The sequence below is a fragment of the Corvus cornix genome, chromosome 3 (assembly GCF_000738735.6).
Source record: "Corvus cornix cornix isolate S_Up_H32 chromosome 3, ASM73873v5, whole genome shotgun sequence".
Taxonomy (NCBI): Eukaryota; Metazoa; Chordata; class Aves; order Passeriformes; family Corvidae; genus Corvus; species Corvus cornix.
The window spans coordinates 82,129,106-82,417,463 of record NC_047056.1 but is presented as its reverse complement, the minus strand read 5'-3'; the positions used below and the strand labels follow the sequence as shown (position 1 = coordinate 82,417,463).

Sequence of the window (288,358 nt, the reverse complement as noted above, 5' to 3'; positions counted from 1 at the left end):
CTACCAGGTGCCAGTATTTGGGCTGTTTTCCTGTGCTTCCTCAAGCACTGCCTATCTCTTGTCTCCTGCCTGTAGTAGAGAGCAGTGGGTAGACTGCAGAGCCGTTAATTCACACTATATAATACAATAATCACAGATCTCTCTTTCCCTTCAAGGTCCTTCATTCCCAGTTCCAGGTGTCACATGTCTCTAGAGGACGTCACCACAGTCTTACTTTGGGTTCACGCTCTTGTTTGGTGGCCTAGAAGGGCTGATGCCAGGCCTGATAAAGCAGCTAAGCATTGAAAGGTGGGTCACTAATCAGAGCACTGCAGTCAAGAAGGACTTACAAGGTGGCAATTTCACAGCAAGTCACAGCTTCTCGTTTTGCCCATCATTTTCCACATGGTTCAATGCTCCATCACCTCCCCTGCATATGCCTGCTCTCAGGAGTATGGGTTACATAGCTTCATTTTGGCATCAAGACATACTTGTCACTTTACTGGCTAATCTAAATAAATGAATGTGCTCCTCTTCTTTCTATTCAGCTTTTTCTTCTTATTAGGGATATTATATGGTAGGCAAAGACTTGAGCTAGTGTACCCCAGGAGTTCAGCTGCAGCAGTCTCAGCTATAAAACTTGCACCATCTTCAGAATCATCCAATGAGTTAACACTCTAACTTGTCTCGCTTCAAACACACTTTTGCTACCAAATTTTTCCAGCTGTATGTAAGGTCACTGTAATTTATTTATTTTAGTCTCTGAATACTGCAGTACACTTTTTTTTCTTTATGTCACACTACTGCTCCCTGCTGCCCAAGTCTATTTCAGATCCACGGATCCATTTTACACCACCTAAGCATGAGACAGATCGTGTAATGACTATGGGTAACTGGCTCCTCTGAAGCAGGGGGCTGTCAATGAGATGTTTGTCTCACCATGATTAATTACTGTGAAATGCCCACAGAGATTTAAAATCATGATTAATTACCAGAAAATGCACAGAGACCTTAAAGACTAAATTCTACTCCATGCTAAGTTTACCCAAGAGTTCCTGTACATCCTGCATCTGGGGACACTTTTGCAACATGCAATCAACTGATAAAACTCCCACAGAACATATGGCAAATTGTCAGGAAAAGGCTACATAAAAATAGCTTGTAGTAAGCTCTGTGTCGATATGTGTAGATAGTCAATGGCTGAGATGTTAAGAGTCTATTTCTTTAACTACTGTTTTGTTTTACCTAGAAGATACTAATTTGTTTGCAATGGAAAATATCCTTAAGCAATTACATTGTTGTTGGTGCTTTTTTCTTTATTTGGCCTGCTCAAAGACATAGCAGTTACATAAGGTTAACGTTCTTTCTGAGTAAAAAATGCTAGATCCTATCTGTAGAATGCATTTCTATTCTATTTTATTCAGCACAGAGGCTGAGGAGATTAATAAGCTTCAGTATTTTACGTTAAGCTTATTAAAGATCTAAATTTTAATAGGTTTGAAATCATCTTCTGAAGTCCCACATTAAAAGAAAAGCTAAGAGCAACTTACTCCATTTCATGGGAACTTTCCCAAAGACTTTTATCATTCACATAAAATCCAGAAGCCAGACCTCACTGTATCATGTGATGGGGAGGAGGTTAGTCAGTCCACCCAGACTTGTGCCACATTTGGCTCTTGTGGGATTCATGACAGCCTCCTGCCTCCTTGCAGATGAGTGCTCATAAGCACACTCATACTTCACCAGGTAGAAGCAATCTGGTATTGCACTAGGAGAGATAGGGTGGGGAAGAAGACGTGACAATGAGGGTGCCTGTTACCTGCACAAACAAGTAACCAGAGAGCTTCAGGGACTGTGTTAACTCCTTCAGTTGGTAAAACCCCATCAAGAGCATTCTCTTTGAAAGAGAAAAATGTATTACACTAATCACTTGAATCCTTCTTCAGTTTTCCATGCAAAACTTCACCACATTTTCAATACCTTTCAGTCGAGTGCACTGAATTAAGTCCTTTCAAAAAGTTTTGTTTCTGTAACACTCAAAATTCTTAGTGAATTTTACCACTGGGCTTTCTGGGAGTGAATTCCTTTCAGCATTTCCTCATTTCCTTCTGCTAGCTGCAATCCATTTAACAAAGCTTTACAATGCTGCTGTCCAGCATGTTGCAGTTAAAATCACAGGGGAAAATGGATGCTCTGAGAAGTGGGATTCCTTCTCAAGATAATTTACCCAACTTTACATCAACTGATATAAAACCAAGAAGTGTAGAGACCTTTGAATACACACACACTAGGTCTAAGTTCTAGGTACAGACTTACAGTACCCTTTAGTAGCAGGTACATTATGCACGCGGATTTCATCCTACACGGAGATTTGGTAGACACAGCAATTGTTTTCTTTTAGCAGACCTGTAAGATCAAACAATTGGACCTGCTAAGGCTGAAAAAAATTCTCCCTTGCCTCTTCAGAGCTCTTCACTTCCTACAGTTTTACAAACCTGGCTGAAGACAAGCTGCTAAGAGAACATTGTGAGCATCAAATCTTTATTCCTTTGGGATTTTATTAAAGAAGAAAAGAATTTAAAGAAGTTAAAGAATTTTAATAAAGAATAAAAGAGAGGTGGATTCAAGTGTGAAAAAAAGAACCATCAAAATTTGACCTGGGAACATCCCACCCTCTACTGTTTATAGACATTTTCACCCAGATATTTTTCTTTCAGGAACAGCTATCAAAAATGTTCCAACCTAAGCCTAAGGATGAAATAACTCACCAGAGGGGTAGCTGTAAACAACTTTGTATATCTAAGAAGTGGGTTAAAGACCAGGTATCCTCTCTCAATAAAGTAACTATAAGATGACAACACGGAGCTTAGCTAGGAGTACAGAACTAAAGAGAATATTGGAATTTTCTAAGACAAACAGAAAATTCTGAAAAGAATTACAATCTGTAATTGCAAAAAAGTGACCCATTGCTACATGAATTGCGTAGGGGTTAGATGTCCTTCTGAGAAACTGCTTGAGACTGTGCCAGCCTGGGAAACTCAGTCGTAGTCATAGTAGCGGGAAAGCTGGCCTTACTTCTCCACACCTAGCACAAGCCAGTTGTTTAAGTTGCAAATGCCCCTTTAAAATGCTCAGGCTGTCAAAAAAATAAAACCAACACATTGGCATAATGAAGTGCAACTGTGAGGAACAGCTTTTAAATGGGAGAGCACAGATGTTCTATGCACAATGACTATGGTTTCAATTGAAAAGTGCCATTGTTTGGCTATCATTTCAAATCATGATACTCTAAAGGAGAGTTTTCAGGACATACACACTTGAGGAGCACAGAGCTAAGGTAGAGCTAAATTGTTATATCTGCTCTGCTCTGAGTAAAGAAAATTGTTTTCATGTGCATGAAAAACAAGAAGTGGAAAATCATAGTTGGTGTAGAAGGGGAGACCAGGAGTGAAAGGCAAAGAGCGTGGGCAGCAGCAGCCTTTCATCAGCTGATGGGGAAAAAAAAAAAAGATTTTTGCCCCAAAGCTGGTACTGCTGCAATGGGTAGGAAGACAGTGTCGCTTCCCTGGAGCCTACAGGATGGCTGTGCACTGGCCTTGGAACCGGAGGAAGAGGGAAAGGGATACGAACACCCAGTGCTTGCTTCACTAGGCAGAGGTGCCCAAGTCATCCATGCCATACCACTGCACAGATCCCCTCCTCTCTCACAACACCACAAGGATTTTGAACAACATTTAGGCCGCTTCCATAAAGAGAGCAAAGCCTGCCTTCCTGACAGCAAGGTCATCAGCAACCACTCATGGTGATCACTCCCACTACTTTTATTTGTCCTGCACTTCAGAGCAACTGCTGTACATGCGCTGAGTCAGGGATGCTGGGTTGTATCTCCCAGGCATGGTAGTAATAGAAGCAATACCTTATACTTTATCAGTCAGTAAATAAAGTATATCAGCCACAGGTCCACAGCTCTTCTTTGGTACCTATCTTAACTTGAGCATTTCAGATCAGCTGTATATGGCAACCCTTCTCTCTGCCTTGGAGAAACAATCATAGAATCATAAAATAATAGCATCTTAAGGGGTTGGAAGGAACCTTAAAGATCATCTAGTCCCAATCTCCCCTGCCATGGGCAAGGACACCTCCCACTAGACCAGGTTTCTCAAGGCCTTTTCCAGCCTGGCCTTGAGCACTTCCAGGGTTGGGGCACCCACCACTTCTTTGGGCAACCTGTTCCAGTGTCTCACCACCCTAACAGTGAAAAATTTCTTCATAATATCTAACATAAATTTCCCCTCTTTCTCTTTGTACCCATTAGTCCTTGTCTTATCACTACAGTTCCTGACAGAGTCCCTCTCTGGCTTCCCTGTAGGCCCCCTCCAGACACTGGAAGGTTGCTATGAGATTGCCACACAACCTTCTCTTCTCCAGGTGAACAGTCCCAAGTTTCCCAGCCTGTCTTCACAGGGGAGGTGCTCCACTCCTCTCATCAGCTTCAAGGCCCTCCTCTGGACTGGCTCCAACAGTTCCATGTCCTTTTTATGTTGGGGGCACCAGAATTGGACACAGTACTGTTGATGGGTGTTGGTGCCAAGAGCAGGGGGGAAGAATCATCTCCTCCAACCTGCTGGCCATACTCCTTTTGATGCAGCCCAGGATCCTGTTTGGCTTTCTGGGCTGCAAGGGCACACTGCTGGCTCATGTTGACTTTTTCATCAACCATCAGTCCCAAGTCTTTCTCCACAGGACTGGTCTCAATCACCTCTCCGCCCAATCTGTAGGTGTTTCTGGGATTGCCACAAATGTCACCATCTGGATACTGTATTTATAAAGAGGGACAAGTACCAATCAAACTCATTGGTGCTTAAAGTAGGAGACTTTGAAGGCCTCTATAAAATAATGCTTATGGGGAATTTACCTTCCCAGTCAGCACTGGCCACTAATTCTGATTATACAGGTGTGTTACACAGCAGATAATTATGTCCAGAGTTGCAAACAGCCCAATAGGCTCTCCAAATCTCCCCAATAGGCTCCCAAAATCTGTTTCACCAGCACTTGCCTACACTAATTGTCCAACAGAAACAGGGAATTCCAATTTATGAGCAATAAATATGATTTTTCCATATACTTCACCATTATAGAAAAAAAATGGGATAGAAAAACCTGAAGAGTCATGATAAGATGATAAGACAAGTACAGTGAAAAGAAATCCAGGTATATTCTGATTGCATAAAAACTGTCAGATTTATCCCCTGGCAAATCATGGGAAAAGAATTGCCAATCAAGAGCCACTTTCTTCTCAAGACAGCAGGGAAGAGGGGGATAATGTGTAGAACCGATAAGAATTTTCACCGGTCAGGAAAAATACAGAAAGCAGAAAAGCCCATTTAATTCATATTCTTCAGGATAATGCAGGTCTCCTTTATACCTTTCTTTTGCTTATCTTTTTCTGCTCTCTCATTTTTGCTTCTTTACACAGCTGCCAATTTGGAAGTGAAAGAGTCAAGATGCTCTTCAAAAAATTTGATCCCACAGAAGATATGGAAAATGATCAAAAAGCCTTGGCTAAAGAAGAAGCTCTGGCTCCCACTCCTCACATGTACACTTTCATCACTAGATGTTGTGGAAAAGGTATGCTGTTGGAGACAGAAGTATCTGCACCACTCAGGAAAACTCAAAGCCTGGCCTAAACTACAGTCATGGATTTTTGTTGGTTTTTAAAGTTAGCATATAAAGCTGTGTTTTATAACATGCATTGAGTGAAGCAGAAAATGAATCAAGGGTTCTTGTGGGTAAAATAATGTTCTCATGGCCCTGTAACAGAATTTCACTTTTAAAATATTTTTCTATAACTGTAACAGAAATCTCTTTCGATCTCGGCTACCATTCATATGGATACATTGCTGGGAAGGCCATTCTCCTTGCTGAACAATAGTCAGGGACTGGGTGAAAAGTAACTTTATGAGATTCATTAGCAGAGAGCAAAGAGAAACTGGGCAGAATACCAACTAATATTATTTTGGTTTTGGAGTGTGCATACACCATTGCATATGTCCAGCCAAATTGTTCTTAGAAACAAGTAGATGTGGCACAATAAATAACAGCATTCTGTTTTGTCCAAAACTATCTACGCCTAAATGGTCCAAGAAGCACAAACAGAAGGGTCAGAGCTGACTAACTTCTGCCGTTAAAGTAAACGTGCCACCATCCTCAGTACTTCCAACATTTCAGCTTTGTTAACTGCAGTAGGGTTGCCTAAGCTGCACCGCCACGCAGGATTTTGCATTTCTATTAACATTCCTCTGCCAGGCAGAGATCTTGTTAAGGTTCGTTAATCTTTAATTATGTTTTTAAAACCCTGTAGCCTCAGTAAATACCAGTAGTTTATAGTCAGCTGTGAGAAGTAATATGAACCTCCAATCTGCATACACCAGTCTGCTCCCGCACATTAAGCACCTAGCACTGTTCACCTTCTCTACCATTTTGGCTTGCATGCAATTTACATCATCCGAGTACTGTAAATTGGTATTTATACATAGGACTCACAGCCTGCATATGCGCACAAAATCAGGGTTAGAGGGCAATAAGGTAAGGAATAGTAAAGATTAGAATAAGAAACAGGCAAATGAGAAGGAAGACAGACAATATGATACAAAGCAGCCCTGGGGACTTAAGGGAGAAGAGATGCTGCTTCAGTCAATTCCCTTTGTATAACCCACACTCATTTATAACTTGAATGGATGAATAAGCAAGTATTTTTCCTTCCAGCTATCCTGCTTGTTGTAAGTGTGAAAATATGGTAAACATCCTCTCCAAAATGCATTCCTTGTTTCTCATCTCCTACTGTGCGCAGAAACTAGTTACATTCATTTTAAAATACTTCTTGGCTGAGTTCTTTAGCCTCCTCACATATGGGAGCAGAGAGTTAATCACTGTTTAACTTCCAAGCTGGTTTTGTCACTTGATTTAAACATAACTCTCAGAAAGCTTAGTCCCTGTAAGATCCAAATTTGTGAGACATCAAACACCATCCTTGAGTCTTAATGCCCACAGATGCCTTTGTCTTCTGAAGGGGCTTAGGATAAGGTCCTTAAAAGCAATCACCAAGAAGTCATGCCTAAATACTCTTTCAATTAGGGCTTGGTCCCACAGGCAGTTATGGGCTGTAACTGCAGAAACTAAGGGCTGGTGCTGAATACTTAGTGTTTGTTTAGTGCCTGGGCAGTGAAGCTCGATAACAGGGTGAGAAAATGCAAAGAGAGGAGGGAAAAAAGTATCTGGCAATATAGCCAAAATTGTGCAGCCTCGTGCTGAGTCCTGTAGAGGAGGGTCAAGTGGGTATGCCCAGCATGAGCTGCTTGGGATGAGAGACAGTCATGACACTGAACTCAAGTGAGGAATTTCAGATGCTGCCTGTGTGACCAGCAGATCACTCAAACATGACCACATCAGAGATGAATCCACAGTAACATGAAACCAGAAGAAAGTGAGGGGCCATTTTTTTTCCTAATATTCAGCAGTCTGTTGACCCCATTCATGCACAAGGCAGCTTTTGTGCTGTTCCAAGAGATCACAGCCTGTACTGGACTGCCGCAACAAGACTGCTTGGCAGCCCTGCAAACAGCTCGGTGCTGCTCTCCCACCATTCCAGACCCTTTGTTGGTTCCTCACAGATTGGCCTGGGAGGGTGAAACAAATACAAATATGATCAGAATAAATAGTTCTTATCCTCTTCTGGTATTTTCATTCTCATTTTACCTTCATTTTCTATGTCTGTTTAGCCTGCAGGCTTATGTAAGAGCATTTGCTGAAACAGCAAATTCTCATGCAAGCTATAGACTAAGAACTTGTAGAAATTTTTCAATGCATAAGGAATAAATTAAAAGGAATCAGATAATTAGCAAACAGAAAACAGAACCAAATTACATTAGTCATCAGCTCTCAATAGCAGTTCTGACCTTGGAATGGCTGGTGGCTGTTTCACACACGTTAACTGAATCTCCCACTAGTTCCAGAAACCTCACCACAGTCACTGTGATGTCACTAGGGAGCTCTTTCACTGCCATTAGACCCCAGTAGTTACCATGGATAGGCAGTGCAGGCCAGCTACCCTACAAGGAACAGTAGGGACAGTGGGACCAGCAGGGTTGCACTGGCAAGGCCCAAACCCAGAACCTCTATGAGGCCATCAGGCTCAAGCTGGGGTAGCAACAAAGCTAGCCCAAACCCTATGGTCACCACATCAGTTAACAGACATGGGGTGTAAGCTCTCAGTTTTTCAGATTTCTCACAAACTCATTGAGAGACACGGGTGAAATTCATTTGTGCTACTTAGCTCAGCTGGAGATTCGGTCAGCAGGATCTTCTTGCTGTTCTCAGGTGAGTTAGACTGCGTGGGAGCTACTAATTGCCCTCCCCGTAGTCACATGAGAAAAACTGCCTTTGGTCAGATTAGCCTCAATATTGAATAAAGAAAGCTTGTCTGTGATCCTTGTCTGGAAGTCAACCATCAGTTAACCTCTTTTGGTGTCCCTAATAAAGTTGATTATACCTATACCAATTTATATTGCTGGTAAGGGAGTTCAATTTCCCTTCAAACTCCAGTACCTCCTCTAGGAGTTAATGACTAATATGTTCAACATCCTCTTTCTCAGCTGCATAATTACTCATCTTTCCACACTTCATACCTCTCCTGCTTTCAGAGACAATTTTTGTCTCTCAGAGCTGCCCTTGGTGGAACTCACCATATGCCTTCAGATGCCCTCTCTGTCAGCTGCCAACCCACCCTTCTCTGCCTCTGAAATTTTCTCCTGGGGATTTAATTTGCAAAATACAGCAAGAGGGGACAGTGGCCACTGTGGTGCCAGCAGGAGACTTGATCTCTACAGGACTTTGGTACCTGAGGATATCCAGGTACCCTGAGGATATCCTTCAGAGAGGGTATCCGTGGACATAACATGGATCTTCAAACATCAGGTATAGAAAACAAAAATTATGTGCATTTGTCAGAGACTGAAAATAGTTCATGCCTCAAACATTGATATAAAGTTTTGCTCATTATAAAGAAGCTACAACCGAAGAAGCATCCCTGAAGAGTGGGAATTTGAACTGAAAGTCAAACTGTTGATTAGATAAAGGGAAACACATTGTTCAGTCACCTCAGGCTGAGGGAAAGGTGTGCATCCACAAACGGCCAAAGCCACCTGCTACAACTATCCCCGCTTGAGTTTGGGGTGGAGGGAGAGCACAGCTCACAGAAGCCAGTTTTACACAGACTCCCTCCAACCGAGAGGGGAGGAGGAGGTTTTGGGTGCATGGTGTAACCTCTGGTGAGAGGCAATAAACACCCATCCTCTGATTACACAAACTGGCCCAGCTGTGGAACCCCCAACCCCACAGGGCACATCCATGGGACTTTCACATGAGAGGCTTGGCCCCACAGGGCTGCACGTGGTGCAACAGACCCAGAGTCTGCTGTGAGAGACTGACCCCACCCCAGGGGGACATGGCCGGCCATGCCCACCCAGCCTGAGCATAGAAACCCATCAGACTCTGTGCCTTCTGAGGGGACCTTCACCACCAAGAAGACCAGCTGGAGAGGATCAATGGGACATCTTGGGGTCCACAGAGTGGTGATCTTTTCCTTATTCTGTCCCTGTCACTCTTTCTGTCCCCCCCATCTATTTTCTACTTCTTTCTCTCTCTCTCTCATATTTACCATCAAATAAAACCCTTACTATGGTCTCGTTTGCACCTTAATTCAGGCAGAGGCATTTCTAAGAACCTTAAAACTGGATCATACCAGGATTTCAACTGGGATTTAATTTTTTTTTTCCTTTAGGGGATTGTTCTAATCCATTCAAACATGCCATCAAGGACAGAGACCAGTAGGCATCTCCTGGTGGTCCTCTTTATCCCCCCATTGACTCCTAACACTTTAACTCTGTATGTATGTTATATTATATGAAAACCATTCTCCTCCAAAAGAGCTGACATCTTCACTCCAGCTGCTCTGGTAATCTCTTTAGCCCAATGAAAATTGGATGGAAAATGAAATGTCATCGCCTGGCAAGATGGAGAACAGCAGTCCAAAAGTACTAACTAGTCTGGTAGCTACCAGTCTAATGTCATCTAGAAGGTCCTAAGCCTGGCTTTCAGGGCAGACACCTAGAGCTTCTCATGAAAGCAAATTGGAGAAAGGACTGCCAATTTTCAGAAAGCTCTCATTTGGGTGACTCCAGCTCTGGCAGGAGTTTCAGGGTGCAAAACACAGTGAGATGCAAATATTTCCCAGCCACTGCACTCAGGGCTTTTTGTTGGCTAACCAAGGATACTCTCAACTCAGCATGGTCACTGTTTTCAGGTACCTTGCTTTATCGTGTGTTATGGCAAGGTGCCCGGGCACCTCATGTGGTGAAGAGGAGGCATCCCAGTAGATGTCAGCACATCTAAAAACCAGGAACTGCCTTGCCCTGCACAGCTCACCCTGGGGAAATTATATACCATAGAACACCATGTCCCGTATATAAACTGGGGGCGTTTATATACTGTGAGGAGCCAATTGCTGCTCAGGGACAGGCTGGGCATTAGTCAGTGGGTGGTGAGCAATTGTTTCATGCACCACTATCCTTTCTTGGGTTTTATTCCCAAGAATAAAACTGTATTTTTATCTCTCTTCTCATTATTATTAATTAGTGTTATATTTCACATTATTTCAGTTATTAAACTTTCCTTATCTCAACCCATGGGTTTTATGTTTTTTCCAGTTCTCCTTCCCCTCCCACATGGGGGGAGAGGCAGTGAGGAGCGTCTGCGTGGTACTTAGTTGCTGGCTGTTATTAAACCATGACAGAAGTCATCATGCCTGCTGTGCCCTGGCACACAGCCTCAAAATGCTGGTGCTCAAGAGCTGCTATTGAGCTGTGGGTCTGCCTTTGTTTGCCTGAGCAGCACGTATACACTGGAGCTGCATTAGCCTGCACCTCGCTGTATGCTGATAAAAAATCATGATGAATTATCCAGTTCATTTTGGCTCTGTGTAGAGCTATCAAGACTCTCCATATGCAAATGGGTCTTGTTTATCATATGACAGATACTGTGTAATGTAGCACCTAAATTACACTGAGTTTACAATACCATCTGGTTTCATCTTTCATTATATTAGAGGATCACTATGTTATATTTGACTTGAAAATTGGTACAAGAATAAAGCAGGGTCATGGATGCAATTTGGAGTGGTAAGAAGCTCTGCTCACTCACACAAAGCAAGCAAGTTTCAGACATAATTCTCTTTTCTCATCTTCAGATCTGGAAAATAGCAAGTACCAAGTAGACCACAGCAAAAATCTAGTATTATGCACAGCTTACCTGGAAGTAGAGTCAGGTGACTTTGCCATAGAAGGAGTGTCCATTCAAATTTTCTCATGTGACAGAAAAGGACTGACATATGGTAGAAGGAAAGCCAGTGAACGTTCAGAGGAGTAACCCATAGGTATTAAGTTACTTTTGGTTTCATAGGATCTTAAGACAGAGTAAAGAAAATATTTCCATTAACTTTTAGCAAACTCCAAGTCTTCCCATTGATGCCAAACCGATTTTTGCTTTTAAATATTCTTCACATATACTTGTGCTCTGTAATGTATTATCATATAACTATAGATTCATAGCTAGCATTTTACCCGCTCTGCTAGACAGAAAGACAAAACACATTCCTAAAGACCCCTATCCTATCTTGCTTCCTCTGGGAACCAAGGACAAGCCACTCTCTCGAGACACTTTCTCATATAAACTAGCAAAAGGGGGGCTCCAGAAAAGGGTTGAACCAAGGGGGTGAATTACCTCATCACCTCTGCTTCTAAATGGGGATTCTTGTCAATTAAGCTAATTCGCTAAACTTATAAAACTGTGTTTGGCCTATATCGAGTGAGCATTTTTCCATACTTGCCCCTGGAGGACTCCAATTAAATATCAGCTTTTATATGACTTCCTATATTAATACTGTCTTTAAAGTGTGTTGTTTTATTTCTAGGTCTTTAAGGCATCAGCTTGACTTCAAAGCAATGATGGGCTAATGTGGTTTTTTTATTGGTAGTGCAAAGATGCTCAAGGAAGTTGACCATTTCTCCTCGTTGTCTACTTTTGACTCAATCAGCCAAAGCACTTTCTTGAGTGCAAGCTCCTCTTGCAGACCAGCTCTCTGGCTGTCTGATTAAACTACAGAATAATAATTCATCATTGTCTGTCCATTCCCACTTTACTGACTTGTCTAATTAAAATTATTTTTATGCCCAAAGATAATTGCTTTCTTCTATTATTACTCTGAAATGTTAATACAGTCTAGCTCACCAGTGTCTGTGTCTACCACTAGAGACAATAAATAAATTAGATACAGAAAAATGATGTTTAAATAATATTATGATTGAGTCATAAAACTATAGTAGCACAGAAATTCCAGCTAAGGCCACAGAGTGCTGCCAAAGACATTTGCTGTACATATGGCTGGTTGTTTCTCAGAGTCCCAGAAAAGGCCATGCTATACACCCTGGGTGCTTCATTAGCAACACATTACTGGCCTTATAGAGTCAAGTGAAACAGAAAATCATTTTACAGTGGTCATTATTTTTAATGTCAGTACTTACTGACAGTCCTTATCCTGCGGCATCTGAAATACGTGGATCAGAAGATGTTGACAAATGTTGGCTCTTCAGTGGAATCCTCTTGCCTTAATTATCTTATTAGTTTATAAATTGTTTAAAATGCTTTTTGTTGTGTTCTGTCCTTGTCTAATGGCCCTTTGATAAAGGTAGTTGCACCATATTACTGCCCTCAGAAGATAGAAGTAGCAATCAAAAATAGAATTACCACAAACGAGCTACTTCTGTAAAGAGCAATCAAGTCAATATAAACATTGGATATTTTAATTTTAAATACCCAGAATATTTTTTCTCTTCCTTATTCAATTTTAGATACCATCGCCACCAGCCCATATTCAATATGTCACTATTTCCTACCTTCAGCATTTTTCCTTCTTCTGTGGTATCTGTTTATTCTGGTCCCTGATCAGCCCCAAGCACATGTGTAAGTTTAGACACACACGGGCACAAGCCACTTTGACTGTAATGCATTTGGGGCTGGTCAGATGCATCTCATTCAGCCTCAAAAAGCTACACTGTGCAGATCAGCAGGCCCAGGTGAACAGTAAACTTCAAATGTATCCATGCACGTTCTGTCTTTTCCTAACCTGAAATTTTACCCTATGTTTTTAATGATAGTTGCATTAGCTGCCTGATCTCAGCAGACCTTTTCAGTGAAACCTGTAGAAAAGAAGGGCAACAAACACATTGGCCTTACGAGAGACACATGTTGAAAATTATCCGTCCTTGCAGACTGAACTGGAGAACATTGTAACAACTAATATTATTATCACCTGAATCCCTATTATCACCTTGTTCCAGCCCTGATCCACATTTTTGGGACTTGTTATAAATTTCCATAACATTAAAAAAACTTCTGACTTTGCTTTATGTCTCATCCAAGCTGATCCCACAAGCAGAAATTTTATTTTATTAAGATCTCTTGAGATATCAGAATAAACATTAAAACATTTTAGGTCTGTAAGTTACTTGAGGTTATTTCCAGATATTTTTATGGTTTACTTTCAACATCCTACTGTTAAATTCATACCATATAAGCAACTTGGTTTCAAAAAATAAGGGCAATGAAAAGTAATGGCAGATTTACAGGAGATCTTCATATCTTGGTGTGAAGGTAATTTGCTGACGCAGCCTAACAAACACCTTGGAACACAAAGCCATGCTGCTGTCTTCCCTTCCCAACCAGTGGTACTGTGGGTGCAGCTGGTACCCAAATGGCCCTCATGCAATTCTCTCCATCTCATTGCCACAGGTTTTCTGTCACATGTGAAGCATGATGAGCTTCAAAAATAATTGTGTCCCCTGAGAGACCTGGGTGTCCCATTCTTGTCTCCTGACTCCTTCTCCCTCATATGGCCACAGCAAGTTGTGGGCTCAGCCAACTCAAAATCGTTTGGCACTTTTGCCAAAATAATTTTCAGGGGGTCCTTAGATAGCATCAAGACACCAGTGAAAATGTAGGAAGCAGCAATTGTAATCTGTCTTTTACAACACAGATATTTTTTCCTGAGTAGGGCTATATTCAGCTTGCATGAGGAGAAAGGAAGAGATATCTAGGGGAAATCATACCATATTTCTGTTTCATCCCAGCATTATCAGCCCCTAAATCTAAATGCTTAGGGAAAGGTTTCTGACTTGAAAAAAAGGGAAAGTCCCCTTAAGACTTTCCTGACCTTTTTCCTCTCACATGGATGTATACATGTGCCTTCCAGGGACTCCAACTTGTTTCTCACAGCTGGAATCATCTGTGTGGACATACCACTTAGCCCATCTGCTCCTTAAATTAAGTCTGTGCTGCTTCATGAATGCACTTACTATAATAATCATAGATTACAGCTAGGTTTTGCTGATATCCCCTATAGCTTAAAGTATATACACTAATTTGAGCTCCCTCTTAGAACTAAGAATCTGATGTGTTCATTGCTAAAAGCTTTCACAGGTAAAAAACCTGCAAAAACAAAAAAAAAACAGACAAAAGAACTGAGACAAAGCAAATGGTGCAAGAATTCAGATTCAAGTTTTCACCTCCCTTTCCAAGACCTCCAGCAGGTCCTGGGAAGGAAAAATATATAGGTCACATAGAAAGACCTATATTTTTGAAGACAAAAAATACAGTTCACATAGAAATTATTATGCTTTCCTCAGTAAATGGAGAGGAAGCCAATGCCTTATTCTCCAAAAAAAAGAGTTGGAAGACCTCTACCTTCCCAGCAGTTTGATGTTCAAGGCTTGATTTTCATAGTAGACCAGCTGCTAGCTGGGAAAGAGTTATTATGTGATTTTATCTATATAATATTTATCATGGAACAGATGCTTACAGTGTCTTTCTATTAAATCTTTACCATAATACTATACAAGACAGGGAGTTATTCAAATGGTAATTGAGACACAAAGAAAGCAAAGCTTGCAATGCTTACACAGAAAGTTTATCAGAGTAGAACATTTGAACTACAATCCAAACCACAATTCCCTCCCTTCCTCCCTGATTTGCATGAATACCTGATTAAGACAACCTTGGAAACCACCTTGAAAAATCATGTCAGACATGAAACCTAATGTTGAAATGGGATTTTAGTTTTTAGATTTTTTAAATTCTAATCTGCAGTGTCTTTTTTTACAGTTTATGTCTCTCTATTTTATAGCGCAGGTTATCCTTATCAGTCACTGACTGTAGAAGAAGCTCTTGATAGAAGATACATGCACACACACCTGGGATAGGTGGGATTATATTTCTTCTTGAATACCTTTTCTCAAATCTAGGACAAAACATTCTGCCATGAAACTAGAGTAAGATGTGAAGTTTATACAAACAAATATTGGAGGGTTTGCAGAAAAGAAAATTCCAATATTTTGCTCCAAGTCTGTGGAATTCCTTCCAGTTTTAGCCTGTAAAATAGTGCTACTTTGAGGATATAGCACCTACTTTGTGTATTACTCAAAAAAAAATTCTTTAAGATTCCATTATCAAAAGCAGAACCATAAATATGCAGAAAAGTAAACTTCAGGAAGTACAAATACTGCAATGTATTTTTTGAATTCTAGAGGAGCTGACTGATGAAAGCAGGAAAAAAACAATCAATTTGACTCCTTGACTTTTCTTGCCATTATTTTTTTATTCCCTCCTCTAAATATATCCGTTTTCTCCTAAATTAGACATATTAAGGCAAAATGCTCCAAGTCAGGCTTTCCGAGTTTCCTAAGCATTCTGCTGTTGTCTTTAATCAACATTGGTCAAAATGGAGTGCAGAACTACCTTCTGTGGGGCATAGCCTCACTATGTGGATAGTTTGGATTGCATTGAATTGGGCTGATTTATAAGCTTCATTGACAAGTGAACATGCTTTAGATTTTCTGAATATTTGTTTTCATTGTTTTTATTTGCTTTGAATTTTTATTCTTTCATTCAGAATCACAAAAATAACATGCAACATCTTCTCTAACAGTAGCAATTAATAGAAACATCTGAATGTGAATGAATTAACTGGGAAAGACTAAATTAATTTGTTCTGGTCACGGTCTGAATTTTTTTCATTTGTCAAAAGCATTACCTTTATTCCCTTGGGGAGCAGGAGAGAGCTGCTGGACACACCTCCTTCACACAGGATTCACACAGTTGCTATTTCACTTGCAGGAGGAGATAGCAGTCCAAAACATGCCCGCACAGAAACTGAGCTGCATGAGCTGAGTCCATTTAGAGAGCAATGTGTGCATCTGCAAACAGACACAGCAACAGGAAAGCTTACAGAAAACAAACAAACAAACAAAAAAAAAACAAACCCACACACACACAAAAAAAAAAAAAAAACACCAACAAAACAGAGCACCAAATAAGAAAAGGACATAAGAAGCATTTTGATACAGTGTTGCCTCTACAGAAGCTTGAAATTGTGAATAAATAAATTATTTCATTTTTATTTCTTCCCTGTTCAGGTGAGACCTGGTGAATACTTTTTCTCAAGAAAGAGGGCTGAACAATTCCTCATTCCAGGAGGAGCTGCCCACAAACCCTGGACACTAGCTACCTGCAGGAGTCATGGGGAGCATCAGTGCAACAGAACATAAAAAACATTCATGTCCCTATCAGGGCAGTCCAAAGCAATCCATTTCTCAACCAGTCAACAAACAAGGATACAGACTGGCCATTGTGAGCCCTCCTGCTGGAAGTGCTCGTATGGGTCTCATGAGAAGCAGAGAAACTTCCATTCAGTTCACTAACTGGTCGTAAGTCAATAGCACATCCCAGCTGCAGCTTCTCTGCCAGGCCTACCAGGTCTAGGCACAGATCCCAGGCAGATCAACAGAACTAAATTTACAGTGGAACTGTTTGGAATAACAAATTAAGAGAAAGAAATCAGGATATGCTCAAAATTGTATTCCATGAACGTAAAGGGAGGTCATGTGTTGCATATGTTATTTTTTGCAGATAAGTCCTTCTATCCCAGTTCTAAATTAATCATGTTTCATCAGAATGGTTTTGCATATCAATAAAGCTGCATTGCTTAGGAATTCAGGTATTTCATAAGAATTTCATAAGAAAATGCAAATTTTTAGCATCTAGATCTCCCCATCAGAGTAAGATCTTACAGTTTCATAAGGCAAGATTAAATTTATAATTGCAAGTTGCAATCACTGTGCTGAAAAGAATGTCAAGCTGAAAGCCAACCTGCCCTGTAATATTGCAGGAAGGATTTCTTAGCCTGGAGCTGAAGTGCTGGAGTGATTGATCTGTTGTTTAAATGCCAGAGAGAGCTTTTAGGACTGGAGAGAGAACAGTAATGCAGGCTGGTGTTTCTTTGAAATGGGGCTGCTCAACAGAGATAATTCAAAATGCTTATCCTTTTGCAACTTTAGTTACACCTCAGTTTAAACTTTTATTTTTCTGCTACAATACAGCCTGAGGAAAAAAAAAAAAAACCAGAAACAGTAAAAGTCCCATTTCCTCTCTTAAAGTGTTTTTAGGGAATGCTCATAACCTTTTTACTGCTTGGGGCCTGCTTATCTGCATTAATGCAAACCTGAAACTGTAAGGTCACAAATGAACAACACCAGCCAGAGCATGCTAGTCAGATGTAACAAAACATCCTGATGCAAAGGTAGATAATGTAGAAAAAGTAGAACAATGACACCACCTTTGAGTCAGTTCTCAAAAATATTGAGCTCTCACAGCTCCCTTTCCAGAAGATACAGACAGAGCAGATTTTAGTCCTAAATAAGCTGTCTTCCATACCCAACTCTACTTTGCAAGTTTCAGTCCCAGCAGGTTTTTGGAGCATAGTCAGCTCAGACCAGGCACTTTTTTATTTCACTCTGCTTCCATTTTTATTGAGGAGCTGTTTCTTCTCCCGAAAGAGAGTCATATTGTGGAGTGGGAAAAATGACAGGTGCCTTTGGCCTCCTAAAGCCTATTAATGGTGTCCAAACAGCCCTAATCTTTGTAGCCTTGCTAATCTAAAGCAATAGGTCCCAAAAGAGGGACACTTGGGCTATAAGTTGAGACACAGGAGAATGATGGGAATGCGGCTGTAAGTGTATCCTGCACAGCATATAAAAGACGAGGGAGAGAGGCAGACAGCAAGGCTCAGAGGCCAGAAGAGAACAAAGGTAAAGGAGGTTACAGCAGGGTAGCCTACAGGAGGAGCAGAGAGCAGGAACACCGACATATTAGCTCACTTTGAATGAAGCCTTCCAATGGAGCAAGACTTAAAAAGTGTAGATTGCAGCTAAGAGTGCAGGTGGGGGAAGACCACCAGCTGGATGACCCTATGGAGGAAAGACTGCAAATATCAGTTAATGTAACACCATAACAAATTTGCTCTCATCCTGTTTATCCGTTAATCAGATTAAATCAGATTTCCATCCAATAACAAAAATATTGGAGGTTAAGGCATTTGACTGTTATTTGCAAGTGAACACAATTATTTCACTCATCACCAGTGTATTAGTGTAATCTTCCTAGACTTCTGGTAAGCAGTGAAATACTACTTTTGTGGTGGAACCCTTCATCTGGATTTTATCCCTTCTTGCTGCCAAGCAAGTCCTGAGGAAAAGCTTGCACATGCATGTTGTCCACTCTGTCAGGGTATAAGGCAGAGCACCAGTAATTTCCAGCCAGAAAATGGGTTTTCCTGGCCATCAGACTGCGAACTGTGCATCACTTCTGGACTGGCAGGCAGCTGACTGGCAGACCAAAGGATACACGCATGCTCTCCTTAGAGTCACAAATTACAAAGAGCAAGCTCCTCTCGACCAGCAGTCAACAGCAGTCAGTGAGGAGCAGGGAAATGTCTCACACTCTAGTGAGAACAATGGAAGAGCCGAAGGAGGGAAATGGAGAGCCCCTGGAGAAGGGAAATGTGGAGGACCACAGGGCAGGCTGGGATATCGTAGGATGAATGAGAAATAAAAGAGAAAAATACAGCAATTTTACAGGAAGACATTTCAAGAAGAATTGGATCAAGGAGGATCTTCACTGGCAGATCTAGAGGTGTGATGATGAAGGCTGCTTAAGACATGGCAGCATTGAAACCATAGTGGTGGTGGCGACAGGCTACATGGAGGGAACAGAAGTACACAGGTGGAAAAACAGGGGTGAAGAGAACCTGGAGGGGGAGCACAGGGAACTGAAGGCGGAAGGAAAGTAGGAGGAAGACACATTGCGATGCATTCCCTTGCATCCATTTTCATTTGAAACTCAAACTCCTCTTTGGCTAAGTTATGACTTAATCAGTAAGATATAAACACTGGTCTCAACTGAAAATGAGCAACACTGCTGGTCTCAGTGACATTCCTCACGCTAACTATAGAGAGTGTTTCCAAACTAGAAAGCTCTATCAAAAGAGAAGCTGTTTGTTTATGCCTGCAGCATCATCTGCTTTTGCAAAGCAACAAAATAAATGGCCAATTAATTATGTTCGTTATCTATTCCTTGGATAAGGAAAAGGGTTGAGGAGAAATAGTGCTTACCTTGAATAACCATCTTCTGTTTAGCTCAGCAAGAGGAACTTGTTTATGCTTAACCAGACCAATCTTTAGTTGGCAAAATGAGTTAAATGTGCATCTCAGTAGTTTTCATTCTGCTGCTCTCTCTGTAGCTCTGTGGGCTAAGCAAGGATCTCACCTGAGTCTCCAGGTACTAGGCTAGACTCAATCCTCTATGGAGCAGTGGGATGGAGAAAGAAGGTCTAGCCTAAAACCGACTTTCAAAATACATCTCTCACAAATAGGAAGGAGTTCACCAAAAATTGCATTCAGAGTTAACTACATAAGGGACATAACACAAGCAATCCAGAAAATAAGCATTTAAAATTTTAAAAAGCCTTATTCCTAGTACTGTCTAATAACAAATTAATATACAAATGCCACCAGAAAATTAAAAATGAAGGATTAATCTGAAATTTTAGTTAGACCTGACCAGAATTTGAATTTGATGCCAAAACCATCCAAAAGCTGCTGAACACACATTCTGTAATGCACACTTGTTTAATCAGTCCAAAAATAAAATTAGTATTTAGATTATTTTAGGTTGTGCATTTTCCCCCAACAATTTCAAGTCAGGTTTTGTCGCCATTATATTTACTGCAAAGCAATGTAAAGTGGCTTATTTAATGATCAGAGACAAGCAGAAGTCCTCTGTGAAGCAGGCATATCTAAATTAATGGTTCCCTGTGTAGCCTCACTCCGTGATAAAAGTTTTCATTGAAGCTGGGACTGCAGAAACAAAAAGGCAGAGGCAGTTTAGAGCTCATTACAGAAATGGTGCTCAACAGTTGCAAGCCTTTAGAGTTTAGTTAAAACCTTGTAAAAAAGAATGTAACATAGCACACAGATAAAAATGTTCAGATGTTTATTAACAGCCCATACAGATTTCTTTGATATGCATTCAGATTATAAGACCTCAAAGAATAGGCATTGTTGTGAAATACCCAGCCTTTCGTGCTTCCAACACAGAGCGTCCAGGCAATTCACAGTGAGTTGGAATTAGTTCTCCAGTGCCCTCTACTGGGAATAAAACCAGTATCTTGCATCAGGTTTTTGCCCACGGGTACTTTATAGACATTGTGTAAAATGCCATTTTCTTATGTAACAATTTTTAAAAACCTAAAGAGATTTGCTTTCCCACCAATAAAATCATAATCAAGACATGGCCTTGGAATCATTTAGGTTTTTCTGACTGAAAATTGAAAATTTTTTTAACTTTTTCTAACTTTTTCTTTTTCTAACTTTTTCTAACTTTTTCTTTTTTCTTTCGTTTTCCTCTTCTTTTCTTTTCCTTTCCTCTTTTTCTTTTTTGTTGCTTCTTTTTTTGGTTTCATTGTTGTGCAAATAATACGCAGTGTTTCAACTCTTACAGAGAAGATACTTAACAGATTGAGTCTGCAATCATTCTTCTAGTTGTTAAAGCCAAAGCAGAAAATATTAATAATAATAATAATAATAATAATAATAATAATAATAATAATGAGCTGTTTACTAACAGATCATTTAACACTGTCTCCTGAGAAGACAAACAATTCACTCTTCAGTTTAAAACATGGGAGGGCAGGGTTTTGAAGGCAATTTCAACTTCTTCCCAAGTCAAACTACAAATAGAATAGAGGAGATTCACTATGAGTTGTTGATCTTCTGTCTAAAACTTATTTTTAAAGGCTAAACAGTACTACAAAGGTCAACATGTACTTTTTATTACTTAGCAGGCTTAAGGCTTAGATGATCTAGTCATTTTTGTATTGCCTAAATACAGTGAGTTTGGAGCCAACACAGAGGTGCAGTGAAGGAAAACACTACCTCCAGCACTTGGTCTCACCCTCCTGGCAGTCTGGCCTGGCAGAGATTGGGTGTTTTTCATTGAAAATTCTCTTCTTAATCATGGCTTCAGATTATAGATATTATTGTTCATTTCTTGGCCAGCTTCCTAGCTACAGTACCATTATTCCTAGGTACAAAGCAAAGTGGTGCCATGGTGACAATCAAATTGTAAATTATTAAAGAAAATTAATAACTGGACTGGACACACAAAAAAAAAACCCCACCAAACTAATGTAAATCCTATTTGGCACCAGTGGAACTAATATAATTACCTTTGTAATAATTTCAGAGAAATTGAAGCTAGCTTCTGATTTGGGAAAATTATTATTACTAATGAAAGTCCAGAAACATTTTGAGAAACATTTTCTATTGAATAATAGAATTTAACAACTGTGTAGAGATGGAAAATTAATTACAGAACAATCCTTGGCTGTCAAAAACGTTGAGGTACTAATGGGTAAAGAAGGTGTGACATGCCAGCTCACTCAGATTCAGCAAACCTGATATATTTTCAAGGTCTCAGTGGATAAAGCTGGAAAAACCTGTCCAAGCCAGTGGCTGCCAACAGCAAACCCACCCTTCTGGAGCTGACAGTTTTGCTGCCTGTTGGCACTCTGCAAGACAAAAATGCAAAATATTAATGATGAACATTTGCATTTATTCTTTGTATTCTGTCAGTTTTCCGTCTTCCTTAAATGTCCCTGAAACAAACCCCCAACCACCCTCTAAAATAAAATACAAAAAAAATCCAAAAAAGAAAACTCTGAATAGAATCCAGTGAAACCCTTTCTATCTTCCTGTGGTCCCTACAGCTGTCACAGACACCACTTGTTTTCTGATCCCTGCATGTACTTACCCATGATCCCAGTAACCTACACTTCTCCCTGGGTCCAGCACTCCCAGCATGGAGTGTGCACAGATGGATATGTCCATCCTACTCTCTTTCTATTTATCTGCCCTCAGCAGCCATTTGCTGTTAATTTTAATCCCTCAGCTCCTGCCTAAGGCCAGGGGACACCCTAGAGCCTGTGGATTCTGCAGTTGCTCTGTGGGGGCACAAGCAGTGCTGATTCCCAAATAGGATAGCTTCTAATGACCCACTTTTGCCCATCACTGAGCATTTTGCAGTTCCTAATAACTCAGTTACCAGATAAAGGAACTGCTGAGCAGAACATGAGCTCTACCTTCACTGCAAGAGAACTGGTGTAAATGGGTGATTTTGGGAGAGTGGCTGCGGACACAAACTCTGAGCAGAAGAGCATTGACTTGCAGTCCCCAGTGACAGTCACAGGAATGTGGGGTTAAAACACAGCCTGTCTTATTTTTCACAGATGAGATGAGCTGGCTCTTGTAGGGCTCATTCCATCAAAAAAATCAACAAAAAAAATAGTGCAAAATATTAATCCTCTGTTCTGAATTTCTAAAAAAGAAGATACTGATGGTGGGATGATGAGTATCTCATAGGAGGTGTCTCAGAGTGGCAAAGGATCAGCTTGTGAAGGTGCGACCTGGGAGGCTGTGAGCCTAGGGAAACAGCTGCCATGCTTGTAGGGCACTGGCACAGCAGGACTTGCAGGGATGGGCTGCCTCCTGGTGAGGCAGTAGGTAAAATACAGTGGTCTTCTGCCAACCTTGCTGAAACGGGGTGAAAAAATTGAGACAAGCATTGGCAATGCGCATACCCAACCACAGCATCATCCCTGCAGGGAAGTACCATTTTCTTTCCAGAAAGTGCCACACAAGAGACACTGGAAATGTAAGACCAAAGCTGAGTGGGAAATAGCTCTGCAAGGCAAAACCTCACCCCTGCTCACCTCCAAGAGCAAACAAGTTCTTGTCCCCAGAGACTTCCCACCTTTCTTTAGAGCTTTGAGCATCTGTCATTTGTAGGAACCAACATGACTTGCAAGTAACAGCTCCTTTCCTGAGCTGAGGCTGGGCAGAGTGTTTATAAAGATTTCCCACAACACAAAGAGCCACATCCAGAGGGGAATTATGTCCACAGCAGAGTATGAACTGTGCAGTGGTGGGGGAGAGGACGCTGAAAATAGAGATTGAACCAGCTATGGTTACAGTTTTCCCAGCTTAGACCAAAATCTTTAATATTTCAATGTGATTTTTTAATGTATGAATAAATACTGCTTTAATAAACGGAGTAATATATCTGTAACCATAGATTTTTTTGTTTGTGCAGCTCCTCTCATGGAATATTCATAAACGTGTTCCTATTTCTTTTCTGATAATTTCACTAGCACATTGAAAGAGTTCCTGGCATGTCATAAAATGCAATTGCTGTTTTCACAGCACATTGCACACTTGCCAAAATTTTATCCTCAAATGGATGCTACCCATTGTTTTGTAACAAATTACATCATGCTGGGAGTACACTGGGAAACCAAGTGTCAGCCTCCAAAGTATCACTCTTTCAGTTAAAGGTCACATCTTATCTTAATGGGATAACTGGAATGTCTTCTATGATTTCATATCCCTAAAAGCACTCTTCTTTGCTCTTGCAAATTTTCCTTTCTGACAGTCCCTTTCCAGCAATAAAAACAGAGACAAATGCACATGGTGGTGCTGGGCAAGTAGATGAGAGAGCTTCATTGATTTGAAGAAATCAACTGCTTCTTTCTGTTTTTGTCATTTTAGAAAGAAAATGATGCTACAATATAAGGAAGAATACCTCATCAATGATAGTTTGGGACACAATATTGTATTAGTGTAGTGCAGTGTGGTGTGGTGCAGTGTAGTGTCTTGTAATGAACTGTGATGGCTACAGCACAGGTACAAAATCTAAATTGGGGTAATGTAAATCATTCGAATCATCTCCTGAAGAGTTTTTACAACTTTCAGTATTTTAAAAATACAGTAATAACAATTCTGTTTAAAGTGTAGCTGGGCCTTTGCAGGGTATGAACGAAAATAGTCATAATTTGGTTTTCTTCTGTTTGAAGACATGGGGTTTCTCTCATCCTGCCCATTTCTGTCCAATCAATATAGTCAATAAGTTTTGAAATATGATCTCCTATTTGACTATTTACTTATTGTTTGGGGGGACATTAACTCACAGTTGTGGTAGCATGCCATTTAATCTGGCTTTTCAGCAGAATTGATAATGTTTTAATAAAAATATTTCTCATTTGTATATAACATTTAAAACAGGTATAATTGAATCTCACTCCCATACAAGTAAATCACCAGCAGGTCTATTACTAACTTAATGGCAATAGAACACAGCCCCAGATGATCTCTGCTTACTACAGACTTCATCCACTGCCTCTGTACAGGGGATTTCTAAAAGCATTGTGAAGTGGGCCATAGAATAGGTCTGCCATAGAGCCCAGATCCAGCCTCAGGAGATTTTACTTCATAGTAGCACTGTCAAAAATACATAAAATCACAAGAGGAAGAATATATTTGGCTGCTCTGGAGTCCTGCAAGCTGCTACAGTACTGTAGTTTTACATGTCAGAGTCACCACTAGTTACTGTCATAGTAGATTTTGGCTTCACTTCAGTATTTCATCTATGGCCTTGGGCAAAGATGTGGGTTTTGGCTCTATTGTCCTCTGACAACTCTAAAAAGAAACGCTTTCCAGTGGATACATATTGACAGCAGAAGCCAGGCCCAGGTAAGGGAAGATGTATTGAAGATAGGTGGATCAACAGATGGAACAGGTTCAGATCAATCTTTGTCAAAAACTGGGAGATATCTTCATGATATTATGGAAATAAAAGAGGTTTGCCATGGTTTGTGTGTATGTGTGTGCACCATACAGGAGTTATGTGCCAGTGTTTGATAAAAATTCTTGCTAAAGAAAGAATAACCAGTGCAGTCTGGAAGATAATCAATCCCAAAAAATCCCCCAGGTCATCTTCAGACAACTAAGTTTTAATTCTTACATAGAGATTCAGCTAAGTGCTGAATTGCTTTCCCCTAAATCAATATTTCCCATACCTGGGTTTTAATCCTCATTTTCAGAATTAATGCAATTTGATCGCTGACTACCTATTCCAAATGCAACAGAATACATAGGAAACCTCTCATCTCCAAGGAGCATTCACAGAAACTCCAGGGTCCCAATGCCTCCCTGACTGCACACATCCTCACGCTCAACATCAACCATGATAAATAATACTTTTGATAGCCCTCCCTCCAGTGTATTCATACCAAACACAGGGAGTCCAGTTACAGTGCTGGAGCCACTACTACTCACAGAAACTGAAACTAACGACTTCTGAGAGTGGACAGATAACTTTTCAGACTCCTGCTTCTCTTCCTGACTTTTCAACAGAGCTCTAGACTAATTACTAGCAACACTAGTCCAGTCCTGCACTGAGTGGGATGAAGAGCAGATCCATTAGTGCATTGTAGAAACACTTCCAAACTTTTCTGTTTGTTACTGATGATGTGAGCTGGAAAAATCAATCTCTGAGCTAACATACAGATGAGTACAGCTAGCAATTTGTTTCCCTGTAGTGCTTTTGTAATAAGAGAGAGAAGATTTGCAGGAACAAGATAGTTTTAAACTGGACAAGAAATTAAACAGATGGAGCTGATTAAACAGATAATTCACCAAAGGGTACCTGGGTGAAAACAATAAGTACCCTACCTCTGACCTGGTCATAAGCATGAAAACCACACTACCTGAGAAAGTCTTAATACTTTTCAGCTTGCAGCTTTATATGCAGGTGTTTCTGGGTGAAGACCAGGATCAAACAGTATCACTCAATTTTGTCTTTCAACTCTTCAGTTGGAGAAATTGCTCTTTTTCCTGTTGTAATGGCAGCCTAAGAAACCACTATTGGAAAACAACTTAATCATGAAAGACAACACAGAACAGCCCATAAGATTTGCTTGATTTCAGCAGCTGAGGGTATTGATTTGTGTTCACTCTTTGAACTGGCTGCAATATGAATGGCAATGGGGGAAGGGAGAGAAACATGGTTGCATCACCTTGAAGGAGCTCCAGCTACTTGATTTATCCAGGTGGGTGGCCTGACTAACCAGGGAAAGGCAAAGCAGGATGTGGGGAAAAACACTGTTCAGAGACAGCATCAGTCATATAGATGGGACTGTAACTCAGCCTGGGGAGATTAATGAAGAAGTATGAATGATAAATGCTTCTTTTTTAGGATTCTCTTAAAGATTCATTTCTTCTTTGCAAGTGATTCATTGTTTTCCTCCTCCGTTCTCATGTTATCTTAATAAGCATTTGAAAAACTTTTATTCAGTAATAAAAGGAAATAAGGTTTGAAGCCTCATTTCATAAATCATATCTGACACTCAAAATATGCTGATGTATCAGACTTGGTTTTGCAGCAGCTTTTGGAAGAAAGTGCGTCCTGTGGATCATGAAAACTCTGTTTGCAGGCTCTTGGAGCTCATCTCAACAAAATATTTGAGGCTCTGGCAAGGGAGTTTGGTGGCTCTCACAGACCTTATGGCACTGTCCACACCCAGTCCACTTCCTTCTCTTTTGATGCCCTATCCACATCCCTGCCTTGTGACAGGCAGAGGAAGTGAATTCATTCTTCAATGTTACTTATTTGGCCACAAGTGTCAGTATCACAGACCACAGATGGATTAAGCATATTTGATTTACCATCTATGCAAATTAAATCCTGAAGAATTTGAATTTAATTACAAAAATAATTCAAATTATGTAGAATTTAAACTTCCTTTTAATTAACCCTAGGCTAGAGCTACAACATAGTTCCACACAGGCAAATGGAAAGGAAGCTACTCTAATCTATGCATGTTACAGCCCAGCCCAGCATATTGTCTCCTTTTGCAGGACAGTCATTCAAAAATAACCACATAATCTGACAAAATAACATAAGTAGGTACAGCCTGTACCAAAGTCCACTTTTGCTGCCCATCTGAGCCTCAGAAAATACCAGAGAAAAATAAAGTTCCTCAGTAGCTGTTGTTTTCCCATTGAATCCAGTCACACCAAAACACCAGCAGTAATTCCAGAGATTCACTTGCTTTGGTGTATGTTCCCATGGCAAAAAGGCAATTTTAAAGGACTAGAAAGACAGTTGTTATGATTCATCTGCATGAATATTACTTGCTTGTTAAGAATGAAATACCTACATAGAAGCTACTGTTTATACAAGGGCCATGAGAACATTTCCAGCTGAGAAAGATCTCGCACAGCCTCCACTTGCCCAAGACATTCATACCTCAGAAAACTCATATGTAATACTTGTTATTTGCAATAATGTCAGTATGGCATAGCAGGCATTTGGGCTATTCCACCCACATTCCCTGTACTTCCCTGACCTCTGTGGTACCTTGAGGCATTCCTGCATCAACTTCTCCTCATGACACTACACAGTCAGCATTTCTGTCATCCATGATTAGGCATATGACCACAAAAAATGCTCAGTGCAAGACAGGTAAGTGTGGGAGTTTTGATAAGGCCATAATTTCTGATAAATCCAATTACCCAGATGGAGTTGTCACAGTTATAACCAAGGTCTGGAGTTCTTATATGATTTTCTGCCAGTGTCTTGGGGTGGGGGAGAGCTTAAACCTGTTAGCAGATATTTAGAAGGAGGAGAAGAAGTTGTTAATGAAACGAAAAGTTATAAATGTTGTCTTTCTTTAAATGAAAGCCCAGTTAACCTGTAGAAGACATGATTTTGCTTTTTTCCTTCAAGAGTCGGAGTTTGATTGATAATCAAAAATTTGAAGGCTCATAAAAAATTATGCTTAGCATCTTGGTTATATGAAAGGGTCCAGTTCCATTGAGCTGGGGTTTAGGGAGTCCATTTCCACTGTGATAACCCAATAGTGATGTTAAACTCAGGGACCAACAAAGAGAGGAAAGTTTTGAAGTTGCAAGCACCAAACTGGCAGTGCCTGAGCGTGGCAGTGCTAATGACAACACTATGACAGCAGGTCCAAGATCAGTCCAGCACCCACAGCTGGACCTCTCAGAGACAATGGGAAGGTTGAAAATTGTTAATTCATCTTTCACACAGCAAAACACAGCTTATTCATAGCATGTCCAGGCAAGCACCCATCTTCTGCAGAGGGACTGGGCTGCACAGAGACTTGTGCACCTCCCATTTTCCCCTCTATGCTACAGCCCAAACCAGCCATTTTGTACAGTTTAAGGTCTAGTAACTCCAGTTTTGGACCAGGCAAAATTAATCTGAACTGGAACTTATTACCAACGTTCTTTCAAAGTGGAGCTTTGTATTAAGTAACAAAAATTGTCTTTTGGATCCATTTCTTTGGGAGTACAGCCCTACTAAGCCTATAAAAATATAACAATTATAATGCTACTACAACAATACCTTCCTGTTCTGTCATTGCACAGATGCTTCTGCCAATGGGCAAAATTCAGGAAATGTTCCCTTGTTGGTACCCAGAGATGCAAAAATAACACACAGAAAATACAGTTTCAGATCTCTTAAGCTATCCAAAGTCTACAACTGTGTGTATTTTTTCTGAGATTCCAACTGGATGTCTTTCTCAGATAAATATGCAGATGCCCCCATCCCTTTTTAGAAACTTTCTGAGAACATCCAGAGCCAGAAAAGCCTTTGTAAATTAATCTTTTGAGATTAAGTTGCAGGTAAACAGTAATGAAGCAGAGGAACAGGTGAATGCTCTTCGTTGGTCAGGGGTCTCCAAAGGAATGAACTAGACTAGTTGTGCCAACTCAGCTCCATATTTGGGGAGGAACATCAAGTTCATCAGGCAGTCAGCTCTAACTTTAGGGTCTCTGCCCAACAAAGCCCACCAGAGAGACCCCCAGAACAAGAGAATGCATGCATCAATGGGAGGGGAAATAGGCTAATTATTCCAAGGAAATTATTATCATACATATGTTTCTTTTGTGAAAACCAACAAATATGTATGTAAAACATAGTATATATATATATATATGTGTGTATACATATATATGTGAACTTTTCTACATCCACACACATGATATTTTGGTAGAAATATCCCCTCAAGCATCAGCATTGTAATAAAGAATGCCTGCTTTCTAATATGAAAATTGTATTGTTAGGGAGTTTACTTTCTTGCCGTTTTCAGTAACACTATGAACACAGAATATTAAACACCAAAATTCCCTGTGATGCTGTCTACTCTTAAAAAAAGTAGAAGGCTGAAATTTACTTATTTTAGAAGAAGAATTTCATGGGGTTTTGTTTTTTTAATAAATATCTGAAATTATTACCTTCCACAGGCACTATAAATATTTCTCTTCATGGATTTGTGGTAGGATTTTAAAATGCATCCTGTACTGCAGGAGCCAGAAAAATGACTATGAAGCCATAGACAAGAGTAACTCTTCAGCAGCAAAGCCAGTGTCCACAACGACTTTGAGAATCCATAGGATTTGGTATTCTTTCCATTAGGTCATACTTGCATCATATTAACGCTACCAATGAAAGTCAAGGAAAATAGAGTCTTTAATAGCTTGTTAATACAATGTGGCGGTAAGTTGCAGTTTAATAGATGTGCTCTCAGACATCTGAGTTGCAGACCACATCCTGAGAGCAATGCCAGGCTCCTCTCACCACAGACTCAGGATGAACAGGACTGAACTCTGTTGAGGTATTCTAAGATAAAAAAACTTAGCAGGGAATATAGTTGGATGAATTTGTTATTTTTCAAAACTGGCCCACTACTTCTCATGACAAAATTAATTGGGAGACAGCAATAGAGCAGCAGTGCAGGGCCAGGTTGGAGGAGAGGGCTCAGTGCATTTTGGTGGTAAGACAAGTGGAGGGCAGGGATCTCTCTCCTCTCATCATCTGGAAAATCTCATCTAGAGTACAGACTCCTTTTTCCTAGTAGGAGCTTTTGCCTCCTTAGCCCTCATGTCTCCTTCAAGAACAGGCCTGGTTCTCCAAGGCACCAGCCCTGGCAAAGTCAGAGGCAGGATCCTGGCTTTCCTTCACTGTCACAATCTTAGCAGTGCTTACAGACTGCTACCACAGATGGCTGCCTCTCTGCCATATGCTTAAACTGGTCCCACTATTTTCGTTTACTGTGTATATCAGGACTAGCAAACATCAGAGTGGTAACGGGTGGCCAGGGAATAAGAGAGAAAATAGCAATGCCTTATTGTTATCATGAATCACAGGTAAAAATAGTTCAGCATGTTATCTGTGTTTATAAAAAGAAAATCCAGCCCCAAAGGTATGCACCTATGTGTGAGTATAAGCCAGGTTTGGCATCCAGTCAGTTTTCTAATTAGTAATTAATTTCTCTGAAGTAATCACAGTGAACTAAAAAGGATATAAGGAAGAAATTCTTTACTCAGAGAGTAGTGAGGGACTGGAACAGCTTTTCCAAAGAAGTTCTGGATGCCCCATCCCTGGAAGTGTCCAAAACCGGAAGGTGTCCTTGGCAGAGAGGTTGGAACAAGATTATCTTTAAGGTCCCTTCCAACCCAAACTATTCTGTGAGTCTATGATTTTGAGTCAGCTGGACAAAACCACCCAGGGAACATCCACCAGAAAGCTTGAGACAGAGAAGCAAGCAATGTAAACAGGCCTCCATGCTGATGGCACTCAAGTAACAGCTGGCAGATCTTATTCCCTTTTGGTGAAAGAAAAGTCACAAACATGAAACAGCCAATGCATGAAAAGTTGTATAAAAAGCTAAATTCATCTGTTGCTCTGCATCCAAAATCCCAGGACACAAAATGGCACTGTTAGTACATAAAAACTGCAAAGCAAAACCATGAGCTCCATCCGCCTCTTGTTGAAAAACGCTCTGTGTGAAACCAGCCAAGCCCAAGAGTTTTCTGGCGCTTTCAAATAGGTCAGATCTACTGGCTGCTGCTTCTGGGATCAGTTTTAGGGGCATCTGAACTCTGAACACCAGCTGGGCTGTCACGGCTAGCTGGCCATTTGTTGTTGAGACAGTAGTGCCAAGTCAGTTGGTTGTATGGTTTGGAGCTGAATGAGTTCTCAATCACTCAAATACTCTCTGTGTTGCTGTTGTTTACCCCAGTTTTCAGACCAAAAGTCTTTTGCATAGGTCATATTCAGTCACCTCCCATTCTCTTATGCCATGAGACTTGCCAGTAAGCTCTGTTTGTTAAATAAAGCTGAGTGACATTTCTGAAAACCTTTCTTAATGGACCAGACTCATCATCATAACCTCAGCAGCTGCATGTACAAAGCTCGGAGGGATTTGGGAGCAGTGATCAGCTACTCATTCTCTTCTGCAGAAATCCCTGCAGCTTTATCATTCCCAGAATGTCAATATCCCTTCTGCTACTGCATTAAGCAACAGTGTTTGGTGTTTGTTCACTCTCACTTCAGACAAAAGACAAAATTGTGTGCCTAATGCAATAATTAGCTGTGCTTGTACGGCACATAATGGATCTTAGATGAGGATGGAAGAAGCTAGCAAAGGACATGCCACCTACACAGACACTATAGTGCTAAAGGAACTGTGTTTCCAACCACGTTCTATCTTTCATGTTCACACAATCTTTCAGATCAACTTAAATCCAAGCTTCTAAGAAGCATTTTAAAGATGAGGCCCAAGATTTTAATCAAGATTCAGTACATGGAAAAAGTCACTGTGAAGATATTGGACCTCCACACTATGCTTGTGTTAAGCCAGCATGTTTGTTAAATCACTTGAGTCTGCAGTCTGTAGGAGTGAAAAAAGGCTTGTTTTGGTCAATAGGAATGTTCTTCTGCTGTCAAGTCATGGTTCAAATTTAGTTCCTCAAATGGGACAGATGCCAGTATAATTTCGACTGAGATTAGACAATAAGGATATATCTGAGACACTATCTAGCCTTACTGTAACTCTTCCAGTTCCACTTTAGTAAATAAATAATGCATGTTTTTCTTACTTTGATAACTCTATGCTGTAGCCATTTATGTTCCTCCAGGAGCTGAATCTGCAGCCATAAGATGCACATCAGCACCAGGCACTGGAGACTATTGTCACCAAACTGAGAGTTATCCCACAGACCTGACTGCTGAAATATTTGAGAGTTTCAGCATTTCATTTAATGGGAAAAGTTTTAGATATTGTAACATAGAAAACTCGCACCAGAACCAATACAAGTGGGTCATTTGCAAACCTCAATAAACAAAACACAAGTGAAGTCAATAAACAATCATTACAAGAAGGAAAAAAACACAGCTCAGCCATTAAGAAAAAATAGACAAAATCATGAGATATTTTTGGTTTATAAATTTTTAAATTAATCAGTCGTTATATGAAAGCCCAAGAAGTAAATAGTATGCTGGCTAAACTACTTCATCATTGATGTTTTAATAGTCTCAGGTGATGGCCATCTTCATCCTTGAATCACCTATTGAAATAATTTATGTGCCAAGTATGAGGGCTTATTAGTCCAAACTCAGAATAACACCTGACTTATCATTTAAATCATGTATTTTTTCTGGTTTTGAGATGTCTGATTTTACTTTATGCTTCATTTTGGACAGATGATACTGAATTTGCCTAGAGTGGCTGCACTGAAAGGAGTGAAAGATGACATTGCACAGATGTATCTCTTTATTACCATGCTTCTGAAATATATCAAAACATTAAGCACATGATTGAATAGAATACCACTGGGAAATGAACTATATAGCCCTGCTGACTTATGTTTGATTGCACTTAATGCTTCAAGACTGACTCTGCCAGAGACAACTGTCTGCACAAAGCTGCATCGGCTTCTGCCTCTACAGAACCGAGCCAGCCTCAGGTCAGGGCTGCAAAGCAGAAAGATCTCTTTCCCCAGTGTCTCTCCCCACAGCGTTTGGTTTTCCATTGTCCATCAGCCTCAAAGCCAACTGATGGCACTTTTTGGGAGCGTTTTCTGGTGCCAAATGTTTACTTCATCCTAGCTGAGGAGAAAAGTAATTAAATAAGCAGAGTACCAGGGTGGAGGGAAGAAAGAGGGTATTGATGTCAAAGGGTTAAGAGTGACTCTGCTCTCTTGCAAAAAGAGCTCCCAGTAAGCTCCCAGGCAATCTGGAAGTTTTAAAGACTTCTCAGGAGTAAAAGGGAAGCTGAGCTGAAGTTATGGGTGATTCTTAGCAGGAAGTTTTGATGTGCATATATCATAGGTGTGGAAAAAAATAGTGGGATGATCAGAATTTAATGGTGAGTGAAAAACTGCAAGAGCTCATTCCACAAGCTTCAAAGGACGGAAGAAACAACCAGAAAATTTTCTGTTAATTCTTTCTTATTCTCAGGTGTTTTATCCTCCCTTCTTTGACAGGATGAGAGGCTGTGGATGCTACACTGTTTGTGATCTCCAACCTTATGATTCAAACTGAAGCCTGTGAGAAAGAGTTTGCTCATTCCATACAGAGATAGCTGTCACCAGCTACCAGCTGACTCAGTAGGTGAGAGCACTTTGTTTCCACCTTAGTCAGCTTCTGATTTTACCTAATGTTTGCAATTAGAAGTATTAACACCAAAGAAGGTTTGCTTGCCACTATTTAGTAAGTGCGCAACTCACCTGCTGGTCTGGCATAATCACCACATTTCACTAAAGCTACAAAAAAGCTCCTGTTTTGTTAGGAATATACAGGTCACAGCTGGGGCTCACAGACAGCATTACTCATTTCAGGACATTGGATAACAAGGCAGGCAGCTGCCATCTAAAACAACCTGAAAGTATCTCTGAAGTATATGTACCAAACAATACTTCTGCACATTTACTGCCGTTATGTACATATTAAAGGATTCAGCTATGTTTCCAACCAGTATCTTGTGCTCAATCTTTTGGACAGTAAACCTTCTTTTCTATTAGCAGCTCTTTATTCCAACTGGAAAAAGAAAACTGAGTCAGGTTGTTTTGAATGATTCATGGTGAATAAATCGGACATGTTTAGCCATTAACCTCTTTGACAACAACCCTGTCTTGTCAGTTATTCTTGAGAACAAGAGGGGAAATTTAATATGTAAATAAATGCCTGTTTCAGGTAGTCCATAAATGGGTAGTTAATCTCTGTTTGGCATGTGACTGACTACATTGCACATGATAATTTTGCTGCTCCCCAGGCAAATATTTTTAGAGATTCAAGCACAACAACACTGGACAAATAACATCGTTCTAAAACCAGCCAGTATTCTTCTTCCTCTGCAGCTATGACTCTTTTGACATGAATATAGGTATTCACACATAGAAAAGACATTGTTTGGCAAGCACCCCTTCACTGAAATGCTTAGTAAAGAAACACTTTGTATGAGCAACCACTCAAAATTTTAAGGGAGCTTCACAGTATTTTTCACTTACTATCATATTTGCTTGTGTATTTTCATCTCTGCTTTTGTGTAATAATGTAGGAAAGGGTGTCAGGTGTATTTTCAGTCTGGCCTGTTACAGGGACTGTCAAATGACAGGGGCACGAGTATGTGCAGTGTCTGAGGAGAATGCTGCACTCCCCAAATCCCCACACTCTTATCCTCATGAAGGAAACTAATCCCTATAGAAACGTATACTTAAGATGCCCAAAACACTTGGGTGTGGGGCTTTCTTTGCTAAGACTTCTCAGTGCATCCAGGTTTCAAAACACTACAGAAAATACACCTTGACCTCAAGGATATAAGAGATGACTTATCTTTTCCAGCGCATTATTTTCCAGGCTCAAATGCAACCTCTTAAAAATTTTGGATGTTTAATTTAGGGTGCCGTAAAAAACATGCTGAACTGAATACTATCAGCCACTTACCAGTCTGAGTAATGTCAAATGACCTTTATTATGTTCTACTGCCCTCTGTGTTCAAGCACCATGTTCTTTTATAGCCCTTCTATTACTCTATAAAGTAAGAGAAGACAACATGTTTGCAGAACTTTTTCCAGACTACAAGAGTCAAGTACCTCTAATACAGTCCTATTTTTTTTTTTTAACAACTGATTTTAGAAAGTATGAGCAATTCTCCATTTTCTTTCTAAGGTGATTGACATTTTCAATTTCACTCAGATGCACATTAACTTTGATAAGCATTATGATTTAAGAATACTTTCCCACATTACAGTAGCACTTTCACATGGGAATAAATGCAGACTAAAATACCAATAATTACACTGTAGCTAAAAGTTAAGCAGCATTAATACCTGATACAGCATTTCTGCTGCCTGTTATTGGACAGCCACTCAACCCCTATTCTGTTTGACAACTATAGAGTGTAATTATGTGTTACTATTAAATGTTTCTTTTGCAAAGTGCCACTACAAAAATCCTTTTTCTTTTTTTTTTTTTTAATTTTAGAAACACTAAAACACTTTAAAAAAAAAAAAAACTTGATGAGCTGAATTCTGTATTACAATCAAAAACAAATCTGTCACTAACTGAATGAATATACAGGGATTGAACGTGGAGAGGAGACATAATGTCTTCATCATTCTCCAAGTGGATGTGGTGGGATAAAGAAAACAGGGAATGAAGAAGAAAGCAGCATGCTCTGCAGGGCTGAACTCAGGGCTGGAGGCAGGAAAGACAGGTTCTAATTCAAACTTTCTCACTAAATCCTCACTCACCTTTAGAGAAAGTGTAATCTCACTGCTGCAACTTCACCAAATCTGGAGTGGAAATAAGAGTTTCTCCTTCAGGAAGGTTTTAGGAGGAAGAGCTGGCTAATCCTGTGCGAGTGCAAACATCCACTTTTCCCAATTTCAGTCCCAAATAGCAATTTGGGAATCATTTGAGGCAGGACTGCCTGCAGACTCTACCCACAGCTTTAAGAACTACCTTATTTGCATTTTGCCCAGGGCCAATCTTGCTCTGTCTCCCTTCCCCACAGGGAAGTGGAGGCCAGCTGTGCCTCGAGGCAGCGTGCTGTCCTTCCTCTTAACCTGAGCACAGCACCCTAGAGACCAAGCTCCTCTGCGTTCAGTATTTGGTAATGGGAAAGGTGAACAGAAACAGAGGAAACTTTTCAGATGCAATGCAAACCCACTGGTAAAGGTCAGAAAAAAGGTCTGAATATGGCTATTGTGAGGTTTCCCTGATCTCTCACTCCTGACCCCTTGCTGCAGGGCTATTTGCAGTTTTTTCTTCACCATATGGTACTAACAGCTGTGTCCACTGGTTTCCAGAAACTCAGGCTCTCACTGATTCTGAGCCTAGATGATGCCTGTGACAGAATGTTGGACTAAGTGCCCTGGTCTGATCCCAAAAGAGAATTCTCATGATCCATCCTAGAATTAAAATGATAGCAACAGCTAAATTCTAAAGTGAAAAAACTGAATTACCAACTTGCTTACAGACACTTTTAGACTAGAACCCAACAACTACACTACCTTGAACAAAGATTTCCAGAGTCTCATGTTTATTTGATTGGAAAGCCCTCTCCAAGAATTCAAGACAATAAACTTCAGGTCTTGGAAATCAAATTATTGTGTGACAGCACCCCCTCTTAGTGTATATCCTAATTGAATTTAACATCACACTGCACCTCTATAGAAAAAGACAATGATAAATTTCATTTTGCTGCAGAATCCTCAGAAACATATCTGCTAGATCACAACTAGATTACTCTCCTGACAGCAGTGATAAATGGTTGTCATTTCCATGTTTTAAAGAACTTTTAAAGTAATAAGCTAGTAATCCTAGTGCTCCAGTAAATAAGTGCACATTTTCTTAGTCCTCTGTCAAAGTTAACAAAACGGCCACATTGTGATTGCCTTTACCAGAGGCAAAGCCAAGTGGGAAAGACACATGCATTGGTTGACACTTTAGATTCCTTGACAAGACACATCTATTCTAGGAAATTTAAACACTTATCTGTTTGCTGGGTGCTAGGACACTGAGGATAACTTGTATGGAATGGCTTGTTAACATGCTTTAAAATTCTCTTTTCCTTATAAACAAGGTAGCACCACTTAAACTGCATTGGGAATGGCTTAGGCTAATTCCCAAGTGATGCCTGGGGATGGTACCGGACACTGATACCAGTCCCAGGCCAAACACATTCAAAGGACCATTCCAATGATTTAAGAGCATGAACAATCATAAAATCATAGAAATATTGCTTGAAGGTGGCTTAATTCAACTTCCTCTTTGAAACTGAACAATCACCTTCACTTGTTCAGGTCTGTCATTCCTCTGTCCAGCCACATCTTGAGAAGATCCAAGGTTGAGGTCTGAAGTCATTTTTCTTACAGTTCTACCTGAACATTTGAACCCCAATCTACAGTTATTAACCCATGCTGCACTTTCTGGAACTACTGAGAACAGCTTTTAGACAACTAAACACAATTTCACTTACCAATCTATTTATTGTAAGAGGTGAGCAGAATCTCTGGGCCTGGGCTCCAGAAGATGGATGAAAAAGAGATGGAGCCCTGGCAGAAATAAACTGGGTGTGGTTTCGTGGCAGTTGGGCATGATGTCAGGAGGACACCAACCCTGTCAGGAACAGTATCAATGTCCACAGAAAGACACAAGTCAGGATGTGCAGGATTGCCAGGTTTAGGACACAGACAGTCTTCACAGCTCTTCCATCAGCCACAGGCTTTGGCATTAACCCTCTCAACTCAGGGATTTTTTTCATGCACATGAGCTATTACATCAAATTGATGGGGTGAAGAGAAGAGAGGTAAGACAGAGCATGCAGCTGTGGGTGCCCAGCACTGCACAGTGTGCCAGCACTGCTGAGAGCAAGGAATAAATCATGGTGCTGTCTGGCATGGAGCCTGCTGTTGTAGAGGTTGTGTTGAGCATTGAGTACTAAGAGCTGTGAGATAGGGGGTTAGTTCCTCAGCATTTAGGCTTGAAGCCATTGAAGACACAGGCTGAGGAGTCTCACATGTGCATGCATCCATCCTCCCCCACGCCAGCCTTGGAGTCCTCACAACCTGCAGGCACTAGGTATGCCACCACTCTCTCCTCTCTGCAGCTATGTCAAGAAAACACAATATATTTCAAACTGCACCCATCCCCTCTGAGCAATTTCAGGAACCAGACATCATCTCCAAGAAGATGTGGACACCTTAGAACAGGGGGAGAGAAAGTGGGGGGTTTGGAGGGGATGGGAATCTCATTGAAAATAAGGGGTCGGCAAGTGAGTATTTTTAAGAACACCGGTGTTCCTGGTCTTTTCTGTGGGATGTTCACACCACAAAATACTGATTGTTTACTGCTGGTAAACATGGCAAATTTCCCCATGTGTATATGTGCACACTCACTTACTGTATGAATGTCCTTTAATTTTGTGTAAATACTTCTAAAAGGATATGAGTCTGGATGATTGAAAAAAAAAAAAAGCAATGTTTAACCTCATATCAATCTAAATTCCTAAAAACCCCTTATATCTGCACTTTGACATCAGTGTTCTTGCTGAAAGTTAGTTCTACACGTCAGTCAGTTGGGCAGAAATAATGCCACATGATCTGCAGATTAAACACAATAGTACATTTCATTCTGACAGTACCTTCAAAGCACTCATCAAATATTTCAGACCCAGTGGACACACAAAAGTAATCTTTGACAAATACAGAGGAAAGGTTAACAGGGCTTTTTCCCAGCCCTTTGGGAACATAAGGAAGAGACAGCCATTAGCCGTTAGCCTGAAATCATTTATCCCATTCTGCCTGGCCACATCAATGAGCTGTGTGATTTCAATACAGTGCTAGTATGAATGATGTGAGCCTCAAATCTTGGAATAATCATATTCACCCACAGAAAACTGAGCTCAGATGAAAAAATACTCACAGCCATGCCTTCATCTAAAGCTATTAGTTTGGTTTCCTATCCTGTTATTTCTGGGAAACCTGTCCATCAAATTTCAGCTGCTGCTCAGTTCTGTCTTCACCGGGAGATGAGCAGCACAACATGGGAGCTGTCATTTGTCTTTCATTTCTAGATTGTATTACAGATGTGTGATTACAGGCGAACGAGTGGGTGAACTCCTGTTTCATTTCCCTGGAGGATGCAGATCATGTTTACATAAGCTGTCACAACTCCTAAGAGCTCCTCCTGCTGCTTGGCTTCTATCCAGAGCTGTAAATGGACCTTCCTTGTCCCCAGAATGAGGCTGCCCAGGGACATCCTCTGCAAGCACACTGTGCTGGCACAGGTCTCCCGCAGCCACAAAGCATAGGGGAAACAATTCCTGTTTTGTGCTATGGATTCAGATTTTAGGCATCATGCACAGGGCTTCCAGAATTGCACACATTTGGTGAGATTATGGCACTATGGACTGTGAGCTTTTACTAATCCTATTTTAAAAACACCTTTGAGCAATACAAATCTGAGCCAAGGGAAGACAAAAGCCAGATGAAAAAACTATTGCTCCCTTCATCAACTCCCATGGGGAGGAGTAGTTTCAGGTGTTCATAAAGTTTTCCCACCAGGAAGACAGAGAAAACCAAGTTTTGGAGACTGATCCAGCTCATTATCTGGAATCCAGATACAGCTTGCCTGGCTCCTGGCCCTGCTCCTCAGCTCATATTCTTCTTCCAGTTGCGTGGTGCAAACAACAAGCAACTTAAATCAGCATAGATGCAGATAACAGACTACATCCCCCCTCAACACACTCATACATGGCTGTCACTCACTAACAAACTAACCTGTCCCACAGCAACCAGCAGGGCTGTGACCCTACTTTTGGGACAGTTCTGTTATGAATGGATGGTTTGGGAAGCTTAGAGAATCACCATCAAAGGCATTGGTGAAAAGCAAGTTTTAATATAAATTTGTGAAAGTGCAACATAATAGAGTTCAATGGCAAGGTTTGCCCTATTATTTACCCCATAGTTGAAGCACACAAAGTAAAATCAATTCAAAATTATTTACACAGAGACCGCGAAGGGTGCAAATGACATGGATGTAAAAAAATAAGGGTACAAAAGGTTTTAGCAAGCACTTAATCATGACTACTTTGACAAGTGATTTAATAGGATTTACTACAATTGTAACAGTGACTTAATTATAGATTCAAGATAACATTCATATCATAATCAATTAACCCACGTGCACACAGAAAGAAATGTATACATTTACATCTATGCCTGCAACGGTACCTGTTGCTGTACCTGTCCTGAGCCCAGTCAGCTCTGAGAGCAGGTCACTGGAACCCCTTTGGGTTGCTTCATCTGTGTGTAAGTCACTGCCAGCTACTGACATCTGCCCAGTTTGAACTAACCAAGCACAATTACACCAGAGCAAAAACAGTATGAAATCATTTCCACAGGAGTTATCTACATTTGGGTCTGAAAAGGCAACAGGACTAACCTCCAAACATACAAATTTATAAAGAATGACTCTTTCATTTTTATACACACATATAAATATGTATATTTAGTAATTAGTGTAGCACTGCAGAGGCAGTCTTAAGTAGAATGTCATCATTTTTTAATTAATTCCTTGAGAAATTCCTTTCTGAGGAATATGAAGAAAACTAGGACTATGCAAAATCTAGGAAAATGAACTCTCCATATTCCTTCACCAATCAATTACAGGATAATACTGCCCATTCCCTTTAGTAACCCCCCATGCACCTGTAACTGCATTCCTTTTTGTCTAGTCCCTTTTTGAAGTTGCTGGCACCTTCTGCCTCCATTAATTTCCAAGGCAATAAGTTCCAAGTTATACCCACTACATAAAGTCATAATTTCTCTTATGTCCTCTAAAATAGTTTCTCACCAGTTTCAACAACCTCCCCAGATTTTTTGCGTTTAAGGAAAATAACAGTTCTGCAGTCACCTTAACTATTTCCCCATGATTTTATAAGCCTTAGCCACACACCCCAAAGCCTTCCCAAACTGAAGTCCCAAGCTAATCTGCAGCTCTTTCATCCCTTTATCCATTTTAGTGATCTTTCCTGTATTTTTAAGTCTGCTCTGACCTTTCTGATGTGCAAAAATTAAAACTGCCTATAGCATTCAAGTTATGGGTGCTCTAAAGTTCTGTGCAGCTGCAAAATTATGTTTTTCCTTTTGAAGTCAATACCTGATGATACCAAATGCTTTAGACTGATACAGGAAGGAGCCTTATCCTGTCTTCAGACCTACAATAGAAATCTTGAAAATAGCTATGTAAGCCTTAATTACTCATTCTACAATATTTTCTCTGTGTGAGCACATAGAATACACACACAAATGTTTGGTGCCATTTTACAGGATTCTATCCTGCTTACAAGTTTCTGAGCCCACATGGTCCTGAATCAAACAGCCATCTGAAATTTGTAAATGAAGACTGTCTTCTTGTCCTGTGTTTTCACCATGTTTGTGGTCCTTTAGGCTAATGTGTTTGACTTTGCAAATTAGATTAGCTAAGATGTGGCTCAGCAGACAGGTGGTAGCTCAGCAGGCTTCCATTAAAAGCCAGTCCCTCTGGCTCCAAATCTGTCCAGGTTTCAAAAGCTAGTCAGTAACAGAAAAGAATTAGCCTCTTGCTATGCTTTACACACAGTCCATTTCTCCCAGAAGCAATGACCTTCTGTACTTTTGGCTTTAATATGTTCATCTTCTTTTGAACTAAATCTAAAACCTACTGAATAAGTATTCATAGCTGATGCCTTTAGAATATTTGCTGCACAGGAAGAAACATTCAAGAAGAAACTTAAAAGCGTGTCAAAAAGGATTTAGGGGTTGGCATGTATGCATATATGCATGCATATGCAAATTCAAGAGGGTGCAAAACTTTGAAAATTGGGATATTTGTGTTTACTGGTCTTAAAGAACACACATTGCTGAAAGTCACTGTGGTAATAAGAAGCTTTAAGGAGTGACAAAGGATGAGCCTTGAAGGAAAATAAAATTATTTTCAAGCAAGGAAAACAGTTAAGCTAACATTTCCTGTACAAACCTTTGAAGGTGTTGGGGTTTTTTTCCTTAAGATTTCACCATAATTGGAAAATTAGGTGCTAAAACCCACAATATACATTTCTATTTCTATCTGATGTTTTTAGAAATAAGTTAGCCATGATGGCTTTTCACTAGAGAGTGCTTCTGGAGTGCTACATTAATGATTAACTACACGTAGGCTTTGATCATTCCTCCCCATCCCAATCAATATTGATTTTGAATTTAGGTTTAAAAAAATTGTCAGTTTGTGACTTGTGTTTCATAAGCAAATGCATCGACACTTCTTCAGGATTCATGTTTTGCACTCTGTGGCAGAAGGCCAGGTATAAGTAAATTAATCAGGTTATTAACTTGGCCTGCACTACGAATTACAACTCTGCACGTGGAGAGCAGAACACCTGAAACTTGCCCTTCTGATCTGCAGAACAGCTAGAGAATTGGCACAGGAACTCAGAGGCACAGGCACATTTTCCAAGAGCTTTGAAAGTCAGCCAGCACAGTAGCACAGAGCACATGCCTGAATCCAGTCAAGTCAAAATATTTTATCAGAAACCCATCAGCAAAGGCCTTTTGACATTTCTCCCCCAGACAAGAACTGTGTCCTATCACTGATCTCCCCAATCCAAAAGAAAAAGCATAACTGACCATGAATATTACCATATCAATAATGAAAGTATCACCTGGTGTGTCAGATGCTTTTGATGAAAGTAAAGTTAAGGGGGGACATCTGGGGCAATTATGCACTGTCAAAATATAATGAATATATTTGAAAAGCCGAGCTGAAAATAAGCTGCTTGAAACAAACCTGCCAAAAGAGTCAAAGGCTTCACATTAATTAATAATGGCATTCAGCACATTACGTGGCACATCTGGCATTCCTACAGCAGGGCCAGTACACGGACTCGCCCAGCCTGTTTGCCCTGGTCTCGGTAGTAGCTCCTGATTAAAAGCCAGAAGCGGTTGGAGCCTGGTGCTGAGAGTGACTCCTCTGTCATCAGGAGAGAAAATGCAACAAATGGTCTGAATAACACAGCAAAATGGTCATGACGAAACACCACCCATTTATCAGGTGGAGAAAATATAAAATGGAGAAGATCTGGGAAGTGCAGAGCATTTCACCTCAGCACTTCATCACTGGCCAGCACACGAGGGGATTTAGCTGTAGGGTCTTCCACATCCCCTCTCCTTCTTCCTTGCTGAAGGGTGAGTGCTTGGAGGCCATTACAGCACAGCAGGTGCTCAGGGCACAACTCACCACTTCCTTTGCCAGTGGACATGAAAGTTATAGTTTGGTCCACACTGTGGAAGTATTTATTTGCAAAGGGGCAGGAGCTAAAACTGGGGTCTAGCAGCAGCTCATGAAATCCAAAGACATTGAAGCGAGAGGAAAGACAAAAGCTGTGACACGTAAAGGAACTTAACTACAGAATATTTCTGCATATTTTTGCTTTTCTTTCTGTATGCAAGTTCAGAAATACTTCACACTCTATGCTAGTCGAAATCACAGAACCTTGAAACTCTGATTTACTGTGGGGCCAAAACACAAGTTCAGTAGTTTTAAATGACAACTTTTAATTAGTTTGAAACTGAAGTAGGTGAGACTCTAGCTTTAAATAGGCTGTCATATACAAGCAAATATATGTGATTTACTGCGTATTGTTTTTATGATATAGTGCAAGAGTTGCACATGGCATTTTGATATATTACGTGAACAGTTCCTGCCTTATAATTTCATGCTGTAAAATGAAATATGTGTAAATATAAATAAATATATGTATGCATATACTTTTAAGCACATAGACTCCAGTGCTGACAGCATAGAAGTAATAATTTGGTTTCAAGCCTGTTTAAAACAGCTGTTAGCTTTGGCTGCTTTAAAAAAAATCAAGAAGGATGCTGAAAAAATGAGAAGCAAATTGATAAAAAATGGAAATATACATTGGGGTTAGCAAATATGCCAACTGGGAAAAAATAGTTTATGAATTCTTTTAAACTAGTTGTTAAATAAAACCACAGTCAATTAAGAAGCCATTCTTCTGTTGCACAACAGATAGCTCAGCACGGTCACAGCTCGCCTTGGCCCTCACACTACAGCGCAATCTGTCTCCCAAGACAGTGCTTGTGCAAACACGTGTGTTCTACCAGCTGCCTTCACTAAATGAATACAAATAGACAAAAACACTGAAAAGGCCAGGGGAATCTGATGAGAAATCATTAACTTAGGTTAGGTTACCTTCTATATTTCCATCCAAAGCGCAATACAGGAAATCTGTGTATTCCTTCTCAGAAGATTGCCTATGATGGGTGAAATACATTCTGCCTTTTCTGATTCAGCATCAATTACCATGTGTTTCAGGTTTGGTTGATTACATCCTAGCCAGACTCTTATTAAGATACTGTGAAGAGCACCCCAGTCCTGCCCCTCCTACATGGCCCTTTGTACCAGAAGTTTGTGGAGCTGTTTGCTCCATTAGCAGGCCTTGCAAACTCCCTGGATAGCTGCTCCTCCAACACCATGAAACGGGCAAAACTAAAATCACTATTTCATCTGGGATGGAAACAACTTCAGTAATTCATGCCCTTCTTCCAATACTACTTCCCCTGGCTAGTCCCTCAGGGGACAACTCAGACCCTTGCTCCAGATTACAATATCCCATGATGTGACTGATAATCCATCCTGGTATGTTCCCAAGGAATTAGCTTCCCAAGCCCACTGCAAAGGAACGGGAGAGTGAGACTTCTCTTGGAAGCCTTCCCAGAGTTTTCAGGCCAGAGGTAGGACCATGTGCTGTTCACAACCTGGTAAATCAGATGAGAGATCAAACTAAAGCAGATTTACCCTTGATCAACTTTCAGACTTTTCAATATCTCCAAGCTATGCAGCAGCTGGACATAAGTTTTCGGAAGGCTATTATTAGATAGATGCAAAATCTAATGATGAACAATTCTGAGCACTTCAGCTCTCTATCCTTAGCTCACTTTCTTACCTCAGAGAGGCACATGCAAATTTTCACAACAAACAAACTGATATCTAGTAGGAATGTCTATTTTTAAATGACAAACTCACAAGAAAACTACCTGGCATAAATAGTTTAGTACCAACAAAAGAAAAAAAAAGAATAAAAATTAAAAGCTCTTTTCAAGATTCTTCTCATCCTTTTCCTGTACAAATACAAACATCAAGAAAACTGAATCAAAATTATTTCCAAACCTATTGAAGACTAGTACCTGAGCAATCCTTGGAAGGTGTTCTTTAGACAGAAATGTAATTTTGAGAAGGATTTAGGTTCCTCAAAGCAAGATTTCATCTCTCATCTAACCCACCATTAACTGTAATTCCCTAATGAGATCATAGTACATAGACACGTCAGGAAGGAGTTCTGCATTGCAGAATGGAAAATAAATGCAACGTCTGTGAAATGCCCTTACTGGGAGTAAAAAGTAAATATCATTTTAAAGACCAGAGGAATTCTCTGTTCCTTCAAAACCTAACTATGGAAGACTTTTATTAATCAGTAATCGTGCCCTTTTCTACTCAGCTGCATAATAATTTCTATGATTAGCAGTACAAATGGAGTATCCATACTGCCTGAGACAGCACAAGCAGCAGGCTCATAAGCCCACAGGACTGGTCCTGACTTCTACATCCCTGTCATGATATAAGAAAAAGATGCTGAAGTGACCCTGCACACTGAGAGTACTGCTTTGTCATCGTTTCTTATTAAGCAACTCTTCTGAGGTACATTAAATTAGTTCTAGTAACTCATTCCCCTCTGATTCCTGCGTTTTTCAAACCAGCATTTTCAACAGGTTCCAACAACACAAGCAAATCTGGATTTAGGCTTAGAAAATTAATTTAGTCCCTGAATTACAAATGTCAAGGCCAAGAATCACTGCATTATCATCAGATCTAGAAGACAGTCTACTTATGGAGAACCTATGTTGGCATAAAAGGGAGAAGGGAAATAGGCACAGTTCCTAACCTGCAGCTTCCCACTGAGGTTGAAGGCCAGTCAAAGTAATGTTTGGGCTAAGTCTCTTCTACAGGTACTTCTGGGTGGTGATTCAGGAATCTAAATTAGGCTGCAGCTGTGAACTACCTTCAGAGGATCCTCATCTCTCCACCAACCATAGCTGGAGGTCTGGACGACTATCCTAAATCTCACACCTAGGCGTGACTCATAAGTTTGGTAATTTCAGTCAGTCTCCACATGCGGTATCCTTGGGTCTGTGGCCAACTTACAGACAGTATTCCTTTCGCTAATATGGAGAAGAAAACTACTCTTTGTCTCAGGGATTTGGACCCATTTATTTCAACACTGTTCATCATCTCTCCTGTGACCCAGGAAAAAGTGGATGCCAAAGAAAGTGAACTTCATTAATTAAACCATAGATTTTTTTTCAGAACTATTGCTGGAGCACATGCAATAGAAATTGCAAGTTATCTGTTACACGTCAGGAGATCTTGCCAAAATATTTTCAAAAATAATCATTTCATTATGCCTGATTAAGTAACACAGTTTGAACATCCCTTTCCAAACACATGCTGTGCCTCTTTAGATATACTTTTTCAGCTGAATTAACTGCTTCTCTCTCCACAGTTCTTCTAAGAAACTTCTCTACATAGAATTATCTAAGCTGTCTTCATTGGGCACATATGCTTATTAGGCATATATTAACTTAACCAATATGTCTACTTGACACAATGCAGTGCTGCACAGAGAATCCCAAAGCAGTTCCAAAGAAATCAGAGACACCTGGAGCCACATCAGCTTGTTCTTTCCACAAGACTAAGGTATCCAGCCTTGCAAAAGTCCTCACTACTTTGCACAAGGGCTACTGCTCTGGCTGTGGTTCCAAAAGTAGGTCATTCATTAAACCATGCTGCATTATATATCTTTTATGGAGATAGGTGGGAGTTACCATAATTCTCAACAAAACGCTATTAGTTCAATAATCATTTAGAGAACGTGGTGAGTATGAGACAGTAAATCCCATGGAAACAGCCTCCAGCCAAAACATGGCATCCGGTGTTTCTGTGCCCTAAGGTGGTAAAGGCTTCTTCCTCTTTCATATTAGAGGCTCAGATGAGGCAGCCAGCAACACGATAATTGGAGCTGTGCTGCAAGAAGGAAATGTGACAGTGAGGCATAAAATAACACTAAAGTGAATAACATTAAATTATATTGAGAAGCACTAACCTTAGCAGTCTGAAAGTTTAAGGCTGACTTTTAGTCTAAGTCACTTCTTCCATGGGAACAAATGGGTTCCTTAGAGCCTAATACTCATCCTAAGGTAAGTTTCTAAAGTAAATGAAATGAATCATTATTCCCTAATTTTTCCCTGGTAAGGACTGCCACCACATCTTTCAGATCCTTATCACACGGGTTTTCCTCTAAGACCCAAGGCAGAAAAAAGTCTGCCTACAGGTTCCCTTCCACACCAGGAAGCATCACACACAAACAAAGTTACTTCTTATTCAAAAGCCTTTCACTGAAGCCTACTTCAGTTTTCTTTTAAGATGTGAACTGAAGAAAGATTACCTTTTTTATTTCCATTTACTGATTTTTATTCATCTGTGGTAAAATTTTACAGCACTGCCATTAATCAAAACTAAATTTAAATAAAAATCCTATTTCATTATCTTTTATTGTTGGTACTATTGCTCTCATAATGCTGAGTAATGTTAATGATGTGCTTGTATGCCACCAAATGATAAATTAAAAAGCTTCTCATGAGTGGAACCTCTTGTTTCACATTGAGCCCTGGAAAGATTGTGCTGGATTAGGTATGGTATAGTCTATTTTATTGCAGAATACTTCAAATTTTCTTTTTTATTTGCTAGAAAGGCTACTGACAAACAATTATTTTATGCAGAACACCAAAGAGCTGTAGCCATATACATATCTATATAACCCAGTTATTAATATATTCAGGAGGCAGGTAGAACACTTATGCACATCAATCCTTTTGCAAGTAGTTTATACATTTTCAACAGTGGTGTTGCATTTTTCAAAGCAAGGCCTAATTCTAAGGACTGCCATCCTTTTGTATCAGTGCAGGCCATTTTGCCAGTCTTGTTCTTTTACCACTTTGCTTTTATCCACTTCTACATGCCTTTTGTATTTCTGTTTGATCCTATTAGCACTGAGATCAATCACAAAATTCCTGCTGGGAGCAGAATGGGATGCTATCTTTGTGATGTCTAAATCCAATATTTGACACCATTTTTCTTTACACATCAGCTGCAAACTGGTGTCTAACTCTTCACTTTAAGTCTTTCATTGTTAGGTCTTTTTACCATTAAAAAAAAATAAGGCAAGAATTTAAACATGCAAAACTTTTGGAATAATGCTACCTTTTCTTAATATCCTAGAATTTTTGTACGGTTACTTTTCTAATCCCAGTTCATACATACACAAGCACACTACTGGTTTATTTGCAGAAACTACTGGACAGAAGGTCAATTTATCAATGTTTTTCACAAAACCTGGGCAAGTTAACTGCATGTTCACTGGATGTCTGTGGGTTTTCAGAGTGCATAGAATACATCCATTTAGAAAAATGCATCAATATGGACAGAAAAAAATGTACAAGTTCAGCCCCTCAGATGAGGAGAAACAACTTGAAGATTTGCAGATAATAAATAGGCCTTTCTTGAAAATTTCTTCTTGACAAACAGCTCCTTTGTCACAATACTGTGATGATTCATCTTGAGAAATGGATTTATAGTCTTACACAGGGCAGAAGAGAAAAAATTTTTTTTTCCCCTTTAATACCAGCTCACTATTAAAGGAAAGTAATTAACAACTATGCATAGTCTCATATCATTTTTACTGTCAAAGAGGGCATGGTGCACATACAGTTGCTCATCTCACTGAATATACTAGGAAAATCATTTTAATAATGCATACTTGCCACTGCATTGGTTTTAATCCAGTTAAGATTGATAGTCAGTGAAAGAGCAGCAAGGTAAATGCCATTTTAATAAAAACAACTGTTATAACTGATTTCTGCCATTTCACTACTGCAATCCCCTTCAGCAATACAGAAAATGAAAGCTGTTTCTCTGGTGCTGTCACATCCAGATTTCAAGACCCTCACTTCTGAAAAACAAAACAGAAATATTTTAATTTGCTGTTTTCTGAAAAAGCAGTAACTTTTGTTGTAAAACAGACATCACAAGAAACTTTAACCTGCCTTTTCTGTTGTACTGGTATATAAGCACACAATCCACTGAAGTTTTAAGTTCCTATGTTACCACAGAGAATGAGATACTTCTGACCATGGCATTCCGTTTGTGTGCATACAGACAGCCCCATCTTTCAGGTATTCCATCTCACTTTTCCAAGAGTTAAACTCAGGATTTCTACAGATTCCATTAGGTTTACTTAGACCCAGGCTGTTGCATCCAAGCAGTTAGAAAATAAGCCATGAAGTGTGTCTGGGGATACAAATTTGATATAATTTGGATCACTGGAGGACTTTCCAGAAGATTAGAAAATCGCTATTTGTACACCATTATCCCAAAGGGTAACTAGAAATACAGAAATAAAATGATGCTCAACAAAATGACAGGGTCATTTAGGAAGGCATGAGACAACCTAAAACCAGATGCAGAAGTAATGCCCATCAAGATGGCCTTATGAAAAACAACTTGCTACCTATCAAAATCAGTTTTACATCTCTAATATCATACATGATTAGTAGATGAAAGTGATTACATAAACATAATATGTAAAAATCTTATTATTGTCTTTGATTTAATATTATCTTCAGAGGGAAAAACCTCAGATTCAGAGGGTCCCACACAACTCATTCACAAAGTCCAAAAACAGAAAATAAAGAGAGAACTGAAAAAGATATTGAGACATCCCTTAGTCCATCCCTGCCCAAGTGCTTCACTGTCCCAATGTCTTTCCTGCAAGGGGTTTGCCAAACTTGTTAAAATCTTTCATTATGGGGATTCCTTCAGATCTTCCACGTAATTTCTATCCAGGTTTTCAGAATTTTTCTGCACAAGAACAAATCACTACATTTAGCCTCGGGTATACATTTCTTTTTCTTGAATCTGGAGCTTCAGCACTGTTAAATGAAACTACAGGGTTACCCGAGACACAGTGTGCTTCCCCAGGAGGGACAGACAGATGAGGGTGTTAAAAATGGAGACCACAGTCCACAAGGAGTGTGTGGTCCTGTGTAGCACTATCCTATCAACATCAGCCTTATCAATTACAAATATTCAGACTATGAGGCAGAAAAAAGATCTTCTTTAAAAAAAAAAATCTGTTAGAATTTGGACTTGAAAAAAATAAATGCTGAATATTTTTTACTTACTTTCTAATTTGCCATTGGGGCAATCTGAGTCATGACTTTTGGGTTTTCCACTGCAACCACTAAAACTAATAACACTTTGTGGGCTGCTTTTTTCTTTCTAAAATAAGGGAATAATCTCCTGTAATGACTTGTGTCCAGGAACAAAGGCTTTGACTGAAAAACAACTGAAAAACAAACCCCTGCATAATTTGAAAACTGCTATTCTTCATAAAGGAGCTGGCAATTTTGAAATGCAGTGCAGCTTTCCAGAAATAAGTGGGAACTCCACAGACATTTTATCAGACAACATATAAGAAAACAAAAACCATCTCACACTTGTTAGCAGGCACAGAGGAGAGCAGGCATCACTTTGCAGCTGAGCGACTGAAGCAGCTTCCTGCATCTCAGGGCTGTCCGGCATCTGGAGCTGCTCCAAGTGTCACTGTTGGTCACCAGCAGTGCTGGACCTGAGGATGTTCTAATATAACCTGACCCTCAGAAATTCAGGAACAAAGATGTGCACAGAGAGAGTCAACATCCAGGAAACAAGAGTGTATATAAAGCTCTCATCTCTGTGCCTGGGGATCATAGAAAGGTTTGGATTAAAAGCAAACGGGAAGATGTCAGGAGCTCTGTGGCACTGAGTTTCATACAAAGTCACCCCCCGGGATGACTGGGAAGAGGGCAGTCACTGAGATATCACACTGTGTCTGTGCATGGTTTATTCAGCTTGACTGCCATAACAAAAGTGCAGCTTGTGGGAGATGCAGATGACAGGCTTCTGCAACGAAAGGCTTTCAACAACAATTTATTAGCTTGGATAGGATCTAGAAGGGAATAAAGTATTATATTCAGGAGAATAATTGACATAAAGGTTAAGTACTGTCAAAATGCAACCATGCTGTTCTCATAACAAATCTGTGGGGGCTTCCACCTATTTAAAATTTTAATACATTTTCAGAGCTCTCAGAAATGCTTGTGACTAAAATGTTGGAAAATGGCTCCTGGGAGGCCAAGGTGGACTGGTTTATGTATTATTCCAGTGCCGTGGGCATTTAGCAGCCTCCTGAAGTAATCAGTTATGATGGGGAACTACTTCAATGTCTCTGTGCTCTAAGACTTGAGCAGAAAATCTTAAACATGTAAATGATTAACCAGGTCTCATCAGATCTCCTTGGAGTGACAGGCTTCTCACAAGTCTTCTGACAGAGCTCCACTCTCCCAGTGTGCAAATACACACACACTGTTAGTGTAATGTGGTTGCCACCGAATTTATTTTAAAAAGCAACATACAACACAACCCATTAAAAAATACTAGGAGATGGAGGGTGAAAAAATCAACCCTGGTTAAATTCCACTAATATTAGTGAGTTCTTGATGTAACACATTTGCTGAAACCATCCACAATCAATTACTGAGACAGGAGTGCAGAAGCAACTGCCTTTAAATAACAGACTGTTGATGCACTTAAAACAGTCTCTTACTTTTTTTTCCATAGGACAGAGCTTCCTATGGCTTTTCCTATTGAGTCCTGGGAGCTTCTCTAAGAACAAGCATTGAACTCTTCTCACACTATGGCAGTTAAATAAAAGGTGTAGGAAGGTTATTATGAAATATCTCTCCCTTTTCAAGGAAAAGTTATGTAAACAAAAACTGCTAGTGAGAGCAATGAGATGCACTCAGACAGTGCCAGGTTGCTCAGGCACTAATTCATGTTTGCTGCGGTTCAAGCCTCAGGTAAAAATCCTTAAGATTTAGGAGTGTTACTGAGATGTTTTGGAAATGCTGTGTTAGCCTTTCTTATCAGTTTATTTCCCAATCTCACTTCCTATAGATAAAGCAGAAGAGGTTATGAAAGAGCAGATCTATCCTTGCTATTCATGATGCTGCCTGCTTCCTGCTTCTGCCTCCGTGTGGGGTGGCATCTGCCCCAGCCCCACGTTTCAGCCACTCACCGGAGCCTTGCCTTGGGACTACTGAACGCTGCACAAACCAGACTAACATAGTTCATTTTCCTTCCCATCACACAGGTCCTGCCATGCATCAGTTGAAACCAGTGTACAAAACAAAGATCAACTATTATGCAAATAGAAGAAAAAAACATATGGCTTAAATTTAAATCTATAAACAATTACAGATTTAAACAAGAAATCAGGTTGACTATACAGGATGAAAAACCTTTGAAATAATGATGTCTGTGTTCACTTCTTAGGGTTACATATTGCTGTAATAAAATAGTAAACCAAAATATGAAATAGATACTGGCAAATCAGCAGGTTATTTAATATTAAAATAAAGGAATATTAATATGATTACTGCTTGCTTTCAAGCACTACTTCTTTTTATAAGTGAGGTTTTAGAATTGTCAGAGTATATGACACTGCCACTCCTAAACAGTTCTATTTCATCATTTAACAGAAAGGCAAAGTGCCTGGGAGCACAAGAGCAGGAAACCAGCACTACAGAATTCCCTCTCAGAAGGCATTTAAATTTTATGTAGTAAGCAAGGCCTATGACAAAAGTATGTGTAATGTAATTGTAATTGTATCATTTCTCAAAGTTTTACATAATGACTTTCTGTTTCTAAATAATACTTCATTATTGGGAGCAGGAGAATGTAATTGTTCTCTGGGTGCTGCTGTTAGCTCCTAAGGGCACGATCAATCCTGCCGAGACATATAATTCATGCACTGTTTGCTTCTGATACAGCTACATTTACGAAAGCAATGCAGTGATTAGATTCCTCCAGAATAAATGTGTCTATAAATCCCTGTGTTGTAAATATTATTAACAGCTACATCCAGTAAAGGACTTGAGCCACCGACATGAGGCTGAGGCAAAACCAACAGACCTCCAAACAAACCATAATTTAAAAAAAAAAAAAAAATCCCCCCTCTGTTATGGCTTAACCCTGGACATGTTTACAATCACGAGGCATCCTCCTATCTACTGTAGTCTGCTCAGTGGCTGGGGTGCTGCTCCAGATGCTTCTCAAGCCCTTTTCCCACATGAGGGAGACCTGAGTCATGGCACTGAGCATGCTTCAGCCACATTTTTTGAAAGACTGAATCGGATAGATATTTAACACAGCAGGAGCAGAATTAGATGCCTTCACAAAAGCAACCAAGGACACTCATAAAAAACAGTGGCTATTTTATCAGCCAGTGAGTGCTCATGAAGGGAGATCACTCTCTGCAGCACCTCATGCCACAGGAGAATACTGCCTTCAGCTACCTCAGGCCAGACATGATTGTAAGTAACGATCCAGGTACTCATAGAAATTACAATATCTGAACAAAGGGTAAAATTCATGTCTACAAATTAAGACACTTGCAACAGATCTAGCTGGAGGAAGATGAGTGTTTTAGGGCATAGTTCATCTCATTTAAGCAATGAACCTAAAACTCATGATGTGCATTTCCTTGGGATTGCTTTTCCCCACATTGACTATAAAGGGAGCCCTAAAAAGCTAAATCAGATATAAATGCATGCACTGCAGACTGCTAAATTTAGCTGAAATAAGTTTTGCACCAACTGTTTATTAATAATTTAACTAACCAGAAACATGGATGAAAGTGAGTCAATGCATTGTTTTAATATTATTTATGTTACCATTGGACTGTGCAGAGAGCAGAAAGATGAAACAGGGACTGAATAAACATAAATCTTTCCTAATCGTGGAGAAAGTCATATTTATGTATGTCCTTGTATCCAGAAATACCATATTGATTTTCCATCATTTCCACATATGCCATTAATATACAGAAATTAAATTCTGAAGGCAGTAATTTTTTAAAAAGAGAGAGAGAGAGAAAGAAAGAGAGTAGGACTTTGATAAACCTATAGGATTCCTGTAATAGTCCAAGGAGATTTTCACACACAGCTTTGTAACTACTCTTGTTATTGGGTTCCATGGACAGTGTCAGGGAATCTTCCAGGACATCAATATATTCAGTTTGTTTCAGCACATTTCCAGATCAGTCTTGAAGAAGACTGGTACTATTTACTTTACAGTCTAGAGAGGCTGATTCTTAGGTCTTTCTTCCCGTTTGCAACTAAAGTGTACAGTGCTCACAACAGTACCAAGTTGTTCGTTCCACAATGGCCTATTTCCGATATATATAATTTAGGAAAAGGCCACCTATGTGAAGTCATATTTCCAGGGCTCATGTTGCATCCAGCAGCACAGAACTTCAATCCCATCTTTGCAGAATTGAAACCTAAATTTCCTGCCAGATGACACAGGAATTATTATATTTAAAAAGTAAATGAGAATTACACATTTGTTGAAAAAAAACCCCAATACAAATGAGCCATACATCACCTCTTGTTGACACTAGTCTCTAATTTGGAATATGTCCTCACCCATCCCATGAATCTCACTAGTATGTTTTTTGCTTTCTTTGACCCATAGCCTGCCTTTAAGGAAAGCATCACTTACTGTCTTCTGAGTGTTCAATTCACTGGTACTTCAGACAGGCATGTATTGTAATTTTCCTGCAAATGACCCATTTAAGGAGAGGCAAAGGTGATAAGTATCACAGTACCATAGAGAAAAAAAGACAAGAAAAACAACAAAAATCAAGGCAAACTGTTGGTAAATCCCCAATCAGGGTTTGCACTCCTCGTTAGAAAAAATAAAGATAAGAAATAGTCCTTAATTGAAAGAAAGCAGGACTGAGAGATCAGCATTCATAGTTCATCTGTTTCACCTCTGCTTTCTCCCTGAGCAAAACCAGTTTCGGCATAAATAATATTGACTGTGTTGCCTGTGGTCATTTTTAATTACTCATATTTTAACTTTCCTCTTTTTGTTAGTGTTTCCATTTTCCTGCTTCAGCTAAGCACTACCTCATTCTCATGCAAGCCCTCAGTCCAATCCAAGTGGTCTCTCCAGCACAAGCAGAATTCAGCTTCACAGCAGAGGCACACCAGAGTGCCTTTTACTGTGGTGGGTGAAGGGGATGTGTCAGCAACAAGGATGAGCCTGTGAACTTCAGGGAAGAGCTTGACTGCTCTCAAAAAGCAGGAGTGGATGACTGTCCACACAGGAGATGGGAATAAGGTAAGAGAGGTAGTTCTACCTGGGAAGGCACAGAAGAGCAGGCATCTTGGTTATCCACCATCAGACAAGATCTCTCTCTGCTGGCTCTTCCTTTGCCTTTCCAGCCACCTGAGTGTGCACTTCCAGCTGAATTGCAGAGGGTTTAACATATTTGATTCACAGTTTGACAGACTGGGCCCACTCGAAGCTCTGAGCAGTTTGCAGTAGTTACATAGACAGTACCTGCCCAGGAGCATAAATATAAACACACACGCTTGCATGGTCCTCAGTTATCAACTGGGATGATAACAATTTACCTCACCCAGTGGACAATCAACATTAAAAACTTCAGAGGAGTACATGTGACCTCGCCCAATTCATATTCAGTGGTATACCCTCAACCCCTTGAAAACACAGCCACAGAAAAGCTAATTATGCTGTGCTTTTCTAGATAAATGTGTTGCAACCCCAGGTAGCACTCTGACAATTTAGCCTCTGAGCTCTCAGGCAGTAATTTCCCTGAAGGAAAGGGAACAGTCGTGACAGCTCCTGCAATCCTTCCACTATCAGCAACACACAGCAGCTCCAGTACCATGCCAGGATCAGTCAGGGTCCTTAATACAAGAAGGAACCACAAGGGAACATAAAACCTTACCAGCCTTCCCTTTCCTTCTGTATTGTGGGATGGCAGCCTGAAGGAAGCTGTGGGGTGACATGATTTAACTAGAGATAGCCTGGCCTTGAAGGATAGGGTAGAAGTCCTGCCAAGGTCTCTTCCACCCCTGTTCACCATGATTCCTGACTGGTAAATTAGAGCATTCCTAAATGCATGTCTCACTTCAGACTCTAACCAATTTAAAAGGCATAAGAAAATTGTCTTAGCCTTACCTCTAACTGAAGGATGTCTCCCACTTTAAAAAAATGTATTCACTTAGCACTTAGATGACATTCCTAAGTCAAGTTCAGACACAATATGGATTGTACTCTTTCCTTAAAAACCTTTGCACTTTCCCCTAAAAATTGGTATTACTTTTCGTTTTCACAGGGATTTTTGTCTGAATCTCAAGGCCCTTGGCAAAGGTAAATAACTGCAAAATAAGCCTTTTGAAGAGCACAGTTCTAGCATCTATGTCTTGTATGAGAAATTGGTTATGAATGTATAATTTAGGGTTTCAAGGAAAATTTTAAAGCCAGGTATAAACTAAGGACCTAATACTGTACTCACTGAAGTCTGTTAGAACATGACTGGACTCTAAATGACCACTGGAGGTTACTGTTTCCCCAGAGAAATTCAATGAGTTGAGCATTATGCTAATTCTTTTCAATTATTAAATACAGGCATCCTTAATATCAGTGGCTGCAAATTGCTCCCATACATGGCAAGCTTTGTTAAGTATGTTCCAGGGTGGCAGAAATCGGGGTCAGGGGAAGGGTATTTGAGAGTACAAGCATAGAAATGCAGCCAAAGAAAGATTTCTCGGTGCTTATTATAATTATTATTATTTGTTGTTACTGTATGTACTACTTCAGGACCTAGAAACCCAACATTTACCAGGTTTCTGTTGTGTGAAGAGCTCTACAGGTTGGAACTGCTGCCCTGGCCTTAGCAAGAGACAGCAGGCCCTTACAGGCAGATAGGAACCCATCAGACAGTATCAACTGGTGAGATAGACAACAGCGTCCACACGCCAGTGGCACATCCTCATCAAGTCCTGGCAGAAATTACATACACAGAGGGATATTTTAAGGCAAGACCCAAGGGGGGACAATAAAGCTGTTTTTCACATATTTACAGAAGCTACTTTGCAGTTCATTGGACAGCATGAGCTTTATTGGTGTACCCCCAAAAACAGGTGAGCAAGTAATCTTGATTTTCTGGGAGCAGGGGCAGCAACCAACATCTTAAGTATGAATAAGAGATGCCAGTCTGGCTCATATGACTGATTAACAGCTTTCAGGTGTCAGCCACTGTGGGTATCTTTTTTATTGCCTTAACACATCACTTCACCTTAAAGGTTGTAAGAAGGTACTTTTTTTTGGATAGATGTTGTATCATTCTCCTTTGCCCATATTACTTCTATTTGGAGCTTGTAGTATAATTATTTTCCTGTGCAGCAGAGGAAAAATTTCTGCTGCAAATTGTGGATAATAATTGCCTTTTTTATGTCTCACTTGTTCGAAGGCAAGCTCTAGGAGACAGGGGCTGCTTTTTAACTTCCATTTGTGCAACTCCTGTGTGATAGATCTGGACAAGGGCTCCTATAAACTCCTTCAGTACAAGTAGTAACAACAGTAACAAGGTAATCCTAACCCCTCAAAATATCTTCAAAGAGTCAACACGAACTTTAATGTTTTAAGTCATGTCAGGAAGAGCCTAATGGCAGTTTACCCACAAAAACCTGATCTTCCTCACTATTGGCAGCCAGAGGCACCTAATGGCATGTTAGAGGCAGCACAACAAGAGAAGATCAATGTGACACAAAAAGAAGAGGAAAAAAAAAACCAGCCCAGTGGTGTGTGGAGAAGGCATTGTCAGGCTCAGGGGAAGCAGCTGCTTTGTCATCCATAAGGCTCTGTAAAATACCACAGTCTGAAAAGAACAGAAGAATTTTAAAAATAGTACTCCATTTTCCCGTCTTTAAAGTTTTGTCACCCCCATCATTTTCTCTTCTGCAAAGTTCTGCTCTCTATCAAAGCTTTTTAACTTTAATATTAAAGTGACATATCACTTTTTTCCTCTTACCTTTTATTTGGGGAGTGTGGAGGAGGATTTGAATATTTTCCTTCATTGTTGGATTTATTTTTTCCTGCCCAAAGCTGGTTTTGAAATTCTAAGCAGGGTTAGATGCTTTGTAGAAATTCAACAACCCTCTGTTTATTAAAAAAAAATGAAATCGGTGATTTAAATCTTTGTCATACTGTAAAAGGGCATTAATACACTCTTTTCAACTGTTTCATTGAAAGTCTTTCAGCAGGTAAAGCAGGACTAGGCACAAGAGAAAGCTCACCTTCAAAGGTGTTGGGTCTGGTTGTCTCCCAGATACCTTCCCCCAGCACAGACTGCCATCCTCTGTTTGGTAGGAGGACACAGGGTCTTTCTCCTTCCAGTTGTCACTCTGAGTCTGGGTGAGTCTGGCAGTCAGCACAAGCCATCACCTCTTAAACAGGTACTGGATAAACACTGAATGCCAGACTGTGGTTGATGTGAGCCATTTCTTAACCATTCTACCCAGACCTGAGGGGAAATGGTAATAGGTGGGTTCCCATTTAAAGTAAATCACTGCTAGAGCAGGAGAAGTCCTCACACCGAAACCAGGGAAAATTATCCTGATGCAATGAGCAGAGCAAAGGAGTCAGGGAACAAACGGTCCCTACTGGCAAACAGGAAACAAATAGCCTACCAAGGAATACTTTTATTAAAGGCAGAGAAACAAAGTGCTTCTAACAGGCAGATAAACAGGGCAACAATAAATCATTCTCAAAGCATACTGTAATTTATAGTCTTTTCTTCCAGAAAGAGACCAGCCATGGCAGCTGGATGCCTTTCTCCTTCTCTGCCAGCATTCACCAACTGTGCGAGATTTTACAGCCTTTCAAGGCCCCTCTCAGCTGAGCAGGTTGGTTGTGGGTGGCCCTGGGCTCTGCTCCATCACCCACCACCTCCCATCAGTCCTCCTCCACAGCCCTGCACGTGTGTCACCCACACAGCGCAGGGACAGCTCCGGCCTTCCTGGGGGTGCAGAGGACTCGGCTGAAGATGCCAGCTCTGCCTGCTGCTTTCTGACCAGCCCATAAAAAAAACAGGTATCATCCACCTCTGAGAGCAAAGACAGATGGCAAATTGCCCTGGAAGCATGGGGACATGCTGATAGCTTTCCCATTTCTCAAGAAAAGTGACTTCTGGGTGGGGGTAAGGAGGAAACAGGCGGGGGTGAGGGAAGGAAGAGCATGTGGGAGTTGGTCCCCTGGCAGAAGTGCGAACAGTCACGTCCAGATGCTCAAGCAGAGTCATGATGCTGAAACTTGAAAGGAAACAAGAAAACTGAATTAGTGCCACACTTTTCTTTTTTTGCAGGTCTGGGTGCTCCCAGACAAAAAATGTACAAAATGTACAAAAATGTAGTCTACACAAAGCCTAAACAACATTGTGCTCTACCAAGGGCAGAATAAAAAAAAAGAATTTAAGGTTTCCTTGTTTCCAATGGGAAAATCATTCCTCTCTTGTACTGCAAGTACATCTTGACAAAAAATGATGCTACTGATAAAAGCTCATGCAAAATTTTGAAGGAATGATTCCCAAGATCCTTAAATACTTACTTTATAGGACTCAGTTAACATCTTTGATGCAGAGAAACATAAGGTTGATAAAGACAAGACCAGCAAGTTCTGAACCAGCTCTTGTAAAAGTAGAATTCTCAAGAATAAATAGCATCATTATCCATAAAAATGACATTTCATTTACTGTAGGTTTTGTAAGAATGCCTACTCTGTTCACAGAAATCTGCTGTTGATTGGAAAAGCCAGTTTTCATAGGAGTGACAGAAATTACCTGCCCTTCTCTGTGTCTAGCCTTTACTTTTCTCCCTTCATTTAGCTGCCTTGATAGCAACACTAATTTAACTGAATTACTGCAGTCTGCCCAGGCAGAGACAGTTGTATCAATAAAGAAGTCTTAATATATTTATATGTGGTATCAACTAATACTCACATCAACATGGTGGTTATACAGATTTAATAAATTTTTATTTCTTCCCCAATCACTAAATAGAGGAAAGTCTTCAGAATAGTTCTGGTAAGCATGTACAATAGCTGGTAAACTTTCATTTCAGTTTGATATGACTGATAAAATTGAGATGAGAAATGCCCTCTGGGCTACTAACGGCCAGAAAAGTTTTTAAGGTATAAGATGTTATTTTACTGTCAACTCTAAAGCTAGACATATTTCAGACAGTGCACACTGATGAAATGACACATTCACTGCTTCCACTTTGACTGGGACCATTACAATATTGCTTGATCCTGTCACTCTTATTCCAGAGATAATTCCTTCTTCTTCTTCCAAGCAGAACAAAAAAAAGTGTGAGCCTGCCTTTTTTTTCCACCGTTGGGTAGCACTAGGACAGGGGAAGCTGGCTCATGATGATTTGAAATAACCAATAAATAGATGCATATATTACAGCAGAGCTGGCAATTATCAGTCGATAATGGAACTTGTGTCAAGGGGTATGTAAGAAGGAAACATGTCTGGCTATGCAGAGTCCTGAGTAACCCATAATTTTTTCTTGCCTCATCTCCAACTAGTTTAACTTGTATTCAATATCATTTAAAACTAAGTTCATAATAGAGAGGCCATGAGTCAAAGCGTTCTTCAAAAATTTGGTCTTTAAATTTTTATAATACCTTGAATAATTGGGCAATTAATTTGGTTGTTCTTAAAAGTGACAGCAGTGGCTGTTTGAAGCTCTGAGCATGCAATAGCCATTCTCGTGAAGATGAAAGGAGGGGCAGAGAGCACAACTCACCCGTTTCAGAGAATGCTCTTCACAGATGCAATCAAAGCCTTCTTTGTGGAGCAGGTGAGAAATTTTTCAATTAATGATTCCCACCTCCTCAGTAGCTAATCTTGACTTGCTAAAAATTGTTGTTAGGTTTCATTTGAGGAAAAAAGTAAAAATTCCTGTGTTCAAAGTATTTTGTTTTAAAATTTAAGCAAAATCACCATATGATTTTATCTGAGCTACGTACTTTAAAGATTTTTAATCCCAAACGTTTTTGAGATTTTAATTTTGCACTGTAACCAAAAGAAACATTTTTAAGACTTGAATATACTCTCACTTACTGCTCGGGTTTTTTATTTCCTCTGACAGCTGAGTTTTTAATAGTTTGGTTCAATGGACATGGAAGTCACAGGTGCAGAAAACTTGCAATGTGATATTTCAACATGGTCCCATCTTTCTTCTCCAAAATGAGTTTTCTGCAAAACAAATAAAATTCCAAAATTCAGGGAAAACATTCCATCTATTTTTTTTTTACTGACTTTGACCATGTTATTCATCTTTCCTTCCACTAACATATTCCCTGTTTCCTACCTGTATTATGGTCTCTTGAAGTTTGCCAAAAAAGCTTGTCTACAAAAGTACTACATGAGAGAAGTCAAACATGTGAGTAAAAGATACTTCATTAATAAGTTGCTGCGCAGGAGAAGTGGCCCTTCGCTTGCTGAATCATTGCCATGTGGTACAAATTTACTGTGAATATCTTGAGACAGAAGAAAGTAATTACTGTAGCACTTTAAAGCCTCAAAACTTTATGAAAATTTTAGATATTAGATGTTATTGGTTCTCCTAAGTCTGAGACCATGAAACCTGAAAGTTTGTCCAGTGATAACCAAAGAAATATACCCCCGTAACTCTGATATAGTAAAGCTTTACTGCCACCTTTTTCCAAAGCACAAGTTAGGGACCCTATTAAAGGAAGCATGTAAATCCATAGCTAGCTTCGCTTACTTATAAAGGAATAAAACAAGTCTTACTCTAACACATTCTTCCATTTGGAAGGCACTGGGAGCCAGTAGATTTTAATCTGAGTTTTCCAGAAAGACGATATCTACTTGATCTCTTTTGATAGAGCTCTCAGTGGAAATAGATGTTATGTCAACAAAATCACTTATTTTTATCTTCGAATGATGTTTTGAAAAAGATGTGATGTTAAAGGTTTATTTCTTAGCTGAGAGAAAACGTAAGAAGGAATGAAACTATTATTCCATAGTCAATCTGAGTCTATATAATTTTACCTTCCTCTCTGGGTTATGACTTTCAACTCTGTTGCCAATAAATTTCAGGTTTTATTAGTGGTTAGTGTTGGGTACCTCAGCCTGTTATGGCTGGTTATCTCATTCTCACAACCCATTTGATACAACCTGATCCATTAGTAGTTATTTTCCCTCTTAGGACCACAGCCATTATTTCCTCTCTGATACATGAACAGACATAAAAATAGCAGAGAAAAATCAGGTGGGAGACTTTACATTGTAGATGTCATAGTCACAAGTCTTCTATGCAATAAGCAGCATCCAAAAAACCTAAATTAATAACTGACTGTTCAATAAATCTGTAAATAAATAAATAAATAAATAAATAAAATACTCAAAAGCCACAATGACACCCTGAGAGTAAAGAAGAACAGTTCAATGTCTCTCTCAGGAGAGACAAATTAAATGCCTCGCTCTATAAGCAGCAGAGATGATGAAACTTGGTTTTGTGCAAATCCGTATCTCAAGTCTGTGCTCTCCTCTGGACTCTCTGATGCCTAAGCAACATGATTTCTTCCTGAATCTTCCCTGATGGGGCATGAATCCTCTGCCCCCTCTACCTGACCAACTATTTTCACATAGGTGTTTATTATTTTTGCAGGATTTATTGTTTTTCTTGTCTTTACATTTCTGACAAACTTGGATGAAATCAGCTCATGTGTCAAAATGTTTGGGGCCAGTGTTAGCAGGATTGTGGACAACTGATCATCAGACAAATGCAGCATGTTTTCATATTTCATATTTGCTCAGAAAAAAAAAGCAAGCTAAAATAAAACCTGTCTTTGAAACAGAAGTTGGACACACCTGTTATTTTCAGGGATAAATGGGTGGGGGAAGGGGGAGAAAGTAACAAGGAAGCGAAATTATTAAGAAAGGATTCAAAGGTATAGAGTTTAGATAGAGATTAGAAAAATAAGAGGAAAAAGCCCTACATCTAATGGGTGAAAAAATACTGCCATGTTCTTTGGAAATGACAGCAGGACTCTGCTTTCCAGCAGCCTGAAAACAAAACTCTGTGGCCTCCAGCCCACAAATGGTCTGAAACACATTTGCTGAGAGTCAGGAAAGGAGTCACAGACACAACAGGTGCATTATGCCCCAAATTCTCCTGTCAATCGTCTGTTAGCACAATTTTCATCTAAATTATTCTCAGGAAACTTCTGAAGCTCACAGAGGAGGAGAAAAAAAAAGAGGCAAAGACACTGAAAGAAGAAGACAGCTGTTTACTTTTACTTACCAATAAAATAATATGAGTAAAGAAAGTAACAAACAGCTTTTATGAACATGCATTCAGCTGCTGTAATGGACTTTCCATACAGGATATACACCAACCCTGGAAGTGTTCAAGGCCCAGTTGGGTGGCGCTTTGAGCAACCTGGTCTAGTAGAAGTTGTCCCTGCCCATCACAGGGGGTTAGAACTAGATGATCCTTAAGGTCCCCCCAACCCAAACCATTCTACGATTCTATGATAAATAGAATGCTACCACTGCTCAGTGTGCGTAGAATCATTGCCTCCCTGGGCTATGGTGCTCCAGGGTTTCTCTGGCTATTGCACTGTGCTTGACTGTGGTTGTTGCACTTGAATAAGAACAACGGGGAAGATTGTGAAGGGCTGGGAAATGACTGAGTCAAATCTAGTTTCTGTTAGTGCCCAACTGCTGGCCTGTATGAAATTAATCTATCTACATAACACTTCATGATCACTTTAATAATTAAAATCAATCTTGTCTAGCTGGGTCTTTGAATAACAAGTAACTCAGAGTACCACCCTAGCTAGAAATGAGCCAAACTAGTGCCAAAATCTGTACCACATTAAGCTTTCAGCAGGCTGAATTTCAAGGCACAAATCTAGACTGGTGTCATCAATATTTTACAGCAGATGAGCAATCCTCTTTCCCAATGAGTCCCAGTAGGCCATGCCCAAATGTAGGAGCCCCATTTCCACTTGCACAGAAATGTTGAACTCAGTCTTTCCTCTCATGGAGGTGAGGAGTGTAAGAAAAGGCCCCCACTTTCACTGCGTGATTGCTGTGGTGACAAAAAAAGTGTCCATAAATCCTTCCTTCAGCAGCACGAGCAGACATAGGTTAAGGTATAAAAGGCTAGATGTGAGCCCAAGTGGATCTCCTGCCTTGTCCACAGAAAGGAAAGAATGTGTTGCTTATAATCTGTGTCCTCAGTGATAGGGAAGCACCTCCTCAGCAAGCTATGTAGATACTTACCTGTAAAACTCTAATCCCTAAAGTTGTACAGATAACATCCTGCATATGAGATAAAAACACAAACCCTATTTAAAAGAAACAAATCCCTTTTAAAAGAAACTCCTACCTGTTCCATCCGTCTCTAACTAAAATTTACTACCTTGGCATAAAAGTTTTAACAGGGATTTGAAGACCAAACTAAATCAACTTTTCTTCTTGAGATACAATTCCGTAAGAACAGTGCCATTGGTTCTGTGCTGCATACATGTACTCTGAAAGGGTTTTTACAGACCTAAGAAATCAGGATTAGCAAAATGGTGTTTTCCTTCCTGAAGTACTTAAAAGCTTTGCCCTGGATCGAGACTTGGTGATTTGCTGCAGGACTCGTAACAGTTTAGCCCTTTGCTTACCAGGACTGGCAGCACCAACCTCCTCAGGTCACTCCCATGACTGTAGCCTGCCTCATGCTATCCTGAAAAACACTCCCAGAACATGATGACCAGGAAAATTATACTGTATAGCCATGACTCATTTACCCACAACAGTTCTCCAGAAAACATGAGGCAACCATTGGAAGAGTGAGCCCTTGTGGGGTTGAGTATATGGCAAATCTCTCAAGCTTTACTTTCATCTTGCTCTCAGTGCTGTGGGTCTCTGAACTTCATCAGAAAAAATGCTCATTAATGATTCAGCTCTGGGAACTCCAACTGATGTAAAGGAGAAAATGTACCCTTTGAAAAAAATCTGATGGAAATCTTCTGTTTCAAATCTCTCCTCAAGACCTACCTCTGCTGCAACATCTATCAGACAGGTAATGATCCTTACACGTTAACAGCAGTCAGGGACAACCCACACCTCTCACTAAAGGTGTTTTGCAGTGACTCATAAACACCATGTAGGGCCCACAGATAATTTATATCATCTTGTGGTTTCATCCCCACCTTCTTTCCTCCTTTACTGTCTCCTTCCTCTTTAAACTTATTTGTTATATTCTTTACAAGACCCTGTCCTCCTGGGGTACTGGGGCAGTACAATATGCTAGTCAGATGGCACTCGTCCTGCAACTGAAGTTCTGATGTCTGTGGGGGTGTCTACATGCACATACTTACATATAAATGTTCACAGGCAAGCATATATATATGCTCATGTGTGTATATATATGTATAGGTGTGTATACATATGTGTGTGTGTGTGTATATACAGAAATATATATATACACATACACACACACACACACTTGCCTTGCACCTCCACACATACCCTCTCCATTCACAGAAAAGTTACCTGGAGCTTCCCACAACAGAGCTTCCACACACAAAATGATTCACAATTTATTTAGATTTTTAAGCTTTAGAAACCAATTCTCTGATGAGGAGAATATTTCAGTTTTAAGTGATTTGAATTAGTTCCCTTAAATATATGCAATTACATTATTTGAAAAAATAAATTGCAGGATCAAATAAGAGTTTACATCTGTCAGACAAACTCTCTTTAAGGAAAATGTTCAAACACAAAACTTCAAATGCTTTTTTTCCCCTAGGAAATCACACAAAATAAAACTTAGAATGATATGCCATCATTCTAAGTGAATTTTAGGAAGTACAGAATCACTGCTTGTTTTACTAGCGCTATATGCATTGTAAAATTGCTCACAATATGAAAGATGTTTGATAATAAAGTGCTGAGTAAAGCATGACAAGCTAAGCTGAAACTGGTTTTAGTCTATTAGTGCTAGGGACAGGGGTAGTTTATTGCTGTGGATGACAGCCAGCCCTCTTTGAAATCAGATGGAATTTTGCCACCATGACTTCATCCAGACCACTGTTCTGGGACACAGACCAGGGTCTCAGGTCTCAGTTTGATTACCTGGCTATATTATTTCAACCAGTGACACTGGTACATGGAAAAATTAAACATAAGCAGTAATGAAATATCAGCTCATTAACACATCTGGGACAGAAATCTTTCACAAAAGAGGCCCCATGTGTATATGGGACTCCAATAAAGTCACTGGTGTCTTTGAGAGCAGTTTTATTGATGACACAGGAAGCTCCCCGTTCACTCACAAGGACAATGCACTATTCCACAGGCTACTCCCTACACGGAGCCTACTGCAGTCAAGGCTACAAACTTCTCCTTTTGGATGTCCAGCTTCACATGCTTCCTTAGGAGGCTGTCAGTGACTTTTCTCTAGTGCATGAACACATCTTCAGGACAGAGCACCATGGCCTCAGCCCCATTAAGACTTCAGGCTTGATAGACCCCTGGTAGCAATTTCGAACACAATACTGCTTTCCCTCTGCACCTGAAAGCTCTTTAAAAGTTTCACATCCAGCTGAATGCCACATCAGTAGCAGATTTTTTAACAAAAGCAGCCAAATGATGCTGAAATGAGTATGGTCTAGGGGTTACAACAGAGATTTAGAAAGTCATTGGAATGGCCTGCTCCCACCCTCATACATGTCAGAGCAGCCTTACTGCTCACCCCTTCCAAAGCCACCCTGGTACCCAGGGACTTCACCAACGTATAGGACTGTGGGCCACAAACCAGCAACCAGGAGGCAGGTAAAAGCTGATGCAATGCTTTCATCCAATGCAGAAGTTCCCTGAACAAACCTGAATTCCATAATGCCTGAAAAAAAAACCCCAAGTGAGTTTCACACTGTCCAGATATCACGAAGCTGTCTCCTAGAGGAGACACCTCTGTTCACTACTGCCCTCAGATTCCCAAATAGCATTTCCCATATCAGATAACAAGGAGCACTCTCAAAATTCACCATTATCACAGTCCAGATGAGAGACTATCAAGGTCAGAGATAGCCAATTTGTAAAGCTAAGTTATGCTAAAGAGAACACCATACTGTAAGTTAGATTATTGTGCTTAAAACTTTGCTGCTGGAAAGCCTCTCAACATCTTACCGTGTCTCAGAACTGATCTGAAGGTGAGGATTACTTGTCACATTCTGTAGATCAGGCCAATGAATTGGGCATACACAGTAAAATGGCTTTTTTATTAGAAGCCCTCAGTTGTCACCAAGACTGAGCAGCTGCCCAGAGGACAGCAGTAGCTGCTGTGGCTGAGACATTGTCATTCTCAGCTCCTGTTTCAAGCCATTCATGGTATTCTAGACACCAGTATCAAAACTATGCAGCAGAAATCATTCCAATATATTCAAAGAAAAATAAAAAGTGGAACAGCTGCACCAAGTAATGATCTAAAATATATAAAAGCTATAGAAATCAGGTTATTCTAGTTGTCTACTTGCTTATCGGACCATGATATATTTGCAGCCAAATATCCTGGCTAAGTTGTGGATATTCTTTAAAAAGCATCTCATCTTCCTGTCTAAAATCTGAGCTGTCACTTTGAACACCTGAGCCATAAGTCACCCAAAAGCCCCCTTCTGTCTCTAGTGACACACAAAATTTAAACTAGTAAACTATTTACTACTGTTGCTGAACTGCAGACCAGCAGTAAGTTTACACACACACACTAAATATTTTGCATAATAGAAGAGTTCAAATACTCTGATACAGGAAAAAAACTCCTGACCAGAATTTAAACAAGTTCATTAAACCATATTTGACATGCCTCCAGAACAAATTAAACCAAGGGATATTCCAAAATATCCTAAAGTCCTGAAAGATCACTACAAACAACAGAAATTACTTCAAAATAACATTATCTGTGCATAAATCTGTCCATCCAGACTGAATTAGGGCCCCATTGAATATAATGGCATAGACTTACCACCTTCATCCTTTTTTTGCTCTCTCCCAGAGTTTGGTTATTATTTTTTTTAATAATCTACAGAAAGGGAGAGATATTAGTGTCCTTCTAACAAGCAGGCTTTCCATATATCCCATAATGCCCATAATTCATCTTTAGCACAGCTTAAGTATTGCTTTCACTGTCAAAAAAAAAAAAAACCCAAACCAATAAACTGCCTCTGTTCTATGAACAAATTCACCTGAGTGTGACAGCTTCCACCTCTTTATACTGTCAGAAGGACAGACTGTCAGACCACTTCAGAGGTGGTGAATGGCAAGATGGGGCTGAGTTCCCCAAAGCCCCTGAAACTGGGACAGGGATGAACCCAAAGTGTCCCAGAGCAAATCCCTGGGGTTTACCAGTCACCACTCTGGCTATCTTTGTGTAGCTTACTTCACAAGGTATTCATGAGGGGGAAAAACATCTATCAACTTGCAAAAACTGATTAAAGAAATCTAAAGGAAACTGAAGCATCCAGCTAGACTCCCTAAAAAAAAAAAAAAAAGCAATAAACATCTACCATTTGGTGCAATGCAGTGTATTCCAAGGGCAAGAACTTTTGTTCTTCAGAATTATTTTTGTAATGTCACCTCTGCCAGGGATGATTTAAGAGCTTCTAGATAAGGGAATGAATTTCATCAGAGGCAGAGAGATCACCTCAAGTGTCCCTTTAGCTACTTGATTAATAAAACACCCTCCCCAGCCCTTTCTAGCACCTCACTGCTACATTCAGAAGTGGGACTTTAAAGCAAAGGAAATTATTAGTGTCTCAGTGTAAAAGCCATCTTTAAGAAACTGAGAGCAAACACAAGTGCAATGAGTAGAGATAAGTTGACTGAGCTTTAAGCAGCATTAAAACTACCTTAAACCAGGTGTATCCAATCCAGTCCTCTGAACAGCTACTACTACATAGCAATGTTGTGCCTGCTGCAAGTGAGAACAAATAGTACCTCACATTTTCGAAAAGCAAAGGCTGTTGAAGCATTTCAGGTGTCTTACATGTAGGAATTGCTACTTGCCATTGCCAATGCCTAATTGCTGTTATTACTTGCATGTAGGGATCCTGTCTCTTAAACTAATTTATACTACTTCCAATTATAGAAACAGCAGGGTATCATCTAAAAACATAAACAAAGCTTCAATACAAATTTCCCTCTCTGTACAGTGGAGATTTCTGATTAGTCTCACCCACCAGGCCCTTCCTTTTCCAGGATCTACCAGTTCTTCTTAGTGAATGCCAATGAACAGGCAAAGGAATACCAGAGCCGGGAAATAATTTGCAATTCACTCCTTCTGCCAACAAAAGTAGCTGTTAGAAGAGGATGTCAATCTTTCCCCCTTGTAATCCTTCTGCACAGCTACAGTAAGGAAAAAGAATCCTAAATATTGTACATTCCCAGTCACGAGTCACCCAAGACAGCACTGTGCTGGGTGGCCACAGTCTGGGCTTGCGTAAGTCCCTTGGATAGCAGCAAGGATGAACCTGAAGTGTCCTACATAAGTTTCTTCAGTTCATCTCTGGATATTTTACGTGTAGTTTATTTTGAATGTTGAGGTATTCTTTTCTATTCTACCAGGATCTTTTCATTCAGAGATGCTTGATCGGGAAAGATATATTGTACAAGTCTCCATAGGATTCATAATCATACTACTTCTTATGTACAGACAGTGGAGGAGCAGCACTGTTGGGTTAAGTCCTGATAAGGAAGGCCCCAGTTCACACAATACATACATTTCCTAACAGTTAGTGTTAAAGAAAGGAACTCAGGCTGTCCCGTGTTCAGAGAATAGTGGTTAGAACACTGGCAAAATGGGGATTCATCTTATACGGGGATACTATTACAAAATTACTTATTCAGCTCAAAAAAAGCAAAGATGACAAATCCAGAGGGTGTAGCTGTGTTCCAAATACTTCAAGAAGAAAACACAAGAGAAGAACTTTCCAAACTCACAGAGAGTGTTGACACATGAAGAAAATGGTTACTAAGAAATGAGATTTCCAGTCATCTGGAGACTGAAGTTCTGGAACAGATTTCCAGAAAAACTGTACTAGAAACAAAACAAAAACCCTTCATCAGTTTTCAAGATAAGGCTGGATGTGTTTGCAAAAGAGGGTTATTTGGAATGGTTTCTCACACAGAAATCCACCTCAGCACTCTGCCTGCTGTTTCCAAGCTAGGAATAATTTACAGATATTTCTAGGGAATCAGAGCACACAAAGGCTGTTCTAGAAAACCTTTGGTCACATCACCCTCCTAAGAGGTACAATAAAGCAGTATATGCAAACAGTGCAACAAATTTAGGAAAAATTTTATATCTGAAATACTTAGGTATGAAGAAGCAGAAAAAGGTGAAGCTTTAAATGCTCATTTAGGGAAAAGAGCTATCTACAGTGCACAGCATACTGAAGGGCAAGGAATGCAATTAGTGCTTGCTGCAGTATTTCAGGAGTGTTTGATCATTTCTTCTTAGCATGTAATTTACATATTAATACTGGAAATGTCATTTGTTTGTTCCTTGCATTATCACTCTGTGATAAGCACATGCCATTATTGCATACAAATAAGGAGCTTCCACCTGTCTGACAGAAAATACAGCCAGAAGTTATTTACAGAGGAGCCCTAGCCAGTCTGTTTCATACCACAATGAATCACCTGCCTCATTAATGGGCACCTTTCCTTCCTCCACAGCAAGCAGGCAGAGAAAGATCCTGACAGCAGAGCTTGTACTGCTCACTCCATGCCAGGAAGTAACACAAGGCATTTTGCCATGTGCTGGAATCATGCTCATGTGCCTCCTCAAGGCACCACCTTGAATTTATCTTCCTTACAAAGAACAAAACTCAAAACCCATCTTTGAAGAAAATCAAGGCTTGGGAGGGAAAAAGAAAGTCCAGGAGAGTGACAGAGCAGAAGTGTTGGGGAAGCCTGAAAGCAGGGCTCAGCTCAGCAGAGCCACAACATCTGCTAGTAGAAGATTTTGAGTCAGAGCAACCACCTGAGTCCTCTGACACAGGCCGCCTTTGACCACTCAGTCAATAGTGAAGAACAGCATTAAGTCCACATATCTGACAGAATGGAGATAAGCATAAATATTTTAAGACACTTTGGTCAAACTAAAGGTCCATTCATTCCTGTAGCCAGTCTCTGGCTGTGGCTATCAGCAGATACTCCTGCCAGGAAACATGGCACACAGAGAGCCCTGCTGACCACGGTTGATATTCCCAGCAAGCAGGTGTTTGAGGCTGCTCTGTGCCAGAGTTTGATCTCAATGGCCTTGATTCTCCAGATCCATCCAATTTGCATTTCTACTTTTACATCTGACACATCATATAGCAGTGAGCTCCTGAGCTCTATTATAGGCTGTGTGGAAAAGTATTTCCTCTTGTTTGTTTTAGGCCAGATGTCTAATAGCCCCATTACACTGTCCACGCTGCACAGTCGGGGAAAGACAGGGAATGATCTTCTCCAGCTGAACCGCACCACATACATCTCAGTATTCTCTTTCCTAGGCTAAAAGCCATAACTCATTTAATCTTCCCATGTGCAGAAGCCATTTCAAATTTCTGGTTAACCTCATTGTCCTCTATATCTTTTCTACTTCTAGTGTATCATCTTGAGACTAAGGGAGCTCTCTATTCAACACTCCATATATGTAACAGTGACAAAGAGCTATTTTATTTTCTATTCCTTTCCTTATAACTTCTAACATTCCATTTACCTTTCAGTTATCAATAAACATTATAATGATTTTTTTTCAGAAAATTATGTATAATAACTTCAAATTGACATAGCTGATAGGGAAATTACAATTTCATACATATATTTGAGACTGGTTTTCCCAGATGCATTATTTAAAATTTTTGGGCCCTAGGCTTCATCTGCCATTTCTATTTTAGAGTCAGTTAATAACAAGGAATCCTTCTAATGCTCTTTGCAGTTGCTCTGAGTTTTGGTTATTCTGAAATATTTTGTCTGATCAAGCAGTAGTTGTCACCACAGCACTCATCCCCTTCCTCAGATCATTAATGAATACACTAAACAGAACAGAGGCTGGACCTGTGCATACTCCTCTCTGTTGTGAAATAGGGATCATTTACTCCTACCCTGTGGCTTCTTTCATTTAACCAATTATTAACCCATGATGTCTTAATATCATCAAGACTCTATGGTTAAAAATATCATTGAAAGTATTTAAAAAAAATTTTTATTAACTGCATCACCCTTACATACCTATTCTTCACAGAACTACAATAGATTTCTGAAGGATGACTTCAGTCCATGAAAACTGCTTTGACTCTTCTCCTCTATGCTGTATTTCCCCTCTACTCTTTTCTGTCATTTCTTTCAGCTTCTACCAACTTGTCCAACACAAAAGTCAGAGGTACTTTTCTGTAGTTCCTTGAATTCTTTCTGCAACCCTTTGATAAAAACTGGTGTTATATTTGCCACTCCCAAACCATCCAAAAGAAAAAATAATTTTAAACAATAAGTTGGAAGCTACAACTAATTGTTCAGCAAACTCAACCCTGAGTTCAGCAGGTACACACTTGGCTTATACTGCCTGATACCATCAGTTTTATTCTTCCTTTACCACTGACTTTTCTAAAACTCTTCTGGTGTCTTTTCATATTGAGACAGTTCCTCAGACTTGCCTCCTATAAAGGAAGGTTGTATGCTTGGGGATGCTCCCCAATGAATGTCAAAGAAAAGAATTTATTTTAAGCTTAGTTCCCTGCTTTCTCTGGGCTCCCTGTAATTCTCTCCTGCTGAACTTGAAATATCAGTATCTTCATTCAAAATCACTTACTCGAGTTCATACCTCTTCATTTTAGACTTTTATTACTGGTAAAAAAGTATTCATATTCATATGAGTTTTTACAGTACATATGAACTTGATTGAGTTTTCTGTCTCATGCTTTATGAGGTTTTTATTTTTAATATTGAGCAGTGATAAAAGGGACTTTATCTGCCTACACATGATCAGTTACACAGCCTCATGTTTTATAGCATCCCATGCCTAAGTGTAGGCATACTGCAGCCCAGAGGATTTAACCACCTCAGTAATGAAAGATAACAGTAAAAATTAAAAATTCAAGACAGTTGGCTCTTTTACCCTTCTGCAAATTAGTTGTTCTCTCCCCTCCCCCCCCCAAAAAAAAAAAAAAACAAAAATACCACTCCCTGTATTTAAATTAGAAGACAAGACTACATTATTCAGGTATAGTCTTAAATGAAGAAGGGAGATTTATGTTTCTGCTCTGGGTTTATCATAGGTCTTTGAACAACCAGTAAATGTTCAATGTCATATTTATACTCCCACATGCTGTGATTTTTGCTGCCTGAGAGACTCCATGGCATATGCCCTCTGCTCATCTGCAGTTGTGAAAATATTTCAGCTGCCATTTGTAGAGCAAACCAAATGAAAGGAATGAAAGCACTAAAGAATCCTTTTAAAACTACACAAAATACCCTTGCTGAATTTACCACCACCATTTCAGTGCTTACTTACAAAAAAAAGAAACATTATCTCTCTCCAGTGATACTTTTTGTTTCACCAGATATCAACATTGGATGTTGCTTTGATAATGAAGCTGACAAACGATTTCTATTCACAATTCAGCATCCACAAATATTTTTATAGAAATAGCAGCATTTGCAACCATTTACTTTTAAGTACATACTTTCTAGCAGCATTATGTCTGACCCATCAACTCTAATGGCCATTTTACCCAGGCCTCTTAAAAAATAAGATGGTGATAATTTCAGACATATTTATCTATTGAGAAACTTCTGGCTTTAACAGGCCTACATTGATATTTTTATTTGATATGTTGTTGTATAATACAAAGCATTTTTTGTTGGGGCCCCCCCCTCAAGAAGTCCACATGGGGTTGTGCTCATCCTCAGCTATCTGACACACAAAACCACCAAGCTGATTAATCCCCTGTCTCACCACTCAGGCATCTACAACTCAAAATTACAGTTCTTACTTCTTACCCTGAGCACACCCAAGTATCTGACACTAGCAGTGGAGGGGAAAAAACATATATAGACACACAAATATATACATAATAATATACTGGGGACCAAATAACAAAGTTCAGCAAGGAGTGCATGCATTGGCTATTGTTTGTGGTGGTGCAGGTGGCTCCAGCCACTCTGTCTCCTGAGGAAAACTCACACAACCACCTGTGGTGATCAGCAACCCAAGTTCAGCATGTAACTTCAGTCATGGTGAGCACCCATGATTCTCTTGTTCTGCTTTTTGCATCTTTTCTCCCAATTGGTTAATGTTTTTCCCTCCCTGTTTTATGCCTGAAGTTATATATATTCATTTCCCAAGCTTAATATGTATCAGTTCTAGAAAGTTCTTTGTTCCTTGACTCCCCATTAGATCCTTCCCTAAGTCCCTCCTATGTGTTGTTCCCATTGGTTCCCTTCCTGTCAACCCCACCTGCTTATCTCTATCCCATTGGCTGTGATCCCTTTCCCCACCTATTCGTGCCCAGTATAACATCACTGGACTCTGCCACTAATTGGTCTTTTTGTCCCTGCCTTTTCCCTGCAATAAACCTGTGTAGAACACATACGGAGAGTCCCCTCTCTCTTTCTTCTTTGCCTTCGCCTGCGTGCCTGCCTGACAGTGACAGGAAGGTACAGCCCCTTTTGGGTGAGGAGCTCTGCCCCTTTTTCATTGTGTGTTGGGCACTGAGTGCCGCCTTCCAGAGGGGTTTCAGCGTTGACCTCTGGGCTTCTTTGTGTCAGCACATGAGGGGTAAAACCCCCTTCTGCCAGCTCCCAGTGGCTGCAAACCCTCCCCCAGCAGTTCACCAGGTACAAACTGTCTGCACACCTTCGAAGCAAGAACTCTGAGGAAGGTTGGTGTATCACCCCAAGGGAGGCCTGAAACCAAGGATGGAGTGGCACGAAGGTGTTGCAGTCATGCTCTGTTGAAATCAATGCACATATGAAACAAAGGATGGAGCAGCATGGTGGTTTTGCTCTGTTGAAAACAGTGCAGATAATAGGAACTAAGCCAATGGAATTTTCCAGATGGTAATCAAAAGTTGGAATTTGCTTCATCATCTCAAATATACATGTTACTTTTCATGCCCTACATAAGCTAATGAGTGAAGTCACTCAAACTCCATCTAAACATGAAATCGTAACCTTACATTTTTTCCTCCCACAAAGAAAATAATATACATATAGATTAAGTAGGGGAAAAGGTTAGAGAAGACTCCATTGTAACTTCTGAGATCCATCAATGGGCTGAACCTGTCTTGTCCCCATAAGGATGCCAGTTGGGTAAGAACTTTATTCTATGTTCACTAAATGATTGTTTTGAGCTAGCTTTCATTGGTGATTAGAGCTTGTCTGGATATTGCTTCAAATTCATTTTTGCAGTCAGTACACTGCTGATGGCAATCTCTGAACCTTAACCTGTCACAGTCTTCTATTACCAATGTGTTTGATAATAAAGTGTGCTATTCCATGAAGTGTGAGTTTGGGTCCTTCAAGGGTGCTGGCAGCTGCTGGCAGTGGATAATATGCTTGACAAAACTGATAATAAGCTAACCAAGAGTGGGGACACTGTCAGCGTGTGACCCTGAATTATTGGTCAAATCACCCTGTGATACAGTGGCTGTTTAGTGGGGTCCCCATAACAGAGCCCTGACAGACTAGTCAGGCACAAGGGTCTCATCCTCCCTGGGGGCACTGATAGATTGCTCAAATACAAAGGGTTCAAGGAAACATCTCCCTTTCACTTGACAGTATATCACTCTTACAACCCAGCAACTAACATGCAGCTTGGAGCTTTGGCTTGAGCTAAAACCCTGAGGAAGGTTTTCACAATTAATACAGAGAAAAGCTATCTTGAAAGCAAGTAGAGTCTGGTCACCACTAATAACTCATGTGTACCTGCAAGCTTCTCAGCAGCTCACAGGAAAACCACAAAACCAATGTGAATGTCAGTGAATTTATAGAGAAAACATGCACATACTTGGCATCATGGGAACACAAGTTCAAGTGCTCACTTCCCTTGAGGTGGGTCAGAGACATACCCTAGGCTGCATGCACTGAGAGGATACCTCTGCTACCCAGCAGCTCGTATTTGGGATGGGGAATCTCATTTTCTCAATGAAGAACATTGGCTGAGATAAGCCTTTGGAGAAAGGCCAAAGGTGGGGAGAAGGGACTCCATTCTCGTCATCTCATCCCTCAGCAGCATGAGCAGACAACAACTGAGCTTGAAAAGTTCAGAGGGTTCTCAGAGCTACCAGCACTGGGAGAGTAACACTGAGATGTCTCACCTAAGGAAATGCTCCTGCAGATATTGGCACCTTTTTGTGACTCAGCTCAGCACAAAAGCCTGTAGCTGCCAAAATATATGATTGTATCTCACTACTAACCTAAACGGGGCTACTCCTACGATTAAGGACTAATTGCATCAGAAGGGATTGCTTGATGAAGTTCTTAGGCTTGTGTGTTTCTGGTGAAGCCCTCAATGGATGCAAACCAGCACAGCTTCAAAGAAATTAGTTAAGTGATGCTGAAGGTGTAGCTTCCACTATTTGTGTGTTTTAGAGGGAAGGCAATAGAGACAAAGCAATTCTGCATGGAAAGTTGTCTCTACTAACATACTAGTAATAGATAAAGTAGGTTGGCACGGTATAATTTATTTGGATTTTCATTATGTTCTTTTTAAAATTGTTAGGCAAACTAATTAGTCATGTGTTAAATGCCAAGCTTCTGTAGTGGGATTTGAAACTGATTAAAAGGTACAAAGGTAGAGAATTTAGGCATGTAAATGGTAAGAACTTGAAGGTAGCTGTAGAGGGCCAGTACTATTTAGTATATTTAAGTTATTAGTGAACAATCAGGAGATGATTGTGTGGGAGTCTTTAGAGGCCATAAAAATGTTGAGGTGCATCAAGTCTGAAGGAGGTATGAGGACTTAAAAAGGATGTAGTACGTAAGCAGATGGTTATTGTCTCTAAGACAAAGTGACACTAGAACACACCTCTCTTAGAAAGAGTGAGCAGTCATCAGCAGTCCTGTCCTTAAAAGCAGTTTGAGCAATTTAAAACAAGCCTCAGGTGATAAGTGGGAGAAACCCATTTCCTTCCACAGAAAACATCAGTTTGCCTGGTCATCGCTAAAGCACAAGTCAACAATGGAGCATCTCTCCTGTGGGGAAAGGCTAGAAGAATTGGGGTTGTTCAGTCCCCTGAAGGCTCCAGAGAAACCTTTCAATACTTAAGGGGCTTATAAGAAAGACAGAGAAAGACTTTCCAGTAGGACTTGCAGTGATAGGGCAATGGGGAATGGGTTTAAACTTAAAGAGGTCACGTTTAGATTAGATGTTAGGAAGGAATTCTTTATGGTGAGGGGTGGAGGCACTAGAACAGGTTGCCCAGAGAAGCTGTGGATGCCCCATCCCTGGATGTGTGTAAGGCCAGGTTGGATGGGGCTCTGAGAAACCTGGTCTAGTGAAAGGTAGGGGAGTTGGAACTAGGTGGTCTTTAAGGCCCCTTCCAAACCAAGCCATTCTATGCTTCCCTTCCCTTCTTTTCCCTTCCTCTCTCTACTTCCCTCTACTATAAAATCTCTGTGGGCTGAACCACAACCGTTTCGCACCTGTTCACAGAAACCCTTTGCAGCTGCAAGTGTCATTCTGGGAGAAGCAGCTGAGTGTACAGGCAAATAATAGTTATTTTAGCAAATTTTCTCATGGCTATTTCACACTTCAGGCACAACAGCTTCAGAAGATGAAGGACTCTTGCATACCAGCATTTATACAAAAACTTTTGTTCCCCACTGACCTTGAGTCTTGTATGTCTGTGGGAGATGGATGGTATATAATAACAGCAGTGCTGGGGGAAGTTCAGTCAGTCACAGCTTATACACACAGGTAAATGCATTTTATTAACTGGAAGCTTTCATTTTCTCTTGTGGGCTCACAGGAGCCCCTTATGGCATTTTTGTAAGGAGAAAATGGAACTGAATAATCTTTCAAGAAAAAGAAAACATCAAGCTTACAATTAATTCAGCTCTATAAAATGCCGAACATGGGTTCAAAAGCCAATTTAAAATCTTCAGCATCAGATCAAAAAATACTACAAAAGGATTTAAGTATTTTTAGACAGGAATGTTCTCTTCTGGAGTCAAACCACTTCAGAAGTTGACAACTTTCTGTGTTCATAACCAGCAGCTTCCCTTTGAAGCAACTTTCAAATTGAGATCTGACAGAATAACTGACGTTACAAAACAGGAAAGTACTATAAATTATGCTTATTATTTTGAGGGCTACAAAAATACAGTCACAGATAAAAATCTCAAGATGTGCACAGCCTAAAAAACTTACCCTGCCTTACAGAGTTTCTAGCTGATAGATAAGTGGGCAAAAATATACAGGAAAGCAATGCAATAAGAAAAATCCATTAATTAGCAGCCTGTTTTGTGGGTCATGTATAAAGAAATTAAAACAACTGTTGTGAATTCTACTTTTGTCTCTAGAACATCTTCATTTCCACACTAGTTCTCAAATTTTATTTTTTTTTATAAAAGAATGCTGGCACTTCAGAAAAAAATTAATTATGTGGGGCTATTTCCATGACTCCTAGAACTTACCTTATGGGATTAGCTGCCCAGAAATTATACTGGAAATATGGGTCCTGCAAAAGATAGTATTCCTTTATTCAGGTCCAAAAGCTTGATATATTTGCTGCTTGGAAGGAAGAATTTGTTCGGTGAGGCTATTGCAATCTGATTATGTGACACTGCATGGTACCAGGAATAAACAGACATCAAAGACAGCAGTGTGAATGCAAGAACAGCTTAAAGCTTTAGCAGACACACTCTGAAAAAACAGGGAGAAAGGACATGGAAGAGACCTTAGCAGCATATATCTCCAAGTAAGGTGTGCCAGAAAAACTGAATGATTGTAAAAGAAGAGGTTTGATTCTGACAGTCTTCTAACTGTGAAGAAGTGGATGTGTTTCAATTAAGTTTTCACTTAATTTGGGCAGATGAAGCTACACTGTGAAAGAACCTTACCTTTCATGCAAAAGTGTGACTCCTGGCTGGCTGGCCCCAGGCTGGACACCTCAAGGCTGGACAAGCTGTTTTGCTCTTTCCCAGGACCGCCGTCCTACAGAAATAACTTAAAAATTAAGTCACTCCCATTCAATTTTAGGTAACGCTTAAAAAAATGTAAATAGCATTTACATTTTCCTTCTACCCTTCTCTCTCCCTTTAACATCTGCCAGAGTGTCTATACCTTGCTGGCTGGGACACTCACCTAGGTGGTGGCAGGTGACTGGAATTCTTTCAGGTGGAGAAGGGAAGGGAATTGTATCCCATATAGAGTATTCCACTTGGAATTACACTGTAAAGATTACATGTAAGGAAGTCACTGCTACTTTCTCTGGTTATGTCTTATAGGACTACTGCTCCACTTCTAAAGAAAATTTCTGGGACCATCTACTTACTTCAGTGTGTCTGGAGGGAAGAACCTTCTGGGAGGGACAGGTAGGATGACTACGAGTCCAGGCAAGGATGAGGATGTGAGATGGAAGCTTATTCCCCATAGCTCCTCAAAGTGATTTGAGACAACTTGCTCCTCCAAGTGCTGACTGTGAATTCCTTATGAGACATCCAGTCCTTGGGTAAGCAGAGAGGACAGGCATTGTAAGGCTGTCGATTCCTGTATGGGAGTAGGAACCTTAAAACTGGACTATACACAGAGACACACAGTTTTCCAGCACTCAAATCTGTTGGTGGACCCAGACCAATGCTCGCTTCATTGTGTTGTGTCTCCTGGTGAACCCCTGAGGCTGGCATTGACACACTATGAGTAGAACGTACAGAAATCTACCTTGTTGCTGGTGCCACATGGGAATTGAAAGGATTTCTGTCACCACTGGGACCAGAAAGTTTAACATTCTTTATTAGCTCTGTGTTTTCTTTCTTAAAAAAAATTAGGAGACTGGCATTTAATGCTCCCTGATTTGCATATAGCTAAGCTATATGGTATGGTAATTTTTGCTTTGGTTTTTTTTACACATTATTTCTATTGTTGTCATAGCCTTTTGAGATTTGCCATTTATGCCCTAAGCACTAAACAAATGACTAGGATGCCACTTAATCTTTTTTGGATATTTTTCATACACAATGTTCCCTGCATAGTGACAGATTCAGTATTGTTAAAAAAACAGCAGGAGAAAAACCCAATTAAACCTGCAATTTTCCACCAAGCAAGGCACATATGCAGTGTGCCCACCAAATGACTTCCTTGTACAGGACATATCTACAGGAGGATTTTCCCTTGGGGGCACAGTGTGTCTCATTTCCTAAAACTGCTACCTTTCTGCAGAAGAGCAGTATAAATAAAACATAACCATAATGGCTTTCTTCACCTCAAATATATATACTGAATTTACATGAAGGGCTAAGCCTCTCCAGACCTCTGAAAGCTGCCCAGGCTTTCAGTTGCAGCTTTGTTGTACACACCAGAAAAGTTATTGCTTCCCATGTTGTTCAGGCTATTTTGGTGTGCAGCTCCTCCATACACGGGTAATCATTTAATTTTCACATATGCAGGAGGAAGACTAGACAGTTTTATGTTCACAGAACTGGACTCCTCCTTTGACATCCTATCTGCTCTTTAAAATCATTCATATTAAGGAACTCTTGGTTTGATTCGCAGGGAACCTAAACTCTGATTTATAGCAAACCTAGGGTGCAATTTGTCTCCCACCACTTCAGCTGTCCTCAAGCTCAACACTTTTGGTAAGCAAGTCTTCTCCATTTCCTCCATACTCAGAGGAGCATTTTTTTATATAAGTATCTTTCTGCTCAGTGATTCATCAGCATCTCCCGCTTCAGGATGGGCTGAGTCATTTGTTTCTCTGTCCAACAATTAAGAGCCCAGATCACTTTCTTACTCAACAATTAACTCCAAAGCAATTAACATTAAAACAGTTGAATCTTACCTCCAATTGAATCATTGCTCCTCAGCTACTATTTTGATGTCAGGAATGATGACACTGTGACATAAATCCCAGGGAACTTGGGTAAAGTAACACTCCTCTGAGTGTCCTGGTTTTGGCTGCGATAGAGTTCATTTTTTTCTTCATAGCTTATTCAGTGCTGTGGTTTGGGATCTAGTATGAGAATAATATTGATAACACACGGATGTTTTGGTTGTTGCTAAGTAGTTCTTACTCTAGGTCAAAGACTTTTTGCAGAACAGATTTTCTGCATTTACTGTCAAAATATTGCTGATGGCTATAAAGATGAAGAGGAGAGACTCTTGACTGTGTAGTGAAAGACATGGAAATTTGGGAATCTTCAGGACAATGGATAGTTTCATCTTACTCACCAATGAAAGAAAAGCTGAATGTGTCAGGCTTCTCAGATTTCTTGCCAGAACAATCTATCTGGAATGTTATGAGTGCTGAGCAAACAGTAACATTCAGAATTACATATAAATTCTGTCCCACACAATGGACAATGGAAGAATCAGCTGCCTCAGTTGAAAGCTTTAAATGCATTGACAAAAGCAGCTGTGCCATCTGAATTAAATAACACAATTACTCAACCCTTGCCTTCCTTTGGATTTGGAGGACCACAAACATCAAGCCTTGGGCTGCCAAGCTTTCCCGTGAACAGCAGTAGTAACAGTGCTACCAGTTTCTCATTCACAATGATTTCCAGTCTTGCCAGTGCATCATCATCTGGAAACACTGCTGCTTTTGAGAGCATTTCTGTTGGTTGTAATCCCCTTGCATTTGGGGCTACATCCTAGCAATTGCCTAGCAATGCTTCTGCTGTGAACTCTTCAAGCAGCACTGTGCTTACCACCTTTGGAACATTTAATGCTGTAGTACCAACTTCTGCCTCACATTCCAGCAGTGTTTTATTTGGATAGACTGCCAGTGTCTCTGGACATAACATCACATCAACATCCTCTGCACTCACAAACAAGAATACATCAAAAAAGTTATTTACACCAAAAGCAGCTGAAGAATTGAAACAATTTGAAGCAAAAAAGATTACAATGAGAAAAATTTGTCTTAAGCTACCACTACTAGAACTTTAAAATGTTTAGGACTTTTTAAGCTTATTTTGAAATAATATATTTTTGTAATTTCTCTGATAGCTCAACTACACAATAAAATGTTTCCTTTTCAGTTCACTTTTATCTTCTGCAATAATAAACTCTCAGGTAAGAAAAAAATTAACAAGGCCAGGTTGAATGTGGCTTTGAGCAACCTGGTCTAGTGGCAGGTGTCCCTGCCCATGACAGGGGAGTTAGAACAAGATGATCTTTAAGGTCACTTTCACCCCAAACCATTCTATGATTCTGTGACTTTTCAGTTTCCCATGCTCTGTCAGTGAGCAGGTGCACAAGAAGCCAGGAGGCAGCAAGGCCAGGACAGCTGATCTGAACTGTCCAAGGGGATATTCCATACCATAGAATGTCATGCCCAGTATCTAAACTGGGCAGAATTCGCCAGGAGGGGGAGGTCATTGATTGGGGATGGATGGGAAGCAGTCAGTAGATGAAGAGCAATTGTGTTGTGCATCACTTATTTCTCTTGAGTTTTATTTATATTTAAATATCTTTCTCCTTGTCAATAAAATTTTTGTTCTTATTATTGTTATTATCATGTTTATTAGCAGTAGTATTATTATATTTTACTGTATTTGAAGTCTTAAACTGTTCTTATCTCAACCCATGGGTTTTACCTGTTTTTCTGATTCTCCTCCCCACCACACCAGGAGTGCATGGGGGAATGAGAGCGCATTTGTGTGGTTGATGCCTGGGTTTAAACCAGAACAGAGTCAAGAGTCCAAGAGCCCTAGGTAATAATCTCTATTCCAACAATATTTATGCACATATAACTAGAAAGCAATTAGATAAAATGCATGACTAGTGATAGAAGTGACACCTTTCTGCCAAGCTGGGGCTCTTACCATTACCCAAATGTGTCAGGTCCCTTTTTCCTCTGTGTCCCTGGAAGCTGATACTCCTGGATATCCAGTGGTCTGTCTGCAATGGGACAACTGCAGAGAGCATTTGCTTAGAGTGGTTACTGGCCCAGCAGAAGGGCACTTTCCATTTTGCCTGGGGGAGAGCTGAATGTTGACAAAACGGAACAGCAGCTCTATCCCTCCCCAATAAGCACATAGGCTGTTTCAATGTATCCCTGTGGGCTGTCTAGTGCCAATACCAATCCTACATACCCAAGAGTCCCTATTAAATTCATAACAAAATTAAGTACATAGCAGGAACTTAAAAATTTTATTTCCAGGACACGTACTTAACACTGGGTCCAGTGTAAAACATGAGACAGGATTTGGGTGTCCAGCCTGTTCATGAATTGCTGAATATCACTTCCCTGGGAGTCTGGAGACACCTTGTGTGGAGATCACAGATAGGTACTGTTTTACAGATAGTAAGTGCAAAATCCATGAAAGAAGCCATAGCAACCACATTTTCAGTGGATTGACTTTCATACTTAAGATAGAGCATTTCTTTAAATGCATTATTGTGTGGACAACATACTGATGCTTAGATTTTTAAACAGGAATTTCCTTCAGCCATTCTAAAAAGCGAAAGAATAAGCATATAAATTAAGACGGATTTGTTACCCAAATTACCAACCTAGCTTGTTCACTGGGAACAGTGAAATCATATGAGTATTACCATAGCCTAGATATTCTGCTCCTGAGCAGGAATAGCTCCTGCATCATCCCAGCTATCCTGCTCAGGAAACTGCATCCCTGCACCTGGGCTATCTGGCACAAGATGGCTTTGTGCCCTGTGCACAGACACTACTGTTGTGGGAAGTACAGTCATAAGGAAAGAGAAAACTATGCCATCCCAGGCCAAGCTGTCAGCCCACCACAAACTCTCTTACCCAATATCAGAAAATAACAGCTCCTAAAAAAATGTCAGGGAAATCTTCCTGGAGGTATCTCTTGGATGAGCAAGGACAGAATCAGCCAGGATTGCTTGATGTAAATGACAGTCCCTTACCAAGTTCTCCTTACTTGAACTTTCTCTTGCGTCTGGAAACTTGATATAACATTACTTTTATTAACCCAGAGCACAGCAAAGGAATAGCTGAAATTCAACAGCTACATCAGCATCAAGAAATGCCCACAGAGGAGCATTCCTCAACCTACAATCTAAAGGTAAAGTATACATCACCAAAGACAAAGGGACACTTTTCCTATTATGCATTCGAAAGATGAAAATTGCATTTCAAAGGCCTGAATGTGTTCCTAGAAGGGAACACAGAAGGCAACACAGCTCCTTTCACCTTCAGGAAGTGAAGCAGTCATTTATGCCAAAACCTTCAGCTGGGAAGCTACTGCTGGAATTGTATCAAGTATTTGACTAAGGACACAGAAGTACATGAAGCCCCATTCAATATTTGGGTGACAGTGTTTGCTCATGCAAATTATATCCACCATACTCACTCCCAGCTTTTGTAAACATCAAAAAAAGTTGTGTTTTGTGGAGTTTACAACTTTAATATTCAGATACCTTGTTTTGTGACTTTCATTCCCAGTTGTTATCTCTTATGAACCAGGGTTGTTTGTATCATTATGAAATCCAAAACCAAGCTAGCATGGTCAGTCTTCTAACTCCCTCACCAGAACATTGCACTTGCATTGAAATGGCTCAGCATAAGAGAGAGCTTAAAATTCTGAACAGATCAAAAATATATGTATAATAGATAGGTTTTTTTTACTTCTGTGTTCCCTTTTAATAGCTTAGTTCATCTACTGAGACTAATGAACAGAACAATTTATGTAACGTTCACTGAGTTACTGGAGTTTACAAAACCGTCTGGAATCAGTTTTACTTTGTGTGCTCACGTTATTAATAAACTATTCAACTGTATTTTTCTCTGTGCAGGGGATATGTGCCAGGTTTATGTTTGAATCACATGTTTGTATTTGTGGTCCAAATCCATCAAGAGACAGACAACCACAGTCATTCTCCTGCAAACTCTGAAAATTTTCTCATTGGACACAACATGGACTACATGCTCTAGTTTTACCAGAGGTAAAGTGTGGCAAATCAACACAGGAATGGCTATAACTGTCTTACACAGAAATATTTCTAGCTTCCAGTTCAAACCCAAGGAGGAAAATGTGTATGTAATTTTCAGAGTTAAATTTGTAAATTATGCTCTTCTTTCCTCTGTATTTCTCAGTTTCAAAAACTGCATGGATTACAGGGAAGAGCGTGTTCACTGGGGAGAATTGTTAGCCCTTTTTCAAGACTTAGCCTCAAAACCAAGCAGAGAGAGAGCAAAATATTGTTTCTTCTTGATAAAACATATGAAAGGATTTTAATTTTCCTCTGGCTTTCTTGCTTTTGGCTGATTCATTGTTGTAGACAGATAGGTTTATAAGCAATGAAGAAAAAAGTTAAGTTTATTCAGAACTGAGTTTATTAGTCAAGCTAATCCTAAAGCTTTGGAGGTATTAAGGGATTCAAAAAGGATATTAAAAGACTGTTTTGATAGGCACCAATCAAAATATTTCTTGAGACCAGAAATCTAGGCATTTTCTTAAGACAATGAAACAGATAAAGAAAAACTTACTTTCATATATTTTAACACTGAAATATTCCCACAAGTATGGCCAACCCAAAAGAGAATTTCACTGAGAAGAAACTAACTTATTTTTATATTTGGCAAATGTTTTTACTAGTATGCATTTTAATTACTTATAATAATGTTCTAAAATATTTTGCAATACAGAGTGGACTATTTTATTATTTTATATGTTTTGCTTTCACATTTTGAAGAATGACGCTCATATTAACTTCAGGAAGAAGCATGTCTCCACAATTATACTAAATGTCTTAATCTATTTTTTTATGTACCCATAGGTTCAGAATCAAACAATGAATATATAACTAAAAATATAAGTAATATTTCTGTTTGTTCCATAACTGACCTTTTCTTAATAGATAGCATAGGTAGGATCCCCCTCCACTTGCTACAAAAACAGTGACTTTAAGTTACGTATCTGATTCTGGAGAAGAATCTAGGTCCATATATGTTTTAGCAATTGTCAAATTCGAACCACGTTATGTCCCACCACAATGTTCACATTATTTCATGAGCAGATCCATTTTATTTGCAGTTATTTCTTCTCTTTTCTTGCCATGCTGTAACAAACACTTTGCTCTCTTTCTCTCAGTGATTAAAAAGAAATGGGAAAAAATCAGAGAAACCAAAGTCTGTGTCTCAAGCGATGATCATTTCCAAAACAGCTCATGTGGTCTTATCAGAGATGCCTCCATTTGCACTAATAACTTCCTGAAGACATTTGATTGCAATGAACCAAAATGTAACACTTGAATGAAGAATTATGGTTCACTAAAAAAAAATAGTATTTCTAATCAAATAACTTTCTTTCAAAGCTGAGTAGAAAATCATATATTCATTCACTATACAAGTCTAAATTTTCAAAAGCATCTAAAGTTTAACTCCCTTAATAGCCCAAATACATTTTTAGTTAAATTTAGAAGCTTCAATGCCATTGACTATCAATTACCAAAGATTTTGGTCCTTAAAAAGGCAGTAGGATGTAAAAAAAAAAAAAAAAAACAAACATTATGGAACAACACATAGTTTTTGAACCCAAATACCTTTAAGAATCCAGCTACTTGTAAAACATCTCCTTTGAAAATGTGAAAAAAGTGAACTCAGACTAACCCAGTAAACAAATGGTCTGAAGAAATTAGGTGTCAGTTTTGCTCCTCTATGGCATTAAACAGAAGGCACATTTTGTTTTGAAGAGCCTTTCTTCTCTGTGAAGGACACAACTATACTCTGTTCTATATAACAATATAAGGAAAGAAATGAAATTATTTCTGCATGTATTCTCCTGAATAAATGTTGGGCCAGATTTGTAAAGACACACATAAAATACAAAGTCAGTTTATTCAGTCGTTGATTTCAACAAGAATTACCTGGACTCTGCCTCTATTCCAATAGTTAGAGTTGCAGCTGGGATACAGGAAAACCTTATTTGAATTCATGCTAACTTATTGTTAAAGGGATGGAAGGAATAATAGAGGATATTTATACTGTTTAGGAGGAAAACAGAGGTGAAGTTGAACCTTGAGCTCTATTCTCACTTTAAATAATCTAAGAAGTTTATTCAATTGTAATTATTACTCTTGAATTGGAAAAATCCTGATTTTTCAGAGAAAGGAAAACTTACTTCAGGTCAAATGATGAGATGTCTGTTTCCTAGCTGAGATTTTTCTACAGGAAAGCATAGTCTCTAGACATACCAGAGATTCAGGAGGGTGCCTTTTCAAGCCAGCAGACCTACCTGTAATACTGTCTTAATGGCTAGGAGGAAGCAAAGGAGAGAGAGCAAAAGAGAGATACTTCCACAGATTCCTTTGACAGGAATTTTCTAACTTTATCACCTAAAAGTCAGCTCCCTAAATGTCAGCTAGTCTCCTGGGCTCCTTTATAGTCAAAGGAGAGAAAGAGGCACCTCCAGGAGGCAGTTCATCTCAACCTAAAGATATCAAGACAGGTTCGATGAATCACTATCTCATTTTTTTCTTAATCTATGGCTATGAAGGAAATATGACAAGTAACTTTTCAATGTCTGACTTTGTCAAGATGAATTCTGACTTAGTGTCATTTTTCACTCCACTCTGAAATGTCACTTGTGGATTTTCTTTGCCTTTGTGGTCTTTGTGACCTGGTTACCTTTCTTGCCAAGTTTTGTGATGCCTGACCTGACCTCACACACTGACATGAGCCAAAGCCCACTGGAAGATCCTCTTTTCTGTGAACGATCTTTGGATCAGACCTTAAGGGAAAATCAATATGAGGGCAAAGGCACTCATCAAGATTATGACAGAAGAGCAATCAGTTTAGTCCAGTCATTGCAGGAAAAGTTCTCCCTTGAATCTTTAAGATAGGCCCAATGTATTGCTTATCCCATTTGAGTCCAGAAGGTCTAGCAGTTTTTTGATTTCATATCTTGTGCTGTCATGCATAACCTGATAGACTGCGTCAAAATTGCTCCATATGGTTGTCATTCACTTCTGGCCAGTAGAAAGGCCAAAGAAATGTGCAAGACTCTCTCAGAAACGTGTATTGCAAGAGTTTTTCTGCAACAGTCTGATGAAAAATGGACTTTCAACCTGAATTGCAGAGTTCCTTCTATTCTGGAATTCATCAGAAGTTAATAGGTTTGGGTAATACATAAAAATGTTGTTGTTAAAATGTGTTCATGCTTGTCATTGAGGTGAAATCACATGACTAATTTAGTGATTTTTGCCCTCGCCTGAGGACCAGGTCACCACTATTTCCAGGATCATACAGCAATACACAAGAAAGCAATCATAGGGAGGCTGCATTCAGTGACAATATATGAAAACTTAAATTCTTAAATTTTCCACTGTAAGAGCAATGGCAAGGATTTCTTACTGAAATCAGAAATAGTTTGTGTTGTGCTTCAAAATACCTTGTATCATTCAAAATTATGGGGAAGAGAAGGCAGAGGCAAAAATAATCTTGAAAACATGATTTCTAAACAAAAGCTGTCAATCACTGTACTGTACTGAACATGACAAAAATGGCAAATAAAAAGATAGACCTTGACTTGAGAGCATCCATTCTCTCTTCACACATGAGAAAAAGTTGTCATACAGATAACTGTCTGATTTCTATATATTAACAGAATCCTCACTGGAAGGCAGTTTTTATCAGAACACAAACATGAAATATGGAAATATCTTTGTAAGTTCTGGTCAAAAGTGGCCCACACCTCAAGTAAATTGGTAAAGATGGGTAAAAATTAAAGCCTAAAAATCCATGGAAGTCTACCTGAGAGCTTCCAATTCTGCAGATTCAAAAGGGTAAGCATAAGAATAAAAAGCACCATTGCACCTACCATAGTAACAATAACAATTTTGTAAAGAAAACCTATTCACAATTTAAAATAATTTCTAAGCACGTTGAAGGAAAACAATTCACACTTTTAGTTCAGGTATGTCTACCCACGCAAATGGCTCCTATCCTTCTGCCTGTATGAATCCCTGTGAGTTAAACACAAAAATGTGAACTTCAGTAAACCAAACTTGGATGTTCTTTACATAATTGAATCAAAACTGAGGGATCTTTATCACTTTCTCATTAGAATTAACAGGGTAAAGACACAGTAAAAAGTACCATTACTGTAATTTCATTATTATGAATTTATTATTACAATGGTGGAGGAATTTAACACCAAACAAAAATATTAGCAAAAGGAAAGAAAGAACTAAGTCACTTCTAAAGCTACTCTGTCTTTCTCACAAATTTGGAGCAAATGGATGATTTAAACCTCAAGTTCGACTTCATTTTTCCCACTAGTTCTCTTTTAATGAACACGTATGTTTTAAACCTAGTCAAATAACTATGAAGTACTTCCTATGATGTATGGTTTCTTCCTGCTCTTCCACCTAGTCACTTTATTTTATTTTGACAAAAAAATCAGTTCATCTCCTTTATTTTCAAAAAAAAAAACCCTGTCTTTTTCAGTTTCAAAGTCCTTTTCACCTTCAGGGAAACTCACTATACAGAAAAATCTTCAGCAGATCCATTCCATAGCTCTGGCCAGCTTCAGATCCCATTAGAAAAAATTACATTTGAAATAATGGATCATACAGTCCAATACTAATAATACTTATGACTGCAATCCTAAGCATCTAGGAGCTGAAGACCTCCCTTTTATCAGTTAAATGAGACTATAATACATGCTTACACTTTGTGGATTGTCACTGGTGTTCCCCCAGGACACCGGGATGACACTCACTATGGCTATAGCATGATTTGCCTTACTGACCTGTCATAGGTTAGCAAGCATAGTTCCGGAAGGGATGTCCTTGCTAAGGGGTGCTTACAGCTTCCTCTGGGACCTGACAGAACCTATCAGCTGGCCAGTTTGAATATGGACAATTCTCTGAGCCACTTAAAGTTGTGACCGCCTCTGTGATCCACATTTAAGAATAGACAAACTCCCCCCCAGCTCTCTCTCGTTTCCAGTGCTGGCACAGGTGGCTGCGGGGCCCGAGTGGGGCCCAGTGGGCCCGGCCCAGGTCCTGCTTGGGCCAAGCTGGGCCGGGCCACAGCTCCAGGATGACCCCCCCAGCCCTGCTGTGGGCAGCCAGAGCGGCTCGGAACCGCCCCCCCCCCCCACTGTGGCCAAGATTTCAGCAAATCGGCACCGCTGTCCAGCAGAGGCCAGGTGACCAACAGCGATAAGGCACACAGCTGCAAGGCCGAGGTGAGATTAACCCTTTTATTGCTGTGAAGAGCTGAAAACCTGAGGGAAGAGAGAGAGGAGATGCTTAAAGCTGAAATTCTGTTGTGAAGCTATGATATGTCAGAGTACCCATTGTAATTTCATGAAGATATGGGGGGGTGGAATGGTCAACTCGTAAGCAAAAGCACCTGCACTGAGATAGGCAGATGCTGATGCAGCTGTAATTTCATGGGAAGTTTGGACAGGGAGAGATGGACCAGATGAGGACTTTTGCTCCAAATGGGAAAGGAGAAACCTCAGTTCCTAGAGATGCTCCCAGAGATAGTCCTAAAGATGAAGATGACGAGGACCCTTTGCTCCCAGGGAAGGAGAAGGGCCTCTGTTCTTAGAGATGAAATGCTCCCAGAGATGGGTGAAAAGAACTTTTGTTTCTGAACGGCTCAACCTTAAAATTGTATCCCAAAAACTTCAAGAGTGGACCCTCGAAAGCAGTTGCGGAAAAAGCTGCAAGTCGGGGGAAGGGACTCACATGCGAGCAGAGAACCAACCCGGGCGGCTGTCTCGTTGTGATAATGATTTCATAGCACGAGCAAGAAGAGACTTCTCTTTCTAAATGGACTGAACAAGGTTATTATGGAAGTGGTAAACAGACTGAACATCTCAAGGGTTGTCTTTTTACATTGTCAGTGGGAGACGGGAGGAAGGTGGGGGGAGGAGGAGAGTTCTGAAGGTGTGGTATGAATTTTTTTCCCCTCTTTTAGGTCTGTTAATAAACTTCTTTATATTCTTTCAAGTTTGGTGCCTGCTTTGCGTTTCTCCTAATTCTTATCTCACAGAAGATAATGAGTATTTTGGACCAAACCACTACATGACCCCACAAATGGTGCACCCGGTTCTACAGTGCAGAGGAGCTCCTGTGCCACACATGATCAAACGCTGCCCTGAAAAGACATGATGGAATGTCCACTCGACCTTCCCAGGAACATCATTATTAAAAAAAAATACTGAAGAAAATCAATCGACTTTTGCTTTTTTATTTCCTAAATTGTTGAAATCTCCATTGGAAGCAATCAGGTACATGTGAACTACAGAGAAAGATGAAAATACACATATCTGCAATCCATCTCCTGGCTTACAGAGCAAGGCCTTCAGGGAACATGACAAATCCATACCATCTTTCTAAATGTCAGTTTTGTGCTTTGACCTCTGGCTTAGATATCAGATAAAAATCATGCATAACCACATAACTAGCAATCATATTAAAACAGATGCTGAAAAGAATAATTTTGTTGATTAAAGTCATAATGAACTTGACAAACATAAAGGTCTCTTCCACATCTACCTTTCCCCACTAAAACTGGAGAAGACATTTATTTGGCATGGTTGCTTGATGTTAATTTTACTCTTTTTGATTACATAAAGCCCTTTCTGATAAGAGATATGTGCATTTATAAGTCACTTTCAGATCTAAGGACAAAAAACACTAGCTAAAAATGTTATCATCATCACCACTGGAAAGGATTCAGAAAATGTGAATCTTTTTGTTTGAGAGGAACTTAAAGTATACACTGGGGCTGCAGAACACAGCTTTATACACTAATGTAAAGTCGTTATTGAAAATTTCAATGCAGACCTAATGAAATCATTAGCACTGAGAAATTACACACCTATATTTATCCATACATTTTCTATCTTAGCCATTCTTAAAATGGACAAATCTTACAGGAGTCGGTCTCCAGAAATAAAGCTCTCCATTTTTCTTATAGTTATCACAGGCAGTACCTATTTACATATTCAAAAGTCATTTCTCTAGCCAAGAGAAGGCAGTTGTGTGTCTCCAGGTCATAGCCCCGGACTGGAAGGTTATGAGAAGACCCTAGAGCCTTGGTGTTACGAAACCACCTAACAAAACTTCACACAGGGCTCACCATCCCCACCCTCCCGGGATTTGACTACAGCTTCCAACACAAGTCTGAGCCCACAGTAACCTGTCCTCCATGCTGGAGTTTAGCAGCAGATAAACTTAAGAGCCCCTAGTCCACATTGCTTCACTGGCAAGGCTGTAAAGCTGCATGTGCATTACTGACATGGTTGTTTCACCCTACTTTGTTCCTATCAGCACATGATACCATATTTAATATAACTCTAAATTTTGAGTGATTTTCATTCAGCACAGATTTAAAAAGTATGAGCAGTGAATTTCAAGCACTTCCACACAGATGGCAATGAAGTGTGAAAAACTATTCCATTTTCCCACAATCAGATAAGAGAGTATAAATGTCAAATAAACTGGAGATTTTCCTCTGAGGAAAAGAAAAATGCAAAAAAAAGTTAGAAAACTATGTCCTGAAGGAGTCCAGCAAGCCCCATTTTTTGCTTGTTATACAGTCATCCTTATTACAAGACAGTGGGTTGATTCACTGGAATATGTCACTCCAAACAACTTTTTTTTGCAATCTCTTACTGCCATCTTATGCCATTTTTTGTCACTGCACAATCCATGACATACTAAAAATCGGCAAAGAAATGCATTTTTACATATAGCATTGCCTTTCACCAGTGTTTGTGATCCTATCAGCACATTATCATCTGGCCCTCATTTCTGCACCCCCAATTCTGCAAGGAAATACTGAACGCTGAATTCTCTTTGAAGTTGATGAGAACTGAGAACGCCCAGCACCTCTGAGGATGGTGTTAGAAAGGTTAATAAAAAGCTCTCCCCTTCAAAACTATTTCTTCAGTTGCTCATTGCTTTTCAGATATGTGGCTTGACTCATTTGCAGTTTGACTTCAGAGAGTACAAAGTAAATGAAGAAAGGACTGTAGTTTTCCTTCTGTTAAAAAAAAAAAAAATCCCTTATAAATGGTGAAACCAGATTCATGGTATACATCTTTTGCACAAAAATAATTTACAGAAGTTGCTGATTTAAACAGCATGAAATGACAGAACACCAAAATGAGTAAGGCACAAGGAGAAATAATGCTCTATAATAAGCAATCATATTTTGTGCCACATAAACTCCATTTTCATAACATGGATTGACTTCAACTGTTCCCACCTATTGCAATCCTGTAGCACAATGTTGCAAGACAACTAACACTTGTATTCAATATGTGCTACAATAACTCCTTTTTAACACACTTCAGTGATCACTTTCAAGTACAATACAGTCAAATGAGAGCTGCAAAGTATTTCAATATTTGGCTTTCCCTAACAATGTAGCAATTACTATATCTCAGTAATATATCCACAGGAGAGTCATTTAATGTAGTAGGATCTGACTATTTAAAAGTAAAATTACCTTCTTCTGTGCTCAGTTTCCTGAGAGACTACTATTACCCCAAAAAAAGGACAAGCTGATTTCACAGTCTCCATTCTGGATTACACATCCAGCTCTGCAGTTTGCAGCAAAGGAAGGACATTGACCTATTTGAACGAGCGCAGAGGAGGGCCATAAAGATGATCAGAGGGACAGAACACCTCTCCTATGAGGAAAGGCTGAGAGCATTGGCATTGCTCAGCCTGGAAAAGAAAGGCTCCAGGAAGACCTTATAGTAGCATTCCAGTGCCTTAAGGGGGCCTACTGGAAAGCTGGAGAGGAGCTTTTTACAAGGGTCTCTAAAGATAGGACAAGCATTAATGGCTTTAAACCAAGAGTAGGTTTGGATTGGATATTATGAAGAAATTTTTTACTGTGAGGATGGAGAGGCACTGGAACAGAGAAGTCGAGAATGTCCCATCTCTAGAAGTGTTCAAGGCCAGGTTGGATGGGGCCCTGAGCAAGCTGGCCTAGTGACATATGTCCCTACCCATGGCAGGGGGTTGGACTACACAATCTTTAAGGTCCCTTCAAACCCAGGCCATTCTATGATTCTATGATTCTATGGCCCTGTTACAACCCTGTGTTCTGGGGCACACTAGAGTGTGGTGAAATCTAAAGTTATAGGTTGCTGCATTCTGCTTACTTGCAAGGAGAAAGAGTAAAGAATCTCACCTTAAAACCTCCCAAAACATGCCAGATTGGTATAAACAGAACCATATGGTTGATCTTGCAATTATCTATTTCCCTTAGTATTTGTATAACTCCCTGTCTTTTTAAAGTTGTGATTCACCATTTCAGGTGCAAAATAGGGTCCCTCCTCTAAAATAGGGATATTACAGTCACACATACTCAAGCTCATTCAAAATATTGGATCTAAACCTAGTTAATTAAAGATCTTATTAATACAAATAGAGGAAGAGTAAATATAGAGAAAATGGCATGGATTAACAAGGCCAACCTATTTCTCACTGACAACACCGGTCTCCTGAAAACTGCAGGGAAGTACAGTTAGCAGATATGAGGTCCAGTTACTACTACAATATAACAAAACACTCAACTTTTTAACCCAAATGTAGTATCTTAGAATCATAGAAGACTTTGTTTTAGAAGGGGCCTTTAAAGGCCATCAAGTTCAACCATCACCTCTTGTTCCCATCTGTCCAGCAGGTCCCCTTTAAGTACTGGAATGCTGCTACTGGAGCTTCCTCTTCTCCAAGCTGAACAACCCCAACTGCCTCAGCCTGATATGATATATGTGATACATTTTTACATGCTGAAGGGACAGAGACTATTAAGAGGGGAATTCAACTTCAAGCTTAGTCCACAGACGTAGTACAGAGATCTACAATAAAAGAACTTGCCAGCTTAATTTCAGCACCAAGCAGATACATATTCTAAAGGAAAGCTGATGCATTTCTAAGGCTCAAGAGTATTCTATACGTCCCTAGGTATGCATAAAGTGCCCATGGAAATTTTAGATGAAAACAAAAAGTTTCATAGCACAGAGAAAAATAAAGTTCTCCCTCTATTGCAATTTAAAAAACAAAGCTTTTTGTTTGGGAAAAAAAAGGAAATAACACCCAAGTCTTTTCCTATGTAACTTGCAAGGCTTTGGAACTGATCCTGATTATTTGTTAATTTTAAAAACATTAGTCCCTTAGGGTTACTAATGACAATGGTAGTCTGCTCCATTTCACAGCTACTTCAAAACTCCTTAAAATTTTTTTTAGAAATCGGTCATCTCTACTTCTGAATTAATTTTACACTTAATAGCAGCATTGCAAATCTCCAGATTCATAGTCCAAGCATGCTCACAAATGTTCTCTTGAGATGCAGCTTTCAGATTATAGACCTCTCTACCAATAGTTAGAACTATTGTCCTGGCACCATCTACTCTGACAGCTCTTCCTCTGCCATCCTTTTTTCTGGCATTTGCCATGTATTGTCCTACTGTCACTGTAGGTCTTATCTGTTCTCATTTTCTCTCTCTGGCATTTACCCATTTTTTAATTAGGGAGCCTCCAGAGCTCTTCAGAAGCATTTTTATAGGCAACTGCTCCTGTTTACATTTTCTCTTGGCTGATCTTTGAACTGTGATTTGGCTTTTCTCCTGCTGTATCACTTAGATTTCCACTAACACAGTTGCTGTTTCAATTGCAGAGGATATTCTGAAACTATCTCAGACATTCCTGCAAAATTATTGAAATATCATTTCTTTAAATCTCAGTTACTGAGTGATCTACTTTCTGTGTTTAGTTACTCACTTCCAAGTCACGCTGCACTACTTCTCTTCCAAACCTTGGTGAATCTTCTGCACCATTGGGTAATAGTCTGAACGCTACTTTAAGTCTTTAATACTCTGCTTAACTTTTCTGAGGGAAGAGGGTTAGGGTTTCCAGGACAACATTTTCTGAGGAAGGACATAAAGAAGAGGTTGGTAACACAGCAAATTTAGCCCTCCAGAGAATTCAAGAAATGTGGGTAAAATCTGTAAAAGGTAAAGAAGAAGATGAAAAACACATCAGTTGGATTGAGTAGAGTGAGCTGGGAAATGGAGGGAAGCAAAACCTAGAGGATAGAGAATATCCAGGGTCTTCAAAAGTGAGAATTTGAACTCTCATCATGGAAAATCTGAGGGGTAATAAATGACAGCTTGCAAAAAACAGAGCAAGAACATAACTTTCTGTTGCCTTTTCCAGTAAATTCTAACATGGAGAAAAAAAGTGTTGGCACAAAAGTTAGGAAGACATTTCTAACACCATTCCATTTACTCTTTTAAGGTTGTCACTGTGTCGCTACCTGTTCTAACTTTCATCTCCCTGAGTACATAAAAGCAAATGCAGCCTTCTGCTGTCAGTCGCCATGGTCTGAGCCTCCCACCTCTGCTTCTGTTTTGCATCCAAATTTGCAGACCATATTTCAGCTAATATCTGAATTGTTACACCTCCCAAAGCTATTCTCACATCTCTTTCTTTCATCATTTACAGCTTGATCTCTGGATGTGTATATTTTTTTAAAGTATCTGTTACATGCAACTTTACACATTTTTTGTTTATTTATTATTTCAGATCAATAGGCATGATTAACAGTAATCCTAAATAATTATGAAGATCCATAACAAAACTAAAGTTACATCTTATTTCAAATATTTAAAAGAGGCAATGCCATGTACTGACTATTTTTTCTTTTAGAAAAGATGAAGATCACCCAGTGACTGGCCTAGATTTAAAGCAATCCGTTCTTTACCATTTTCCTCCACCAACTGTGCAATAGCAAGATCTCATCTGAAAGATGAGAAAGAAAGAAAGAAAGACTAAGGAAAGGAAATCTTCAGCCTGTGTACAGTCAAAATATGGATTTCCTTGATACAGGTGATTCAAATTTTGGGGTCAAATCTAATAATGGGCGCCTGGATAATTTAATGAAAGCTAACAGTTGTTGCATACCATACCCAATTAATTTTGTGCTTCAAGACATGAAACTGTAAGTTTCCCTCCTGAAAAAGAAGCTGCTTTTTCTCTGTGTCATGGTAATGTGACAGTGTAGTTCAAGTTCAGTAGTTCAGGTTCAGTATCATTAAATAAATAAATAACAAAAAAGACAAGGAGTATTTCTTAAGTTTTTAAAAAATATTTCCCAATTCAAGCTTGGATAAACAAATTTAAGCATTGATTTTTAAAATTTATCTATTTTCCATTGTGTAATTTCCATTACATTAGAAGAATTGGGAGTGAGCAGACAAATTCCAGGAATAGGACTGATAGAAGCTGTCCTGGGGAAAAAACAGCCCTGGGCCCAGACCCTTCAGAGTTTAAGGCTTGTTGGCAAACCAGAGTATACGCATCAGCAAAGAACAGGATCTAGAAACTGAGTGCCAAGAAGAAATCTATTTGGGATAAAATCTCCTTTCCTTTGCATTTTGAAACTGGGACAAAGGTCTCTGCACCCAGCTGTGAGAGAGGGAAGTCACAGAGATGGTGCAGAAGGAACCTTCACTGATATTAAGGACTTGTGCTTGTGGAAAGAGGGAGACTGTGGACTTCAGTGTCTCCTCCTTGATGCTGATTATAATTAAGTGCTGAATCAGTGCATTCCTTGAATCAAAAGGCCATATGCAAACAAGAGACCGTGAGAACAGATAAGGATGTGCAAAAAAACTGTAATATCAGATGTTGTTTCTAGAAGTGGGTAGCCTAAAATCTGCCAAGGACTGCTTGTAAAATAATAGATTTGTTAATTTCCAGCCTCTTCTAGTCTGCATTTTCTGTTAATACAGGTGGCATATAATGTCATCATTTTTCATCAATCAGAATAATCACTCAATAAAGATCTGCCCAAGAACATCAGGAGGTGCTCCATAACATGAAATCTTTCCATCAAGACAACAGAGTCTTCAAAAAGTTTGGTAAGCTCACTTCTAAACTTTTGAAAGCTGTGTGGCCTTTTACAGAGGTCAGGGCACAGGAATTACTTTTTTTTCTTAATTTCCAACATTCCATAATTCTCTTCAATTTTATGATTGCCTCCACAAAGCTTCTTTAAAGTGTTCCTGTTGAACATATAATTGCTATAACTGTCAGGTTCTTGGTGGTGAAATTATCAAGACTTAGTGCCTTGCTAAAAAGGAGTATTTGTGGGAAATTAACACCCAGATGTTTAGCAGCACTTTTATATGAGAAGCATACATGTGTGTTCATTCACAGTTATCGTGAACTCCTAACAAAATATAAAATTATAGACTGGAGAAAATATATGTTCTTTCCTTCAGAATTTACAAAATCTCAGATATCATTTTAAATAAATTGTATTAAAATTATCAGGTATATAAATTTTAATGAAGAGTTTACTATAAGCCACTATCTTAAAATTACATTTTAATTATCATGTTCTGTAGGACTGTCTTCAACTTATGATTTTATTTTAATTTATTTTTTAAATATTACTTCTTTTGAAACATACATTTTTGGGAAAGATTTATTTCTTGCAGAGAATAAATCCTTGCAAATGGAATACTGAAAACCACTTCAAGGAGCCACTTAGCCTTTCTGTAATGTTCATGCCTTTGAACAGAGACTGTGACTTTTTACAATTTTAGGTGCTGCTGAGCACAGAACATAAGACATTTCAGTGATGTCTACCAGAGAGAACAGATTTAAATCTTAGTTCCACTTGTCTTAAACCTTTCTCTCTGACAGCATTATTAATGTCAGTATGTTCCATGATGTAGGGTTTCATTCAGTCATGACTGGAGACAACCAGTCTCTTAACTGATTTCAGTAGCAACTGTATTAAGTTCTTTACAGTTTTACAGGAACGGACAAGAATGATGTAATTACTTCTTTTTTGTACTGTGGGCTTTCAATCAGTAGATTAAATCAACACCAACAGCTAACTACAATCATAGAACAAGATAATTGCTCACATTATATGTTAAAGTTCACTTTGAAAAGCAGAGTAAAGAAATCTCCACTTATATTAACGGGACCAATTTAAAACTAGAAAAAGTCAGATTACATCTGCACTTAGCTTGAGACAGTAGTTTTGTATGGAGTTACCTCCAAAACAAATTATCTTGTCAAATCACTACTTAGGAGGAAGCCTGTTTAAAGGAAAGTAAAAATGTGATGAATCTGTTCGTATTTTCCAGCAATACAGCCACTTCCTCTACTCTGGCTGCATATTCTGGAGTGTGTCTTCCAGCAAGTGACATCCAGAGCAGAGACTCATGGACTGACATCCTGAGCTACAAAAATCATTAATAGCCCTTGGAAATTCTGGAGGCACAGCCAAAGTCAGAGGACTGGAGGCATTTTCATTTCTCTGTAGACTTTTGTATGTTGTAAAAGGAAAACCTCACCAGCCTCAACTCCTGTGAGCCTTAGTATGTTCCTCTCAAGCCTCAGCAAGTCTGTTTTTCTCATTAGTTCATGAGGCGAAAAAAGCTTCCCAAGGACACATGTGTCCTTAATATAGGAGATTTCACAGAAATCATCTAAGTTCTACATTGGCTCCATCTTATCCAGTAAATTTTTATCTTGAAAATAAAACACCAACAGGGACAGAGCTACTAGTGTTGGTCTCTTTTTCTTCTATGTTTCCTGTTAAAAGATAACAGATACTCAAGTAAAAGTTTAGAACTCTTTGGTGTTCGTTGTTAAGAATTCAGTAATTTAGAATTCTGACCAAAAAAGACTTTAAATTTTGAAGGATTATTTTCCATCTGTTTGGCTCTAACCTTCTTAATTTTGAGTTTTGTATGGTTCTGAAAAGGTAACGAACCAGGCTTACATGGGATATTTATTTGCCCTACAGAGTGACTGTCAGTGCCATGTAAGAAGTGAGTGACAGACTGATTTTGCATAAAAACATTGCAAGGAATAACCAAGTATGCATGAGTACAGCACAGGGCCTCCATTCATTAAATGTTTTGTAGCACGCTAAGTCAAGAGCTGTGACACATGAACACAGAAGGACATCAGTCAACATCGCTACTGCAAATTGTCCTCTCACAAAAATAGCATTTGGCAGCAGCTGTAACAGATTTCCTCATCAGACACATTCCAAACCTTAAAAATCTTACCTCACTAAACAAATCCAGCTCCATTGCTAAAAGTCATAATCAATGTAGCATTTCACTGCTACCATACAGAAATAGATCCAAACATAAAACCATCTGTTTCCTAAGGAAAAAACCAAATCCCACACACAATTTAGCACCGTCTCTATTTCTTCACAGTCTGCAGTTAAGTTTTCAATTTCTTAATTCAACGATAAGTTAGCAGAATGATGTTCACAATTAAATTAGCTTTTCCAACTCTAAAACAACAGGTTAATCCACCATTTTCAAACATGCCTCCTACTCAAAATGTAAGTCAGGAAAAGCTTATTATCTGTAGATTTGTCTCTGTGTTCAAATTCTGAGTGACAGACTCTCTCAATACACATAAACTTAAGCTTTGCAATGTATCTTTAAAGAGTGCAAAGCAGAAATGTGGCTATAGTAATTAAATTATCCCTAGTGTATGATGTTCTTATAAGTGCATGCTAACCACTCAGTAACATTTGACCTTGTTTCACAGAAAAGTCTTTTTCCATAGATTAGTTTGCATTTCAGGTAATTTTATATTTGGCCTTACAAAGATCTTTTGGGATTTATCCAATTAAGCTCTTAAATATGATACCTTTATGCAATATTTCTACAAGACACACTGTGTTCCCCAAAGTTTAAAGATCACACAGCACTGAATTTTAAAGTAACACTTATGAGATTTCATTGCATATCTACATATTGAGTATAAATACTGCAACAGATTTTGTTTGATATGGGCTGTCTCATAAAAAGGTAAATAATTTTTAATCAGTGGTTAAATCAGAATTATCTTGAATATGAAAAAAAAAAATAGAGAGTACACAATTTGGCTTCATTACATTATCCATGAATTCTTTAAAAGCTTTCTTAACAATTTCTTGATAAGCACCATTCAATACTTAGAGTATGTCAATTGATACTATTACATATTTAAGTAATTCCTCTATAAACATCTTGGCTAAACAAAAACAAAATGACAACAAAAAAAAAGTAAGTACAGCTGTGACAGACTACTTTCAAAAGCACTTAACTCTCCGTTTAAAGAAAGAATTTATTTCTGAGGAATATACACTTATAATTTCCTCTGTACTCATTTTCCTTTTTGTATTTTGTTTCTTAAAGTCAGCAGTGCCCAGAATTTATTCATGCAAGCTCTCAAATTGATTTATTTTAAGTGCCTAGGCACTGATATTTTTGGATTCTGTTACAAGCTTCTTCCTTGTCTTGTCATATAACTTTGATCAAAGTCAGTTGCACTCAAAGTTTTAGGAGTCTCTACTTCTGGTTGTTCCTGCTGAGAAACATGGAGTGTCATCTCCAGAGGTAATGAATACCTAAGAGCTTCAATCTGTTTCATTTGAAGCTTTAAGTGTTCAGCAAATATGGAGAGAAAACTAGATTCAAAGGCAGAAGACTCCAAAAGTCATGAAGCATGCAGAAGTCACTGATACCTCTTAAGGAAGATGTGATAATAATGACGAGAAAGCAAATTTGTACAGAAGCTGTATAATGACAGGACGTGAGGCATACACCACACCAAGCAGAGTAATGAAGGGGGAAAAAGACAGGGCTTCAACTCCCTCAATATTTCTGCTTCCTGGCACCTCCAAAGGATCTTCATCTGAGTTGTAAAATCAGATCTTGATATCTTTGCATGTCATGTTTTTATCTAGGAGGAGAGTATAGCAATATTTATCTGTATCATGTAACACAGACTTTCCAATATTTGCAACATGAATTCTGAAGCCTGAAAGACCTTGTATAAAGATACAGTACCATTCCAACCTCTATGCTAGATTACAGTTTTCAGGTAATCAAAACACAATGTACCACAAATGTAAACAGTGGTGACATATCCTGAGTCCTTCCCAAAAATCTTCACACAAACAAGACCAGACATAGAGAGCTCATCACTGAGCTACTCATTTCATAGTCACTCCAACTGGCTGAAGAACTGGGCTGAGAAACATCTCATGAATTTCAGCAAGGGGAAACACCAAAACCTGCACTGGGGGAGAAACAACGCTGTGCACCAGTGCACGCTGGGGCTTCAGTGGCTGGAAAGCAGAAAAGGACAACAGGTGGATCACGCGCCCACATGGCAAAGCAGGCCAGCTGCATCCTGGGCGGGATTAGGGGAAGCATCGCCACCACATCAGGGGAGGCGATCCTTCCCCTTTGCTCAGTAGTGGCGAGGCACACCTGGAATGTTTTCTGGATTCCCCAATACAAGGAAGATATGGACATACTGGAGAGAGTGCAACAAAAGGCCATGAAGATGATGAAGGGACTGGGGCATGTCTCCTATGAGGAAGGGCTGACAGAGCTGGAACTACAGCCTGGAGAAAGATCAGGGAATCAGGGAGATCTTATCAGTCTATATATAAACGCCTGATGGATGGAAGACAAGGAAGCCAGACTGTCTTCAGTGCTGCCCCGTGACAGGACACAACGGACACAGATTAAAACACATGACACTCCAGGTGAACATAAAACCCCTATACTTTGAGTATGGTCAAACAGTGACTTGGGTTGCTCACAGAGGTTCTGGAGTCTCCATCCTTTGAAATACTAAAAATGCAACTGGACATGGACCTAGGCAGCCTGCTCTGGCTGACCCTGCTTGGGCCAGGGCGTGGACCTTGTCATCTTGTCCTGGCCTTGGTCACTTTCACGGCTGGGTGCCACCCTCGGACACTGCCATGGCAGAGCCTGCTCGGTGACGGGCGGAGGGACTTCCCAGGGAACCAGCGACAGGATAGGATATAGTCTTAAGCTGCACCAGGGAGGTTTAGGTTGGACATTAGTAAGAATTTCTGCATAGAAAGGGTGATTATAAATCAGAAGGGACTCCGAAGGTTCAGGGAGATGGGGGAGTCGCCATCCCGGGAGGCGTTTTAGGGAAGACTGGACGGGGCACTCTGTGCCATGGTTTAGTGGACAGGGTGCTGTACGGTCATAGGTTGCACTCGATGGTCCCAGAGGTCTTTTCCAACCTTAACGACGCCGTGCCTCTGTGAGCGCCGCGCCGCTGCCGATCCCGGCGGGAGCGGCCGGCTCCGGGCCCGCGCGGCGGCTGGCGGGAGCGGGAGGGCGCTGTGACGTGGCGCCCCAGGGTTGCCACGGTGCCGTGAGGGGCCGCCATAGCCACAGCCATGGCGCCGCCCGCGCCGCCGCCCTCACGCGTCTTCGCCGAGCTCGACCTGGCCCCGGCCCCGGCCCCAGAGGGACGCGCCGGGCTCGCGGCGCTGCCCGGGCGGGAGGTGCATGTGAGCGGCAGCGCGGAGCTGAGCGCCCGCCCGGACCGGGCGCGGGTGTCTCTGCGGCTCGGCAGCCGCAAGGAGGCGGCCGTGGCGGCGCGGAGCAGCGTGTCCCGCCGGCTGCAGTACATCGCCCACAGTGCCCGCCTGCACGGAGTCCCGGTGAGCTCCGCCGCCCGGGGCCTGCTGAGGCGTCCCCCTGAGGGAGGGCGAGGAGGGCAGCGGGCGGGCAGTCCCGGTCCCCGGGGCAGTTTCCGGTCTCCGGGGCCTCCCAGGTCCCGCTCGGCAGCCGGCGGGGTGCGGTGCCGTCCCGCCGGGGCGGCCTTGAGGAAAGGGGCCCGCGGAGGGCCTTGGTGCCGGCGGGAAGCAGGGGAGCGAAAGGTTTGGAGCTCTCGGCCCTCTCCCTCGGGAACCGCGGGGCGCTGCTGCGAAAGCCTGCCTGTCTTTGGAAGGCTGCAGCCATGCCCGCCTCAGGGGAAAACATGAAATGTCGCTACCCGGGCTTTCCAACAGGTTTCTTTTTTAGCATGTGAATGCCATCCTGCTTCGACTCCCACGGTGGTGGAGTCGCCGTCCCTGGAGGCGTTTAAGGAAAGGCCGGAGGTGGCACTCAGTGCCATGGTCTAGTTGACATGGTGGTGTTCGGTCATAGGTTGCACTCGATGATCCCAGAGGTCTTTTCCAACCTAATTATGTGATTTGGTCTTGTAATACAGCATTCGCCCGTGCATGCAGATGAAACCGATAAAGTTGTACACAGCGACATAATCTGTATCTGTGTCAGAGTAACTATGTGATTACCAGAGCTCAGCAACAAATACATACAGAGCTCTTTCCCTCTTTCTTGTTTCACTTAAGTAGAGGGGTTCTGAAAAACATGGAATATCATCACGATAGCTGAATTGACAGAAGTCCCTTGGGGACCCAAAAAGTTCCTTTACCACAGTAAGTTTTTTAGCCTCAGGAAGTAATTTTGCAACAATGAAAAAAGCATAGTCTTGCATTTAAAGCTTTGTCCAAACAGTAAACGCTCCATAAGGGTGATACTTGTCCTAACAATTGTGCTGATTCTGTTTTTGGATTTCACAAAAGAGTTTTGGACGGTGTTCTACACATAGGGCCCTTAAAAACAGGAAAAATAACCCTGATCTTTTAGGAATAAGCAGTTGCTTTCGAAAGTTACCTGTTATTGAAGTTCCCTAGGAAGTTTGTGCCTTTTGAGTGTGTTCAGAGATAAGCTGGGGAGAAAGGGAGATGATAGAGTCTGCTGTGAACACCAGATTATTCAGTGGAGTAAAAAAGAATTGCAGAAGGGTTTCCTGATACTGCATGATGTTACAGTGCAAGTCAGTGTTAGTAAATGCAAAGTAAGAGAGTAAGTTACTCAGCCTAAACAGTGATGTGCCCACAGTGAAATTGCATGCCCACATTTCAGGTGCTGCCTGCTTTTGGAGATAAACACTGGCTCCAACTTTCCATTTCCCCAAAATAGTATTACCTGTTTTCTTTTTAAACTGTTGTGCTGTCGCTGTAGTATTTATACAAATTGTTCAGGAATAAAGAAGGCAATAAAAAAGACTACTTAGCCCCTGAAAAAGCTCATATTGCAGCTCTGGGACTAGATGGGAAGGAGACACGGAGGCTCCTCTGGGCTAGGTATGTGATCATGGCTAGGTGCATGTCTGTCACAGGCAGCATTTGTCATGGGTTCCATTGCCATCAGGATGACTTGTTCCGCCAAAACTAGTGCATTTTTATACAGGATTACAGGTTGAATGTCTTCAGATTCTATTAAGGGAGTTAACAGAAGTTTAAAGATAGCAATTCAGCATGCCTTCATTTTTATTAGTAGACAAAATGATAAACTTTGTACCTACCATCATGGTGAGCTATCCAATTATGGGGCATTTTCATCCAGACTGTAATTAAATAGCTCTTCAGAGTGTGGCTAGATTTGAAAAGATAGTTGCAGATATTTACCTTACAGTGAATCTGAACAACTGACTTCCAGTTTCGACTTGAGACTGATTGAATTGGGATAGCCTGGAGCATCCAGCACGTGGTGGATGGCACACAGTAGGAGTAGGCAGGGTGTTAATTAGGTGAGTGTGCTTTAGAGGGGCCATGTGCACCACTCCAGGATGGAAAAAATAATTGCAAACTGAAGTATGACTTGGACAAACAAGTGGTTTTATTTGGGTTTATACAGCCAGGTTCAGAAATGTAATGTGAGCAGGCAAGCAGGATGGAGAGTGGGCTGTTTTTACAATGTGAGAGCATTCAGTGTCTTATTATAGTTACAATAATTTCACGGTAATCTTTTTCTGTTTCAGAGATGCTGTGTGTTGGAGAATGGAAATGTTCTTTCTACTTAGTTTAGAGACTGTGAAATGCTGCTTGAGTTGTGGGTTTCTCAGTGTTAGCAAAGTGTTAGCTCTAGGGAGCTCTGAGAAAAACAACATGAAGTTGGGGGTTTTTTTCAGAGTAGTTCCCCACGGTATAATTTTTAGTGCTTTGTTCCATCCAGTTTTAAATCACTCTACTGCTGGAGCTTTTATTTGCCTTGCAGCTTTTCCACTAACAACTCTCACTGCTGACAATTTGTTCTTAACTGCGTTTGCTAACTTCACTTGTAGCTAATACCATTCTAGACAACTGTAAAATTAATCTCTCTTCACAATCTCCATATGGTTCTCGTTGTTGCAAGCTTATCTAAGGCCTCTTTAGAAATCATCTGACTATGCTATATATTTATTTTTAATTGATCCACAGAACAATTTCCTTAACCCTTATTGTTGCTATAGTAGGAAGTCTGTGAGATCAGAAGTGCATAACCTTTGCAGCAGCAGGAGCTTGCATTAGCAGTTTGTCAGGATGCCTGGGGGCAGCACCTGATTTCCATATACATTTACACAGGATTTTAATCAGAAAGAGATGCACATAGTGGCATTTATTTATAGAGTGCTGTAAGTATATGCAGCACTTCAGAGCACAGAATGTGGTTTCCCCATTGATTTTACTTTCCCTGCAGCCTTCAAAGCAATCTCTCTTAATCAGCCCAGCCGTTCAAAAGTAACATTTTCTTCTCTTTCTCTAGAAGCAAACTGATTTTATATTTGCCACCTATGATTTATTTGGGGAGTGGTGTGGAGATGACACTTGTTTCCTTTAATGGCTATATCTAACAATTGGCATCGGCCACCTTGTTTAAAATAACTGTGATAATATTTGTTGTACCTGTCAGAGTGTTATTGAATGAAACAAAATAGCAAACTATACCTGGTAGCTCTGGGCTAGAGATTGTCTGTACTGGGGTATATCCTTGGATTTATGTACAATATTCTCCATATTTCAAAACTTATTCAGGAGTCACAGTTATGTATGCACATCCATACAGTCAGTTAAAGAAAGGTTTTAAAGTTTGCTCACTCAGTTGCAAAACCTTCCAATGTCAATATGTCCCTGAATGAAGGTAAAAACCTTTGTAAGGCATCACTTTTTTATATTACCATGTATTTAAAGAAATACCTTCAAAGTACCCTGCATTTGCTGAGTACAAATCTGCTTTTTGTCTTTCTTCTAATAACTGTTACATATACTTCTGTTATTTCTTCATTAGGCAGCAGAAACTTTTTCACCATAGGTTTTTGGGTTATCATTCTGTAATCACATGCCAAACAGACCAGACAGAGTGGGGGGATGAGAGGCTGGAGCACAGCTACCCAATCCCAGAAGGTGCTCACCATCCTTAACTATCTGGAGACACTGTGGATGACTGTCAGGAGACAGGAGCATAAATCAAGGCTCTCATTAACCATTTCCATAGTGCTAAGAACAGAAATGCCATGATCAGATGGAAGAAGCTAACTCTTTTGATTGTACAGATATTTTTATTTTTCATAAGGTCAAGTTATACTGCATATATCAGTTCAAATGTACAAGTAGATTTTAGGAGACATTTTCAAGTATCTCCAGATATTTTTTTATTTACAGTTACACATATCAGCATAGCTTCCCCAACGGGCATTAGTGTACATTCCAAACTATAAACACTTTCCCTTGCTAAGGCTTGGCTTGTGTGTCATAAAAAGGTCTCACAGTTTTGTTCAGTCATTAACTGGGAGCAGAACACATAATTTTATGTGCAGATTGGCTGTTCTCTTAGTGTGTTGTTACATACTTGCCTCCTTGAAGTGTGCTTTTGCTAACTTACCCATTTATTTTTTGCCTTGTTCTCTTCTGGGGAAAAGAGCAGTCATTCCTATAAACAGTCGGTGTCATGAGGGTGGGCACAGTGGTCCTGTGGTGAAGACATTGTTCAGAAGTAGCAGATAGGAGAAAGGGCTATATAAGGTAGTGTTCAGTTGAAAAGAGTGAAAATATAAAGCAAAGCACATTTCTAGACTTGGTGTTACAAGCTCGATGGGATATTGACTATCTTTTTCATCTGTGTTTATTTTAGAGTGCCTGCAGCAGTGATGTGATGCCACATAGAAAATAGGCTTTATAAGCAGAATTCAAGTGTGATTCTGTTAAGGGTTGTTCAATGGCTTCTGGGGTAATTGAGTTACCAATGTTGATATATTCATTTAATTTTTTACTGTGATTCTTGGCCCACAGATTTAGAAAATGGAGAAAGTTATTCCAGATGTCCAGAACATCTGACACATCATAAGTGCAGCTTTCCCTAAGTCACAGTGAAAACTATTTCTTCTGTGGCTATTGTAATCAAATTGGTATTTCTTCAGACAAAATATGAATAGTAGACATAAACAGTAGGGAAGAAAGATTTTTGCTTTTGAACTAATCTCAGTCTTGATTCCAATTTAAAATCCTGTTGCCTCCCACCTGTCTTTTCCATATCTTTGTCTGAACACAGTCACAAATGGAAGTGAAGTATCAAACAGAAAATGTATCACAGAAGGCCACCTTGTTATGACTTCAGCAATTATTTCATCCATTTATCTTCAGTAACACATACAGCTACTGTCAAATTTGGTGGGATTAAAATTAGCTGTGAAGGAAATATTGTAATACATGGTACAAAATTATCTTTCACTCCATAATATTGATCTTGCCATAGCACCTGGTGCCACAGGATGGCAGTGTCCTTAAATACACAGGAACCTTGGGAGGGCACAGCCAAATTCCAAGGCTTGGATCTGCTCAGCAGGAAAGGGAACCTGTTTTTAAAAAGGATTAGGGAGAGGGGACAGGGGGAAACAAATGCCTTTTTTCTATCTTTACAGCTGTGTTACAGCACAGTTATTTCTGTAAGGTGCAAGTTGTAGAAGTTTGTGTTTTCTGCGTGGTAATTTCTGTAAGATATGCGAGACCTCTGGGAAAAAAAATCTTTCTTGTCAATGGTAATTGGATTCTATCATAAATCGTAAGATTAGCGCCATTTTGTAAATTAAATGAGCTGTTGGTGCTAGACTGTTTTGATCACTCTTTAGCAAACCACAGCCAGCCACATAAAAGAAAAAATACAGCTTTTATGGACTACTGGTCCTTATTAATCCTTACCCTTACTAGAAAAGATTATCTGAAAATATCTAAAAATAGGACTGTTGTGCTTGAATTTGAGCACTACCAATCAATCATGATACAAACTTTGAAATTTCAATTTTTTGTAGACTGCTGTGCAGTGGTAATAAAACCATATAATGTTTTAAAAGGAAAATGCTTCTCATGGTTAATGTCATAAACTTATGCATGCAGGCATGCTACATGATAAACTTGAAGATTTGAGCATCTGTAGGAAGTATTCGGACACAAAGCATCTTTTGAAATGTGCCAACATTGCAGGCAAATATTTCCTATGCAATTAAATTTAGTAAATAAAACTTCTTCAGTGTCTGGAAGGCTGAGTATCTGCTTTACTACAGCTCCTGGGTGTTACATGCAAAGTTACAATTAAACTGTAGGCTGTGCTTTTTGCTATGTTAGAGTAATTTTACAATAAATTGTTCCTTCAAACTGTTTACTGCAGAGCAAAATGGGTGATAGAAACATGACTGTTAGACCACTAGCAAGCTGGTCAAATATTCACATGTAACTGCAGTTATTCTGTATCTTCACAAGTTCAGTACCTTATTTATAAGTCCTACAGGATTTGCTAGTGCTCTGTGCAGCCATTCTGTTGATCAGTGCAATTGCTGTTGATACAGAGGTATCACTGGTGGAACAGCCTTTTTCAAGGGTTACCATTATGCCAGAATAATAGCTGTTCAGTCATTGTTCATATGACCTTGCCACAAGCTGCTGCTGCTAAAATACCTTAAAATAGGGGCCTAAAAAGCACTTCTCACATACTAACTTTCTAAAAACAATTGAAGCTTCTAGATTTTTTTTGTACCAGGTGAATTTACAGGTACACACTAATACACACAGCTTCTACCTAGCAGCCACTTTTATGACCTACTTGTTCTCTTCAAGGGAAATGCAGCAAAATTACATTATAGAGCTACTCTGTAACTGACTTAGAATAATGCAAGAAGTCTTTAACATCCAGCTAGTTTTTAACTGAAGGTATTTGCACGGAAAATTCAAAATTTCTGTTGCAAAGTTATAAGTAATATGCCAAAATAGTTCAGCTTTTATAGGACACCATGTACATACAGCAGTGCTTAATTTCTGTCTTTTAAGATTATATTCCTCTACTTTGTTTTAGGAAGAAAATATGACTGTAACAGAAGATTTTAGTAGAGTAGAAAATACTTACCAAATGGAAGCAGAGGTATGTATTCAACCTAACCAAAAATAAAAATAAAATAAAAAGCTAAGAAGTGTGTCAAGGACCTGTAAAAATTTGCAGACTATCTTTTCTTAGACCAAAGAGCATAAGGGCAGCATAGTCCAAAAAAACTATTTAATGACTACAGTTTATAGCAGAGTTCAGCTGTAGTCTTCTGTGTGTGCAGAACTTGTTTTCTTCTCAGATGAATGCTTTTTAAAAGTTACCTGATGCTACAGACTGGCATATTTGGTTGTGGGGCAATGTGAGCAGACCAACAATTCTGAACTCTCCTTCACCCACAGGCCTTCCTGCCCTCTGCTTCTTGCAAGGAGTTGGTAAGTTCAGAAAGCTGGCCCAGTTAATAACTTTTTTTTTTCCCCAGGTCAGCTTTTATTTTTTTCATTATTTTAGCTCCTTGAACTGGGAGCAAATGCAAGATCTGCTTAGGCCACAGTTGCACAGGACCTGGATTTGTGTCTGTTCTATACAACTCTGCCATCAGCTTGCTTTAGGTAAAGCAAAGTTCATTGTTTCCTGGGTAATTGGCTCAGAATTCTGCAGGTAAAAACTGCTCTGTGAAATGCAGATATGGGAATAATCCCATTTAGTGTCTGCTAAAGGAAGTATATTTTCTTGCCCATTCATGCCATAGTAGGAAATAAATGCTGTGCTTGAAACATTCACTGAGGGAAATTATGTGTGTTTAGCTAACGTATTTTTTTAGAACATAAAACTTTAATCACTACCCAGCAACTTTAGAGATTCTTACAAAGTAAACCTGGAAGCCTGCAATAAAATGATAGCTGTTTTACAGAGCTGTGGTTTACAGTCCTCTTAAACAGGTTCAGCCTCCTTAGTTTGCTTGCTTTAAGTCACATTCTCATCTAAATAACACCAGTAAATACAGAAATGATTGAGAATTTGGAGAACAAAGTTTGGATTTTAAAATGGTGTGCATCAGTGTCATGTTCTGAATGATTTTAACTTCCTCATGGAGACACCTGCTACCTTGAGAGCTAAAATCACCCTCTTTTTTAGATGACCTGTACTTAAAAATTAATAAAACTCCATTATTAATTATTATATGAATTATCTTTTAGGCTACAGACAAGCTTAGGCTTACAACTTCAGTCTTAAGTGGTAACTTAACCAATTATCTCTCTTCTGCTATTAGGTTTTATACAACAAGGATTATATGTGGAAAGCTAATTGCTTGGATTTAGTGTTCACTTGTAAGCAGCTTGGACCAGCTTTAATTGCTGTTCCAGAGTTGTGTGGTTGCAGTTCCGGGGGTCGGAACTGGAAGAATCCAGCCACAGTGCTGCTGTTTTGGCTGCCCTGCACACTGAGGTAGCAGTGTGGCCACTCTTTATGCAGAGGTTAGTTTCTCCTTGCATTCCCTTTACATATATCCTTGTTTCATTAGTGCAGCTTCATAAACCAATGAAGTTCCATTGACCAGCATGTTTGCCTACTGTAGCAATATAAATGAATTTAAAAGGCACTTTCACTCACTTCTCTATTAAAGAGTTTGCCATTATATCTGTGTTATACTTAAAGTCTTGGAAGTCATGTGTTACTTCGTTCTATAAACTCTTTACCATTTGTCTACTGTCAAGAATTTTTAGAAGACTGAAGAATTCACAGGCAAATAGCTATTTTAAAGTATTATGAAGAATTCAAGACACTTTCAACTTAACGAGATAATTTTAATTCATGCTATAACAAAGGAATATATGCAGAAGAATCAAGTTGTGTATAAGATCACAAAGCTCTATAATATCTTTATCGTAACAGTTCACTTACTGCATGATGTTCTGTTGTGGTTTGATGTTGGCTAAGGCACCCACGAAAAAAAATCATCTATTTATTTTCCTCTGCTATAGCTGAGCAGAGGAGGGGAACTGAAAACTTCATTTTCATGAGTCGAGATAAGGATTATTGAAAAAAAATTCTTTAAGGTAAAACAGGTTCAAAATTTAAACAGTATAAAGAAGATTTATTATTAACAGAATTAAAAGTAAAAAAGGTAGTGAGAACTAAAGCAAACCTTCAGAACACCTTTCTTTCCCAGTCCCTCCCTCTTTCCACCGACCCCGCAAGGAAACAAAACATGGGGTTTTGGTCAGTATTTAACTTCTTAAAAATCTTCAGTATGCTTAAGCAAAGAGTTTCTTCTTCTGTGCTGTGGGATCCTTCCCACAGGAGATAGCTCTCTGCAAACCTTCCTAGTGTGGTTTTAACTTCCACAAGCAGCAGTCCCGCCCGAACCTGCTGCAGTGTGAGTCCCTCCCACAGGCCAAGCAGTCTTCCCAGAACTGCCTAGCAGGGCTCACTTTAGTTCATGGGGTTTAGTCTTTTAAGGATGAGCTGTTCTAGTTTGGAAGTGAAGGCTCTCTTCCTCTAGCTCTAAAAGCAAGGGTCATCTCTCTCTGTCTGAGTTCCTCACTAGATTACAGCTTTTCTGTATCCATGCGCTCCAGCGTGAGTACTCTTCCTCATGGGCTGCACATGGATCTCTGCACCCCCCTGTGCTCCTCATGAATTACAGGGAAACAGTTTGTTGTATTATAGTCCTCACCACGGCTTGCAGGAGAATCTCAGCTCCGGCACTTGGAGCAGTTCTTCCCTCTCCTTTTCTTTCACTGACCTTGGTGCCACCATGTTGGTTCTCCTCACGTGTCCTCACTTTTCCTTTTTCCCCTGACTTGGAAGAAAGTTGGTGTCTGCAAGTTTCAGTTGAGAGGTTGATCTCGTCTGGGCTCCGCATCGGGGAATTGCTCTCCATGGCTCTCGCTGCTGGCCACGTGGCCCCTCAGGAGGGCCCCAGCTGTGCGGGCCCCAGCAGCCACCTCACCACCCCTCGGGAGAAGAAGGAGAGCTTCCTGCCATTTTTCCTTTCTTAAATATGTCATCACAGAGGCATTACCAGCTTCTCTAATTGGGCTGGTAACCTGCCCATCATCAGAGCCTTCAGCGATTGCCTCTGTGCCAGACATAGAAGTTTTGAGCAGCTTTTCTCCTGCCCCCACCAAAAACCAGGCTGTGTTAAACCAACACGCATTCTGATAGGATGAAGATTATCTTGGTTTTGTGCATTTCTTAATACACCTGCCTCCTTATAAACCATAATTTCTTGTCATTTACAGCCTTATCCAAACCTTGGAATGCGTCTAATAGTTTTGCATAGCCTCATGTTACTTTTTCACAATTTTTAACCTTGATAACTGATGATGTTAAAACATTTCTTCGCATTTTAATGTTCAAGTATCTTCTGTAATTGTAACTGGAATTTATTAGATGTAGCTTTAAATGAAAATTGGGATTTTTTTAGGAGGGGGACAGCAAAATCAGTTATTGCTCAGTTGTTTTCTGTCCCTGAGGGTACCTGATCAAGTGCTTTTTTTTTAACAATAAAGTTTCTGAGTGCCCAGAAGTGCCCCAGTCTGAGCAATTTATCTCCTGCTTAAGACCGGTTTTGTTTCATCATTGTTTTGTTTCATCCCCTAGAAGGAACAAATCTTGTAAATGCTGATGGCAAGCTGGAAAACACTATGACAGTCCTCATAGTGAGACTTTCCACAAAATACAGCTGTGACACTTTTCTGGCAAAACATCACAGGGGGTTGTATGCTTTTTATATGTATGGCAAAAACTCCCACTGAAGGAAAAAATGTAGGCATAGCCTCATCTTCAGTCTCTGTTCAATTGACACTGCACTTTCCAGAGCCACTGAACCAGTGCAAGGATCCAAGCCAGGATAAGGTTTAGGTACTACACCAAAAGGCTATCAAGGGTAACGAGATGGGAGCATTAATTACTTTGTGATTATTGTCAATAACTACTTTTTACCTTTTATGTATATGAGGTAGCTCCCTCCTCTCTCACTGAGAGACTCAGCTTCCTTGAATTATCTCATTCTCCACAAGGTGAATCTCTGGTATGCACACAGGAAGCTGCTGCAGTGCAGCTGACATGGTGTAACTTGGATTTCTATGTCATATCCCTTCACTGGGGTAGATTGATGCATAGACTGCAGCAAACACAGGAGTATGTCACCGGTGTTGGCAGTAGAATTTTCTTTACTGCAGGTTTTTTCTTCCACTCCTGTGGAAGCTGTATTAGTATGTAAAAAGAAGGGAGTCGGGGATAAGAGAGAAGGTGAACTTGACTCGTGGTGAGAGCACTGTACTGGAAGTGAAGGTGAGGTTTTAGTTTTTCTAGAAAAAGAGTTAGGGATCCAATATTTCTGATTCCTGAATGCTGTATCAGCTCAGTGTCATTGCTTCAGTCCTGGCAGCTGAGCTCTGCCACAGAGAAAAGCTGGCTCCTGCCTGGAAAGTTGCTGCCTGCCTGGACTTTCCACCAGGAAAACTGTAGGGCTCTGGATCCAGGACTGATAGTGATGCCTGCTTCCTAGCATTTGGAAAAGCACCTGAATTCCTAATGCGTCTTCATTTCATGCTTCTTAAAGTCAGAGACACCTTAGGTATGTAAACTGTTTTAATCCAAGTCTGAAATGCCCAGCTCCCTCTCAGCACTGCAGTGAGTCTGTTCAGACAACACGGGATTTGGAGCCCACTGCAAGCTGAACTGGGCTCGGCTTAGCTTAATCTCATAGCTCAGGTTTCTTGAAACTAATACTTGGAATTAAAATGTCATTTTCCTTCATGCACAATGTTTTCCACATCATTTTGCTTGAGCTTCTGCATAATTAACATCTAGCAATCTAAAAAGGGAAGAACCAGGATGCATCTAGTCATGTGCCCCAAAGAGCACATTCATTCTTCAGATTGTCTACATACCAAGAATGCCATACTTCCTCAGAAAGCGATTTCTTAATCCTCCATTTTAAACCATTTAATGAACCTCTTTTGTTGCAAACCTAATGCTAGTCTCTAGGGCTGTATAGAAGCCTTACAAGTTCATAAATGTTGGAGTTATATACAGGACTAGTATGTTTAGTTACCTTGTAGATGTCTGGCTTTATACTGATTTAAATAAAAGTGTTGAGTCGTAGTGGAAAATGAAAATATTACTCATGTGATATCTGTGTTCACTCACTCCCAGGTCTGTATCATATTCAGTGATTTTGGAAAAATGCAGAGTGTTTGCAATCTACTCATTGAAAAATTAGGAACCTCTGTTACCATCAATCCACCTCATTTCTACCATACACCAGAAGCCATAGATACCCTTCGGTAAGTTCTCTCACACACCACAAATTTTACAGCCTCAGTTAATATGAATACATAATTTATGCTGTTTGCAATGGGAGCAAGTAGTTTCCTTCACACCTATTAATATTCATGTTAGAGATTTCAGTATTTAAGTATTACTTATAAATTAATGCTGTTCAGCCTAGAAGATAGAACTTGTTCTTGTCCCTCTGCAAAAGCAGAATGTAATAAAAATATTTTCCCACTGATTTCCACTGGAGTATAATCTGCTGTGAATCTTAGGTCAACAGAATTTGGCTTTGATTGCATCATCATATGTAGATTTCATTTGTATTTATACATAAGGGTGCAAGTGTGTTACCAGATGCTGATAATTTTAAGTACTTTTGCCAATTCCCATTACTGTTAGCTGCTGACATGATCTGGAAAGAACCCTGTGTGGCACTTCCTCAGCATCAAAACATGCTGCCCTGAAGCTCACAATCTTGGTATGTTTTAAGCATTGACTATTCAAAGTCCAGGCTTCTCCCACAAAGTGGGAGGGACAGAAGGAAGTTTAGTCTTGGCTGGGGTTTTGCCTCTTTAAAGAAAAGAACTGCCTGGTCCAAGAAGCAAGTTCGATTAGCTGCTCTTAATGGTTCCAGAGATGCCAAAAGTGAATGTCAGAGGTATCTACAGGAGATCAGGAAATCTGGCCAGTGAGGTTAAGCAGGTGCTACTGTGCCTTGTAGCTGAGCCACTGAAATGCCTGGAGCTAGGGTTGAGCTCTTGCTCTGCACAACTCAGCATGGATGCCTGCAGTATACAGGTGTTGGAAATGCTTGATCTCGTCAGAACTAGTGAGGATGCTGACATTTCCTCCACACACTCTCCCCTCAATGCCCAAGCTGTGGTCCAGAAGCTGGGGGAAGGTGGTGTGCCTTAGCATCTCTGCCGTGACAAAACCTGAGATGTTAAAAAAAAAAAAGCTTGGCAGGAGCACTGGTACATCAGTTGGCCCCGCTTGTTATTGTGCTGCTGCTTCTACCTCTCAGCCGTCAAGTATGTGTCACTGCTGTTGGAAACACACGCCGGAAAGCCCAGGAAGTCTGTCGACTGTTTGGCCAGGCATTGGGAAAACCTTTATTAATAAAAGAGGAAGAAACAAAAGAATGGGGAGGCCACATAGACAGTCACCTGTCGCACTCTGCTGATTCACAGACTCTGCAGGAAAGAATCCAGAATGCTACTGCTTATGCTTCTTGTAGAGTGTTTGCTGTGTTTGAGATAAAGGGAAAAGAAAATAGAAGAAACAAGTTGCTCTAGAAACTTTGAAATCCTACACATTTTCATAATAAAATTCTTATGCTTTCTTAAGTTTTTTGATGGTTTTTTTACTCATTTTTATGATAAGTCTGTCCCCTAAAATTAATGTTACAATTAATTCTGAAAGTACAGTTCACAACTGCTTATTTTGTTCCCTGGCCCCTGTAAAACAACAATATATTTGATGTGCCAAATGTTTGGCACTCCTGGCTGAAACTGGGCTACATTTACACCTTTCCTCCCAAAACTGGAAGGAAATGAATCCCTATTGCTGGATCACGGCAAACTGAACATGCAGTGTGTTCACTTCTAAAAAAATTGAGTGTTCAACATAAAAACTGCTTAGGAATGTTTTATTTCATCAAAGGAAAAAAAATACACATTTTATCTTGGTGTCTGTTTGCTCAGGTTTAAAAAGGACATCTGTTGTATGAACAGACACTGAAGTACTCAGTCATGAGGGTAGAGTTTTTTCAACCATGGCTGCATAATGTATTTTGAGCCATCATATCCACTGAAGTAGGTTTCCATATCAGGGTGATACACCTGAGAAAAAATATTTCAAGTCGAAGAAGCATCATAATTGGCAATAAATACAAACTGATACTTAAACAAGTAATTGAAGTTACTACATTGTTTGAAGACTCCTCATGAGTTTTTAATGTACATAGAGGTACTTTCAGTGGGATTTTCCGTGTACCATAACCAAATTTCTGCCATCAGAATAGCAGCTCTCTCCAAGTACTTTACAAACATTGATCGCATGAGATGTTAAAAGCTAGATTTACACCAGCATCAGTGTTTAAAATCAGCACTGTTTCTTACTGAAGTAGTTCCCACTCATGTTGCTGTTAGAGCTATTTGGTATTTCTTTTAGCTGGATCAGTTATCTAATCCAGTGAGGCAGCAGGAACAGGAGAACAGAAGAAGCGGTGGGGGAAATGGTGAAGACAGACCCAGGTGATGGCCTTAGGTCCAGCATGAATATGCAAACCCACCAAGGACAATCCAAGCCTTGTCTGGATGCAGGAAGCCCACAGTGAGCAGCTGAGGACTGTCAGCTGGGAAAGGGTCATGACAAGTCTAAGCATTTCTGGTCACTCAACTCCTCAAGAAATTCTGTGCCTCTTCTGCTGTACAAAAGGCTGAGAGAGAGCAATCCACAGACCTTTTGAACTTGAGGTATAGGCATGACTCACCATCTATTACTAATCTCAGCTAGACAACTTTGAAATACCTGGTTTTGTGAGCTTGTTACCAACAGTTCCTCTAATAATCTGTGTGGAGAATTAACCTGCCATGCAGGTGAATAAAGCAATTTGATACCTTAAAAGCTAATTCCACAAAGTAAATATTTAAGATGAAGTATCTGTTTCTCCCCATGGAATATAAAGGAAACTGAAGGTAGCCAGCTAACTGGCATAGTGAAAGGTGCATTTTTTAGACACTGTGGGCACAATCCAGTTTTAAATATTTATAATGCTCATCTGGAACAGCATCGTTTCTGCTCCTAAGTTCAGGCATGTTGGCATATTTTATATTACAATTGGTGGCTAAAACAGAATGGACTGAACTGAGGCTTCTCCCAAATAAAAGAGGTGATGGTGTCACACTGTCGTTGAGAGGGGTCCTTTATGTGCAGCAACACAGTTTCAAGAGAGAGCATGGAGAGTCTTCAGGCCAGTCTGACTTACACAATTCCTTTGGGAGGTTTTCCCAAAAGGCAGAGGATACCAATTTGAATCTCCTCTGACTAGACCAAGCATCATCTCCTGTTAGATGAATGGTTCACCTACTTGCTGTTATTTTGAATACAGACCCTGCCACTATCCACAATTTGAAAGAAGGCATCCACAACAGCATAGGGGTCCCTTGCAAAAAGCCACTTGTATGTGGCATGCATGCCTGAAGGCTGTTTTCTGGATCAGAATCTCAGACTATTTTAAAAATTGGGTGTGCCTTGCATAAGCTAATCAAAAGTTACTTCAACCCTGATACACAGAACAGAATTTTTGGCTCCCAAAGAGTTTTGCAGTTAAGGAAGGAGACATTCTTCAGTCTGGGCAGCAGTTGAGCAGGAGCTGTTTGAAATGCAGATTTTTGAGACTAGAATTGAGAAACCAACATACTTTGCTAGATCCCCAGAAATCCTGAAACAAAAGTCTGTGTCTGCAACAGCCTATATATAATGGATATCAAGTTGCTAAAACACCTACCTCAGCAGTTGGATACTTTAAAGTGGGTAGTACCTGAGTTTGGTAATTTTTCAGCTTCCAAAAACCCATTCTTGAAAGCACAGCAGTAATTTGTTTATCTGCTCTCTTTGTTAGTTTTCACTAACTTTGCAACCTAGCTAGTATCTGTTAAGCCAAAGGTCAGCCAACTTTTAAACATACAGGATAACAATCAAGTTGCAACTGAATAAAAAATAAGTACTACCTCTAATCCTGTAATAATTGTTATCTCTTCCTCAGGAACATAAGCTGTAGATTTGCCAAATCCATTTGCTTTGTTAATTAGAATTCGATAGTGAGGGGTATCTTTTAGATCCTGTAAGAATAGAAAGAAAATAAATAGCCTCAAAGAGACATGATGGCTAAAGATTACATACTATCATCAGTTAACTTTCAGTAGGCTTACAGAACCTATATCCACTCGATAGATAGATAGATATACACAGCCAGTTCATTTTTTTATTTTACCAACGTCAGTTTGGAGAATTAAGTATAAAGCAATCAGAACTGCAACACACGAAGTTCTTGGCATATCTGAAACATTTTTAAGAGTTTTAATTAAACTTTTTTTCCCACAGACCTTGCAAGAAACAAGACTTACAATATCCCTGCTTTTTGTACATAGGCCCCATGACCATCTGTTACCACCCTTCTTCCTTCAGAAGTGGCAACTGAACTCCAGAGAGGAAGAGACAAGTTCGGAACATAATGCCACCTCCAACAACCAATGGTCCCAATCCTGGAGAGAGCTAAGGCAACTTCTATGTGTATTTATATGAACCTTCCAACAAAGAAGTGCCTATGAAAACAAATCCTGGGCCAGGGAATGTGGGCCATCATATTCGCTGCTATCCATAAACATTCTTGCCAATCTAAACACAAAAAAGTGAGGGATGAATACAGAGAGTTCATGAAGCAGTAAGTATCGATCAATGAGAACAGGCAGTGGCCTCTGCTCAGCGATTTCATAAAGATCTGTAAGTGAGAGGAAGGCAAGGAAAAGTTGGGCTGAAAACCTGCTTGATATTTCGAGGGATTTACAAGGACTAAGCTTAGTAGTTGCTGCCTGAAGGTCAGAAGGCATTTTGCATAGCTGGTGCTTACGACGTGATAGGCAAAGACAACTAAAACCCCAAAACCAAGAGAAGACACTTAAACCCCTTGTCATCGCTATTGAAATTAAACTATAAAGATGAACACAAGGCCACTGGGACAGCAGAACAATGTAAGGTGCATAAAAAGAATCAGTGTCTGCTGGGAAATTCTTGGAGGACAGTTGGATAAAATTACATCAGGGAAGGAAACAAATGCACAAAATGGGACTGAATGTCAGTTCCCAGCTGAACACAAATTTTCTGTTCTAGGCAAAGATTTTCATGTTTTCCTCATTTTCAGTCCTCTTTGACTTAATGGTTAGTGTCTTCCTGACACTTAAGCAGCATGTCAGTGGCATACAGGGTATGCAGCACTGCATTACCAGATTATCACTGTCAACAAAGATTTAGCATCTGATTTTCAAATACAAGGAGAAAGCTAGAGAAGTTCAAAGTCTTTAATAATTCTAACAAAAATCTGTTTTTAAATAGATTTATACTCCAAGTAACCAGATCCTCAAAAAACATTGCTTTCTCACTGAAACTGATTAAACACAGAGGATTACGTGCATTTCTTAGGTGCAGTGAAGATGCCACAAATTATGAATAACCAGATAAAAGACTTAACAGCTTCTCCACTGTAGTAACACAGCAGGAGAAATCCATTCAGACATAACAGGGTGACACTGCTGCTTTAAATACAACACTGTGTATAAAAAGTGAGTAATTTTGAGATAGGTCCACTACAGCCCTGACCAGCGAAGCTTAGCCAGTCAGTGGTGCAAAAGCCAAGGTGTACTGGGACCAGAGTGCAGAAGCAGCAAAGGTGCCACTCAGCTGCACAGGTGATACAGGACTCAGGAGTGTTTCCCACTAGGATGGCAGGATGTTGGTCTGTAACAGTGTTTCTGAGGGTATTTTAACTTGAGTTATTCTGTGTATATATTAATAAAAGCAAAAGTTTAGTACATTCCGACCTGTTTCACTGGAGGATATCTGGGTTGTAGTCGTTCTTCTGGCATGTTAGCTTTTACATCCCATCCAACAATGACTCCTGAATAGCCAAATCTTCTGTGAATTATTACCTGGCCCACACGGAACTTAATATATTCAGGCTTTGGACTGTGAACATGAGTTGATTCTAATTTAACAAAGAAAAAGACTTAGCAAGGATAAAAGTTTGATCAGTTATTTTAAATATTTTAACAGAAATTCTTCTGACTTCTACCTGAATAGAAATGACAATTAGATTGAGAGGTGAAGTTAAGAAGAACAGGTGCTTTGTTTTTTCCCCCAGAATACTAATTACTATATTTGACAAAGGAACATCCACAAAGAAAGGCATTTTTCTATTTGTATGCCTTTGATATTACATAGGGATCTTAACAGAAGTTTAGAAAGCATTAATGTGTATGCATTGACAATTACTTCAGCCTTACATACAATATTTTATAGTGCTCACATGTGGTAAATGATTGTGACATTTTTTGCCAGTTTAGGTCACAGAATTCTTCTATTCAGTCTGATTGCAGGGAACTTTTTTCCAGGACCAAACTGGTCAGCTGTTTCTTTTTCCTTTTATGAAATTGATCTAAATCAGTTCATTTGAATCAAGTGAAAGCTGTACCGCTGTTTTGTAGGTCAATACAAAATACACACACTGGTGTATTCAGTAAAATACATACATATAGTTACATCATACTGATACTATTAGTTACTATTACACAACATGGGGGAGAGGCCTTGGATTTTACATCTTCTGTTTTGATTACTGAATATTATCAATTATGTTGAGAAAGATGAAAAAAGGAAAAAAGTCTGTCATTTACAAATAAGGTATAGAAATCCACTATAGGCAACATCATGAGTAAAATACAAAAGGATTGCAAAAACTTCAATACCTGTAAAATAAGAATGGGGTTTTGCTTCATTGTCACCACTTCTAGTTTTGTTTTCTCCATAGTACCAATTCCTAAAATGTAAAATTAATAACTCAACATATAAACAAGTTTTTAGAAGCAGAGTTTTAGTAATAATCAGAAGGTTAATTATCCCAAGTGGGATACTGCAAAGCCTTTGATACAAACTTCTCTACAATTTGAAGCCTGCGTGAGTTTTACATTAAGAACACTTTTAAGGAATACACAAGAAAAAGGAGTTTGTTTCAACAGGAAAAAAAAGAGTATGAATCTCATTTCTTTGAATATGTTACTCTATAGTTGCATTAGAATTTTTATATCAGAGGAAACCCACTAATTGTATAGAGATGAGCAAACTATTCTGCACTCTACAGCGTGATTCTTCAGTATATTTTGTAAAGTCTTTAAAAATTGGTTTCCACTGGTATGGACAAGGTGTCTGGCAGTGAGTCCTTGCCTAAGGCTGCAGTAGGTGTAGCTTTTCCTTCTGCACGAGACCGAGTTTCATCTGATTTTAAAGGGTGGGGAGTAGGGGACAGACATGTTGAGAAAAGGGAAATGGCTAGTGTTTTTCGTTGCTATTGTGAAGAAGAAAGTGTAAAGAAACAATAAGAAAACTGGACATTTAAGCTTTCAGTTATGCTTTCAAATATTCCTTCTGCTGGCAATGCAACAGGAGCAGTCCATGAACAGAGGTGTTTGGGTAACATTCTCCATCCATACTAGCCAGCAAACCATTGGTGCCAAAGAACTACAGGTTGTCCTAGTCTCCTTCCTCTTTGATGGTGTCTTTCAGTCTTACTCCCTTCACCCTGCCTGGAAGAAAGTGAAAGCAGGTTCCTGTGCAAACAGCTTTTTAAAAAAGTTTTGGTTTAGCTCAAATGTTTAGGAAGACTTAAGGCTGACAAATACCTCTTAACAGAAAGAGGAATGGGCAAAATCTTAACTTGTCCAACTGCATTGTTTAAAATAGCAACTAATATGGAAGGTCTCAAATGACATTATTTTTAGGATAACCAATTCTTTATAAAATATTCAGAAGACACAAACAGCTTCAACTATATACAAATAATCAATGGATCGTTTGATCTTTGCAGGCTTTATCTTTAGATATGCAAGGAGCTTTCCCCAAAGTTGCAAAGCAATTTATGGTGAACCTGAGAAGAGCACAGTTTCTGATTCCATTCATATACCGTTCCCCTAGGTTTTGCTGGGAGCAAAACTAAGTTGGAATCCTCTACAGTTCAGAGGACTTGATTGCACATGGATCGAGAATAAAGGATCTTTGAAGGTCCAGACAAGGTAAAACCTTTGGAGTATTTCTACTGTACAAGAATTAAGTCTCTCAAATGAGCCCTTCAACGAACCCAAAGAAGTCCATGAACAATCTTCTTAAATTAAAATGGTGTGTGTATATATAAATGGATATAATTTTACTTTTTCTAGACCTATCACTGTCACATGGCCAATAATCAAAGTTCCACTTCTTATCCCACAGATTTTCTGTCTGATTCCTAATTCAGATTTTCTTGAACTACCATACAGAGCATAAGATACCCATCCAATGCTTTAGCATCTGATCCTACAAACATAGTTGCTTACAGTCATTAATTTGGTTAATTGTCCTGACTTCAGAGTCAGATAAACTTCACTAATAACATGTACAGGAGTACTGCTATGAGATAGATTTAGTTTCGCATGGAGTTCAGTTTTGATATTTGGGTAGAATATAAGAATTAAGAAAATACAAGGTTTTCTTAAAACCGGTAGAATGTTCCAGATCAGTCTCAAGAAGCAAATGAAAGATACTTCCTCTTTGTCACTTATTTCCCCCACAACACACCTTCTTGCTGCGAACAGACCATGTCTGAAATCTGTTAAGTGCAGACGGTAACACCCTACCTTGTCTTTGAGAGCCACAGCTTTAAACGATCTGACCATGCATCCCGACTCAAGTAGGATCTTGTTGAGATGCTCCAAGAGGCAATTATCCTTTAGGAGTAAAAATAATCATATTGTTTTTAAAACCTTCTCTACTATTCTTATACAGATTTCTAATATTTAAACTTTAAAGTTTCACTTCTGTAGCAAAGAGGAAGAAAGGGTCAGTGACCACGAGCAAGTTCTCCTCAAGATTAATATCAAGACTGCAAATGAATATTCTTTCAAACATCACTTGTACCAGTAAACCACATGAAAATTTTGGAAAATACATTTTTCATTACAAGATTGCTTTCTTCCTGTACTCAGACCATAGGAATTGTTATATTACATTCAGACTGCAGCTTCAACTGTTACTTGAGAATAGCAAGCATGAGATATTTTAAAAATGGTGTACATAATCAAAAGACTTTTTAAAAAAGCCTCCAGGTTTTTGCATAAATCTAAATACTAAGTAGCTGACTCATGCCATGAGGCCTGAAAATTATTTCACTCTTGGTCTTTATGCATAAGCCAAGCTTAGTTCTCTTTTCATCAGGCCAATCTTTTGCTCTTACTGCATTGTGTATTGGAGTTCCACAGATGAGCTACATAGCCAGCACACTGCACAGGCCACATTTACAACTGAGTCTCTCTTTTGTGGTTCATTTTCAAGATACCAATGTTTGCCAATGGATACCACTATCAAAAATTTGGATCTCATATAATATTCTCCACTTTTTATTTGGAGATAGATGTGTGGGATTCTGTCAATACACAGCTTCTTAGTTCATACACAAAATGGCACTCCTTACTTAACTCCATCATTGTCACTGCCTTAAGTAATTTACTGCGAATGAATTTTGTTGGTTAAGAGTCTGTACTGAGACATACTATGCAAGAAAATATTTTATAACAATAAGTGACAAAAGGTGATGGAAAATTATAACTAATGTTACTTAATCAAATGGTTAATTTTCACCTTTTGAAAGGGACGTAACCCTTAGCAACACATACTGGAATGTCCCAGAAAAGAATGAGCAGTCATGCAGATTATAAAGATTTTTATGTGAAGAAAACAACAAATTGTTATTTAAATTTTGAAAGACATCCTTAAGCAACTAAATACAGTCATATTAAGCCACAATGGAAAAATGCCTGAGGTATGATTTAAATGTTGGTTTTGTATAGTAATAGTCAATACACCCACACTCCAGCTTTCCATGACAAAATTGGGGATGAGAAAGAGAACTCTCTTACAAATAAATGCAGTAGAGAAAGTGAGTCTTACAACCTTTCTGTTATTCGGATGCGCTCGGCAGAGTCCGTTCCATACCACTGAGATATGAAATACTGTGCAGGAAGAGCAAAGAGCAGCATGGAAATCTGCAGAGCTGCAGCTGCATTGATGTGAGGCATTCCAACAGGAAGTTTCATCAAAGACACTTCACTGCTCCCTACTCCAAAAAGAGGAAGAGAAAATTTTTAAAAAGAGACAAAATACATAGGGGTGAGCTTTGCTGGATGTGTAGGACTTAAAGGTTTCCTTCAGGTTCCTTTGCTGGCTCACAACATAATGTACAATCTATACTCAGGCATTTCAGTTACAGCCAGAGCATACTTAATTTAGGCCAATTTAACTGCATTAAATTTGATGGTACTTATAAAAGCTAATAGAATAATAAAGTGGACAGCTTCACAAGACAAAGCAAAAACCTGCTTTTAATTTTTATGCAGGCATCTTTTTTTGCCTGTAAACAGAGAGAGAAAAAAAAGAAGAACTGGGAATTTGTATGGTTGTCCAATTTGCAGTAAAAAGCTGCTGTCCATGAACAAAATTCTATGTGCTGCTTTGTTGTCTAATTCAGTGTATTAAACATGTCTGACATACCAGATTTATGGCCTCAAGAATAATCTGTTTAGATTCAGTGATAATTGCACATCTGACAGAACTAAGGGGTGTTTCTTTCAGGTTGAAGGCACGTATAGCATCATACCAAGTTGATAATGTGCCACAGTCCCATCACTAGATTAGAAAAGGATTTGACATCAGCTCTCATTCCATAGGCACCTGAAACACCATACCAGTGCATATTCATGGCTCTTTCCTCCTTCCCCATCCAGTTAAGATACTCACCTTCACCTGAAGAGCACATTTACTGTCTTTACATTTGTGAGGCTTTTTCAAATCAGAACTAAGATGTGCTGAAATTTGAGACTTAAGTCTTTTACACATGTGTTCTCAGAGTGCCCAGGTTTACTGCACCATTCACCTACACCCACTCTCTTCTCCAAGAGCAGCTGTTGTGCTCCTACTCTCTGGAGTGGAATACTCAGCGTGCAAGCACAAGCAATTCACCTCAGTTGTGTCCAAGTTGCTTCTAGGTCCTGCTTTCCTAGTTTATGTAATTCACAAAATAATTTGGGTTACTGTAATATACCCAGCACGTGTGCACATGGAAAGGTGGATCTATGAAAACTGCCCAGCAAAAGTAGCCAAGATCACAAAACAATGCCAAAGGAGGCTCAAAGAGTATTGCAAGGAATATGAAAACATCTTCGTGTGTGGTGAAGCCTTACCACAAACTATTTTTCACTTCTGCATCATCTGCTTTAGAGCCACCAGCAAAGAAAAAACATCTTCTAATCTCCTTTTAGACAATATCAGTAGTTGTAGAGTACTTGTTTAGCCTTGTATGTTGTGGGGGGAGGAAGAGTCTCAGTTCGACCAAATAGCCACGAGCACCCTGCAAGGCCAGAGGGCTGGACAGGACCCGGGGATCGCTGCCACGCCGCCCACAGCACTTACACAGCACGGCAATACAACTTCTGCCGCTGCACATCTTCCTCCTATTTCTAAAAATCGACTTTTTGAGCAGCCGGATCCCCCAGACAGAAAGGATGCAGTAGTGTATAGAGAGTTAGCCGGAATCAAAACATTTTTGTGTATATTCCGAAGCACCCGAGCACCCGCAAGAAGCGCGCTATGCCTGCGCCCCCCGAGTGGGGCCCGAGCCGCAGCAGCTCCGAGCCGGCAGCGCCCGGGGGAGCCGCAGCCCCGCTGCTCCTGCCCGGCCCCCGCTGTACCGCGCTCCCGGCCCCTCACCCGGCGGCGCGTCCCGTCCCGTCCCGTCCCGGCTGTGCGCCCAGGCGGGGCTGTGGGCGGCAGGTGGGGCCGAGGGGAGGGTTGTGCCCTCCCCTGAGCAGCAACGCCCAAAGGGACCCCGGAGGGGCGAGCGCCGAGCCTGAACCCGGGCCAGGCTCTCCGCCGGGTGCGGAGGTTGTCCCCTGCTCTCGTCTTTCCCTCGAACGAAAAAGCTCTCAGGGCAGACGGGATCAGGATTTCTTAATGTCAAAAAGCAACAAACACCCGCGTGGACTTTACACCCCGACGGTTTTATAGAGATTAAAATAAAGAAATAAAAAGTTCTGATTTATTTCTGCAGGCTAACTTAAAGAAAAGTAACGTTTTCAGCTTCCTTACCTGGGTATTTTTTTTTCTGTGAATGTGGACAAGTGGCTTGAACCGGCTATGAATAGAAGTACAGAGGAAGTTCTCTCGTGAAGTTTATGCAAAATGCGTCCTAACACAAGCCTGTAACTCAGCCTCATGTTGTGCCTCTCACCACACTGGTGGTGCCTCAGAGAGCACCTGGTGCGGTCCCTGGGCCCGGCTTTGTCACAGCTGGATGCCGGCCCAGCTGAAGCAGGAGTGTCCTGGCTGGTTTCGATAGCGCACGTGTCAGCGCCCACCAGAACCTCCGTGCCTGCCCCTGCTGGGCTGCTGCAGGGGGTCAAACCCGGCCATGGGTCTCATCTGTGGCATGGATTTCTTTGGCCTAAATTCAACAGCAACCAAATTTGCTGATGGCACCCAAATCAGAGTGGGAGCAAACAGAGCAGGCAGACTCAAACTGCAAATGATGCAGAGAGATCAGAGCAATGGGAACATTACAGACAAGAAGAGAAATTCATTAGTAGCAAATGTCGAGCCTTACCAAGAGAAAGGAAATGTTCTAGCCATCACTTCTTGCTTACTGAGCACAGCTCTCTGAGGGGCAAGACTGTGAAAAAAACCCAAAATGTTATCAAGCCATAGCTAGTGAATATGTGGGAACGAAAAGGCCAGGCCTGGGATGGATTTTCACTGACAGATTTAAACCTGTGCAACGTGGCAGGAATGCCCAATTGAAAACTTACATGAATACTAGCCTAGACTAGAAATACAAACTCTACCTAAAAAAAAATAGTTTTTAAATCATAGAATCGTACATCATTTGAGTTGGAAGGGACCTTTTCAAGGTCACCTAATCCAAGTCCCCCTGCAATAACCAGAGACATCTTCAGCTAGATCAGGTTGCTCAGACCAACCTATTTGCATCACACAGCCCACCCCGAGGAGGACAGTCTTTGGGGCCATCACAGCTGTGTTTGCATCACACCAGCTCAAGCAGTGGTAAATACTGGGACTTACCAGCTCCCTTGAGCAAAACCTCAGGAGCCATGTAAACACCTGATCCTACCTCAGGGAGGTTGAAGGTTTTAAAGTGTGACTCAGCTTATTACCACCCAAACATTAAGACACCTTCTTAATACAAAGTAAATCAAATTGCAAGATGAAGATGCTTCTTTTACAAGACAGGTTACTCCCCATGTGCTTGAGCAGAGATTTTCAGTGCAAGAGCCATAAAGAAACCAGCCGTGTGTGCTCTGTCATGACTCAGAGGTGGGCAAAGAAGAGGCCAAAGCCAGAGGAAAATTACAACTTCATAAATTAGCATGCAAGAAAAAATAAACAGTCCTGACCATAACACAATTTCAGATAATCTGCCCTTTCTTAAGACAACACTTATGTGAATTTTCTAGTAAATTTTTCTAAATAACCACTGATTTCCCTGGTAAACTTGATCGATCAGAAGAGTTTAGCATTAACACACACTTTATAACCTCAAACACTTTACAAGCATTAAACAGCGTAAAAGTTTTGAGTTCTAGATATTTAATCTTTCCCCATGTACTTGTGCATGCAGATTAACCGGTGTCAATGGAGGACAACAGTACAGACTGTACATACACCCAGCTCCTCATGTTGAGATTCTAGCTGGGTAAAAATAGGCAGTGTATTGAGAGGCGATCACTAATTAAAGACTTCTAAGTAGCTCTTTTTTTTGTTCAAGTTTTGACAGCTGTATTCCATTTCTTAGCAGTTCATGGAAGCTTACACCATCTTCCTTAATAATTAAGAGAATTCAAGTTTTGAATAAGGTGCTCAGATCTCAAAAAAATAACCCCACTAGATTTCTCTGCTACAGAATATAAATACAGTAATTCTTTCTAATATTTTAATCATATTCTAACTAGGTTTGCATTTTAAGTTACTGTCTTTATTATTTTGAATATCCTTGTTCAAAGCCAGATTCAGAGATCTGAGACAAAACCCAAATTAACGGCTGAGGCTGCCTGGCTCTTGAATGCTAACATTGTTTGAAGTCAGTACCTCCAGGAATAGGCCTCTACAGAAATTTGATGCTGAGTGAGTTGGTTACCTGCCTCTGCTCTTGTTTCTTCCTTCTTGGTTTTTGGTTTTTGGGTTTTTTTTTTCATTTATTTACCTAGCTAAAGTAAAATGAAAGGCCAACAGACAAAGTTTTGGTAAAATCTCCCCATTTCAGAGACAAGGAAAGGAAGCAGAAAAGAAATTGGTATGGTTGTTACCAGACTGGGAACATCACTCCCAAATTTTCTACCCTGTCTTCCCTTCAGTGCTCACACAGATTTCAAAGTAGAAGAGAAGATTCATAAATTCTCACTGCACTCCTGTCAAACAGTAAATTAAGCCTCTTGCAAAGATTTCTTAGCACAGTATTTCTCTGAGCTAGAAAAGCAACCAGATGTTTTGGGCTTTGAATTTCCTGTTAATAGTAGTAAAAGCCACAAAAAATATATTTTGCATTATAATTTGTTGAAGAGGAACTCAATTTTATGCTATTTAAATTCCAGTCGCATTGTATGTTGCTTGCTGGCACTTGCTTTATTTTCACATTTGCTTCAACTAGCAACAGTGATTAATTTTTAAAGCCATTACACTTTGCTCATTTGTCTTTGGGAAAAGTGACAAACATTTTTTGCAAAGCTCATATTGATTGCTAGCGCAGGAAAGAACACAAGCTTTGGCACAGAAACTTTTCACTTTGAAAACAAAATGGTCAACTTCAATGATCACACAATTTCCTTCATTTAATGAGTGTTGTGATCTGTCCTGGTTACAGGAGGGGGCAGAGTTTAGCGGTGTGGGTGTGACCAAGTTGTTATTCTATACCACACACAGCATCACCTGGACACGGATGTGGCAGGAAAAGCCAGGCGCCCTTACTGGAAGTTGGCCACTTTTGCCTCTCCTGCTCCAGCGGGAGGGTGTCAGCAAAGGACCTGCGGACTCCATCCTGGGACACTTTTGTGGGACATGGTGCTGAGGAAGGGCTGCAGCGTGGCTCCCAGGTGTGGCACTGCAGTGACAGTGACCAGGGGCAGCACAAAGCCAGCATCCCAGTGGGACCATCCTCCCTTGCCCTGGTGCAGAGGAGCGTTGGAAGCGGCAGCAAAGGCACCTGCGCAGAACTGAGCTCGGCAGAACAACAGCGTGACCCCTACTCAGATGACTCAGCTTTCAGGGAGTTTGTCTATCACTGTTTGCCATTTTTTTGGGCTGGGAAATGTTAGCCACGGGAGCTCCCCCACCATATTCCCTTTGTTTCCTGACTACCACGTGGGCAGTGCATGGGAACGATCATCCTATTGCCTTTGTCTGGGGAAACCACACGGATGTGACCCACGTTCTTGTTCCTGGTGGTGAATACTTTTCTGTGGGTAAAACACCTCTTTTTATTGTACTCTGTGTGTCTTATTCCATCATTTGGAGTTTTCAGTAAGTTATCTCTACCCACAGTCTCTCCATTTGTAGTCTCTCCTTTTTGTCCCTCCTTTACTGGAAGGGGCAGAGGCTGGGGTGTGGCTTGTTGGGAGTTCAATTTCCTGCTGGTGTTAAAACCAGCACATGCTCCAACAGCCGTCAGGTACCAGCATTTCACAGCATCTGTTAACCCTAAGCAAAGTCTTGATTTCTACACAAAGTAAAATAACCACAGTAGGTTTCAAAAAGATACCTGTCACAGAAATGGGAACTGGAATACAATTGTATTCTAAGGATTTTGTACAGAGGTACACAGAAAAAGATTTTTTTATATCTTTTAAAAACAAAGAAAAGGTTATTAACTGCTTCAGACTATTCTCATTAACAGAACTAAAACCCTGGACCTGGAGTTGCTTATGCTTGGATGAGCACAGCACTATTACTGTAGTGCTGTAGTACTGGAAATGCACATTCAAAACAACTACCACCTCCAGGACACAGCAGCAGCACTGAAGGAAGTGTGTTGTATTTTCAGTATTCTAAAATTATTTTCTCCAAGCAGAACACGCCAATGAGCAAAACTCACACGGATCCTTGGGACAGAGATTTTTCCTCAACTGTTAAAACAAGTCTTGCTTTTGCCAGACTTCACATGGAGTCTGGAAAGCCACAGGGAACTCAATTCATTCCACTCTTACCATTCCACATTCCCATCGCCCAGAAGCACACATACCTGCATCTGTGAGGTGAGTGAGGGTCTCTTCCATCATTTCCATCAGGTAAGGAACGGTAAGGAGGAAAAGATATCTGATAAAGCAAATAACACGTGAAATTAAACAGAATCCGCATTTTTTTTCTTGCATCTATTAAGCAGAAAAACATAAACATAAACAAACCAACCCTGCAGTTTTGTGAAAACACATCCTGTGTCGACTTTTCCCTGCATCACTCACTCAGAGCAGCTAGACTGCAGACCAGTACTCTACAGGCAGGGCAGCAGGGATGCTCCCTGCTTAAGTGTTTTTAGCTTCTTCTACAGCTGTTGGGAAGCAGAAATTGCCATAGATTGGATGTAGCTCTAGTACAAATAGTTGTCACCTGAACAGGGAAGGCTTCCTGGAGGATTAGAGGCGGGTGCCATGGCGCACAAGTGAAAGTGAGCTAAGAGGACTGGCAACACTGTGTCTTCAGTGCCAGATGCTACTGCCTTTTTATTGCCTCCTGAACTGCAGGGCTTAGTGAAAACCCCTACCAAATAGCAAATTCTGATCCCTATCAGAGAGTGCTCCAGTTCCAATTTTGTCTGTTCCCACTTAACCACATACCATACTACCAGATACTGCTATACCGTATTCCACAAGGAATCAAAAGGAGCTGAATTTGGGGAGTTCTGAAAAGCACACACCCAATTGTCCCGTAGAACAGTAAATTACTAGATAGAAACAAACACTGTTGGACAGCTTAGAAAAACATGTTTTCTATTTATTTAAAAATAAGTTTGTAGTTACTACATTGCAGTGACAGTAATTCTTACACATACATTCTAGTTTGTATAAAAGGATTCAAAGTATTATGCATCAAAACTAACATAGAAAGTGTCCACATAACAGTAAAGAAATTTCCAATCCATATGTACAAAAAGAAAGGGCACTGTTATCCTGGTGAGATACTTCAGGTTATAACATGATAATCTAGATTTCTGGAAGGAAAAAAGCCTTGATAAAGCTAAAGAATTATAGTTTTCAAAACTGTTACTCATTACATTACAACAGATTTGTGTTTTACATAATTCTGTACAAAATAAGTGTGATTTTTAATCTGAAAACCTGTCAGTTTTAAAATTAACCTTTCTAGGTAATTTGCTTGAAGTTGAGCTCCATTCTATACATATTGAAACATTATGACAGAACTTAATTCACACATGATCATTATCCAGTTGTCCACCACACTTCTGCAGTTTTAGTATGGTCCAAAAATGTAACTTCTATATGGTCTCAATGCATTAGCAAATCAACCCGCGCAGATGTAAGCACAAAATAGTACATGTACATCACACAGTACGTGATAGGTACTTCTATTTCTTTCTACTTCTAGTTTGTGTGACCTCATTCTCTGTTCTTTCAGTGTAGGAATTCATACTATAGTACTACTTTCCTTCCCTAAAATGTATTGTTTGCATTATTTGAAATTAATTTCCTGATGTATTTATCTGCATTGAAAAGGATCCAAATGAGTACTTGTCTCACTACGTACCTCCTAAAAGCTAAATTTATTCACCATTATTTTATTGCAGCATATAAAGTTTCTCTCTAGAGTGCCTTGCGGCTGTTAGAACCTTGGGAAAAGGGGGGTGAGGGGGAAGCAGCTAATCACCTTTTTCTGCAATTTAAGATGTCTTTTAATCTGGCTTCCTGGCATGTTTCCTCCTCTAACACACTGTAAAAATGACATGGCAAATTCCCGCATTAAAATCAGCAGAAACACAAGAGCACCTAGAGGTTAGCTCTGGTTTAAAAGCTACCTGCTGTTTTCCCCTAGACATCATAGAAAGTGAGCAAGGTGTACTCATGATTCGAAACCAGGAAGCTACGTAAGCTGTCAGTGCCAGATTTGTTATTTGAAACACATTGTCAAGCCTTGGCCAGTTTTATGAAATGTAATACACTTTCCTCTCCATACAAACAAACATGTATATACAGTAATTTACAGCAGAAAACTAACAGCCCTTTTATCAGTTGAATATCTAGGTCCCCTTGGAAACCAATCTGTTACACGAACTTCAGGGATAAAAGAAAATATATACTCATTTTACACAGTTAATTTGTCTTCATTTAGGTAGTAAACAGAAAATGAGCTTTTGCTGTTTCTAGGTGAGGTTTTAAAACCCTCTACCTTCTCTATCACAGCATTGTAGCAGAGTTATAATTAAAAATTTAAAACTGTTAAAAAAAGGCAAAAAGAAAAACCTTTGACAACCTACTGTGGAAAAAATACACTATTTCAGAATAAGGTAAGGACTCAGGACACAATGTGAATATTGTGGTATGGCTATATCTTGATTGACCAGCGATGTTAAAATTACCTCAGCAAGATTCACATGCTACAAATAAAATGCAAATGCTGATGAAAGTGAGCTTATAAAACCTCTAACCTCCAATCTACTATATAAATACAGGGTGAAAGGGTTCCATCCAGTTAAGACTAATGCTTTTATAGAACCAGTCAACTATTTAACATGTGCCTAAATTCAACTTACACACTAAAGCATTTACTTGTAGTCCTCGATCCAACAAATGTGAGCAAAATATTTTAAAATGCAGTGTAAAAATCATAACAAGCTTGAAGTTACTGAATGGACAGACTATTTTTTGTGTTGCATGTAGTCCTTTTTTTGGTAAGACAAAAGCCTCTGGCACAGAATTGGTACTTAAAAATATTTGTACAGCAATACAGTGAATAAGCTGTCTCTACACTACAATTTACTTTTTAATAGATATTAATATCTATATGTGGTGCATCAGGGTCCTTTATCAATTACTAGTTTTAAAAATATTAAGCCATAGTAATATTTAACTCAACCAACTCAACCTTACAAGTCTATCAACAAACTGATCACAGGTACAAACCGGACACTGTACAAATAAACGTCTGTAAATCTTTATCACAGCAGTTGAATCACTGGAGGAAGACATTTCTCTGTAAAGTTGTATCACTGGTCATTGCCGAGTGACAAAGAGCTCTAGTTCAATATTGACAATAATTATGAACACTACAGTGGTAAAATTTCAGTTCCCAGAGAACACACTAACAACAGAAGCAAAGTGGCTAAAGAGTTGTTAAGTATGTAGGCACAGGTACAATGACTCCTGTTAAACATTTAGAGCACACTTATGGCAGAAGCAGAAGTATTTCCTCACTGGTAGTTAAAGAACACACTGTTATCAAGATACCACTCAGCAGCAAATACCAATTTTAATGTTTCCCAGTATAGCGTAGAAATACCAGAACAGTATCCTCATATCCAGGTCAAATATAAATGAATTTAATGAATAAAACTGAGTTAATTGCTGCCAGATTGTTTGCATGTGACTATGAAGCTATGTTATTTACAATGCAAATGTAAAACAAGCACATGAGATTTTGATACTCCATTTTCTGAACCAGTTGTTAGATACTTGATATGGCATTATAAAACATGCATATAACTATAGTTCTTAAATTATTTCAGAACACTGACCAATAGTTTATTGCTCACATTTAAAAACCTAAGATTCTGTAATGAAAAGCTGTTTTTCTGTATTGATACAGTATCTCACAACCACTTCAAATAATAAATTTTTCCCCAACCAAAATACAGTCTGATGGTGACTAAAGTCTCATAAATAAAGTTTGCAACCCAGTGAAATTAAATTATAAAAAATAGACCTTTTAAATAAATCTGGTATTAATTTCTAATAAATTTCTAGTGATGCTTCTATAAAAACATTGACCCAAATTATCCACAGTTTATTTTTAAAGGAAAAACATTAATGTGTCTAATAAGAATCAAAAACTTACTGGCTAAAGTCACCAATATTACTGGGTGGGAAGCAGTACCCATGTTCTGCAGGTAAGGCCTTCTATCCTCGTAAAATTAAGATGTACAATCTTCTACCTACTGTTAAGGGAACGCAGATTATTTCAGTCTCCAAAACTTACACACAAGGTATTCTCGATATATAAATATATACATAAACATGCCATATAAAACATTATTACAAACGGAGTAAATACAGAAGATGAATTTTAGATAAAATCTATTTTATATATTACAATGCAGATAACATCAGGAAATTACACATTTTCAAATGATTGCCTTCATCAGTGATGATCTGACAAAATTAACAAGTAGAATCAATCAGTTTTGAATTGTGAAGCTGTATTGCAACTGTACAAACGTAGCTTGTTATCTTACCACATGTCTAGTGACTCCATTTTAATCAGATGATAAAGAAATACTTGTTAGAAAAAAATAAATATGCCAACAAATGAAATACAAACTAATCCCTGCCCCCCCAAGTTCAAATCCATGACAATTCAAAGAGGATCTGGAAAATATCTTAGCCATTTTTTGTAGTAAAATGAACTACCTAAAACTAGGTATGGTGGATACTAATCTGCTATCCACAATAGCATATTTCTATTACTCTTGGTGGCAAATACCAATGTTCTTTGTTCAAACTTTTAAGCTTTTTTTTTTAAGAAAATAAAGAGTGAAGAATCAGGCCTCAAATACATATACAGAATCTGTGCAAATTTAAGGTCTTAATTCTGCATGTCCTCCCGTCCAGACATTGCAGATAATGTGTAAAAACAAAAAAAAGTATAACCAGAAAATTTTGGTTACATTTTTGTACCATACCAGATCTCAGTAAATACGACTGCTTATGTATTTTTTTTCCTTGAAACTGGACAATACTTTTTTTAAGTGATAGAAAATGGTATTAAGGTTTGTTTGTAAAGGTATAAAATAACTAAATGTACCATAAACAAATAAATAACTGCTTTTCTTTTCCAGAGCAGTACATATAACAATACATTCCCCTAAGTCATATAGTTATCATTTACAATAGACAACTTAATTTTAGTAAGGATGCAAGAAATAATAGAATACAAGGCACAATCATTAAATGGAATTTTTCTTTAGGGTGTATATTGACATATGTCAGCGTGATATACCATAAAAAGTGCAGAAAAACACAATGTGCAATGAGACCACTGTATAAAACATGATTGCATAAAAAGTGATTTGGCCTTTTAACCCTAATAATTGAAAATAACCAATCTTCCCCTTAAAATTAAACTATAAAGTATGACATTTTAAAATTTTCAATTCTAGTGCTATCTAAAAAATCCTGAAAAAAATTTATACCTGGGTAATATTTTAGATGTGTTTATGTATATATTAATATATACACATACACTATTCTTTGTAGGTCATTTCAGCCTCTTAAGCATGTCTTAAAGTTGTAGAAACAACAATCAATCTGGATCAGAAAGTAAACATCATAATTCCATACCTGTCCTGTAATTTCCTTGAATCCTTTAACCAATTATACATTTAGACTAAAACATCTCTGTCAAAGGACCCCACCAGTGCATTATTTTCTACCAGAAGTACCAAAAAGGATACATTTCAGAACAATGTTAACAATTTACTATTTAAAACAAGACACAGCTTTTATCACTGCAAATGGTATGCTGTACTGACACTCAAAAAGAAAAAAAGGTTTTCCACTGCACTGATTCTCAGTCTTTGGCACAATAAACAGAGATTTAGTGATTGATACAAGAATCAAGGTCTGAAAAATTAGACATTAGTCAAACTTTTTCCAATGTGGATATATATATTTGTGATTACATTTTTGCTATGTTTGGCAGAACTTGGATAAACAACGGCCTCTGCTAGGCTTCTTTTGCAGCTGAATGTTCCATCACAACTGAAATTAAACATTTTCAGATTAGCCAAGTTTGGTATTGTATTATTTAATAGAAATGTAAGTGAATTTACTGCCACTTTTTGCCAAAGTCCGCCTTCCTAGGCGACTTGACTCTACAATCGAAGTGTACCTTGCTTGGTCAAAAATAGATTTCTGTTTTTAATTTGTGGCAATTAAAAGTTCTATTACCTTTTTTCAAGTATGTAGAGATATTACATACTACTTGAGCAGAGTAGATCTGAACTCTGTACGTCAGTCAGAATTGCTTCAATTATTCTCAACTGTGAACAAAATGACTGTTGAAATGTATAACCTATTTGGAGGGCAATAAATAGCAAAAGTTTAAAATATATATTTCTTTCAAAGAATGTTCTTTCAGTTTATTGTTTTGCTATATTTTTCTCCCCAAATCAGAACATACTCTTCTAACCCATAATAGCAGCAGGGAAGCAGAAGTCTGTTCTGCTCTTCCTTAACTGTACCTGCTTCATAGCATTCTGAAGTAAAACCCTTGGTAAAAATTACCAACCAATTAAATTAGCTTTTGCTTTTTCAGTCAACTTTCGGACTCTGCCTCTGCTTGAAGTTCCAAAAGTTAAGGAGGTGTCTTCAAACAATAGCTGCCTTTGCTCTTCCTCAGAGTCATCTTCATTGTAAAAGGCTGTCCTCCTACCCTGGTTTCTAGTTCTCATGTGAGGTTCAGAATCTTTAAGTTCTTCAGAACTCTCCTCCATAGGCTCATGTGTCTTTTTCCTCCTGCTTCTTGTTTGCATTTTAACGTTTGCAGGAACTAAGAGGTCTGAGCCTGGCTGGCGGCTCTTTATCTTCCTTTTTGGCTTTCTACCCCCACGGCCTTTTTTTTGTAACAAGTCTTCCTTCACATTATTTTCAGAAAGAGAATTGCATGCAGTAGAAACAGAGGCTTCCTCTGGTATATCCCTTGTGGTCTGGATTGTATTCTGCTCTGCAACCTTTTGCTGTTCAACAATTTGTAGCTTTTTTGGCTTCCTGCCTCTCTTCTTGTGCACCACCACTTCACAGCTACTGTTATTAGTCTCCACCTTCGGTTTCCGTCCAGGACCTCTTTTAACTGGAGGTTTCAAAGGCTGTCCTCCGTGTCCATTTACCTGAATGCTTCCTGATGCCAAAGCATTATTCTTGCAATCTGCTGTAAAGAAATGGTACAGAAATGCTGTAAGTACATGTCACATAACAGATTTGCATTTACATTCATTTTCACACTGCCTTAATAAAAACTCTCACTAAAATATCTGAATGGATTCACAGTGATTGTCAATTTATCAAAATCTAAGAAACCCAAAGTTGAGCTCAGAGAGTTTCACTCCAGTATAGAATGAGGACTAACTTCTAGTTGGATTTAGCACACAGTAGCTGCAAGGAAAAAAAAAAATCCAACAAACAAAAAACCCCCAGGAAAAACACAGGAGGAAAAAAAGAAGGAAAAAAAAGGGAACAGCTGAAGGGTTTTTCTCAGGTGATACAGCACCAGTGGACAAAACTCCTATTTTGTATCTGCAACAGCAAAAGGTTGCTCAAGAAGCTTTACTGGAAGAACTGGGAATGCTTCACAGTAGGTCATCTCTGGAGAAATAAAAATTTTCTTTCAACCTGAGGTAGCATCTTTTGTATCAAATTTGTAGAGATTTTTCACATTAACAGACAGCAGAATGTACTTGCTTGGAGACTTTTATGGGGTATGAGTTTTCATTACATGAGCGGTACTCAGCTTCTTCAGAGGGGCATGTCACAGGACCTCTTAGGAAGATGTTCTGATACCACAGCCCTTGCCTGAAATGTGGCCAAGAACAGGCTCATAGCCAGAATGATAGTTCCTCCAGCCCTTTGATGTAACACCCACACACAGGTTCTGCTGTGTTCAAATGTACACCATCATGCACTAAAAGCACAGGCCTCCTCTGTCCTGTGAGTGGATGTAAGGAGACAGGACCATGTCAACATTCTGATAACCCCTGACCTGACCAAACATCCCATCCTGTAACAGCTGCATATTTAGCCATGCAATGTGGGAACAGCTGGGGCCTTTGTGAGAAAGCTTACAAGCAATGGACAGATGATTTAACTTATAAGACCACAAGCTACTTTCTCAGAGGCATGGATGAGTAAGAAAGAACTCCTTGGAGAGAGGACTACAAGGAGTAGGCAGATTAATTAGATGGGATTTAATTTGCAGACTACTGTGTCCCCATTTTCAGAGAAAAGATGTTTAGTGGATCTAGCTGCTTCAAGCATCTTCCTAACAGTTCAAAGCTCCTTCATAAACAGGAAAGCTTTTTGACTAGGAGACCTTATTTCAGCCTCCACAGAAGCTTTGAATTTTAAGGTATTCTGACATCAAAAGACCAAGCAAGCTTATTTAGGAGATTTCATGAACTAGGTCCAAGCAGGCCATTCAAATATACTAAACAGAAGCAGTAAATACTGCATAGGTTTCTTTTGCTGTGGCAAAAAATGAAAGAATGAATTTGCAGCTCAGGTCCTCTGATCCTTATGCTTTTTGCTGTGCAGAATGTCATCACACTCGGTGTTACTGACCCAAATATAACCCACAGAAATCTTATGTGATTAAACACACAGGGTTTAAAGTGTGACCATGCAGAAGCCTGCTTTGGAATTTAGGAACTCCTAACATGACATTTGTAATAATTTAAATGAAGGTACTGATATGTTAACGTATCAAAATCATGTAGACAACAGTTCTCACACCACGGAAATGGTGTTAAGAGTAGTCAAAACCATGCTAATTCATCAAGAAGGAAACTAATGGTGACTGAATTGTTCCATTAGACTTCCCTATTCTGCTAAATCATCATGCCTTCTAATTTCCCTACCCCCAAATTACCACAACTAAAGCACAACACTACAGTCACTACATCAATAACTCTGAGGGTGGGGAGGAAGTTCCAGAGAAATTTGGTACCTTGTGGATTAACAGTGGAAGATTTTACTTTGCGCTTGATTTGCTTCTCTTTCTCGGGATTTTCTCTCGTGGAGTTATTCCTAGTGTTATGACTGTAATCAGATGGGGTAGGGTTTGATACAATATTCTGGTTCTTGGAATGTTTGGTTGAATTCTCCAGTACTAGAAGGATAAAAAGAAAAAAAAAATTATGCAAGTCAAGTAGTATATACTACATTCAATCTTGTTGGGTAAAATGGAACTCATGTTCTACTACAAACAATGTGAGTCAGTGATCCAAAAGGGAGAAAGCTTCCTAGATAAAACAACATAGCCTAACTTGTTCATTTTTCCTCTTAAGAGCCTCAAAGTTCCATCAGCTTGAAAACAGAACCAGTCTTAACTGAGAGAGATATATCAGATTTCCAAAGAGCCAGTTTTATCTTTAAAAACATTCACAGCCTAATTAAAAAACAAAACCAAAAACACCCCAACTTGCCTGACTTTCCTGACCCTGCAGTAGTATTAGGCTTTGTAATTAAAGGCTTTATAGTTAAAGGCTTTGCTCCTGAAGAAGTAGATGGTTGCTCTGTAACAGCCACATCTGTTATCCCCCTATTGCTTCGAGTCCGCACAAGGGAGGAGGCTTCAGCAGCTTTTCCATTCATCTGAGGCGGAGCGTGTCTCAGTGCTGTCGACCGTGCAGGTGCAGAAGATGATGAAGTGGCAGAAGTTTCTGCCTTCAGCTGAGGTTTTATTAATCTCCTCTTCCTTTCAGGGCTGCAAAAGGAGTAACAATTTGTATCCTGGATGACCACCTTGTCATTTTACAGGAATAAATAAAATTAAATGCTAGTGTCTGAGATTGTGGGAGTAAAACAATCACCTCTGCATGAAGTATGTTAAAAATATGGCATTTACTGTGGAAATTCATGTAAGTTGTGAGCTTCTGGAAAGTGAATCTTTACAATAAATACTATAGTTATATGACAAAGCATGATGCCATCACTATCCTAACGATGCTGTTTTACTGTACACATTTAGCAGTTATTTGAATTTTAAGCACTTACACTAGGATAGCTCTAAGTAAAGTTTAAAACTCTTCCACATCATAGGGACTTGCATGTCAAAGCTACCATTCTGCAATATAGGGAATAGTAAAGGAAGTATTAAGAAAAAAACACACTAAGTTTTATTGTTTAGGTATGTCAAAATTTCACAGCATTTCATGAATACTGTAAAGGAATTAACGTACCTGGATGCAACACTACTGGAAACTGAGCTGCTTCTACTTCTTTTTTTCCTTCGTTTCTTTATTGTATTTCTTTTATGAAAGCGTAGGGCAGATTTATAATCTGATAAAATAGAACTTATGTGTTCTTCAAAGAAAGCAGAAAGGCGCAAGCTCATGCTGTATATCTAAAAAAGAAAAGCCAGTAAACAAAGTTGTATATTTTTCCAAAGCATCCTCTTATTTATCACAATAGACAGAAAAGTAAAAAGTGGTTAATATAGAAATGTTTTAGGGAAATTTACAATCTGCCTGAACAAATATATCCTAACTCATGTGTAGGTTTAACTATTTTCATGGTTTTGAAAAGTGTATTACAACTGAAGATGACACAGAAAAGGAAAAAATTAGAAAATCTACTTTTTCAATTGCCTTTCCAGAATGTATCCCTTTCTAGCTTCAACAAAAATCACAAAGAGAGATTCTTAATGTAATTTTACTGTATCATACCTAGGGTCAAGAAATCTTATTTTCTGCTCTATTAAGTTGCATCCTTATATCCTGTCTTTGAACATCAGTCTATTTCTTTTATAGATTAATTGATACTACAAGTAAGTTGGCTGCAACAGGTACAATAAATGTATTGGAATTATGTAGGTGCACTTTTTTTTTTCACCAGCTTTAGCCTTAGATGATTTACAGAGAGTCCCAAACTCAGTTTAGGTCACAAGTAATTATTTGAGCACAGTTGCTATTAATTCTGGAAACAAAAAAAAAACCACCAAAGTGACTGTCTAGGTACTTTAAGGAGAGACAGCACATTCTAAGAAACACAAAGACAATATTGAACCACTGCCTACTTAAAAACACACCAAACCATCTGAGCATCAGACTCAAAAGGTTTGATAGATTCTGCATGTGTTACTGGAGATGATATGCAAGGAATGTGTGTCTGATGTGTCCAGCTAATAAAAAAAAAGCTGATGACTGTAGGTTTACTGTTCAAGAAAGCATCAGTGATGTCAGTTTACTGTTCAAATAAGCACCATTGACATAAAGTAAGATGCTAAAAATAGAAGTGCATGACATAGTAAAAACATCACCATTCAACTACATGTTGCATGCACTGAAAACACAGAGGTTCTAGAATATTAAAATTCTTGACATAAGAACCTTCCACTTCTACTTCTGAGTAAAACAAAAAAAGACAAATTTATTACTATACCAGTCTGTTTGGAAGAAATATGAAAAATGAAAGTGTCAAATGAACCTATGAGACCAGACAAAGCTAATGTCAGGTGAGATGAGGTCAAGGAGAAAAAGAAAGACCACAAAAGAATTCAGACCTCCCCCAGAAGCCCTGTCATTTGCTGTAACTGAAAGAGTAATTCTTTTATGGGCTATGGCAGCCTCAACAGTGAGTGAGACTATCTGCTACTGACTGGGGAGTAATCTCTGATCCTGCTAGTCACCTACTAAGAAATTTGTGCCCACGTCTAAAACAATGAAGTCCTAATGATTAACTTGCTATTTAGAACAGCCAAACATAAAAGCTGTTAATAAATCTAGTCTTAAAACCAAACATATATTAGTAGAAGAAAAGCTACACAGAAGCCTTGAACACGTGTAAATATGCATCTATAATTTAACTGCTATCAGGTACTGCACCTCCCACTAGCAAGACATCTCAGTACAAATCGCTTTGTAAGCTGACACTTCATGTAAACTGTCCTGTTTCCCAGAAATCCTAAGAGCTTCATTACAATCCCACTGCATACTGGTCAACAGCACAGAAGTTCAACATCCTCTGCTGTCTATACCTGGATATTTCAGTTTGGGGCAACCTTCAAAGTAGAGGAGCTCTCCGTGTGTTTGTTTTGAAAATCTAGTTTCTTCCCCAAACTATCAGTTAAATTTCACTATTGTACTCATGATCATGTTTTTACAGAACTTATCTTCCTTGTGGCTCCCTTTAAACCCACTTTCTAATATTTACTTTCAAAATACACATGCAGAACATCAGAACTTTTGGTATTTAAATAGCACACATTCCTTTCCTTTCAAATACAAAGCTAGAATAGTTTCTCAGAAATATTTCTGTTTTAAGAACAGAAATAATTTAACTTGTTTTTTAAAAGTAATCAAATTACACTGTCTCTCTGCCTTTTAGGTCGTATAGTTTTCAGATATAAGTGTTCTTCAAACAACAATGGAAAATAATAAAATCTTACCCTTGATCTTTTACTTGGTGTATAGGCCTTGGAATTGCTGAAAATAAGTCTCACATCTTTACATAACTCCATTGGTGACTCGTAGTTGCCAGCTTCCAGTGTTTCTCTAACAGTAGCAAAGTCCATAGGAGTGTCAATAATATCTCTATAATCCTGTTTAGAAATAGCAAAGCAATTTATTACAAGTTCTTCCCCAAGCCTTAATGTATCATTTTCATTAGGATGAGTTTGATAAACCTGTTTAACCCAAATGTCCTCTTTAAATAGGTATGGAAGACTGCTGAAGACATTTTGCTGCTTTCCACTAATATACAACATACCTCCTTGCAGACATACTCAGCAGGGTCAAGGTTAGAAGTTAACTGATAGACCTAATTTATTTTATAAAGAGATTTTTTGAAACACAGAGCTCAGAATTTTGTGTCCTAAGGGTTGCATTACTAACACACTGACAGGAAGATAACAGTGATTTGAAAGTGTGACTACAAGCCTTCTGGGTGGCTTAGCAGCTCAAACTTGGGACTAAGACTAATACTGTTCTTACATATTAGCTTTAAAATATGAAGTTTGAATATTTGAACCTGATCAGAGGCTTATCACATCCTTTCTGAAATCTAAGCAGTTTCCCAAATGGAGACCTGACAATTTACAAAAGTAATAAAGTATTAAAAACTCACAGGCTTAGGCAGGACCCAATTCAAGCCAATGACAGAACCATTTTTCTAGGTTATGGAGGAAACAGAGACATATCCATACAACAAAAAGCTTAAATATCAAATTTAACCAAAAAGTTAACTTAATCCTTCAGAGCAAACAGAACCTGCAGGAGTGCCTCTGCATGTTAGGCTTGTGACACCAGGGAGCAGTGTGTTTCATGCCTAAGCCTAGTAGAGTGCTCTCTATCAGCTCATTTGAGGATCTCAAACACAGAGGGCCACTTGTAGTCGGCCACAGTGTAGAATTTAGGTTACTTCAAAAATAATGGTACCCAGTGGCCACAGAAGTGTCAAGACTGACCTACTAGTGACTTCCTAAAGAGAAGCATTTCTTTTCTCTGAGACAATTAATTTTGCCCAAGTTAGTCATCCTAGAGTGATATTTTACAGAACTTAAGATATGCTAGAAGGAAAGCAAGCAAAATCTTTGCTTTATTACTTGAAGTTTTCATATGATCTTACTTTTAGCTTTTATACTCTGAAATGAAACCAATGATCCTTGACAACACGTCACATGCAACAACCTAACACATGCATTTAATATATGACCATTTTTCACTCAGAAAAGGAAAGACATCTTAATTGCAAAAGGTGTAATTTGCTTTAAAAGCTGTAATTTACTTAATAGCATAAGCATCCCTGAATATAAAATGTTTTCCAAAAAAAGTATCTGAAAGAGCAGAGAAGTATTATTTATTTTGAAATAAGTTTAAAAGAACAGTAAACATTATTATCAAGTGACAACGAAGTGCTGAAAAAAATTCTGTCACTACAGTTGCCTGAAGTTTCAATTGAAAGAACTGAAAGAATGGTCAACGTAAAAAAAAAAAAAAACCAAACCAACCCACCACTTAACAATTTTGTTCTAAAATACTCACTGGATACTCAAGAAGATCCACTGGTTGTCGAAATGGTTCGGAATCTTCACACTGAAAAATGAGATTCAGCAGCTCCTGGCATTGCTTCTTCCATGACTGAATGTCATATGACTGAGCCCGATTACGTAGCCGCCGCTTTGGCTGATGATCCTGAAATGACAATATTGCCCAGTACATATTAAATAAACTAGCTGCTTTTTTCAAAATCTAGTGGAAAAGTTACCCCACAGAATGTAAATGAATTCACAACATGCAGCACCACAAACAAATACTTTTACATTGAACAGCTCAGTAGAACAACATGTCACTAAGTTCAAAACTTTCAAAAAGCTGACACTACACAATACTAGAAATATTTCAGTTTTACATTCCATTGTTTAAAAATACATTTTAGCAACTGTAGCACTAAAAACAAACTAAAAAATTTAAAAACATTTACCTTTCTTTTTCTAGTGGAAGTCCCCGGCACATTTGTGTCTTTCTCTTCTTCCTTTGAGCAAGATAATGAGTCGCATAAAAAGGTTAAAAAATATAAGCATATATGAGTAGGCAAGTTCTTTTATACTTCAGACTTATAATTTGAGTCTTTACAGTCCTACCCCATCCCTCTGAGAAGCCTTTCATGTAACTGTCAATTTTGAGAACCTCTCAGAAGTCTAAGCAGCATCCTCCAGCAAACTATTAAAGCTCTCTGCACTAAAGGAAGAGAGGAGACTGGATTCTCACCCAGTTTCCTAGCTGACAAGAAGAAACATTGTACTGACAGAAAAGTACACTCCACTTCCCTAACAGTGACTGTTGGGGAAGTACTTTGGTCTTCCACAGGACAGACAGCGGTCTTGTTTCTCCAGTGTATCAATGCCAGTGCCCAAGACACAACCACTTACCTCATCCGAGTCAGACAACACTTTCTTCTTCATTGCATTGTATAACAGAATTATGTCATAGCAACTCTGATCTCTGTAAAAAGAAACACAAGCTAACATTTATTTTCCATCTTTACCTGTAGAACCAACTGTAATATGCCTAGGAAAAGGAAAATATTTATGAAGCCATTCCCAAATAAAATGAGAATGTGTTTAGTGCTATATGAATACTAAGAGAACTACAGTAATAAGTTAAGCTAACCTCTGCTCAAAAAGTTGTAAAATATAGATCACTTAACAGTGTGAATGTTTTAAAATTAAAAATCATAATCCTTTACCATGCATTTATCACCATCAGAAAAATCTATTCCTATACTATATAAAGGCCCATCTTGCTTTGTAAGGAGCATTAGAGTAAATTTACCATACAAATGTGCAATTTAATAATTTAATTTAGCACCCGCAATGTATGACATTTGAAATGCAAGTGTGTAAGGACTAACACTGCTATTGCGTAAACCTGCATAATTAAATCAGCAAAATACACACTAATTTTCAATTCTTGATTAACATGTAAAACTCCTCTACAAAGGAAAGCCCAAAGGTGTTCTACTATGTAGCAGTACAAACGACTGGGAAGAAAAGTGGTTTGTAACACTTTTACCACTGTAACTGTAAACACTCAGCAACTCCACACCGGAATCAGCATCCATAATACAGGCTACTGCCATTACCACTAGAACAGCTGTGAGAGAAGGTGAAAAAAGATAAACTAACTGCAACACCCACCCCCCATTTTCAGCTTTTTAAGATACTTAGGTAACTTAAGAAACAGACTCAGATTCTCAGATGCATCTAGATATTTCATTCTCGTGAGAACTATAGGCTTTACTTTCCATTGTCTAGGCCTTCTACCTTACAGTTACAACCTTAAAAATAAAGTCTGGGCTTTACATGAATTGCTAGTTCATTTAAATTAGTATATTAATAGACTCAAGCTATAGGCCATTATTAAATAAGAATATCCAAGAATATCCACTAATTTAGCTAAGCCAATTAAAAACACACACTTTGAAAAACTCTGAGCCACATACACGTTGAAAAACCCTGAGCTGCTTAATTAATCAGAAAAAAAAACATGTAGGACAAAGATGTTAAAGAACAAAATTAGTAACAGAAAAGCCCTTTAGATACATATCTGTTCCTAATGGTGTATATTTCACTAAAACTTTTAACATCTAAAGCAGTTAAGTGTTTTACATTCTCCAGCCAGTATTAGACATCACAGGCACTGAAGAAATTGAGCATTTATTTATGGAGTCAAAGTCCTAGTCAAAGGTCTAATGTATTTTAAGAACACACAAAATAGAAAAGAACTAGATTTAATTTAACACTGACAAACGAAATCACTAAAAATGTCACAATTTTTGTTAAACTAACGAAGTATCTTGCTGTGCCTACAAGGTGGAAATAGCAGCGCTCATTGTGTATAAGCAAACCAAGGCAGTGGACACAGTAAGCTCTTACAAACTTCAGGTCTGTAGATGTGTCAACTGACTGAAAAATCTTAACTATTTCTCATTGACTTTGTCTATAGATAATAATAGAACATTTGAAAGATAGCTACAACTTCTGTCAACTACAAAGCCTCTAATTTTTACTTTGCATACATATAAAACACCATTTTCAAACCTATTATAAATTGTAATCTAGATTTTAGAATTAAATTCTCCCAATTATGTTAACCCAGCCAGTATTCAAACTCAAAATTAGAACTCCTAACTTACCAATGAATATATCTGTAACTCCATGAAGATACTCAGACCCATTTTTATGATTTAGGAGAAAGTATCTCAAAATAAAATGCCATGCCAATCTATGCCACTCAATGTATTACAGAACTTGTTTTACAAATTTATGAAATCTTTGTCAACATAAGGTTTATTCTTTTCTGCCCCAACAGCAGACAACAGGCTTATTTAAAGTGAAGAACTATCTTAATTTAAAATTCAGATCTAAAAAGGCTCGTACCTTGGTAAGAGATAGGAATAACAACAGACCTACTAAGCAACTCACTTTATGAAATGCAGCAGAAGATCTGTGACAAATTTGGCAGATTTGACAATAGGACTTCCAGGTTCATTAAATGTGCGAGTATTGTGTTCGATGTACCGGACTTCCCACATTAACGAAGAAAGGCGCCTGTGTAGAAACGGTTGTCAGAAAAGGAGAAAGAAAGACAATTTCTAGCAATGTATATGAACAGGGGGGGGAAAAAAGTTACATCCTCCTTCTCATTTACTCTTGTTTTCCCTCACATCAGAAAACGTGCACATCGGATATGCCGCCCTGAGTGACCAGCAGAAGGCATCTTCCTCTGGCTTCCTGTTCTCATGTTATATTCTGTGGTAATCTATACAATGGCTTCAAGAACATACAGCTGACACCCCTCAGGAAAACTCAGTTATGACACTTCAGCTTTTATTATTCCTTTATGATATACATAACCCATCCTATATCACCTTTGAACTCAGTTAAGGATTAACAAAATAGTAATAAAAGTGTTTTAGAATATACCTTTTTGTGACAGATAGACAACTATCAGATTTCCCCTGATTTAATAACCTAATTATAGAATAGCCACATTATAAATAATGATGCATAAAACAAAATAACTGAAAAAATAGATCAAAATCTAAAAAAGACAAAATAATAAGATAGTAAATACTCTGACAGCATAAAACTTACAGGTTTAAGGGACGCCTCATGAAAAGCTACCAAAAATCAAGTGATCAGAACAATCCACAAAATGTTATTAAAAAAAATAATAATTCACTGAAAAGCACAACACAGGGTGGTTGCTTATTACCTAACTAGGCCTGGGCAATATTACAAACTAAAAAAACCCCCAATTTATTGAAGGTGTGTTGATTACCAAAAATAACTGCTTACTCTTTTGACAAGAGAAACAATCCAGCAAAAAGTTCTCTCCATCTGACAGCAAAGCAATACATTAGAGAAGAGAAAGCTGGATTATCTCATACCACACAATAAACACGGAACAATATAAGTTCAATATTGCAATACAATGATAAAAACCAGGGATCCTTTTTTGAAAATGAAAAAGCAAATTCAGTTTAGAATTCAATCTTCATTTAGCATGTATAAAGCACTAAAAATGAACTTTGAAATTTGGCCCAAAACAAAATGCTATCCATATTTATTCAAAAGAAACTAAAGCAACACTGATTTTTAAACAAGAAATAGAACAAGAACTCAAGGAAACAGAAGTAATTTAAAGAACTATAATTCAACATAGATATTTACTAGAAAAAAAAAAAAAGAAGAAAAGGATAAAACCCACAGCAATTGCAATCGCAGTTTAGGAAAACATTAAAATGGTATCAAAACATATAAACTTCTTTTTATTGCTGTACAGCAACTCAGAACTTCAACACAAATAATTTAAGTCGTCACATTCTGTGTAGCTGGTTAAGCGATAATGCAAGAATATTTTTTAAAGCACATCAGGACAAAAAACCACTTGAGGTATTTTTAAGGTTTCTCATATTAAAATTATTTTAAAAGTACTTTAAAAAAAATTATGAAGTGGAAACTTAATGCTTTGGTCTAAAGTCCTTTTACTAACCCTGCAATTTGAATCTCACATGGAACAGGTCATTTGCATAATCAGGAATTTGAATGCCATATAGGTCTAAAATAAATTTTGGAGATGTTCAATCCTTATTAGAGTTTTAGAAAATGGAAACCAAGATCAAGGGTAGAAGACAGAAGAAAGTAAAAGCGCACATGTGCGCCCACCTTCTAGTTTGGTATGACAAGACAAAGAGCTACCAAAACTACAGCTGCTGGTAGATCACAGCAGAACCGAGACTTGGGTCTAACCTGTAAAATCTGCTTTCCAGTCTTTGCTTAATGGTACTGAGGTCTGTGGGATATGCCACAACAGTGCAATACATTGGGTAAGCTTGAAGATCCACAGGTGCCACAAACGCAGAAGCAATATCTAGATGAAAAAAAAACCAAACAAACCACAAAACCCCCAGTGTTATATACCACAAAGTCCCACAGCAGTTTCAAGATTCACCCCCCTGCAATATACGCTATTTCTTCATGTTTGAAATGCACAGCAGTTTCCCAAAAATAACAGTTACTACTCTAGATATTCCAAACTATTTCTGATATTCTATTTAGAATGCTTGCTGAGGTGTGTGCTGTACATACCATTGCTGCAGTGACTGGGTACCCATTCTGTTATGCATGAAGCACCACACTCCCCAGAGGCACAGCAAGTGCACATATAATATACACATTTGAAAAGTATAAAAATTATATACAGATGAAGGCATGTAATTCAGTATCATTATTTACAGCACAGGCTTGTTTCATTTCGTTTTGTATTGCCACTCTCACATCTTCAAACAAAGCAATCCATTAAATTCCTGCCATAAAAGTTACAGTGCTATTTCAGCCTCTGTAAGATGTGGGTAAAATCCACGCTCAAAGTAAAACAGAAACACTCTCTCCTGTCCCTACCAAAAAGCAAAGAAGCCTTCCAAAACCAATCCCATACAGTGCTAGAGGACTACTGTGCAATTTAAGTCTGTGCACCGAAACAATGTTGCCATTTCCCTCCTCTGCTTCCAAGCATCATGAGGGCTTAGACAAATCATTCTAACATCTTATATCTCAAGGAAAAATACTGCAATACAAAACAATGAACCTACCTTTTAAATTCTTAAAAGTCTTTAAAAAACAGATAATATGCTGTTGCTAAAAAAAGACTGCTCTTCTTCTAAAAGCTGTTTACTTATTCTTTTGAATGTTCTAGCAACTGCTACTTTGTACCAATATGCACCACCACACGTGCTATAGCTAAATCCCAAACTAAGCAGTCTGTCGTACAACATAATGCAACCTTGTAAAGCATTACTCTTAGATGGCGCAGCAAAAACAGCTCAAATTTAATTTCCTCACAGTTTTTTTAAAACATAAATCTCTAATTTGTTTTACTACACTGTACAGGTAATTCCTTTGTTTAGGAAGCAAAGGGAGGTTTCTTATGCAGTATGTCATCAAAGAAACCATATGGGATATACAGGTAATCAGAATTATTTCAAGAGTTAAGTTTTGTGGCTTTTTTGAAGCATGTCTTACTTTGTATTAAGTGCTTCAAAAATCAGTTAAACAAAGTGTCTGTGACAACTTTTATATTTAATGCATGACCACTGTTAGCCCAAAGCCTAAGACTGCTGATTTAACACCTTTTGATCCCCATAAAGACATACAGAAGACTTCTAATTCAGCCTGTATTTGCTGATGGATCCCCATCCAGACATCCATCTTTGATCAGGTAAATTTTGCAGTGATGTGTTAAACATTTTTAACAATTACTTTTTCAGAAGCTATGTAAAGAGTAATTGCTCAACAACCAAATAGCAAGTAGCTTTCCTAAGGTAATCAATTACTTTTTCCTAAGCATTATGTATAATTAAGGAAAAATGGAGAAGAAATCAGGAATTAGAAAAGACTAATACAGGGAAAATCCACACATAGGTATTCATTATCTAATTAAATCTATGACTTTTTTCTTCCCCCCCATCTGTCTGTAATGTAGTTAATATTCTCTTAATCATAAAGGTTTTAATTTTAACCCCGAACATGAGAATCTGGTAGCTAAAAGTTAAAAATCAAGTACTTTCTTTTAACATGTAAAACCCCTAGCATATGTCAAATTATCTACAAAAAAGCAACAGTTACCTTGGGAAACAGGAAAAAATTTAGGTTTCATAAGTACTCACTATATAAAAACTTTTAAAATGTTCAATGAGAAAGTTTTGTTCTAGTTAATCAAGAGGTTAAAGGTGTATTTTATCACAATTACTTTGGTAATTTCAGAAGTGCATATGATCACTGTCTGAAAAACATAAACCAAAAACATTTCCCATATTATTCAGAATTTACCTAGAGTCATTAGTTGATTTATCCCTGCAATAATTCTGTCACACTCCTCATCTCGGGTCCTGGAGCCCCACTCTCCATCCAAAGGTTTGTAGAGCAGTGTTCTACGTTCATCGTCAGTTAAAGGAACACTAGTTCCCAGTTCTTCTGGAAATACAGCTGGAATGTAATATGAAAATTAAATAAAGCATAAATGTTTGCATCTTGTGTAACGCATATACCTGTAAATCAAAAATACCATGAAATCATTTTTACAAATGCATAGTTCTTGATTGCTCAAAGACATTTTGGATGTATCCAGTATCCTTTCTGTTTATTATTCTGTGTTACATTTAAATCCTTACAATGCAGTTTGGTGCAGTAGTCCTCCCCGGAGAAAGATTTATCCTCTTACAAATAGCTAATTGTAAAATTTATTTTAGAACCAATTAAGACACTAATTTATCCCAGTTAAAATTTGTGTTTTGGTTTTGGAGTTATTTTTTGTTTAAAACCCAACATTCTTGGTAATAACTTGTTTTGGTAAGGAATGGCAGATGATTTCCAGAGGGAGTTTAAGATAACTTTGACATTTCTGCTAAACATTCCCCAGGTAGTAGTTCTACAATGTCACAGTTCTGAGTTCAAATGCTAAAACCAGAGTTCCTGAGTGTACAAAGGAATAGTGTTCTCACCTCAGCACCCTTGAGGACCTACCAATATTGACAATTTATAATGTAACAGCAGATTTTCAAGGTATGATGTTAAGCGGTCCTCTTAACAAGTTTTAAGAAGGTGTAACAAATATTGATATTTGTGAATATAGTGAAAAAATCAGGTTCAGGTTTAGTTATCTTAAGCAGTACCTATCCTTTGTCTGAAAATGGTTTCTCCTTTCTTAAGACAACAGGAATTGGCCTCTACTAAAAAGTAAACAGGGCCTTCTATTTTAATTATTTTAGTTATGTTACCAGTCTAACACCTGTATTTTACTTATGACAAGGAGGTACCCATTAAAAGAAGGATTGAACCAAAATGAAAAGTTGAAATGAGCACATTTACAACTTAAAATAATTAAGAATTATTTATCGTTATTTTTGAGAGACAACATTATCAAATGTTTCATGGAAAACACAAATGAAAATGCTGATTCTACTTTGCTTTAACCAGAGTTCTATGAAGTCTTAAAAAAACCCAACCAACAAACCAAAAACCTATGTAAGAAGAAATACTACATTCTTGTCTGTGAACATGTGAACAGTGGCCATGCTATGCTGTCCACTCTGCAGCATGTGTATCTGCTACATGTGCTGGTCCAGAGGGGGAGAAAAATCCTACTCTGTACCAAACTCTCTCATAGGCACAGGTTGCAACTGCAATGCACTGAATGTCTGCAGGAATGCTGACATATCTTAGAGCAGCCAGTTTCCTCAAGCTGATCTAGGGCATGGGTTTATCTTCAATCCTTCCTAACTGTACAAAGAGTTAAATTTAACTGTACATTATCTATAGTAATTTTTGTATTTGTCTATTTTCAACACCACTCAGTTTATCTAGCATGGCTGGTTTTTTCACAGTTCTTTTATCTTGATTCACTTTTAGTTTAGTAATTGATTTAAAGATACTCTTTAAATGCAACTGGTTTGTGGGCCTTCCTCCCATCACCCCAAAAAAATAGGATTGTTTATGTAAAACCATATAACATTTTTTTTTCTTCTTAAAATACACTTGTAAAGCAAATTCTATTATTAAGATAACATACCATTACTTGGTATCAGCTCCATGTCCCAAGGGCTCATCTTCTCAGTATCACCATTGTCCCAGCTTAAAAATAACCACACTTGAATTATCTACTAATATTGCTTCAACAATGTAATTATTTAATGTTTGTAACATAACTTAAATTTATATACCCCAGACTATTATAGTAAAGTGGTACAGAGAAATGCATGACTGAATTTAATGAAAGCAAGTTTCTCAGTCAGTACTTCAAATGAAATAACTAATTAACATAAAAAAGATTGAAGATAAATTTGCTAACCAGACATTGTAGCACTGGAATAAGCTATCAGGATAATCAGGCTGAAGAGGTTCCTGGCTTTCAATTGTTCCAAACCACCAAGCATCGTCTATCACTGACCTGAAACGATCACCTAGGTAAGAACACAAAATAATTTCATTAATATAAGGCATGTTACCCTCCCAAGAAAAGCAGGTTTTAGGTATATCTGGCTTGATCTTGAATACAGAAATCCTTTGGGACATTTACAGCCTTAGCAGGCAAGCATGAGTCAATGCTCAGTTAAAAAAAACCCAAACAAAACTACTAAATTCTTTCTGAAGATTGTTTTTTAACCAAAATGAAAGTTAATGTGGCATTTTAGAAAAATACCTATTTACAAATCTACCTATACATTCTTTACCTATGAATTTATTTCTTAATTTCATATAAAAGGTAAGACATTTCAATGCTTTAAGACTCCTTTAAGATTCAAATCTACTTGCATTAAACATTACCTGCTACCCTAAGATAACTGAGCACTATGACACTTCTATATGGGGAATATTTTACAAGCTGCTGAGCTCATCCTCCTTAGTTTCTGAAGGGCTTTTTCAGCAATGCAAATGTAATTCAAGAGGTTCATTCCCTTTACTATGCAGGCAATCTGACTGATAATAGAATAAAATTTATTAAAGCTTGCTCAAAAGGTTAGCAAAGTCATTTACTGTGACTTGCAATTGCTTCACTACCACAAAGCATTCACGCAGCTGAGAAAAAAGGTCAGAAGCATTATTTAAAAAAATTACACATGAGAATGCATGTATTACACAACATCATAAATGCTAACATTTTCTACAACACATGCCACAAAATTTAGAAACAATTTTTAGTGTAGTATTCAGCTCAATACAAGAACAAATGTAATTTAAGTCTGAGATTCCAAGAACAACACATTTTTATGCTCATAGGATATACACTCTCAACTGCTGTAGTATTTGTTCCATTTCAACACATCCAACCTCTGCCCAAATGCTTGCTGAAGTTGTCTGAACTAACAGGAACTAAATATATTCTCAAAAATGGTCTGCTTTCTTTACTGCATTTTTTTTATACTTTAAATTTAATGGATCACAAGTAATTCCAGGACAATTACAAAGCTTCTGTTAATAGTCCTAATTGTGCTGAATAGGACCAAGTAAACCAGAAATATCTGAAATGCAAGATCAAAAATGTAAATAAGGGCTGATGCTTTATTTTAAAAGAATAAATTATTTTCTGAAGAGCTATAAATTTACAGTCTTCCAATCTGGCCTTCCCTAGTGATCAGTTTTACAAAGAAACGTGCGTAGGTACAACTGTGAGTGACTTCACTGAGTTGAATGTTAAGCAGAACAAAGCCACTTGAAGGGGCATATAGTGGCAGCTGCTTCTAAGTTCTCAAGGGTCACAGCATTCCTACAGACAGAATGCTAAAGCAGGAAAGAACATGATTGAAAGAACCATCGCCTGAATCACTACTTTCCCCACGTCCTCTGTGCTACCTCATCTATGCAGAGAGCAGTCCAAAATCTCTTACAAGAAGGTGGCTCTAGCACAATTTTCCAGAACTGAGTATCCCCACGTAAAGCACACTTGAAGATAACATAAAATGTATGTTGAATTTACAGTGGTTGCGATGTAAGAGACAGGTATGCACACCTGTCTAAGACATACAGCTGAAGTTGCAGGAATACTACTGGAATAGCTTTTAGCCCAAATATTAAACTTGAAGTTTAGTAAGTTTAGTAAGATAAAGATATGCAATAAATAGAATCGGAATACAAATAAGAACCTGTAATTTCTCAAACTTATGTTTGTTCCCTCTAAAAGGATTCATACATTAATATAAATTTAATATTAAAAATATAATAGATAAGAAAATATTCTTCCCTAAAACAAACAAAACCCAAACAACAACAAAAATTCACATTATTTGCATTGGAAGCTTGATAAAAGGTCCTGGTACTTCCAATACTTTCTGTGTAGCTTCAATTTATTCCAGACTGCAAATTTCTTGAAATACAGTTGCCAGCCCAGGAAGCCTGGCTAGGCTATTTACAAACAAATTATGGCAATCATTCTGGTGCTGCTGCGTTTTTGTGCAAAAACATGGCATAGCAGAGGAGGACAAGACAACAGATCCATAACCATGAAGAAAGAGCAAAGCTTAGTGACATACGAGTAGATCTTGATCAACCTTGTCACTTAAGAGATCTTTAAACTGAAATGATCTTTGAAGAAGAAATCCAGGTTTACATTTCTTAGTGGATCAGAAGCCTAGGTCTTTACCAAATTCCCAATAGAACTGAAGATGAACTGTCTTTTCAGACAACACAGTGTGAAGTATGAGATGATGTGGAACTTACTCCTATGCCATCATGTAATTTATACATCTACTGCTAAGGCACACAACCTAAGGATATCATAGGACAGAAGATTAATTTATTCCATTGCTGAAAGGTGATATTTGTCATCATATGGAAAAGATGACTAGGAAATTGATCTGACTGGAGGACCTAACAGTCACGGGCATTCTTCCAGTATCCAGTACTCCAAAATAACTGAGCACAGGCAAAGTAAAAAGAATCCAAGTCATTCCCTCATCACTTAGCAGTGAATTATAACTATATACACTTCAACGCAGCTAAACCACAGGGTTTAGAACAGAATTCAAAAAGTGTAAGGAGATGGAAAGAGCACTCTTTGTACAATCTAGAAATCAATTTCCAATTTTTTAAAAATTATTTCCATATTTTCAGCAGATATTTCAGAAATTGAAAAAAAAATAATCCTAGTAGCAATGCAGTTGTAGGAGGGCCTTCGATTAAAAAAAAAAAAGATACACACAATATATAGGCTACAAGAAGTTATCAGCTAGCAATAAACACCATATTCCTCAAACCTATCCCTAACTATTCGCTCTGCAAATATACAACTGACTTTTTCTTTGCAGTTTCTTTTAGAGATCACCTTCACTATTTTGCTTGCTTGCTGACACTTTGATCAAGGACAAAGTAGAATTCCCCAGCTAAGTATGGGCATATCTTAGTGTCTGATTTCAGCACAGTATTAGGATTTATTTACTATAACCTACTTTTAAGAAAGTTATCATGAAAATAGGTAGAAACTTAGAAAACCAAGCAAACAAAACCACAGCACGCAACTCTCCCACAACTCACCTATATTCCATCGCCTATGCTTCGCATCATCGAATTGTTGCCTCAAAACTAGGAAATCTATGACATCTGGCATATCATGGTACCTAATTACAACAGAACACATAACTATTAAGTGATAAAACAGAAAAAGCATACAGTAAGGCACTTACATAAAAAAATTAACACTTCGAATCCAACACTTGAAAAGCACAAGGTCAATATTACTGTCATCATTTAACTTTCAACCTCAACACGCCCCTGGCCATCCCCCTCCAAGAAAACTCCCAATTTGCATACAATACTGCTTTCCTTACTTCATGGTGAAGGCTCCTCCAGTCAGTTTACCCGTATCAGGGTCAAGAAAAGCTAGTTTAAGACAGCAGAGAGTAGGCAATCCCACTTCATACTTAATCCCAACTATTTTCATCAGCTCTTGCTCCTAGAATAAACAAAATGTACCACCACTGAAGTTAACTGAAATAGCTTTCTGAAACATGAAAATATGGGTATATTGAATATACTATATTTCTGCCAGATCACATCAAAATCAAGAATCTGAAATTTAGTCTTCCACAACAAGCTATTATTTCACAATGCAATATGTTTGAAAAATTTGCTGTGAAGTATAACCATCTCATCTGCTTGAGCAGATACAAAAAGTAGCACAGTTGAAGGTCTGGTTTCATTTGACTATTAAGTTAAATTTTCCCTCTTACTTTACAATATTAGGAGCACTAAATTTTTTTCTATCAAGGAGTTACTTCCAGTTAGTTTCTATTTTTTTTTTTTAATATTAAGATATAAACAAAAAAGAAAAAGAAGTCATACCCGCAATTCCATTTTATGCCATGGTTGTTTCTTGGGATTAATATTATATACTTTGTTCTTCTTGGCCATTACAACGTATGCTTCATGACCTTGTCGGAAATAGTAGACCTAAAAGTGAAGTGTGACAGTTATCCAACAAAGACTCTGAGGAGCTGAAATGCTAACAAGTCACTGCCATACAGCGTGTGTACTCTCTCTTTCATCAACTTTTCAGTCTGTTTTCCTGCAAAAGTTGTGGGTTCTTAAAAAATTAAGTGGAGGAAAATTTTAAAAGCTATTACAGAAACATTTATAGAAAAAAGCAGGAAATACTTAGAACACTATTTTCTGTATGAACAAAATACCCTAAAATTACATGTGAGACCAAAACAAAATCAGTACAAAACCATCCATGTATCATTGTACCACAGAGCAACTCAGTGACAGCAACAAGAATTCCACTAATCCACCTGGTTAATCATCACTGCAGGACAGCCCTAAGTTAACAATCAAGCATCACTAAATTCACTATCTATCTTATCTTTTTTGAACAAGAATATATTCTAGAAGGAAAAGTCTGTTATTGTTCTGGTAAGATTTTGGTGTTTGCTTCCATGTAACTGAAAAAATAGCTTAACAAAGGCATGAACAAACTAAAAAAGACATTTCCAGTGCTTATTAATTTTTTTTAATCCTTCCAGTATAAATTTCCATGGTCAGACATCCAGAGTCTAACAGTTCTACTTTGATCTTGTTGTATAAGATACCACATGGATGAACACTTTTATTATAAGCCATCACTGTAATGAGGTAGTAAGCTGAAACCCATAAACATGTATTCAAGGAATGTATTTGAAAAGCAAAACAGAGGTTCCACAAACTAGCTAGAACAAAATCTGATAAATGGCTGTATTCTTGGTACGATGCATGCCAAACAAAAGATCCTCTGTAAGTGTCCCAACATGGGATTTCCATCTAACAGCATGAGGGAAAGATAGCTTTAATGTAAAGGTCCAATGCAACAAAAAAAAAAAAGCAGAGCAGAAATCCCCCTAAGTTTTAAAATATACAAATAAACACGCTAATATTTGTATTTCTATCTGCTTTCCAAAACTCTTGTTTAAAACATTGTAAAGAAGTGTCTGCCAACTTTCTACATTAACAGGTACTGAACTCTTAGTGTCACATGGAAATTTTTAACTCTTTTAAATGGAGAAGGACTCAGCATCACTTTTTTTTTAAATCTGGTTTTAGAGTATTCAATATACACAATGTCCTCATAGGGACAAAACACATAACAGCTACAAAAGGCATGAAAGCAGTGAGAATCTCTTAGGCATTGTCAGAATCTATCTGTCAGGAAAAGGAAGAGGCTACTGAGACAAATCTGAAATAAGGCCACTTTACATTACACTCTCAACATTGTGATGATTGTTTCCCATACCTTCCAGTGAATCAAAACAAAAAAGTGCACAGGCTACAAACAATCTCTGCTACACTTAGTGTTTCTGTGAAACCACTACATAAATTCAACCTACTCTTTACAGAAGTGAAATATTCTGTATTTTGCAAATGGCTCTAAGCATTGCATCTTCTGTCAGAAGAACAAATTTGGAAGATTTCTGTGAAGAAAAAAAATTCATGTCTTTTACCAGGAACTATTCTTTTTATTCTTGATTAATTCCTGCTTCTTCATGTTTGTTGTAGGACACAGACAAAACTGTTCTTTATCTGTGTTAATGGCAGAACACTCCAACAAACACGCCTTGTATTTGGATATTCAGACAGGGAAGTTGCAGCCCCATCTCTCTGGTGTATTTCCACTGTTCCTCAAGACACATGGCAGAGATCTGTAAACAGCACTATTCAGAAAGGGAAATGTGGTGGCACGTGCTATTCTTATGCACTAAGTGTAACTAAATATAGCACTACTGTTTTTTCTTACTTTTTTGTACAGCTTGAGAACAAATTTGAAATATCTCTCCTCCCAAATCTTATAAAACATACCTACTATCCAGCAAAATGTTGGAAGGCCACACAATATCTCTTCTCACAACATTTTTCTAATTAAACCAACCCTTTATTTCTGTGAATCTCAAAAGTAACTTTCTAGATTAATAATTTCTTTTCACATATTAAGTAAATCTGGGAAGGCAAGTATCAGAGATGGAATTTCAGACAGAGCAGCTAGATTACAAACGTACTCTCTATTGGTGCAATTACTCCTCCTTTCTAGGCACAGGACAGGAAACTTCCTGTTCTCCCATATAAAGCATTTTCAGCAAAAGGATGTACCCCACTTAGATATTCCTAGTACACACTGTACATGCTATTCAGCAGGTGCCAAATCAAACACAACAGTTTATCTTACTAAACCAATACGATATTAAAGTCTCCTGAGCAGTATGGTACTGATAAATCCTTGCCTGCTTCACTGTATCCAGATGGTATCAGGCACCAAATATATTTATTTGGATTTGATCTTTGAACAGCAGAGTTTCCAAAACATGCTTACTGGAGGGTATAAATCCATAAGCATTTTCTCTTGTTGCATCTCTCAACTTCAAATGCTCCTTCCGTCCCTCACTAGCTTTGTCAATGTAATTTTTGCACAGTTGTGCTGTGAACTGGATCTGTGAAGTGATCCAGTAAAAACAAAACTGCTTGCACATGCAACCTCTGCTTTTGATTCAGTTTCTAAAGTGGTGCCCACAAAAAGCTTTAGCTTGGGAACAAAGTTAATCAACTTTGCCACCGTTTCAAGTATTTCTCCAACAGCATTCTGTAGGTCTGATCTATACAACAACTCTGTTTAGCAACTCAGAAAACATGCTGCTCCCCAAGGAGACAACACACTGCCCGTTACAGCATAAGCCAGCTATTTCCTCTTATTTTAACCTGAGGGGGTTTTAAACATGCATAGACTCTGGCTTTCAAGACTGCATTTTATCCAATACTACTTATTTGTACAATTCACTGTAATGTTCACTTGCTACGTATTCCAAAGTAGAAACTGGTGGGTGTCCTTTTGCTACTGTATTTTCAGACATCGGGTCATGTTTACAGAGTGTTTACAGTCTGGTTGGTATAAAATACATATAAATAAAATTTTTCTTGTGGTTTTCTGTTCTAAGAGACTAGCAGAAGTTTTCTGATATCAGGAACACAAGTGAGAAGGACAATATCAGAGTTTTCCTTCTGAATAAATGATTTTAAAAAAATTACATTGTCCACTCAAAACAATCACACCAAACAAAAAAACCCACAACCTTCCCCCAGAGGCTTAATTCCTGGCTTTTACTTCAAGTCCCAAACTGAAGTATGTTTTCCAGGCTTAATTTCATATTTGATTTCTTACCTGTTCTTCAGCATACCAAATGCTCTACAATTAAGGAATATTTTCATGACATAAAGCACCTCATACAGCTTGTCTACAGGTGTCATAAGGAAATTAACACACTGAATACCATACAAGAAGGCACACTACTGCAACAGCAAGGAATAATAATAATAATAATTTTTTTTTAGACGTCAAAGCAACACTGTGCAGAATATTTTCTAAATACAAGGAAGTGAAAGCAAATTTTAGCTAGATCAAAGAATGTTTTTAAGAAAATCCGAAATATTTTGATTGTAAGTCTCTGGGGAAAAAATGCACAGATTAAAATAAAAAAGGCAAAAACAAGCCAAAAGAAGCAAGGACACATAGGGAAAACTAACTACAATACCTCATCCCCCATCTGTGGCACAAATGGGCACCGCCGAGGAACAGTATCTGTAATCCATGCTGAAGGCAGCCATTCTTCCAGCGTCAAACCATTTTCTGCCAGAACTCCTACAGCCAGCCTCTGAAGAAAACATACACATCAGATTAGTATGAAATTTTTGCTAGCGTGAGGATTAATTTTAACTGCCTTTTGAGTTTTTTTTGCGGGGGTGTGTGGGGATGAGCTCTAACAAAAACTGAATTTAATAACAGTCCAGTAACCATGTCTTGTGCCCAAAAAGAAAAAAACGGAAGCATGTCATTTACTCTAATCCACTTGGTTGCCTTGACCAAAACAGCACTAAATTATACAGCTGCCTCCAATTAGGGAACCTTGCACAAAACAAGGAGGAAAAGATTTATGAGGTAAATCGTGAAAATTACCTGGATTGGGTACATCCACCTTACCTACTGGCATATTTACTATAAAGTGCAGTGGAACTGCACTTTCTGAATGTATTTCCACATCACATACTTGAAAGCAATGACACTCACTGCAGTTGCTTGTCCTAGGTGCACACTGCTTGTCTGTATCTAATAGGTCAGATTAAGCAGGGGTTTGCAAAACCATTCAAGCAAGGCTGCTTTGAAATTCCTAACAGGATCTTATGTGTGTACAGACAGCAACCCTGGATGGCTGTACAGAAATCCACTCCATACAGCCACTGATGGAAGACTCTGCATCTCCAGACTGCAAATAGGATACACCACATGTAATTCCATTACACAAATTCAAGTGTGGTTTCATATGACAAGTAGTACTTTGATGAGTGCACCAGCAAGTATCACAGGAAAAAAATATACATAAAGTTAAAAAAAAAGTCCACCAAAAAAAAATTAAAACAGAACCTCTCTATTGTAATAAATCAATAACATAGAAGCACTTTGTGAATTCTGAGGTTCAAGCAGGTCTGTCTTGCAAAAAACTGATACACTGCATCAGAGCAAAGTGTCTAGCTAACTGGTGAATTATGGGAAGGTAAGAAACAGCCTTTAACCAGAGAACCTTCCCTTGTCATATCTTTACACATTAATCATCAGTTTAAAGCTCTCTGGAAGCCAAACTTGATCTTAGTTATTCAACAGGAAGGCACTATTTCCAGTGACTTTTTAAAGTAATTTCTGCAGCTCTACTAAATGCTTTAGTAATTAGTTCCACTACCTGACTACATGCTCAGGTGGATTTGGGGTGTTTGTTTGCTTTTGGGGGGGATAGGGATGTTGAACGGGGAAACGGCTCAGTTCTGAGCTTCATGTCTGTGTCATTGGGTGCTACATCTTATTGTAACAAAATAAGGAAGGACATCATTCTGCATTTATTCCTTTCTAAACCATGATAGTTTTATACAAGCTTTTTCATCATATCTCTTCCAAACTCTCTCCCTTCTAAGAGAGACTGCTCTGTGTCTGCCCAAAAGAACCAAAAATGTTCTCTACTTTTGATCTTTCTGGGTGATCCTTCCTTGTCCTTCTTCACTGCCATATCAATTTTTTAGACTGATTTTTGGTAGAGGAGATTAGAAATGTAAGCACCATTCAAGATCATGAAGCCCATGCATTAATAGACATGACTGTCAATTTTTCTCTGCTCCTTTCTTAATTTCTAAGATTCTCTGTGTGGCTACAAAGACAGTCAAAACTTCTTTCCTCAATGAAAAGCCCTAATTTTGAATCAGGACCAGGATGAGGAAGAACTTTCAATCAGAAAGGCCTGTGAGCTCTCTGCTCAGTAAGGAGGTCAAATGTCCACCAAAAGAAACTTCAAAGACTAACATCTGTCAGAAATGACAGGTATAATTAATGGGACAGAGGAAAGAGAGATGATTTTCTGCAATTCCTTCCAGCCTCATATTTTCTTGTGACTCAAGAAATAAGCAGGTCAGCTTTAAAAGTCTGAAATATCTAGGCCTGATATTTTTTGAATTAAAGACATCCTGCATCTCAATAACTGGGACTAAAATGGATGCAAGATTCCCAAACCACTCAGTTTAGTTTTAATCTAAGTGGAAATACTAGGCTGTCAACCAGTTTTTTATTTTATAATGAGAAGCTAAACTAGAGGTTTCAATCATTAAAAAAGCCCCCCACCACATATTTTTCTCATCATCTTTGGTTTCTTATGTCTACTGATACCTTCTTTTGGTTTCAGACTGTGTAAATACCAAAATACTATTAGTATTGACAGTACAACTAATAACTGCACAATAAACAAAAAAGCAGCCTAAACAACGAATAAAGACTACCACCTAACATCCTGCATGCCGTACCAGAGATTCACAGTAAATCTGACACTGTGCCAACCTGCATATTTAAATAGCTGTTTTGTCAGTTTACCTTCTAATGAGGGCTAAAACATTGAAATAATGATCTTAAAGAATGCTGAGGACTTCTAACCTCATAAATAAACAAAATACAGTTATTTAGTTTAGACAATACAGCTAGCTTCTTTGGGTATTGCAAAAACAGAATCTTCAAGTTTACAAAAACAATTAACATCTACCAGATAGATCACTTCTGGTCTCTGTAAAGAAAGAAGGAAGAGCGAAGTTTTCAGATCTAACAATTAAAAACAAAACAACCTCTCAAAAACACACTGAAAATAACCAAAGTCACAGAAAATTTCTATGCACTGATCTAAACTGAAATTACATTATATTAGAAAGCAAACAAAACACAAACAACAAAATCCTGATGAAGTCATATTTGCCTTGATGGAGGTACAGTGGCAAGCATAATGCGAATATCATATATCATACAGAATTGACAGAAAAAAATGGCACAGTTGTGCAGATCTAAAAGAAAGTGCAATTATATGGGGAGCCAGGTCAGCACAGCTGTAAAAAATACTGGCACATTATACCAATACTCAATTGTATTGGAAGTTGAATACTCTACTTCCACAGAAAGGGTTTCTGGTGTGAGCAAGGAGAGTGATACGGACACTAGAAGTGTTCCTTATGTCAAATGTATCATTATAGCCATCTATCATTTGACTTGCAAGTCTTTAATTATCATTTGTTATGAGTGAAAGTCATGATGTGTTTTAAAATCAGACAATATTAAGGTGTATATGTAACTGAATCATTCATTCAATTATTTCTAAGTTAGCAAGAATGAGCAACCTGCAATACACAAAGAACATCTAACCTTTTGTTTTCTCTCTTTGGGTTTCCTCTTCTTTGGTGATGTTGATGGTCCATCTTTCTCCTCAATACCCTTTTTCCTTTCCTTTTTAATTTGCTTCCTTTGTTTTTCAGGTTCTTCTTCATCCTCTGAACTACTTTCTGCTTTCTTTGTTTTAATTTTAGGAATTTTCTTTGGTGGTTGCAAATTGATTCCTGCATCTGCCGTCCAGTCAGAATAATCACTAGAATAGTCACTACATGAGATATAACAAAGAAAAAAGAAATTAAAACCCCAAAGTTAAAAAGTGCATTGGATTACATAATATAACCCAATAAAAGGTTACAGTTAACAGTCTAGCTAACTACAATATTTTAATGGTTAAATTTATTTAATCCTTAATAGTTAAATTTATTTAATCTTTAAAACCTTATATTCTATCTACAATTTAAATGGTAGTAAACAAAAAGCCCTGACATCATTTGGTCTTGTAAGAAGCTTAACTTATAGCATCCCTCAAAGTAAACACCCTGTTTACTTCATCAACTCAAGATGATACACACTGAAGTCTGGATATTGTTTTCAAGATTTCTGGCTTTGAATAGCTTTGAACAGCTTTGAACGAAAAAATAAATGATGATTTATTCGCTAATTTCAAACCAAGGATCACAGATCAGACAGAGTCATAGGAAACTGCTACTACCTGCCTGAAACATTTGTGTGTCTGAAAAGAAATACCTTCCTGCAAAACAATTGTGCTTCCAGCAAACAAGGACAAAATCTTCCTGAATTTTAGTTAGCAATATGACTGAAAATTAAATCCTGAAAGTTTCATGTTCTTGTTCGCTTTTTCTTCTAAATCTGCACACGTGTTAGTTATTACTCATTAATTGTTTACAGCAAAAATTATTAAAGACTTATTGGCAAGAATTTTCTCTGTAAGGTATATATACTGTCACTTACCTAGAACTGCCATCACTGTGCCATGCTCTTTCGTCATCTTCTGATGTTCCACCGCTGGCAACAACTACTTCCCCTTCCTATTAAGGAGAGCAGCGGGCATTGGGTAGGGACAGAGGGAGAGGCAGAGAAAAAGAAAGCATTTTCTTTAGAGCTTAAGTTATAATATATGACAATAGAATGAAAACTTTTCTAGGCTTTATATGTGTGATAAACATAGGACATTCTAGAAGCTTTATTCTAAAAAGGCATTTTAGTTTGCAGATAGTTCCTTTACTTTAGTGGTCTTATATAAAGAAGTATGAAGCTATCTGTGCTCGGCCAGACACAGTGTAGAGCAACATTTTTCATCACCATTTGACAAGGCTAGCTTACCTTCGCAAAAATTATTTCAAGTCTTTTTAATGTAGTATTTCCACATCTTTTCAATATCAAAAAAAACTCCAATATGAACTTTATGTACTCATCACTCATTCTCTACCGTATTTACAAAAGCACAGAATGATTGAGGATGTAAGGGACTTCTGGAGGTCATATTATCCAACCTCCCTGTTCAAGCAGGGTCACCTAAAGTTGGTGACCACGCTGCTAGGCCATGTGGGCAGTACTGACTAGGCTTACAAGTTACACATATACTTTGCAAAATACCCTTACAAATGAGCATTTTTCTCCTTTGTCAATTACTTTTTAAGTCAAAGCTAAACATATACAACAGTGTGTGAAAACCTAATACAACGTAATTTTTTTAAGACACGAAAGCAAACACACAATGAAAAATGTAACTTGAGTTTCCACTAGAAACAATGTTTCATTAGCTGAAGCAGGAGCTTAATGAGTAGAAGTGGAATATGTAAGACTGCCTCATGAATAAGGATCTTACATCTGAAGAACTGTGTCCATTTTCCAACTCTTCAGCAGGCCTTGCAGTTTCTTCTACTGCATATCTTGTACGGTAGTTGTGCTGATTAGCTGCTTGTTTCTTTGAGTCACTAGCGTCTAGTAAATTATCATGAGAATGGTTCTGTGAAGAGACAAAAGTCAAAATATATAATTTTTGAGCATACATTTTATTAATACATGGCATTTTCTTTATTAATAGTATTCCAGGAAGCAATTTTTGCATTAGGAAAAAGTTACAAATCCAAGTCTAAAGAGCTGCTAAAGAAAACACTCCACATGCATAGTTGAATGAATATAAGCACCAAACAGTTCAGTGTATTCTGGAAATAACTAAATTTCTTCTCAGGCACAACACAATTTTTAAATCTGTAATTATTAAAAATACTCATTCTCTGCAAAGTACATGTCAGTTAATAAGGACTAAAACAAGGGCTAAAACATAACTACTGATAGGCTGCTAAGGGCTTGTAAAAGCTCAGAATTACACTAAAAATGGCCAAGGAAAGGAGACTCTTAAACAGAAGTCCAGAGTGTTATTTTGCAACCGAGGGGTCAGATGTGTTAGAAGAGAGACCCGTACAGTAATACATCCCTTAGCATACAGAGATGACTGTTAGCAAATACAAGCCTTTAAATGGTTTGATGATGCATTGAAGAGTTCAAATGAATGAGTCAGTTTGAAAGAATATGAGTTGATAAGAAGCTTAAAAGAATGAAATAAAGCTGTAATTTAGAACCACTTCATGCTCCAGCATTAAGAGATTTTGTTCCTCCTGTAGAATATATATAATGCAAACACTTGCTCTCAACACCAAGTGTGCAATCTTGTGTTAGTCCCCAATCACTGGGAAAAAACCCAAGAGTTATGATCTCAATTTCAAGAGTTTTGTGCTAATTTTTTTTTTGGCTTGTATAGTCAAACTTCAGATCCAACAAAATAATTTCTGGGCACATTCCTAGATGCCACAAAAAGAGGTACATTTCCCCAGTGCTATCCTTCTGCCACGAAGAAAACCTTGGATATCTATCAGGTGCTGATATAGTTGAAAAAAACAGTCCCAGCGACAAAGAAAGCAGAACGGGAACAAAATACAGAAAGGCACTAATATTTTGAGAGTCTTCTAGTAGAGCAGACTGCTTTTACATATTCCTCTTGGATTTTTTTTTTCTTTTGTAGGAAAGAGAAGATCTTTCTTATCATGTATGATAAAAGTTGGTTCATGAGGTTAAATTTTCTTGTTAAGGGAAATAACTCCCACTTTTTACATCAAAGCTGTACTAAAACTTGGCTAATCAACAGTAGCTAAGATTTAGTTTTCCTTAGCCACAACAATCATCATTAAAATGCAAAAGCCTAGTAACTAGTTTTTCTCCCACACTCTCTGTTAGAAGATACACACCTTCTGCAAGCACAACAGCAACAGTTCGGTGGAGTACGCCAGCACACCACTCTGTACAATTGTGTTCCAGTTTTCATCAAAGCACAGAGGACGAACACAAACTGCTCTATGCTCTCTTCAGTGAGTACTGTGCTTCTGTTTTTCTGTCCTTCTGTCTAGCTGGGGAAGTTACCACACAGCACAGCTACCAGAGACATTTCTAATGGGACTGCTCAGCAATCAGCATTTTAACATTGCCCAAGACTTTTGAGACCTGGGGCACTCATTCCTCCTTCTGGATTCAAACTGGCAGCACACACCAGATCTCCTCAAGCTGCTCTGACCCAACCCAGAACAGCTCCAAGGCAGCCCTAAGCCCAGTGGCTGAGCCCATCACACAGCCTTCTGTCCTTCAGCCTTCTGGGGCTGCTCACTTCTCATCAAGATCTCAAGACTCATTACTGAAGCAAAGAGGTCACAAAAGCCAGTGTTACAGTAACTTGTTTCTGCAACTGAATTGAGACTTTTTCATCATGAAACATAGTAGAGAAAGCACAGACAACAGAATGGAATCACATAACCCCAATGAAACAAATTAGTCAAGTATCCATGAGGGGAACATATTTTGCAGAAGCTACTTTACAGCTTGACTGCAATGTTCATGTCTTCTCTCTAGAAACAAAAGTCCTAAAACTTTACCTCCCTGTTTCTCTCCAGATGTGAGGTTTCTCAAACAGTTATTATACATACAGCTTTCCCCTACTTAAACAGAACTACAGATCCTTGGAAAACTGAAGCACTTTGCATTACTCTTTGGTTTTGAAAAGAGTTCTTTTCTTCTGGCAGTGCAAAGCTTAAGGGAAAAAAGAACACCCCAACCCCCCTGCCCCAATCATTCCTTCATGGAAAAAAGTAATACCACTGTATAAATATTGGATTAGAGTGAGTTTGAAGGGTAACAAACTGCTTTGGGAAAGATACAATGCCAAAACAAGAACACAAAAAATACCAGGAAAACAAAACCACAAGTACTTATCCATAAGTAACAGAATGCTAGAATGAAGTTGGAAAGGATCTCTAGATGTCACCTTGTCTAAACCCACTGCTCAAGCAGGGATGAGAAAAGGGGCCATAAGGTATACAACTGTCTCATCTCTCCAAAAAAAATGTATTTTAACATAATTTCTATTCAACTTAGCTTTTCAAAATCTGATGAGAAGCTGTAAGACAGAACTTTATTTATTTGGGGGAGGGGTGGAGTTCAGTGTGAAGGTTTGACTATAAAGTACTACAGATTTTTTTCTGACAAAATGTAATTATCACCAGCACGTTCAACAATAACTGAGGAAACACAGCTGATGCCTCCTCTCCCTCAATACATAACCTAAAGAGCGAGCTTGAAATTGGACTCTCAACTCTAATGGTAGGCTGAGAAACAAAGCCAAGACAACCTATGATTTGAGGTACAATCATCATTTTCTCTCTATACACTTTGATGAACAGTCATATATGCTGACAAGTACCTTCCTTGTATCTTGTCCAAGGCTTCCAGTCAGTATCAGAGCACATCTATTGATACATCAAAAATTACAGCTCCTGTCAGAACAGTTTTGCTGTGAAATAAAAATGATGGCATTTCCTGTATTTGAGAGGGATACTGGACACTGGACACCGCTAGGGGTCTTGGTAACATCATTTGTGAGAGGTACAGTGGAAACCCAGTGATGTCCTGACAACTCAGACCAAACTACATTCTACTGTCCTTATGATCGTGGACAGCACTGGGAAGCACAGCTTTGCTGCAGTCTCATACAGGGCTGAAGCAATTTTGGGAAGCTTTGGCTATAGCAATTTCATGGTATTTCTTAACCAGCGGCATCTATTTTTCATGTGACAATAATTCCTCCTTCCTTAAGCCAACAGGAATTAACTTCTACCGAACAGTTTAATAGGGGCAAGGCACAAGCATATGTCCAATATCAGAACTTCAGCATTAAACAGGTCACAGCTTCTTGCCCTGGCATTTTCACTTGGCTAAAGAGCACTCTTCCACAGTCTCCTCAAGTCTGGATCAGTGCCTATAATTACTTAGGTTTTACTCTTACCAAACTACGTATATGTAAAAAATTAGTAAGAACTGTTCCAAAAGCAGTGAAGATAACAGGCACTAAGCAGTAGGCTTAGTTTAGGAGTTTTATTCTCCTCTTAACATCTTGCTGATTTAAATAGAAGTAGTGTTTAAATAACATATAAGTAGAAAAACTTATTTCTGTGGAACACAAATAAGCCACTTTCAGTAGAACAAAGCACACATTCCTCCTCCCTGGGTTCTATTAGTTTACAATACAGTCACATTTACACCTCGCAACAGAGACATACGCCTGCTTTTGTCCATCCGTAACAATCTCCCATGTTAATTCCTTGAAATTTTCCCATAACGTTTCCACTTGAGGATAATGAGGAATATTTCCATTTTTGTCACATTTTACTAGGACACACATCACATCAACCCTCTAGTGCACAGAAATTTCACACTCTTAAATATTTATTAAAATGCTCTAATCCCAGTAGTTTAATAAACTAATACTCTTAATTACTTGGACTGGGAATATTTACCTAAGCATGTTATTTACCTCAACTCTCTTCTGCTCCTGAAAACAAGTAATTTGGAATACAGCTCCAGTCTTAAGATGGAAAAATTCCATTCTATCCTCTTTCATTAATGTTTTGGGGGTCAAGTTTTTTCTCTTTGTTTTTAAGTGGTTTTGTTTAATAATAGAAAAATTCCTATTCCTCACCAATGACTTTGAAAGTCAAACCAAGTTCCTCATTCAGCCTGCAGGTCAGTGATACTAAATACTATTTACTAAATACTATTCAGGTCAAAATACCCAAGCTTTTAGTCTCTCCCCCCCAGTTCCATTAGTCCCTTAAGCTATCATATACAAACACTTTTCCATATGACCTGTGTCAAAGAAATGTGGGCTTTCAATAGCAGAATACTTATGTGACTTCCATTTAAATTGCAGATATTGTTAAAGAAGAAAGACTGAGCTATAATTCTGTACTACTTTTAACACACCCTACAATGACCCGGGATTAAAAATTAGCAATAGGGCTTTGGAATCTCCTCAAAATGTAATTACAACTGCTCTGTGTTCCTTATTGACCTACACTTTAGCTTGCAATCCAAAATGCTAACATTCATTCCTGCCCATTTTTTCATTTTACTTCAGTATTTTTGACTTCTTTCAGTTAGAAGGGAACAGCAGAAAATATTATTTTATCATTATCGTTATTATATGAGCAGATCTGATAAATTTCAGACGTTGATATAAAAATCAGTATTTCCTACTGGTATGAATACAGCTGAATTTTCCTATGAAGACAATGTTTTAACACAAGCCTTGTTTTACTCTGCTCCCAGAGAAGGTAACAGTACTATAGAGTGAGACACCCTCTAGAATTCTTGATGCTGTAGCTCTTAGGTCTAGAGATTACTGGAAGAGAATGTCTTGCCCTGTATTTTGTTGGAGGTGCTCCCCATCTCCTTTAGATCACAAATTCTCGCATTAAACCTGTAAGAATTCACTATGCAATAAGTACAGTAGTCTTACAACAGTACTGTAATATAACTTGCAAGAAATCAGTATCAAAACCTACTGGATGTTCTCAAGGAAAAGGAAAATTTACACTGTGCTTTCCAGTTCTATCTTCAACCTCACACAGCTTGTATTTAAAGTCACACCATCACTGTAAAGAACAGCAACAGAAGAGCAACTATAATGAAGTTATTAATTTCTCTTTAAAAGAACCCTAAAAATACTGCACAACAGTTTTTGGATTGCAGTCAATCTTGATTCTCTTCCCAGGTGTTTATTTGAATTTATTGTGAACACTACATAGATGACAATTCCAATTCACTACTTCTGTTGCTCAGACACTACCAAGCAGAAGTGTTGCTCATGTTAACTGTAAGCAACAACAAAAATCATGAAAATCTGAGCAGTTCATTTAATTGTGAAACGCAATCACTTGAGATCAAACACCTTTTTCTTCTTGAAACTTGCTTATTTAAAGCCCATGGGATATCTACTTATTTCTGAATCCCACTGAGATTTTACTCAAGAGATTTGAATTAGTGTACTTATCAGCAGTCTGAGTCCTCCAAAAAGAGACGTATTTAATGAAGAATCAGCTATGGAAGAATACAACCTTTCTATTCCAAGATACTGAAAAAGTATTCTGTAGGATTTATGAAGGCTTTAAGCATTCTGAAAGTATTACTAAGTATATCAGTAATTTTTATATGGAAAATTTATTGACATACTGAAATGAAAAGACCATGATTGCCTGTTTTTTTTCCATATTTCCTCAAAACAAAGGTGGAAAGTGACTAAAGGATTTACCAAGTTCTCTGCCTCACATTTTGAGAATCCCTCCCCACCCCCCAGGTATAAATATATGAAACTGAAGAAAGTTATCCTTAAGTAGCAGTCGCTCTGAAGGATTTCAAGGGCATAAATATCTGCAATAAAAATATGGGGCTCAAAAGATGCAGTGTTACCATTATAGTTTGGAGACTAAAAATTTTTTTTTGGAAACAGGATTTATAAAAACTTGCACTAAGTTTCTTTGTTTCAAAGATATAATAAAAGTAATTGCTAAAACCAAAATGCTGGACCGGATAGCCTATTCTGTTAAACTTTTATGTCCTAGTGATATTTTAGAAGAAAACTGTAAGCCAATTAGAAATTTAATGGTAATTTGATATGAAAGTGTGTAATTTGACATGAAAGTATGTGTAACTCAATACCAAAATACATCCCTCCTCAAGACAAGAAAAAACTCTGTTAAAATCTGAATTTGTCAGGCCCCTTTTCTATTATTCCCAAAAGAAAAATAAGAGTTACAAAGACTTCTGATGTCCTGGTATTTCACTAATGAGTCCTGTCATGTGGCATAAAGTTTCTCTCCTCTATGTACAAAAACTTGAGACAAAATGAACAAATTTTTTCCAGTCTATCTTGGGCAAACACACAATATTGGTGACTGCAGAACTGAAAATAGTGCATCAGTACTATTTTTTAAGATAAGAATGCACTCAAATTTACATACAAGAAAGAAATTGAAGGAAAAAGTAAGAAAGAAACTTAATAAAGAAATTTAAAGTTATTAGGGGACTATGGGTAGGGGAGTGTTCACATCACTTCTTTTGAAATTCTTACTTCAGTTGAGTATGAAAAAAGTAGCAAAACAATACTCAAATTTAATATCAAATACAAACTTGCTAATCTCAAACTCACTCTACTACATATAAAATTAATCCATCATTACTAAAAACTACAAAATCACTACAAAGTATCTGAAATTTATTTATTTTCAGATTGCTTTCAATCTCAGTTCCTTCCTTCACAAGAAAGCGAGCAATAAAGAGCACAGGCATTAAGTATGGTACTCTAATAAAGTTAAGAGCTGTAGTCTTTTGCATACTTGTTCTTTTTATTTCATTTATTCCTTTTTCCACCTTATATCACATAAGTGATCTTTACTTTCAATCGCAATTGCCACAATTTGCAGGTGTTCCCGAAGGCTGTATTTTACAAGCTTTTGATTGAGGGTAAAAACAGTCTCCTCTGTATTAAGCATACTGTGAAACCCATAGTATGACTAAAACTATGAACCTATGAGTTCTCCTTTACAATTGCTAAAATTCACTTCCTTTATTACAAAAACATAGTTGGCTATTTAGCTAGAAAAGCATAAATAAGCATGTGCAATTCATAGATAAAACTAATTTTAAACAAGGAAGACAAAAATCTTTCTGTAAACATAGTATATATCCTTCCATTTTTTTACCAGCAAAAAGATGTAAGATTACATTTTTTTGCAAGTTATATTAAAAAAACCAAGTGACTTATGACAATTTAATTCTTATTTCCTTCTACTACATCTATCCTGTTTTCCTCTTTTCTGAAAATGTATTCCAGCTCTAGCAGAAAGCATGACTTAGATATATTCCATAACGACCCACAATATGATTTTTAGGGTACCATGAGAGAAAACACCCAATTCTCTATTTGGACATGTATTTAATGTGTTATGGTTAAGGACTGTGTTATGGTTAAGGACTGTGACTTGAGTTTTAATAGAGCCTTTCCACAGAATAGTGCAAACAGTAGACAACAGCAGTGGGGTGTATCAATTAATAGTGACAGACTCCCAACAGTAAATCATGCCCCTAATACCAGATTTTCAGGGGTTTCCCCCCACTTCTGAAAGCAATCCATGTTGTTTATTATTCAGAACACATTGAAACGTCAGTATAGAAAAGCTTCCTCATTCTGGGGAGGTAAACAAACTCCCATACCCTGTTTTTTAAATTTAAAACTGAGAAGAGGAATGTAAATTTATGTGACCCAACTCATTGAGTTAAATTTTATGCTTCATTCTGTGATAAGGTACAGTTGGACTACTTACCTTTGAGAAAGTAGGTATTTTGTTTTCTCTTGGAATATGACTCATTACATGTTTTCTTTTCTCTTCTGATCGATACACCCTTATTTCTTCTTCTCCCTTTGCTGTTCTCCATTCTTCCTGCCTACTGAAAAAAGAAAACTGAAATGTTAACTTTAAAGGACATTACTAGAACTGAGAGGATCTATCCCAAACCAAGGAATAGACATTCAACATCTATAACAATCTTTGAACAGCAGTTCTTCTCTTTACAGTTAGCATATGACTTTAAAATTAGCTTTTTTCAAACGAAGATTTTCATCTTATTGCATTAAACTAGAGCAGTTTATGCTTGACTATAGCAAGCAGGTTTTTGACTTACTGATTTAAGTACTCACCACAAGAGTTAATTAATGAAAAAATTAAAGTTCCAGTTTGGAAATCAAAATTCATCTCAGGCACCTAATAGATTAGGTCAGTATTCCAGCCATAAAATGCCATATAATGACAGGAATAAAAGGAGTAAAAACATGTAATCTTATGCTACAAGTCAGAGGATATTGAGGCAACTAGATTCTATTGCCTATACAAGCACAATTACTGTGTCATTCATTAAATGGACAATTTTTATTCCCAATCCTTCTGGTATTCCAAGATTTTTCAAGTGATACACAAACAAGTGATTTCAAACTGAAACTGATTTTATAAGAAATTTGAGATGAGAAAATAGAAAAACACCACACAAATGACAATGTGAATGGCAATAGGAATTCCAAAACTGTTCAATTTAATTAAGTTCACCATAGTAAAATTCTTGGTCTATGTTTACCTGGCCACACCAGAAGACAGTTCAGGCACTACAACCCTGCGACTCCAAGCCACAAGGTCCCGCTCAGTGGCTATTTCACTTCTTGGTGCATTGCTATGCATCTGACGCACACCTTCAATTTGTCCACTGCGCCTTAACCCTATATTTGGTGGGGAATGCACTTCTGAGGTAGAGCTTACAGATCCTAAAAAGTCAAAAAGCAATAGTTCTTGATCTGAAATTCTTAGGGAAGCATTTAAAAAGAAAAACGTGGAATGAAATGGAAAAATAACTTTACTTGATTTTTTACTTCAAAAGAAATCATATTAACTGAATAGAACTATTTCAGCCATTTCTACAGTCACCAAAACACAGCAGGAACAGCTACTGGGCTACAGCACTCTGTTTAAAAATTCACATTAAAAAGAAGCCAATGTATTAACAATCTGAAGTGAAGCAAATGTTTGCTTCTTTAAAAATACTTTGGAAAACACTTATGCAAAGCTGACTATTGCTACTGCACTCTAAATCTGTTATAAAACAGTGACCTATCTCACTGAATCACTGTGCTCCTTTAAACAGTCTTCTACCTTCAAAAAAAAGGAAGCCTCAACACTGGAAATTAGGAATCAAGCTTTAAAATTTACAGACAAAAACTTGAAATGGTCAAGAGGTTAAAAATAACCAAACCAACCCAAAACAAAACCACACACACACATGCAAGAGCCTTCAAATACCTACACAGTAGCAAAATATCAACGTTTTTCCATATCCTTACACAGACAAGCTATTGTTGCTTACTATAGTGGATTGCTAACCATAATTTTTTAAGCGTTGAAAACTACTGTGTACTCTAGTGCAAGACACTGAAACATGGAACAACTTCGCAGAGAAACAAGTAGTTCCTTCCACTTTTCTTCCTCCACTTTTCTTCTTCCTGTCTCCTTATTTGAAAGAAGCCAGATTTCAAACAACTAGGTGGCCAATTCCAGATTAAACAGCAGGGTAGTTACTTCTAAGGGAATGCAGCTGCTGCAATTCCCTGAGTGACCAGACAATAACAAAGATAAATCTGTAATGTTAAGAACCCCAACATTTTGCAAAAAGGCAAAAAAACAATGGGAAAGGTCTACTATTTTCTACAGCTCCAAACCTCCTTTTTACTAGTTCAACAAAATGCACAGATCATGGACAACATAAAGGGATTTATGTTTTCCAACTCCCAGCCTCAACATCCATCCCCCAGTGATCTACCTCTGCTTATCCGGCTGGTACTACTGGTTCCTGCCTCCCCAGAGCGTCTCTGGTCCTGCTCTTGCTGAAGTCTTTGAATCATGCTATCCAATGGACTAACTTCTTGATTTGCTTGCTGACTAAGAACTTGATTCAATCCTGTGAAGTAAAATATACCGGAGAACATACAAATGTAAATTTTGAAGAAATTAATGTTACAGACAGCTCATCTAAGTTTTAGCTTTGAAACAAGTACAGTAAATTATCACATGTGTAACTATGGGCTACTGCTTATTTTTCTAACAGCCATTTCTTAAAACAGGACAACTTTTTTTCTTAATATATTTGAGAGCATTATATTTTCTGGAGCAGGGTCAGGACAACCACATTTCACTTCTAATAAAAGGTTAAATTTGATCAAGTACCAGCAAGTCACAGAAGCTTAACACAATCGCTGTTTGTCAGCTCAGTCAAAGCAAATTGTTCAAATGCAAGATTAGCCTGCCTCAAATGCATTATAAAACACTTTATAAGCTTCAATGAAAGAACTACGTCAAGAAGGTCTAACTGAATTAGAAAATAATTATCTATACTGTAGACTACCAAGCAGTAAAAATGCTTGATTGAGCTCCACATGGACATAATGACCACATAGATGAAGTAATGGTAATTTTCTTTGGTATGTAAAACAGCCAAGAAACCTCCTTTTGGGTAGGTCTTTTGAATAGAAGATGGGAAACAGTTCCAAAGAAGTGATTACAAGGTGATAATACTGTTTCTGAGCAGCAAGCAAAATACACAGCACATAAGCATGAACAACACAAAACTGTTTTCATACTCACAATGATCAAAAAAACCAGTTAGAGAGGTATAGAGAAAAGGACAAGGGTTACAGTACTGATTCAAAAAGAAGTCAGACACCTCCACACAGAATAGTGAAATGGTGGAGTGGAATGCTGGGAAGCTCTAGCCAAGAGAAGCAGAACTTGCAAAACTTTATAATGAGGGATAACAATGTTCAAAGAAACAAGATATAGAAACTATTTTTCCAGCATGATTCTAAAGAAATATCACAGTATAAACTGCACTTTGCAAGATCAAAGACTAGATATTACAGTAATTGTGCTATGAAATGAAGAGCTTTGATTATGTAGCTGTACAGAAGCTGCTATCTCTCTAGAGTATGCAGAAAAAACCATAAATATTTAAGATAGTGCTCTCAGGCTTTAAAGGTTCTTGAAGTCAACTTCCCTAAAGCAGCAGAACCTTGGAATCATGGAATGAGCTCTGGTATAACCACAGCTGGATGTTTCCTGACTCATTTAAGTGAGACAGATTAATTTTTCGATCTCGTGAGCAGACATACTGTCTACTGAGAACAATGGGAAACACTACTAATAACCCAAGAATGATCTTAAATAAGGAAACTGCTATCTAAACAAAATGAAAGTTTTTATGTATCTAGCCTGTGAGACAATGCCTTAGCAAGAAACAGCAAGTGGTTTCTTTTTAAATGAAATAATAAAGACACTGGTGTAGACTTGACTTTTTCAAAACGTCTGGTTTAAAGGAGCCTCTCATGTACACTAAGGCAGTAAATCAAGTACAACTGTCCAACTTCCCCCTACTCTTAAAAGTCCCTACAGGAAACCTGACAAGAAATAAATGGTCAGTGCTCTGAGTGAGATGCATCAAATCCCACAACAAAGCTTCAGAGAGAGAAGGAACTTCCTTAGTGGAAGGGAACATACAAAATACATAAACACTGTTTAGCTCTGCATACGACTGCATACATTGTTGCTATATTGTAAAAAGGTAGAAAAATGTCTCGTGTCTCTCCATCATCTGTCAGGCTGGCGGACAACTTCCTGCTATTAAAGAAAATGCTATGGACATCATCTTCCTATAGGCATTCATGTGTCATGCAGACAGACCACTAAATTTAATTTTGTTGGGCCTGTGTGCAGAGTCTGATTTATTTCAAGATATATTGAAGACTGCACCCAGGAAATTTTCAAATTTGGAGAATTTCACAATGCAATGGATTCACACTTTAACTGTAACAATGAAGGAAAGGTGCATCCTTCCCTAAATATCAAATTTTGTTTCAAAGCCACTAGCTAAGAAGTTTACATTCACCAGGAAGGATTTTCTTCCTCCTTACAGTTGATTCTCAGGTAGCATTTCTTCCTGTAATTTTGGAGTAAATATGGAAATCCTCCACTAAAATTATTTAAATATTCACTGCCTTATAATCCTGAGGTCTACAAATAAGGATAAAGAGATTTTTTGGTAGAAACACTCTCAGTTACCCTTCCTGGAATGTCTGACACACCACAGGCTTAAGTACCACGAACATATAAACTACAATTTACAGGAACAGTCAGTTTTCACATATTTTCCAGAATATCCAAATACTTAACCATGTTTATCTTGAAAACATTTAAAGCTACTTTCACCAGTCACTGTTTGTTTGTTCATACTAATATCAAACTAGTGACACATAAAAAGTAGGCACTGCTTTTCCATCCCCACCCATGTGAAACACCTTTAGGCAGTTTCCAACAGCCAGCTATTGGCCCAATATATGCATGTTCTTCCCATGTCGTGTGCATGAGAATGAAACTTTCAAGGAACTTCCTAGATTTTGTATCTTTATTAAGTCTTCCGTTCTTTAACCAAATCACCAAAGCTTAAAATTAATGACTGCCTTCATCTAAAGAAGAAGAGAATTTTGCTTGTTTCAGATGTCTTCTCATTTTTCTCTTCTCACAGGAGTTACCTTTTCCAACTGATCTGTGGAAAATCAGTCTATTTTCTAGATTTTCTAAAGCAGGAAACCTTATCCCAAAGAGATAACCAAGAGCTCACACGGCATTATACATTGTTCCAGTAATGAAACAAACTCCAAGCTAACTGGTGTTGTAGCATCAACTAGTGCCAACTTGATCGATGACAATACTGTAAGTGAAATTGTCACAAGCAATCAGTGCCAAAGACATTGCAATTCTTCCGCACTACATGAACTACTATGCCCGTAAATGAAGAAAAAGGACAAAGTGAAAGTGTAGAATAACTGGAGGTAACTAGATAGACTACTGTTCAGTGAAGTGAAATTTTCCATACCTGAAGATGTCACTCCCATCTGAGGAATAAGCTGTTCCTCCCTGCAGTTCTCACGACCAGGAACTAGTCTTTGATACCTTGCAGGATGAGGGTTGCCATCCACATCAACCAAAAATGGGGGAGGCATAAGGTGTGGAGCCTGCTGTGTCTGTTCATCCAGGACAAAGTTGTTGGCATCACGGATAAGGGGCCGATAATCACTATGAAAGAACATCTGATCTGCTATCTGTAAACAAAGTCATTTTGTAATTTTTTTAAAGAACCTATTAAAAAAGCATACAGAAGAGAACTGCCAAAAGTATTTTTAACAATGGTACTCATGGTCACTTTTACAAAAAACAGGGGTATAAGCTGATGTGTTTATTTCACTTTCAAGGGGAAAATTTCACGACTCCATTATTATTTTGTTTCCCAGTACTTTTCTATATTACACTGCAAGGAGAATAATCCACATGTTTGAGGGTGGGAAGCATTTAAAGAATAGGGGAATGGGTAATATTCAACTACTTGAAGAAATCTGACCAAATACAGTACTAATGTATTAGTTTATAAATTTTCTTATATATATATATATATATGTATTTCTTCTGAATATATATTCTGATAATGAAAAACTGTGTCACAGACTTATGAGATATGGTGCAGGAAAGACTAGGAAAAATATTTATTACATCAGGGCATTGCCAAATACTTCAACACCATCAAAATATATATATCCTTACTATAATGCTTGATATCAGAAAAAGTTTCAGTAGATAAAAAAAGCAGAGATAAAAATTGAATTTTTCATGCTCTGAGTTTTCTTTTTTTTTCTGTCCACCTGCTCATAATTTATTATAGATGACTTTCCACAGACCCTCAAGATTGAGGAATTCTTTTGTCCAAATAAACATAAAAAGATTTATGCTCCATCCCTTGCTGGCACATGTACCTCAGTATTGTGAAATCAGAAAGATATTGAAGCACAAGGAGAAAAGGAAAAGTGAATAGAAGATAAGCTGATACATATACTACACATCCCAAGACTACCTACTGGCAAGCAAACCCCATGGCAGCTCATGTATTCAGCTGAACTTTGAACAGTGAAAATCAAATCATAAAATCATCATTCACACAAATTTAAGATTTCTAGTGCAATATAAAAACAACTAAACGATTGACTCAATGCATAGAGATCTCAAAAAAAATTTGTCTTTTAAGCATGCAGAGAGGAATGCCCAAGTTGTCATAGAACATCATCTGATTTCTGGAGAGTATGCTCTATCATGACCAATCCATAACACAGTTTCCAGTAACTTGTTATGTAGAAATCAGAAAGGCAGAGGTTAGAGCAGCTACTCAGAGGTCTCGTCTCTCAATGACAAATGTCTCCCACCCTGGAAGCAAGAAGACCAGGAAACAAAGATGACAACAGACATTTGTCAATTACAGTATCAGAAAGTGCATCCATATGAAGTGGATTAAAAAAAAAAGAATTGGGAAAAAATCATAGGAATCATGGGACCTAGACCTCACAAAAACTCAGAAAAATAACAACAGGAAGAAATCAGAAAGATACACAGAAAGATGCAATGGAAAAGAATTTACTTCAGAGATTCAAAAGACTGCTCTTACAAAACGCGTATGGACAAGGTGATATCCCACTGCAGTAAAAAGCTGACTGGATGAAATCCTGTTGCCAGATTTTTTGTTAACAGATGCCAAATGAGAAATATAAAAGTGTTTTCATGTGTCTAATGGACAGAATCAAGGCCTGCTTAACACCTTTGTTTCTTCATCTCACAACAGCTCAATATGATAGAGACAGAGGTCCCCTAGGAGGACTCTGAAAATCATAATAATGGAATATGAATTACTTACACCTAGTATAAGTCTTCCTACTAAGTGCTTCCCACACTGATAAAAAAAGACTTTCCGATGGCAAGGTCATACAAACTGTGAGTTTTATTATGTTGTGACTTGGCTGTACAGAGTTGTCCGCATCCCAGGTTTTGCAAGCAAAGGGAAGACGTAGTGCAATATCACAAGGGACTTTGTTGCAATTACACTTCTGTGCACCCTACAGTGCAATCAAGTATAATAGAGAGAGTAAATAACACTTTTGTACTCAATAAGATAATGTGGCATTTCTTGGAGAACACAGACTCTGGCCAACTCCCAGGTAGAATATCCCTACTGGAATCCAGGACAGTATCTTATCCTGAGAACAATCAGAAGAATTAGACATTCCAGCAGACAACCAGCTAGAAGTACTAACAATGAGACTTATTTGTTTATATACTATTAGAAATCAAATTCATGACAATAAGATGATACCACATCACCATCTGCACATGAGTCTTCTATTCATATAACTTCACAAACCCAGCTTGGGAATGAGCACAAAAGCTTTCCACAAGGTCTGAGCTCTATAGATAGACTCTCCTACAATCACACATTCAGAATGCTCAGTTTCTCCAAATGGGCACAGTTACACTAAGAAGTTTTCCCCAGTACTGCACCAATCCACCATACATGAACTGTCAACTTGCAACAGAGTACTGTGGTTTGGGCAGTCTGCAGGAACAAAAGCCTTAGAAACCTCAGAGATCAGGCTCCCAGGGAAAGTGGTCACAGCACCAAGCCTGCCAGAGTTCAAAAAGCATTTGGACAATGCCCTCAGGCACATGATGTGTTTTGTGCAGAGCTAGGAGTTGGTCTCGATCCTTTGCAACTCAGAATGTTCTATGATTTAAGATCAACAGAGTAGTACCTTACACTTTAGAACTGCTAGGCATTCCTGGACTAGTTTCCACCTAATTAAGAACCTCTGAAGTGCACATGCCCTGTTGACAGTGAACTTGGCTCAACTCTGGTGATGATACGCTAAGAAATTTCAGCTGAGATTGGCTCAAGGAACCCCAAACAAGCAGCAAATGTAGTCTTTTTTTTTTTCTCCCACAAAAGGATTACTTCACAAAAACATGTATCAAAGAAAAACCCCACAAAAACCCCAACAAATGCCAAACAAAAAACAAACAAACAAAAACCCCACCCCATTCACCTTCCTTGTGGCCAAGATCACACTGCAGGGGAAAGAAAGCCTAGGAATTCGTTCCAGTCAACTAGGAAACGCAGATACTATCTGAACATAACATGAAAAAACACAGATGTAGAAAAGCAAGAGCTTGTTCTCTCAGTAGAGTTAACACTATCTCAGCTATAATCACTGTCAATTCAAAAACGCAGGAATATAGGACAGGTTACCATGCTTCTTTATTCTGTAAAATTCATTTCCCCAGAGAGATGGAAAACACTTTAAAGGCCAAAAAACATATATCCTACCAGACCATCTGACAAGATGTCTGAAACCCTCCCCAGTATCTGAGGGGAGAAAGACAAAAAAACCCACCATCTCCAGCACCTACCTACCTGTAGTTACATTTTCCCATAAATCAGGTCAGACACAAACAGAGATGATGAAACCACACATGGAAGACATCAGACACTTCTGAGTTTTCTGTGAGTGGAAGACTGAGATTAAAGTGGTAACAAATGTAAGTCCTATTTGCTCCCATTTCTTCTATGATCAGGAATGCCAAGAGTAACATTGGCACAGCAACAGCTGTAGAGGATCATTTTAAATCATTCAATAAGTGAAAAATTTTAAACATGATCTTTTCTCAGAGGCTGCAGCCTCTTCACCCAAGAGAACCAAGGGTCTGTAGAATTCAAGCAGGGAAAAGCAATTGTGTTCAATCTTCAAACAGATTTAATCCCTCACAGGTAAATTCTTAAATGGCAGTATAAAGAAAAATTCTGATCTATCACAGCAAAGACGAAAAGACTCACGATTTTTCAGTTTAATTTCCAGCATTTCAAAGTAGCAGAGGACTACATACTTCCAAAACAGTTGGAGAGAAAAAGAAACCTGAACTCATACATGGACATGGTAAAAAATTGTTTCTATTACAATAGGCTTTTAAGTTTGGAACAGTAAGAGCTCTGAAAGACAAAGAAAATTATCTGATAATCCTGATTTTCCTTGCTTGTGATGTCTCTACTCATTTGTTTTACTTGGAATGGAAGCGGAAATGCACAGATAGTAATAACCAACAAATAGCAACAGCAGCTTAGTACTGAGGACTTCAAATCATAGTTGAGAAACAAGGAGAAAAAACAAATCCCCAAATGCAAATCCTTCTGTAAGACTACAGAAAGAAGTGCAGTAGCTTACAAGACAAAGACTAAAATTCCTTTTGCTCTCCCTCATTCGGGTCCCTCTGCATTGCTGTTTGCCAAAATGCTTTCAAAACCAGCCTGAGTCCAAAGATCCAAAGCAAAAGGCAAGATCCAAAAAACAGCACTTTACCAACAGCATTCAAGTGTCAGCTACCAGAAGCAGAGATGAAAATCCTAGAGCAGATAGGTCTACTTAAGTCTTAGGAAAAGGGAGAAGAGACATATCTCATTTCTTCCCTGGATGGTAAAAGAAAAACTAAGATCTTGTGGACACTCCAAACCTGAATGGTTCACAGAGCATGTTCCTCCACAAAGAAAAAAAAATAACACCACATATCTTTACAGTCATGAGGGTCTGTGGCAAGACACCCACACTCAGAATACACAATGTAGACTATGACATTAGAATAAAGATAAAATATTTTAATCACACTAGTGGTGGAATATTGCTGTGCAAGCACAAAGGCATCCATGATGGTACTTCATTAACAGACATAAAATTGCATCATTAAAACATACAGTACATTTTTTTAAATAGTTCTCTCACAGGCTATGCAATATTTAAATACAGACAGCAGGAATTAGTTCTATTACACACCCTTTTCTTTGGGCTTAGTTAGGAACCAGAAAAAATATTTCAAATAAAATGTTTAACTATTATCAGTTCCACTGCAGCTTATTCCCATTATCCATGTGGATCCATTAGTAGATACTTGTAACCTTGTCACTTAGGAGAGTGGACAATGACTGGTTAATTTTGAATTCATTTTTAAATTATTATTATTATTATTTTGAACTTCCCACATAAACAGTAGCTTAACAGAATGTTTCCATAATTTAAAAAAGGACAGTGAAATAAACCTCACTGTCAACAACAGGCATCCAAAACATCCCACATTATTGGCTCAAAATTGTGTCAAGTCATGCCCTCTTGAAATGAAGCTCTGAAGGAAACTTTGCACAAATGAAGTCAACACAGACAAACATTCTGATTTTCATCTTGCACCGTACCTTGTCATATTTGCTACTGGAACCAAAGCCAAAAATCAGAAGGTGACCGTGAGAATCAGTACATGCAAAATGCTGTCCATCAGGAGAGCACTTGCAGTCAAAAACTGCACCATGTCCTTGTCCTTCAATCTGAAATATATCAACATACAAAATAATTAACAGAAATTAATAATTTTCAATTATGATTCTCAAAACTGTGGTGCTGACATTGAAATTTATTATAAAATTTGTATGACAGTATACTGCTAGATGGAAGTTACTTTAAAACAAAGCTTACTTTTTTAGCTATTCACTATTCAGTGAATTTTGTAATAATGCTCATGAAAGATTCCAAATTGATAGCAGTAGAAACTGACAGACTTTATCCACAAAGCAGGCACAGTATAGGAAGTGAAAGTAAAAGCTTCCCCTTGAAAGTCCTGCTAATGAGCCTAACCAGAGAGCTGGGCCCAGTTCAGGGCTTAGTCACTACACCCTTTCCATCCTCTGCCTTCTTGCTAAGCTACCCCAGTAGCAGTGGCTGCTGCGGTGTTTCACACCTGCCCCCTAGAAAACGCACTGACATTGACAACCCACATTACACAACTTAGCAACTACCTGTTTCTGTAATTCCTACTCCTAATTTATTGGAGTGGGGAAGGACTAAATTTCTGTAAAAACTCCACCTTTTATAGGAGAACTGCAAAGATTTTAAAAAAGGAATTTTTACCTGATACTCATTTTCTGTTTTCCAGTTCCATTAAGCCAGAACAAATGGGTTTTTGTTTTTCCCTGCAACCTGTCAATCAAGCAGAGGTGACCAATCACCACTCTGAATTTTCATGTCTTCAGCACCTCTTCAGAAAGCCCCTTTCTATTCTCCCCAGCAAAGCACTTTTGCATTTTCTTTAAAGAGATACCAAACAAAATTCTTTCCCTAACTGTGGTAGGCCTATATATTGCCAGGAAAGGGGAAAACAAAACAAACCGAAAAACAATGATATTCAGCCTTCAGACAGTAACACTATGCACTTCTGCAGCACCTTCCAGAGGCCATCAGCATTATTTTTAAAAGTTAACAAATCAAGCCTCAAAAATCCTGTGAGGTAGGTACTGTTCTCACTTACAGGCTGAGACAAAGGCAAGAACTCTAAATCTTTTCCCCACGGTCTTACAACACACCCACACCCCTGCACATCCCCCCAGTGATAGAGGCTGCTACATCTATTGCCAGTGCTTTCAGGTATTTGATAATGGACTTTCTTACTACAAGTAATTTCCCTAAAAGTCAAATGAGTTTCTGCACTAGCAAAAGAGGAACATAAACCAAACCGAGTTTTATGTTCTATTTTGCCCATTATTCCAGAAGAAATGAACAGAAGTATCTTACATAAAGAGATGGAAAATAAAAACAGAACTTCAAGCAAGTGACACTAAATTCACAACAGTCAGGAATGCAGAATTAATTTAGTCTAAGCGAGATCCAACTACCACAGTAAAGTTACAACTTTGTGCTGCTTTTTGCAGATAGAAAGCTCACTGTATTAAAGGGAGACAGTTTGGGAAAGCAGGTGGAAAGCAGACAGAATTTTAGCACAATAATAAGCTTTGCAGAAATACAGTTAAAATTGGAAAAGAAATATTTTATACCTAGAGATTTCTGTTCCCTTACCCTTCCTCCAACAAAGGAAACATCAACGTCAAGCTTCCTAATGTTCAAGTCCTTCACAAATAAAATTTCAGGATTCAGCCTAAGTTTTGAATACTTTTTGTTTTACAAGGGAAACAACTATTTGCTAACCATGGTGAGGGGGGAAAAAAAGACAACTATTAAGGAAAAAAAGACAACTATTAAGATGATGGGGTTTTTAATCCTTTCCATCAAGAAACGGTTTGGATGGACCATTTTCAAGAACCCCCTGGAAATTAGAGTGTTAAGTGGGAAACATTCCCTTCTTATGTAAAGAAAAGAATAGTGTTCTACTATTTGGGGACAAGTACAGTGCAAATAGTTTTAAACCAAACGTGCCCAGAATCTGGTTTTAAAAAGTGCTTTTGGAAAGGGCAACTCTAAGACCTTTCAGTAGAACCCTTCAAGTCTGAAGTACAAATACTTGGAAATAAAGATTCTTATAAGAACAAAAACTATGGCTGAGGATAACCTTCCAAGATATAATCACTATTCTAAATTAAAGAACAAAGTCAACCAGAGTGTGCTATCCAGTAGATTTTTTTTTCCAATAAAACTATTTCAGTAATAATAAGTGACACCTTACAATAGAATTTTTTCCATAATAAAGCTAACACAGAGGAGCTGGTCATTTGAAACAGAAACTAAATATTAAGTTGCAAAAAGGGAGGTTGTATCAGTTGTATCACAAATCAGTGAAGCTGTTACTTCAGCAAGCTAGATAAAGAATTTCAGCAAGAAGGAAGCTGCCTTCCCTTCTCTATCCCTTTTAAATCAAAGATGCAAGAACTACATGAGACTGTATCCCAAGAAGACATAAAGTGATTATTCTGTCTGGAACCTTCCCCTGCTGAATATAAGGACATCACTTGTGAAGGGAAGAAACTGCTCACGAGAACAGAAAAAGCACTGGTTATTTAAGAGCTGCCACAGAATCACAGAATTGTTTGCGTTGGAAAAGACCCTTAAGATCACATAGTTCCAACCCCCTGCCATGGGCACAGGTACCTTCTAGACCAGTTTGCTCAGAGCACCATCCAACCTGGCCTTGAACACTTTCAGGGATGGGGAGTCCACAATTCCTCTTGGCAGCGTGTTCCAGTGCTTTAACAAAGGCTGTGTCACAACAAAAGGCTGTGGAGAATGAATGTGTTAAGACATTCGAAGCAAGTAGCAAGGATTCTTCAGCTATAAACAGGGAAGAACCAATGATGCTATACAAAGAGGACTAAGTGAAGATTATTTTTAGTCTCAGCACCAAGAATTAAAGAGTCCAATTTGTCCATATTTTCACTAGCAAGGAAACATGTGGACATTGGTATATCCTGAAGGGAGGAATGCTGATGCAATAAGAGAATGAAAAAGGGAAGACTCTTCCTCTCAGGTTTGAGGAAAGCTTATTTTTTGCCCCAAACTAGGAAGAATAGAGCTGTCTTTCTTCAGAAAAATAACTAATTTTTTAATGCCAAGAAGATATAACTCATTCAACCTAGCTAGATTTCAAAGGCGTAATATAGTATTTAAACTTGATTCAAATGACTGTGATTAGTAGGAGAAATGCAGAGTAGGTAAACTTTATAAGGAAAGGATAACAGTTATTGATTTTGGAAAGACAAACAGAGCTAAAAGGATGTTATCACTAAAGTTTCTCAAGTCAGGCCTTTCTGGTTTTGACTACAGAAAAAATAAGAGCCCTTTGATGAAATGAACATTAGGGAATCATCCACTGAGAATGGATTTGGGACAGCATAAATTATATCAACTGAAGCAATTAAAAGCCAACAGGACAAATGCAACAGAGCATGAACCTAACAAGATTATTAGAAATAACTTACTAACACATTTACTGCCAGAAAAAATAATGAAACTCAGTCTACATACAATAACACTACACATTTCTACCACATCTTCCAACACAAGTCACCAGCACAGTTAAAAAAAAAAAAAAAAATCAGTGAACTAAAGCCTCTACTAGCCTGAGGTAGAATCCATCCTTCATGTTAAGTAACTGAAGCAATTAGTTGAAAACACAGTGAAAAAGATCACAGTGTAGTCTTTGCAATGCACCACATATAATGCAGCAACAAAAAGAAAACTGTAATTCTAAACCAGACCATAAGTGCATGCAGAAAAGAAAGTGCATATGTGCTAGACAAATAGACAATGCTAAGAACAAAATCTTCCAAAGCAGTACATGGTTTTTTTGCTTCCCATGTTCAAGATAAGTAAATTCTAAGAGGAACAGCTACAGAGTCACTCATCATGATAACACAAAACCTGAGAGCGAAGCTTCTTTATATGAACACTAAGGAAAGAGGACTATTTTGCATGATCAGACTAAAAGACCTTTGCAGGAAAGGAACTGCTATACTAAAAGATCTTAAACAGGATGAGAACTTCCCTACCTACATGCACAGGAACAAATGAATATTAGTCACAAGCAACATTTAAACTTGAAAACTGAAATTCAGATTCTAATGATTGCAACAATGGCATGCTAGAACAAATTTCTGAAACTAGCAAAAAAGCAGCACTAATTGTTATTAAAACATACAACCTCATTTATAGCGATGAAACTACATCATAACTGCTCAAGTCAAATCAGTCTCCAAGTATCTGGAAGTTCCTTTGCAGGTTTGTGCTCTCCTTTGCTTTAAGGAACAATCTTCAATCACAGCATGTTTCCATAAGCCAAAAAATATCTACAGACTTTCTGCAAAGTTAAAGCAGGTTGCTACTCATTTGGAGGAATAGAAAGAAGACTTGCTTTTTAAGTCAATTTTTAAAAATAAAAATTTTAAAAAACAGCAAATCTTCTACACTGCTTCCAGAGCAAAAACAAGAGATGAAATGGTAGGAAGAAGACTAGAAGTAATTAAATTCTGAGTAATATATTTACTAAAAATATTTTTATCTTCCTACCAGACAAGTCAGTTATTCATTCAGGAATGCCTTATATCTCATGAAAGATAAATCTATCAGTTAAAAGGTCTGATAAGTCACCCACCCAGTGGATGCCTTAAGTTATATAAAGGCTATATATGTATGAATTATTTACAGCTGTTGTTGTTGTTAAATATTTTTCTTAATATACATCCTGCAAACTCAGTACTGGCTTCTTCTATTTGAACTATTAGAGAATTATGCTGGTTTTGTTCTCCAGAATCTGTTTCTCAGGATGCGCTCTTATGTGCTAAATTGAGAGGTGGAGCCTCTCAAAAATTTCAAACCATTTCAGTAGGACTATAGACAAACTGATTCAAAATAATGCATCCATAACCTTACTTAGGTCATTCTGTATTTCACATGGCTACAGAACCTGACCTAAAAATACAACCCCACAGAATCCCACTGGAAGTGGAAGACTTTATGAAGGCCACAACATAAGAAATACTGTTTTCACATCTCTAGTTCCCATTGGAAATTACAATATGTTGTTCATATAAGCAAGAAATGTGCCTTTCCGACATTAGTCCAAAAAAATCACCTCGTGTGGCAGAAAATCCACACACAGAGCATTCTGCTGAGGTGTTCTAAATGGAACCTGATCTTTCACACTGTTCTTTTGACAGGGACTTCCAATCTTTTGATATGTCATTTAGCCTAAAACTAATCAAGTAGTTGCTAACAAAGACCTAGGTAGGCCTGACAGGTTTACTGTTTAAAGGAAAGGAAACAATGTTGTAAGTAATACGATGCTATTATGGCTTTAGTTTGCCAAGTTGCATTGAAAGTAGAAGTAGAATTAGAAAGTAAGAAACCACATCACACAGATCAGTGGAAGATCAGATTTCGGAAGATGGGGCAGGAAAAACATTAAGATACACAGACATAAGTAGCCATAGCATAGGAACTGCCTGTAATGAAGTGTCCACTTAAAGCTAAAAATAAAGGACAGTCAATAACCAGCTCTCTGAAGGAGTAAGAGCACACAGAAAAATCCAATTGCAACTCAGTAGTCTCTGCTTGATTGACAACTTGCAGGAAGAAACCCTTCTGACCTGAATCAGTTAATGCCGTAACACTGACAGTAAATTCTAAACAAAACAAGGATTAAACTGCACTAAAACATTTAAACAGTCATTAACAGGGAATGTGTGTGTCCAAATTCACAAAAACTAGACGTCACTGCCATTATGAAATACATTCTTACTACGACCTCCATGGAGGTTTCTAGTATTTCTGACTGATTTATATAAAAACATAAAACGTGTAAAGAGGGCAGAGAGACTGGGCAAGGAGACAACCAACACATCACTGCATCCAGACAGTCTGATTCTTCAATTGTACTACAGATTCCCCATTAACAGGATCAAAATTACACCCTCTACAATTTCCATTGTAGAAATCAGGAAAATTCCTGTAGGTTGCTTCAACTTGACCTTTTTATGGTCAAGTTCTGTACATGATGATTTCTGTCACTGCTTATGCTAATAGCTCCAAATCAATATACAACATATCCAAAGCTCTCAAAAGCTAAGTGTTTCTATTAAAATTTTTCAAAAGATACATTGTTTAAAAGTTGGAGAAAATATATAAGCTTAAAAAAGAATCATGCAATCCAGCTACCATACATCCTAGAAAAGTAATTAAGGATTTGTAAAGAAACGCATGGAACCAGGAATAGCACCAGACAACTTTACATTAGACAATCAGCTACAGACTTGGGGACAAAACATTTGGACATTATCTTCAGCAATCTTATTCTTATTCCTTAATGTCTGTGTTGCCATAACTTTCAAACTCAACGTCATTGTATGAGACGATTTTAGGGTTGAGGTTTTTTTATTTTGGTGTGTTTTGGTTGTTTTTTAATATATAATATATATTTAATATCTAATATAAAAAAATGTATCTGCATTTACACACATGTACTTGTATCTGTCTATGAAAAGGCATATATTAACCATGGTAACTTCACGCAGTGAATGTAAAACAAAATTAGCATGAATGTACTCACTTGCTTCAAAGCTTTCTCACTGGATGCATGGCAATACACATTTTCAGTTTCAAAAACAAGTTTAATGTTTTAAATACAATTATTGCTCTGTTAAATTATGTATCACCCCATTTCCTGATTTTATGCCAGCATTTCTAAGTATAATCTGTTTCACTACTACATCATTTGAAATAAAAGCAGCATTTAGAGAGATACAACTATAATCATCACATAACCAGACGAGCACAACCTTACAAGGTAGGTTAGTATTTGCTTGCTGATTCTACTGCTCCAATTGTTTTCAAAGGCAATCAAATGAAATAAAGGAATTTCAGAGATCACCTTCAAAACAACCTTATCAAATCCACTTTTTGTTTCTTCAGCCCAAGGCTTCTCAATAAAGAAATAACCTGAAAAATAAAACTAAGGACCAATACAAGTCAGAGTTTTTTCTTTACTATAACACAGACATAAGAGCTTGGGTCTTAACTTCAAGATTGGCCAGAAAATCAAGAGATCTAAAAATAAGTTTGTGAGCATTCACAAACAAGTTATATTCTCTTGATCATATGAAAGCATTACATATTTCATTTCATAAGAAGTCAGAACACAGTCAAATGAAAGCTACTACAGTAGAGCTAAAAGTAAATAAGGTTTTAATGAGCAGTCTGGCACCATTCCAAGATTCTTCCAACATACCTTTTCTTCTGCCTAACTTTTGCAGTGGTAACTGTTAGAAATGTAATCATCTTGTAACCCTTTAAGTGAGCAAGCAGATGCTGGAGTCTTATCTCATCAAATACACATACAGAGATCTCCCAGTGAAGTAAAACCTTTGTTCTTCACAAATAGTATTTCAGGAATAACCAGACATAACCACTACAGCTTTTCAAAAACATCTAGCAAAATTTATTTACACAACTGTCTCACTTCATGTACCTGACATTGATGTACAGAGATTAAAAATTTAAATTACAATTAATTGATTTTTAAAGTAACAATATATAATCCTTCATCTAAAAATTAAATAGCGCTGAGAGAGGTATTAAGCACGTTTGTTTGAAAACCACATAAACAAGCTGTGGTAAATTTTTCCCTTTGGGGTATTTTTTCTTGAATTTGTGGTAAAACAATTACATTATAGTCAGTCATGCTAAATACCTGGTCTTCAAGTCTTGCTAAGAAATCCTGACCATCTTTCTCAACCACAGCTCTGTATTTTCATCTTTCTGATAACAAGCACTGAACCATCAAATTTGAGACTACATTAGAGAAGCCAACCCAAGCTACAAGTCAAGCTGGTAAGACAGGATAAGACGTTCAAATTTTACAGTTCTATAGGTGCAAGTAGAAGATGCTTGTATTTTATAATTCTACAGCTAAAAAGTTTGCAGAGTCATTAACAATTTTACCCTGCTGCAAAGCTCTGAGCTTTTTTTTTTGGGGGGGGGGGGGGGGGGGTTGGGTTGGGTTTTTGTTGGGTCGGGGTTTTTTTCCTAAGGATTACTAACTTCTGCAGTACTTTCTTAGCTCCAGCCAAGAACATAAGCAAAAAATCAGCCTCCAAGTTTGTTAGCTCTGATAAAGTAGCTTATACCTGCTGCACTGTATGTTCAACAATAGTTTATATTTAAGTTCTTTAGAAGAACTTTAGAGTTGCTATTCCCTATTAATACAGTTGTTAAAGAGAATGACTACATTTAAGTTTTGATGTGGCAACATAATGCCAAGTCATATAACTTTATCTTGTGAAAGGATCCATAACCATTTACGTAAGGTTCCAGTAAGATGTTCTTCCATCCTTTCAGAAATAAAAGTTTCCTCCTCATTTCTGTTAGCTGTCATTTTAATTTAGAAGAAAAAAATTCCAAAAAAGAAACATATATTTGTTAATGCAGTTAAATCCAGACTTTATCCTAAAATTTTAAGTAATTTGCTTCTGGGATGACAATTTTAAATGAAGTTGGACAAAATAATGTGCTGCTAAATTTCTATGAAAACTGCAACTGCAAAAACTTGAACTTATTAGAAAACTGTCACTTTTCAATTCATCTGCTTACAACATTGTACCTGTTTTAATGTATGTTTTTTGACATGTATGTGAGAAACTATACTCATCACACTAACCAAATTTTTGAATAAGCTATTAAACCTTTTTTTAAAATAAACACAAAAGTGTGTAAATCTTTACTTTGTTTAAAAAGTGTTCATATTTAAGGTCTAGGTTTCATAATCTGTTGAAATTTAATAAACATATTGTAAAGAACACATGTAAATCACAAGAAGTCACAAGCTTTCTAGTTCTGGATACAATGTCTATTTACATAAAATTTAACTAATGCATTTTAAATGAAAGTGTGGGACTATTCATCATGAGCTTCCAACAGAAGACTGCCTAGAAACAAAGAAAACAGCTAGAGTTCTGATACAGAGGTTTAGAGGAAAATATGCCCCAGTTTAAAAAAAAAATTTAAAAAACACTAAGTTTATTTTAAGGACCTGTAAGAAGCCTTATCCTATCTTACACCAACTACAGCTATCAAAGACATTGTTGTCCTTTTAGGACTCAGTGAAAGAGCATATCTGAGCTCTTTCTCAGCTCCAGCATCACAGTTTTTTAAAAACAGCCAAGAAATGGAACTGTGGCCTATATCTTCTCCAGTAGCAATGCAACAGGCAAGTCAGCCTGCCCCTCAGGCTTTGCAATTTTAAAGGTTTATTTTGTTTTATTTCTTTTTTCTGACCATTTCCATAACAGTGGGACAGAGGGCATAAGAATGACAAACACCAATTCAAGCACTAAGAGTTACGCTGCTATTTTTGAACTACCAATATGGTTTCCAGGGCAAGCAGCATTTACTAAGTGGAGAGTAAGCATTTACACAGAGGAGAACAGTAGTGTTTCTGGGGGAGATTAAAGCTTTTCTTTCACACATATAACTTGCCATTTCAAAGGGAGATGAAGGTGGGAAAGGGGAGGAGTGGGCTCAGTTAGAATTTTTTCTTTTTCTTCCTCTTCCTCCAAAAGAATCAGAAGGTTGCTTCAAATGACTAGTTTAGAGTTCAAATTCTAATGCATTTTTGAAACATACCCTTGGTATTTCTATATGCTCTCATGAAACATGCTTTAGCATTTAGAAAAAGACTTATCACATAATTCTCAACAGTTAGAGATATATACACTGTGATCTATAAGTGTCGAAGGCTGAGGTGGCTTAGCCTTCCAGCAAGTCAGGTAGTCACAAAGGTAGGAGGATTTTGAAATACTCAGATCTGTGAATTTAACACCAAATTGTAAAAATACTCTTTTTGTATCCATTTTTCAAAGCATTCTTCACAATACGATGAAAGAACTAAGGCTGTCTTAGCCCCGAGTTCCAAGGGAGTTCCAGAACTACTACCCAGAATGTGTTACGGACACCCTAACACACAACAGTGCTCAGAAAGACCCTCTTAGTGCTAAGGTGATGTCACAAGAATCAGTCCAAATAACCACTTCACAACTGGGAACACATTAAGATTACAAATAAGCAAAAGGCTGACCTTGACAGGTTGTCAGGCACACAGGAGACACCCAAGGCACACATATTATAAGAAGGCTGACTGCTGGCTACAGCTGAGCCTGACTTCTCAAAGAAGTGACTCATATCAAGAGTCAATCAAGTAAGACAGAAGAACAACATCTAGTCATGAAAGGTTTTTTGTTGTTGGTTTTCTTTGGGTATTTTTTTTAAACTGTCCAGGAGAATTTTTTTTTTCTTTAAAGGCTTCAATATTCCTACTTGATTCATTTCTACATTACACAAAGATTACACAAAGATAAGGCTAGTCTTTATCAACTAAAACACAGGCTTTCTGTTTGAGTAATTGCAATGCCTACCTACAGAATCTGCCTAGTCAGGTATCAGATTCAGGCAAAGCAATGACATTCAAAGATAGAGTAAGAATTCCAATATTCCACAGCAACAAAAATTGTAAAAATGCCTGCTCTTCCCTAATCTTTCATTCTTGCTACTGTAATACAGTCTTCATACTTTCAAAAACATACTTTAAAGTAACAGGAGTCACCATATGTTCCTGAAACTGCCCACAAAGCCATGCTATAAAGGAAATTTAAAAAAAAAAAAAAAAAACAAACAACAAAAAAAATACACAACACCCACCGAAAACCCCTCAAGCAAACAAAAAAAACCAAAGAGAAATAACTGAACTACAGGCCTGTATATACCCTAAAATCTTTTAGGAAACTTCTTTTAATATTCTTTTACAGGGCAGCCCACTCACAGGACAAGAACTATCAACTTTACCACAGGTGAAACCTATAGTCCAAAAAATAACAATCATGGGCAGCACTGTAACACCACACCACAATCTACGGAGGGTCAGACTCGAGAAACACCAATACTTAATGTCTAAATTACAACACCAACAAAAACCCAATCACCAAACCAAACAAAAACCCATGCATCCACCTAACATTACTAGACATCTCCATTTAGATCTGAAATATTAAGTCCTCATAGTTTTCCTTTTTTGCCTTCATATGTTCTCAGCATTGAGAAACTTCTGCCTGAAGCCTAAGGGCTAAGCTGCAGCACATACTATGCAAGTGCCAACCCTGGCATTCCTAACAAACCAACAGTGTCAGATCTATTAGGAAGTAACTCAGTGGGAACACCTCAAAACACGCTGTGACAAGAACTGAGAGGTGTACACCTTTTATTTATGACCTGATAGAACACCAATCCTGCAAATACAAAAGCTTGCCTGAAGGCAAAGAATTTCTACCACTTTCTAATTTACCTAGAACATGATTTGTATACCCAAGCAAACTAGCCCATGCCCAGCACACAGGCTACAGATCCACATCTCTCCATAGTGACACAACCTGGGAAAATTGGGAAGAAGTCCTGTCTAGGGCATTTATAGCCAAGATGCTCTCCTGAGTTAGTGGCAGACATTGAACTGAGCACTTTACTACTAAGGATAGAACAGAATCTAGGTCTTCCATTTCCCAGCTCTAACAGCTAAAGTAATCCCAAAAAATGAGTGCCACCTGCACCTGTAGACTCCTTTACGAAAGCAAGGTCTTCCCTTGGTTGTTGGAAAGGTGTCTTACCACACAAGGGATCCAGATGCCTCATTGCAGCTTTGAGTAAGGAACTGCATTTCAAACACATCTTTATGTACATTATCATGCAGTTGCTTTCACCAGACAACCCACTATTCAATGTATTTTTTCCCCTGGATCATCCACTAAGACACCTACATCTCTCACCTTCAGCAAAATGAACTACAATTTAAACATTTACAAGAGTCTGTGTTGTTCTTCTGTAGCAACAACATTATTTTTGTTAAATACATAAACTCTGAAACAGTTGGCTAAAGGAATCATTTAAGATTTATACCCTGTTTCTTCAGAATGCTTCTTTGTACCTGGGAAATACAACAGATGAAACTGCCCTAATACTACACCAAGAACACATTCTTCATTAGCAGCTGTATTAAGTCAGGACTGGTGTGAATATGACATAGGCCAAAAACCAAATACCTGTATTTGCACATGCAATTTAAAAGCATCTCAGGACTTACTTGCTGCATCTCAAAATTGTCTAAAACATTTTAACCATCTCACATTCTTCTTATTTCTATGGCAAATTTCACTCTCTGGCATAGCGAATACACTCCCTGAGTGTAGGTGACTCAAGTCACTAAATTAAACCAGTTCTGAATGTCCATGGACTCCAACACCAAGTTATGCAATACTTACACAACTAGACCAGATGAAATGAAGACTACAGGTGAAAACATGAAATATATAAAGCATATATACTTACTGAGAGTGTGACAGTCATTTATGGGACTGAGATTACTATTAATGATAAAGACCAAAATCTGGCAAACAGATCAAAGATGCTTCAAACAGACCAAAGATGCTTCAAATTAACCATAATTGTGACAATTGATTTAACAGCAGATCTTCAGTTTAAAAACCTGGGAAAGAATATTCTGCAGGACCACCAGAGTCACCTAGTGGGACCAAATTGCAACGACCAAGAAACAAATAAATAGAGGAATCAAAGTTTAAGTTAAATACAAAACAAAAAGTATATTTGGTTACTACGATTTGCCTTGCAATTTCATACTCACTGACTGTATAAAAGAATTAAGTTTCAAACTGATTGACACTGCTTGCATCCCTTGATTTTTTTAATTTTTTCTTTTAACATTGACAATGAAGGCATTTGGGGCAGGGTGGAAAGCAATTTAAAAATATCCAGCTCTACTTTAGGGATTTGTCACAAGGCTTTAGACGTACAAAGCAATCCATCTAGGATAGAAATACCTTACTGGACTAATATCAAGCCAACAGTCACCTATGATTTTGGTAATGCAATCAACTCCCCCAAGGTCTGCAACATTTTTTAGGGAACTCTTGTTATGACAAAGCCACCAAGTGCTAGTTCTGGTACCACAGACCAGGAAATGATAATGAGAGATTCTTGAACTGTAAAGCAGACATCTTATGTCAATTCAACTCTTAGGTTTCATTGCTCCAGATGATGTTGCCTGTCTGATCCAAAAGAACCCAATCTGTAAAAATTCCCTGAACAGAAATACAAATACTTTTTTTAAGAAGCATAAGATGACATATTGAACAAGTGAGTGAAGGTAACGGCACTTGTCAAAATAATTTAATAGTGGTTAATCTATTGATGTTCCCAGCTGATTTGCCATTTAGGAAATGGAGAAGACTGGCAGCTCTGTATGAATTCATGCCCTCTCGTAGTAAACCAGGACACTTAACCTTTGCAGCTCTGCAGAGGTGACTGCACAATGTCCTCTGCCTGCCACCCAACACCTAAGAAAACCTCTAATTTCCACCCTTGTCTTTTGAAGCATCAAACACAGAAGACTGGCTGGTGAAATATTCAGTCCATAGGGAGATGCCTCTCGTGCATACCTGGCTCATACAATGCAATTCCTTGGTTTGAGACAAACTGATTGCCAGATGTACAATTCCCCTCACCTCACACAGCAGGCAGACTTCCTCATATTAGTTTCAAGCATAAGGCACAGATTACTAGCTGCTGAGATCTTCTGATTGTCTACAAATTTCTCTCACTCCAAAGATCTTAAAATGTATGTGACTACTATCCTTTTTATGTGTTTATGTTGCACTGCACTCTTGAAATATTTCAGTCTTTCAGTCTTTTCGGGGCTGCCTAACATCACAGGGACCTGTAATTTAGGTTCTGATAGCTCTTAAATGGACTTTGCTTAAAAAGAGCAGATGAGCTCACACTATTCTGACCTAAACTCCATGAGAACCATCATACATCTACTGTAAGCAGAACTGGAAATGCAAGCTAATCATGCAATGAGAACATATACCTCAACTGGCAACAGTGAATAATAGCACCAAGTGATGAAGACGTGTGCTCATAGCTCCAATATTATTGTCTTGATCCTTCATAACCTCAGTTACAGAAATCACTGCAGAGAGAAAGCTACTCAACCTACATCAGTGCTGAAGGAACCTAGGTTGCGCTCTCTCTGATTAAGCTTAGCTGAATTTTCTCAGAGACTTTATGAACCTACTGTACTGCACATCTCAAAATCTTTCTTTAGGTTCAGTGACCTTCCTGGCTTGAGTTCATTTCTAAACGTCCCTTATCATTTTGTTAATATATCTATGGTAGGTCTCTTCTTCAGATGATCTTCTTTATGCTGGTCTCCAAGACTGCCACTACAGCTGAAGCCTATTTGCCTACTCTCAGCATTCCAAATGATGGTGGATATTCTACAAAGGCTTTTTTAATTTTCTCCATGAGACGAAGTCTGAATTGCACAATACATCATTACCTTTTTGAGGAAAAAGGTATGTATAAAGACCCACTTAATAGCAAGAAACAGATGAAAATACCTATTGTATCCATCTTGCAGGAGAATCAGTTTAGTGCAGAACAGACCAAATTTGAAACCTGCATGTGGAGGACCTCTACACAGAAAGGCTGACAGTATTCTGTCCAATGGGCTAAGGCAGCATACAATGTTGTATGAGATTAGGAGACTCCTGAAGAGCTTTAGCCAGATTAAGAATCAGTAATGCAAAAAACAAACCAAGTTCCACCTTAACTCCCCAGGCAGGAAACAGAGCAATAAAAGAGGGTCTTTGTCACCCTGTCTCTCACACATGATCTCTGACAATGTAACTAACACTCCAATTTTGTGTAGATCAAGCATATAGAAAGAAAGCTCTATGAAATACAGCCAAAGAAACAATTTGTAACATTTTACTCAAAGATTCACTCTTTGCCCCACTGAACTGAAAACGAATTTCTCTTGACTTCACCAGATGCAGGATCTTGCTCTATACATAAATCATACTTCAAGATGGCCTACATAAGAATGTACTAAAAGCAAAAAGTTTAGAATGGTTGCTCTGGCACATCTGTATAAAGCACAGTAATTACCATGTTGAAGTAAGACCGGATTTTGACCCCTCTTGCCAAATCCCAAACTATGACATTTCCATCATGTCCAGCAGAGAAGAGAACTCTTGGATCAAACGGATGAGGTTCAAGCACAAACACTTCATCTTCATGTCCCTGAAAATAAAGACACAGCAGAATGAAAAAGAGTATCATCTCAAATACTTACCCAAGGATTCAACATGGTAACACTAGCAGCTGCCACTTTAACCTATGAAAATGCCCAGCAAAAACTACTTTGAGCACACTCTTTTGGTAGCAGTGCATTACACTCCTTCCTTTCCAGCTGCAATTTTACCTTCCTGAGTAGTATGTCAAGTATGTCACCTTCACAAGTATGTCCCAATATTTTCACCAGGATTTTAAAGATTAGTGTCCACAACATTTGGTACTTGGGGGTCTTAATATTTGACAGATTTCCATTTTTTTCAGCAGAGTACCAGTTAGACATTTAATTTAAACCCAAAAAGAATGAAATATATAACTTAAAGTTAGAGAACAACATCTTCAAAATTAATGCTATATTTTAAAGCTGTGCATTAAGTATTTCCATCTCTATATCAAGTTACCTAGAGTAACCCATTTTCTCAGTTACCAAAGAAGTGTCAGACATTAGTAAACCTGTTGATTTATTTTAGTTAGAATACTAACTTTGTACTCATGGAATGATTAGGTTGCAGAAGTGTCTCTGTTTAAACAGGACAAATTTATCCATTAACAGTATTTCAAAACACCACATTACATAAAGATTAAAAACCCAACTGTTTCCTTCTCTCCTTCGAGATAGAACTTCAGTTAAAAAAAAAAAAAAACCCAACCAAAATGTCCAAATTTAGTTTCAGACATCTTGAACAGCAATGGTTATTTGCAACTTTAAGGTTTTATTTTCTAATAAGCAGCTGATAGACATCTCTATTACGTTTCAATTATCTAGAAACATTTGTCAAGGTAGTTTTCAGACAGGAAAAAACATATAAGGAAGAATGTTTATAATGTATAAATAAATTTTGCATTCAAGATTGATAAATCAAGATGGTACACCTTACCATGAGAATGTGAATGAGCTGGCCAGTGAAAGAATTCCAAACTTTCAGAGTCATGTTATTAACTGCAGTTATAACAGAGTTGTCATGGCGGTCCCATGCCACCATGGTCACTTTCAGCTTTGTGATTTTATCTTCAACTCCTTGCAAACTTTGTCTAAAACAATAGAGTAAAAAATTTCAGTGTAAACCTACTTTGCTAAAATGGTTTAACACTACTAACAAGTGAAAACGCTTCTGTATTTTGCTATATTTGTAAGAATATTTCTTCAAGAAACCAGACAAATTAAAGATGTTTTCTATAATGTAGCACATTCAATCACAAAGAATTGTAGGTACTTAAACAATGACTATAGGATCTTCCAGAAAATGCTCTCTGATACATGACCTAACTAATTTAAATTTGATAGCTACAGTATTTGTTGTAACATCTAAAGAATAAAAATCCAAATTAGTCAACCAAGGAACGGTAAATTGTCCTGAAGAATATTTGCAATAAGTATTTCTCAACATGGAGAGATGTATTCTATACCTTTAAATGATCTGAATTCTTGGACAATATTTAGTACTACACCACTACCCTGGCATCACTTTACTAATCATAATATGGCACTTAATCTTGCATGAAACCCAAACAACAGTAATCTATAATAAATCAATCAGAATACCCAAAAATTACATTTTTAGCAGCATGATTTAAAGACTAATCACCCTTGAATTCTCTAGCACATTTATTTCTAGGAAAACATCAGCCAAACTCAACAATAGCATGTCACCACTAAGTAGGCAGACAAAATACAGAATCTTCCATATAGTAAGCACAACAACACATTGCATAATAGTATCAACCCAATAACAGAAAATGTAGTTATAGCCAAATTCCCTTCTAGATTCAATGCAGAACCCAGGAGGCTTTATAAGCTGAATTAATTCTTTCCTTTCAGTGCAGCAATTTCATTTTCTTTGATAAAACCATTCTTGTGCAGAAAAGATCAAATTTAAAACTGCACTTATTCCTCTAGTCACAAGGATAAAACAGAATTCTGCTATAGGTGCTTTACTAAAATGAGCAGTTCCGTTTCTCAGATAAGTTCAGCATTTATGGCCACAATGAAGAAGAATCCATTCCTCTTTTGCACAGAATCAGTTAAAATGGAGAATTTGTACTGAGAGTAACTCAGTCTGTTATCAAAGTACCAGCATTTTGTACACTCTTGTCCAACAGTTTGATACCTACATTTTGTTGCAACTGCTCATAATTGACAGGATACTGTCTGATCTAAACATCTAACTAAATTACACTTTATTTAGCCTTCTCTTCCATCACTCTCTTCATCTTTCAGGTATCTTTCCACAGATGACTCCTGAAACCGTTAATAGTTTTTTTTTCTACTAAATATCCTTCAAAACATTCCATATTAACAGTAAGGGGGAAAAGGTTTATCCCTTAAAGTTGTTACGAATCTTTTTAATTTATGTCAACTGGAAAACATCTTCATGCCAAAATAAAAAGGTGCAAGCATCAATTCCTACTAACTCAGTCTCCATCTTCAAGCATCTTTTGTTGCTTGTTCTAGTGTACAGAAGTTTCCCATACCTACAAACTCTTCTAAACTCTCAGATTGTTTTAACAAATTACAGAGCCAGCAATTTCTTTGCTCTGGCATGTTGTATGAAAAGGACACAATACTTCTTTTCTGGGCATGCAGGTTCCATAATATCTGTAAATATTACTGAAATGCAATCAGTCTCAAGAAAAGATGTGACCTGGTTTTCTTGCTCCAGAAATAAATGTCTACGTAAAAAGCCATATAAATTTGACCTTCAAAGGGTTTCGGTTATCTTTTATTCTTTTAATCTAATCAAAATACTAGTGGCACTATTATCAGGACAAGCTAATTTCCACAGCTGAATATGTAGTCAAATGTTTATTTTCATTGAATTTCAAGAGCTAGATAAGCATACTGTGCATTTAAGCAATAATAATTAATAAAATTTTTATTAATAATAATAAATTAATAATAATTTTTCTTTTCTCTCACTGTCTTTTTAAAAAAATTTTTAGTAAGTCAGAAAATTATAGCAAAGGTCCTCAAGAATCTATGTGATAGCAGAACATTTTACATCACTTACCCTGCTGGGCGAGTAGCCATATCTAACAAAATGCTTTTCCATTCCCTTCGCTTAAATTGCCAGATTCGTGCTGTTCCATCACGGCTTCCACTCACAAATCTAACAAAAGCAGGAAAGAGTTACTCAGAGATCAAAGGCAGATCTGTACAGAAAAGACACCTGAAAATTAAAGTCCCAGAATTTAGAATTCAAAAATGGAAGCTATGAGTAAGAAGTCCAAACAGTGTCAGAATCCGGTACAAGTGGTTTGAGGTTAAAAACGCTTCCCATACCAACAAAAAAATTGAAGGCCTCCAAAAAGTCAAACTTGCTTCCCTATCCTGAGCCCGTTCCAAACTAACAGTTCCATGACCTTTGGTGCACCTTGCTGAGTTATGACACTGCACTGGCACAGGGACACCATAACCCAATGAACATTCCAAGGAGCTGACCTTATCACACACACAGAGGTCAAGAGGAGAGCCCTGCCAGCAGAAGTACAGACATGATTTAAAATAAAACCTATTCCCAATAAGTTAGCATTGTATACTGAGTAAGTACTATGATACTTATATGAAGAAGTGTTTCCCAGCTTGAGTTTCTCTCCCACTCTTTTCTTTCCCCTTTTAGAGGTTCAGGGGTAGGAGGAGGAGAAAGAGGCGGGTGAAGCTTGGTTTACAACTATTTGTATCATGATAAAAGTGTACATTAGAACATCAAATAAGTGAAAGTGTCAGATACTTCGTAATAAACCAAACTGTTTTCTTTAGCATCCTTCATATCCAACATCCAGAACTTTAGGTGAAACATTAAAAAAAGCCTTAGGCTAGCTAAACAAAACATTGTTAGATCTAGTTTGATATTTTTTCTGTATCCAGCAGTCATTTAAGTGAAAAAAGGTTTACACGTTAAAATATATCTAAAAGTACACGTATTTGATATGTGAATATATATACACACACACACACATTTCTTAGGAAGAAGTTTCAAGTATTTTCATAATTTTAGCAAATTCAAAATACTTCAAGCATTACAATGAAAACAACTGTGAAACTAAGGAGTACTATGAAAAAGAAACAGTGAGACTCCAATAGTTTACTGGATGAAACTCAAAACAAAGCTCTTTGTTTTAATAACTACCTCTGGAAACTAGTATTTACAAATGTCTACAAGGTCAAAAAGCTAGCTCTGAATAGTGTGCTTACCTGCTACTACTATTAGAAAACTGAATGCTGTCAACTTTGTCCTATATAAAAAAAGAGCAGAAAAAGAAAAAAGAAATCAAATTTCTCCAAATTATCCCCTTTTATCCAAATTATTACTTTAATCAAGTACATATGTAATTTTAAAAAAATGTATTTACAGTATGAAACTCCAACTCTGATATCTTCTCTGGCTGACCTGATCCAAAGAAATAAACCCTAATGATGTGATCTGTACTCCCAGTGGCCAAAAACATTCCACCTGAGAAAAACAAACAGATAAGACTTTAAAAAAAGGGCAATCTACTGTTACTACAGTATTTTCAAAGGGACATAATATCAAATATTTAAATTTATTCTCTGAAATTTATAGCTGCATCTCATTTCAACTATGCCTGAAACTGACCTTTAAGTCAAAACAAGATTTAGAAACTCCAAAGTTTAACTAGAGTTGAATTATCTCACATTTGCTGTCAGTAAATATGCATCAGCAGACATATCCGAAAGATTAGTTAACTAGAGTAATTTGCTTGCATCTAAGCCCTTAGAAGCCTCCCTCTTAATAAAAATCAAATGGAACTGGAACTCTAGTACATTTTGATATTTCATCCAATTATTTATGTAGCATTCTTCAGTTGCCAGCTCTAGAACCAATGAAACCCAGACCATGAGAGAACTCTGTAATCAGCACCTTCTTGTACAAATCCCCATATACTACGCCTCAGAGAAAGCCAACTCTCCTAATTATTCTGAGAAAAAGGTATATATCTATCCCATTCTGAAAAGACTTGCAGTCATAAGAGACTTACTTACAACATTTCATGTTTAACTGTATTTGTAATTTCTAATTTTAACTGTATTGCTAATTTCTGTAGCAGCAAGTATTAATGCATAAATTCTGAATTTATATTTTAAATATTTGGGATTTTTTATAGCCACTAACTCAAATCCACCTTATTAAAAAGAAATATGCTACAGTAGCTGTAGTGTACTTTATTTTACTCATCAAATAACTTCTTATACTGTTTCAAGGAGAGAAAGAAAAAAAAAAAAGGCTTTTACCAGCACTAAAAGAAGAACAGATCATTTGGACTCCAGGCCGAGGACGTTCTGTAAACTTCGTTGGCCTTGGACTACAAACAAAAGAAAACCAGTTAAATAATTTCCTAATAGGGTTTCAAAAAACAAGTCAGTATCTTAGAAAAAGAACAGAAGGATAAAATTAAATATGAAGGAACAGATGGCTGCCCATTTATAAACAATTTTGTGTGACTATGCTTCACGATCTGATCTTTAGGAAACCAAGACATCCAGATGGACTAAGTAACCCATGCATCAAGGAGAGTTGTAACCCAACTTAAATCCCATTCCCTTCTATCCTATGATATTGCTATACAAAACACTCTCCTGAAGTTATCAGGAAAGCAGAACAGAGCCAGCTGCCCATGATGTTGTTTTAAACCGCTGGGTGTTCTGGCTTTCTCCTGTGGCATATGCTTGCTTTTACAAGAGAGAAACAGAGACAGGTGCTCTTTATAGACAAGGATATCAAAGAAGTTTAAATAAATTTGGAGTTTTCCACAGTATTAGAATATAAGATTTTCTTCAAATGACATCATATGTTCCCTGTGGGCTAGTTTCAAATAGTACCCAAAATGTCAGGACAGTGGTTAGAAGTTTGTAAGGGATTTTACTTTACGGCCCTCACTTTTCTCTAGGCATTTCAGAATGTGATATGGAAGCAAAACTAAAGCTTCAGTGGATCTGGCATTTTAAGGGTGTGTAAAACCAAAACAAATCAGATCAAGTTCTTCAATCATTATTTCAATTCTGTTCATGGATTACAGCAACCTCAAACCAGTAGGTGGTCTTGCATAGTATGCCATCTGCAATCTTCCCTCAAAGAATTAACTTACGAGAGAACAGCAGCACTACACCCACGAGTGTCATCACTAAAGATTTGCTCTAACATAAAAGAATGCATATTCAGAACTTATCCAAAATGTTCTCTTTTAAAAGCAAAATGGCCTGTATAATTCATTTCACCTGAAGGTAGATGCATAAGAGATCTTTCTCCACTAATCAGTTACTGCTATCTCAAAGAAAGTAATAAGCATTAAACCTTGGCGATGTTTATGCATGAAACAAAGTAATAAACATCAGCAATATCAGTTAAGAAATCTTTCTCCAAATTATCCATTCGGTATAGGCTGTTTCTGTGACCTTTCCTGCAGAAGTTTTAAGGTAACTCCCTGCAGATTTGTGACAAGGAAACTTCGCAAGATACACTAAACAGGACAAAGATCTTTTCTACAAAACAGTTGAAATCCTCCTTAACTGAGATACTAACAAGAACTATCAGACAATTCAATACCCAGTTTACATAATTTGGAACAAATGTAAATAGATAAATAGGCTGTTGTTTTCTTCCACTCTTGTTTGTGAACTCTGCCTTTGGAGTTAGGACAGCTGCAAAATAGAGCAAGTATGCACTTACATTCTAGTTTAGATAACCAATTTAAATTCTCAAACTTACGTCTCTCTAATGTGTGCTATTTAAGGCATCAGGAGACAAGGGATTATGGCACTCTTCTACAATAAAACAGATCGCAAAATGAGTTGGGCCATCAGTATTTTTGTGAAGCGTGGAAAGGGGACAAAAGCTGGTTCCATCCAGGACAATGTTTCACTTTACATATATTTTCAATGCATTTATTAAGTGTTTTATTAGTTTATTAATCTAAGTTCCGCAGACAAGCTTAACTCTGGTCATGTAGTAGTTAAAGCAAGACTTCTTCACAGAAAACAGATGCCTTGATATAACCTCTCTAACTTAAGATAATAAAAAAGGTTCAGAATATCTGAGTTCTGATATATGAACAGTCCCTTTAACATCGAGGGCCTTCTGCATAAGAAAGGAAATGAGAAGCATCACATCACACTGATGATAATTGAGAAATCAGTGTCTTGTCCAAAACAGGAATGTCAAAATCAGCATGTGTTTTTCCTGAGGTTTTTTCCTCTTTCTAAAATTATGGGAGAATAAATAGATAAGAAGAAAAGCAGTACACCAAGCTCCTCTATCCAAATCTGTGAGACGATTCTGCTGCCTTGTTCATATGGTCTACCAGTAACAGGCTAACACTGGAAACTTGTGATGCAAACAGGTGGCAGAAGAAAAAAAATTCAGTGTCTTCCTCAGAAAAGATATATAGGCAAATATTTTGCAGTGCAACTAATTTAACTGTGATGCACTGACCAGTTGTAATAATTCTCCATTTAACTTGAATGAAGCACACAATTCTTCAATTTCTGATGACCCGAAGCAGATTTTCTCTCTCCTCCCTACTGTAAACTGATGCAGGATCCAACTCCTGTGTTTACTATCACCACCCAGAATAGTGAAAGAAGACTAAACCCAGGGTAAGACTTGATTGCCTAAATTTTCAATTGTTTTCCCATCTAGTTTGGGCTACATTCTGTGAATTCCTTGCCTGCAGCAACAACATACCGCCTGGTCATAAACCTCTTCAAGGAAAGGAGACAGGAGCCCCTGTAACACTAAAGAACATGCATCCACACTAGTCACAGAACCATGTGAACAAGGTTGCTCACTTTCCTTTGAATAATATCAGAACTTTGTGGTCAGCTGTGCCAATGTCTCTTTCATCCTATGATACAAAATCTACTGTAATGTGTCCTTTTGCAGTTCATCAAAACAGAGCTGTCACCAACATCGCTGGACTGGGCCATATGTCTGACCCAAACAGAACATGCCTCAATTAACAAGGTTATAAAAAAATGGGAGACCAACATAGGAAGCCCTTAATTTCAGACATACTATTAATTAAATAATATTAACTGCAGCAGAGTTGTTGGCAAAGCTGAGTTACAAGAAATTTTGCAATCTGAGAATGAAACAAAATAAACATTTGCAGAGATAAGAAAAAAAAACAGAAAATACAACTCAGTGTATTTAAGAACGAAACTGGTTTTTTTAATTTGAGAGCCCACTGAACACAATACCAACTCTGCCTTTTTCATGAAAGATTTCAGCAAAGTACTAATGGCACTGCCAATCATCTTGAAATGACAATCAACCACATGATCATTGTTAGGCTGCCCACTGCCAGGTGATTCGAGTAGTGTTGAGTACAAAAAGCAGGGATGGGATATATAGATTTTCTCTTTTAAGTAGCTAAAATTTCAAGACTTCACCACCCATCCCCATTTGAAGCATTGCATAATTTAGTAACACACTTTCATCACTGATAGCAATTGCATTCTTGCAGAGCAGGTTGCAGTCAAGCTCAGGAGGAACATGAAATCAAGTTCTGACTTAAGCATATTACAGCATCCTTCACCTGAACTACTCAGAACTCTTGGTTATGCTTGAAAGCTCCAATTTCTCCTTCCTGGGGTGGGAGTTGTACTAGAATCAAGATACAGGGCAGCAAGCTCAGAGGCTGAATAACCATGGTAAGAGATCTTATTTTCCCTGCCAGCTTTCCCCCTCTTTAGAGATATTGAACAGAAACAAGCCTGTATTTTTTACTACAGGAATAAAAGGAAGGATAAACTTCCCACCTCACCAGCGAAACTCTCTTCCAGATAGCCTACACAACATACCTTTTTAAAATAACCTCAAAAAACGGCATTATGACAAAAAATTAACAGGCATCATTCTTTCCTTTGATGCTCTTATATTGCTAGTACTTGTTTTCCCCCAGCACACAACTGAATGGATGTGGAGGGAACCTGCCACACTTCCACAGCTCCAGAAGGAGAAACAGATTCAAGTGTGTAAGAAGTGCAACCACCTCACTGAAAACTGTTATGACAATATACACCCATTGCTGAGATGCACTGGCCATGCAATGCAGCCTTCTTGTGGAAAATTACACTGGAATGCAAGTTTTCCAGTATAATTTTTTTTGGTTTACCAGAATAATTGTGATAAGCACAGTTAGAAAAGTTTACACCTTAGCACATTACATAAAACTTCCACTAACAAGTTCCCTGAACTAGTACACTGTTCAACTCAGGAAATTAAGACTTGTCTGAGTGTCCATCTGTTTCAATATCACAAGTGGCAAAAAGTTATGTTCCAGTCTCAAAAGACATGCCTGTTTCTTATTTAGACATTTTTATCACGTTTTAGTTCGGATTAAAAAGCATCAATTACTTCAAATACATTACAGTTCTACTAAGTTTAAACAAAGACCTAAAAAGAAAAAGCACACAGTGATGCCTTTTAATACCTTCACATAATGCATAATATCCTGTGGCAAGAAGTTTTGTAACTCAGTTGCATGTTTTGTAAAGAACCATCTTCTTCCGATTTGAAAATGGATACTTCCATCTGATACCTTCTAGAACCATAAGGGCCCACAATCAATTCCTCATTATATTCCCTCCTCAACACACTCATGACTGTACATGACTCATCTTCATACATTTGGTTTTTTCCAGACTGAAGGAATACAGCTTAATGGCTTCCTCTCTCCTCTCAAACCCAATGTAAAAAATATTTCCGGAACAGAAGGTAAGAGCAGTAGAAAGATTCCAGTCTCAAAACTTAATCTGCACTCTGTTGTCAAACGACATGAATCACTGGCGTGACTTAGGTTACCAGACCACTTCCTTGCTGTGCTGCACAAGACAGCTGAACTGATCTGTTTTCTCTATGCCCCTGTCTAATCACATTACAATGACTTCTACATGAAAGCATTACTCAAATATCTTTTATACTTTTAATATTTGTTGAGCACATCTCACTAAAAATTTTTGTTCCACAATTATATATCACCATGGAAAGGAATTAGTTCAGAATCCCCTACTATAACTGGAACCAGTTTTTCCCCTACCTAAGTTTTATCTCAAGACAAATCCCATCCAACTCCATGATTCATTCAAACAATCATCATTTTGAAACATTTATCTCCTACCTTATATATTATATATAATTATATATATATTATGTAATTATATATATAATTATTATATATTATAACCTACCTAGCTCTCAAGGATTTGCTATTTTCTAATGACAGAATTCATTTCAAAAATCAATTTCGCAGACTAAAACTTTACTTAGGAAAAGGAGAAAAAAAGAAAGAAAAGAAAAAAACATGTGGGCTCAAAAGGTTTACCAATCAGACAGACAAAGATTTCATCTTGTCAACAAGAGCTCAGACTTGGGAAATCTTAAAAAAAATAATGTGGTGGCAACTCCTTTCCTTCACACAAAAATAAGCATGTAAGTTATGTCCTCCTCTCCTCAGTAAAAAGGGGAGTCTTAATTTGATTACAGCATGCACTAGGCAGCAGAGGAGTAACAACCTGAGACACAGCTTCACTTACATTATCAAAAGAGATACAACATCCAGAGAACATCAAAATAGCTAAGGCCCAGACAACTAGAAAAGTACCTATGCAAGTGTGCCTGCAAGCTCTGCATAACCTCAGCACTGCAAGGAAAAGATTCTAGCAGCAATTACTAAAACTACAAGGAAATTGAACTCACCTGCAAGCATATATTCAGAAGAATACATGCCATCGTCAAAACTAAATCGCTTATGATTACTAAGCCATCCATTTCCAATTTTAAGCTATGGGTTTTAGTGATAAAGGAAGAGCAAAGAGCATTTGAAAGCTACTGAGCAAGTTGGTTTTAAAAAACTATATTGGAAAGTCCTGACAACATTTTTAGTATCTTTGAAGGCAGAAACTTCATACTCAACTTCAGCCATCAATACATGGCTGTCCAAGAATTCTGCCTTCTGCCATGTTACAGCCAAGAGCAACTATGAAAAGGTAATATAAGTAAGGAAAGAACAAACATCAAAAACATCCTATCCTGATTTTTACTAGGATATTACTGTCTCCTTAAAAACTGGACTTTGCAATCTAGATTGCAATAATTTTATCAACATAATTTTCATTTCATTTGAGATTAAGAGATGACATCAGAATAAAGGAGTGCCAACTTCGACATTGTATTAAACAAAAAACCTCAATAGTAGACTTATTTTCTAAATTAACAGATATACATTATCACACCATAAAACATTGTATTATCAACTTAGTTTTTAATAGATAAACAAGCAAGCTATAGCTACAACAGAAACAGATCATACCCAACAATCACATACTGAAATAGCCAATGAAAAGCTGTTTAGTCAAATTTTTCTCCGTATTTGTATGTCATTCTTAATTACATAAATAGAAATAGTAATAAATAAAATAGCAACTAACTTTATTTTAAGGGTGCCAGCATCCCACAGCCAAAAGCATATTGTTCCATCTGCCCCAGTCGAAGACAAGTATCTCTTTGAGCCACTACATAATGGAGAGAACTGGGAAAAGGGGGAAGAAAAAAAAGTTCTCCTGTTAATCTGTTCCAGATGTGCTAAGAAGTTCCACAATTCATTTCACCAAAAAAAGGAAAAAAAAAAAAAAAAGAAAAAAAAAAGAAAAAAAGAAAATCAAGTATCAAACCATACTTAAGGGAAACAGATTGGAATGAACAATGAACACCAAAATAACAAAATGTTGCTCAGTCACTCCCTCCAGAACCACCCTTCTGAGTTACTTGCCAAAGCAGTCCAGATTCTTCCTCCCTCCCCACCAACCAAGTTGCACAATAGCATGCAACTCTAAACAAAAGCAAATCAAAGTACTCCCAGTGACTGCAGTTCTTACTCAATACACCTGTGCTCAGAATCACAGCCTGCAAAGGAGGGGTACTTCAAAACGGAACTGCCCATATGTGCCATGAAACTTTTTTGAACAAGGATTATGTCTGGCATTCTTCAAAGGTCAAGCATTTTGACAATAAACGTGTTATTTCACAATGCATACCATGAAAATTCCTTCTCACTTCAGGGCTTAGTTGCCAGGCATGCATTTTTATTACACTGAACGTTCTCATGACTCATTTTTGCAAAGCAAAAACCTACCTGCAATGACGTTATAGATGCACTGTGGCCCTGAAGGACTGCTAAGGGTGCACAAGTTCGAAGGCACCAAACTCGGATCATTTTATCACAGCTTCCAGCAGCTATCATGGTGTTTTCATAGTTTACTGCCATATCAGATATTTCAGCTGCATGCCCTCTCAGGGTAGCCAACAACCTTCCATCATCAGTTGCCCAGATTTTTACAAGGCAATCATCTGATCCCTAGAAGTAAGGTAGAAATAATTTCAACCACACCATTAGCTGTTTCGATGTTAGAGTTAGCACAGTGAAGTGAAAAACAGAAGTAGTGACATGCAGATACTCCCACCCATGCTTTTAACAGTTTTCCACACTGCATTCAAAACACAGGTTTACATTCTCAACAGCATATACCAATTTATAATACTGATCACAAATCCTACAGTAAGTTGGTCTATGCTTTAGTAAGACACTTTTTCCAAAAATCCACCACAAACTGAAGAAGCTGTTGCAATACATTAAAATAAAAATTTACATTAAACATGAAAGTGAATTATGAACTGGTACAGTCTGTCATTTATACCTACTTATGTTCCTTATCTTCCTAGTTTCATCATCATCATACTTACCACAATAAGTTAGGTAAAGAGGATGTATGAACAGCTATTCCATTTTTAAGTTGAACTACTACAAACCTGCTTCAATATTCACATTAACAAACACCGAAATGACCACTCTTTCTCAACAAACTTAAGAGGCTTCATCTATGTATTCATACTTAACTCAATTTTTGCTGGTCTTCCCACACAATACTAACAGCTACTTGCCCGTATAACAATGAATTCACAGCCCTAACAAAAAATTCAGAACTCATTCCTCCATTTTTTATTGCATTCCTGTGCCTTCCTGAAAGTCTGGGTATTTGCACCACACCATGGCTCAATACCATGATATTCGAACACTGCACACACGCTGACAGACAAGGTTTAGTGTAAACATTTAATTCAATTACTTAGGATCAGAAGCAATACAAAGTTGGGTTTTAACATCCAGAGAACTGATCTGCTACTGGACACACACACAGGTGCTACAACAAGTTACAATGTGACACCATCCTTACAAAATGTCACCAGTTTTTCCTATTCCATCTACTTACAGTGTACAAGCTTACCTGCATTTACGCTTTAAAGACAGCAGAAGGCATGGCAATACTATCACATACCTTTTATAAAATAGGACCAGGTCTCCTAGGCAAAGGAAATAGTTACAGAAGCTTGTTCATAATTATATTTTTTGCCTCTTAGGTGAGAAGAACAATGGTACAGCCTATACTATTTTACCTATGCATAAAACTTCCATGCTGAGATTCTGTGGAACACATTTGCCTCATCTAACTGCTAGACTGCCAGAGTGCTAGAGCAGGGAACACAACCAGTCTGAGCTACAGCAATGAGCAGACAGAATCACAGAATTATTGAGGTGAGAAGATACTTTGGTCTAAGTCCAAACTCCCTGCTCAAGTAGGGTCAGCTAGAACATGATGGTATATCCACCACTCAGGTTTTGTTATCTTCTGTGCATTTACTGAAGGCACCCTCTTGCCCCATCACCCAGGTCCTTAAAGAAACTGTGAAAGAGTACCAGTCTCAGTACCAAACCCTGGGGTACACCTCTAGTGACAGGCCTCCAGCAGTCACTGTGCTGCTAATCACAACCCTTTGAACCTGAAAATGCACTAAACTGACACTCTCACAGTCCACACATCTAACCTGTACATCACCAGTTTGTCAGTAAGGATGCTATAATTATCTGAAAGATAGTATCTGCTCATGTGATTCTGTTATCATGATTATGAGATTCTAGAGTATGAAGAAGCTTGTACACTCTTCTCAAAATGCAGTCACCACCAAAAAGCCCAAGAAGCCAAGACAGAAGGGTATGTGTGCTTGCTTGTGTGTAAAACTGCAAATAATAGCCTCACTGCTCAAAAGAGAGACCTGAAACTAGGAGGGGGGAATGGCAGACCCAAAACTACCAAATACTATAAAAGGTAGAAATCAGTCACAGAAAGATATAAAATGGTCAGCAAGGAAAAAAAATAAAAAATACTTGTGGGACCTAATACCACCTGGAGGGTTCCCAGAGGTCTTTTTAGTAACACTAAACCGAGGAAAAAAATCAGCATAAAATGGGTCTGCTCCCTGCCAGCTGGTTATAGTGTCACTACAGAGGCACAGGTTGTACATCTCCACTGCAGAGAAAAAATGACTGTCAGCCAAGTCTCAACAATGAAAAGGGGGGGCCAGGGGCAGAAAAGGCAGGGGAAAAGGAAAACAAAAGAGAAAAAAACTAAGGTAAATTTGTACATTCTGTAGCACCTCAGCAAGACATCAATATTAAGAGTTCAAATAAATTCATGTGTTTCTATCTGATCTGAATGGGACAATCCACAACTCTTAAAATACTGTTGCAATTCTACTAGCAATGGCATTGGCTTGCAGCACAGCTCATGTTTCCAAGGTTATATCTACAACTCCTACAAATTATGTACCTATTAAAAAGCGTCTGTCAAAAGTGAATCCTAAAACAACTTCAGCACCGAGAGAGAATTGATGACTGCATTACCAAGGTATGGAGTAAAATTGGTTCATTTTCCTACCATTACACACACTTGTGGGATGAAGTGAAACTGCCAAGCAACACACAGATTAATCTTGGGTTGGAAATCTTACACAGACTATTACACAGTGCTGCTTATTATTCCCTAGAAAGAATAATCTCAGCAGAGACAAGAAAATAAAGGTGGGGAAAAAAGTTTTTTGCAGTCAGAAATTTGAGTAGTGCAGGAGCTAGAGAAGACAGCATTTGTTTCTATTACCCTGCATTGGCTCTGCAAGTCATGCTTTTCAGTAGAACTAGAATAAATACAAAGTCTCTACTTCCACAGGGGAACAGCTGCCTCACCACAGTCTTCCCCATAGGTTGCAGGAGAACCTGTTCCAGCACCTGAAACACTTTCTCCTCTTCCTTCTTCACTCATGATAGGATCTGCAGGGCTATTTCTCTCTCATATTTCCACTCCTCTCTCTCAGCTGCAGCTGCCCTGGGATTTTTCTCCTCCTTAAACACATTATCCCAGTGGCACTACCGCCGTCACTGATGTGCTGAGCCTTGGCCAGCAGCGCGTCTATCCTGGAGCTGGCTGGCATTGGCTCTGTTGAACAAGCAGGAAGCTTCTGGTAGCTTCTCACAGAAGCCCCCCCAGTACCACAACCTTGCTACATGAACACAATACAGGCCAAGTAGGCTAGTAGGAAAAACGTATCATATCCTGTTCGCGCTGTCTTTAGGCAAAATAGAAGTAACATCTTTCTAGCAAGGACAACATCTCCCAGATGAGCACTGGGAGATGCTGAAAACACTTTCTTTTCCTTTTAATTCTAAACAGAACACAAACAAAGCTTGAATTTAGAGGCTTTCAATCCTTCAGATGTCACGTGGATGTCACGTGGAACAGGAAACTATCATGATGCAGCTTCTAGAACCAATTATAAATCTAAAACAATTTATCTAGATACCATCACACTGAAGGCTGCAGAGTAAAAATGTAAGGCAAGAACAATTCCCTACTGATGCACACAAATTTACACGCCACACTTGAGACTTTAGAAGTTGTAGTGGTCTAGATTGAAAAGAATTGGCACCATTTCATTATACAGATGCAATTACAACACAACAGATCATGACTGTTTATCCACTGACAATATGAGGCCAGCTACAGCAACTTGGACTTTACCAAAATGTGGAATACAACCATTTGCCAACAACCACTTAAACATCTACACGAAGAACACTGGATTTACCTAAGTGCAGAGACAAGAAGTTCAGTCCCAGACTCTCCAAAATGAAAATTCAGCAACCACATTTAACATCTATGGCCACTTTATTTAACACCAGACTGAAGTAATCATGATCTAAACTGGGAACTTTTTTCCAAGCAATTAGACCAGGACACCAGTCAGCAAAGGAATGCCAGCAAAACTATGGGGTTGCAGAAACATATTGCCCCTCTCCACCCTCCATTTTATTTCAGGTTGTTCTACTTCTCTCTTGGAAAAAAACAACTGTTACAGTCAAGAGAATTCTCTCATAGAATCTCTAATGCATTCTACCATGTCACATACAAAATAAACCCACAACACAGAGCCCCTTTCCTGATAATTCAATCACATATAAACCACAGGACATAAGATTTTAATGCCTGTGATTTGGCTTGCTGATGAAAACAAACGAAATATGAAAATGAGTCTCTTCTATGTCTGAAATAACAAGTGAACAAAAAATCTGCCTCTTCAAAACACCGCAAGGTGTCCCATCCCTTCAACAACACATCTCCCCACATGACAAAGCAAGATGTATGTGGGCAAAAGGGCAAATTATACTTACAACTGCCTTCTGAAAGAATTTTAGAAGTTAGGACTGCAAGGAAAAATAGGAAACCTGAACTGTATTTCTATCCGCATTGTTCAAGCTATCTGACATGAGGTTAAAAGGACACAATCAAGCTCCTCAATCCACACAGGTATCAATTACATCCAGTGTTTGTAGGAAGGCAATAAATGCAGCCAAAGCATCCTGGACTGGCATGAAGTGTGTTTATGAAATCTTTGTCTCTACTGAAACTGACTACTTACCAAGAAATCCAAATATTACACTGATACCTATCTGGTTTTATAAATCCCATTCCTTGGGAAAGCTGCAATTTCAGTACTGACTTCAGACATCTGTCTAGTATTTATGACTTAACAACAACAAAAAAAGCAAATAATTAAAAATACTAAGAACACTAGTATTTAAAAAAAATTCCTAGGATGTCATAAAGACAATTTGTTGTGAACCAACATTTGTTACAACACACCATGTGATTGTTCTCTCTCTTACTTCCTAGGATCTCATAAAAACAATTTGTTGTGAACCAACATTTGTTACAACACACCACATGATTGTTCTCTCTCTGACTCCCTAATCAAATTCTGTGGTGGCGGTTCCTTGTTTTGCTTATGTTTTTGCTAGAGCAAACAAACCCAGAAGAAAGAACCTACATAGGTTCAGTGGGAAAATGAACAGTTTTCCCAATGAACTACACAGATCAGCTATCACCATCACACCTAGTAGCATGTAAACCAGCACGGCTACTAAAAAAAAAAAATATGAGAGGAATAGTGGCAAAGGATTACCTTCTTTTCATTCATAATCAGTGTATCTATCCTATATTCAGGTTTTGGAAACAATTAGGTGACATCTTATGTGTACTTAAAAAAGAAAATGTCTACAAAAATACAGATTTTGTACTCACAGTAAATATTCGCCTGCCAGTCCGATCAAAAGTTACACAGTATACAGAAGATAAATGTCCTAAAATTCGTTTGTGCATCTTCATATGTTGATAGACTGCAGTTGGAACGAGGCGTTCAAGTCTGTATTTTCCATTTAGTTTTCTTGAAAACAGGGTATCCACTACCAAATGGGTAAAGAAAAAAGAAGAGACACATTTATATTGCGTTCATAAACTAAGATACTTGACAAGGTTGGAAAATTTATTTCATCACTGGAGCACTTGCACATATGAACAGCTTACTATAGTAATGATCTCATTTTGCCCTAGTTAGAGAAAAATATGTACAAAAGTAGCCTATGACACAGACATGGAAAAAGTATTGAAATGCAAGGCATGGTACAAAGATGCAATACAACTTGCAACTTTAAGCGCCCAAATTCAGGAGTACTGAGGCAGCTTCCATGAAGGAATAACCTACCTCAAACACAAAAAGCGTGAAAGCTTCCACATAGCTATTAATTGAAGGTCAGCACACATTCAAATCTTCTCCAAGGCAACCTGCTTCTTGATGTCTACTCAAACATTTATCCATCACTTGTAAGACAGTTTATTTTTTAAGAATCCTGCTACCCACTACAGTTAAACAAACACACACACAAAACCACCATACAAAAATTTACAAATTAATTTACTAAAACTTACAGAAATTTCTGATTTTGACTAACAAAACTTTGTTTCAAAGAGCTTTGAGACCTTTTTTTCAAGTTTAAAAGCTAACACGTTCCAGGAGCAAGAATTCACTTCAACAAAATGGAAATCTTCATCCAGAATGTCAGTGAAGAAAATAAAGTTCACTGTAATTCATTTTAAACTGCTACTCATGCAATAATAAAGCAACAAAGTATAATACTTCTCTGCATGGATACATAGACATTAGTTACACTCCATATCCTCATTAGACCGAAGAATGGCAATGGTGATACATTTTATAATCTACAGAACCGTGACAAGGCAAATAATGTAACATGCACATACAGAATGGTGTTGGAAGATTTAAAGCAAATTTGGAAGGGACAACGGTCAGTCATCCAGTCTAACCTCCCTGCTCAAGCAGTGTCATCCTAGAACATGCGGCACAGGACTGCACCTAGATGGTTCTTGAATGTCTCCATTCAAGGGAGAGGGAGACTCTACAACCTCTCTGGGCAATCTGTTCCAGTGCACAGTCACCCACACAGGGAAGTTCTTCCTCATATTCACAGAAGGAATAATTCCACAAAGGTGGAACTTCCTGTGCATCAGTTTCCACCCATTGCCTCTTGTCCTATTTCTTTGCACCACCAAGAAGAGCCTGGCTTATTTCTCTTGGCACCCTCCCTTCTATAGACACTGATATGGTCACCTCTTGGTTGTTGCTTCTCAAGGACGAGCAAGCCCATCTCCCTCAGCCTGTCCTATTTATCTCAGGGAGAGACACTCCAGTCCCTTAACCATCCTCATAGCCCTCCACTGGATCCACTCCAAGACCTCCATGTCTCTCTTGTGCTGAGGAACCCAGAACTGGACACAGCACTCCAGACTGACCTCATCAGGATTGAGTAGATCACTTCCCTTGACCTGCTGGAAACGGTCTTCCTAAAGCATCCCTGGATACCACTGGCCTTCTTGGCCACAACGGCGCTGCTGGCTCCTGGAAAACTTGCTCCCTGGTATCAACTGCACAACAGCTACAAACCGCTCACACCTCTTGGGTTTGGCCCAGACCAACATAGCAGTGGTGCATGAGCCAGCACAGGTCAAATTACACCAGATTTGCCAATTTTTATAGTGGGATTGTAGCTATTCTGTAAGAACTACAAGCTTCTTGTGTTATAACCAAGTGCAAAGTCCATTAGCCTCAGGCCCTAATTCAAGGGAGTTTTCCTAGTTCAAGAAGCTTTTTGAAGGAGTGGAATTATTAGCTGTAAAACAAAGCACTTTTAGTCGAGGAACAACTGCTGTCTTAAGGCTCTACTATATCTTCACCCTTCCCTCATACTAGAAAACTAGTGGTTGCATTTGCTTTTTGACAAAGTTTTTCCTTGCCAATGGTCTACTTCAGAACAGCAGGAAACCAAGATTAGTTCAGGCACAAGATAAATCTAGTTTTGGTATCTGACAAATCATCCTACATTTAAAAAAAAAAAAACCTCAGTAAACAAAACACACACACACAAAAAAAGAAACCAAACAAGTACACACACAAAAACAGAATCAAGGTCTTCATCCCAACAAAATGAGTTTACACAACCTCAACCTACACAGAAATTGCCTTTTGTCTACTTTTAATGTAAGATGGATATGGTTAATGGATCTCTCAATGCCTTCAAATTAAGCAATAGCTCACAAAAAGTGAAAAAAGCTTAACTAAAAGTTTAATTTTTAGCGATGTTGTGTCAATGAAACAAAACTGCAAGCAGACTCTTTAGGATAAAACAATAAATGACTTCTCATAAGCATGTAATTTTTAATATATACCTGAATTTATAAAAAACTTCTTAAGTACCTGGGATCAACTTCAATTTTGAGGGGGTTTGTGGGGGCAGGTTGTTTGGGTTTGGGAGTGTTTTGGTAACACTGAAGAAGCTAAGTTTAGCAGAACCCAACCCAGTATTTCTAAGAATGATCTCGCTGATATCAATCACCAAGGGGCAACTTGCTACTATTTCACATATCCCTGAGTAACTCAGGAGGTGAAACACCCTTTGTTCAGTAACAATCAACCTACCAGAGGAAATAAAAGGTAATACTGTGGCACTGGAAATGGGAAGACTGGAATCCGTCTTACTCTTTAGCCTTGAACAAAACTTAAAATGTACAAAAATACCAGCACTGGTTAAACATAAAACTAAGTGAATTAAAAAGCAATTTGACATGAAAAGAAATCCCTCCACAGTATTATGAACTTACATTCTCTGAGAAGAAATTTTTTACCAAGTTCATGCAATTAGCAGAGGGGAGGGGAAGAACCAATCTCCTGCAGGTTTGGACACTATCCATAAGCACATAACTTTTAAGACTTCTCAGACTGGGGAGTATCTTCTGGTTATTTAAAACAGAATTCTCACATCCACCATTGTTCTTCAATATCCCTTCCATCTAACTACCTTTGTATTTACTCTCATCAATTTTGCCAAGTGATTTATCCTGATTTCTCTTACTGACCAATTCCCACTACTTATTTTAAATACTGACACCTCCAATGTGTCACCTGCAAACTCTGCCAGCACAATAGCATTTATTTTTTTCCTCCAGAGTACAGGTAAAAATCAAAAATAGCTACGTCACAAATTCCTTCAGTCAAACAAAATTGATTTTTCTTGTCCAAGCTGAGAAAGATTACCAACTGTTAATATTAATGCCTTCACACAAATTACAGGCCCTTGGTTTTATAACAGTTGCTACATCAACACTTGTCAAGTCTCTAACCTATTTAGCTTGAATTTAACTGCATTTGGAAAAAAAATAAATTTAGAACCCTCTGTGACTGCAAGTCTAATCTCTCTCTCGTTTCAGCCATATTAGCACTTTTCTGTCTTTGCTTGGCCTCACACAAATGAGTAAGCATGAACAAAGCTGTTAATCACAGGAAGAGTGACAAGGTATAAGCAGTGAAACAGTTGCAGTGGGAGCCACAAACTACATAGGTGTAGGAAGTGAAGGAAGATGATACTTTATCCCAGGGTGGGTTAGAGAACGCTAGTTGGGCCTTCTAGTGAGTCAACCAACATAAAGGGAAGGGTTGGAAAGAAGAAAACAACAGAAGAGAGATTGCATGCTCCTTGCTGGAAGGGCACTGTGAAATGGACAGTACCTTGAAAAAACTACCCAATGCCTGGCTGACCAAGGAAATTAATATTAACTTAGTTTTACATGCCCGCCTGCTACTTACACATAAGGTCCTGTTTCGAAAATAAATAAGTAAAATTGAAAACAGATAAAAAAACCAGATGCTGCTAAGTGGTTGTTGCACAACACAGTATGATAAACCACCACTTACTCCCAAATGATATTCTGGTTTCAAAATCAGGATTCTTCATATTTAATAATCAGTAAAAGCCAGTGTCAGAGAAAGCTGTGAATTTGTTGACATTTTGAAACTTTTTCACAAATTTTATCATTTTAAGCTGCTAACAATTGTTTACTAACTTGTTCCAAACAAAATTAAGTGGCTTCTAGTTTTTAGTAACTGGGCTCATATTCATACAATATCACCAGCCTCCAATGGTCTACTACCACCCAAGCACTGAATGGCTGAGGTGGAAAGGAACCTCTAGAAAGGTTATCTATTCCAAGCCCCCTGCTCAAGCAGGGTCAGCTAGAACAGGTTGCTCAGTGCTGCATCCAGTCCAGTTTTGAACATCTCCAAGGACGGAGATTTCACAATCCCTCTGGGAAACCTGTGCCAGAGCTCTTATCACCCCCCAAACCTGTTTTCTTACGTTTAAATTGAAGTTCCTCTATTTCAGTTTTGGTTGATGACCTCTGCCATGTCAGGATGCAATAAGAAGAGTGTGGCTCCATCTTCATCACATGCTCCAGTTCAAGTATTTATAACCATTGATACTAGCACCACCATCCTGCCTGTGCCACACTTTCTCTTCTCAAGGCTAAACAATCCCAGGTCTCTTGGCTCCTCCTTGTATGACAGATACTTCAATCCCTTCATCACTTTCCTGGTCCTTTGATAGACCAGCTAACAGCTATAGACAGTCCATGTATGTCTTTTCCTGAGGAGCTGGATCCAGCACTCCAGGTGTGATCTTATTTACACTGAGTAGAGGAAAGAACCCCCTCGACCTTATGGCAATGCACTGCCTCCAGCAACCCAGGATGCTGATTCGGTTTTGTGTGCAAGGGCACATTGTGTCTTCATTCTTCTCTTTGTGACACTTCATTAGATTCCTGTTGATGCATTTCTCCACCCTGTCAAGGTCCTCCTCAATCATCCACTACTCCTAGATTTCAACTGTTTGCAAAACTTTTTGCTTCATCATCCAAGTTATTAATTAAGCTGTTGAACAATACTGGCTCTTGCACCAACCTCTGGAGTACACCACTAGTGAGTGACTGGCTTTTGTGCCAGTCACTGGAATTAACTCTGCTGATTACAGCCCTTTGATCCCAGCAGTTCTGCCATATCTTTTCAGTTTGCCATTGAGAATGTTATGGGAGGCTGTTCAGAAAGCCTTGCTGAACTCAGGATAAATAACATTCACTATTGTCCCCTCATCTCCAAGCTACTCATCTCCTTTAAAAGGCTATTGGGCTAGTCAGGCATAATTTCTCCTTCACAGATCAATGCCAACAACTCTTAACCATGTACCTGTCTTTTCCTACATTGACCTCCAGAAATATTTGCTTCATCACTTGCCCAGGGACTGAGATGAGGAGGACCCAATCTTTAGTTCTACAAAGTCTCCTTCTCATCCTACTTCAGGTCTCCTGCCCCATTCAGCAGCAGGACCTACTGTTCCTCCTACTGCTGACAGACCTGTAAAAACTCTTCATGTTTTGTTTCATATCCCTCACCAGATTTAATACCAGAAGAACTCCAGCTTCCATTACTGCAGAATCACGGAATAGTTGAAGTTGTAAATGGCCTCTAAAAATCACCTAGTCTAATCCTCCTTTGAAAGGAGGGCCAAATATTGCTCAGGATCTTTAATTTCCAGAGATAAAAAAAAGCAAGCAAGGTAGAGTAAAAAACATGGGATTTAAAAAACAAAGGCTCTAAATGTAAGAGTTTAAATTCATTTTTTTAATAAGGGTCACTCAGGAACCTAAAATGCAATTTTGTTTTTTAAAATCTTGCTTCTACTGTCAGAATTCACTGCTGCCAACAACCTTAATCTCAAAACCACACATCTCAAAGAGTCAAAACCACCTTATTTGTTTGGTTTCCCATGGAACAATGTAAAAATCAGACAAAGCCAATGGAAGTGAAGTGGTGGGAGTTTTCAGTGGAACTTACAAAAGAGTATAGATTTTCTCCCTCTCAGGTATGCAACGGGCACCAAATGAACGCCTTCAAAGTTTCAGAACTTTTCTAACTCATTCCCCACCCAAAATAGACCAAGCAGCTCAAAGAAAAACAGCAATCTGTTAAAAGGAAAATAAATTTGGAGGTCTGACTGATATAGCAGTATTAGTCCTTTTTTTTTCACTTAGTTTTCTTTCCACTTTCTAATTTTACCAAAGTGATCAATTCTATCTCCTTATTTACATGGTCTTATCCTTGAATATGGAATATGCCGTAAAGATGGGGGATAGTAATCTGCCTTATCCACTAGTCAGTGATAAATCAAATTTAATTTTGTACCAAGTATAAGCTAAATTTTTAAATGTATACACAATCTTTCATTTTCTTCCTTTTTAGAGTTGTATTTAACTAATAGAAGTTCTGTTCTGAAGACCAGAATCCAAGTTCATTCCCCTTCCATTCACACAAAAATAGAACTAGATTCAGAAGAATCCTGGAAGGATAACCCAAGGATATAATTCACTTACAACTCTTACCCTTATTGAATCAAGTTTCATTAACTTAAGAGGCTAGGCAGGCCTCTAATGAATACCATGGGATTCAGAGCTGTTAAAAATAATAGTAGAGACTGCTAGACAGCTCCTTTCACTCTCCAGGCTAGTAAGACTGAATGTATCAAGCATTCAGTTTGTTCCCCCCGCTTCTTCAAAGATGTCCAAGACCAAAAAAAAAAAAAAGAACAAAACCCAGCTTGAATTGACTTCTAGCTTCCTACCATTTTTCTCTTCAGCTTCTGAACTCTATACAGTATTCCAAGTCTCTTGACTTGGACATGACTGTTAACCAAGTAAAATGATTAAGCTTGCTATCCTATCAAGCCAGAATTTGTCTCTGGTCATATCATGAAGGTAAAAGTATTCCAAATCCTAACTGGAGTATTTCTGGAAACACAAAAATTCTATATACATCTCAAACTTCACATATAATATTCATTTGCTTGATGAAAGCAACTGCCAACCCTTCCTAATTCAGAGTGGTAAGAGGTGAGATATTTCAAGAGGCAGAAAGCAACAACAAATGAAAGCTACACAATCTCAAACATTTCCAAACTGCCCTGACTTCAGTAATAACCCACTTACTTTCACTATATAGTTCCATTGGTATTTTACTCAAAGTTCCATAAGACTTCTATAGCTCATTTATTCTTGCATACTAACAAGTCTTATTATACTTAAGTATAATTCACTCTAGACTTGAATAAACGTGTAACAAGATGTTACTTTTACACAGATCTTTTAATATAAATGCAGTCTTTTCCTTTATTTTTTTCCTATAATTAACAGAATAATAGAGTTGCACGCAGTACTCGTAAGCTAGTTAGGCCTAAAGTATTTATTGTATTTCTAAAAAGAGACATTTACACTGCTTTCAGAACCTGGCATTCTCTTTACAGCCAAAACACCAGCATCACTTAATAAACAAAGTGAAAAAAGTGTAAAATGCCTCAGAATTTTCTTGAGGTTGATTACTCTGTAAAATCATGAAATATTAGTTTTGAAAGGCATATATTTTTTCTGGTCAGAAAAAAAAAATCTTCATTGTTTGGGGCAAACAGCCAGTCTCATTCAGGTCCTCACACCTGAGTGGTCAGCTTTCCCAAGAGTTCTGAACTCAAAGATCTCAAAGGTTTATGCTTAGGTTTGTTCCTTTTTCAGCAGTTCCCAAAAATTACTGAAAAAGAGTTCTTTTTCTCTTTCTGCATCCAAGAAAATGAGACCTTTAACAAAATAAATGAGCACATGACCTAGCTGCTTTTGTTCTTAATTAAGCATTTCAGCAACTTTTTTATAAGATATATTGCACAAGTGAGAGCAACTGGACAAAGACTACTCCATATTCAAGTTTTGCTCCTCTTCATCATGTTCTACAGATATTCTGTAGTTTTCAGGGGAAATATGTATTTGTGCAAATCTATTTTAATTGTGTATAAACCAGTTACCTACAAGGCAGCTGGCACAACATACACAAAATAATTCTAAATAATACCCCATCAGCATCATACACCCATTGATTCATCAGGCTAGGAAATGAATTACCAACTTTGTACATTCACTGAAATGTAAGTTAAGTTTTCCTGCACAACACAGAAGAATTTAAGTGTCTTTGTTTCTGTTCCTCAAACATTAGTGGATTATCTACCTGAAATACATATAGCCTGAAAAATAATAGGTTCTAATATATTTTTTTTACATAAAATGCATTCTTTCCAGGGGAAAACTGGAAGTTATTTAAGGAAACAGAAAAAAAAATTCTAATTCAATTTATAAAAGAAGTGTCATTCAAGTTCATGGTTTCATTGAGAGATCAGAGTAGATAGAATAAGATAAATCAAAAGCAAATTCTTTAACATACAGCTCTGAACCAAATATCCCAAAAATCCAAATACACTTCACAGTTGAAAACATTCAGGTACCAGCACTTATATGAATGTTTGGAAAAGGAAATTACTGGTCATGAAAAAAGTGGTATTTGAAATAACTGTAATTTTGCTAACATTCAGTGCTCTGCAAAAGGTTCAATAAAATAATATTTATTTAGAAAGCCTGACTTGTTCTACTCTAAAAAGAGTCTGAAAGTTATTTTTCTTAACATTTCATTTCACTACCACAGCAGCTCTACAGCTTTCTTTCAACTCCAGCTACCATGGATATCATACACCGATCTTTTTCCCTTTAAAAAGTATGCACCAGCTACTATACAGTGTATGGTACAGTACAACATAAAACAGTCCTCAACCATTCTGATTCCTCCAACATGTTTTAAAATTTGTTCACAAGAAAGGCTAAGCAACCATGAAAGAAATCTTAGCTATTAAAAAGCTCAGTCCTACAGTCACCTTCCAAAAATAGCCCAAGATTTTCCAAGTTTACAATCATCTAGCCATTGCACAACCACTCAAGTAGGGAATTTTCTAACCAGCAACAAGCATTTTCTCCTACACACCTAGAGCACAACACAGAAAAAGCCCTCTACAGGAATACAAAGCTAGTGGCTCTAAACAAAACCACATTGAATGGATGCAGGTGCTACATTAGGGTTTAACTGAACCACTTCTGACCAATACCTATACCATCTGAGGAGGTTCTTAAAACTCAGCTCTAAACAGCAAGCAGAACCGTGTTCTCATCCTTCAGTCCAAGCATCTACAGAAATATCATGGAGAGCATGTAACTTGTGCTTTAAAATGGAAATGCTACTAGGACACTAAATACTCTGCCATCAACCAAGTCAAAATTGGCTGTACTGAATGAACCTAAGAGTTTAGCTGTAGCATGGTTCTGCTTCAGCTGTTGGGAGAGAACTATAATTCTATGGATAAAGTGTAATGGTGTGTATTTTGAGATTTGATTTTGAGTTCCTTCAACATAAGAAAAAAAATAAATAGCCCAAATTAACCTCTCTCGATTTTATATTTTATATATGTTATGTGTACCTATTTAAATTCATTAAAAACTTAGAGGCTACCAAAAGCCTCCAAAAGGAGTCTAGAGATTGAAAAATTGCCACGGCAAGTTATCACATTAAAAAAGTCTCTGTTCCTAATAGCCTCTGGCTGAATATTTATACTGTGATACTATATATAGTATATGTATATCTATTTTTTCATATACATTGTTACATATTAGTTTCTCAATACATCTGCAGTCTTTTCTTTTTTTTCCAAGACCGGAACCTTTGTCTTTGCAGCAGCAGCTGCACCTGATCCAGAGCCAATCAACTGGATATTCTCTGGCCACTCTCATCCAACACTGCACATCTATCTGCACCTACCATTTTGGTAAAAAAACCCACTCATTTTCTGGTGTAATCCACACAGACAGTTTGGTCTTAATCATCCCCCCTTCACTGGACATCAATAGAGAAAAATTAAAAGATTCAAGTGATTCTGCTCATTTTTCTATTCATGAAAAAAAGAAAAAGGGTGCTCCTTAAAGAATCTTCTAAAATATCACACGTCTTGATCCTTCTAGCAACTAAACAAACATGTATCTTTGCTCTTAAACCATGAAAGCCAACAAACATTTCAGTGACCATGTGAGAGCTTAAAAATAAAAGCTGGAATACCTCTGACCTCCAGCTTTCAGTTTTTCAACAGTACAGACAGCACATGCATGCTTCATGATACAGCACAGCAGAGCAAGCTAAAGGACAGCTACAAAATTAGTGAATGGACCAGGGAGCAAAAAGAATAACTTCTACAAGACTCAAATTTTTCCAAAGGAAATCATTACCAGTCTACATGACTCACTCTTCCTAACAATGGGTGTAGGCCTTGCTGCCCTATAATACTAATTATTTATCTACTGGCAGCCTTATTACATCTTTAAGAAAGAGTTTTGTTTGTATGTATTCATTGTTTAAATATATTTTATTCAATTTTATACTTCAAAGACAAAATTAGCTTCAGAGAAAATTTTAGAATAAATACGGCAACACAGCATCTTAATAAAAACACTAAAGGTAAGGTATGTGGCACTAACAAGGATAAATATAAACAGAACTACTACTTAGCTCTCTTCATCACAATAATCAATCACCTTGAGAGTTAGGTATTACAATGGCAGTGCCAGAATAAAATTGACTTACCTATACTAGGTGGACTGCCATAATTTACAGGGGACTCTGGAGGCCTTCCACAATGTAGTGCAGCAAGAGCAGATCCCTTCCATACAACATGTTTGCAACCTGTTTGTTAAAAATCACACCAAAAAATGTAGGCAAATGGGTTTTTTCATGCAAAACCACAGGAAAGGTATAAAATATCAAGAACTCTCAAAATTCTCGTGAAATTTTCATACTTTTGTTTGTACGAAGCAAAGACTGTCTGCCAGCCCCTAATAATGTCTGCACTCCAGGGACACTTTGTGGAATTTCTTGCTCTAGAAGTGGTCCAAGTCGATGGCATATTTGAAGCAAGTGATCAGGTGCCAAGTGTCTGTAGTATTTCACCTATTATATCAAAGAGCAAACAAAGCATTTGAGAAAGAATACAGTATTTTTGATGCACTACTGGTTTAATCTTTTCCCCCCAGATTGTTACACAAATGCATAAGAAAATTATTGGATATTAAAGGACAAAAACAAATAATGACCTTTAAGTACAATAATTCATTCCAGCTGGTCCTAATTAATTCTTCTATGCAGCACATGCCACTTTGTACAGAGAACCGTTGGTATTTACTACTTTCTGACTCCAAGGCACAGTTGGTCATACACTAATAAGCTCCCTTATAATCACAGTAAAAAAATGTAAAGTACATTTACATTTAAGTAGTGGCTTGGTCAAGATAAATTACTGTAAGATAAAGATGAGACAAAGACTGTAAAGACAGCAACATTTACTTCTTGCAAGAAATACAAATACCAAATAAATAACATAGCTTTGTAAAAGAAAATGCAAAAACCTTCTGCCTCAACTCACCTAAGCTAAAATACCTTGAAACTTCATAACTGGCTTTATTTATTTTACATCTAAAGCTTTTAAACAAAAATGTTGGCTTAAGTAATTCAACTTTAAAATTCATATGTCATCCCTACTGCATCTATAAACATGATTATAAGTTTTTGTAACAGGTCATAATTTTAAACTGCACAGTACCAAGATAAGCTCCTATTATCAGCAACATAACTTCTCACCACTTGATTATAACCAGTTCAACCAGCTTTAATGAATGCTAGACAAAACCAGTTTATTCTTTTGAACTACTGTAATTCTAGATCAGAAAACTGTCTTAAATAACAAGGGGGGGAAATAGTTTTGAAATGTATGTGACAATAGTAAAAATCCTACTAACATAAGGCTTTTGGTTAAGAAATAGCATTTTTAAAATGCATAAGGTATTGTCAACTCAGATTATAACAAAAAATTAAAATAATAAATTAAGAGGAGAGGGAGAATATACTCATTTTCTTCAATTCTTGAATAGAATTTGGCATGTACTCATTTTTGTCCTTCATACAGCCTGAAATACATCTTCACAGTTTTACTTCACAGAAGAGGAAAAAAACCAGCAAAATAGTGAAGAAAAAGCTTGTGATGTTTTGTTATTCTGTAACTAGAGGAGGCCTTGACTGACACTTAGGCAGAATGGTGCTTCTGTATTACACCCAATTAACAGAATATACCTCATTCTTCATCAGATGTGCTCCTATCTTGCTGACGCACCGTAATTGTTTCATGTACTCCGGCAGTTTGCTAACATAAAGAGTGCTGATGACTGAAACTGAGGTTCTGGAAAAGCTTTGCTTACAGCAGTAATTCCCCCCACCACAATCTCCTAGCGAAGGAGGGAAAGTTTTCTCTCCTCTGTCTTGGTCTAACACTGGCCAGCAACTCAGTCTTATGCAGCCACTCACTCATTCTCAGTGCAGTGGAACGGGGGAGAAAATCAGATGGGTAAAAGAGGAAAAAAAAACTTGTGGGTTGAGATAAAAACAGTTTAATAAGTAAAGCAAAATCTGCACAGCAAGAAAAGCAAAATAAGAACTCATTTACTACTTTCCATAGGCAGGCAAATGTTTAGCTGCTTCCTGGAAAGCGGGGTTTTCCTTCTGTGGATTATATTACATTTGTAGAAAGCCTTGCAAGCTATCTGAATTTGTCTGCCTAAAAGTTAAATGACTTGCAAAATTCACACAAGTTAAAAAAAAACCAATTCTTTTAAAAATATTAGAAATTATATTTTACTTAAATCAAATTGCAACTCATCATAAAGATCAGTTAATTTTAAATTGCTAAATTCAATGTCATCAGACAGGAACACTGTTAGAAGAGTAGCAAAAAATAATTCTGAATTAGTATGATAAGAAAAATGAATCAGAATAGCAAATCAACATGGTTTTTTCTGCCTAAAGGAGGAATCACAGTCAAAATACATGCATGAGAGCTCTAAAATACCTAAAAAGCCGTAAGAAGTGATGAAGCTGTACACACTTTTTGCCATCAACAGCCCTGATCCATTTCCTTAGCTTTTGTTCTCTGCTCCTATCAAAAGGAGCACAAAAGCTTAACAAACACTGCTCTTTGCTTAATTCCATCTGAAACCAGAATTTACACCTGCAGAATCTGAACTCATCTCCCAAAGATTAATAATTACTGGGTTTTTTTGTTTAACCATGAATAATACAACAAAATACACAATACAGTTGTCATTTTATCCTGCTCAAGACCCTACAGTTTTACATATCCTAAGAAATGCATAAAATCTAAAGTAAATGAAGTAAATCATCTTTGACACATTCCAAAACTACAGCAAGCTGACATCTTGAGTCATTTCTCATGATTTGTCATAAGCCATGTGCTCACTTTTTATTTTAGCAGAAACTAGGTAGGCTCAATTCCTCTTGCAGTTTTTAAAGCAAATGTTTTGATAAGAGGCATCTATCTGTTTCGTTCTTTATCATCTGTATTAAAGATCTCAATATATACCTTACACCCACACTACAGTCTCTTCTCATTTAAGTCCATTTGTGTGAAAAGAGCTATTTATGTCACATTATGCAGTAGTTTTGTGATGCTTCTTCACAGTATTTGTCTAAGTAATCATAGCTCACTACTAAGCAGCATTCTCAACAGCTCATTAACAGATTCAATGATACTAAGTGAGCTGTATGGATGCTTTACCAAAACAGAAGTGGCATTGCCCATTTAAACACTTGCCAGTTCCAAGAAGTTTATAGAGCTATTTCATGAACCATACACCGTCAACATTTGGCTGTCATTTTCCCACATAAAGCTAAAGTATACACAAGAAACTTAAATAAAAAGGTAGGTTTCATTTCTCAGTAAAATCTAATAGGAAAACTTTTTTAATTAAAGGTTTTATTTGGACTGATGTTTTTTCCCTTTTTCTCCTTCTACAAACAAACAAAATGTGGAACTTGAATAACTTATTAAAAACAGGCCATTAAGTAAGTTTTCTCCAGGTGATATAATTTCTTCACCATCAAAAAATTCTTCATCTACTCCAACTGCCTGACCACTTCAGGGCTGACCAAAAGATAAAGTATGGTGTTATGGGCATTGTCCAAATGTCTCAGACAGTAACAGGCTCGGGACTTTGACTGCCTCTCTAGAAAGTCTGTTCCAGTGCTAATTTGTATGTGTGAATATTACAGTGGAAGTCACAAATTAAAAAGCTGTGTAACAGAAATTCACCCAATTTCTCCCTTCTGAAAAAGGAAAAACAAGAACTGCAGAAAAGATAACAACTTGGTAGCAACAAGTCAGGACAAGGTAAGTTTATTTAATACATTAAACTAAAATAATTCCGATTGTTCCATGGTGCGGCCTACCAGGAAACAATTCTTGCACTGACAAACTCCAAAAAGGACATAGAATTAAGAAAAATATACCTACAACCCAAAAAATCCACATCCAGAGTACTCTCAAGTCAGACTTCTGAGACAAAACAAAACAAATAATTTTTTGTTTTAATGGTAGCATTAGAAGCTTTGTCGGAAACAGAAAAGTTCGAGACAACTCAATAGAATGAAATTTGGTTTCATATCAATCTCTGATTCCAAGAAGAGAAAGGAAAGCAAAACAAAAAAAATAACAGATGTACAAGTATTTAAAATTCATACAGCTCTAAGTGAAAGTGAAAACTGGACTCTAGAAAGAGGAATTTAAAAATTATATGCCAAAACTGTGATGTCAAACAGCATAAAAAGCACAGGATTTTTTCTCTGCCAGTCCCCCCAGCTGAAATTCTAGCTGTTTTTCTTCCTCGCCTTATTAGACTTTCTGCAATGTCTAACTCTGCTCTGTTCTTCCAAAAGAAACGCACAGAAGACACGCTTTTAAAGTAAATAATAAACTCTCTTTTTGTTCCCGCAGTCTTTTCACATAAGTTAACACTTCTTAACTATTACTGTAACAAAAATTAGAACTCTGAAAGCAAGTACAAAATTTCCAGATCTTAAGCATAAATATTATTTTCTAGAAAATTAGAAGCAGCATTATCCTCAACCTCTCCCTTTACCGACTATCCCCAGCTTCACCTATTCCAAACAAGCAGCATGGGAATACACAAAATGCAGCTGCACAGCTATCTGGACTAACATATAAATCTTTATTACCTTTGAAATAGACCTAAGTGCTTATATTTTCATTCTGCATGACTCTGCAGCGTAATTCAGCATCAGAAGCACAATGAATGAAACAAAAGAATCGTGATTTGACCTAGACTCTTGAGTTAAATTTGCAATACATAATGCAGTTATTCACCATCAGTGTTTTAGACATCAAATAAAATATGACCTTATTCCAGTGCTCCAAATACTCTGAATCATTCTCTGAAAAATTGTTGTTCCCCCCCTCACCATGTTAACAGTCAACATGCTTAGCTACCAGGTTGACTGCAAATATGTTTCAGAAAAACACATTTCCACACAAGGACATTTAACAACAAAGCCTACGTCAGTCAGCTACCTATACTCCAAGATGTGAGAGCTCAATCTTACACCAGCAGCTATCCCACTTTAACTATCCTGCTATGTAGCATATTACCCAAAACAAGCTACAAATTAAATTACAGTAATTGTTGTACTATATCAGATCATCAATCTAATAGAATACTGTGTACCACCAGCCACTGCCTTATCGCTTTAAAATTAGGAATTGCAATGAAATGCAAGCAGTTTTCTCTGAAGAATTCTCATTCCCTTTTTTCTTCTTTTGGGGGTGGGAGGTCGGGGGTGGTCTGGGGAAACAGGGCAGGGACAACAAACAGGGAGGGAGAATCGGAGAACTAACCGTTTTCACCAAAACATATTTATTTCTTGTATACTTTCTAATTCTGCTTGAGCTAAAACTATATGGTTATTTAAACACTATTTCCAATCAGAATGCCTATTATTTTACTGTGAGGTTACTCTTTCTCTAATTAAATGCATCTCTATGAAACCAGCCATCCCAAGAACACATTATTTTTTCAACTATTTAATGCTTTTAATAGGTGTGAGGCCAGAGCAGATAAACTCAAGACTTAGTATAAACAGTCTGCTGCAAGCTTAACACATGAGAAGGTGTGAGCAGAAGCAGCATTTTGTGCCTTATGGACTAAGATGTTCAGCTATGCCTGCTACTGTTAAATTACCTGTAGCTGTTTGCCTTTCTTAAATTCGCTCATAATGTGTTGAGGGTCTTGTTGGGTTTGAGGTTTTTTTAAACAAAAGTTACACTTTAGAAACTTGATATTCCTCTTCATCCCATCTCTCACCAGTGTTTCTTAGCCCCAGTTTGAAAGAACTAGCACAAAACAGTTGACACGGCCAGTTCTCTTGATTATCTGTGGAACAAATAAATGTGTGGTGCTTCCCACAACAAACAAGTGTTTCCCCATATCAAAATATAATCGTTTGAACAGAGAGGTTTTAACATCACCTCAGTTCTCAACTAGGGGAATAGTCTGTAGAAGAGAAGCACTTGTCTTTTAGAATTCAGAGGAGATCATTTAAGTTGATATATGTCCAACAGAAGCACTGTTAATGAGACCAAAAATCTGGCTAGGGATAACAATCAGAATACTTAGGTTTTCTTAGCCACAGTGCCAAGTCTTTCAGAACACCTTCCAAAATATTGCATAGACTGTCAAAATACTGTTAATAAAAACTAGGTGATAATACAGCTCTCTGATTCAACTCAAGTTTTAATTTTGCTCCCTATTTCTTTGAATATCTTTACAGAACAAGATATCCTGAAGAAAAAAATCACTTATTATCTGGTTACTTATTAAGAAACAGAATTTCTAAATAGTAACCGCAATTCTGCCTAAAAGACTTAACTACTACATGAACAAAGAAACACAGTACCCATGTACTTAATGTCCCAGTCCCACAGATACTCTTTGTAACTTCACGCAGGTTTTTACAAAAAAAAACAGTGGAATGACCTGAAAAAAGTGTTTTGTAATTTTCACTTGAAATTACAGTTAATGATTGTGGGCTGGAGAAGAGAAAGGCACAAACGACAGCAAAAAAATCATCAACAGTTCGTGAGACCAAGACATACTGCCTATTAACCATATTGGGCCATCCTGCTGGTGTGAAGTCCCAGCCTTCTCCCTCCTCAACCACCACCACCATGAATAAAATTCTAATTCAACCGAGAAAATTACAATTACATGAATATTCTGGATAAGGAAGTTTACATAATAGTTCTGGATCATCTACACTATGATGCTTGTACCACAGAAGACCTTAAAAAAAAAAAACAAACACCACAACACTCCTTATGGTACCTCTAAAATGTTGAAGTAAATCTCAACAGTTGGTTTCACTCAGCTGAAGTCTACTTTGCTCCCAAAAGAAGCAACTACAACACATTCTCCAACCCCTCCACACCCACTCCTATCATCTTCCTCGTGGTGGTGGTAAGACCCATGGTGTTGCAAACAAAAAGAGCTGAGCCATCTTAAAATTACTGTTCATTTTTTAGACAGTTCAGCTGCCTCATCCAACTAACTACACATTTGGATGAGCACTCATGCCTACACAAAGGATGCAGCAGAAATGCACAGCTTTCATCCACAGCATACAATTAGAGCAGCTACACCCATAGGGAAACTGCAACATGAAAAAAACAATTACCCTGGAATCAAATGATGCACCAAAGCTTGCTTGTGTAACAAAGGCCCTAACAAAGATGTTTTAAAGCCTAAAAATGCAACACAACACTTAAACATCTTATCCACAATCTATAAGCAATTGACACGCCTGCTTTGCTCTGCCAAAATGAGCTGTTAACTCTTAAAATTCCTCAGTTTCTGTCCCCCATAGTGAGAAATCCTCAATGTTTCAAAAAGAGAGAAAAATAGCTGTCTTACAATTTGCAAGTTTTCACAACAAAAGCAAGAGAACACAAAACATCCTGAGATCTGTTACTGAAGAGTCCCATCATTCTTGGTAGACCTATACTGAAAGTAGCCTACCAGGGAATTGATTCTCAGAGGGTCTTAGGTTATAGCACAAATAGAAATCTTTATAGTGGCAATATTAGAATGAGATTAGCACTGTGAAATAAGAGCCTACACTATCAAAGCCATATTCAAGTGATTTATGCCACACATGGTGACTGTAGAAAAATATAATACAGAAATACTGAAATTCAAAAAAAACCACTTCGGAAAGTAATATGAGTATAATAGCATTTCTGAACTCGTGTATTTTCCTGTAGAATTACAAGTATGCACAGCATGGTATTAGCTTATTTAAGAAAATGAAACATTTACTTTCACTGGCCAAACAGAAAAATGAAAGTAATTTACAAGACAAAAATTGCATCATATTTAACATTATTTGTGCAAATTAAGTAACAGAAATAAAACATCTAGGACTATGAATCCTAGTCTAATAACAAAAAGTTAACTCTAACAAAAATTCTTAAATAAATGTTTTCCAAACAAGGACAAAATCAGAAACCTCATCATCTCTCGAAAATATATACATATATATATTAAAGGAAGGATTTATTGAAAATATAGGTATAATAAAAGGCATGATTTTGCACACAGCAAAAGAGAAGCTTGGGATTAAATTCCATCCCGGTTACACGGAGCCCTTATTCCCTCGTAGAGTAAAAGTCAGACATCTAACACTACATTTACTGGTAATTTTCTTAGCCTTTTCTCCCTTCAGACCTTTCTACAAGGTTTAGTGAAAGCTCAAGGCATTCATGTCTGAGAAGCTGTACCAAAACATGGCAAAACATGCCATCTTGAGAAAGAGTCAGCATCTTAAAGCTGGAAAAATATTAAATTTAAAAAAAAAAAAAGAAAGAAACAACGTTAGCTCATCATTCTCTCTCTCGAAAGCTAAGGATCCTTCGGTTTGAGATAAATAAGTTGTTTGATAATGAAACAGGATACAATGAAAAACTCTTCTTTTGTACGAAATGTAACTGTCACGCTGCAAATACACTTCCGTGCCAGCTTTCACATGCCTAAAATGTCAAGTAAGACAAAGTTAACACAGCTTTGACAAGTGAGGCAAGAACAAATAGAGGATAGAGAGAAGCATCAAGAACAAAGTAACCAATTTCACACACACAGCCCCCAACATCTAAGTAAGGACAAGGTGGGAGAGAGCTTAGAAATGTTTATTGGGAAGTCTAAAGAAACTTGTTACGAACACAACTAGGAAGAGAAAGGACCTAGTCAGCATCACCTCTTCAAATACAAGTATCCAGAAGCAAGTCCAAGTTTTGAGGAAGTACATCTTATGCCATTACATACCTATGCTGACTAAACTGGTATTTACCTGCATTCCACAAACAAACAAACAAAGTTTTTTGGAAAAGGTCTGAATGAACTTATTTCTCACCAACTCTTCTGACTTCAACTTTTAAAATGCCTTTTTCCTCACTTTTTCCTTTTTTACATCCTTTTATATTCTGACTATATAGAAGAAACCCAAATCCATGCTACGCTAAAACTGTATCTCCAATTCTTTATAATTTATTGGATAAAAGAGACAGATTATTGATAAGTTTTACCAAGCAACTCTTACTGTTATTTGAAATAGGTCAAATGGCCTTGCAGCCTTACAAATAAATAAGTAAATAAGAGTAGCACAACATATCATGCACTTTGAAATTCCCGGCTCAGTTTCCTCATATTTGATTTCAAGAAAGTTCAAAAGTACTAGTATGTGCTTATATGTTTTCCACAAGTTAACTGCTATCAATTCTTCCACACTATATGTATGAAAATGCCTGTGCCAATACAAGTCTTGCTACAGAAAAAAGAAACAATGCTGTAAGTAAACCTGTTCTAACTACAATAAAAACCTCTGGTTCGTACTGTAACATTCAGTATAGAATAAAAACAATGCATGTGGTGACAGTCTTTATTGGAGGCATTACAGATGGAAACTGTTCTGTCTCCTTTTGTGGAAGTCCAAAAGTTCTCAACATATTTGTGTTCCGGAAGTACTGGAGTTTAGAACTACTATAAGCAACCAGCAAGGGAAACCTCTCTTTGATGAGCATCACAAACAGGGCTCAGTCTTCCTCTTAAATCGTTTTCAGAAATTCAGAGACTAAATTATACAATAATGCACCTGCAATGAAAACAATACTAGCAACAAGTTGCCAACGGACACAATTCAGACACCTTAACTGCTGTTTTCCCACCTGCTGTAGTTCACAACGTGTTAGGGGGAAAAAAGCATCCAGGCCCCTGTCTGCTAGACAGAGCTACATCACTGCAAGGAACACTTTGTTTTATCACTGATCTAACCCGGGATGAAAAGCACACACTAGGAAATTTTAAAAAAGAACAAAACAAAAATCCACCTAAGTCAAATTTGTGATGCGACCCTGGCAAGCCCAGTTACAGCCACGCACCAGATACATTGCATATAAAAAACTCCAGGCCGCATAACGCACCTCACCAGCGGCACACGCCGGGGGCAGCAGGAGGGGCCCCTCACCCCAGCGCAGTGCGGGCGCGGGGCTGGGAGGGCCGAGCGGGGCCGAGCGGGGCCGAGCGGGGCCCGGGCCGCTGCCCATTGTGTGCGCGCGGGCGGCCGGCACACAGCGCCCCCGCACGGCCGCGCGCGCTCCGGCACCCGCCGCCGCTGGCCCCGCCCCGCCCGGCGCCGCGCCGCGCGCGCGGCTGTGGCGCCCGCCCGCACCGCGTCCCGTGACGTCGCGGAGCGAGCGCGGCCGGGCCCGGCGCGCGCGTTGTTATTGACCCCGCTCGGGCGGGCGGGCACCGGCCGGACCCCGGCCCGCGCCCGCCCGGGACACTGAGAGGGAGTGCAGGGAAGGACATAGGCTGTTACAAAAATTAAAAAAAAAAAAAAAAAAAAAAAATTCCAAAGTTTTGTTGCCTTTTTTTTTTTTAAGTTGCCTTTTTTTTTTTTTTTTTTTGCGGGAAATTCAATTTTTTTACCGGGCTGCTCAGGGAGAGTGAGGGAGGGGGAAAAACAACTTTGCCCGCCGCAGCGCTCTCTCCTGTTATCAGCGCCTGCTCCTCTTACCAGGTTCTCGTAGCTCCGGGGATGCTCCTTGCCCGTCCAGTCCGTGCGCTTGGGCAGCAGCTAAGGGAGTGAAGAGAGGGCGCCCCGTGAGCGGCTCCCCCCTCCCCCGAGGAGCCCCCCGGCAGCGCCCGGGATGGGGCGGGGGAAGCGGGAGAGCGAGGGAAGGGGGAGGGAGGCCGCAGGCGGGGCAAGTGCCGGGTGCACGGCGCCGCTCTTACCTCTTTTTCCGCCACTTCTCGGATCAGGACCTGCAGCAACAACAAAAGCGGGGCGTGAGAAAAGGTTTCAAAAAGAGAGAAAAAGGGAGAAGGAGAACGAGGCGGCCAGCGCGCCGCCCCGATCAGCCGCCCTGCCCGGCCGCCCCCTCCCCGCCAGGCCCGGCGGCGCCATCCATCCATCTCTCCATCCATCCATCCCTCCATCCCCTACCTGAGCCGCTTGCTGGCATGGTCCGTCCTCCAAAAAGCGAGCGATGAGGAAGTAGAGCTCTGCGGAGAGAGGAGAGGCCGTCAGGGCTGGAGCTCGCCCCTTCCCCGCGGGCTTCCCTTTCTTCCCCCTGCCCGCCGCCCCTCTCCGGCTCCCCCCGGCCACCACTCACCCGCTCGCAGCTCCGCCGTGTGCCGGCTGCCGCCGTCCCCGGACATGGCGAGGAGAAAAACCGGGGAGGGGAGGGGGGGGGAAGGGGGAGAAGGGGGGTTGCCCGGGCCGCGCTCCCGCGGCAGCGTCGGGTCCCAGCGAAATGCGCCCGCCCGATCGCTGTCACTGCTCGTTCACCGGGGAGAGTCTCGGCTCCACCATTCAACCCACGGGCAGCAGCAGCAGCAGGAGGAGGAGGAAACAACAACTCGCAGCCGCCCGCCGCCAACGCCGCCGCCGCCGCCGCCAGCCAGCCAGCGCGAGCGAGCGCGATCCCTCCGCCCGGAGAAAGAGTCCCCTCCTCCTCCGCGCCCCCTCCTCAGCCCCCACGGCCCCGCGCGCCGCCCCTTCCCCCCGCGCCCCCCCCCCCAGTCCCTGGCGCTGCCTGGCGGGGGCGGCCAGCCGGGGAAGGAAGGGGGGAGTCCGTCTCTCCTGCCCCCGGCTGCCGCCCCGCTACCGCGGCGGCCCCCGGCGCTGCCCGACGCTGGAGGGGAGAGAGGGGCGAGCGCTACGCGTTTATTAGCGGGAAGGCGGGCGGGCTGTGGCAGAAGATGTCGGCGGGGTGGGCGGGAAGGCGGCGGGCGGGCGGCTGAAAGGCGCTTTCTCTGCGCGGTGCCGGAGCGCGGAGGGATACGACGCACGGGGAGGAGGAGGGGCTGCGACGGCCGCGGGGCAGCGGCGACTGGCGGCGGCGGCGGCGGCGCTGGAAGTTCCCGAGTTCCAGCGTCGCAAGAATGGGAAGCGAGCGAAGCCAAAATGCCCCTGGGGAGCGCGGCCCCCGCTGGGGAGATCCGGTGCTTCCACACCCCCCGCTTGCCGCGGCTCCCCCGTAGCCCAGCCCGCTCCCTCGGAGCCAGCCATGGACGCCAGGGCGCTGCCAGGGGCTTTGGCATCTGCGCGTAAGTGCCACAGTGTCACGCGTTGTTGGTTCTTATTCTTGCAACATCGTGCCTTGGTTCCTGCCGTGGGTCCGGAGCGGGGGGAAATCCCAGCAAGCCCCAAACAGCCAGAAAGGCGCCTTTCTCCGTTGTTCGGCGGGGCTACCCAGGCAGCTCTGCCGGGCGTAGCCAGGGTGAAGGGAGCGCAGGGCGCTCGCTTTGAGAACTTCCCTTAAAAAAAAACCAACCAACCAAAACAAACAAACAAACAAAACCAACCCCCGACAGCTGATAACGATTTTATTCATTGCTCTTGCCGCCAACCAGATCAGACATGCGGGACTGACGAATCTTCTGCCTTCCAGGAGCGGTGGGCAAGAGGAGGAGTGTTGTCAACGCGAGGACGAGCGATGGATGGTGATGCCTGCAACCTATGGCTGAACTGGAGGTAATTCACTAGCGGATCGATAACCTACCGAAGGTTCCTGAAAGGCTGCAACATTGTACGGGGCCTGGTTAGCGGTTAAATAATTTCTTTATTTAATGTTTGCTAGCTTGAGGATACCGAATAAAACGTTCTGATTTGTGCTGTAACTGTTTCTTTGCTGCTTACAGTCAAAAAGAAAATAAAAACAAAGCAGATGTCCGCTGATAATTAGCTTTAAAAAAACCCATATCTGATGAGGGATTTAAAGGAGCATAATTGGTTGTCTCTATGTTTTGCAATGTGTCTGTGCTTTTTCAGGTCGCGTTGGGGCCTTGCAAGAACGAATGTGTTTGTGGACAATAAGAATGAATTTAGCAGGGATCAATGTAAACAGGGGAAGCCTGTCATTTTTTAATATTCCATTAGCCTCAGTTATTAACTGATGTTAACTTGTGAAGCAAAGACAAAAGTATATTTGAAATTATATAGAAACTAGACAAAGAACTATTTTTTTTCTGTACATAAAACCCCCTGAAATTTTCAGCTATCTAACTTTCAACAAAATTAAATTTGAACTACATTTCTGTGCAGCTGAGGGTAAGATGAGTTGAGCATTTTTATACGTGTTTCCGAGGCCTGCAAGCTCACTTTAGGAGCTCAAGCTTTGTGCGTGACACAGTGAGAAAGCTTTGCTGCAATCAGCCTTCTGCTTTATTGAAGAAATGTTACCCTGAAAGATTAGAGAAAGGAGGCTAAAATGTAACGTATTTCCATTGTCTTATTATAAAAATTAAATTTATATAGTGGATGTCTACATGCTGTGCATTTTTTACATACAATTATCACATATCCTAAAAATCATTAAAATCCTAATCTAGAGTTCATTATCATTAGGGTAACTGAATTTTGTAGGATTCTTTTTTTAAAAATAAAAAGCAAGACTGTCTGTACTAGATTTGATCACATTATCTGTGGCTATGATCATTATATATTTTAAAATGTGCGTGTATCTCCCTTTCCCCAGATTTGTAACAATAACCACTGTTTCAGCTTCATTTTAAATCCACACTTCAAATAATTAAAATGGCAATGAAATAATATTTAATGTCTAATAAAGATCTAAAAAATAAAATGACTTGAATCTTTTCTTAGCAATGTAAAATATGTATTGTAATATCTCTCATAGGTGACTCTCACAACAAAGGGCTACATGAATAATGTGATTAACATTTTAATTTCCCTTGATGTTTACATAAAAGAAAGTATCCTTATGTATGACATCACTGAAACTGTAAACCAAGCAATAGAGAAGTTTTAACAGTAAGGAGACTAAAGTAGAGGAAAAACTCTCATGGATATATTGACCCTCCTTGTTCTTTCGGCAACTACTAACTTTTCCTGTTGCAGTTTAAAACAGAGCCCAGAGAATCAAAAAGTTCTTGGTGTTTTGACAATAAAATAAGGATTGTGTCTTTTTATTTAATTTTTGTAGATCACCAAGCAAAATGAAATCATAGTCCCAGACTTGAGCTTGAGCACTGCAGTACTACAAGTAAATATTTAATAAACAGCTTTTACAAACATACATTCCACGTTCTTTTTACAGATGAAATCTGATGGGACTTTTTTGTTTATGTGTGGTATAACATGAAAGTCACACACAAGAGAAAATGCCTAATTATTGTTTGATGATACATGTGAGAATGAGTACTGAGAATTCCTACAACACTAATATTCCATTCATTTTTCAGAGATATTTTAAAAGGTTTTTTTACTCTTGTAGTTAAATAGAAGATTTTTTTTATAATGTACACATGTGGAGAAAAATATAATCTCTGAATTTTTATTATCTCTATTGTTTTGCTTTCACATAATCCCTTTTCTTTTATGTGATCTTGTCACCTTACATTATTCTAAACTAAAATACATCAGTCCTGCTTTGTCAGTAAGATTCAATGTTTTCAGGAGAAATTACTGTGAAAGGTCTTCATTTAAAAAAATAAAAAGTAATGGAATTATTTTATTTTGTGACTTTCAAATGTTAATATTCACACACAATTGCTAAATTAATTTCACAAAAAGAAAAGGAAGAATAAAGTTTCCTAGATTTTCCTGTTGCTGCAGATTTTACACTTCAGCTATACTAAGCTATGGACTGATCTCAAGAGTTGCTGGTTTGGGATGTCTCTTTTTACCTTAACTTGGCCTTTTTTTTTCCCTTCCATCTTCCTCTTCCCCCCTAAGAAGCGCTATAAGCTGTATAAGTATCCAAATACAGATATATTTCTGAATTACTGGTTACTTTTGACAGATAAGAATGCAGCATCTTTGGTTTCTTCTTGCTTTTTCTGGTTTCCTTCTGCACTTTTGGGGTTGGTTCCTTAGGGAGTTTGGGGTTGGGGTTTTTTTGTTTGTTTTTTTTTTTTTACTGATATATTTTAGCCAGTGCTTTTTTGTGTCAGCATAATTTTATACCTTGTGCCCAGAAAGTACATTACTTGGATCCTAGTAGTGGCAGTTCTTGACATGAAAAGCCTTTCTGTTTCTTCTGAAATTTGCTCTTCTCCTTTTCTTTAGAGACAAAGAAATGTATTTAGGGTTTGTAAATTGTCAAGCTGAACAATGTAGCTAAATATTTGAAGCATGATATTGGCAGGGGGTGGCTGAGAGCAACACAAAGCAGTGACTAAGCTTTCCTCGGTTCTGGATGGTTGGTTGGTTACTTGAACAGGGGGTTTTTGGTGTTTTTCTTCTACCTCAAATGAGAATTATCACTACTAGTTGCTTGTTGTTTCTTACTCTTGAAACCAACCATAAACCTTACAAGGGCCAGAAGTGTGTGATGAGTGCTTGTGAGGCCAGCAACTTTATTATTATCACTTATATTAACTTCATGCAGAAAGAACCACACATGCTAAAATACAATGCTACTATGAGCAAATTCCTTCTGTAGTTTCAAACAATGACTTGGAGTTAACTAAGAAGCTTCACATCAAAATTCATTTAAATACTCACCTGTTCATGCTTCACGCCAAGAATACATCCACATCTTTTCTGCACCCTGCATCAGTAACCTACCTGAACTTTCTACTATGAAGTTCCTGACAGAGTGCTTAGCTGCACTGTATTCTGCCCTCATCAGATATTAAATAGCAAACTGTATGCTTCTATTTTTTACTTTATTTCCCGTTTCAGTGTGCCCTTTACCACAGAATGGGCATGTCTTCCCACTTCACTATTTTTGAAAATATTTCCTGTTACTCCTGCTTGTTTCTCACCCATGGTGAAGAGTAGCATAGAATTAGGCATCTGTATTACCCAAACCACCATCAGCACAGACAAATTAACATTTTTTAAAAAGCACACAAATAGGTTAGCCTCTGACAAATGTTTTCTATCTGTTCTCCTCCTGTGCAGCTGGAAGAATAAAGCAAAATCAAGACACTTATGAAGACAACATTCATTTTTGTATAAAAACAAATAATTAGCTGCAAATCTACTATCAGGTTTTTGAAAGTAGATCTATATGTCATTTATATTTTGAGCAGTAAATGAGCCTTGTTGGAGTTCATTCAATGAACCTAAAAACCTCTTTGATGTGCTGTTACCCAAATAAATACAAATTGCACCAGCCACGACATTTTTTCAGTTTCACAGTTATGTCTTTGAGTACAAAACCTTCCCTTGCAAAGAGAAACTAAGAATAAGGCCTATGTTGTTCCTACTGAATAGAGGAATTCTACTGGTTCATGTTGGGGATTTTGTTTGGGTTTGTTTTGTTTTAAAGCAATTTTATTTGTGCTCCTGTATTTTGTAAAAGACTTTAAATTAAATTTCCTTCCTCAGTTTGACAGTACAACTTTCTATGCTGAATACTTTCCCTAGTTATCCAGAGGATATTAAGAAAATTATTAAACTGCTGTACTTAATTGTTTGCTATTGGGCTTTTCTTCACAGAGACTCTTGGATATTTGCCATGTCTATTTTCACATCTATTTGATGTCGCCAAAGTTTTCTGAGTGTTCCAAGGATTATGTAGAAGTTTTTTTTTAAGGGGAGCTTTCAAAAAATTAATACACAGGGTATATTTTAGAGGAGAGCTACTCCATAATGAAAATAGGAACTATGTTGCTTTGTATATTGACAATTATTTGCTTAGATTATTACTTCTACAAAAATTTTGAAAATGTTTGCTGTTATTTCACTTTGTAGTAAGGTATTCCAACATGCTAAGGCAATTTTTGTTGAACAGAAGATAAGGTGTATTGTTCATTTGTTTCAATGGCTTCATATTAGTGTTCTGAGTCTAAGAAGACTTACTTGAAGTCTTAAGTGACAAATTTTATTTAAATTGGTAAATAATAAAGTTTATTAACACACAATTTAGTAGTGATTTTCAGCTATTGTTTGTCTTTCTAATTCTCTAAATGAAAATTTAAATTTCTGTTTAACCAAGTTCGAGGGCATTTCCAGTTAGAGGTTTGGATTTGATTTTTTCATTTACTGTAGTAGCCTGTTAGAAATGCAACTTTTTAAAATACAGATGAGAGGTTATTTGCCCGATTTTTCAAAATGGTGCTGGCTATCAGTAGCTTTGGTATAGAATTGGAATTTCCCTGAGTTAATACAATAGACTGTTAAAGATTTACATCTATGTAATAACTTAAGGGACTCTGTCATATTGTTATCAGATATATGGTCTGATAAACTTGCTAATATGCAATTTAGATAAAAGTAGAGGAGGCCATAAGAAATATCAGTGAAATCTACCTGGAGAAGAGATGAGCAGAACAATGTAGGTAAAATTTCATGATGTTACATTCAAAATAATCTATTGAAGAAATTATATGAGTAATTCATTCTCCTTATGGGTTCTTAACCAATATAAGTGGGGAAAAACACCTTCTATTTGATAGCCAGTAGTAAATCTTTTTAAAAGACCATTTATTTATTACATATTCAACATTGAGAATATGGTAATTTTTTTTTCTAGAACTCTAATATGAAGCCAGTGAAGCAAAACAAAACAATAACACATCTTCTGTTGTAATACTGCATTAAGTCTTTCACCCTATCTCAAAAAAATTAGAGTTCAGGAGGAAATTAGGATCAAGGAAAAATCCCCTAGGAATAGGATTAAAGACCAAGGAAAAGGAATAAAATACATGGAGGAAGTAATATTTAATCAGTGCATACAAAATTTCTCAGTTTCACCAAAGATAAAGCAAGATCCTTTATAAACTCTAGGGCATAGTTCAAGAATTGATACACTTGAAAGATTTCAAATTAAAAACTATGTTTTTCCTCATAACAAAATATAGCCATTCTGGCTTTACTTTCACCTCAGAATTCTCAATTGACAAGAATTTTAGCAGTCTTCAGAAGAACTGATACTTCTGTGGATAAGAACAGCCAATGATAGTACAGATACATAATTATAAAGACCGTTAGTCTGATCTAACACAGCTTCACTCTGTTGCCAGCCTAAAGACAATCCTCAGTTTTTCCCAAGTGTTTCCTTCTCATGTTGTTTTAGTTTAGACCTACCAAGTATTTTTATTTCTATGCACTTGAAATATCTGCTTTCCCCAAAATAGCAACGATGTAGAGTGAGTAGTACCAATATTTGCACTTACAGTAAAGATTCAGGTCTGTTAGCATTGAGCCATTTGGCTGACAGTGCCTACTTTGTGTAGCATATGTGATTTGTCAGTCATCCATGAAATACACATCACTGAGATTCCAATCTCCATTTATTGTTCAGTCTTCTGCAAAAATACTGGTCTGCTGATCCAGATTTCTCAATATTTTGTATTCTTGTATAGCATCTACTTGGTGCCTTGAAATAATTATTTTATATTTTCAGTTTGCCCAGCTATGGTGAACCACATAGGCATGGTGTACTAATTGAGATACAAATTGTGTAAAATAACTGCTAATTTAAAATAATTGAACCAAGCTCTTGATTTTACAGGTTTTAGAGTACCAGAGACAAGAAGTGTGATCAGACTGCAAACGATCCCTGCACATACGTGATGCTGGTTACATTTTTTTGTTTGCTTCCTTGTTTTTAACCTGATACTAGTGTAAGATGAAGACTGGCACATGTGACTCCCTTTTCCCAGGTGAGGCCCTACCACAAGATTAAAAGATTGTGATCATTCTAGATGAACTAATGTGTAGTTTCCTCATGCAGAGTGGAGCAGCTTTTTTAAAAGAGATTAAGAACCCTCTCTTGAGGTTATTTTCCCAGGTGGCTAGCTCAGTCTATTCTGAGGTACAAAATACTGATTTCTCTTCCCTGGAAGCATTTAAACTGAAGTGGGATCCTCCTGCACACCAGAGTAAATTAAAACTGCACAACCCCCTCTTTGGTTAGGACCTAGTTTGGTAAGCATGCTCAGAAAATGATCCATAGGGTGTATAGGCAAGACAAGCAGAAGATTTGTGGATTATGAGCTGCCTGGAACAGGCAGTGTTGGGCAAACTAAGAAGTTTTTTAGACACTCAGAAACTTTAACTGTTGGAGAATTGAGTATCTATATTTTGAATGGTAAAATGATGGATAGATTATTTTATTGTTAGTGTCATGCACATTCTCACCTCATCACTGATGGGTGTTCTTGCAATAAGCTCTGGAGCACTAAAAACTAGCAGAAACAGCTAGTTTCTGCACGTGTGAATTTAAAAAAAAAAAATCTAACTTCCAAGATTGAATAAAAAAGGAATTGAACTTGATCTTTCAGCATCAAGTTTGACTACCACTAATTGCCTCTTGGCAGGCCCTTATAAGTAAAGCACCAAATAACACTAAAAGTCAATCAGCCGATGTAAAGAAACATCTCATGAAGACTAGACTGAGCAGTTGAAGAAACACACATGTATTTATTTTTAACATAGTTATAATAAAGCCAAGTCTATTTAGTCCATGTATCATTTTTTTTGTATATATGTTTAAAAGTGCTTCCCTCAGACCCTGCATAGCAGTTGCTGACAGTTTTAACAACATGCCAGTCTTGGTACATCCCAGATTTCAACACATTAAGTGTACCTCTGAATTGTGTTGTTCCCATATACTCCCAACCCTCATTTTTAATTTGAAATATTTCAGCAGCCAGCATCCTTACATTTGTCTCCTCCCCCAGGAGAGTGGTGTGTATGACTTTCAGTTCATTCACTGATGGATAATTCTAATAGCATAGGACTCTGTGAGAGGACAGGTCAAGGCATATTCGCAGACAGCAAAATTTCAAATTCCAGTACACAGAAGGTAAGGCGTTCTTGCTGCTGTATTCCTCAGTTTGGAATTTTACCCATAGTAGTAATCTGAAGAGACTACTGCCCGGTTTCTGGCCAGTTGCTCATGCCAGTGACCATATCCATATTACTGGGCTCTTTCAACCACCAAAACAGGACAGCTGCATTTGCATTGTCAGCTGGGCCAGAGCTACCCCCTGAGCCATGCAAACGGTTGCTTGTGAGAATGCTGCTTATCCTGGACCTAGTACAGGGACTCTGCTGTCAAAAATTTAACAGTGTAAGCTGTGGGCTTCAAGTCTGCAGCTCTGTGCCCTGGCACCTCTTGGTTTGCTAGCACAGACAAAGCCTTTGCGACAAACAAAACTGAAACTGCCATTGTGCTTTAATTCTGAAACTGAGATGTCCTTTTAGGTATAGTATGTAAAACACAGAATACATTCCACAACAATGTCCTTTGCTAGGAAGTTCTAGAGGCAGAAATAAATCCTAGCTAGTTTGTAACAAACCCCAAGACAGCTCAGTTCATTTTTGCTCAGCCTCCAAATTATTTGAGTCTTTATTCTGTCCACTAAATAATGAGAAAATGCTGAAATTCTTAAAATGATCATAAAAACTTGTCAGGGCCGCACTGAAGATTGTTGAAGAGTTGATGTCAAAAATAAACCTGAAAATACAAAGTCTCAAACTGATGAGAAGTTGAAAGAAAACTTTACATGGAGGTAAACTAATTAACATCTGTCAGAGAGATTCACAGTATATCTCAACTATTGCTACAGTGTTCTGACCTGATAACTACCTACAATCTGTGGTGGTCACGTGCTGGCTGCAGTTGCCCCCAACAAATCTATTTAAAGGTTGAGGGATGTTACAAAGGAGAACTTACATCTTAGAATCATAGAATATCCTGATTTGGAGGGGACCCACAAGGATCATCAACTCCTGGCCCTACATAGGTCAGCCTCTAATATTGCATCATGCCCAAGAGCATTGTCCAAACATTTCTTGAACTCTGTCAGGCTTGATGCTGTGATCACGTCCCTGGGGAGCCTGTTGCAGTGCTCAACCACCCTCTGGGTGAAAAACTTTTTCCTATTATCCAACCTAAACCTTCCCTGACACAACTTCAGGCATTCCATTGGTCCTGTCACCGGTCACCACAGAGATCTCCTCTTCCCCTCATGAGGAAGTTGTAACTGCAGTGAGGTCTCCCCTCAGTCTCCTCTTCTCCAGGCTGAACAGACCAAGTGCCCTCAGCTGCTCCTCACACGGCTTCCCCTCAAGGCCCTTCACCATCTTTGTTGCCCTCCTTTGGACACTCTCTAACAGTTTAATGTCTTTCTTACATTGTGGCACCCAAAACTGCCCCCAGCACTCGAGCTGAGGCCACCCCAGTGCAGAGCAGAGCGGGACAATCCCCTCTCTTGCCCAGCTGGGGATGCTGTGCCTGATGCCCCCCAGGACAGGGTTGGCCCTCCTGGCTGCCAGGGCACTGTTGACTCATGTTCAACTTGCCATCGATCAGGACCCCCAGGTCCCTTTCCATGGCACTGCTTTCCAGCATCTCATTCCCTGCTCTGTCTGTACATCCAGGGTTGCCCCATTCCAGGTGCAGAATCCAGCACTTGTCTTTGTTGAACTTCATACAGTGGGGTGTTTGCCCAGCCCTCTAATTTCTCAAAGACTTTGTCAGACCTTACTGGGAATAGGAAGACTAGTGTATGGAAAGCACTGAAAAGAATTCTTAAGCAGCGCTTGGGCATAAAGCTTCTTGCCACTGGCTTGTTATCTGGTGAAAATATGACTATGGGGGGGAAGGTGAAACACCCTGTTTTAAAAAAGGTAATATGTAACTGAGTCCTTTATTCATGGTCCAACAATAATATAATCTGCTAAACATACCAGATGCACTGTTGTTAAGAGATATATGACGCCAAATGCTTTGTCGAATTGCTTCATGAATAAAGGGACAGCCGGTATTTTCCATGCTTGATATAAAACAAGGCTATTGTTATTAGTGATGAACTGAATTGGTCATTGAATTTTGTAATAATGCAGTATTTGTGCTGCTGGCTTCTTTCTGCATATTATCTAATGTGTTGTAGGATCTATCAACCTGAAACACCACCCCATCATGGAAGGATGGATCCAATGCTAATGCTGAAGCATCCATCAGATGAGGAGCATTATTATTGTTTTCACTTAAAGGAGGCAGCATTTAAAAAATAAGTTAGGACTCCCCTGTGATCATTCAAGTGTGAATAGGACAGTGGCTCGACAGAGCCAAAGACAAATGCTCTAACATCAGTTGCTTAAAACCTGTGTGGCAGTGATCCGTCTTGCAGTTTCATCACTGAGGGTGACATCTACTTGGAAATACAATTTTATTTTTTGCTGGTATTTTTGGGATGCCTTCACAATTATATTCAAATGCTGCTGTAATTGGCACTTGTAACTCAATATTTAAAACCAATTTCATACACTTCCCATAGTCCTAACAGCCTGTGTACTAGCAGAGCACTAGCCATATCTTGTAATTAATTCCTGTTAACATTATCCACATCCACTATCTTGGAATAACTATTGCCAACTTTCTGATTCATCATAGTCATGTAAGACAACCAGCTGCCAGAAATGTCACAACCAAATCTATCCTTATGCAACTATTTGGAAGTGTGCCCTTTCTGCATTGGAATAATCTGCACCAGTCATACTGTTCCCTTTGATGAACTACCACCGCACACACCTTGTGAATCCAAGGGCCCCACCTCCCCTCTGGCTGCTGAGGCCAAGCAACCCTCATCTTGTGCATGGCCACTATAAAGAAGTCACAAAACAGTAGTAGAGGTGCTATGCTCAGCTGGCCTTTCCCTGGCTCTCTCTCTTCCATCTCACCTCAAAGTCTAGTATCTATTGTCACTGAGGTAGATAGCAGACTCCCCAGTAGCCTCCTGATGCTCAGAGGTACCTTATATTTAAACCCTCATTTCCCTAGTTCTCTTGGGGGTAAAGAAGGCAAAGCTTCCTGAAAGACTCCAGAAGGTGATCAACACAACCAGTAGTTATCCTGCAGGTGGAGATTTGGCACCGATACACAAATGATACTTAAGTGCAAAAATGCCTTCAAGGAAGTAGGAAAAAAACCCCCCTACAATTACAAGCTTTACCAGGAACATATCCCAGAGGGAGCAAAATAAAAATACTGTGCCCTCAGTAACTGGATTGTTGATAAAGGACCCAAGGGAAAAAAATAAATCTAGTGACATTCAAGGCTTGCTTGCACATGCAAAGAATTTTGCTGTTTCTCTCTTGCTCCTGTTCCTAGAAAAATGCTTCTCCTATGTTGTGCAAGATCTCTTCCTCCACACCCACTCACCCAGATTACAGGATCAGACTACTTCCCCCCTCCTGCCATTCCCAGCTCTGCCCCCTGCCCCTTGCCCATCCAGATTGTCTTCCACAAAGCATCACTGCTGTGCAGTCACTGCAGAGTATTCACACATTGCTCCTACACTCAGCCACCAGGGAACTTTCTTCCAACCTCATTCTGGGATGACCCCCAGCTGCTGCAATAGCAGCACTCCTCCCTCTTGGGGATAACGTGCAGCCACCTATAAGATGGCTATGTACAGAATCACAAAAAATCCCCAATACTGCTACTCCTTTCTTACTCAGTTATTCTAGATGCACCTGACATACATACATCACACGCTTCGTTTCCAATAGTTATGAACCCCTTTGTATTAAGAGCTCACATCTTCCAGCTTCTTACAGAACATGCCTGACATATACATACATATATATGACATCAGAAACTAGGAGGCTTTTGGTTTGGTTTTTAGAAATCAGATTTATTACTATCATTATTATTATTATTCTAAAGAAAGCTTAGAATGATCTTCCAGCTTCGTCTCATAATGGGGCAAAAGTTCTTGTTCTACAACCTTTATTTTGCAAGAAACTACAATAACATTTTATAGCCATTTTAGAAAGAGACAGGACTTTGACAAGATCACTCTTTCCAGTCACTGCATTGTCATCTTAAATTATATTGCTCTCCATTAAATTGTTCATGATTGGAAGATTCATATCAAGCAGCTTAGTACCTGAAATTGTCCAGCATAAATTCAGTTTTTATGGGCTCCAAGTCTGAAATTTATTTCTGAATGAGAAGGGAAACAGTGATAAAACAATTCCTACAAGTTATACTACTGTAACATAAATGCAGAACTAAAATTAAGCACAATGGCCTCACGCAATCAAGATTATTTTTTGAGCATGAATTTGAATTACTAGCTTAATCCTTATCTTAGCAGGTATGCAAATATGATTTTCCATTCATATTATGATTAGCATCAGTAGACAAATTTAAAATCTGGTGTTAGTTGAGTCATTTTTCACCAGAACTCATTTATAGCTACTTTGAAGGTGCTTGGGAGGGTACTTTGCTGTATTAGTTAAACACCTGTTAGTCCGTGTCATCACGAAGGGCACAATGTATCGAAACAGTTTATTTCTTATAACTGTCCATCTGATTTATTATAAATGCAGAACTAGACATTCTAGAAGGCAGTTGCTGGCAATTTGGCAAGCCAATTTGGCTATATCTAGGCAAGTAACAGCTTCAGTTAGCTGTTCAATTTTAAGATAAAGCAAAAAGTATGTACACTAGAGAGAACAGGAGTAGAAAATTCTTGTTTTATGAAAATAAATAATGGAACTGAACATTCTAGTGTCTCTCCGGACCATTATGCATGCAGCAATTTAACTAACAATGAAAGTATTCTTCACATTTTCTTACAAATAAAAGAAAGACAACAAACCTTAAGCCAGGAGGGTGACAGAGTTCTTGCTATCCTGGAGTTGTTTATAGACAGTCTCCTGTATTTTTAGTGCTTTAATTCAGATATAGAAGTTTACTGTCTTATTTAATATAAATGGACATTGTGGGCTAAATTGTTACTTTGAATCTGATACCAGCCAGTGGCCCAGCACGATGCCAGGTACAATGATGCAGGTGAAGGTACAGGTCCAGTAAGGCAGCCAGGTCAAAAGCAATTTATTTAGAAGAGACAGACTCCCATTTCAGATTATTTTGCCCTTTCTCATTTGATGACACCTTACCTTTACAGAATACAGAACAGCCACTTGTTTCTCAGTTCATAATGTCTCTAGGGTTATATAAATTTTGTATAATTTCTGGAGAAATTTAATCAATGTTTTGGCTGTTGAGGCTCGGTATTGTGAAACATACCTTTGGTTGAAAGACTGCTTTGACTTTAAGCCATGTACTCTCTTGCACATCTAAGTGATCTAATTTTTCCCTTCTAGGACTACATTTAAAAAATCATGCAACTGAGTTTAAAAAAAAAGCCAACAAAACCAACAAAAAAACTTTTCCCAATTCCACTAGAAATTCAGCTTGTATGTTATTTATTCTAATAAGGGATCTTTATTTTCTTACTAGTCCTTTTCTCTTTCCCTATTTTTTTTCTTTTTGCATTTTTGAACAGATCAAATAACTCTCAAACTTTAAAGAGTTGAGCAAGATGCACCAAAACAACTTAATTTTCACTGCTGTTTAGCACAAGGGTTAATTTTCCATTAGCATTCCCGTTAGTTGTTTGCATCTTATCTACAGTTCTCCGTTCAGAAGAAGCTGCCTTTGCCATCTGAACAGACAAAATACCAAGCGTAACCTTGTGCTGACACATGCAATTAGCCCAAGGTCAGTCAAGGATATGGAAATAGTGGAAAGTGACAACCAAGGGGAATCATATAAAGCTAAGGGAAGGGGAATCTTTAACTACTCATGAGTAATTTTTTTTTTTTGGATCATTCATTATGCCTTGTTTCTGATGCACTTGCCTTCTTTAAACTTAAAAAACTGTCTATCCTTTTGTTGTGGTTTAGGAATGGTACTCTCCAAGTCAGTGCCCACACTGAGACTCTCCCAAGCCAGATGCCACTTGCTTACTCTCCTCACTTCCCCTCCTCCTTCCCACTGCAGGGACGGAGTTGAAAATTGGAGGCACAAAAGGTGAAAATCACAGGCTGAGATAAGAAAACAAACAGTAACAGCAACAATACTAATGACAAAAGTGTACCCACTTTAGGGTGGGTGATTTACACACAAAAAGCTCACCAAGCCCAAGACAATGAAACAATGAACCCTAAGCCCACCACCGGAAAGGGGCATGCTTCTCCTTGGAAGAGACAGAGTCCCTTTTCCCCAACTCTGGGACCCTGATGATGAGGTAAGATGGTATTGAATAACATTTGGGTCTTAGACACGCCCACACAGCTCTAGGCTACGCCCCCTCACAGCTACTGCAAAACATTAACCCTGTCCTTGGCTGAAACCTGGACACCTTCCCGGCTTTTTTTAATGTACCTTGAGTTACCCATCTGTTACATCCCACAAAGAACAAACACTGCTTTCAGGGATCCCTCCAAACCTTGTGTTCAAGTGTGAAGCAGTCAGTCATTAAATACTGATGATACAAGTTTCCTTATGGCAGAGATGTGACACCTGGCACTTCCAACTGCCACTTCAAAACTAAAATACTTACATACTTCCTGAAGGTGCTCTGCAGATCACCACCTGCCCACGAAGACTCTTGCTACATATGTCTGAATGTGTGACCAATCTAATTTTAAAAACATGTTCTAGAACTTGATACAGTGCTTTGAAGGTTTCTCTGAGAACTTGACACGTAGAGAAAAAATATAGGTAAGCATTTACAAAGCACTTTTGAAAAATCAGAAACGTGAAGTGAATCAGCAGGGTAGTGTGCTTCACTTCACTTTAGCCAAGTGGATCTTTTGTTAAATGCTTCCAATGGAATTCTGGCACTGAGCTGAAACTCCTAATCCGGTTGAGACAACAGAAGAACTTTGTGCCAAAATTACTAGATCAAGATATTGTGCAATTAGTTTAAGGACCCAATTTTTGCCCACCTTTTAGCCATGTATTAAAAGAGCTCTCCTTAAATAAGCCTGTCCAGACAAGTGTGTCTTCTGATGCTCATGCTGAAGTTAAAATCTAAATTTAAAGGGTCATTTCAAGAGCTTCAAGTGTCTAGGTAGGATTAGGCAACTTATCTCTTGGTGATCCACACATAATGATCAGAGAATATATACATACAGAGGAACGAGAAACCCATAAATTGAAAAAATGCTTAGAAATAGCACTTTGATGATTCTGTGAAAAAGTTCAGATGGTTCAACTTCCCACAACCATAGTTTTTAATAGACTTTCAGCAGCATCCATCAGAAAGCAAACCAGAAGTACTGTGCAGGATTACCAAACATGTATCACTGAGTAACACTAAGGACTTCCCTTCTCATTGTCTACAGTTCTTGTTATACCCCTCTGCCTTCCATCACCAAAAGCAGAGAATTACTTTAAATTTTCTTACAAAACTAAGTTAGTGCTGCAAAGAACAGCCTCCTCTTCTGTGGGTGTAGCAAGCCTATCAAAAAAGTGTAAGTGACATTTACATCAATGCAGGTCTTAACTCCTAGCTAGGAGAGAGTTTTGGCAATCAAGCTTCAATTTTTAAGTGTAGACATGCTTGGCTTCTTTTTGGTTGTAATTAAAAAAGGCAACTAGAGATTTCTTCCCAAAGAATAAATAGAACGCTAGGTCAGGCAACAGTCATTTATTTATTGACTTAAACAAGCAAAAAGTATCCTCAGACATAATGGCTACCACTTGAGCAATACAAATCAATGCTACTGAAGAACAGGGAACATCTTTTCTTTCACCCCTCCCATCCCAGAAGTAACAATAGAAACACCAGGACCCCTAGAGAAAAGAGAAGGAGAAAAATCATAAAAGGTATTTAGAATGAGCTGCAGAGTTGAAACATGGACACTAAAAAATCATTAGCTAATCTACCACATCACCACAATCACCTCAAAAAAACTTTCATTGTTCCATTTCTACCAGCTACCAAATATATAGCACTGTTTAACAGCGATTTCAATGTATTAACAACTGTCCTCAGCTGAAGCAGAACAGTAATTACTATTTATATTAAATTTGAGGCTACAGATAGAGAGAAAGTTTTCCATAGACTACAATGCACATTAATGAAAAGAGAGTGGGGGAGAAACAAAGTTACTTTTAAATTGCTGTATGTCTCTATCAATCAAGGAATTTGTTCTGTACTGATAGCTCACTGAAGACACAATATCCTGACAGAGTATGGCAACTGTACTCACCCTGTGACAGTGTATCTGATGACTGTATCTATGAAGAATTTATCTGTGAGGCCCTTAAATTGTAGGCCACTGAAAATCCCAGTTTGCTACTCCTGTGTGGGTGGTTTTTAATCAGACATCAGCGAAAAAAAGCAAACACCACATGCAAAACAACTGTTACTAAATCATTTAGTCTTCCTTGTAACAGTCAAAGATATGAGTAAGGCATTCCTCAGATTTAGAGAAAACATTAGGAGTCTTTAGTTTTGCAGGCAAGGAGACCTTTTATTTTAATCCATTAAAAGAACCCAAAATAGTCAGCAGGTGGCCACATCTATCCATGTTTCATTAAAATCACATAAAACCTAAGTACAAAAGCACCACTGATTATTGCTCTAGAAAAACTGCATGAAAAATCCAAATACACACAGTAAAAACATCACCATATGCACAAGACATAATTTCTTAAAGCAAGTGTATGGAATGCTGATCCAATTTTACACATACCTTGCAATATTAAGTTGATATTTATATTACTTGGCAACAACGGGAATTTCTAAAAGCACTGTTATGAGAAGGGAAATGTTCATATACAGTTTAATATGTCAACTATCATAGTCCTAAAAAAATTAGCATTTACAAAATACTTGATAAAAATATCTTTTAAAAGTTGTCCAAGAGGTACATAAAATCAACCCAAAATTTTCATGGTATTTCATTCGTTCTTGTCACCTACAGATTCAGTTTTCTGAGCCTGTGGAGAAGAAAGAAAGAAACTAAATTACTACGGTGGATTTCTACTGTGTACCTAAATACCCAAGCTATCCTTACTCCTTCCATTTCTTGCAACAGCTCAGTTCCAAACCTGTGTCCATACGACATTTACACAACCGGAACAGGTACAGTCACACACTTCTCAACTCATCGCTCCCAGCTTTTCAAAAGCAATACAAGCCTTACCTGTCAGCTTCCATCCTTCACACTGAAAAGCACCACACTACCACCTGTTTCTATTCACTGCACACATGCTGAATGCTCTACCGCACCCTTAACTTTCACTGTTTCAATCTGCCCTTTTACTGACAGTGTGCTGGGTGGGGCACCTCTGGATGTTGAAACACTAACAGTTGAGCGAGATGCGAATCTGCAATAACATTATGGGCAATAAAAAGAAACATTATGAACATGCTAACAATGTCTGAAAGGCTGAATAATTAAAAACACTGATTCAATCAGCAGGAGGTATGTGTGGAAAGTACCTCTTCAGCTTTATTTTCACCATTTTCAGATGGTGTAGTACCTTCCTTTGCAGCTTCTTGCTTTTCATCCTTCTTCCCTTTAGCACCTTTGCTGGCCTTTGTCCCAGGTTCCTTCTGACAGAAGATTAAAAACATGGCCACAGATGTTGTATGAGTAGCCAGAACCTTGCATCTTTATCAAAAAAACTTTCACATGAACTAAACAGCAAGTCTTGGCAATCTGCATGTGCTGGACTGAAACAGAAAACCATCTAAAGGCTATCGGGAAACTGTAAATCCACATAAGTTATACAGAGACTCAAATTCCTAGAAAGTGGTGGTGTCTGCTTCTTTCGTTTTTCTGCTAATTTTTTCAGGGATACAAAACCATATCAGACTATTTTGGTAGAGCTGATCTATGAGGTGCATACAGGATATCTGTGTGAACAAATCCAATTACAGTATATTGAAAGCTTATTGAGCCAAGCACAAACACCACACTGGTTGTGTAACTACAGCACTACATTTTCAATTAACATAAAATATTAAATTAGATTTTAAAAATTAAGTTTTTTCCTTGGCTCTCCTTTTGTTACGTTGATAACGTGTGTGATGGTCATTCCACGTCAATGAAAGAACCAGCCAACACACTAGGGAGGCAAACACCAATAAAATTGATCTGCAGCAACACAAAGCAGAAAATTTATCAAAAGGAACTATTCTAACAGCCAAAGTTTCATTTTGAGATTTGCTCTTAATTCCTGTGTTGAAGTCTACTATTTTTTCATAAATCCTTTCTCTATGTACTTATTTATGTTTGTGATCTAAATGTTAGCAGAGACATAAGTATTTAAAATGCAATGGGAAAAAAATTTAAATGGTATTGCATTTACAATTTTACATTAATATTTAAAGTCGTTCTGATAAACACTGGCTATCTTTCATGCAATCATTTGCTCCAAATTCTCCATGCAAAATGGCAATAATAGCTGTGAACAGGGATATTAAGGCTTGCCTTCCTTCATTAACTACCTTTCCCCACCAATCCCCACACAGAAGTGGGACAGTGAGGTGAGAGCACCAGTAATCCCAGTTCCAGGGCAGCCTGAATTACTCCTTCCACCCCTCAGCTCCAATGTTACATAGCAGCTGTGGTGCTTAATTTGGAAGTTTACTAGTGGTATGAGCATAGTACTAACTCTTTACCTACAGAAGAACAAACTAAGGAGTTGACTTTGTAAATTCATAACATGCAAGCTTTTAACAAAATTATCTCAAGTCTGTACCATCTTCCATTGTTTACTAGCAAGTCCAGAGTACACACTTGCTGTTTTCTGTTTAGGAGGCCAGAATTAATATACTCCTTAAAATGTGATCCAGTTAGGGTTTGGGAAAAAAAGATTACTGTATTAAAAAGTTACTTACAGTAATGTCATAAAGGATTTGAGTCACCTGAAATAAGCTTCCAATGTCTCTCATGCAACTTAGACCGAGTCCATAACACTGAGCTCATCCCACAGGTACGCGAAGCTATGGAAGCTACCACATTTCCTTCTTTATTAATACTCTTTTTAAGAGGGGAGCAGGATGGACTCAGCAAGACTTTACTGGTAATTTTATTTGATAAATCACACAGCGTTTGAAGTCAAGAGTTTTCCTTTCACATGTGGACTTTGTATCCTGGCACTTGCCCAACTGAGATGACAATAAAAGGACTTGAAAAATGAAAGTGTGAGGAGTGCTAGACTCAGTGTCCAGCATGAGGGCTTTTTTTCCAATACAGCAATTGCTCTTATTCAACATTCCCCTTAGGTGCAAATAAATCTACAGTTTCTGAAGTACATGATTTATATGCAGAAATCCTGAAAAGGTATTTCAAACACTAATAAGATTTTAATTTGACAGTAACTGGCCCAGAAAACCTAAACCATTCAATTTAAATATATTTAATTTCACCTTTAATTATAATTGTGCATTCTCAGCAACAGCCAGGCTTCAAGAACAGATAAGTGTTTCTCAGTACAAAATGAAGTACTGCACCTCTAGACAAGGAAAGAGAATGACACAGAGTAATCTCAAATGCTTTTGTAGAAATTGCTAGGTTTCAGGTAGAGTTTACTCAACCAAACCTGTACTTTTCAGGAAAGGTGTAGTAAAGGTAAAAATTCTTCTTAAACTAGCAATTCACTACAAACTAACATGGTCTGCATATCAAATAGGCAAGACATTTTCTTTGGGCCAGTAATGAGGCCAGGAAGGGGTGGAACAAAAAGAAAAGAATGATCTAATTTGTGGGTTTTTTCCAGGGAGGGGGGGCAGGGAGCTGCAGAGAGGGCAGGGGAGCCCATGCCTCAAAAAAAAATGCTGTGAATTGAACTGTTTGCAATGTAAAGAAGAAACATACTTACTTACTATAGGTTAAAACAATGGTAACTAAAAAGAAAGAGTATTTACCTTTGTTGTTTTCCTTGGTTTGGGTTCAGGTTTTGGTGGAGCAGGTTTCTATAAAACATTTTTAGTTGCACAACATGTTAGGCGCACCACCAGAAGCCAGTCAGTCTCCTCCACACCCTGCTTCCCCCCCCCACCCTACACCTGCCCTTACTTCCTGCTCAATAGTATGCATCTATAAAAAGTTTGAAAAACCTTAATGCATAAATGCACTTCCTCTCTGTACACACCTGTTTGCATTAGTTCACTCACCTAGAAGTGAAAGTAATTTGGGGGTCATTCTACGAGTAAAACATGAAGATTAGTAGTAACTATGAAAAAAACCGCCTGTCAGCTATGTTCTAACAGAGAGAGGAACTAAAACCAAGTGCTAGCAGTGGCATCAAATGAAGTCCTTGAAACACAGCTCCTCCTCCTTTCCAGAGAAGTAGCTGCATTTCCACAACTAACATCAGCCTGCAAAATGATACAAAGTCAATACTGCACCTAACAGACAGTGTTGCACTGAAGTGGGGAAATGTATCTTTTGTCAGAACAACCTGAAAACCTGAAACCAAGAAAACACAGATAACTTCATTGCTGGAGTTCTCAAATACCCCTCAGCAAGAATAAAAATGGAATCAAGCAAAATGTAAAAAACCTGTTTGGTCTGAGAAACCATATGTGCTTAGAAAAGAATATACCAGGAGATACTATACATACTTACAGCTGACAGTCTTGCTGATCGTCTCGTGGGCTACAGGGAAAAAAAATGAACATTTTTATAGGCTTACAGGAAAAAGTATCCAAAGCAACATAGTATCAGTCATTTCATAGGACAGCATAAACTATACATGTCTATTGCCAAACAATTCACATTTTCCTCACCTTGGACACTCAAATTTTTAAAGGGACAAAGTGATGTGGAAGTTAGAAATAAAAGTTGTTCAGGAATTACAATATCTAAATCTCAGCAGTTAAATACCTCAGGCACACACCCTTTTACAACTACTTCTGAGGCCCTTCCTCTATGAAAGGTTCACAAATCCAGTAAGCTTGACTACCTGTGCAAAGGACTCTGAACCTCATTCATACATACTTAGAATTATGTTTTTAGAATCTAGCAGGTGTTACTTGTAATAGTGGGTACAAATACCATCTGATTAACAGGTGAATAAAGTTAACATCCTTCTCTAGAGGATATCAGTATGCTAAAATTTTAAAACATGAAACTAAGTCCTTCCACTTCCTCAGTTCTCCACACACTCGCTCTGAGAGTCCAGGTGCACAAAGACAGCTGCAGGATGAGAGGGAGAAATTATTTCTTCTATTTAAACACCAATCTCAAAAGGAAAGACTTGAGCCAGATATTCTGCTTCTCTCCAGCTTTTTTATCACTTCAACACACTTTCCCTATTAAATTTTATTTCATCCTGCTTTTTGTCATAAATTTATTACTGAAGTCTTAAAAATAGTTGTTAGCTTGTTAGTTCGTTTACAGTATTTTTGTATTAATTAAAACAGATTCATCCAGTTACACAGCATGGTTAATAAACTGAGTTAAAATCTGGTCTATGTCATAAAACTAGAATTACACCTGTGGCCAAAACAAAGGGAGAACTAAACTGCAGCAAATATCCAAAATAACTCAACTTAAAAAGAGAATCAAAAATACTTCTTAATTATATATTAAGCATTTAAGTTGAGCAGAAAAAACACAGCTCTGCGCATCCTGCAACAGGAAAAAGTTCTTGTTAATATCTGAAGAATGCAGTAATTTGTGTTCATTGGAGCCATTCAAGAATTCTTAGTGGAAAGCAGTAGTGAATAGTTCAAATCTGCATCCAGCAAAATAGAAGTCAAAAAATACCTAAAGATATTTTCGGCTATGAAATATTTATGCATCATTAACAGCAAAAAGGTAAACCTCTCTTTTCTTGGCAATTTAGCATATCAACTGTTTAAGAAGCAGCCTAGCATTATTTTACAACAGGATAAACAAAGCATTTCAGTTGGTCAGGTAATCAAAGAACTCACTCAAGGTATCATCTTTTACAAATCTGCTTTCTTAATCAATTATTTCTATCCCTTAACATTTAGGAACTGAAACGTTTTGCTAGTATCTACTTTTTAAGGGATAATATATCAATTTACGTAAGTTATAATTCTCTTCCCTACCTCCCAACTGTTCCTGTTCCATGACCTGTTTGCCATAAGAAAGTCAGCATAAACCGTAAGTTCTTCAAAAATGCTTGACAGGTAAGTAATTTTAATTCTCATTTGGAGTTTGCACGTATTTTGTGTTATCTGATTATAAGGAGGGAACTAGAGCCAAGTCAGCAAAGGTCACATTTTCATGTGCTCTGGGAACCTTTGTCGTCTCCAAACAGCTGTACTAACCCAGAAATTAGCAGCTCACCCAAGAGCCTGTTTGACACTGGCGCTCTAGCAAACATCTACAGAAAGAGTCTATGAAAAGGAGCAGACAGAACAACACTTTGCACTCTCCTACTGCACCAGCTTCTGGCAATCTGATGTTGCCAACTTTCCAACCTGGATATCATATGCACATCATGTGTTTAAATAGTCCCCAAGGGTTATTTTCTAGACAAATCTGTCTAATAACCTAGTACTCATTTACACTTTCAGTTTCCATAACATCCTGTGACATCTATGAGCTCCATAATGGGATTATGCACTGTGTGGAAAATAAAAAGCAAAACCTTCCCCCTCTGCTGTCTCTCCTTTTAACTTCTTGCCTCTAACTTTCATTAGATTTCTCTTGTTTATGGCTTTCATGAAGAGTAATTCTCTAACTGCCTTTCTTTGTGTTACTAATTATTTTATCACAACTCCATTATATAAAAGATGAAGAATCCTAGAAAAACTGTGTTGTTTGGTTTTTTCAGTTTGGGTTGTTAATCTTTTTTTAAAAGCTGCTCTACATCCTCTATTTGTCCCACTGTACTTGGTATCCTTTTAATTCTATCATGGCATCTATCAGGAGAGCTTCATTTAGTAGTCCCATATCCGAGAGCACAACAAATTAATCTTGTGATACACTGATGCTTACTGTGTCCTCTAGCATTTTTTCCTGTGTTTTAGTTACTTTCTGTTTAGAACTACTGCCATTTTCTAGTAACTATTCACTGTGATTTTACAATCTCTCCCCTGATTAACAGCTCATTTGGTGACCACCACTGGGTCTTCCCCTCTCCCTCTGTATTAATTTGCATTTCTCCATATTGAATTTCTTTCGATATTTTATCACTTTTTTATCAGTGACATAACAGCATTCTCAGCCTCTTTCACCTCTGATTACCTCTACAACTTTTGTAAACTTCAGCAAACTTTGTCATTTCTTTAGTACCTCTTCTAGAGATCATTAACAAATATATTCAGCAGCACAAGCTCAAACACAAATCCTTCCAATACGCCACTTACAGTCTCCTCCATTATGAAAATTAACCTCCACTCCTCTATTCTCCTAAGTTTATATGTTAGAAATTCTTAGAAAGATCTTCCATCCTAGTTAGTTTCTTTAAGAACCTGCTTGGGGAACCTTATGAAAAAGTGCTCCTTACATGCAAGTAAACCATAGAGCTGGCTATACTTTACTTGCTATTTTCCTGATCAAATATGCTCAAAGATTTACAATCAGAGCAATTAAATATTCACCCACTCTTCTCAAGGTCCTGATTTAAATTTGTCTGCCACAAAATCAGGCAACCTAAGAAAACAAATTCTCATAATTCTCTACCTGTTTTTTAAATTCACATTAAGGGCTGTAAAAAACAAATTAGCAAACTTTATTGTGGATATCAAGATATCACCAGCTGTCTTCTTGCCTTCTCTGACAGAATGTACTGTGTCCTTTAAACAAATCCAGTCAAAGAAAACACACAAATGTGTCAGCTGCTCCAGTTTAGAGTCTGGTATCTTAATTCAAGACACCCTCCCATCAGTCACTTAAGCTAAGAATAGTTTTGAAGTAGACTGGCTGAGGTGCGTGCATTAACCCTCTTCTGCCAACCTACTAGAGACAGAGCAACAGTCCCAGGCAGTAACATACTACATAATTGCCACAAGGTCCACCAGAGTTTGTCTATCAAAGCCCTAAAACTTTCTCGAATTTATTTGGTGTACTAATAAGTTGTATAATAAAAATAAAAAAAATTAATAATAATTTGTAATAATAATAATAATAATAATAAGTTGTATAAATCCTCAGTACGCCAAGACAAAATCAAGCCAGGTAGAGTGCAAATGTGGTTTACTGTCTTTATTCCCACTGAAAACAGCACACCAGAAGTGCCAGAGAAATGCATAATCTTCTGATATACAAGACTGCAGATCTCCAGTTAGATAATTACATGCCAAAACAAATTAAATATATATATATATACTTGCCTCTTGTTTAGTTACTTTTGCTGCATCCTTGCCTTCAGCACCCTCTGGAGACTGAAAGAAAATATTAAATCAGTGTTTTTATTACAGACTTAAAAGCATGCAGACAACAGCAAAACAAAGATTATGAAGACTGCTCTTTCATTTGCAACACTTCAAGCAGCCTGACAAATCTGCATTAGTATGTACAACATATGCACTGCACTCAAACCAGTCTCTTTACCAAAACCAGGCAAGAATCTGAGGACTGAGCACCAGGTACATACATATATCACACACTATCCCTCAGAGTCCCTCTAGGCAATTAACTAAAGCATCCACAGGCTCCAGTGGGAGCTCCACCTAATCAGCTGTTGGTTGCACAACAGTAGGAACTGGAAATCTGAGGTTTGCTCTATGATGGCTTTTGAAATTCCCAAGAAATTTAACACATTTTTTCCCAAACATGAATCTAACCTATTGAGATGCACTGACATGAACCAAAAAACCACAGCGTTACTGAAATGAATGATTTCTTTACCTCCTTTACTCCTTTTTCCTCTCAGCCTCACTCAGCTGGAAGTTTTAAAAGTATCCTTCCATCATATCTCACCTCCTCCATCAGAAGAGCATAAATCAGTATAATACTGAGACATTGACAGGAAAGCTCGGGACAAACATGTTTCTTCTCAAGAACAAAGTCTCAGCCTGAACAGCCTAACACTAATCTTGCCCAGGTACTAGAGAAAGGTTAGTTAAATTAAAGAAGGCGTGGTGGGGGGCAGGTGAAATCAGGCTTCTCTTTTGTTTACAACTCAAGATGTATTACTTCACATTTTGCAAACATCTGGGTTTCCCGTGTAGGAGCAAGCGATTCCTGGATAAAAAGCAAGCAGCAGCAGTTAGAGGAGAACTACAAGAACAGCATATTTTAAAAAGGCATTTAACAGGCAGCAGAGAAGGCAATTTGGTTGTTGTTTTGTTTTTCAATCAATAAGGAAGGAGGGTAGTTATCTTTTCACTTGTCCTTCCATTTCAATCTTTATTCAAACTTCCTCGCAGATTTTGACACAAAATGTCTCAGAGTTAGAGAGCTATGGTTTGGAGCAGACAAAATGACCGGCTAGTTTGCAGCAGTTGACCAGTGCCTTCTCCTGGCACTGGGCTCTAACACACTTACAGAAAGACATCCCCCCACCAGGGAATAAAACGTGGCTTTGTTACTGTGCACTCTCCCGACAGAAAGGAAGCACGCCACAAGAGCAGCTGCTTCAAAAGAGGAGAGGACTGATCATGTAAGTAGCTTGAAAACAGCAGGAAGTTAAGCAGCATCGCACAGCGTAGAGCAACTCAGAATAGCAAGTCAGGCATCCAAAATGGAGCCTGACTGTTCCCTATGCAATTGCAGCCTCACCAGTCACCTGCAGGACCGTTTCAGGTTTGCATTTCTGAAAGTCTTTCAGTCTGGTTACTAAGGAGTTACTACAGCTTCATGTTGTGATGCTGGGAGCATCACAAGTCAGAAAGAAAACAAAAACAAGCTATTCCATGATTCCTGTCAGTAACAAGTCCTGTTTCTTACAACTTTCCTCTTCGGCTCACAGGACATGCTCTGGGTATAGTTTTTCTGTTGAGTTCATAACATCTGTTTCTCCCATATGAATGTTCTCATGTCTAAAAAAATTGTGCTGCAACCTTTGCCTGAGAGGGAACTCGAATAGCACCTTCCTGTCCTGGGCAGAACCTATTTATATGGAAGTTCCCTGAGATTTTATAATCTTTTCCTCACAGTGGTCAAGAGACTTTAGATTTACAGGGGTAGGGACAGAAAGATGGCATGATTCATCTCCTTTGGAAGCCAAGCTAAGAAACTTATCTTAATCTAAATGAAGTTGACTTGACACTCCACAATCAGACTATTTTACCCTGCTTCACTTTTAGGAATCATAGAGCTCTGAGAGAGGGCTAAATTATCCCAGGATGGCACTGCCACATGCCAATAGCCTTGCAGTAATTGCACAAGAGCTAACTCCCCACCTGCAATACTACACAGTTAACACACAGTAATTTACCCCATTCTGTTTAGCATCTACAAAAGAGAAGTCTCCTACATTTCTGATAGACAGGGCAGTCTGATTTTAGATGCCAAGACTACTGCTAGACAACAGATTAAAAAACTGCTCATGAGGCTAATCGCAGGGGGAAAAAATTATATTAAAATACTCTTAATGCAACCACAACCTCTGTATACTAACTACTGTGATATGTTACACAACATACCTCAATTAAGTTAGATAATTAATTAGCCCAGCATTCCCTTTCAAGTTAGAAAAACCAACAGCAATTCTGAAGGCCACATAACTTTTCTCCATGGAGGGACATGGAGAATAATAATAATTTCAGAGGTGTGAATAAGCAGCAAGGGGTTCTGACATGTTCTCATTTCCATTTCAGACCTGCTCCCTCCTCTCTGCAATCACTGCAAGTCCAGGCGTTTGGTGGCTGGGCTCATCCTCCCGGGCTTTGGCTCCCCAGTACACTGGAAGAGCTGTGTGGGAGGCCGTGTCATGAGTAAGGTAATTGATCCAGCTGAAAAATAGCCTGCTGCTCAAACAAATGCATAAATATTATAATATATAGACAAATTATAAATATATAGTCTTCCCTGCTCCAGCAGAATAATTTTACTGCACAGCTGCACAAACAATTGAGTCAGTACAACAGACAAGAATGCAGTGGCACAGGGCAGCTGCGGGCAGCCTGGGACTCCATCTACTCTGTCTATCTATTGCAGCCGATAGACACACACACAGAAAGTATATGTCAGATATGGCTAACAGTGTATTTGTTAAAAGACGAACAGAAACTTATTTTCTCCTCTATGAGTTCTGGTGAGTCCCAGCTGATGTGGTTCTTCATACCAGTTTTTGCAGTACTTTCTCCTCTCCCTGGGGAAAAGAGAGATTTATACACAAATGGATTTGCGCCAAGCATAGTTCCCAAAGAACTTGGCATGCCACAAGCAGAGACTGTCTGCACTACTATCTGGAGTCACAGGACTTTTATGTAGATACCACCAAAACCTTCAAGCCTTTGCCCTTAACTCTTCCACGGGAACCCTTCCCCCATTTTTTGTCCTAGTGACAAACGACTGAAGAACCTCTGGTTCCAAAAGCAACAAAATGTACTAAGTAACCCATCCCCTTGGCACATTTCCCCCATGACGTAATGCAATGGCTCACCATATTTCACATGACACCCCAGTCACATTAAAATGCACCCTGAATACTGTGCCGTACATCGTAAACTAGTCAGGAGCAGGGATATCCACACTGCAAGTTTTGTGCAGCAAAATCAAAGACCACTACGAGAACTGAATCACTTGACAAGGGCAGCACTCGAGCCTCAGTAATTCTTCAGCTGTACTCCATCATATGTCGGTATTATATTCATAAAGTAGTCCCTATAGGCCTGCAGTGCCTGATACCGCAGGGATGCCTACAAGAGACAAGACATAAAATAAAAAAGCAAATACAGACACAGGCAACAGTGATTTTTTTTTTTTCCTCATAGAGGTACATGACTGTCTATCTCTGAATATGTTTTTGACATTTGAACTACTAGCAAGTTTAAGGTTCAGATGACCACATATTGTGTCACATCTCTATTAGCACTAAATATTGGCAATAAGATTGCAAATTAAGCTGTAGCTAAGCTTTGCAAGACCTGTCGCAGCTGCATAACTTTCAAACCATAAGATTGTCTATCAGCAACTGGCTTTTTTTTTTCCACTTGCTTTTGCCCCAGCTATTTTTAAGAGCAACCTAGAAAATTACTTTGAGTGGACTAGAAAAAATAAAGGAATATTAATAGATGGTAGAGAATGTTAAAAAAACCCTGAAGGAATATTAACATTGAGCTTATTTGTATATACATCTCTTTCACCAGCTGTGAAGCATATGTAAGAACCAGTGTTTCTACACATCAAGGCAATACTGCAGTATCTGCAATGCCAACATCATTACAGAAATGTTTGGTTGAAAACAGAAAACTAGACAATTGTTTTAAGTAAATATTTAATAGAAAATACAGGTCAATTTCCTGATTTTATTGTTCTTACAGCTAAGTATTTGGTAGAGGTGCACCACAAAAGAAACATAAAGCTTCATTTTTTCTAATCAAAACCCTGGAATATAAGCAGTATATAATGAGAGTAGAATAACCCAAAGCACCGAAGTCACTGATGTCTTTTGAGAGATCCAAAGATACATGTTTGAACTTGCAAGGTCCAGCTTCCAGATAAATATTTTGTTTGCACTATTATGAATGGATTTATTACAAAAGAGTACATTAAAAGCCTGAAGAATGAGAATACAAGTACATGAGAAGTAACAGCCAGTAGAAGGTCGGTATAAAATTAAATAGATGGTTCATTCTCTGACGGATTTTGTTACAAGCCGAAACTCAACACCCTGGCTCTGATGGGACAGAAATCAGTCCTTTCATACCCATATGAAAACAAAACAAACAAACAAAAAAAGCAGATGCAAATTTCATTCTAACTACCACATTGAGAAGTTAGAAATTAGAAAGGCAGAAAGCCTTAACTGTCCTAGCACATGAGCATTCTGAATAGCATTTCCTCCCTTCTTTGCAAGCTGTTTGGTTCAGCCACATTTTGATACACTGCCTGCAAGGGGGTTTGCCCATAGATTTCCTGGCTCGCTCTTGCAGCTGCAATTTCCATGATGTAATGCTTTTGGTAATTCCTCCTACAATTTTTTTCACCAACCAAAATAAGGTAAAAGCTTGAAAAAAAGAAAAAACACATTGCAAGAGGAGCAAATGTATCAAGTCCTAAGTCTTTTTCAGGATTTATTGCACCCTTTTCCTAAAATTTTTCTACTCCTCATTTCCTTTGAGTAGAACTATGCATTAGACTAAATTTAATGCCATTAATGGTTTCCCCATACATGCTATATCTTCTAATTATTTGTCCTCAGAGCAGCTCTGAATTTTGAGCTAGTTCATAAATGTAATTAAAATGCTGTTTATTTCTTGGTTTAGATTAATGAAGACTACATGTCGACTAATTTAACACCAACCAACTCCTGCAATACCATTCTAACTATTGTTTCCTCATTTAGCTCCTCCAGCATCTTATCATTAACCTTTGTTTACAGCTAGTTCTTTGATCTGTTTTCAGTGGATAGAACAGTGCTCACTGCCAAGCCAACGTGAATTAGCTTTGCAAGTAAAATTAATTCCCCCTAATAAATGCTTTAAGAAATCAGGTATTCTTTCTACTACACAGCTTCATTTCTTTTTTCTACCAAGAGTCTGATCCTGGATGAGGAAAAAAACTATGCATGCTGCTACTCAAAAAAAAAAGAGTAAATCTGCCAGAACCGCAAGGGAAGTACAGCATAAAACTGTTTAGTGGCTGGCTGGATTTCTTAAATACTTATTCGAAATTATATCTGTCTTGCTCTCTTCCAAGAAATATGAGGTTGAGTTTTCTTGTATATACATGTAAATAAGTTCTTCATCAAAAAAACCCCAACCAAACAAAAAACCACACAAAACAAACAAAACCAACCACACAAAACCCCATGCTGTTAAAGTATTTATTTTTTAAGTATACAATATTTTAATATTTTGTTAATAATTATTACAATATTATACAATGTAACTTTTAGAATTTAAATCCCTCCATCTATTAAGAGCAGAATACTTAATTTTCTAATTCTTTGGGAGAGAATGTCAAGATCCTAAAGCTCTGAAAAGATGAATGGTACTTAAAGGTTTAAATTTAAAGACAAGCACTAATATCCCTTTTATTAATATGTTAATTACATATTAATTGGGGAAAATCAGGGAAAACACTTCCTGATCAAGGTTTCCACTCTTGCTTAATGATTCTAGCCAAGCAGAATGACTTGTTGAAATGTGATGCATTTTCAAAGAATATACAAGAAAATAAGAATACAAAAAGGCTGGCCATAAATAAAATCAGTAGGTGCAGAAAATACATTTTATTAAATTCCTTTATTCTTAAGACAGGTGATTTCTGTGAGCTTTATGCTCTTCCAGACAAGACAGCAAATCAAGTTAGAACTGGGGTATTTCCACATAACCAAAACCAGACAGAATAAGTGCTTTTCCAGAAGAGGAAATTCCTGCATAGTAGATTGAGGTTTTGCTATTCCCACTGACAAGAGCGTCAAAGACTGACAAATATAATTGAAAATGCATTTATATTTAATAGGACAAATATTTTAAAAAAATCTCACAACTAGTTTGGCTTTTATTTTTCCTTACAAGTTCATCTTCCCTGTAGTCAGTTTTTGAATATGACATCTACCTATGGCAGAGTGAAGAAGTAAGAGCAGTTTTTAGAGGCTCAGATTTTTAAAAAATATAGCATTGTGATTTAAAATTAGACAGACAGTTCTCTTTCAGACAGTGAAGTAATCAGCTGCATTTTGAAAAATACAGATCAGCCATGGGAGTAGTGAGCACCCAGCATTTGAAATTGTTCAGTTTCCCCTGAACACCAGATGTGAAAATTCAGCTAGGTAGTGAGTAAATTCTTGTCTCTATATTTGCTTAACCATTTTACTGCCACCATAAAAGAAAGGCAGATTCAAAAAATATGATGGATGAAATCCAGTTCCTAATATTACTTCTCTAACTTTCAAAGCTGATGACAGTTCTGCAAGTGAGATGAAGCTGCTGAACTCATCCAAGTCTACATACATAGAGAGGCAGTTTTTAAAACCTTCAAGACTATGTTCCAAAATCTGTATTTAAATAGAACCGATCAGATTTGCAAAGTGAAACTAGCACACAGTACTTCTGAAAAAACAAATTATTTTATCTAAAAATAGAAATTACATTTAGGTAACTACTTTCTATAACAACTGATTCTCTAAAATAGCCACCTCTGACAAACAAAAATACTGTAAAGGACTGAAAAGAGGTGTTTAATTCCTCTTCTGCCAGAGGACATTACTGTGATAAAACCACAATAACATAGAAAAAGGACCTTTTTTGTTGTTTCAGCTAACTGGTACTACAAAACATCAAACCTCTGAGATGATAGATAGCAGGTAGCAAAGCCACAACTGGTACAAAGCCTTAGATACCCCCATCTCTTACATCCCAGTAAGAATTACAGCTGTGGTTAAAAGGAGTACTGCTCCACTACAACAGCCAGAACGAAGAGCTTCACAGGCAAACAAAATGCAGCTTCAAGAGAAGAATAAATGAAAATGTCTCCAAGCAGGCACAGGTGGGATAAGGAAGAAATGATGCAGCAGAGGTAAAGGATGATTTCCTTCTCCGAACAGACCACCAACACATCTCCTCAATTCTGCTTGAGAGGAACAAAACACTGCAGAGGTTAAAATGTCCTTAGACCTTCATTTTCCATAACAGAAGCTACTACTAACACAGCTAACATTAGGTCAGTGGAGAAAGCTAGGTGGGATGAGCAAACATACCAACAGTCCCAACAAAGCTGGCATTGATGGGAACATACACAATTCTTCTCTGCAGACAGACTCCAATGTTCTTAGGGAACACAGCATTTCATATTTGCAGCTTTCACCGTTACCAAGAACACCTACTCTTTACTATTGGAAGAAGGGAGCTGTATATCTCCAAAAACCAGTAAATTCCAAAGACACCAAGGGGGTAAAAGCCCACAAAATAACAACCAAGCCAAATGCCTCCTCCCTCCGCTGCTGCAAGGATACAATTTGAGCACTGAGTTGTTCTGATTATTCTAATGAATTAAAGAATACTCCTCTAGAAAGTCTGAGTTAGGGACAATCAAATCAAAGATGAATGCCTGGCTGCTGCTAAGAAGCATTCTGCCCTACCCCACCTAATCACTCCTGCCAATTCCAGTTTTAACACTTCATGTCAAGGTATGGGAAACTAGATCAGCAGGCAGGTCTGGCGAAAAACTACCTCAAGCAAATATGGTATCTCACAGGTTAAATCAAAGGACAGGAATGGGCATCTGGAATTTCTGCTTCTGGCCTGTATATGCCAGCTTGAAGTAACTGTTGAACTGCTGTCCAAATTGTGAAGTCCCACACTGTCGATTTTGCTGACAATAAAATTGGTATAAGAGCACCTTACTTCTCTCTTGTGTGCAGCCAGCTGCTCATTCCCAGCCTACTCCTTTCTAATAGGTTACCACACATTCATTGTGCCACTGTGCAGCATCTCTAACTTGGATCAGTAAAATGACCCAGGATTCAAAAAAATTCCAAATCATGTTCAAGTAGATAAGGTGTAAGAGAGTCATGGCCTGAAAGGTAATTCCAACATATTGAAGCACCTTTTTGGCTACTGGACCACGGGATAAATCACAGTGCTAGCTTAGTGCAGTTAAAGAATAGAAAATAGACGGTGGCCATGATGATCCTAGCAAGTGCTAACTTCCAAGAAAAATCTCTGGATCTGGTTTACTTACACTCTAGGCAAAAGACAGTGTTACAATCCTGTCAAGCAAAATTCAACTTCATACAACTCCTCTAAAGGAATCATACACCTTGGAACACACCATGCCTATACACAGCTACTGTTTGGGTATAAAACAGCGGAGGAAATGAAGTTTTTCAAGTAACACAGAAGAAAAGCAACCTTAAACTAAATACCACATAGATGTAGTCTGCTTACACAAATAACTACATTCCATTTACGCACAGGGCTTTTTTATTTTTTTAAACTTAACAATATTGATGCTCTAGCACACAAAATAACTTCACCCGTATTTGAATGTTGAACTACCATATATATAGAAAGATTACATGCACCTAATTTTGAAGTCAGAGGTGACAATGACTTACAAAAATTGTACTACTAGCTTCACTTTATCAGATATAATGCTTTAATGTGCCCAAGAAGCATGAAGAATAACTTTTAATTGACAATTCAGTGAAAATCTAAAAATTTTTAGGTTGCCCATTCATTAAGTCCAATTGTATTTTAGTGTAGTGTAAGAAGAAAATTTATATACCTTGCCATCAACTGCTGATAAATGAGTCAGATCTTTACAGAATGGTATAAAATTATCAGAAACGTTTTAGATCATTAAATCCTTGGTCAAAGAACTTTCAATCTCCGTAACTCAGTAACGACAACAACAACAATAATAATAGCTAAAATTACATAATTAGCTCTAAGTTGAAGTGTCTCTAATATAAACCATCAACAAATATTTGCTGCATGTATTTAACAGCCCTGTAAACTTCATTTACTGCAACGTGGAATAGCAGCATTGCTCAAGCATGTTTATTCTTCAGTGCCACTCAACACTGCTACATTGTTTTACATCTAAGCATTGTACGTGCAGATAAAAGGTTTTGATCTTTTCTGCTTAATTTTTCTACAAAAGATGTAGATCCTTTGAGTCAGCCTGGTCAACCAACTCTGTTGGCCTTCTTGAAGTAAGCTAACTAGGCAGTTTTCAATTGCTTTTAAATACATCAAGGTTTAAAATTCTGCAATAGTTACAAATCCACTACAATTTCTAAAATTCTAAGCAGAAAAACATCCTTCTCCCTTCTACTAGAAGGCTCCTGCAATCTTTTAAGATGCTCTGGCACATCTGTTCTGTTTGTCTTGCTTGAATTTTAAGTGCATCTCTGCATAGCAATCATTTTACCTGTCCCTGCAAGGCATGCTGAAGGTGGAAGTCCACCTGAGGACTCTGCTGACATGTTAGGTAGAAATTTGTCAAAGTCAGGGGTATGTCAGCGACAGATGCAAAGAAGAGCATCTTCTGCTGTTGCTTAGCCTGTTTTCCAGTAGATACTGAATAGTCTAGGAGTGATCTACCAGAAAATATGGAAAGAGAAACTACCTTCTCAGAGCTCTGACTTTTGCTTTTAATTCTCATGGACAGGGAGAAAGGAGAAAGCAGTCAGCATGAAACGCAGAGTGAGTTCAAGTAAAAATCTGGAGAAAGAGGTGGACAGAATAGGGGGGGGGAGAGGGCAGCAGCCAAGACATCTGGATCTGGTACTGACTCCCTTTTCCTTTCTATTCTATAATCACCTACAGACCGAAATTAAATACAGAACCTCCCACATTTCTATGTCTCACTGCTAACAGAAAATCTCTTGTGTTCTAGGATAAACTAAAGTGGCTTTGCTACAGAGAAAGAGCTTCCAACCCCAGTGTTGAAACAATTTATTGGGAAGATGCAGGTCCCCACAACATCATTGGAGATTCTCTCCTGCCAGATAGCTTCAAAATGAAGAGAACCTTAGAAGAAAAAACCACTTACATATAGTATATCACACTGATGCAGACTGATGCACAGCTTCAGTATCAAGACATGGAAAGGGATGTGAAACCAAGCTGAACAGCACTCGAGTACACTTCATACTGCTGCATCATGAACACAAACTCACCTGCTACTACTCTTTGCACAAACTTAGGCTTCATTCCACAGACCAAAGAGCAACAGCAAGATCATTCAGAGCTACAGCAAAAAAAGAGCTGTCACCTGCAGGACCTCAGCTTCATTAGTTAATTGTCTGATCACATACAAGTTGCTCCAAAATTTTAGAGAACTTGTTACTACTACAAGTTGCTCAGTTTCTATGCACACAGCACAAAGCAAAAAGACAAATTTGGCGGAGTAACAAATGCACCAATCAAAAGTGCAGGAGGTGCTTATTAGGGGGAATAAAACATCAGGACAGACATCTTAACCTGAGAATTCAAGATAAAGGGACCATTTCAACAACTCAACAATTTACTTCTGTGCCTCATTTCCCTTATCAGTGAACGAATATGGTGGATATTCTCTTTGAATATACATGACACTTCAGAAATAAAAACTTAAACACACAGAAGAATTTCACAAAGAGAACTTGGTTTAGGTCCAGACAAAACAGCATAAGTAGAATTTAGCAGCTCTAGGTTAGTACATGAAAGAACATGCATTTAACCTCAAAGATTAGAAAATACATTGATTAGATATCTTGTTGGAAACAAAACCAGAAAGGGTCTCACAAAAAAATCATCATGTGATCGTGTAACTAAATGCTCTATCATAAGACAACCATTGAATGTGGTACCTTCTGACTTATGCTAAAGAAGCAGCATTACAAGCAAAATATTCAATGGGTTTGTTTTTCAGTAGTAAATATAACTGAGTACCTTTGGCTTTAAAGAAAGTGAATTTGCATAGCAGAACAGGAACCTGTCCCAGACGGTCTCTAGTATATCTTCACAGCATCAACTGTGCTGCAGAAACTACATTCCTGACTACAAGGAGCCAGCAAATAACCTACTGAAATGGCTAATTAGACCACAATATTTTTTTATTTGCTGTGAAACAACAACAATATTCAAAGATGTCACATTAAAAAAGAGATTACTTAAGTTACACTTAGTCCTCATATCTGATTCACCTCCAAGCATTTTCAAAACAAGTGAGGTGCAGGTGGTATTGCATAGATTCAGATATTCAGATTACAGAACAAGTTGGGTCATTTTGGAGTGCAATCCCAACTAAATGACAGACTCTGCATCCAATACTGGACAAGTCACCATTTGACCTATTAATGTCCCTCAGACATGATGCACATTGATGAGGCAAGTGTCATTCACCTTGATGTACGCTTAAGCACTTGTAGGTGACAATACCACGATTCTCCTTGTCATCAGGTACAGAATGGTTCTTCATCCTTTTATGGAAAACACTGAGCTATTTTTATTGGGGCTGTTTCAAGGTCAAGGAGTTCTTCAATATGACCCAAGAGCTAACTCCACAAAGACAAGTGAAAAGCAAAACACCCCAACCCATTTCAAGGTGTTCTTTCTATCATTACCACAACAAGCATTCTGGTTTATCCCACACTGGCATGCCATTCTTCTTGAGAAAGGCCATGTTCACACCACAACATGTTATTACAACAGATGAAGGGTACAGAAATCTGACAGAAGCAGTCCAGAGTTCAACCCCTTTTTGCTTCAGCACAGTATTTAACACCATCCCAACACAGAGTAAGTTCTTCCTTTTCTCTGTGACCCTCAAGCAATGAGTAATGATATCCCGATATCCTATGCCACAGCCCTCTAGAGAAGGGGAGGCAGCTTACACTTTTTTGTTCATAATATTCATAAAGAACATAAGGCCAGGGACTTAGCAAGTGACTTGAGTTTACATAGATATGAAAAAAATCAGAGATGAAAAGAAAAGCAAACAAAATAGAACCAGTCAGCTTAGACAACTACAGATACACAAAAATAGATACTGGTAGATTTTAGCCCTTTCTGCAATATTATTTGTTTACCTACCCTTATAACCGTGAAAATTTCTCATTTTGACTTTTGATGTTTATTTCCTTATAAAATTTTCTGTATTAGAAGCCTTTTTATAAGTTAGAAATTTTAAGAGAAGAATTGACTATTAGTTGCATGTGATGGTTTTGTCTCCATGTCAAAACTGGCTGGTGTAATTACTCAGTTATTGCTGCATCACCAACTTTTCACTCTGTGGATGTTATTATGGAATAAAATTGACTATGGTAAAATACTACAATTACACTTTTCTTAGAAAGCAAAGCCATTAACCATATGCTTTTCCTGGAACCAGTGCTTCCTAAAACCCACATTTCGTATATAATCTTTAAATGTAAATCTTTACCAGTACAATGCTAACCAAAATAAAATTTACTGTGCTGTTAAAATTCATCTCCATTGCTCTCATCCCATATGCAATGTTTTTATTACTTTTTAAAAATAATCTTCTAGAAACAAGACATGTTCTTATGGACTTACTACTCAAAGGTAGCTTCCCTTAATAAACATTTCAGAATAGACCACAAAAACCTACTGGAGTATCTTTAACTCCACCCACACTTAGGATGGACAGCCTGAAACATCTGTAGTGTAAGAAAGCAGAACAGCAAAGTAAACAGGGTAGGAAGTTCACAAGGTTTCAAAAGTTGGGGGGGGTCCTATGGACACAAGATAATTTTCAAGTTTCTTGTGGTGACAAACAAGAGTACTAAAAGCACAGAAGCATGTGAGGGTGCAATGACAGAAGACAAAAAAAGGCCCAACATTCACTGACTTCAAGACCAGTTATTCCAGTCAGCCCCGCAGTTATATCCATTTTCAGAAGCGGAATCAGGCCCTCAACCACAAATTATATTATTCAGTAGCATACTTGACAATTTGACATTTTGATACCTCCCATAAGGAATAAGCAAAGGACAACACGTAAACACCAAGTTACCTGGAAGGCATCATCTACTTGCAACTTTATTAAAACACATTTCAGCCCCAGCCCAGAATTGGTGTATTAAGAGGTCACAGGTGACATTTGGGAAAAACACAAATTGCTTTGCCATGGTTGACCTAGTTAAAATTAAAGGACTGCAGCTATCATTTTTTTGTCATTGCATGTATTAGTGTCAAGTCTCTCGCTGCACTCTGCTAGCGCCTGTGGAAGGCAGGCAGTAAGTTCTCGACGAGGCTCTCCAGCAGCACGGCCTCCCTCAGCCGCCCACCCCCGGGGCCCTGCAGGGGCGGGAGGGGGCCGGCTGCCACCCTCGAGGCTCAGCCCTCCTTCTGCCAGCGCCGGAGCGCTCCCGGCGGCCGCGCAGCCAAGGCTCCGCTTCCAGCGGGCACGAGAGGGATAGAAAAACCCTCACAGCACCGAGCCCGGCCGCTCAAGGGCCGCCCAAGTTTCTCTCCCTGGGGGAAGGCGGTCTCACTGCCGGCTCCCTGCCGAGGAAGAGGCTGCCCGCCCCGAGGCGCCCGGAGAGCAGGACTCGGACGGCGACGGGAGTCCCTCAGCCCGGCACGGCTCCCCGGCACGGCGGGGGCCGCGGGCGCTCCCTTGGGAGGCGCCGCCCCCCACCCCCGGGGGGCCCTGCCCGGATGGGCGCCGGAGTTGGTACATACGGGTCTGCCGCGGGAGGCGAGGAGAAGGGTGTAGTTTGTTTTAAACATGGCTTGCCTCTCCCCTCCTCCCTTTTACCTCGGAGCCATCGCTCCGGCGCGGCGGGAAGCGGCGGCGGCGGGATCCGGCCGCCCCGGGTGGGGGCTGCCTCCTCCCCGCCGCGGCGCCGGAGTTTGCGAGCAGGAAACTCCTCCCGCGGGGGCCAGGGGCGAAGCCGCAGCTGCTGCAGCGCTTCTCCCCGGCGGCGGAGGGGGAGGAGAAGGAAGGTGGGGGCTGGAGTTGTGATAGCGACTTCACCCCCCGGGGAGAGGAGCGACGCCGCCCCGCACGGCACCGAGAAAGTAAACAGGCGGCGGGGAGCGGCGGGGTGGGGTGGAGGGGGCTTGCAACAGGCAGCAAAATGCCCAGGCTCGGGAGCCATCCGCGAGCCCCAGCACGGAGCGGCAGGAGAGCAGCGGGCGCCCCCGGCCCCTGATGCGCGTTTCACCCGCCGGCCGCCGCTCGGTCCCCCGACCCCACCCGGGGAGGCAGGACCCGCCGCACACCCGGGGCGCCTCACCTTTCTCTTCGGCATAATGTCCCTGCTCCGGGCCGCCAAAGTAAAGCGACCGAAAGAAGCTCCGGCAGAAGCGCGGGATCCGCCCGGCGGTGGCGGCGGCAGCGGCGGCGACACCGGCGTGGCTGGTGCCCGCAGCTGTGCCCGCGCCCGGTGCCCGCCGCGCCGCCCCGCCGCCCCCGGCGCCCCGGCAGCCCCCGCCGCCAGCGCCCGCCTCGCCGACGGGGCGGGCGGAGCGGGGCGGCCGCAGCTCCCGATTGGCTCCCCGGCGGCGCCGCGCCCCCCGCCCCGGCGGCAGCGGCTAATCACGGGCCCGGGATTCTCCATCAGCCGTCGGGAAGGCGAACCGGAGGTCTGGGCGCGTCGGGCAAGTTGCGTGCGGTGAGCGGCGAACAGCATCCGCTCACAAACCCCTGCAGTGGTCCTCGTACAGGTGCATTATTTCAGGCTGTTTAAATTTACCTTCGTTTTTTCCTTTCACTAGGTTCCAGTTTCCCCTCCTCGACTGAAATCCGCCGCAGTCTTTCTCCATCGCTACTGTTCTCCCTTTTTCAGCCCGGGGGGTTGTTTTGCCGTGTAAATCCATTCATCCTCCAAATGCAAGCATTACGTGGCCCTGATAAATCACTAGCAAGATAAACTAGTGCCGCTGAGAGAAACACTTCATTACAAGTTGGGGTAATCAATTCTTCATTTGACGATCAAATACCACCTACCTTTTTTTTTTTTCTTTTAGTTTTAATGAGAAAAATAAAAGTGATTGACTTGTCAACAGTTTGAAACTAAGCTATTCCTCTCAAGTACCTGCAGAAGAAGCAGAACAAAAACCAAAGGTTTTCCAACTGGTTGGCCGCCTGCCTTTTGGCCAAGAGCTGTAGTTAGGCTGCACACATCCTTGTGGCAGCTATAGGCCTCATTTTCCCTCTTTACCTGGGGGCATTTGAACTCATACCTCTTGTTCTCCCACAACGTTATTTTGACAACAAACTACAGTATCTCTGAAGCAGGAGAGGTTAGATTCTACTGTTGATACAGTTTCAACAGCTTTGTTTAGCTTGAACAATTTGTACTAATTAACTAATTTGTACTAATAATTCACCAGGGCAGGAACTCAGCTGGGTTTGCTCCCAGTTACATGTGTAAACCACCAAATTAGGGAGTCACACCCGCTATAGAGTTTACATGCTATTCATGTATATTTAAATAGTTTGTACAGAGTGGTATAGTTCCACATGGTAAGACTGGAAACACGGCCTTTAGCAGGAAATGCCTGTGTTAATCAGAGATTCAGGCCCACCTTATATAGTGTATTGCCTCAGTACTGAGTAACATAGGAAAGAAACAGGTTGGAATTACTCTGTAACTTAACTTTTCCCTGTTTCTTTTCCCACCTGTTTGCCAGCATTTTCCCCAGGTGTCTTTAATGGATGATGCAAGCAACCCCCTACAGCTTCACTATGGACCATCCATTCAGAAAGAGAAAACAGAGCTAGGCCTCTGTTAATACAGATTAAATGTCATCCACAAGAGAATTGTGCACAAGTGCAGTGCTTTATTCCTACGCCATCCAAAAAGTTTGGATTAATCCCACATCTCATTCCAAATCAAAATAACTTGGGTGGGGGGAATTAGAATTTTTGATTAGTTCTGTGGCTACCTTCCTCATTTGGTTATATTCCTCTTCCATCTTTTCTCCCTACTTTTAGACTTGCAGGATAATTCAGGTTGAGAGGAGTCTCAGGAGGTCATCAGATAAAACCCTCCGCTCAGTTAGAGCAGGCAGCTGAAGACTTTGTCAAGTTCAGAATATCTCTGCAAACACAGATTCCATCATCTTTCCAGGCACCCTTTGCTGGTTCTTTCCCTGCATATGCATAAGCTCAATTCTAAAACTGTCCCCCACCCTATTTCCACACTCACTCCAGTTTCTTTAAATTTGCAGCTAGAAGACAGCAACAACAATTCCATGAGAGCAGTAGGAGCCTGGTAACAGGCAGAGAGGAAGTCCAGTAAACTTGAAGAGGTAATTTTCCCTGGATTTATGGGAAAGGGAGAAGCAATCCTGTTGACACTTAATTTATAGTTATCTACAACTAATGAGCAGTATGAAGGAAAAGCAAAATTTTAGCAGTGAGACAGCAAGAGAAAGAACTGGTAGAGCTGGTAACTTATTTGCAGATGCCTTTTTTCCTCAATTGAACCAAATTCAGGTTCAATGGAAACATTGCACCTCAGGGTGAAATCATTCAGGAGAGTTGCTGATGGGTAGAAGAGCCCAGTTGGTCTCTTTCTTCACTCCCACAGTATTTTCTGTGTCAATAGAAATTTATTCTGTTTGCTTTCTGTCACTGCAAGTCCTGTCAGATCTCTGGACAGTGGCAGGTTATAGGTGAAATTCCTGGAAACCTGAGAATAGCAGAAAGTTGTTTTTTTCCTACCCATATACTCATCCCTCTGTGTCTGTGTGATGCTTTCTCTGTAACAGAATTTATGTTCAGGCTGGCTGGCCTGCTGCTACAGCTTTCAGTTAAAAAGCACAGGAATTATCAGGTGGTTTTTTCTTTCTGCAGCTGTTGTCTTTTTCCATCATACCTGACCTGCTGGTGTTGAAAGATGACTCTTGTCTGAAAAGCTCTGATATTAACAGGAGAAACACTGTAGGTTTTCAGAGCAAAAAGGCAAAAATGCTGCTTTCCAATATGCGGTGAAAACTTCTGTACCACAGATGTAGGCCATGCTAGAAAAGCCATGTTTTGACCATATTTTTGGTTGTCATAGAAATTAGTTTATAGCTTAACTTCACAACTGCTTCTATTTATAAGTAATTAGGGGATGCAACTGTAATGCACCACCACTTTTCTATAGCATTTAGGAGGGACACAGATGAAAGTAATGTAGCCCTACATCACATTTTGTGTCCAAGGGATGCTGCTTGCACTACAGAGCCACCCTGAAATATAGCCTTGGAACTGTCAAAAGGGACATTACTGTCATCAGTTCCTTTAAATGAGTATGCGGCTGTACACAAATAATTCCAAATGGTGATGATAAGGGTTACGGATATCCAAACTAAGCAGTCTCATCACACTTCTTGTTCCACTCTTTCAAACATAGGCACTCTGAAGTCTGGTAAATATTTTATTATCATTATCAATGTCTGGCACTGTGTAGAAATTTCTGTTACTTCAGAATTGTTATTTTTAAGCAAAAATAACCTGTGACAGCTTTTTTTGAAAAGAAATCTGTCATGCAGTTCAATTGGTAGGAAGAAACTTCCATAAACTATTTAAAATAAATTTCAGAACAGCTTTATGTTTTATCTTCAAATAAGAAAAATGTTCAAGCACTCCACACTACTATTATGATGTTTTTCAAGTTATTAAGCTTTTGGAACATGTTGTAGTACTCAGCAAAGCTGCTTCTATCACTGTTTCAGGGACATCTCCACCACCTCAAAGGACTACAACCACACTTTAAACCTCTTGAACTTTCATTCAATAGTCCTCTGCACAAATACTACAGGGAATAGCAGAAAACAGATATTTACTAGCTAGCTACTACAAAGCAGAAAATAAAGCCAATTATTCTACTATACTAATCAAGAAAAGTTCAGTCTGTTCCACACATATATTAGGCAGTTAAATTTGGAAATCTGATTTTTTTTTTTTTGCCATTATTTTCTCCTGATTATTTGCAGAAACCGAGCCTCTGGTGTACACAGTTTCCATACAAGTCAAGACAAGCCTGATCAATGACGGTTGGAGTAGAAGCGGACTAACAACATATACAGCAGAGAACTTGGACTATTTTGGACTTTTTCATGCTATGATCAGCCGATTAGTTGTTAACATTCAAAATCACAGACACAGAACTTTTAAGGTCACAGAATGATTGAAGTGGGAAGGAATATCTGCAGATTGTCTAGTCCAACCCTCTGTTGAAAGCAGAGTCAGATACTGCAGGTTGCTTAGAGCTGGATATCTTCAAGGATGGAATCTCCACAGCCTCCCTTTGCTGCCTGTTCCAGTGTCTGACCACCCTCACAATAAGTGGGTTTTTTACATTCAGATGGAATTTTATCAGAGAATGAGAGTTCAGTGACTAACAAGTCTGCTAGGCCTTGATGCAGCAGTACAGCAGAAACACATCCTGGAGAGTCAATTGCATATTGAAGTTAAGTGAGAAGCACACCACATGGTTATCCAGCCCATTGTCAAATAAGGCAGCTGTCTGCCATTCAAACTCTCTTACTCTATTACATAATTCCACGAGGCAACTTATGGCCGATTATGTACAAGCTCATTGTTTGGCATGATTTGCTGAAGCAAGAGCAAAGGCCTTCATCTATCTCAGCTTCAGCAACGCCACCAGCTGAGGCATTCTAAATACTAATATGAACACTAAGCTGAGACAAATAACATTATCACGATGTTTTTTCTCTTCCTTGTTTAAGGTCTGACCTGTTCTGCTTGCGTACGGAAGCTGGGCCAAGAAAGATTCTACCTTTTGAGATAAATTAGTATTGAAAGTAGTAAACCTTGAATTAATTAAAGAGTCTGATTTCAGTGACTCAGGAATTCCAGAGAAGTGATTCTGTCATCTTAAACCTTCTGTTGAGTAATTCTACTTGAAGTAGCCTTATGTTCAGAACTCTGTCTTTAGTTCTATGTTAGCCCTTCCTGTAAGTATACACTCATGTTTCCAGTGTGATGTTAATATTTGATTTACAAATGCAGGAAATGTACTTGGAATACACTGGTTTCCACATTTATTCCTAGCATGTCTAAGTACTTCTAGAATGAAGTAGCTAAAAAAGTTAGAAAAGAGAGGCACCCTGAAGTGGTTTTTACATTGGGGTTTACATCAAACAGGCAGAGGAAGACATGGCTGCTCTTCAGAAGGCTTTAACAAAGGTCTCAGGTGTTGCTTCACCTACCACTAAACCAGGTGAAACCCTGTCAGGTCTATCAATATACCAATTTATGTGGCCACACCCTAGTTCACTACTTATCAAAGTGGGTTAGGTTAGAAACACAAGTATTTGGAGGTATTTAATTAATCAAACCACTTTAAAAAATGAGGCTAAGAGCATAAGAGATATAGTGAGGGGTTTGGGGAAATGCTAAGCTCCAGCTAATGAGGCAGGGCAGTAATCTGTAGCTGGGGCAGTAGGTCTCATTTAGCTTCTGCCAGAACTGGCTGTACTTGGACTACAGCACTTGTCCTGCCTTCTTGCTGTCAGACAAGAAAGCACCTGCAGTGCTGCCCCATTTCAGTGGCAGTTTTGCTAGGTCAGGGGACCCCTCCACCCCTCTGACCATAAAAATGCTCTGGAAATTGCTGCCCTCAATTCTACTGGCCCAGTCTTTCAAAAAGTCACTCTCTATTTCAGTTTGGGCAAACCAAAATGCACCTGCAAAGACCTGTCATCGAAAGTGAGTAGGCCTGGCTCATTTCAACACAGGTTGGTTGGGGAGCAACCGGACAAGTTACACTGGCAGAACCTGGGAGGTGGAAATGTATGGTGGGGGTGGTAATGAGCAGCTAGGGGTTCCCTAAGTGTTCTTCTGGTAGCCTAGCTACAGCCAGAACTAGCTGTGTGTACACAGGAAACCAGCGTCCCTGAGCATCCTCTTTTGTTCATGGAGAGAGTTGGGTGGCTATAAGACATAGTTCATCCTGCTAAGGTTCTGAATCACCCTTTGAAATTGTAAAATGCACATAAATATAAGAAAGTGATTCATAAATCTAGATTATTATTTTTCTGATAGTCTAGAGAAGCATTTCCATCACAGTTCTCTGAAATACTATATCTGATTGACACAAACAGAGGAAAAGGTTTTTTTTAAATTAATAAATTTTAAGACAAGTTTAGGTTAGTGATAGGTTCTCTGCTAACATACAATGAGAAAAAAAAATTATCTATTGAGTATTTTCTGTCCCACAGCATTAAACCCTGCTGTCAATAGTCAGCAAGAATTTAACTGTAGGGACTATTACTAGAAAAAGCCAAATTAGATCAGCTAAAATCTAATCGTTGTTAAAAAAATTTCTAAATGTGGTAGGTGTACATTTATTTATGTTCCTAAAATGTAAGGAGTTGTGGGGTTTTTTTGTTTATACACTGTATAAAGTTCATCCTAATTGAAAATGTGAGGAGTCCACCTTGACTAAAGACAAAATGCTGCTACAACACAGGAACAATGTTTCTGAACTTGTAATTTAATGACACTTTGAACAGCTCAAGTCAGAGCTCCTACTGTTCTGTTGAAATTCTGGACCAGCTAAACAAAACCAGCAGTTTCTCTCAATCCCCCATTACTAGCTCTCTTCAGTCTTTGCTTAGATTTTCTCCGCAATCAGTTCATCTGCCTCAGACTAAAAAAGTAGAGAGAATGCAAAAGAACACAAACTGTAGCTGCAGTGGTCTGGCTCAGAGCTCCTGAGCTTGCAGCAATGAAATTTCTCTTTCCTTTACACTGAGGCTGCATCTGCTTCTGGGTAAGAATCTGCTGTCAGATGTTAAATATGAAACAGTCTTTTGTAAGGCTGTACTAGGGATGTAGAGGTTAGTTTACTGGCTATTTTGTAGCAAGGAAGTATTGTAAATATATAGTAAGTATTTCCATTTTCCTTGCATATGTTTTCCTGGGCTAACTGTGCTTATCAGTTTTTGTGTGTATTTAATGATAAATATATTAATAAATGATTGATTCAGCTGACAGGAAGAAAAAGACAATGCAATGGGAAACACTGTCAAATAAGGCCTCTAAATAGACCGGGTAATTTAAACGGGAAATCCTAAATCAACTGCTAGATAATGTAGTAAGTAAACATATTAACCTGTAAGTAAACATATCAACCAGACAGAAATTATGTCATAAATTACGTTTCTTGATTTATCACAGTCCAGTCATAGCACTCAAGGAACAGTTAAGGAAACTCAGGAAATAAAGATAATGGATAATTTAATGGAGTTTATATATTGCAGCTTCTAAACACTTATTTAAAAAAAAATAAATTTCCAGAGTGCTACTTTAGAATCGTCATTGAAAACCATTACTGCAGGAATGTGTGGTTCTGTATAGTAAACAGTATACAGTCATTGTGCTGAAAAAGCATTTGTTGGTGAAATTCTGTCACTATTAAAAAAACCCCAAACAAAAAAACCTGTATATGTGTGCAGGCATGGTATATTCTAATGAGATATATTTGTAACAATTCTGGCATGTTAGATATGGCTGTATTTACAAACCTTTTTTTGCTTTACAGCATGCTTGCACACATTCTTTAGGGTTTTTTTTAATGTGCAGATCGTTTTTTTCCTGAATTAGTCTTATAATTATCCCTTCTAGTACAAACAGATATGAGAATATAATTAGTCCATCCTTTTTCTGCGACATGTTGCTCCTAATGCCTTGAGGTAAGTAAAACCAAACAAAACTGAAACAAGCATCACCACCTCCCAAACCCAGTGTGAAACTTTGTATCACACATTGTCTTCAAATCCAGGAGACATCATTGGTGGGATTTCCCAAAGATTTGATGTCAACTATCTGCTGCCACTGAAGACATTGAAACCCCTGCCTTTGATAGAAACAAAGTCAGGCCAAAGCTGAGCCCTTCAATAAATCTTTTCTGTGACAACTGCAAAGATATAAACCATTTGAAAATATGAATGGTACTTAAAATGTTTACAAACCTGCCTGATTCATTCTGTAGAGGCCTTGAAACTAACAGAACTAAAAACAACCCAGTCTTCCTGAAAATTCATATTTCTTCTATTCCCCAAATGCTAAACTATTATCCATTGCAGGCATTGCTATGCTAGGGGAACCTGTGCAGCTGGGTGAACAGTGGAAGTCAGCAAATACAGTAATGAGTGTTTTCAGTGACAAGCTGAAGGGATCCTGTACTTGCTGATTTAGACATCTGGAATTTAAACTCTGGAGAACTTCAGTGAGAAGAGAGTTATCTGGAGTTGACTGATGATTTCTTTTTGTTTGTTCATTTTTGTTTGAAAAACAGGTACCACAGCTGAGGCAATGTACCTGGTATGAGCTTTACTGATGTAGCAATGCTAAAGTCAGAACTTTCTAACTGAAAATTGCAGAGGCCTACAACATATATCAGTGTATCTCATACTGCCACTTTATAGAACTGGTTTTTTTCCAGTGTGGTGATGATGTAAAGCCTTAAGAGATGTTTCTGGCACGCTCTAGTAGGTGAAGCAATCACCCCCATGGGGATCAGCTTTGTACATACAACTATGTGTGTCCTGGGTTTAATTTCCTTAATCCTAAGTGCCAGCAGAAGTTGTGATGATTGATTTTGAGTGTTCACAGTGCAGTTTCCAATACAGATGTTAAAGTATTAAAAGAAGTTGGTAAACTGAGCCTAGCTGTACTGGTTAAGTGAACTTCTTCTTAGCTCTTGTGAGAAGAAATCAAAGCTGCTGGAGGTCAGTATGCTAATGGCTTCTGAAAGCACTTTGACATTGCACTTTGTAAAGTCAAACTGCCTCAGTGTTTTGCTATAGTACCTCTAAATGCCAGAGACAGGGAGGTGAGGTGAGATTTTTCAGCTATACTGAGTGCCATTTATCTTTAAAACTTTCCTTAAATTAGGATGTAAACTTGATTTTATATTTAAACATACAATTATTTATATATGCACATCTATACAATATGTACAACATGTAATAGAAAATGTAAAATAATATACATTACCTCACATATATTGTAGTATGTTATTGTAATATATGTTGCATATGACATATTGTACTTTAGATACAGACTAAGATATATGCAAAAAAGTTACATTGTTGATTTAAGGTCTCTCTGGCTTCTTAACTGAAAGTTTGTCTTAGAAAGGAAATTAATGGGTTCACAGCTTCAAGCCCACATCTGCAGCTTTGTCTGCTTCTTTGCTTCCCTTTAAATACCTTATCTACAGCTATGTATGCAGCTAGATTATGAAAAAGAAATTTGCTATTATCACTGTTACCTTGTAATGCAGAGGTAATATTCCTGTTGTGGAAGCAGTGTTCCTGAACAATGGTGTAACACACCTTATCCTTCATGCTTCAGCAGGAAGCAACTAGCTTTCAGTCAGCTCTGCTTGTCAGCCCAATGTAACACTCCTCATTGTGTGGGGAACATAT

The 288,358-nt window shown here is 38.6% G+C and overlaps 5 protein-coding genes and 1 long non-coding RNA gene across 20 annotated transcripts; 3 read left to right on the top strand and 3 right to left on the bottom strand.

Annotated features, from left to right (window-relative positions):
• The first annotated feature begins 103,702 nt into the window (after window positions 1-103,702).
• On the top strand, window positions 103,703-131,123 carry IRAK1BP1 (interleukin 1 receptor associated kinase 1 binding protein 1). 9 transcript variants are annotated; one of them, XR_005604185.1, is made up of 6 exons: window positions 103,703-104,004; window positions 110,516-110,581; window positions 110,884-110,916; window positions 115,652-115,782; window positions 123,518-123,615; window positions 130,562-131,123. XR_005604185.1 is itself a non-coding variant. In XM_039568958.1 (5 exons), exons 1-5 carry the CDS (start codon window positions 103,738-103,740, stop codon window positions 123,537-123,539), a joined length of 519 nt encoding a protein of 172 aa, XP_039424892.1. In that variant the 5' UTR covers window positions 103,703-103,737; the 3' UTR covers window positions 123,540-126,128. The 9 variants fall into 9 exon arrangements, 5 of the variants coding, with proteins under 5 accessions (XP_039424892.1, XP_039424890.1, XP_039424891.1 ...); XR_005604184.1 differs by lacking the exon at window positions 123,518-123,615 and adding an exon at window positions 119,926-120,218; XR_005604182.1 differs by lacking the exon at window positions 130,562-131,123 and adding an exon at window positions 119,926-120,218 and having other exon boundaries at window positions 123,518-126,128.
• On the bottom strand, window positions 112,556-131,940 carry LOC109145001. 3 transcript variants are annotated; one of them, XM_019287630.2, is made up of 7 exons: window positions 131,877-131,940; window positions 125,528-125,690; window positions 124,216-124,305; window positions 122,296-122,366; window positions 121,372-121,535; window positions 119,506-119,616; window positions 112,556-117,016 (listed from the first exon to the last, which is right to left on the bottom strand). In XM_019287630.2, exons 1-7 carry the CDS (start codon window positions 131,917-131,919, stop codon window positions 116,987-116,989), a joined length of 672 nt encoding a protein of 223 aa, XP_019143175.2. In that variant the 5' UTR covers window positions 131,920-131,940; the 3' UTR covers window positions 112,556-116,986. The 3 variants fall into 3 exon arrangements, with proteins under 3 accessions (XP_019143175.2, XP_019143170.2, XP_019143181.2); XM_019287625.2 differs by lacking the exon at window positions 112,556-117,016 and adding an exon at window positions 117,403-117,612; XM_019287636.2 differs by lacking the exons at window positions 112,556-117,016; window positions 131,877-131,940 and adding exons at window positions 117,403-117,612; window positions 127,718-127,804.
• A 658-nt stretch (window positions 131,941-132,598) lies between these two features.
• Window positions 132,599-240,114, bottom strand: LOC104692827 (pleckstrin homology domain interacting protein). 2 transcript variants are annotated; one of them, XM_039568951.1, is made up of 40 exons: window positions 239,836-240,114; window positions 239,667-239,725; window positions 239,456-239,485; window positions 239,238-239,297; window positions 229,052-229,202; window positions 228,840-228,938; window positions 218,189-218,349; window positions 212,854-213,075; window positions 212,150-212,250; window positions 205,955-206,025; window positions 205,054-205,154; window positions 204,896-204,936; window positions 203,712-203,810; window positions 201,582-201,735; window positions 200,518-200,652; window positions 185,433-185,561; window positions 180,201-180,426; window positions 177,096-177,233; window positions 175,863-176,046; window positions 175,058-175,181; window positions 167,179-167,319; window positions 166,302-166,378; window positions 165,363-165,594; window positions 162,178-162,297; window positions 158,471-158,578; window positions 157,957-158,081; window positions 157,664-157,746; window positions 154,485-154,596; window positions 154,206-154,267; window positions 152,468-152,623; window positions 150,389-150,509; window positions 148,559-148,684; window positions 146,504-146,576; window positions 146,056-146,106; window positions 145,617-145,766; window positions 144,023-144,175; window positions 141,816-141,979; window positions 141,060-141,340; window positions 140,582-140,743; window positions 132,599-138,790 (listed from the first exon to the last, which is right to left on the bottom strand). In XM_039568951.1, exons 1-40 carry the CDS (start codon window positions 239,879-239,881, stop codon window positions 138,144-138,146), a joined length of 5,475 nt encoding a protein of 1,824 aa, XP_039424885.1. In that variant the 5' UTR covers window positions 239,882-240,114; the 3' UTR covers window positions 132,599-138,143. The 2 variants fall into 2 exon arrangements, with proteins under 2 accessions (XP_039424885.1, XP_039424887.1); XM_039568953.1 differs by having other exon boundaries at window positions 132,599-138,787.
• On the top strand, window positions 239,880-243,201 carry LOC120411639 (translation initiation factor IF-2-like). The gene is made up of 2 exons (XM_039568605.1): window positions 239,880-240,772; window positions 241,117-243,201. Exons 1-2 carry the CDS (start codon window positions 239,880-239,882, stop codon window positions 241,190-241,192), a joined length of 969 nt encoding a protein of 322 aa, XP_039424539.1. The 3' UTR covers window positions 241,193-243,201.
• Window positions 243,202-256,084: 12,883 nt separating this feature from the next.
• Window positions 256,085-279,409, bottom strand: HMGN3 (high mobility group nucleosomal binding domain 3). 3 transcript variants are annotated; one of them, XM_039569058.1, is made up of 6 exons: window positions 279,199-279,409; window positions 264,722-264,772; window positions 261,039-261,068; window positions 260,336-260,383; window positions 257,944-258,016; window positions 256,085-257,397 (listed from the first exon to the last, which is right to left on the bottom strand). In XM_039569058.1, exons 1-6 carry the CDS (start codon window positions 279,211-279,213, stop codon window positions 257,384-257,386), a joined length of 231 nt encoding a protein of 76 aa, XP_039424992.1. In that variant the 5' UTR covers window positions 279,214-279,409; the 3' UTR covers window positions 256,085-257,383. The 3 variants fall into 3 exon arrangements, with proteins under 3 accessions (XP_039424992.1, XP_039424990.1, XP_039424991.1); XM_039569056.1 differs by having other exon boundaries at window positions 257,903-258,016; window positions 279,199-279,387; XM_039569057.1 differs by lacking the exon at window positions 256,085-257,397 and adding an exon at window positions 257,404-257,787 and having other exon boundaries at window positions 257,903-258,016; window positions 279,199-279,387.
• On the top strand, window positions 278,325-287,586 carry LOC104692808. Of its 2 annotated transcripts, none has more exons than XR_005604193.1 (4): window positions 278,325-278,633; window positions 279,680-279,873; window positions 281,138-281,218; window positions 282,893-287,586. It is a non-coding gene; the product is annotated as an uncharacterized LOC104692808 (long non-coding RNA). The 2 variants fall into 2 exon arrangements; XR_752415.3 differs by lacking the exon at window positions 278,325-278,633 and adding an exon at window positions 279,461-279,576.
• Window positions 287,587-288,358: the final 772 nt, after the last annotated feature.

Excerpts from the sequence above, each read along its gene's own strand:
- IRAK1BP1 (XM_039568954.1), top strand. The coding sequence starts at position 103,738 with ATGGCGCCGCCCGCGCCGCCGCCCTCACGCGTCTTCGCCGAGCTCGAC. Across the intron at positions 104,005-110,515 it reads CCCGCCTGCACGGAGTCCCG|GAAGAAAATATGACTGTAAC; the intron begins GTGAGCTCCGCC and ends ACTTTGTTTTAG. Across the intron at positions 110,917-115,651 it reads CTGCTTCTTGCAAGGAGTTG|GTCTGTATCATATTCAGTGA; the intron begins GTAAGTTCAGAA and ends ACTCACTCCCAG.
- LOC109145001 (XM_019287625.2), bottom strand. The coding sequence starts at position 131,919 with ATGGAAATGATGGAAGAGACCCTCACTCACCTCACAGATGCAG. Across the intron at positions 125,691-131,876 it reads CACTCACCTCACAGATGCAG|GGAGCAGTGAAGTGTCTTTG; the intron begins GTATGTGTGCTT and ends TTTTTGGAGTAG. Across the intron at positions 119,617-121,371 it reads GATATCCTCCAGTGAAACAG|GATCTAAAAGATACCCCTCA; the intron begins GTCGGAATGTAC and ends CTATTCTTACAG.
- LOC120411639 (XM_039568605.1), top strand. The coding sequence starts at position 239,880 with ATGGCGAGGAGAAAAACCGGGGAGGGGAGGGGGGGGGAAGGGGGAGAA. Across the intron at positions 240,773-241,116 it reads AGGGGCTTTGGCATCTGCGC|GAGCGGTGGGCAAGAGGAGG; the intron begins GTAAGTGCCACA and ends TCTGCCTTCCAG.
- LOC104692827 (XM_039568951.1), bottom strand. The coding sequence starts at position 239,881 with ATGTCCGGGGACGGCGGCAGCCGGCACACGGCGGAGCTGCGAGCGG. Across the intron at positions 175,182-175,862 it reads CTGTCTTCTGGTGTGGCCAG|TAGGCAGGAAGAATGGAGAA; the intron begins GTAAACATAGAC and ends TTCTTTTTTCAG. Across the intron at positions 167,320-175,057 it reads AAATACCTACTTTCTCAAAG|AACCATTCTCATGATAATTT; the intron begins GTAAGTAGTCCA and ends GTCTCTTCACAG.
- HMGN3 (XM_039569056.1), bottom strand. Across the intron at positions 261,069-264,721 it reads CAAAAGTAACTAAACAAGAG|CCCACGAGACGATCAGCAAG; the intron begins GCAAGTATATAT and ends TTTTCCCTGTAG. Across the intron at positions 260,384-261,038 it reads GATCAGCAAGACTGTCAGCT|AAACCTGCTCCACCAAAACC; the intron begins GTAAGTATGTAT and ends AATGTTTTATAG.